Genomic DNA, 284516 nt, shown 5'->3' with positions numbered 1-284516 from the left:
TATCCATGGACACTGAACAAAGCCTATGTGATATTTTGCTAAGTGAAATGTGGGTAGTGGGACATCGCCGGCTGATTAGGGGCTAAAGTCATAAAATTCCAGCGGGAGCTTATCTTGTGTACCTTTTCTTCTCCCTAGCCTACCTGAGCCGAACCCCACTAGGATGATCATCAACCGCAATCTTGTTTGCGGGACATGGTACAAGAATGATCTCTTCTTCTCAATGTCTCAGAAAATGAAGGAAGTGGGGTGTTCAGAGAGGCTGTTCTGTAATAAGTTTTAAGACTCATAACAATCAAATATGATGCCTAACCCATGAATGGATTCTCATGAGAAGAAAAGAACCATAAAAGATATTTCCAGGGGCGCCTGGGTAGCTCAGCTGGTTGAGCATCCGACTCTTGGTTTCAGCCCAGGTCATGATCGCAGGACCCTGGGATGGAGCCCCACGTCCTGGGGCTCTGCGCTCAGCAGGGAGTCGGCTTGAGGAGTCTCCTTCTCCCTCTGTCGCTCTCCTGCTCTCTCTCTCTCTCAAATAAATAAATTAATCTTTAAAAAACCAAGATATTTATGGGATTACAAGGAAATTTGAATGTGGATTGGATGTGAGGAAATAATTGTTCATTTGAATGTGGTATTATAATTAGGTAGGAAAATGTCTTTTTTTAAGGACTTTATTTATTTATTTGAGAGTGACAGAGAGCATTCACCAGAGAGAGTGCGAGAGAGAGCACAGCGGGGTGGAGGGGCAGAGGGAGAGGGAGAAGCAGGCTCCCCACTGAGCAGAGAGCCCAAAATGGGGCTTGATCCCAGGACCCCAGGATCATGACCTGAGCCCAAGGCAGACGATTAACTGACTGAGCCACCCAGATGCCCAGAAAACGTTGTGGGGTTTTTTTGTCGTTGTTTTTGTTTTGTTTTTAAACAAAACTAAATGCATACTGAAGTATTTTGGAGTAAAAGTCATAGTGTATTTACTAATTTTTTTGTGGCAATGTCTAGTCCACTGTTAAGGCCATCTACTAAGTCTTTTATTTCAGATTTTTCTATTCAAGAATTTCCTTTCCGTGTGTGTGTGTGTGTGTGTGTGTGTGTGTGTGTGTGTATCTATCTATTGGGTTTTCACATCTGTTCGTTCATTATGCCATGTATTCCTTAAATCCTTTAACACATTTATAATAGTTGTGTTGCAATCTTTGGCCATTAATGTCAACATTGGCATCATTTTTGTGTCTGTTTCTATTGACTGCTTCTTTCCCCCTGGTTATGGGCCATATTTACTTACCTATAATTAGTAATTTTTTTATTCCATGCTGGACATTGTTGGTTATGTTGTCTTCCTTTAAATAGAATTGAGTTTTCTTCTTACTTGGTGGCTATTTGGTGCTAATGAGGTTAGGTTTTGTTAGGGAGGGTCCAGAATAAGGACCCTTATCAATAGGGAGCCCTTATTCTGGGGCTATATTAGGGCCTGGGCTTCCTGGACTCTCAACCAGAAGCCCGAGTTGTTCAGCAGTGCTTTCTTAACTCTGTATGGCCAGAAATCTAACAACGCCGTCTAATTCCATTACAGCACCATGTAATCTGGAATCTTGGTCCAGCCCTCATGACCCGTCTGTTCTCTGCCAAGTCTCACAGAATCTCATCCTGTGCTGCAGCTCAGTATTCAGTCAAAGACCCAAGGAAAGGAACTCTGGATGTTTTGGAAGCTACTTTTCTATATTTCTCCCCATTCTGTGGCACCATGTCCTGCAAATGCAACTTGCTCCAACAACCTTAGACTCTGATCTTGGTCCGTTCTACCCAGGGACACTCCTCTTTTCTGCTTGGGCTCCTCTTCCCTGTGCTGCAGCTTGGAAAGTACTCTCTCAGGTATAATATAGAGCTCATCTCATGTGTGGCTTTTCTTTCAAAGATCACAACCTTGCCCTGTCTATCCAATACCTGAAAGCAGCTAGTTCGTATGTATTGTCCAGTTTTATGGTTCATTCCCTGGGAGGGCAAGCCCAGTCATCCTCACTCCATCTTGCCTAGAACTAGAAGTGACTTCAACTTGCTTATTAATCTCTGAACTTCAGGTTCATCAACACCTGTGGCATGAGGCTTGGGGCTAGACCAGTACATCTGATGTGTAACTCTGCCCGTATTCAGAGCTATTTCTCAGTCCAAGCCACTTTCTCCACCTACAATATGGGTTTCCAGTATAAAAGTTGGATTTGATCTCTTGAATAAACTCTTCTGCAGTCACAGAAACTTTTTGAACTAGAAGAATCATCAGGCATTACACAGCCAATATTTTTATGGCTAAGGTGCACATTATTTAAAAATGTATAAAGCACTTTCACATACATATTTCACTAGTTTATAGAAGTTTTCTGTTTTGTGAATACAAGCCAAGCTGATACTATCCGTCTTTTATAAGGTTCTGAAAAGGTATGTGGCTGAAGAAAGGTTCCTTAGCAGATCAGAGGCACAGCCTGGATTTAAATCACTCTAAGCTCAGGGCCTTCCCACAAAACGACACCTCTGAGTTTATGTGACAAGTGAGCCATGGAGGAAGTTATCACAGGTCTTCAAGGTCCTACCACATTTTTCACTTCTTTGGCGATTGCAGCAGCGCTGGCGAAAGTCCTCATGAGCAGCTTCTGTGAAGGTGTGTGTGGGGGGGAAGCAGTGTTTGATTATATCAGTCAGGATTGGCTTGGTTACACTGGGTAACAAACAATCCCTCAAATCTCAGTGGCCTAAACTAGCAAAGAGTCACTTAGTTTTCAGGCTGTTTGTCCGTGATGGATAGGCAGGGGCACCGAGGGTCCCAGGCAGGTGGAGTAGCCGTCATCTCAAATGTCGCCGATGCCGTGTTAGAGCGACAAAAAGAATTCTGGAGGACCTCAAGCTGTCAGTTAATGTTCTTGTGTCTGTGTCCCTTCTACCCATGACCCAGTGGCCAGAAAGGGTCATATGGCCCCACAGGGGAGCCAGAAAAAAAAAAAAAATAGACCAATCCTGCCAAGTGCAAGAAAGGAGAAAACGCAGAAACTTTTGGCAAATGACTCTATGACTCTAATGACTACACCCAATTCCTCCTCCACTGCAGTGGAGACCTCTGGGCATCTGGGCAGCAGTGTTGCCCTCTGCCCTCAGGAAAGGCATAGCCAAAGCAGAGGAGACATTCAGAAAGGAAAAGAAAAACAAAACAAAACAAAAGACATTGTGTGAAGGGTTCTCTTCACGTGGTTTCTTTAAAAGATAGATAGCAAAGGGGCCGTTCGCTTGAGAGGGCATCCGTGCTGGGGCTTCTGGAACCGGAGCACAGAGACAGATGTATTCGGCGTGTCGGACAGTTCGCTGTCGTCAAGGACGGGCCTTCTCAGTGGAGCCAGCAGGGTGTTCACGGGCTTGGAGGGCACAAGCTTGGCTGCTGTCCGGCCCAGGCAAGCGGGGGTGCGTAGGAGGCTGCCTCTTCTCCTGTCTTCTCAGTCTCCCTCGGAGGACTCTGCAAAGCAGGGTGAAGGCCAGGCGAGGCTGGGCAGCCGCGGGGCAGGAGGTCACGCTCGCCAGGGGAGGGACCGGTGCCTGTGGCGGCTCCCAGGCGCCATCCGGCAGGGAGGAAGGAAGGCCTGTCAGACCTGACTCCGCTCGACTCGGCTCCCTCTTCGCTTGCCATCACGCCTCTCCTGCCCCTGCCGCCAACCTCCCGTGACCGTCCCTTCCGCGGCCTCTGGTTGTCCCAAGTTGGCCCCTAGGAGCCCCGGCTCAGTGAGCCCCGGCCCTCGACCCCGCATTCGTCAAGTAATACATGTCTCCTTGTCCTTCCACCTCTGTTCTTCACCATCTGCCCACAAAAGATTTCATTCCCCATTTCCCCATTTTCCGTGGCCTTAGCTATGCCTTAGGAAGAGAACAATCGGATGAACTTGAATCGGTCCCAGAAGCTAACATTTATCAAGCTCTTACTGTCAGCTCCCTGTTGTCCCAAGTAGATCACAACCCTAATCCTTTGAGAGACGCATCCTGATAGATGAGGAAATCGGGCTTGGAGAGCTGCAGACGGTCCAGTCAGCAGGGGGCACAGAGAGGGTCGCACCCAGGCTGTCCGGCTACAGAACTCGGCACCTACACTGGGCTGCCTTGGGGCTCTGCATATGTACGTGACTGAGCGGAGCGCACCCAGGGGATCTTGATTTGGGAAATCTCAGGCAACTCAGGGGCAGAGTTTGCTTGGGCCCCAGCCAGGCCACTCCCAGACCAGGGTCTTCTGGTGGACGCCAGAGGACCCACCTGCCATGCCAAGGCCCTGGGCCTCTTTGCCCCTAGGTAAGCCTGGAGCCCTGTCCCAATTTTTGTCCTTGCAGCACTTGAGTCCCTCCCAGTCCTGGACTCCATCCTGGCTTTGATGACCTAGATTCCTGCCTGGGAGCTCAGCTGCCCCCAGCTCTGGCCTGAGAGGAGCACGGAGCTCTGTCCTGGGAACCCAAACCTGGGCAGCCATCTTCAGCTTACCTCTGGGAGGCCCCACTGACCAAGCACAGGGTGCTTCATAGGAAGTGTGTTGGGGTGGCGGTGGGGGCCCACCAAGCACATCGGCCAGAGACCAGGCCCCAGGGTGGTGGTGAGAATCTCCTGAGCAGTAAATGCTGGCCAAACACAACCAATGTGGCCCTGTTGCTGCACGCTTGTTAAGGATTCGCCTCATCAGGCTTCTCCCCGAGTCAGTGCCTACTTCTGGGTCCCAACAGTGCTACTACAAGGACATAATGTCCTGGCAATCGGAGCCTTCCCTCCTGACCCTTCCCAGCTCCTACTCCGCAGCTCTCTCTGCAGAGGAATCAAGGCCTCGGCCTTAAGAAAATGGCCATTGAGGTCTTGTGGCCCCTGCAACTGTAGTCCCCGAACAACGCAGCGGTGTTTCCTAATCCTAGGCACACAGCAGATGCCTGGATCCTGGTGGTTCTTCCTTGTCCTCTCCTAAAGCTCAAAAGACTCCCCTGGGGCCCCGGGGCTCTCCAGGGACACACGCAGGAGCCAGAGGATGGCTGGAAGCAGAATCAGGGCCCCAGGTTCTCCTCCCTCCCTCCCTCCCTCTGCTGGGGGGCGGGGCCTGGTGGGAAAGGGGCGGGGCCGGAGGGCGTGGCCTGGGGCGGGCGGGGGCGGGGCCTGGTTGGAAAGGGGGCGGGAGGGCGGGGCCTGGCGGGAAAGGGGCGGGGTCTGCGGATAAAGGGGCGTGGCCTGGCGGTAAAGGGGCGGGGCTTCGCTGGATGCCCTGAAGCTCCCCCGCCCGCCCTGCAGAGCTGCTCTCGCGTCCCCCATCCCAGCCCCCTGGTCTGGACCAGCTTGGCTTCACTCTAGTCGTTTTCCTCCCCCGAATCCGCTCCATCCTGTCCGCCCAGGCTGGGGTCCCAGGGGGCACAGGCCCTGGGGCATCACTAAGCCGTCCTCCCTGGAGAGATGGAGTTCTGGATGGTAGCTACCCTCTCCCTCCAGCCCGCTTCGGTCAGTAGAGCCTCCTTAATGTTTAAAGAAGCAAGAACAAGGCGCTGGCAGCCCCTTGTTTCCGCTGTGCTGGAAGGGCAGGGGTGACCCCGAGCCTGTGCACCTTGCAGTGGGGGCAGGGGGGTGCGTGCCTTTCACCCAGGCCCGCCCACGCTCGCTTCTGGCCTTGCTGTGGAGAGCTCTGGCTTCATTTCCCTGCCAGCCTCGTACTAACTAAATGGACAAGGCTAAGTGAAGTTGCCTAACTTCTCGGAACCGCAGTTTTCTTATCAATATTTACCTTCCCGTGTTGCTGTGAGCACTAAGTAAAAAGATGCAGGTGCAGTGCCCTGCAGGGTCTCTGGGCCGCACTGGGATTTAACAAATGCTAATTCCTCCTTCCAGGGAAAGAAAAGAATTGCTAGATCTAATTTCCTCTACCTCACAGTTTTTCAGCGGAGCCCACGTGTCCTTGGGGCCTTGGGCTGTCCTGATGCCATCTCCGCCTGTGGTCAAGAAGAGCTCCAGAAGCACAGGCTTAGAGAACGCTGGAGCTGGGAGTCTTGTCCAAATGGACTTCCTTATTTCATCGCCCTGGAAGGTGGGGGACTGGCTCCCGCAGCAGGTGGTAGGGAGGAAGTAGCAGGACCCGGTTCACACTTCAAGATTAGCATCACAGTCTGGACTGGAAACTTCCCCTTCTCTGCCCACATTATACAACCTTAGCTCCTGGGAATTTAGAGAAGTAGCCCAAGCCCCAGAGAACCAAGAAGAGAGTTTGTTGGTCCCTGCACTCATCACTTCGTCTTAGAAGCTTGAGGGGCCAAACGACTGTAGTTTGGCCCATTTGGGTTTGTTAGAATTGGTATTTTCATGCCCTGCATGTTTCTCTTGGGCAATATCCAAATGTCTAGCATATCCAGGGGACATGAGTCAAACTCACAGAGTCTCTGTATCTCTATCCATCTCTATCCCTGTCTTTTGTGTCCCTCCATGAGGGAACTTAATCTGTACTGTAATGTGGTGTGGAACTACCAAAGTGCCTACTCATCCACACAACCCTAGGGAATCAATGAGCCAAACGTGAAGTCAGTTCACAGAAAGTTTTGAAAGATAATTAAAAAAAAAAAAAGATGGACATAAACCTCATTCATGATTAGAGGAAGATATATGTTTGATATTCTTATTAAAAACTCTTACAGGAGCACCTGGCAGGCTCAGTGCTTGAGCATTTGCCTTTGGTTCAGGCTGTGACCCTGGGATCCCGGGATCAAGTCCCACACTGGGCTCCCCGCAGGGAGCCTGCTTCTCCCTCTGTCTGTGTCTCTGCCTCTCTCTGTGTGTCCCTCATGAATAAATAACACCTTCAAAAAATATAAATATAAATAAAATAGATACTCCCATAAAAGCCAAGAATAAAACATTTTAAAGGTGTTTATGTAGATTTTATTTCCGTTCCAATACCATGTTACTAAGAACTACACATGTGGTTACATCTCAGAGTTCTTCCTTTAAATTATGTGCAGATCACAGGATTAGACTTTCCTAGTTGAAATGTTAAATAATATGAAAACAGAGTAAAAATTGGAAGTATTCCCCCATTCCCCTCCAAACCTTTCCCAGAGATAACCTCTGTTAGCAGTGAAGGCTTAGTCTTTAGACCTTTTCCCATAGGCTCCCATACATGAATTTACGTGTACACATACAAGGCTTGTTCACATAAGTGTGTGCATCATGCTGTGCACACACAAGCTGTGTTTTTCACTTAATTGGTTTTCATGATCTTTTTCAGGAACTGTTTATAGACCCTTCACAATTAAAAAAAAGGTTCTGCATAGTATTGTATAAATAAGTGAATTAAATTCTCCTATTGAGGAAAAAGTAAATTCAAACTGAGTTAAATGGCTAAGGCACCCGCTCGGTGTCCCTGAGAAGCAGAGAATTCTTTGGTGTAGAAAAACCCACACGTGTCAGAAGGGTTGTTTAGTAGTAGGAGACAGAAATAGTGATTCTCTTTAGTATGTATTAAACTTCAATTATTTGCTTAGATGTAACTCATAACCAGGTGAGGGAAAAAATGCTCTCACAATTATTATAATGACAATAAAATGTAGAAATAATGAGAAAAACAAAACTATGTCTATATGTATCTATATATAGACCGAGATATATAAAAAAAAGGATTTGGATAAATGGAGACTCCTCACATTTTTTTAAAACAAGACTAACACTGTAAATAGATTAATTTATCCCAAATTTATATGTTTAATGTCACACTAATCCCTCCAAAAAATATCAAACTTGAAAAATTATTTTGAGGGGATCCTTGGGTGGCTCAGCAGTTGAGCACCCGCCTTCAGCTCAGGGCATGATCCTGGAGTCCCGGGACTGAGTTCTGCATCAGGCTCCCTGCATGAAGCCTGCTTCTCCCTCTGCCTATGTCTCTGCCTCTCTCTCTCTATCTCTGCATCTCTCATGAATAAGTAAATAAAATCTTTAAAAAAATTATTTTGAGTATTGCAAAATTATTCTGAAGTTCACCTGGAAGAATGAGGATGAAAAAATCATCACGAACACTGGGGAAAAACAGATTACTCACAAATAACGTTGAGAAATTGGCTGTTTGTAAATAAATAAAATTATATTTCTCCTGAATGTCAACAACACAAAAACAAATTTCAGATGGATTGAATAGTTAAGTCAGTTAAAAACATAATAGTTTAGAAGAAAATATAGGTGACCTACTGGCTTCAATGGGAAAGTCTTTCTAAGAATTGAAAGCAGTGTCAAAAATCGCTAAGGAAAAACCTAGATTTGACTGGGGGCGGAATAAACCTGTTCATTAATAAAATATGGTAACAAAATTTATGAAAAGTTTCTCACCAATAGAAGAAATACAATTGGTGTATATCCTTGTTTAACATATCCTGCAGAGATTTTTACAGAAGTAAAACTTAAAAGTTGTTGAAGTATATTTATATATACTTATATATATACTACTATACTATATACATAAATTTTTTTAACTCAACATCACCTATCCAAGACTAAAGACCTACTTTGTACTTTAGTTTCTAACTCCTATATAATATCACAGAGTATGTCTCACATCTTCGTTATCTATTCCCATTGAGATGGACACTTAGGTAGCTCCCAACTCATTGCCAACATAAATGAAGTTGCAGTGAACACTCCTGTGGACTTGTGCGATGACATCACTGGGTCACACACCCAGAAAGGAGCCTGCTGGAGCCCAGAGCAGACACCAATTGAGTTCACTGACAGATTACTTTCTATCTTAGCCATATTGGTTCCTGGTCCCACAAGTGCTCCCAAATTTCCCTACTTCCTAGCTGATGCTGCATAGTATCCAACTTTCTAACTGACACCAATCTGATGGATGTAGGGCAGTATCTCACAGTATCTTATTTGTATTTTTATGATTAATAATTGACTGTCTTATTCTCTTTGGTTTGCAGGGGTTCTTTGTATACCCTAGTGTTAATTCTTTACTGGTTTTTTTTATAGTTTCTTTCAGTCTCGTTATGGTGTCCTTCATGGAATGGATTTGAGATACTTGTGTCTGTGTGTGTGTGTGTGTGTGTGTATGCCAACTGTATGATATTTCACCTCATCATTTTTTTTAGATATTTTCATTTTTTTAGATATTGTCTTTCTTTTTTGTTTATTATCAACATCCTTTTTCAGTTCAAAAGCAGTTACAGGTGCTGAGACAACTGATATCCCATATGCAAAAAAAAAAATTAAGTTGGACTCAAACCTCATATCATATACATCAAAATAGATTAACATTCTAAATAGAAGATCTAAAATCATAAAAGTCTTAGGAAAAATAGTTGTAAATGTCCATGACTTTGGATTTGGCAAAGGGCTATTACATATGATACCGTAAGTATGAGTAACAAAAGAAAAAATAGATAAACTGGACTTCACTGAAATTAAAAACCTTTGTGGATCAGAGGGTACTATCAAGAAAGGGAAAATATAACCTAAACAAAGGGAGAGAATATTGCAAACCATATATCTGAGAAGGGTCTAGTATCCAGTATATATAAAGAACTCTTAAACTTGACAACAAAAAGACAACCCTATGAAAAAATGGACAAAGGACTTGAATAGACTTCTCTCCAAAGAAGTTATCCAAAAAGCCAGTAAGCACATAAAAGGATGCTCAACACTATTAGTCATCAAGAAAATGCAAGTAAAATGCACAATGAGATTTCACTTCCACCCACCAGAGTGGCCATAATTTTTAAAACTGTTCCCACAAGTTTCTCAAGGGTGGGAAATAACAAGCGTTGATAAGGATGTGAAGAAACTGGAACCCTGATATAACAGCGATCCAAACAAATACACCAATATGCACATGTGTAGGAGGATGACTCACAAATAACCAAAAGATGGAAACAAATCAAATGTCCATCAATGAATGAGTAGACAGACAAATCGTGCTGCAGCTCTATGGTAGACTATTATTCAGTCATAAAAAGAGATGAAGTACATACAACAACGTGAATGAACCTCGCACACGCCATGCTAAGTAAGAGCCAGAAACAAAAGCAATCCATTTATATGAGATATCCAGAGTAAGTAAGTTTATAGAGGTAGAAAGCAGATTGGCAGTTGTCTGGGGTCGAAGGGGGAAGAGGACGAGGAGTGACTGCAGGGTTTTCCTCTGGGGTGAGGAACATTTTTTGGAACTAGACAGAGGTGGTGGTTGCACAACATTTTCAATGTCCTAAAGGCCAGCGCACTGTTTGCTTAAAAATGATTAATTTTACACTATGTGAATTTCACCTCAATAACAAATCCTTTAAGAAGGCTCCAATAATGTCACTGATATCTAATCACTTTTTAAAAAAATTACAGAGCTCAGCTGTGATCAAATTACATATCGCTGCATTGTAAGTAGCACATAGACTGCAAAACCCCTGAGGAATTTAAGGTCTAGTTGGAGAACACAGTGATTAATAAATAAAGCAAATGCCATAAGAGAAATGCCCTCCCTCCATGGGTTCAAAGATGCACATCTGCTTACGCAGAAAAGGAAACTATTCTCGGAGAAGATGACATCGGAAATGAGCTTTAAGAGTTGAACAAAATTTTTGTGAGAGTTGGAGGTGGAGAGATACAAGAACGCGAAGAAAGCTATGATCCCTACAAGGGGATCCCGTGATAAGTTTAAGGACATTACCTTGTCCCACCTGGCTGTCCTAAAAACTACGTGATTCTGGCAAGATTATTTAAGACCAGGTGTCCAAAGGCCGTGACTCCGCCCCTCGTCTCCAATGCCCCAGGCCCTGTTTGCCACCTAGCTGGTGATGCATGAATATTAAACAAAGATGACATAAAAATGTACATTAAGGAAACTTTCTACAAAGCCCATGCACCAGCACGGAGAACAGTAGCCCGAGCTAGCAGCGCTTGTCACCACGGAAACAGGCTAAGGCAGGTATGCAGCAGGATTCGAGGACCGAGGCAGGACTCGGTGTCACAGGTAACTTACCTGCGGAAGGAGGGGACCCAGTCTGGGGAAGCTCTGCGTCCCATCCCCGGGGATGAGGACTGGGCTCTGAACACCCCAGGGAATCACTAAGGTCTCTCGTCCCCTGCCCTACACTGGGTAGGGCCAACGAGGGGCCAGGACGGGGCCAGCCGAGTGTGGACAGGCGCGGGGCAGGACCGGGGTCACGGGGAGGGAGAGGGGCTCGCCCTTACGGGGAGGAAAACCTGCCACAGAACAGAATCGTGTGGGCTGCGTTGTGCCTAATGAGGAACAGGAAGGGGTGGTCGGCGCAGAACCTGGGCCCGGGCTCCGCGCAGCACTCGGCCACCACCAGGGCCGCGCTGGCCGCCGCCGCCGCCGTGCCCTCCTCGTCCACCTCGAGCACGCTCCTGTGCACACACCTGGACAGACACACCTCTCCGCAGGCCGACATCGCCGAGAAGTCGGCCTTGTCCGCCTGAAAGGCATCGGCCATCCCCAAAGGCCCAAGCACGGCGGCCAGGTCGTACTCGCCCCCCAGCTGCAGTCTGGGCAGGAAGACCTCCACGTCGGTGCTCCGCATGTGCGCCGGCCCGCTCCACGCTCGGAATCGCTCCCAAGTCAGACGGCTCTCCACCTGCAAGGGCCCGAATCACACTTTAAATCTCACAGCTCAGTACAGGTGGACACGCACGTCCCCTCTCCCCCCACCGGTGGGCGCGGGCCAGCAGGGAGCACCCCGCGGCCCTTCCCCATCTCACCCAGCGGCCGCAGGGTCACCGCTTTATCCCGACAACCGTCAAGGCCTACCTGACTCTGCTTTCCCTCCGCTTTCTTTTTCTTTCTTTTCTCTCTCTCTCTCTCTCTTTTTTTTTTTTTTTTTTTTTTTTAATTTTTTTATTTATTTATGATAGGCACACAGTGAGAGAGAGAGAAGCAGAGACACAGGCAGAGGGAGAAGCAGGCTCCATACACCGGGAGCCCGACGTGGGATTCGATCCTGGGTCTCCAGGATCACGCCCCGGGCCAAAGGCAGGCGCCAAACCGCTGCGCCACCCAGGGATCCCTCTCTCTCTCTTTCTTTCTTTCTTTTTGCCCCCTGCTCAGCGGGGAGTCTGCTTCTCCCTCTCCTTCTGCCCCTCAAGCGCACGCTGCTCTCTCTAATAAATCTTTAAAAAATAGATAAATAAAATATAATGCTAACAATGATCATGATAGTAATAATGGATCGCATTTATTCAGGGCTTATTAGGTCCCAATGTGCTAAGTTTGTTACCTGAACCACCCCCATTTCATCCTCGTAACTCTCAAGCAGAGGTTGTCCACTTGAGAGGTTGTCTTTAATAAAATTAAATATTTAATGTATTTATTCATGAGAGAGACAGAGAGAGAGAGAGAGAGAGAGAGAGAGGCAGAGACCCAGGCAGAGGGAGAAGCAGGCTCCCCGCAAGGAGCCTGATGCAGGACTCGATCCCAGGACCCCGGGGTCACACCCTAAGCCCAAGGCAGATGCTCAACCGCTGAGCCCCCCGGGAGTCCCTCCATCCCATTTTCGAGGCCGGAAAACAGAGTTAAGGAATTTGGCACGATCACGATCACGATCACGTAGATAACAATGGGAGGAGGGGTCCTGGCGGCCGCTGGGTTCCAGAGGCCAGCGCCTGAACGCTGTGCCCGCTGCCCGGCTGCGCACACCATGGACGTGGAAGGTAACACACGCTGACCGCGGCGCTTGAGGCCTAGCAGGAAGGACGCAGAGGGCATCCCTGGACCCTTACCGAGCTGAGGTCCACGTGGTCGTCCGGGAGCAGAATGAGCAGGCTCAGCTCGTCGCCCACATAGGGCAGCTCCAGGACCTGCGTCTGCAGCTCTTCGATGTAGGCGAGCTTAAACGTGGCTTCCTGGTACATCATCTGCACTGGCCTTTGCTCCTTCTGATGGGAATTAAACAGGTGAGCACAGAATTAAAAACAGACTCTTGAAAGCGGCAATAAAAATTTCCAAAACAGCTATAATTGGCTCCAGGAGTGTTTTCAGCCCCCCCTGATGGAAACGATATTCGTGTGCTAGCTCTGACTCTGTCCTGTCACCACCACAAGGCCCGTAGTGCAAGCAAATACGGTGCCAGCCTAGGAAAGGACACGTTTTACTCAGCGAAATAAACGTGACACTCTGCATTTTTTGCAGGAGGCAAATCCAATTTCCTCATGTAAAATCTGCAATACATCTAAGGAAATAATATAATCAAATGAACTGAAACAGAAAACCATTTGTATTCAAGTAGAAAACGTGTTAATGATAAAGAAAAAGAAACTGAAGAGTTTCGCAGCAGTGTGACCCGTAGTGTATGCAGATGGCCCCTCAGAAAGCAGAGGGAATTACATGTCTCTTCACGTATTTAAATCCACTTGTTCCAATTCTGATATTCGAATCCAATGAAATATGTATTTTTTTAAAGTACAGAAGAGGTATATGCACGCAGAAGTTCATTGGACTACTCTACTCATTAAATTTTAAAAAACTGATATGGATCAGCTATTATAAAAATTAGATACTAGAAAGGTCCTCTCCCCCACACCTTTATAACTAGATGGCTGATTATGTGAAGTACACCTTATGCCCCCCCCAAAAGGATTTACCTGTACAGTATAAGTTTCCTAATTTCATGAAATGGTATTTTTTTTTCCACAGGCTGGGAGATTCCACAAGCTATTTTAATGCCTAACATCTTTGTCAGTTTTAATATTACAAACGTATAAATACTAGATCAATAATGATTAACAATAATCCAAGTCTATACTTATTTTAATTTTTAAAATATCTGATTAAAATGATATTGACTCCTTCTATATGCTCCCCCAACACATACAACATATCACACTTCCTGAACACTTGTTTTTTGCTTTCTGTTAAGCTAACTGGACTTAGAAAAAAAGTCTTAAGTTTCCTGAATTAGATGGCAGCAATGAATGTAGGAGAAATTATCAGAGGCCATAGGAGCAGTAATAAAATGCAAAAAAAAAAAATCATAGCAAATAATTTTTATTTCTCAGTTCTCTTCTACTTTAAAATTCCATTCACAAAGGTGTTAAGTTTCAGAGTTATTTTTAACCAATCATTTATGCTCTTACAAAGTTAACTATTTCCATTCACTTTCTTCATGACACTAGGAGGATTTCTGAAAGCTTCTCTCACCTGGTTTATTTTAAAAGGCATTTCCCTTGTGTACCTTTTGTCAAACTGTTCGTTCCACCTTCCTTTGAAATAGATGGCATTGACAAGAACCAGCTTGGTCGTTGCATCAATTGAGCCACCTGGCAACAGCTCTTGAATTTTACCTTCCAGAAAAAGTAGAGAATATATTCAGTGTTTTTTTTTTTTAGATTCTTGGTTATTAATCAAGAACCAAACATTCATTTCTTTTTGAAATGAGCTGAGTTCGGACTGTTATGTGCAGAAATAAAAAAACAACACATACAAGTGGTATTTCACAGCCAGGTCACCAATGCTGTGGGGACAGTCACAAAGTTGATAACAGCACAAGATTTATAAATCACTCAAAGAAAAACACTATACTAGGTCAGACATGAAGGCAAGCAGGATATGAGAGATGGGCTGGGAGGGACTTCTGTTATCTCAAGTGGTAAAATGGAGTGTGTAGTTAATGCACGGACGTCACAACCAGCGCTAACAGCTGTGTCCGCATCGGAGGCAGCCAGGATGAATGGCTCAAAGGGGAAATAGCTGAGGCTAGGCAGCCTGGGTGCTCTGAGGAACTTCTGGAAGGATCTGGAAGAGATTTCACTATTTGATTCTCTAAACAAAACACCAAGACACCTGGGTTGCTTAGTGGTTGGGTGTCTACCTTCAGCCCAGGTCATGAATTTGGAGTCCCGGGATCGAGTCCACATTGACCTCCCTGCATGGAGCCTGCTTCTCCCTCTGCCTATGTCTCTGCCTCTCTCTCTCTCTCTCTCTCTCTCTCTCTCATGAATTAATAAATAAAATCTTTAAAAATAAATAAATAAACAAAACACCAGACATTCCTGGGAAAGGTAAAGTGGGCCAGTGAAAGACACCCCCTTCTTCCCTGGATATCAGGATGTATTTTTCCAACCAACCAAGAGCAGCCCTACTGAGTCGCTGCCCCCAGATGCCCTAAGTGGCAAATATTCCAAGAAGAAATGGTAGCAACAACTGCTGGCTCTGTAAGGACAGACAACCTCTTGTTCTCTGTGGCCCGACTTAGTCACAGTGTGAATCGAGGTGCTAAGCAGTTAGCGCGGAGGGTCCTGCGTGGCTCCAACATCAGCGGGCACGCAGCCCACGATCAGAACCCTCCACTCTGTAAAAGAGAAACGAATAAGGCTCAAGGCCAAACAGCGTGATTTCAGTCCGTCGAGCTGCCCGGGCCTGAGGCAGCGTCTGCGGCCTCTCCAATCTGGGCTCAGCAAAGCTCACCGGGGAGTGTGAGCAACCCTGAAAGCAGAACAAGGCAGCTTCGTGGGCAGCTTGGGGGGGGCGGGGGGTAAGGAGGGCTGCAGAGAATTTCCAGAGAGGAAGCCCAAGCGCCTGTCTCAGAGCAGAACCAGAGCGAGCCACCTCCCAGGGGCCCTGCCACGTGAAGCTACGCTTCAGTCAGTGCAAGCTATTAAGCTGGAAATCTGGCCTATTGGTTTCTTTCTTTTTTTTTTAGAAGATTTTATTTATTTATTCCTGAGAGACACAGAGAGAGGCAGAGACACAGGCAGAGGGAGAAGCAGGCTCCATGCAGGGAGCCCCATGTGGGACTCGATCCCGGGACTCTGGGGTCAAGGCCTGAGCCAAAGGCAGATGCTCCACCACTGAGCCCCCCAGGTGCCCCTGGCCTATCAGTTTCTTTGGACATTTGTATCAGTCCTTCTGGTCCCAGGGGAGTGGACAAACTCTTCGGTGTCTGCTGTTGCACACCTGAGCATCTGCCCAGAACCCCTGTGAGGCCATTAAGGTGCAAATAAGGCAAGAGGCCCAACCTGTCAGCGCCCAGACCAAGTGAAACACTAGTGAAATCTGAAGTCGGAGCAGCAGGAAAAGCAAGGGGAAGAGAACCAGAGGAAGGAGGGGAAGGCTGAGGGTGCGGGGAGGGTGGGGGGGGAAGGGGGAGGTAACTGCAGGCAATTCTGACCTTCAGTCTTCTCTGAGACCCAAGCATTGATGTGCTTCCTGGACGGCTCTGCCGCTTTGGCAAAGGGAAGCTGTTCCAGCTCAGCATTGTAGAACCGAAGACAGGATTCCTTAAAGGTCTGTGGAGAGAAAAGTGCAATGCAGCTATATTCCGAGATAAAGTCTAGTTTCCCCCCCAAATCGGGATATTACATACATTTTATTAAAATGAGTCTACATCTCTTGAAACTGATCGAATCTTAGGCCACGGCACTGGAACAGCAGAGTTTATAAAGAGGGAAGTACTAAGTCATGAATAACCAGAAATGGATAAATGAATTTTAGAAGTAGTCAAATTCTTAAAAATTCAAGGCACGGTTATAGAAATAGGATTTTAAAAAACATGTTTACCATAATTTTCAGTTCTTTGGGATCTTCCTTTCAGACTCTATACTCTGATTACAACTTTTATTGTCCTGCTGACTCAACTTACCGGGAGGAATTCACAAGTCTTTTCTCCAAAGAGCCTGTTGGCTGTTCGGAGCAAGTACTGGGTGCCAGGTTTGTTCACTTCCGCGAGAAGCGACTGGAAACTCTGATGAATGTCTTTCTCTGTGCTTAATGAAAGCACCTGTTGAGAAAACATAATTTTGAAATTTATGAAGATTGTTCTTTGGGAGGCACCTGGGTGGCTCAGTCAGTTGAGCATCTGACACTTCATTTCAGCTCAGGTCGTGATCTTGGGGTCATGAGAGCAAGCCCTGCGTTGGGCTCTGTGCTCAGTGCAGAGTCTGCTTGAGATTCTCTCTTCCTCTCCCTCTGTCTTTCCCCCATCTCTGCCAGTTGCTCAAGCACTCTCTCTTTCTTTCTCAAAAAAAGAAAAAGAAAAAGAAAAAGAGTGTCTCAAAAAATCTGTAAGCAAAATTCTTTCTCAAATACTCCACAAAATTTTCCTTTAAAGGGCATTGTTTTCTCTTTTTTCAAAAGGGACATTACTTTCAATTTAATTGCAGATTTAATACCTACTAGGGCAACAGGATGTGGGGTTGGGGAGAAGATATAGAAAGAAAAGGACTGAGGTGGGGAGGCAGAGAACAGAAAACAAGGGACTAAGACACAATGGATGAAAGCCCTAAAAGTGAGACGGGAACCCATCAGAATCCTAGAGGAGAACACAGGCAGCGACCTCTGTGACCTTGGCCGCAGCAACTTCTTGCTAGATACGGCCCTGAAGGCAAGGGAAACAAAAGCAAAAATGAACTACTGGGACTTCATCAGGATAAAGAGTTCTGCACAGCCAAGGAAACAGTCAACAAAACTAAAAAGCAACTTAGAGAATGGGAGGAGATATTTGCACATGATGTATCAGATAAAGGGCTAGTGTCCAAAACCTACAAAGAACTTATCAAACTCAACACTCAAAAAACAAACAAAAATCCAGTCAAGAACTGGGCAGAAGACATGAAACAGGCATTTCTCCAAAGAAGACCTACACATGATCCAGACACATGAAAAAATGCTCAGCATCACTCGGCATCAGAGAAATACAGCAAGTGCTCGCTTCGGCAGCACATTTACTAAAAAGAGAAATACAGCAAAACCACAGTGAGATACACAGTGAGGATGGTTAAAATTAACAAGACAGGAAATGACAGATGTTGGCGAGAATGGGCAGAAGGGAAACCCTCTTGCACCGTTGGTGGGAACACAGGCTGGTGCAGCCTCTCTGGGAAACAGTGCGGAGGTTCCTCAAGACGTTGAAAATAGAATTACCTTATGACCCAGCAATTGCACCACTAGGTATCTATCCGAAGGATACAAACAGCAATTTGAAGGGGCACCTGCGCCCCAATGTTCACAGCAGCAATGTCCATAACAATGAAAATATGGAAGGAGCCCAGGTGTCCTTCGACAGATGAATGGATAAAGAAGAGGGGGTCTATATAGACAATGGACTCAGCCATCAGAAGGGATGAACTCTTCCCATTTGCAGTGGTGTGGACGGAACCAGAGGGTATTAGGCTAAGTGAAATAAGGCAGTCAGAGAAAGAAAAATACCATATGATTTCACTCATATGTGGAATTTAAGAAACAAAAGAGATTAATATAGGGGAAGGAAAGGGAAAATAAAATAAGGTTAAAACAGAGAGGGAGACAAATCACAAGGGACTCTGATCTACAAGGAACACACTTAGGGTCACTGGAGGAGGGTGGGTCGGGGGAAGGGGTAACTGGGTGATGGGCATTATAGGAAACCACGCGATGTAATGAGCACTGGGTGTTGTATGCATGTGACACTAAATTTTACCCCTGAAACTAATAATATACTTTATGTTAACTAAATTGAATTTAAACATTTTTTAATTTAAAAAGAGCAGGGGAGTAAGAGTTGGCTTTTCTACCTAAATAGATCTCTATTGTTTCAAGGCAGGGAATAGAAAGGGGCACCTGGGTGGTGCAGTCCACTAAGTATCCAACTATCGGTTTTGGCTCAGGTCATGATCTCAGAGTTGTGGGATCAAGCCCCATATCGGGCTCCATGCTTCAGGGAGTCTGCTTGGGACTCTCCCTCTCCCTCTCCATCTGCCCCTCTCTTTCTCAAATGAATAAGTAAATCTTAAAAAAAAAAAAAAAGGTAAGTAGTGACAAGGATAAGAGGGGCTCAGAAAAGGGGCTTTTATAAAATTTTGCATCCCAAGGAAAACATAAGTATGAACTATATCCTACATAGAGGGAAACTCACATCTAAGATTCACAAGGAAAAAAACCCAACAGCACATACAATTAAAAGCATGAAAGGTTCATGGGGAGATGGGCAGAAATACAGTCAGTGGGGGAAACCTCACTTTCCGTCCCCGCCAGTGCACACAGAATCTGAAAGCTAGTTCTGTGAGAGAAGGTCCCTTAGTGCTCTAAGCAGCAATGTGCACTTCGCATAGCCAGTGCCATTGCCGTCCAGCCGAGCCCAGGAGGATCAGGAATTTCAATGTCTCTGAACACAAAGTAACCGATCTTGAGGCTTTCAAAAAAAGCCCCCAGAAGGGCTAGCTTAAAGCATAGAAAGTTCGGTAAGCTAAAGAAGCCCCCCGCTACACCTAAACCTTCAATCCCTCCTACCGCAAACTGAAAAAATGAGAAAAAAAATCACCCCAGAAAAAGTTCTCAAGGGAAAAGAAAGTCCTATCAAAACCAAGAGCCACGCTGATGCACACGTCGTCGTCGACAGTGAAGGTGTCTACAGGGGCAGGAGAAAATAAGCTTTCAGGTTTTATCTCGGGCACATGTCCCTGTGCTCGCTCCATCCCTTCAGGACAGGGATCGACTCTTTATCATTTTCAGATGTTTGCTGAACGTCTGTTCAGCAGACTAGGCCACATTATATAGTGTGCACGTGTAACAAAGACATGTGGTTTTTTATCCACTTGTCCGTATTTTTGTCCGTCCCCTTCCTGAGCTAGGAAGGCATGTTGGCATATTAATGGCTTGAAATAGATCTTAACCTACCTGTGTGCCAAAGAATAGTTATAGCCATGCAGTCTTTTACTCCAAAAATGAGAGCTCTTAGCCGCTTAGATTTCAAAGAATTTCGGTACTGATTTCTAAACAGAGATGAAGCGCTAGGACAAGATTTTGATGTTCTCATCCAGGTTATTAATTAGCGAACTTCCCCCCAAAAAGCATCTCAGTGGAGGAGACTCCCAGCCCTGCCCTTTCTGTCTTGGTCTCTAGCAGCCCCACGGGCACACGGAGGCACAGATGTGTGCACACACCTGGCGCCCCCCCCCCATCCTGCCTTATGGGAGCTCTGGAGTCAGAGGTATGAAGCTGGCGATAGAACATAACACCCCCAAAGGTGTTCCCCTGGGCGACAGGCAGGTTTACCTGGGCCACCTGGGCAGCGGTGTTTCCTTTTGCCCCCAGGTAGACCATGGCCAGGGCAGAGGAGATGATCACAGGAGAGCAAAACACGTTGCGTGAAGGGTCGTCTTGACACAGCATCTTTAAAAGGCGGATGGCGAAGGTGCCATTTGCTTCAGAAAGAGCCTCCATGATGCAGGGTCTGGAACCAGAGCAGAGAGAGAAAGGCTGCTTCAACCCACCCCCGAACGCTACTGCCTTACTACGTGGCAATGCGGGAATTGTACATTCTTTAAATTTTTATTTATTTTTAGATTTCATTGATTTATTCATGAGAGACAGAGAGAGAGAGAGAGAGAGAGAGAGAGAGAGGAAGAGAGGCAGAGAGAGAAGCAGGCTCCACGCAGGGAGCCCGACACGGGACTCGACCCCGGGCCTCCAGGATCACGCCCTGGGCTGAAGGCAGGTGCTAAACAGCTGAGCCACCCGTAGATCCCCGCATTTTTTTTTTTTTTTTAAGATAATAAAGCTCATAAGTATTTTCAGTTGGAGGGAAATCCATTTCCTGTGGCTCTCCATCCAGAAAAACAAGTCCCAATTTTAAAGTAATTAGCCAAGTGTGGTGCTGGCAGCAGATCAAACCAGCCCGGGAGCCTCGGGAAAGTGAAGAGCACTCAGCGTCCGGAGATCAGGGGAGTCCAATCCTCTGTCACAAGGACCAGCTCTTCCGGTCTGTGGAGGGGCACAGGGTCAGGGCAAAGGAAACTTCTGAGAGTTTCACCTCTGCAGCCGACTACAGTCTCCCTATCCATCTGCTAATTCTTGAGAAATGTTTGAGATGCTGGTAAAAGAGAGGCTACAGCTGGGTATGAAAATGGCTGTGAGGCAAGGACTTTGCACCTACAGTGACTGGTCACCGGCAGAGGGACAGCCAGTGTGCTCTCTCGCTGAGCAGCCCTCAGCACCCCGAGGCTAAGTGACTCCTCATCTCCTGTAAGGCAACTCAGAGCACCCACTGCCACCCCTAGGGCCTAGGGTCCAAGTGACCCTTGAACATTGGAAATGAGGGTGAGGCAACTGTGCTTTTGGTTTATGATCTTTGTGCTGAGTCAGAAACACTGATTTGAGAGTTTTACCCATTAGTCCCAGCAGAAGCCCCTGGAGCGGACTGTGCCTGAGGGGGCAAGGACCGGGCCCTTGGGACACCTGAGTGGAGAGGCCAGGGGGAGCAGAGAAGAGCCCAGAAGGGGGTGAACGGCCCAGAATGGGGAGGCCAGTAGCTCTGAAGCTCCAGAAGCATAGAGGTGAGTGGGCAGGTGTGCTGGCCACAGGTGAAGCCGGCCGTGTCATCCTATCACCCCGCAGCCCACATTTGGCCAGGGAACTAGCTAAGCTTGGAAAGGAGACCCTGGCCTCCCACCCTGGGGCCTCCCTGACTCCCGGCCGCAGCTCCTCCTCCCCTCGCACCCATCAGCACCCATCACCGAGGGTTCCCTTCTGCGGCCTCCTAGCCCTTGAACCAGCCTGCTCCTCTTGAGCCTGCATCTTCTCCCTCTAGGAGCTTCCAGCTGTCCACAGCCCCCCCCCCCCCCCCCCCCCCCCCCCGGCGCTCTGCCCTCTGACGGGGGAGCCCACCTTTCAGCCTTCCTCTTAGACCTGCCTGGCCCTGGGGATAAGCTCCTCCACCTGTCGGCCTCCCTTGCTGCAGCCTCCGCCTGCAGCCCCCTGACCGCCTTTGCGTCGCTCCAAGCCACCCCCGCGCCCCTGGAAACAGTTTCTCCAACTCCAGGCCCCCTCCGCGCCCCCCTCCGCCCCGGCCGGTCTCCCCGCGCCCGCCCGCCCGCGCTCCAGCGCCCCAGCGCCCCCAGCAGCCCCCCTGCAATCCCCGCCTTGCCCGGAGGTGCTCCGGCGCCCGGGAGGCCTGCGAGGGCGCGGGGGTGGGGGTGGGGGTGGGGGCCTGCGAGGGCGCCGCGGGCGCAGGAGGGGCTGAGGCCTCGGCGCGGAGGGGGCGCGGCGGGCGCGGACCGCGGGGGACCTTAGCGGGAAGGGGACGGGCGGGCGCGTCCCGCGGGGACCCCAGGGAGGGGGGGAGGGGGGCGGGGGGCCTCGCCGGGGACCCGGGCCGGGGCGCCCTGGGGCCCTGCGGAGCACGGAGCTGTGTTTCCGGCCACGGGGAGAGGCGATCCCGCCCGCCCCAGGCTCCAGGCCCGAGCCCCCGCCACCCCCCGCCCCCCCCCCCGCGGCCCGGAGCCCTCACCTGCCACCTCCGCCCCGCGCCGCTCTGCCCGCCGCCCCGCTCGGCCGCCCCGGGCCGGAGACCACCTCTAAGCCTCCCGCCCCCGGGGGCGGCGCCTCGGGCAGGCCGGGGTCCCCCGCGCGGGTGAGGGCCCGGTGGGACGCCCCGCCCCCTCCCGCTCCCCTCCCCCCCTCCCTGGTCCCCCCTCCCGCTCCCTCTCCGCGCTGCCCGCTCCTCCTCCTCGTTCCCTCACCCCCTCCCGCTCCCCCTTTCCGCTCTCCGCTCCTCCTTTCCCCGTCGGCGCTCCCCCTCCCCCTCCGCTCCCCCTCCCCTCTCCCTCCCACCTCCCGCTCCCCTCCCTCTCGCTCCGCGCTCCCCTCCTCCCTCTCCCCTCCTCCCTGTCCCCTCCCTCTCCCCCATTCCGCTCCCCCTCCCCCTCCAGCTCTCCCTCCCTCTCCCCTCCCCCTCCTCCCTCTCGCTCCTCCTCCCTCTCCGCCTCCGCTCCCCCTGTCTCGCTCCCCCTCCCGCTCCCCCTCCCTCTTCCCCTCCCGGCCCCCTCCCCCTCCTCCCTCTCCCCCATTCCGCTCCCCCCTCCCCCTCCAGCTCTCCCTCCCTCTCCCCCTCTCTCGGTCCCCTCCCTCTCCCCCTCCCGGTCCCCTTCCCCGATCCCTCCTCCCGCTCCCCTCCCCCCTCGGCGCTCCCCCTCCCCCTCCCGCTCCGGCCCCGCCCCCACCCCGCGGCTCCGGCTGGACGCGCCCGGGTCGGCCCGCGGCCTCGGAAACCGAGGAGGAAGCGAAAGGCGTTTCCCGACTGGCGACGCGCGGGCGGGTCCGGCTCCGGCGGCAGCGGGTGACCCCGGGGAGGGAGGCCCGGGGGCGGGGGACGCGCACGCCCGGCTCCCGGCTCCCGACTCGCGGCAGCTCGGCGCCCGCGCGGGTCCCCGCCGTGCAGGAGCGGGGGCTGCGGTCGCTCCTGCTCCCTCCGACCTGGGCTGCAGGACGCACCTGCGGCAGGTGCCTGCCCGCCCCTGGGGGCCGCGGCCGCTTGCACCCCAGCAGCGCCCTGCTACCTGCACCTGCGGGGGCCGAACAGGTGCGCTGGGTCAGACCCGCCCGGGATAGGGACTTGTGAGGCGGGGTCAGCGGGCACCGGGCCCGGGTATCCCAGGCCGCGGACCGGAGGCCTCGGCGTTTAACAAAAAGCATTTCTTGTTGATGTGATGATGTCCAGAAGGGAAGCAGGGCAGATGACTTTCCGAGGCCGAGGGGTGTCCCCGGAAGGAAGCCTTGTCCTTCGGGACACTTCGCCTCCTATTTCAAATGAACCTGAATTAGCGCATCCTCCTAGGGTCTGAGGAGGAGGAGGCAAGCCAGGCGGCTCCATGTAGTTACCAAGGCCCCCACTGGTGGGCCAACCCCTGTGCCTTCCCGACCCTGAGAGCAGGTGTCTCCCTTAAAAAATAATAATAATAATAACAGCTCTATTGAGATACGATTAGCACCTTAATACTCACCTTTTAAAAGTATCTGATCCAGGGGCACCTGGGTGGCTCAGCGGGTTAAGCTGCCTTCTTCCACCACCCACCGTGTTCAAAGGTTAATCCTTGCTGGTTTAAGGTATCAATGGTCTGTACTTCATTTCTTTTTATGACTGATAATATAATAATATTGAGTGCACACATATATATCCATTTTGATTATTCATCAATTGATAGACATTTGGGTTGTTTCCCTCTTTTGTCTGTTGTGAACAATAATGCTACTGTGAACATTGCCATATAAGGTTTTGTGTAGACTTCTGTTTTCGTTTCTCTTGAGTCTATACCTGCAGTGGAATTGTTAATTCACATAGTGAGTCTATATTTAACTTTCTGAGCAAATGTCAAAATATGCTTCAAAGCAGCGGCACAATTTTACCACCATCACCGTATGTGGGTTTCAATTTCTAGACATCTATTGTTCTTTTTTTTTTATTTTAGCTATCCAAGTGGGTATGAAGTGATACCTCATTATGGCATAGAGCTGTATGACTATGACTATTACTAATAGCTGTATTAATCCCTGATGCCTAATGATGCTTCATGTACTTACTGGCTCTTTGTCTAGCTTTCTCAGAGAAGAATTAAGCCAAATACTTTGCTCATTTTCAAATTAGGTTATTTGTCTTTATTGTTGAGGGTTTTTAAAAAGATTTTATTTATTTATTTAAGATAGAAAAAGAGGGATCACACAAGAGGGGAACAGGGGGAGAGGAAGAAGCAGGCTCCCCACTGACCAGAGAGACCAATGTGGGGCTCCATCCCAAGACCCCGGGATCATGACCTGAGCTGAAGGCAGACCCTTAACTGATGAACAACCCAGGCACCCCTGTTGTTAAGTTTTAACTAAGTTTTTATTCATTTCATCATCACACTGCATAATCAAACTGCTCAAAACCAAAAAGAGAAAATCTTAAAAGTGATCAAAGAACAAAGGTACAGCAAAACAGAAATAAAGATGAATATTAGATTTTTCTTTGGAAACAATGCAAGCAGGGATACAGTGGAGATACATTTTTCAAATACTATAAGAAAAAAGAGAAACCATCAACCAAGAACTCTGTCCCTTTCAAAAATATTTTTTAAAAAAAATGAAGGTGGAATAAAGACTTTCAGACATACAAAAGCCAAATGCTTTCATCACCAACCAACCTTGTACTTCAAGAAGCATTGAAGTAATTGCTTCATGCAGGCAGACTAAAAATATTAAAGAAATAGGATTTACCCAATATATATAAGAACTCTCAAAATGCAATAAGTAAGTACCCTCTCCTTCTCAAAACAAACAAACAAAAAATGGATGACAGATTTTAAAAGATGTATTTCACCAGAGAACAAATATGGATTGCAAATGGACACAGGAAAAAATGCTGAACGTCACTAGTCATTATGGACATGCCCACTAAAGCCTCAATGAGATGACATTATACACATACTGGAATTGTTAAAATTAACAACACCGACCGTACCAAGTGTTGGTCAGGAGGCAGAGCATCGGGAACTCTCATCTGAGCTACTGGGAATGTTAATCGTTTTGGAAAACGATTTTGCAGTTTCTTAAAAAATTAAACCTGCTGTATGATCCAGCTATTCCCCACTCCTATATGAAGGGAAATGACCACATACGTTCATACAAAGATTTGCAAATGCATGTTCATAGCAATTTTATTTGCAATAGTTAAAATCATTGCAGCAACCCAACAGGTGAATGGATAAGCAAATTACCATGTATTCGTACAAAGGAATATAATTTAGCAGTTTTAAAAAATGAACTACTGATGCCCACAACAACATGGATGGATTTCAGAATGCTTGTACTGAGTGACAGAAGCTGTGTCCAAAAGAAGTACGTGTCGTATGCTTCTATATGTATAAAATTCTATAAAATGCAAACTAATCCAGAGTGGCAGACAGCAGGGCAGTGGTTGCCTGAGGACTGAGGGTGTGTAGGTAGGATGGGGCAAGGAGGGAGGGTAAAGATGGATTAAAAGGCATAAGAGGAGCCTTCAGGTTGTGGTGGATGTGTTCCTTATCTTGATTATGGTTTTACTAGTGCATCCAGTATCACAACTTATTGACGTGTACATGTCAGATATGGGAAGTTTGTTGTATTCATTATACCTTAATAAAGTAGGATAATTTTTAGAGAATGAAATGAAATTATAATTTGTAGATGTCTGCTTTCTGGTCCTGTGGATTATTTTTTTTTTTTTCCAAATCCATTTTAGAAAGCACAGTTCCTGAAATGGATGTGGTCTAACAGGGAACATAGCCTGGCTTGGTGTAATATAAATTTATATTATAATATAAAATATATATTATAGTACATATGATATAAAATATATTAATTATAATTATATAATTATCAATTATAATTATATAATTACATAATACAATTATATATTAATATATAATTAATCATATATAATTAATATATTATATATTAAGTATATTAAAATATTAGATATTACATGATTATGTTGATGTATAATTATAATTTATAATATAAAATATGTATTATAATATAAAATATATATAAAATAAAAATACATATATAAACTATAATATAAAATCTATAAATAGATGGCTCAGGTAACAGGCTGTTGAACTGTGAATCCAAATTTGGACCAGGGACAACCATGGTTCAGTCCAAGTCATAAAGAATAAATCAGGCAGCGGTCAGCAGTAGCATCAGTGAGAACGTAAATCATTACTTTTTGGAGACCAGTTTGGGAGGAGCCTCAAAATGCGCCCAACTTTTATCTCAACAGTACTAGGTTTAGGAGGATTTCCTTTAGAACATTAAGGATGTGAGCAAATAATCAGGATATTCATAACGGTACAGTATATAATATAAATAATTTCAATTACACAAAATGTCTGCAAGTAAACAGATCACAAGAGATACGGACAATCATACAGTGGAGGTGTACGTGTACCGACGTTGATGATGTGGGAAGATAATTACGTTGAGGAAGGTCGAGAGTAAGAAAGGGCAACAGAGGTCTATGACTAACCTGTGGGAAAATGATTATAGGTTTATATTTCCATCCATGTGTTGGTTTAACCACCACCACCCACCCCCACCCCCCCCCCGCCCTGCCCGGAGTTTCCCTGGTACAGTGGAAAGCAGCCTCCTGCTCGGAGAGGAGAGCCCCAGGGAAGAAGGCCAGCCCAGGTGGGTGGCAGTTGCATGAAGCAGAGGGAATTTACGTCCAAGGCTTGTCTCGGGTGCCAGCAAGATAGTGGATCCCACCTCCACCCACCACGACCTCGAGCTCACCATCCACAGCGGAGATCGCTGGGTGTGGATTTGCGGACTGCTTAAGTTTGCTTTGTATTTCCTATAGTTTCTAAATTTTTGCCACAACACATACTCTTCTGTAATAAAAAATAAAAAAAAAAGATCTTACCTAGGGAGGTCCTGTCTTAAGCAAGGGATGCGCTTGGGCCACCTCTGAGTTCGTAGGCCCACACAGGGCCCTGGTTCAGAGGCGTTGGTGCCCGGGGGAGGGTTTCTCTGGGGGCTTCAGGAGAGCCAGGCAGAGCTTTGGGGGTGCTTCCAGGGGGCGGCGATGGAGAGGCTTGCAGGCATGTGTGCTGGAGCCCCGCGTCCTGCCCTGAAGCTCCTGCTAAGCCCCTGGGCTTCTATCTGCCTGTGACCACAGAGACTCGCTGAGACACCTGCACAGCACGTGGGGCTCTCTGGGTGACCCTGAGCAGGACGCGAGACACCCTGTCTGGTTGTTGAAGGGACAGCGCCCGGGTGGCTGCAGGGGGAAGGCGTCGAGATCCGCAGCTTTGCGAGCCGCGGGGCCTGGGCCCTGCCATTTCCAGGCGAGGTGGGCAGGGGTGGGTGGCAAGCTCCGAGGTGACCCCAGGATGGAAGAGCAGATGATTGGTCCGTGGATCCCTGGAGGTGCCCGGAGGACACCCACAAATAATGAGCCGGCCCGGGAGGGGCCATCCAGGCCGTCTGGGGGGACAGGCAGCCCCACGGTGGACGCTGCAGAGCGAGCAGCGCCTTCTCAGCCCGGCCTGCGGGGACGGCCACGGAGCCCGGCGCTGCCGGCTTCCCGGTGCCCGAAGCGACAGGAAGGGGTGACCCGAAGGCAGGTGGTGCATGTGGCCGCCCCTCTGCTTTGATCTGGGGAGGGACACTTGCACGTCCCTCAGGAGCTTTCCTGGATTTGCCCAGGTTCTGAACTTCGCAGATGTCTGCACTTTTTCCAGCCGTAAAATCCAGGCGACATCCTGTGTCCAGGGGCACACTCACCATCCCCACCCCTTGTGCAACGAGGTGGAAAGGTGGGGTCCAAGGCAGTGCACAGATATTTTCCTTGTAAATATCCCAGACTCTTCCCCAAATCTTGTGTTTTCCCTGTCCTAGGGACCCAAGAGTAAAACAGCTAGAAAACTACTGAAACCAGCTGAGGTTTCCTTTCTTTTCTTTTTTAAAGACTTATTTATTTTAGAGAAAGAGAGGGCGAGAGAGACAACAGGAGCAGGAGGGGCAAAGGGGAGAGAGTCTCCGGCAGACTCCCTGCTGGAAGCGGAGCGGGTCCCAGGACCCAAGATCCTGACCTGAACCCAAATCAAGAGTCAGATGCTTAACCACTGAGCTGCCCAGGTGCCCCCCACCGCTTAGGTTTTCAAAAAAGAACTATTTTCCCTAAACTCCTTTAAAATATTCAATTTCAAAATCCTCATAACTAACTGTCCCATGTAGATTCATGCAACACACATTATTGTGAGTCAAAGGACATTCTGACTGAAGGGGAGACAAAGCTCTGACCTCTGACCTCTGACTGCCCAAGAGAAGGAAATCAAGGATTATCTCCCCAGGAAGAGCAGCCGTGCTGCGCGCTTCCTGAGAGCGGAGAGCGGGACCGGACCTGGTCAGGCGCAGCTTCAGGCCTCTGGGCCTGGGGGGAAGGGAGGACAGCAGGGGCCTCCTCTGCTTCTCCGGAGCAGTCCTGCTCCTGGGACATCCTGGATGCCCAGGCTGTGCGAATTTTCTTCAAGTAGCTGGACAGCTCTCACCACCCGCCCCCACCAGGCCCCAAAAGGGGAGCACTTCCCGGCCCCAGAAGGCCGGGAAATCAGGGACATCAGGCCCGGCCTGGGCTTCGGGGGCAGCTGGCAGCTGGAGCTGGCTCCTCCCTGTGGCCCGAGGCCACTCTTAAATTCCCAGGAGCTCTGCAAGCCTGGGGTGAGACTCTCGGTAGGAGCGGGGAGGGCGGGGAGAGCCTTCACACCTCACACCCTGGGAATCAGCCATCATTATTCGGGCTCCCACCTCCCCCAACCCCAACACCACACATCCCCTTGGGGTTTGCAGAGTCACTCGCAGCAACATTGATCCTATACCTCCCGCCTCCCGAACTCTCTTCCTTTGTCTCAGAGAAAGAGGCTCTCCTCCTGGCTCAGGGGGGCCATGGCCTCTGCTTCAGGTCCTCGCCACTCCCAGTGCGCCCGCGGCCCCGCAGCCTGTGTGACACGCAATCCTGTTAGAAGCGGAAACTGGCCGCTAACCGGGATGATCATGGGATGGCTAGGCCGGGATGGCTAGGCCGGGATGATCATGGGATGGCTAGGCCGGGATGGCTAGGCCGGGATGGCTAGGCCGGGATGATCATGGGATGGCTAGGCCGGGATGGCTAGGCCGGGATGATCATGGGATGGCTAGGCCGGGATGGCTAGGCCCGGGATGGCTAGGCCGGGATGGCTAGGCCGCTGAGCCAAAGTGGCACGCGCTGAGGGCCTTAAACAACAGGCACCTATTTTCTCACAGTTCTGGAGGCTTGAAATCCAAGCCCAAGGTGTCAACAGGTCTGGTTTCTTCTGAGGCCTCTCTCCTGGGCTGTAGATGGTGATCTTCCTTCTGGGTCTTCACATAGCTCTTCCTCTGTATCTGCCTGTGTCCAAGCTTCCTCCTCTTACACGGACATCAGTCATATCAGTCATATCAGTCATAAGGGATTAAGGCTCACCCCAAGGACCTCCTTTTTACTTAAACACTTGTTTAAAGACCCCGTCTCCAAATATGGTCACATTCTGAGTTCAGAGACGTAAGGGCTTCAACATATGACCTTTGGGGAACACAGTTCAGCCCTTAACAGTGTGTATACACATTAATGTTTGGGAAACACTGTCTGCACCAATTGCAACCCTCTCTCTCAAGACTCTCATTCAATAATTATTGGGCTTTCAACAACCCTCTCCCTTCAGAATAAAGAATAATTCCTTATATTTTTGGCACTTTCCTTATATTTTTGGCACACCTTCCTCTTTGCTTCGTCAAAACTTGTCCATACCGCAATTTCACTCTTGTATACCCAGTAGAAATGCAAACATAGGGGGCGCCTGGCTGGCTCAGTCAGTAGAACATTTCATTCTTGATCTTGGGGTCCTGAGTTCAAGCCCCAAGTTGGGTGTAGAGATTACTTAAACAAAAAAAAAAAAAAAGAGAGAGAGAGAGAGAGAGAGAAGCCTGGGTGGCTCAGTGGTTGAGCATCTGCGTTAGGCTCAGGTCATGATACCGGGGTCCCAGGATCGAGTCCCTCATCAGGCTCCCTGCTTCTCCCTCTGCCTGTGTCTCTGCCTCTCTCTGCGTCTGTCATTAATAAATAAATAAAATCTTAATTGGAGAGAGAGAGATGCATACACACGTTCACCAAAAGTCATGCAGTGGGTGTTCACCCAGTACTACTTGTGATAACTCAAAGTTGGAAACTCCTGGAATGCTATCTAGTGAATGGATTTAAAGAAATGAGCTCAGGCTGGAATCCACCGACACTGACTCATCGCCTGGGGCTTACCCAGCACAGAGCGGCCTGAGGTCCGGGTTTTGCACCTATCTGTATACCGTTTCACTGTTTTAAATTTAGCTTGCTTAGATGTCATATATACGCTTTCTCCTAAAAACACAGGAAGTCAAAATTAAATTACTGAAACATGAACACAGCTTGCTCCCGAGTAACACATCTAACTAGAAGAACCCCTCGGGGACAGATAAGAGAGTTTTTGCTTCTGTCTCTTTATGCTGATGCATGTAAAGTCTTCATCAGTACATCCCAGTTGTTGAGTACGGAGCGCTTTTGTTCCTACAGATCAAATATTACCAGGTAAGAAAGAATAGATCAGCAAACATAGAGACATAAACTTTCTATACTAGTTTGGGAAGGAGTTGTGCTTTTGTTTCTCTCTTGAGAAGCTGCATAAAGAAACACCTCTAAAAAAAAAAGAAAGAAAGAAAGAAAGAAAGAAAGAAAGAAAGAAACACCTCTAAAGATCTAATTAAAAAGTATTTCTCTAAGTTACGAGGATCATCAGCTGATATTCAGGCCTGTGCAGAGAAGGTTCTGGTTAGAAGAAATATAGTTGGCCACAAGGAGTGATCCTTTCATCCTGAAGAGTTGCCCAGTTATCTCATATAAATGTAACTATAAAGTCTTAAAATATATTCAAATATATTTTATATTTTTATATCTTTGAGCAATATGCATGCGAGGTTGACGGAGGCCAAATCCAAGCCATTGCTCCCACCATCGTCACATTCAAAGGAGAGTGTAGGAAAGTGTTTAGTCTTAACATCCAGTGACACTTTTTTTTTGAGCTCAGAATTGTAGAACCAGAAATCTTTTTTTTTTTTAATTTTTTTTTTTTATTTTTTTTATTTATGATAGTCACAGAGAGAGAGAGAGGCAGAGACACAGGCAGAGGGAGAAGCAGGCTCCATGCACCGGGAGCCCGACGTGGGATTCGATCCCGGGTCTCCAGGATCGCACCCTGGGCCAAAGGCAGGCGCCAAACCGCTGCGCCACCCAGGGATCCCTAGAACCAGAAATCTTAAGACCACAAATAAGGCATTGTTGTCACTCACATCGCGAGAAGGTGTCTGAGTAAATGTAGGGCACGTTAGCGCGATAGGATACACGTGCACTGGCTGCCTCTGCGCTCCAGGGCTTAGAGGACACTTACCTCCAATCCAAATCATATCAAAGGGCAGAAGATGGATTTGATGAAAAAAACAGAGCGCTCACTACGAAAGTGGCTTTAGGCTTTTTCCTCCCTTGCTCCCAGTAAAAGATACACAGGGGACATGAAATCCATTCAGCAACAGATTCAGAATTGAAAAGTGTTTTTTTTTTTTTCTCAAGATTTATTTATTTATTCTAGAGAGACAGCCAGCAGGGAGAAGGGCAGAGGGAGAGAAAGAATCTTCCAACAGACTCCCCGTTGAACACAAAACCCGTTGCAGGGTTCATTCGAGGACCCTGAGCTCGTTACCCAAGCCAAAATCAGGAGTTGGATGCCCAACGGACCGAGCCACCCAGGTGCCCCAAGAATTGAGAGGTTTTGAAATAAGTTATTTATCTTTTTCTACCAAAATCTTTCCCATGTCATTACTTTAAGAAAGTAACAGTATCTGAAAAATATATCCCGATCTGGTTGACCTTTAAGGATGCCTCCACATAAAAGACAAATAGGGCCCCAAAGAGGAAGTGTTTTTCAGAGATTTTCCTACACTTCAGAAGAGAGAAGATTTAAGTGTTTTTTGAAAATCACTATTACATGACCTGATGGTCCCAAGACAAATCACGAAAGAGTGTTGCTGGCCACCAAAATAGTCCTCTGATAACTGGGGCCGGTGCTAACCCCTGGGAGACCGTGCCCTAGCCAGGCTGGAGCCCTCCTTCCTTCCTGACTTGAAGACCCCCAAAGCCGGCGTCTCATACCATCACTGTGTGACCCAGTTTCCTATCTTTTCTGTGACTCCGCTATGTCATTAGCAATGGACCTCTCACAGGATTCCTTACAAAGAGCAAATCCTGAGTTGGGCTCTATTCTGCACAAGTTTCCACAATTTAAAAGAAAAAAAATTGTCCTCTCTTAGCATGTTTCTGCCATAAATACTTGCACAGGTTATGCTGCATTTCAAGACTCATTAACTCAATTAACAAAAAAAAAAAAAAAAACCGCCTACGCCCTGCCTGTCACTGTACTAGGTCCTTGGCACCAAGCTGAAGACACAATATCTGACCTGAGCTGACTTCCAGTGTGATGAGAGAGGCCGAAAGTACAGATAGGTACTTTCCAGGTGTCATGTGGAACTGGATGGTGGTGGCCATGCTCCTCAAACCCCAAGATCGTCCCTGTCCCACACGCATACTCCATGTGGACTCCATTGACTTTTCTGTCTCTCTCACTGGACTGTAAGCTTTGGATGGCCTCACACTCCTACACTCGTTTTTGTGTCAATGGTATGAACCATAGTGTCTGAAACGTCATAGTGGGGCTGTGATCATTTGAGATTATAGCTCTCCTACGGGACAAAGAGGGAAACAGCCTTTTACATTTGGATCATCGTGGTAACAAGAGATCAAAGAGCAAGGAAGGTCTTCTGGGAATGGATTGGAGGGTCTGGAGGGATGCGTGTGCGTGTGTGTGTGTGTGTGTGTGTGTGTCAGGGTGGGGGGTAGGGGGAATGTGACGGTGGGGAATGATCATTGCAAAATAAGTTTGAGACCAAATAGGGAAGGACCTGTACCCAATACACTAAAACCTGGAGACAACTCTCCCATGATTACTTGATTTCAGATATAAAGAGCTTGGCAATTGGCTCCCTTCCTCCACTCATCGTGTGTTTTCAAATAGTTCAGCTTTTATAGAAGAAAGAGGAAATAGAGTAGAAGAGAAACCAAGGAGGGTGGTGGGTGATTTCTTGGGTCCGCAATATTCTCCAATATTGAAAAATGAAACCAATGTTCAAAAATGAACTCCCGGTAAACCAGATGTTTCCTGGAATCGCCCGCGCTAACCCTGGAAGACCCAGCGAGCCAAAGGACCCAGGAGCATCCACTAGGAGACTGAGGCCCAGAGCCGGCAACCTCCTTGGGCTGCCGGCACAAGGGTAAGGACGTATTCGTGACTTCCAGAAGAAACCTTGGCACTGCCCACCGGACAGACGGCCGGGATCGCTCCACCAGCTCATGAACCTCACAATATCATCACCTTGTACATATTACATGGTGGATTTTTTGTTTGTTGGTTGGTTTGCTTCACTTACTGCATTAAAGAAGGGCTTTCTGGACTAAGGAATTCTATGGAAGCCACCTCGATGTAAAGTCTCAGTTTAACAACAAGATTTTTATTTAGAAAGACTATTTTGTCAGTAGTGTGGATTTATGAGACAGAGGAAAGGATCAGGCTGGACTTGGAGGACCAGTTAAGAGGCAATTAAAGTAATAGTGGAAAATAAAAATAAAAATAAAGTAATAGTGGAAAAGATACAGTGAGACTCTGAACCCAGGCAACAGCAGCGTGACTCGGAAAAGGGGGATAAATTTAAGAGATTTGGAAGGGAAACCAGCCTAAGCACCAGAAGTAAGACTGGGAGGACTCAGGGTGGCTGAGCTTCTGCCTTCGACAGTACAGTGGGGGAGAGGGAGCCAAGGGGGAGGAGCGGGTTTGGGTGCAGGGGGATAGATATGCTGAGAGTGACCCCACAGAGAGAGACATGAAAAAGAAAGACATAATTCAGAAGCTATATTAAAACTCAAAATTATAATCACCAAGGTTTATTTCTAAGCACATTTTTAAGGCAGTAGAATCATACAGGAGATCCCCAAGTTACTAGGCTTCAGCTTATGATTTCTTTTTTCTTTATGTTGTGCGGGCGTGACGTGCATTCAGTAGAAACTGTACTTTGAATTTTGAACTTTTCAAGACTAGCAACATGTGGGACGATCTTTTCCCATGATGCTGGGTGGCAGCCGTAGCTCCCAGGGACCCATGTGATCAAGGTCAACAACCGATGTGCTTACAACCACTGTGTACCCATACGACCGTTCTGTTTTTCACTTTTAGTACAGCATTTAAAAAATTGCATGAAATTGTGGACACTAAGACGACACTTAGTTTGACACTAAAATAGTGTCAAACACAAAACTTTGTGTTTGATGATTTTGCGCACAGAGTATCCTGAGCACTTTTAAGGTAGTCGAGGCTAAGATACAATGTTTGTTGGGTTAGGTATCACTTTTAGGTTAAATAGGTTAAATGTACTTTCAGCTTTGGGTATTTTCCCTCGATGATGGGTTTATTGGGGCAAAATCCCACTGTCCATCAAAGAGGATCTCTACTTCATTCTCTGCTCTTCTGTAGTTTCTCTTCTATTTCTCTTTTCATCAATGTGTGAACACTATTTACAGACAGGAAATTGCACAATTTCTTTCCAAAGGCTCTAAGCAGCTCTGAGAAAGCTCTTCTTGCCTTGTTGGTCAATGTCTTTGAGAAATGAGTGGAAACCTTGGTGAGCATCTCCATCTTTGTTGCCCCGTATCTGCTAACGGAGAACAACACCAACTGCTTTTACCATTGCCCTCTAATACCCCAAAGAGTGACTTCCAAATAAATCTCTGTACTAAAGATCATGTGGGCTCCTACATGATTCCATTGTCTGGCACAGTCAACAATGTCAACCACATCATTATCGACATTTGGGGCCGGATGATCCCTCGGTATAGGGGCTCTCTGTGCATTTTAGGATGTCTAGCAGCATCCACGGCATCTACCGACTAGGTGCCAGTAGCACCGCGTCCATTATGACAACCCACAGGGACTCCAGATATCGTCACATGTCTTCCCAGGGGACACAATTGCTCCCAGCTGAAAACCAGTGTAGTAAATCTATTCATATCAGATAAGTATGATAACAGGAGGCAGAAAAAAAAAAAAGAAAGAAAAAAGAAGTCTTTGGGATTTAATCTAATGTGCCCTCAGGGAACATGAGAAAGAACAGACATAAAAGCAAAAATGTCGAACTAGTAATTTTACAGGAGTCCTCCAGATGAGGCTACGAATAAATGTCAAGTCAGAATGGCAACTAAAGCTGTCCCTGTATCTCCCACCCCCGCCCGAAGCCTCCCTCCCCTGGTGAAGTGGAAGAAGAAATCTCAGGGAAACCTCAACATATAACCTGACGTTACACGCAAAATGTTATGCATATTGCAATGCTCTGGGGCACTTTGACCAGATCATCACAGAAACCTAAAATAGAAGAGGCAAAGAGCTACTTCTTGAAAGCACTACCCACTTCGCTGGTACTGAAAGTCACACATAACCCACTTTGGAGAAGACTCGAAATAACTCCAGAAGATGTAAGTTCTCATTTGTGTTGTATTCTTTCACTATCCGTAATCACACACTAGAAATGGCCAATTTACAGAAGTAGATGACTGCGTGTCTCCCATCCAAGTACTAAGCAGGCCCGACCCTGCTTAGCTTCCGAGATCAGACGGGTCGGGCACGTTCAGGGGGGTATGGCCATAGGCGACAACTGCAGGTCAATTTTAAATATGTTTTTAACAGAAGTTTAAAATAGAACAGAATTTAAATCCTTTGCCTTTTTGTTGGAAAAGAATTGTAGTTTTACTCTTCAAAAATACAATTATGCTATGATATTACTGAAGCTTTTGTGTGGATAAAATAACATATTCACTTGATTTCCCCCGTGAACACTATGGGAGATTCTCTGTCCTACACAGTTTACCTTTTTACCCATGTGGTCCCTTTCTCCATCACCATGGTGCCCCTCCTGCTACCGACGGGCCACGCTGGCGTTCATCAGCTCTTGTGAAGGCCCAAAAAGATCAACTCGAGAGAATCGCAGAAAAAAAGCATGGCTTTGTTCTTCCTGTGTGACGAGCATGCAAACCTGGGACTTCTGGGTAGCAGGGCTTCCTTTCATTGTCATGAAGACCGAGGCCAGGACAGAGCAGATGCTCAGGGCCAAGAAAAACACATGTCCTGAGTGCTCCTTTTCCCCCCACATTCTTCTTTTTTAAAATTTAATTTTCTTTTATTTAAATTCAATTAGTTAACATATAGCATATTATTAGTTTCAGAGAGTTTAGTGATTCATCAGTTGCATAGAACACCCAGTGCTCATTACACCACATGCCCCCAGCCCCCCACCCACGGCCCTTCCAACCACTCTGTTTCCTAGAGTTAAGGGTCTCTCATGGTTTGTCCCCGTCTCTCATTTCGTCTTATCTTCTTTTTCCCTCCCTTCCCCTATGGTCGTCTGTTCTGTTTTTTAAATTCCACACATGAATGAATCATACAATCGTCTTTCTCTGATTGATTTCACTTAGCATAAGTGAACATGCTAAGCACGGAACCCTCTAGTTCCATCCACATCGTTGCAAATAGTAAGATTTCTTTCTTTCTTTCTTTCTTTCTTTCTTTCTTTCTTTCTTTCTTTCTCTATCAAGATTTCTTTCTTTCTTTCTTTCTTTCTTTCTTTCTTTCTTTCTTTCTTTCTTTCTTTCTTTCTCTCTTCCTTTCTTTCTTTCCTTCTTTCTTTCTTCTTGTTTTGGTGGCCGAGTAGTATTCTCCTGTATCTATAGACCACATCTTCTTTAATCATTCATCTATTGAAGGGCATCTTGGCTCCTTCCAGTTTGGCTATTGTGGACATTGCTGCTATGAACATCGGGGTGCAGGTGCCCCTTCGGATCACTACATTTATATCTTTTGTATAAATACCCAGTAGTGCAATGGCTAGATCATAGGGTAGCTCTATTTTTAACTTTTTGAGGAACCTCCATTCTGTTTTCCAGAGTGGCTGCACCAGCTTGCGTTGCCACCAAAAGGGCAAGACAGTTCCCCTTTCTCTGCATCCTCGCCAACATCTGCTGTTTCCTGACTTGTTAATTTTAGCCGTTCTGATGGGTGTGAGGTGGGATCTCATCGTGGTTTTGATTTGTATTTCCCTGATGCCAAATGATATGGAACACTTTTTCATGTGTCTGTTGGCCATTTGTGTATCTTCTTTAGGGAAATATCTGTTCATGGCTTCTGTCCATTTCTCAATTGGATTTTTTGTTTCTGCGGTGTTAAGTTTGATAAGCTCTTTATAGATCTTGGGTACTAGCCCTTTATCTGATACATCATTTGCAAATATCTTCTCCCATTCCATAGATTGTCTTTTGCTTTGTCAGGAAAGACCCAACAGTCAAAGGAATGTTGAAAGAGAAAGCCAAAGCTGATGAGCATCACAATTCTGGACTTTCCCCACATTCTCAATGAGCAGATGGCAAAAGTACCATTAGCAACACAGGCAAGTCTGTGACCTAAAGGATCTTCAGGGCAAGTCTAGATCTAAGTGTAACCCCGAAGCACACCAAGTCCTCCTTGAGTCACCTTGTCAGTGGACCCTGGCTGTGGTCAGCAGAATCATGGCTCCCCAGAGATGTCCACATCCCAATCCCCAAAACCCATGACCTTACATGGTAAAAGGCACTTCGGAGATGTGATCAAGTTAAGGGCCTTGAGATGGGGAGATTATCCTGGATTATCTGGGTGGACAACGTAGTCACGAGAGAGAAGGGGGCAGGTCAGGATCAGAGATACGAGGACAGAGCTAAAGACCAGACTGATGTGGGGCCATAAGCCAAAGAACGCGGGCAGCTTTTAGGAGCTAGAAAAGGCAAAAAAAAAAAAAAAAAAAAAAAAAAAATCTCCCCTAGATCGCCCAGAAGGAAGCAGCCCTGCTGACCTGTCTTGGACTTGCGATCTGTAGAACTATAAGGTCATAAACTTCAGTTGCCACCAGCCGCTACCTTTATGGTAATTTGTTACAGTGACAACGGGAAGATAATACACTGGTTTGTTCACAAAGCGGCCGATCCTGGCGGCCTGGGCTCCTGACGGCTGCCCGCAGACCCCTCCAGCATCTGCTTCCTGTAGCCTCAGAGGAGCGGCCAGCTTCTGGTGCCAGCCCCGCGGGAGCACGGAGCACGCCTGGGCCGCTGACAGCGTGGGGACCGGCGCAGGTATCCCTCCTAAGGTGAGCTCACCTGCTCCAGAGGCCGCAGGCAGCCAGCAGGGCACCTGGATTCCAGGGCCCGACTCACCACAGACCCGCCCGCTCCCACCTCTCCATTTAGTGTGTCTCCAAGCTAATTTGTAAACAAGGTTCTAGGAATCAATACTGTTATTCTCTGTAAAAACAAAATTTTGGTCACGGTGCCATGTGAGAACAGCTGCCAGAGCTCACCCAGCCTGGAGGCTTGGCTCGAGGCGGTCTCTGATCTAAAACGTGAGCAACATAGAAAAGACAAACTTTACTTTGAAACTGGGGGATCCAAAGAGATACACCTTTTTCCACTAGAGTGGCTGAACCTGGGCCAAGGGGGTGCCCAGAGGGCCCACGGGACAGGCGGCAAGTACGAACCCAGCACCATCGGGTGGGCACTTTGAGGAGCCACCGCGGCCTTAGAGACTCATTCCCGCGGGCAGATGGGTTGTCGTCTGACCTTTCACCTTCCTGTTTCGGGGAGGGAGGGCTACAAAGTGCCTCACTCTGCAGTTTTGCAAATGTGCTCCATTAAGCTTTTTTTTTATACAAATTTATTTTTTATTGGTGTTCAATTTGCCAACATACAGAATAACACCCAGTGCTCATCCCGTCAAGTGCCCCCTCAGTGCCCGTCACCCAGTCACCCCCACCTCCCGCCCTCCTCCCCTTCCACCACCCCTAGTTTGTTTCCCAGAGTTAGGAGTCTTCATGTTCTGTCTCCCTTTCTGATATTTCCCACTCATTTTCTCTCCTTCCCCCTTTATTCCCTTTCACTATTTTTTATATTCCCCGAATGAATAAGAACATATGATGATTGTCCTTCTCCGACTGACTTATTTCACTCAGCATCATACCCTCCAGGTCCATCCACGGCGAAGCAAATGGTGGGTATTTGTCGTGTCTAAAGGCTGAGGAATGTCCCACTGTATACACAGACCACGGCTTTATCCATTCATCTGTCGATGGACACGGAGGCTCCTTCCACAGTCTGGCTATTGTGGACATTGCTGCTAGAGACATCGGGGCGCAGGTGTCCCGGCGTCTCACTGCATCTGTATCTTTGGGGTAAATCCCCAGCAGTGCAATTGCTGGGTCTTAGGGCAGATCTATATTTAACTCTTTGAGGAACCCCCACACAGAAAAATCCTAGAGGAAAACACAGGCAATACCCCCCCTTTTTTTGGCAACACCCTTTTTGAACTCGGCCACAGCAACTTCTTGCAAGATACATCCACGAAGGCAAAAGAAACAAAAGCAAAAATGAACTATTGGGACTTCATCAAGATAAGAAGCTTCTGCACAGCAAAGGATACAGTCAACAAAACTAAAAGACAACCTACAGATGGGAGAAGATATTTGCAAACGACGTATCAGATAAAGGGCTAGTTTCCAAGATCTATAAAGAACTTATTAAACTCAACAGCAAAGAAACAAACAATCCAATCATGAAATGGGCAAAAGACATGAACAGGAATCTCACAGAGAAAGACCTAGACGTGGCCAACAAGCCCATGTGAAAATGCTCCGCATCACTGACCATCAGGGAAATCCAAATCAAAACCACAATGAGATCCCACCTCCCACCAGTGAGAATGGGGAACATTAACAAGGCAGGAAACCACAGATGTCGGAGAGGATGCGGAGAAAGGGGAACCCTCCTGCACTGTTGGTGGGAATGTGACCTGGGGCAGCCACTCTGGAAAACCGTGTGGAGGTTTCTCCATTAAGCTTTAAGAAAAGTCTTGTGAGCCTCTTAGGGGCGCATCAGGAGGAGAGTAGGGCTGGGTAGGTGAGACCGAGTAGCTGCGGGATCACCGCTGGGATAAGAGAGTCTCCACTGTTAGATGCTTTATGTTAAGCTTCCTCCGAAAATAGTTGTTTAAGAGGGAGTGTCTCACACTTTAAAAAAATAAATAAGTGTGAAAGCCACTCTCTAAATATAGAACAGCCCAAACCAGTACAAATTATTTCAAGTCTCAATGTGCGAAAATGTCAACCAGGAAAGTACAATAGTGGTATAGTTCGCACAGCAAACCCTACACACAATAGGTCATGTTAAATGTTAAAGTTCCTCGACTGTCTTCAGCTCACAGTGCCTCCAGGGAGCCTTTAGCTGCAGCGTGTACTGGAAGCCTGCAGTTTCTGGAAGGCTGGTGTGTTGGCCATGGGCAAGCCCCCGGCAGAGCAGGGTTCAGCCTCCCCTGGGCCTCTTCCGGCCCACACAGCCTCACCTTACACCTCTAGACGTTTCCGGAAATAAAGGACAGACTGCCAGAAAGAGATACACAAACTCTGAAGCCCTTAATCCCCCCTGTCTCTAGCCTGTCTCGTGAGCTGTAGGCATTCCCAGGCTCTGCACTATTGGACACCTCCCGGAAACCTGGGGCGAGCCCTTTGCCCCACTCCCAAAGCTAAATGATCAAAGGTCCTGTCACTTCTATCCTCCAAGCAGCCTTCCTGTCCACCGCCTCCTCGTCACCTCCACGCTTGGGTGAGGCTCTCCTCGCTCCTCTCCTTCACCTGACCTCCACACTGAACCCCAAATAATCATTCAAATCTGATCGTGTTACAGCTCAGTTGAAAACCCTTCTTGAAGGGAGAAGAAATGTGTGGGAAATATCAGAAAGGGAGACAGAACATGAAGACTCCTAACTCTGGGAAACGAATTAGGGGTGGTGGAAGGGGAGGAGGGCGGGGGGTGGGGGTGACTGGGTGACGGGCACTGAGGGGGGCACTTGACGGGATGAGCACTGGGTGTTATTCTGTATGTTGGCAAACTGAACACCAATAAAAAATAAATTTATTAAAAAAAAAAAAAAAGAAAACCCTTAACACCCTCTCATCCAAAAGATCAAGTCCAAACTGTCAATCACAGAGTGTAAGCCTTTTAAAGTCTTGGCTAAGTCTTTGCTCCTTCCGAGCTGTGGGAAACCTTCTGTAGTCCCTCCATATCCCATGTGCACGTCCCTCCATCCTCTCCATGAACACATGGGGCGCCTGGACCCCTACTTTCTCTGTCAAAATGCCACTCAAACAGTGCCTCCTCCAAGAAGCTTCCCCAGATATTTCCAAGTAGTGTTTGTTTGTTCTGCTAAATAAATAAATAAATAAATAAATAAATAAATAAATAAATAAATAAATCCTATGGCCATTCTGAACCCCAAATCAATTCAGTGAGGATTGCTTGAGCAGGAACCCAGGCAGTGGGATGGATTCCAGAGTGGGGCAAAGGTTGGGGACCATGGACCACTAAGGGAGAGTTCTCTGATTCTCAATCATTCCCCATGTGATTACGAGGATGGTAGGTCCAAAATCTGCAGGGCAAGGTGGGCAGGCTAGAGACCCAGGGAGGAGTTGGCGCTGCAGCCATCTAGAAGCAAAATTCTCTCTTCATCGGGAGGAAATTACTGTCATGAAATTCATGTGATGCTTTCTTTTTTAAGATTTTTATTTATTTATTTATTCATGAGAGACACAGAGAGAGAGGCACTGGCAAAGGGAGAAGCAGGCTCCCTGTGGGGACTTGATCCCAGGACTCCCATCAAGACCTGAGCTGAAGGCAGACTGTCTCTCTAGTGCCCCCTTCTGAGGAATCCAACATGGGGCCATCTGGTGAAGTAATATTGACAGGGTTTCAGGGTGTCAGTGAAAGGGGAGGTTGGAGCAGAGAGACAGTAAATTGCTGACCGACATGGCAATGCACCGGGTTCCCACTGCTCACTATAGCCTGGGGGCAAATCCGAAAGGCAACCAGAGAGTCTGTTTCTCTTTTCCTGACCCCTGTCAGGCCCTCCCTTTCCACGCACATCACTCGCGCAGACTTCATTTTATGGAGCTTTGCTTGAGTGCACTTCCCTTTATTGAGCTTTGTAGATACTGGTTGGGGGGAAGCTGGTTTTTTTTTTTTTGTTGTTTTTACAGATTGAAGGTTAGTGTCAACCCTGCATCAAGCAAGTCTACCGATACCATTTTCCAACAGAATTTGTTTACTTTATGTCTACGTCTCACATTTTGGCGACTCTTGTAAGATTTCGAACTTTGTCATTATGTGTGTGATGAGGATCTATGCTCAGTGATCTTTGATGCTATATAGTAATTGTTTGGGGGCACCACAAACCACACCCATATAAGACGGAGAACGTAATGGATAAATGTTGTATGGTTCCTGCCTACTTCATTCCATCACTCCCCCTCTCCTCCGGCCTTCCTATGCCCCGAGACACAACACCAATGAATCAACGTGCAAGTGAAAGAAAGAGTTGCACATCTCTCACTTTAAATCAAAAGCTAGAAATGATTAGGCTTAGTGAGGAGGGCATGTTCAAAGTCAAGAGGCCTCTTGTGGCAAACAGCCAAGTTGTGAAAGCAAAGGAAAAATTCTTGAAGAAAATTAGAAGTGCTGCTCCAGTGAACACATGAATGGTAAGAATGTGAAACAGCCCAATAGCTGATATGGAGAAAGTTTTAGTGGTCTGGAGAGAGGATCAAACCAGCCACAGCAGTCCCTTAAACCAAAGCCTCACCCAGACCAAGTCCCTAACTCTCTTCAATTCTGTGAAGGCTGAGAGAGGGGAGGAAGCTGCAGGAGGAAAGTCTGAAGCTAGCGAAGGTTGGTTCATGAGGTTTACGGCAAGACACCATCTCCATGACATCAAGTGCAGCATGGAAGCTGCAGCGAACTATCCGGAAGATCCAACTAAGGTCATTTATGAAGTTGGCTGCACTAAATGACATATTTTCATTGTAGACAAAATAAGCTTCTATTGGAAGAAGATGCCATCTAGGAACTTCACTGCTAGACAGGAGAAGCCAATGGAGCTTTCAAAGCTTCAGAGACAGGCTGGTGCTCTCCTTGGGGGCTAACGCAGCTGGTGGCTTGAAGTTGAAGCCAATACTCACTTGCCATTCCAGAATCATGCTAAGTCCACTCTGTGCTCTATAAACGGAACTTCAAAGCTTGGATGACAGCACATCTGTTGAAAATACGGTTAACTGAATATTTAAAGCCCACTATTGAGACTTAATGCTCCAAAAAATGATTCCTTTCAAAATATTCCTGCATATTGACAATGTACCTGGCCACCCAAGAGCTCCAACAGAGAGGTACAATAAGACGAATATTGTCTCCACACCTGCTAACACAACATCCATTCTGCAGCCTATAGATCAAGGAGTCATTTCAATTTTCAAGTCTTATTAGTTAAGAAATACCTTTTGTAAGGCTAGAGCTGCCATGGACAAGGATTTCTCTGATGCATCTGGGTGAAGTCAATGGAAAACCTTCTCTTTTTATTTATTCATGAGAGACACACAGAGAGAGGCAGAGACACAGGCAGAGGGAGAAGCAGGCTCCATGCCGGGAGCCTGATATGAGACTCAATCCCAGGACCCTGGGATTATGCCCTGAGCCAAAGGCAGATGCTCAACCGTTGAGCCACTCAGGAGTCCCAGTGGAAAACCTTCTGGAACAGATTCACAACATTCATGATTCACAGAAGGTCAAAATATGAACATGAACAGGAGTTTGGAAGAAGTTGATTCCCACCCCCATGGATGACTTTGAGGGCTTTGGGATTCCAGCGGAGGAAGGAACTGCACAGCAAGAGAACTAGAGTTACAAGTGCAGCCTGAAGATGGGACTGAAATTCTGCCGTCTGATGATAAAAGCGAAAAGAATGTGGAGTTGCTTCTTACAGAGGAGCCAAGGAAGTGGATTCCGGACGTGGCACCTACTCCCAGGGAAGATGCTGTGAAGACTGCTGAAATGACAACAATGGATTAGAATATGACATGACTTGCTTGATCAAGCAGCAGCAGGGTTTGAGAGGATAGACTCCAATTCTATCAAACAGCATCACACGCTACAGAGAAATTGCTCATGAAAGCAAGAATCAATCAATGCAGCAAGTTTCATTATCTTAAGGTACAGCTGCAGCCACCCCAACCTTCAGCAACCACCACCCTGACCCAGCAACTGCCATCAGGAAGGAGGCAAGACCCTCCACCAGCAAAAAGATTACTCACTGAAAGCCCAGATGATGGTTAGCAGTTTCAGCAATAAAGTATTTTTAAAGTAAGGCTTGTACATTTTTTAAATATAATGCTGTTACTGCACACTTCATAGACTATAGTGTAAATGTAACTTTTTTATGCACTGGGAGACAAAACATTCATTCGACTTGCTTTATTGCAATATTTGCATAGTGTGGTGGCCTGGCCCCAAAACCACAATACTTCCAAGGTATGCATGTATAAGGAACTCACTCACTGATATAACCACAGTATGTCTGTTGACAAGGTGATGTGCTGGGTCACAGCAGCTAGGGACAGGTAAGTTCTTCTGGTCCAGTGTTGGTGGGAGAAGTATTTGGTACTTCAGCTGCCCCTTGATTGTGCTGTGGTTCCTGTGAGACATATGGGAAGCCGCCATCTGGTGGGTGCAATAGGAAACACAGAAAATTAAAGTTTAGACATATGTAAAGTATGCACAGGGAAATAGAGGCTGACCTATCCAGTTACGGTGTATTATAGAAAATCCAATTATAGAGATTAGAGGTGGAAAAAAAGTTGAAATTCTCTGGCAACAGCAATATTGTCCTTCATCATAGAGTGAAAATCTACAGACACTTACTTATTGTGAGATTATACTTCTTTATTTTGCAAATTATTTTAGCAAAGTGGGCCCCATAATTAAGTACTGGGTTTTCATATCTCAAGAAATAGAGTGTGTGATGTGCACAAAATGGTGTTTACCGCTCACCATCGTGGGTAGCACAGTGTGATCTCTAATCATGTGAAGACCAGAAGATGCTATCTATAAGAAAATACCAACATTTCCTTCAAAAGATAATTTTTTTAATGATTTATTTATTGGAGAGAGAAAGAGAGAAAGGGAGCAAGGGGAGGGGCCAGGGGAGAGGGAGAGAGAGAATCTCAAGCAGACTCCCTGCTGAGTATGGAGCCTGATGCGGGGCTCAATCTCATGATCCTGAGATCATGACCTGAGCCGAAATCAAGAGTTGGAGACTGAACTGACTGAGCCACTAAGGTGTGCCTAAAACATAGTCATTATTTAAAAAAAAAAAAAAAAAGATTTACAGATTTTATTTGAGAGAGAGAGAGCATGAGAGCAAGTGGGGGAAGGGGAGAGGGAGAGAGAGAATCCCAAGCTGACTCCCCATTGAGCACAGAACCTGGCACGGGGCTCAATCCCACAACCCTGAGATCACAACCTGTGCTGAAATCAAGAGTCAGAGGCCTAACCCACTGAGCCACCCAGGCATCCCCAGGTAGTAATTATTTCAAGAAGATGCTACCCACAGGTAACAGTCTAATGGGTCCAGCTGCAGGGGTACATGGACATGTGGCTTTGTGAAGCAGACTTTTCATTTGACCAAATGACTGTTATTGTAAATTAGTTTGTCATTTTCAAAAAGCAAAGCAATTCGTGAAAGTGTCAGCTCCATTAGCAGAAGAAAAAATACATATTCCTAAAGCCAGTTTCATTAAGCCTTTAAATAGAAAATCAGTTTAAGTTCTCCATTTAATTCATGGATGGATAGCCGCTGGGTGGCTCAGGGTTGAGCGTCTGCCTTCAGCCCAGGTCGTGATCCCAGAGTCCCGGGATCGAGTCCCACGTCGGGCTCCCTGCACGGAGCCTGCTTCTCCCTCTGCCTGTGTCTCTGCCTCTCAGTGTGTGTGTCTCTCATGAATAAATAAATAAAGTCTTTAAAGAAAAGAGTATTTACACTTAAAAATATATAACTGGATAAATTTATAGTCTACATCAGAATCCAATGAAACTGAGGTCAGACATTTTGTAGCATACATATTTGGAAAAACAAGAGTTATATTGATAAATGATTTGGTAAATTTTGTCCCATCCAAGTATTTGGAAAAGAAACACATGCTGTGTGGAGGCAAAAAGACTGTAGCTATGGAAATATTCCCACTGAAATAGTTACACATTTATACATTCTGTCAACGCAAAATGAGCAAATCTTTTAGTTTCCTTAAAAAGGGAAAGTAGAGAATTTTATTTATGCTTAAGTGAGGACAGCTGCCCAGGATACCCAATCTTCACAAAGAAGAAAGTGCTCCTCAGAAGGATTGAGGAATACGGAGTTGTACCTGGTTTTTTTTGTTGTTGTTGTTGTTATATCAAGAGTTACAGATCATCAGGACTTCAGACATTCCAAAAAATAACAAACTTGGTCTTATGCTTTTAGTATGTGCAAGGTCACAGGCTTTGAGGTAAGGGAATTTAAGGAGCTTTTCACTCTTTAGTTTGAAGTGTTTTTTTTAGGTTATTTGCTGATGAAGCAGAGGTACAGCGTGTGCTCTGGGAAGAAATAGAGTGCGTGCTTTGCAGCGTGGTTAAGTCATTCTGACCCTTGTAGAAGTTAAGGTATAGGTTCCCTGGGAGCCCTGGAGCAGGGCCCCAAAACAGTAAAGGTTGAAAAGGTCCTTTATCAATTTTAATATGAAAAAATAGAATTGAGATCTTTATTTTTCAGAACTTGCTCTGAGCTTACTTAGGTCCCTCAGCACCTCAAAAAATGAGTGTTTTCTCAATTAAAAAAATGCTCCATTCTACAGCAGGTCTGGCTGCATGATTTGCAGGATCCAGTGCAAAATGCAAATGAAGGACCTTCTGATCAAAACATTGAGGTTCAAGACAATCATAAAAGAGCATTAAACCAAGTGTGGGCCCTTCGAGATGGTGGCTGCACAGGCCACGTGCCTCAGAATTCATGAATGCTGGTCAAGAGACAAGAGCCACTGATGATGACAATAATTTCAAATTCGTGAATAATACAATGAATGAAAAATTGTTAGAAATTTTTAATAAGATCGTATTGAAAAATAAATTTTTGAGATAAATACCAGTGACATTTCAGCAGATTCAGCTAAGAAGCAAATTATATTAATAGGTAGCAAGAACAATTATTCTGTTTATTTTTTAAACACTCAGATAATCAGGGGTACCTGGCTAGCTCAGTTGGTGGAGCATGAGACTCTTGATCTTGGGGTTGTAAGTTCAAGGCCCATGTTGGGTGTAGAGATTACTTAAAAATAAACTTAAAAACATATGTAAAAAAGTAAATATTTAGATAATATATATTTTTTAAAACTTTGCTTTAATTTATATGTTAAATTTAATCTTTTGAAAAAATATTTTTAAAGACCATTTTGACAAGAATTATTTTTTGGTCCACTTTAATAAAAACCAGGTAGGCAGTCAGTAAATCAATTTCTAAAAATAAAACAATCAATTATTTTCACTACCTCTTTCATTTTCAGGTGTCCCAGTTTGGACACACTACATACCTAGCAAGTATATTTGATTTCATGTTATAGAGATGTGTATAGGTGTTACATTATGTTTTATATACTGAAAAAATAATTCTATCTTTTCAGAAAACTGTGTGAATTGTTGTCTTAATCTGAGCCCAGCCATGTGTTGATTGTTTCCTCCAAGAATGGTGGGGGAAAGGAAATGTTACTTCTAAAAAAAATGTTTTTTAAGATCTATTTATTTGAGAGAGAGAGAGAGATCACTCAGAGTGGGGGGGGGGGGGGTCGGAGGGAGAAGGAGAAAGAGAATCCTCAAGGAGATTCCCCGCTGAGCATGGGCTGGATTCCAGAACGCTGAGATCATGACCTGAGCTAAAAACCAAGAGTTGGACAGTTAATCAACCGAGCTACCCAAGTGACCCTAAAAAGGAATATTTTTAAATTAGCTACAAGTTCATAGAGAAGTTATGGCACTTATTTTCATGATTCATTTCCCTTTGTAGCTCACTACCTTTTAGCAAAGTGACATGGGTACCTGTGAATTTCAAGCAAACTGGTGACATAATTGCCCTAGGCATTCTAAGAAAGTATCTAAATGACTCTGAAAAGAAAGGGTTTTTAATGATATTGGGGACACTTTTCTAACGTTGAGAAGAGAATGTATCCAAAGCTTTGTCTACAGATTAAAAATAACAGCAACAATATAAATGATATTTATCTCAAAGGGTAGATGTGGAAATTAAATTAGTATATGTAAAGGGCTCTGTACTTGGTCTACCTAGTTAAGAAATTAAAACTATCCATAAATGGGCCTATTATTGCATCTCTTAGCCACTGTCTTCTCCTGTAGGGTTAGACGGCTGTTTCTGCCTCTACTCATGTCACTATATAATTTTGCTCCTTTGTTCTACAGATGAGACAGATGACATTAATTTTATCATGTTGTATTGACTTTGTGTTCCTGGGATAAACTCAACTTTTCCATAGTATCCTTATATCACCAATGAGATTGGTTTTTTTGTTTTGTTTTGTTCTATTTTGTTTTGTTTCATCTTCTGCATATTTTGGCTAAGGCTGATTTGTGCCTTGATTGCTACATACAGTTTCTACTGCTGGAAATTTGAACTCAGTTTCCATCTGCCCGCAAGGTCAGCCCTGAGGTTAGCCAAGATCCAAACAGTCTCAGTGAGGGAATGAATAAAAAACATGGCCCCAGTACATTCACAAAATAGTTGGGCCTTACCTGATGGTTCCATTCTCCTTTCCTCAGATTATGCATTAAATCTTCAGAAAGAATAATATGAAGTCAACATACTTTACTGAAGTAAGGATATTGAAATGAACCCAAGGATAGGTACTTCACTAGGCTCTGACCATCATCCACATGACCATTGTTGGACAAACTCAGAGAGGGTCATCCCAACCAGAACTGTGTTTGCACTGATATTTTAAGTTTGAGTAGTTTGAAAGAATGAATTGATATAAGAACTTGAGGAAGAAGGAAGATAAGATGGGAGAAATGTGAGAGGAAAAACTTTGCAGGTATTTATGATGACTTGAAAGGAAAGTACATCCCCAACAAAATGTTACAAACTGAATTCAACAATACATTAAAAGGATCACGCACCATAATCAAGTGGGGTTTCTTCCAGGAATGCAACATTCACAAATTAATCAACCTGATACATCACATTAACAAAGTAAAAGATAAAATCATATGATCATCACAATAGATGCAGAAAAAGCATTTGACAGAAGTCAACATCTATTCATGATAAAAGTGCTCTTCAACAAAGTGAGTATAACAGGAACCTACCTCAACACAATAAAAGCCACAGCGGTGACAAGCCCACAGCTAAAATCATACTCACTGGTGAAAAACTGAAAGATTTTCCTCTAATATCAGGTGCATTACAAGGATATCAATAGTCAGCATGTTTATTCAACATAGTACTTGAAGTCCTAGCCAAAGCAATTAGGAAGGAATAAGAAATAAAAGACATCTGGGATCCCTGGGTGGTGCAGCGGTTTAGCGCCTGCCTTTGGCCCAGGGCGCGATCCTGGAGACCCGGGATCGAATCCCACGTCGGGCTCCCGGTGCATGGAGCCTGCTTCTCCCTCTGCCTGTGTCTCTGCCTCTCTCTCTCTCTCTCTCTGTGACTATCATAAATAAAAAAAAAATTAAAAAAAAAAAATAAAAGACATCCAAATTGGAAAGAAGTAAAATTGTTTCTATTTCAGATGATATAATATTTTATATTATATATATATATATAAAACCCTGAAGACTCCACACACAAAAAATTCAGCAAAGTTGCAGATGTAAAATCAATATAGAAATATCAGCTATATTTCTATACACTAATAACAAACTACCAGAAAGAGAAATTAAGAAAACAACCCCATTTACAGTTGCATCAAAAAGAATAAAACATCTAGGAATAAATTTAACCAAAGACTTGAAAGACCTGTACACTGAAAACTATGAGCACTATGAATGAAATAAATTGAAACAGACACATAAATAAAAAAATATTCTGTGTTCATGGGTTGGAAGAACTGTTAATACTGTTAAAATACCCATGCTACTCAAAGCAATATATAGATTCAATGCAGTCCCTATCAAAATTCCAATGGCATTTTTTAGAGAAATAGAACAATCCTAAAATTTGTGTGGAACCACAAAAGACCCCAAATACTCAAAGCTATTTTGAAAAAGAAGAGAGTTGGAGACATCACACTTTCTGATTTTAAACTATATTACAAATTATAGTAATCAAAACTGTATGGTATTGGATTTAAAAAAAGACACAACGATTAATGATAGGAGAGATTAACACACACACGTTAACAGAACAGAGAATCCAGAAATAAACCCACACACGTATGGTCAATTAATTCACAACAAAGCAGCCAAGACTATATAATGGGGAAAGGAGAGCCTCTTCAACAGTGTTGGGAAAACTGGAAATCCACGTGCAAAGAATGAAAGTGGACCACTAGCTTATACTATACACAAAAATTGACTCAAAATGAATTAAAGGCTTACATGTAGGATCTGAAAGCATAAAACTCCTAGAAGAGAACATAGGGGATGAGTTCCTGGACATTGCTCTTAGCAATGATTTTTTTTATTATTATTATTATTTTACACCAAAAGCAAAGGCAGCAAAAGCAAAAACAAACAGGTAGGACTACTTGAAACCAAAAAACTTCTGTACCATGATGGTAAAGGAAACCATTACCAAAAATGGTTTCCTATGGAATAGTATGAAAACGTATGAGAAGGTAACCTATAAAATGGGAGAAGATATTTGCAAATCATACATCTGATAGAAACTCATATATATATATATATATATATATATATATATATAACTCATACAACTCAATAGCAAAACAAACAAACAAAAAAACCCCAAAAAAACCCAAAAAACAATCCAAATTTAAAAATGGGCAGAGGAACTGAATAGACATTTTTCCAAAGAAGACATACAGGTGGCCAACAGGTACGTGAAAAGATGCTCAGCATCACCCATCATCGGGGAAATGCAATGTCAAAACCACAATGAGATATGGGCTCATAACTGTTAGAGTAGCTTTTGTCAAAAAGATGAGAAATGCCAAGTGTCGGGAAGGATGTAGAGAAAAGGCAATCCTCGTGCACTGTTGGTGGGATTGTAGATTGTTTAAACCATGTCATCCAGTGATTCCACTTTATCCAAAGTAAATGAAATCACTCTCTCTCTCAAAAAGAGATCTGCATCCCTCGGCCACTGCGGTATTTTTTACAACAGCCAAGACATGAAAACAGCCTAAGGGCAGCCCCCGTGGCGCAGCAGTTTGGCGCCGCCTGCAGCCCAGGGCCTGATCCTGGAGTCCCAGGATCGAGTCCCACATCGGGCTCCCTGCATGGAGCCTGCTTCTCCTTCTGCCTGGGTCTCTGCCTCTGTGTGTGTGTGTGTTTCTCATGAATAAATAAATAAATCTTAAAAAAAAGAAAGAAAGAAAACAGCCTAAGTGGCTAAATGGATAAAGTAAATGTGATACACACACACACACACACACACACACACACAGGAATATTATTCAGCCATAAAAAAGAAGGAAGTCCTGTCACTTGTGACAACATTCATGGACTCTGAGAGCATTATGCTAATAAAATCAGTCAGAGAAAGATGAATACTGTATGATCTCACTTATGTAGAGAATTTAAAACAAAGGAGGGAAACCCCAAATTCATTGATACAAAGAACAAATTGGTGGTTGCCAGAGGTGGGGCCTGGAGCCAGGGTGAATGAGATACATAAAAATGGTCAAACTTCCAGCTATAAGAAATAAACCTTGGGGTGCCTGGGTGTCTCAGTCGGTTGAACCCCAGATTCCTGGTTCGCTCAGGTCATGATCTCTGGGTCCTGGGGCGAACGAGGAGTCAGCTTCAGGATTATGTCTCTACACTTCCGTTCCCCCCTCTCTATATATAAAGTTTTTTAAAGGGGATCCCTGGGTGGCTCAGCGTTTGGTGCCTGCCTTCAGCCCGGGGTGTGATCCTGGAGACCCGGGATCAAGTCCTGCCTCAGGCTCCCTGCATGGAGCCTGCTTCTCTCTCTGCCTGTGTCTCTGCCTCTCTCTGTGTTTCTTGTGAATAAGTAAATAAAATCCTAAATAAAAATTAAATAAAAAGTTTTTTAAAATCTTAAAATGAATGAAACTTTAAAAAAATTTAACCTTTAGGGTATAATGTACAGCATAACTATATTTTTTTTTTTAAAAAAGGAAAGAATGGACCCCACCAACCATACAAACACAATCCCACAATGTTTAAATATAAGCCTTTCTTTCCTGTACATAGTTTTTAAATAATATTTGCCTGGTTTCATAAAAATACAAGTTCATTGTAGAAAAATTTTTAATTCTTATATATGCCTCCAAATAGTAATAAGCAAAACCCATCTATAACCCTGGAACCTGTTTTTTTTTTTAATATTTTCTTTATTTATTTTATTCATGAGAGACATGGAGAGAGGCAGAGACCCAGGCAGAGGGAGAAGCAGATCCATGTAGGGAGCCCGACACAGGACTCAATCCCAGGACCCCAGAGTCACGGCCCGGGCCAAAGGCGGGCACCAAACCACTGGGCCCCCCGGGGATCCCCTGGAACCTGCTTTACACATCAGAGTGCAGATTTCCCGCCGCTCTTCCTCTCCCCTGGAGCCCGTGGCTTTTCGGATCTCTGCTCCAGACAACCGGCCGCGGATCGGAGTCCTGCCCTGCGGAGCAGGTGTTCAGACGCCCTGCGACCTGAGGAGGGGAGCTCAGGCCAAGGTGCAGCCCAGCCCCAGCGCCTCTGGTCACACCCCCAGGGAGCCCCGATGCCCGCGCCCTGCTTCCTGTCTCCACCTGCCAGGGGCGCCGGGCACAAGGTGGGGTGGGGGGAGGCTGCCAGTGGCAGGTGTCAACGAGGGCGGCAGGTGCGCGACCCCTCGCTGCCCACCCCCCCCCCCCCCGCGTCCTGGCCATGTGCCCTCAGGACACCTTTCCCCTGAGAGCCACGGTGCAATCCCAGGGGGCGCCCCAGCCCCCCACTCCCCACCCATGGCCCGTGTTCGCGGCCCCGGAGCCTCCCAGGGCTGGAAAGATCCCGGATCTGCTTTCTCAGATGCGAGAACAGCAGCAGATACACGAGCCTTCCCCAGGGCTGGGCCGCTGTGGGCTCCCCGTGCTGCGCAGCTGGCCCTGTCCCATCCCCTGTCCGGCGTGGGGCCGTGGGGCCTGCAGACCCCGCTGCGGCTCAGCAGCACCGCCTGCCCACCCCGCCCAGGAGGCTGCAGGTGCTCGCCCACCTTGCTTAGCCCAGCTGGCCCTGTCCACTGTTCCACGTGGGGCCGTGGACCCCGCTGCAGCTCAGCACCGCCCGCCCACCCCACCCGGGAGGCTGCAGGTGCTCGCTCTCCTGGCTTAGCCCTTCCCGCCTCCGCGGCCCCCCGCTAGGCGCTCCTGGGGATCACAGCGTCCGCGTCAAACACGATGGGGCCAAGTGGGCGCCCGGGAAACACTGGCGAGCAGGTGAGACCAACCACCTGCTTCCTAGAACCGAACCACGGGGTCTTTTGGTGGTCGATCCTTGCAAGACAGAACGGGAATGCCCTCGGGGCCGTCTCAAGGGACCAAGCGGTATTCAGGGACGTGCCTTTCATGACGACTGTGCATCGGGGGACCCTTCAGAGGCACCCTGACTGCCACGCCAAGGCCTTCCCGAGAGCTCCGGAGTAGCACAGGTGTTCATTCCACACGCACTGCACCTGCTCGCCCGGGCAGCTCCCGGCAGGCGGGATGCTGGGTTGGTTTTGTGACTTCCTACCCAACGGCACTGCTCCCAGGGGACAGACGCCTGGAAACCCAGGTGCTGAGCGCAGCACCAGGTGGTGGGCAGGCGGGGATGCCCGGGCCCAGCCAGCACCCCAGGGCCCCCCGCCCTCCCCCGCCCCCGGGCCCAGCCTCGCCGCTCACCTAAGCTGCTGGCTTGGGTTCCGCGGGGCAAGGGAAACGCGAGTGACGCCAGTGAGGTCCCCGAAACAGCCCAGCTCTCCCCCCAGGCCTCACACACAGAGGCTCCGGGTCACTGAGCGCGGTGACCACCTTCCCAGCACGCAACACGAGTGGCCACAGGAACCTTGGCCACGTCTTCTCCAACACTCGTGGTCAAACCAACTCCCCCAGCGATGTCAAGTCAGAAGGTGTCTTCCATCGCCGCACTGGGAACACGCCCCCCGTCTGGTCACCCCCGGGCCACTGGAAATGCTCAGAGCAACCGGATGTCGCCCGTCTCAAGGAGCCTGCGACCCCAGACCCTGGGACTGGAGAGCGCAGGAAGGCAGGTGCGCACATGGCAGGGTCGCGCGTCCCCACGTGCCCACGTGCCCACTTGGCTCACGCTCCCCCGGCCTCTGTGCCGGGTCGCGAGCCCTCCCTGCGGCTCCTCCAGGCCGTGTCCCCGTCCTCTGGGCAGCTGGCCCTGCACCCCGAGGAGAGCCCTCCGGCCGGGCTCCCGGAAGGGCACCTGCGGGTCCGAGGCACGTGGGGCACGGAACACACACGCGCAGGAGCCCGCATCACAGCGTTTCACAACTAGGCCTTTTATTTCGGATTGTCGCCCGGGTCACCTGGCACGACAGGCTGGGGCGAGGGCGGTGAGCAGGAGGGGAGGGCTGCGCGCCGGGCGCGCTCCTCACGGGGACGAGAAGCGGCCGCAGAACAGGACGCTGCGGCTCTTGCTGTGCTGGATGAAGAAGAGGAAGGGGCGGTCGGCACAGAACCGGGGCACGATCCTCGCGCAGCGCAGCATCATGACGGCCGCGGTGGCGGCCGCGGCCTCCGTCCCCTCCTCGTTGACCTCCACGAAGGACTTGTGCACCACCTTGGACAGGTACAGGTCTCCCCTGGACGACATCCCCGAGAAGTCGGCCTTGCTCTGCTCGAAGGCGTCGGTCATGCCCAGGCTGCAGAGCACGGCCTTCATGTCGTACTCCGCCTCCAGCTTAAACCTCGGCAGGAAGACTTCCACCTCCTCCTCGTCCAGCATGTCCGGCCGCGTCCACTCCGTGAACTTCTCGTAAGTGAGTTCTGTCTCCACCTAGGACAAGGAGTCGCACCCTTTTAGGTCTGGAAGGGTGCCGCCCCGCAGGGGACCAGGGCAGGAGGGGACATCATGCTAGCCCTAGACGCAGGCCCCCACCCACCCCGGGCCCTGACGCCACCCGCCACCACCACCACGCCCGGCCCTCCTTACCGTCTTCAAACTGATGTTTTCATCTGGAAGCATGATGATCATGTTCAGCTCTCTGCCCACATAGGGAAGCACCAGAATTTTGGTGAATATTTCTCCTATATAGGTCATTTGAAAGGTAGATTTTTTAAACATCATTTGCACAGGCTTCTTCTCATTCTATAAAGGAAACAGATAAATGTTAAGCTGAAACAAGACTCTGTGGACAAGCCGGACAAATCGCCAGAAGTGGCCGGCGCGGGTTCTACACCCACTTCCTTGGCTTCCAGGGTACCCCATGGGTCCCCCTCTTCTGCTAGTCCATCCTCCTTGCCTCGAACCCAAAATCTGGGGTACTCGGTGCCTGCCTCTTGGTGAGCTCAATCTTGTGACTTTATTTTTTTTAAGATTTTATTTATTTACTCATGAGAGACAGAGAGCAAGAGGCAGAGACCAAGGCCGAGGGAGAAGCAGGCTCCATGCAGGGAGCCCGACATGGGACTCGATCCTGGGACCCCAGGGTCACACCCTGAGCCAAAGGCAGATGCTCCACCGCTGAGCCACCCAGGTGTCCCCAATAATATGACTTTAAATAGAATCCCCAAATTTATATTTCTAGCCTTCTAGGCTTGCCCAGATAGGTCACGCTCCCATAGATCTTCCTGCGTATCTGGCACCTGCATTTGGACACTAAAGAGACCTCCAACGTCACACGTCACACTGGGCTCCTGACAGTCCCTTCCAAGTCTGCTCCATCTACAACTTTCCCCATATCAGGTGATGGCAACGCCATTCATCCCATTGCTAAAACCTCTGTGGAGTATCCCTGACTCTGGACTTTCACGCCACAACGGACTCAATAGCAAACCATATCGGCAAGACTTTCGAAATGTTAACATAAATGGGATCAAGCCAGTCTTTGGTCGAACACCTCTCTGCAGCTCCCCCTCTACTCCAAGGGAGTAAAAAAGCTGAAGTCCTTAGGGGGCCTACGATGACGGTGACAAGAGCTCGTCCCCGTGCCCTCGGCTCCCGTCCGTCTCTGCCTGTCTGCTCTAGTCACAGGGGCCCCCGATGGTTCCAGGGCAAACCCAGCCTGCTCCATGTCTGCCCAATGAGCCTGAGCCCAGAACCTGGACGGCACACGCCCTGGCATCGCTGTGCTCCTTGCTCAGTGAGGGCCACAACCTGAACCTGCACCCCAGCCACGGGCTGCATCCTTCCTCCGTGACTCCGGTTTTCCCGCGTGTGCTCACTGTCTCGCCCCAGGAAGACGAGAGGGGTGTGCACTGGCTTTGCCCACACCGCGACAGCCCCGTGCCTGGCCCTCCACCAGCATCTGCCGAATAAAGGGATGGACCCCTGAAGCACCAGGAGACCCAAAGGACCAGGCGAAGTGAACACATCTTACTGGGAGAAGAATGCATTTGTCCCCAGTGTGTCCCAGCGAGGTGGGAAAAGCACAGTAAGGACGGGGAGCACATCCCAGCCAACAGCCCTCCTGGGCCGCTGACTTGTGTGGAGTGTAAGACCTACGACTGCTGCGACGGGCACGCCCTGTCCTTCGGGGCAGCACGTGACTCGGGGTCATAAATGGAAGACACTTCTGTTTCTTTTCACCTGTGCCCTCCAAGGTGCGCCTGCACCGGCCTCAGCCACACCTGCCTCCTCCTCCCTCAGCGCCCTGTCCACCTCCAGGGCCAGCCATCAGCGCGCTTTTCCTCTAACAAGCCAGACAGAAAATATTTTCAGCTGTATGGACCATACGGTTTGTGTCCCATCTACTCGACCCTGTGGTTACAGCATAAAATACATAAATCAGCATGGCTATGTTCCATTAAAGTTTTATTTAAAAAAAAAAAAAAAAAGGGAGGCCAAAGCTGGCTTTGGCCTCAGGCTGCAGTTTGCTGACCCCTGGCTGAGGCAATTTCTCCTTCTACCCACCCGGAGCCCAAAGACCCCAGTCTCATAAGATGATCCAGTCTCTATAATTGGATGATTCATTACATATACAATTGTGGAGATAAGCTCCACTGTACTTCAAAACATAGGAATTTAAAAAATCTATATGAACTCAAAATCTGTTTACTTTCAGGCACAAAGCCCCAGCACCATAGGCTGCTGTGCTCAACTGCGCTCCTTTTGCCTTTCTCCACTGGAGAGATTAGGAAGCCAGCTGGAAGTCCCCACCTCCCTGCAGCCCGCAGCAGCCACACGACATAATTGGGGCCTGCGAGATACAGAAGGCAGGTTTCTCTCTCTGAATAAGAGGTCAGAGCCCTGAAGGAGGCAGGAGGCAGCGTTTGCTGTCACCCTTCATCCTTTCCCTTCCTCCCGCCCGCATGGGTGGGGGGGGGGGGGTGCTGTGACTGTGGCCAGGGCATAAGGCCGTGTGCCAGGCACAGAAGACAGCTGCTTCCCAGGCAGCCCCACTCTCTGCCCACCTGCCCGCAGGCCTCTGCGAGGGGAGATGAACTTTCTATAAATCAGGCCCTAAGACACACCTTGTTAAAAATTAATTTCAAGGAGAGAAATAATCTCCCCAGGGTGAAAACAGGGCCGTTCGTTTCACAATAAAGCTCAAAGGGAAATATATTTCTTGAGAGACTGGAAGTTCAGGCTCACGTCTGCTTAGAACATCTAAGTCATGGTCAACGATCAAGAATAGGGTGCATGGTCTAGTTTGTCTACTCAGATATATGTGCAAAAACCTCTAAAATGAAAGGTAAGTAAAAAAAAAAAAAAAAAGGAAAGAATACACTAAATTCAGTGACAGAAAAGATATAAAGCCACCAGCAGATAGTATCTTCAAGACTGGAGATACTCTGCTTGCTGTCTACCCTACATACATGTCTGTTTGCTTTTTTTTTTTTTAATTTTTAAGATTTTATTTATTTATTCATGAGAGACAGAGTGAGAGAGAGGCAGAGACACAGGCAGAGGGAGAAGCAGGCTCCATGCAGGGAGCCCGACGTGGCTTGATCCCGGGTCTCCAGGACCATGCCCTGGGCTGAAGGCAGCGCTAAACCGCTGAGCCACCCGGGCTGCCCTGTTTGTTTGTTTTTAAACCAAACTGAGTGTTTGCTATACTTATTATCCAAAGAAGACTGCAGACAGACGTCCCTGCAGGGGGGGCTTCCAGATGCTGCTGGGAAGGAAGGGCACACAGCTAGAGAAACGGGGACAAATGGGCAGGATCCAGCTATACAATAAGCCTCATACATCATACTCTGGAGTTTAAACCTCAAACTCTCAGGAAGCCAAGAGAGCCCTTCACCTGACAACTGACACAGGATGTGTGATAAGACAGAACACCTGACAACAGTCTGGCAGGGGCCTAGGGAGCCCGATGAGGAGGCACACCGGGGAGCCTGGCTGCTGGCACCCAAGGCCGTGCAGGAAGCACGTTACTCCTTCATCATTCCAAAATATTCACCTTGCTGGCCTTTTTTTTTAAGATTTTATTTATTTATTCATGAGAGACACGGAGAGAGAGAGAGAGAGAGAGAGAGAGAGAGAGAGAGAGAGGCAGAGACACAGGCAGAGGGAGAAGCAGCCTCCACGCGGGGAGCCTGATGTGGGACTCGATCCCGAGTCCCCAGGATCACACCCCCGGCTGAAGGCGATGCTAAACCGCTGAGCCACCTGGGCTGTCCATACCTTGCTGACTTTAAATGGCCTCTCCGTGGTCTGCTCTTTGTTAAACTGTTTATCCCAGTTTCCTTTGAAATAGATGGCATTCACGAGAATCAGATTAGTCCCTGGGTCAACTGAACCTGGAGACAGCAGGTCCACAATTTTACCTGAAAAGTAGAATGAAAGAACCAGTGAGCTGAAAGGACCTCCCGATGGCTGGAGAGAGGCAAACACCCCGTGATCTGGCTCTTGTGTGGAATCTAAGAAACGAAACAAACGAGGGAGGAGGGTGGGGAGGGAGAGACAAAGCAAGAAAGGAGAAACGCACTCAACTCTAGAGAACAAACTGGTGGTGACCAGAGGGGGCCTTGGCAGGGGAGGGGTGAACGAGGTGAAGGGGACTCAGGAGGGCCCTCACCCTGAGGAGCACGGAGGACCGTGCGGAGGGGCTGAGGCACTATCTTGTGTGTCCCAAGCTAATACAACGCTGTAAGCTGACTCACTGGCATTTAAATTTAGGAAAGACATTTCCTGAGGCATGCGTCAGGCACGATATTTAAATTGGGCCATCCTCTTGTGAGGTAGATAAGAGGAGTTCGGTGTCCCCAGATATAACCACGTAGGGGGACTCTGGTCCTTAAAACAACAGCAGCACCAGAGCCTCTATTAGAAAGGCCCTGATAAGAGCAATGGCATCACTTGAACAAAACCTGAAGTGCGCAGTGAACTCGCCACAAGTGAGACCGAGAGGAATGCGTGGTGCCCGTGACCAAAGAGAGGAATCTGAGGGAGCGTCAGGAAGCTGAGAGGCAGCAGCGAGTGCCCAGAAGAGCTCAAACTCTGAGCCGCAGGAGGACGAGGGCTCCGCCGGGTGCCCCACAATCACGCACGGTGGTTGGTGCAGCGCAAGCAATGCTGGGCGGGCGGGCGGCGGAAGGCCCGGATCTGTCCTCCTCTTTATGGAGTTTGTGAAAAGACAGACTATGTGTTAACACCAGGGCCACCAGGACAGATTGTTCTAGAAGAGGCATACGGATTACTGAGAGGCCTCACAGGCTCGTTAAGGAGAAGAGGGAAGAGCTAGAGAAAGTGGGCACAGGCTGGCAATACGTGAGAGGCAGAGTCTGGGCGCTGCGTTCCTCGGAGAGAGGCGTCAGGCCCGTTTAGGTGTTGGTGGCCTTGTGAAGGGGCAGCCGGTGAGGCCGGGGGGACACTCTGAGGACAGAGCCACCACGCGTCTTCACCTTCCGTCCTTCCAGCCACCCAGTGGTTGATGTGTTCCCTGGACTGCTCGCAGGCGCTCAAGAAGTCGAGCTCTTCCATCTCGGCTTGGTAGAATGTTCGGCAGGAATCCTTGAAAGACTAGGAGAGAGAGCATGCCGTGACCACCCGGCCCCCGGCTGCTGCTGTGCCACACTGGCAGGCGGGCAGCGCGACTGGGCGCGAGTGTGGGGAGAGCGTGGGGAGCCCACCGAAAGCCCAGTGTCTCACTCTCCAACCACAGTTAACCCTAGCTTGTGGCCCAAGTGATGCAGGGATCTGACCCAAACAGACCGCAGGCGCTGCCGGATTCTCTGGGGGCTGAGGAGCGCACCAGGAAGGCAAGTGCAGACACGCTGGGCCACGCTGGGCCACACGGGACCAACGTCCCCAGGGCCCAGGCCAGCCAGGCGCCCCTGGGGAACATTCTAGATGGACCACACACAGCTGTTTGGCACTTGGGACATGGCTGGGGCTGCTGAGGAACAGAGTTCTATGCTGTGACTCGATTACCCCCATGGCAAGGCAACAGCTACGTGTGCCTAATGCCTACGGGTCTGGATGGCTTTACCCTAGAGGGCCAGCGACTTCAAAAAGAGGTTGAAACTACGTCCTGTTAATGCAGTCTATGAAATGGTGATGATGTCACCGGATACGTACATCATGCCACATGAAAGCAAAAAATCTGATAGAAAAGTTAACAGACTGAAATAACTAATTTGTGGCCAGTGCACTACGGGATGGCTTCTCGATCCTTCTTTTGAACAGCTCATGACTAGATATTTAACTCCCTTTTCAGGACCGGTTTTCTATTACAGGATTTCACGTTTCTGCTTCGAGATAGCATTGGGAGAGGTAATGTGGCACAGCAGCTACCAACGCAGGTCCTGCAACCTGTTAGCCGTGTGACCTTAAAACAAAACAAAACAAAAATCCTGGTTTCTCTAAGCTTTCCTGTCTTCCCCTGTATGTGAGGATGCAGCATTCCCCTGAGGACCAGGGGAGTGAGTTCTCTAGAGCGCCACTGAGGTCTCAGCGTGTTGCAGACACTGTACCAGGTGGTCCGGGGGCTGCATTTCACTGAGCCCTCGTGTAGTCTCTGCTCTGCCATCTTTGCTGCTGTCCTGTTGCTCCAAGCCGCTGAAAATTTTTGAGTCTTTCAATATAAGAAAATACTCTGGAGGCAACCCGGGCCCTCGTGTATTAATAAACTGTCACACCCCTGAGTGATTTCTACGACTTCTGAACACATTTGAAAAAAATAACTTCTTGCTATTTAAGGTACCGCTTGATAAGCAATGACTAATCAAACTGAAGGGATATCTCATTATGCACTGACTGGTATTGGATTCTTGGAACAGTAAATTAATAAGAAATAACTGAGAAACATTTCTAATCCCTTTATCTTCTATTGCAATATCAAAAGAGATTTGAAACACCAATGCTTTTCTTAAAGTATCCACCCTAAAAGATAGAAGATTAAAGATAATCAACCACCCGTTCTTTGTGTTTACTGGAAATTTTGTTATACCAAAGGCTTATGGAAAGATGGCAACTGCCTAAGGCTGATAAGACACACTGTGACAAAAAAAAATGACACTGTGGTGAACAAATCTTGCCAATGTTTGACCTCATACTTGACTACATTTACTTTACTCCAATTATTTTAAGACAACTTGAGTCTGAAACAAGTTTAGAAAATAATGAACAGGGCAGCCCCGGTGGCTCAGTGATTTAGTGCCACCTTCAGCCTAGGACGTGATCCTGGAGACCCTGGATCGAGTCCCACGTCAGGCTCTCTGCATGGTGCCTGCTTCTCCCTCTGCCTGTGTCTCTGCCTCTGTGTGTGTCTCTATGAATAAATAAATTTAAAAAAATCTTTAAAAAAAATGAACAAAATCATATGATAAAATAAGATTGATACCCCAAACACAGAACTCAAAAATCAGTAAGAAAAAGATATACAGCCCAATAAAAAGTGTGCAAAGAAAATACTTAGAAAAGATAAAAAATGATCATTAAACATAAGGAAAGTTGTTCGACAGAACATGAGAGACTCCTAACCCTAGGAAACGAACAAGGGGTAGTGGAAGGGGAGGTGGGCGGGGGGGATGGGGTGACTGGGTGATGGGCACTGAGGGGGGCACTTGACAGGATGAGCACTGGGTGTTGTGCTGTATGTTGGCAAATCGAAGTCCAATAAAAAAATATACAAAAAATTAAATAAATAAATTCAAGCCCCACATTGGGTATAAGGGATTGCTTAAAAATAAAAGCTTAAAAAATAAATAAATAAATAAATAAATAATAATACAAAAAGGAAAGTTGTTCGATCTCACTAATAGTCAAAATGTAAGAGGTTAACCACACGCAGCGTTGATGATGGCGAGTGGAAGTAAATGCTTTGCTAACATCCCTGGAGAGAATGGAAGTGGCCACAGCATTTTGGACGATCTGGCAATACTGCCTACAACTTCAAAGCTTCACTCCTTTCCTCCCTCCTACGAACCCACGTTGGAGCAGCACGTACATCGGCACGTATGGTAATATTCACTGTCTAAATGCCCCTCGATGGGGGGAGTGGTGGACTTTGTGCATTTCCAGACACCCAGACTCCGGAATAGCAGATGACAGTTAAACAGAGGTAGACCCCCAATATCCAGAGAATTTAAGACACGGTGCTGGGTGAAAAAAAAAAAAAAATCACAAAACAACATTATGGCATATGATGTCGTGCAGAGAAAACCCCCACCAAACAGATTTCTGCACGAACAGGGGATACAGGCCAAATCTACAATGGGAGGGATGAGGTGTGGAAGAGGTTGTGAGGACTCTCGCTTTGTTTTACTTACGTTTTTATACAACAGGAATATACTCATTACTTAACAGAAATACGCTCACATATTACTTGAGTAGTTTTTGAAAAAGGAAAAAGAAAAGCATGAAAGCACTATGAATAAAGAGAACCAGTATAATTAGACAAATAGCTTTATGAAAATTCTGCAGCAGAGAAAAACAATAAAAATACACATGTAAAAAGTCGAACAAGTATCGCAGTGCATTAAAAAAATTATCAGTATGAAATTGACAATTAGAAATATTCATTTTGATCACTTGTTTCGGTCCAGTCATCTTTTTTTTTTTTTTTTTTTTTGAGAGTTTTTTTTTAAGTAACGTCTGCACCCAACATGGGGCTTGAACTCCCAACTCCCAGATCAGAGTCCCATGCTCTTCTGACTGAGCCAGCCAGGTGCCCCTGACCCAACTCACTTTGAATTGTGTCTGGTCCATGTCAGCTCTTGCTTCCCCAAAATCTGGACAGTATTTGTTATAAGGTTCGTTTCACAAAAGGTAAAATTGAAACCGGGCTCGAGGGAGCATGAGGTCAGCGAGAGGACCGCCCGGGCTTCTGCCACCCGCAGGACGCGCCTCCCCTGGCCCCAGGGGCCCTCGCTCAGGGGGACTCACCGAGAGGAAGCCGTAGGACGCCTCCCCGAAGAGCCTGTTGGCAGTTCTCAGCAAGTACCGCGCCTCGGCGCTGTTGACCTCGGTGAGAAGCGCCTGGAAGCCCTGGTGGACATCACCGCCTCCGCCGCTTTTACTTAAGGAAAGTGTCTGAAACCCAAAACAGAACGTGCCCTGAATTCGGGCAGTGGACACGACAGTGCGCTCGGCCTCGGAACCGCACAGACGCAGCGCAAGAGCAGCTCCAAACCACTGAAGACCGAAAGCGCTTCCCGCGGGGAGTGGGCTGGAACCCGCCCCGCGCCATGTGCTCGTGCGGGTCGCGTGTCGCCTCTGCACCTCTGCACGGAGGCCGCCACCAGGCCCCCATCTCCGCAGCCGCAGGCCACTCTCCCCGCGCGGGTGCAGCAGGAGCCACACGGTTCTGGGCCTGGGCCTCAGCGGGCCGGGCCGCTCCGTGCACTGCCCTGGCCGCGGCCAGCGGGGTGTGGGGAAGCCCAGGCTCCGCAGGTGGAAGCCTCGAAGCCTCACGGAGAGGCCTGGAGAGCTTGGAGAGCTGACACGGGGGGGGGGGGGGGGGGGGGGGCGGGGCGGGGGGGGGGCGGGGCGGGGGGGCCACGACCTGCCGGAGAATGGAGGCCCCGGACACATAAGAGAGGCCCTCGGGGATCGTGATGATCTCAGCTGGCGCCACGTGGGTCAGCCCACGGGATCTGAGAAACAGTCTTTGTTATTTCCGGCCACAAAGCGTGGGACGGCTTGTTCTGCGGCCGTTGATGCTCCTGAGCATCCTAAGGACGCTGTCGGCCAGCAAGTGGGGTGTAAGCGGAGAGACAGAAACCCCAAACTAGACAAAACGACTCTGCTGACACCTTGATCTCAGACTTCCAGCCTCCAGAACTGTGAGGAAATACCTTTCTGTTGCTTGGGCCACTCGGTCTGTTACCTTGCTCTGGCGGCCCGAGCAACTGGGACATCCAGTCTGGATGGGACATTTTCGAAGAGAGTGTCCCAAAACTCCACACCCAGGAGCCATACCAAGGAACTTCACAGCCCTGTTCCTCCTGGACTTCAAGCCCGAGCCCGGCCCCGTGATGGGATGAGATTCTGGGGTCTTGGGATGGCATGAGTGTACCTCACCTGCCGGGGACGTGGAATCATTAGGGGCCAGAGGGTGGACTATGGCAGTCCTCACTGGCCCCAGTGAGCCATGCCCGCAGCCCCCGTCTTGGGCTGACTCTGGGCTCAGCCACATGACTGGCGTGAGCCAGTGGCACATTCGCAGACATGATATAACAGAGGCTTGATAAACATTTGTGCATTTAAGCTGGTCTTCCTGGAAGCTAGGTACCATCCCGTAAGGAAGCCAGGCTACCCTGCCAAGGAGACACCCCGTGGAGGCCTAGCGGCAAAGGCCACACGGAAGAGGCCAAGATCCCACACCAGTGATCCAGCTGGGGCCAAGCAGAGCAGAGGCATCACCTGACACACCAAGAGTCTCGCACCAGTAAACTGTCATCTCAAGCTGCTAAGTTTTAGGGTACTGGTTAGTCAACAACAAACAACTGAAATGCTACTGAAGACATTTTGGCGGACCGGTGCCATTCTAAGAGGATCTTACACTTATAGGAGAAAATTGAAATAAAAATCTCTAGCAACTGAAAGCAAATGACAATATCCAAAGACTATCACACAACGCAGCACGGACCCGTGCGACCCTATCCCTACTCACAAACTCAAACTCAGGTATCAACCACCGTCAGGGTGGTGACATCACTCATTCTTCGGGATGGAGCACACCACTTCCTCCCTAACAGAGCCGAGGCACCGCTCCAGGTGCTTGCTCGCCCGGGCCCAGCATGTCACCTGGCAACTCTGTCCCCATCCTGCAACGCCAGCAGAGGGATCTGTCGGGAGCAAACCTTGGCTGTGAAAGTGCAAGACCAGCTCAACCGATAAATTAATAGTATCTGCTGTTGCCCAGAAACATCCGCGCACGTACCTGGGACATCTGGGCTGCAGTGTTTCCCTTTGCGCCCATGAAGACCATGGACAGGGCAGAGGAGATGCTCATGGGTGAGAAGAACACATTTTTCGAGCTGTCTTCACCCAGCTTTTTCAGAAGACTTATGGCAAAGGTGCCATTTGCCTCCGAAAGCATATCCATGATGGTGAGCCTGAAAGAATGGTTTTAAGATCAGTATCACATTCCAAAATAAATGGATAAATAGTCAAATAAAATCGGTTTTGCATAAATAGGGGCTTCCACGCTGACTATATACCACTCTGTTATCGACAGTTACCACTTTGGTTCGGTGGGGAAATAGGGATGTACACAAAACTCTCTTTCTTTTTGGGCCCCTCAAAATTATTTTGCGTGTTTCCAATACTAAGTAAAAAAAAAAAAGGGATCCCTGGGTGGCCCAGCGGTTTGGCGCCTGCCTTTGGCCCAGGGCGCGATCCTGGAGACCCGGGATCGAATCCGCGTCGGGCTCCCGGTGCATGGAGCCTGCTTCTCCCTCTGACTGTGTCTCTGCCTCTCTCTCTCTCTGTGTGACTATCATAAAAAAAAAACAAAAAAAAAAAAAAACTGAATAATGATATTAATAATACAATCCTGTTGTGTGGGGGAGAAAGGCAGGGGGACTGACACCTGTACGCTTAGCTGCGAGCACAGAGGAAGCGTGGAAGGTTACGCGCTTGATGGCTTAGCCCAGTTACTCCCTGCGGGTGGGATCAGGAAAGGAGTTAATTGGCTTTTGCTTCCATTTCTATACTGTTTGGGGTGCTGTGTGGGCCTATATTTAAAAATCATTCAAAATGATCAGTCCAACCACAAGGTCACGCACAAAAAGGATGCTTGAATGTTTTTATAATGTGGGAAGACCCCATTTTAGGATAACCTGGAGCCTGAAGATAAAAGATAAATCAAACCACAGGCAAAGATGTAGGAGACTCTTAAAAACAAGGACCTCTGACCCTCTGGTTTCCTCTCCTCTGAAACCTCTGCTTGGGTCGACGCCCACACTACGGCCGTGTTCCCCAGACCTCCCACCGACCACAGGCCCAGGCCTTGGCCCCTGTTCTCACAACGAGGGCACACGGCAGCAGGTGCATGCCCACGCCACTCCGGACACAGGCCTCCGAGGTCAGGGGTCAGGCTGTACCTGTCAGGCACGGAGGGCCCGTGGCCATGACCCTGGCAGCCTAGGCCGGGTCTGGAACAGGAATACCCTGGGCAGGCGGGGACCAGGTAGGTCCGAGGGTCTTCAGGCAGGTCTCCAGAGAGACCTACCATCACGGAGGTGAAGTGATAAATCCAGGCTAAGAAACCCAATAGCTAAGGCTGAACTCAGGCCAAGACAGCCTCTCCACGGCGGCTCTAGATGGCCCTAGAGGAAGGCGCCAGGACGAGCCTGAAGCAGGCCAGGGGCTCGGGTGAGGAGACAGGAGCCGCAGAGGTGGGGGGCAGACCCGGGAGCAGCCTTGGGGGGCTCAGGTAGCTGCACAAGTATCAGACCCCCCCCCTCCCCCGCCAGGCAGACTGTGCCTTGTACGGCGAAGGAGACTCTGTAGACGTGACTGAAGGAAGGGTCCTGGCGCCTGGGTGGCTCGGTGGGCAGGGGCCTGCCTCCAGCTCGGGTCATGGTCTCGGGGTCCTGGGATCGCCCCGCATCGGGGAGCCTGCTCCTCCCTTTCCCTCCACCAGGGAGGGCGCAGGTCCGGTGGGAGAAAGCAGCCCGGAGCTGGCAAGGTGGGGGCGGCCTCTCCTCCCGAGCCTCCTCCGGGAGAGCTGGGCCTGCGGGCCTCCTGGCCTCCAGAAGCCCGAGGGAGTAAACGCACGAGTTCGGGGTAATTTGTTACAAGAGCTGCAGATAAATAATACTATAAGGGACACATCTGATCAATTTTATTTACCATCCTTGTTTAGACCTTTTGTTTTCAAACTCGGTTCATTATAGAGAAAAGCTGGGCGCGGGGCCTCCTGGGCCCTCAGACTCCCTGTGCCCGAGGATAGAACATGCGCATGACTAAGATTCTTCTCAATACAACTGATTCTTTGATGACCCAGAAACAGCTTCGGGATTTGGGTACACCAACACACACACAAAAGGAGCCATTACACGAAACTGATGCAAAGTTATATTGTTTATTTGGATTTTATATCAGCAAATGCTCCCTGCTTACCAATTTTAGAAGACACGACTGTTAAAGCAGGTCTAACAATGAAGAACTTGTAAGAGGAGCTACCGCAGGACAAGGAGCACAGTCCCAAGCGTTCCTCATACCATCAAAGGTCAAGACTCAGACAAGTGTCTGTGGGCCACCACTAATCTTCCTCTTGCTGGGGACAGGGGCACCTCTGGCTTTGCCCCCAGGTGGCTCCGCCCCCACTGACAGGCTGCACAGCCTCTCAATAAATTAAGAAAGTTGAAAGATTAAAAGAAATTAAAAAAAAAAAAGAAAGCTGAAAGATCAGTAGTTCCTCAACATAGAGTAGCTCCAGGCTTCTTGTTTTAAATACTGACCCGGGGAAGAACAAGCCAGGACACTCAGAGGAAGGGGCGGGAGTCGGGGGGAGGCGAGGTTTGGGCCCTGGGACTCTGGGACTGGCTCTGGGACTCTGAGTGTGTTACTGGATTTCCGCTCCCTGTATGAGGAAGAGGATGTCCCAGACAATCCATGTCCCCTCCCCTCGCCAATGCCTACCCATCGTCCACACGAACGCAGAAGCAAGAGCCCGAGCGTGGCTCCCTCTTCAAAGCCCACAGTGAAGTCTAACAGCTTCTATTTCTCGGTTGCAAATGACTGATAGTTATCAAAGGTAAAATTACACCCCCACCCTATACAAATTGCTAAATAAAAAAGAAAACCTGAAATCCGTGATGTTTCGTAGGCTTATCACAGATAAGCAGGGCAGTCTTAGAGCACAAAGTGTGTTAATCATGAGATGCTGATTGCCCGCTCATAATAAACATCCTTGAAACAAATGGGAAAATGACACTTCCCGATATTTCCTTAATATGACGAGAATTGTCAGCTATCATCATTGATGAGAAAATATTAGAAGCGGTTCCCTTACTTCCCAAACAGAAACAATAACTAAGAACTATATTAAAAGGTTTTAACTTCAGAAAAAAATAATAAATATCCCTTTTTGAGTCTGTACACTGGGACCTACATTAGCACTTTTCCTAAAGACTCTTAAACCTCTCTAAGGCTGGTGGAGAACATGGGCATTTGACAAGCAAAGGAACTGAGCCCTGGCTCTCTTATCTTGTCCCTGTGGTCACAAGGCTACACAAGGAGGAGAGGGGAGGCAGGAACCCCGGTCTGCAAGGCTCTGGAGATCACTCTCTGAACACGGACTTCCAAAAACAAAAAGGAGAGGTGGAGAGCCGACTGGACACCTGGCCAACAATGACTAAGATAGTTCCTTCCTATTCTGTGTAAACGATGCTACAAATCGGTACACCGGTATTTCCAGAGCGCAATTTAGAATTGTATACAAAATTAAGGAAGCAAGAAAAAAATGTCATGAAATCATTCATATAGCCCGAACCAAATACTGCACGTCTAGGGATTTAAGTAAAGACAAAACCAGAGTCACCGATGCACATACCACGCAGAGACCAAGATGACCCCACAGGTCGCTCCTGGCTTCACGCCCCCTCAGAAGAAGAACCTACATCAAGAACAAGGCAGCACTGAGACTCTCCTCGAACGTGGGGTACGTGGGGTGATGCTAAGCAGCCCTGCCCCGCGGAGACCAGAACAGACTGCATCGGACGGCTGGGAGAGGCGGCTCCCCCAGGACAGGGCAGCCGGGTGGAGAGGTCTTCCCCGAGCCTCTGGTTTCTCCAGTGGGAAGAGAGCACCCGGAGGGGACAACAGCCCCCCCAGCACTGGGCCTGCTTTGCAGGAGTGCCTACTCCGACCTCGCGCTAGAGGCTGCCGGGGAATCTGCGTGGCTCAACCCCTGGGCACCCGAGACGGAGAAGAGCACAGGGCTTGGAACCACCAGCACACGGATCTTGGCAACCAAGGTCATACCTGCAGCGTCCAGGGCGCAATCCCACCAGAGGCTTTGTCTGTAGAGCTAAGTCAGGGGTACACTCTGACCCGGGCACACCATGGGGTGGAGATCTGCATGATTCAGATTCGCAAACCAGGAGTTTTCCTGGTCCTAGAGCCCGGTTTGCCCACGCCCAGGCAAGATGCTGAGTCACAGCCCCACCCGCTGTGGAGAGTGCTTTCCAGCCCCATCTGACCAGAAGGCCTGGTGACAATCTGTGGAGTTGACACTGTGTGGCCCGGTGGAGCTCAAGCTGAGAGGCAGGCAGGCAGAGCTGATTGGCCCCACAGCAGAGCCAGTACCAGGTACAGAGGCAGAGGCGTAAGCTCACGGAGGACTGAGGGTAGCTCCAGGACGCTCCCAACCAGACAGCCTATTTGGGAAACTGAGAGTAGCTGAGAGCAGCCTTCTCCTTTCCCACCCAGGCAAAGGAGCTGAACCACAGCCCCACCTGCTGTGGACAGAGTCTTCTGGCCCCATCTGACCAGAAGGGCTGGAGACAGCCCCTGGGAGCTGCGCAGCCCAGAAATGTTGAGCCAAGAGAAGAACAGAGCTGAGAAGTTACAGAGCAAAGCCAGTGGTCCTGTTCTGCAGGGAATTTGGGGTGCAGATCAGTTTGAGTTAAGACAACTTGGTAAGAGACTTACCAAGTCTAGAGCTGCTTCTTGTCACTGCACTGGAAGAGGGAATCTAATTCATTGCCCCACTCATCACTGAGCACAGCCTTCAGCCCATCCAATCAGGGAACCCAACCAGAGCACATGAGCAGCTCGGTGGCCCATTCAACATCCCTACATACGGAGGCACTTGATAGAGAGCACAGCCTGTGGCTTTCCCCATCTGCAGAGTAAAACCTGTGTCCTCACCTGAGTATGGAACTCAGTGCACACTCCGGCCTGATTTAGTCTCCCAAACAATGAATTGTGCATAGGCCCTGGGTTCTGGCCTGCTGCCCTGCCAGGGCAGGGAAGTTAATTCATAGCCCAAATCACAACTGAATACGGTACTCAGTCCTGACCATCTAGTAAGCCCGACCAGAAAATTTAAGCAACTCTGAGCCCATCCAATAGCCTCACTTAGGTAGGGAACCAAGCCAGTAGTCCTATCTAACCATGCTCAGCCAGTGGCACACTTTACCATCTCCATCTTCAGAGCTCTAACAGTTGCCTCACCCCAAAATAGACCATAATAGCAGACCCCACCTGCCCAAAAACATTAGCAGCAGATGTAACCAGAAATCAAACTGAGCTGACTGGTAAAGAACTATCTCTGGCCAAAACAAATCTGTAAAGTCTAGAAGAGGAACCCCATTAGTTAAATGCATAGATACCAACATAAGGAATCAAGGATCATGAAAAATCAGGTATATGAGACCACCAAAGGAAACTAAAATAGTTCCAAAAGCAGACCTCAAAGAAATGGAGATTTATGAACTGTCATAAAAAGAACTCAGGATAATCCTCTTGAAGTAGTTTAGTGAGCTAAAAAAAAAGTGCAGACATACAACTAATCAAAATCAGGAAAACAATGCATGATCAAAATTAGAAGTCTGGCAAGGAAATAACAACCATCAAAAAATCCTAAAAAATTGAAATCATAGAGTTGAAAGTACAATAACTGAACCAAAGAACTCAACGGTTACAAAAGCAGACTTGGTCATGCAGACAAAAAGAATCGTTGGTCTAGAGGACAGAACATTGGAAATTATTGTTAGAGCAACAAGATGAAAAACAGTGAAGAAAGTCCATGGGAATTATTGGACACAATGAAAAGAGCAATATTTGCACCATGAGAATTCCAGAGGGAGAAAAGAAACAGAAAGGGACGGAGAGTTTACTTAAAGCAACAATGGCTGGAAACTTCCAAAACCTGGGGAGAGAAATGGATGTATGCATCCATGAGGCCCAAAGGACCCCAAATAGGTTGAATCTGACTAGGGCTGCACCGAGACACACCATAATTAAATTGTCAAAAGATAAAGACAAAGAAAGAATTTTAAGAGTGGCAATAAAAGAGAGAAATTACATATTTATGAGAACCTAGTAAGACCAGAAACAGATTTCTCAACAAAAACTTTTCAGGCCAAGAGAGGATGGGACGCCATTCAAAATATTGAAAAACAGCAATAATAACAACAACAACCAAAACCCAAAAACTGTCAACTAAGAATTCTATGCCTGGTGAAGTTCTCCTCCAGAAATAAAGAAGGGATAAAGCCTTTCCCACACAAACAAAAGCTGAGGGATTTCATTGCCACCACACCTGCCTTCCAAGAAATGCAAAAGGGAATTCTCTGAGTAGAAGTAAAAGAACACTAACATAAAAACACAGAAAGGTAGCATAAATCTCACTGGTATGATAAATATATAGTCATAGATTCTACAACATGGTAATAGTGGTACATAACTCACTTATAACCCTAGTTTAAAAGATAATAACAGGGATCCCTGGGTGGCACAGCGGTTTAGCGCCTGCCTTTGGCCCAGGGCGCGATCCTGGAGACCCGGGATCGAATCCCACGTCGGGCTCCTGGTGCATGGAGCCTGCTTCTCCCTCTGCCTGTGTCTCTGCCTCTCTCTCTCTGTGTGACTATCATAAAAAAAAAAAAAAAGAAAAAGATAACAAAAAAAATTAATGTAACAAAAAAATAACTATAATAATCTGTTATTAGTTACACAACATAAAAAATGTAAGTAACAGCAATAATAATCTATAATGTGAGAGGAAGAAGTAAAAGCATAAACTATATGAATTCTATTGAAGTTATTATCAGTCTGAAATAGGTTTATAAATTTAAGATATTTTCTGTAATTCTTGTAACCACAGAGGAAACTCTTATAGTACCTAAACAAAGGAACAGGAGAAAGAAGTAAAAGCACAATGATATCAAAAGACCCCAAAACACAAAAAAAGACAGTAGGATAAAAGGATAAAAACAAGGAACAATGGATCTACAAAACAACTAGAAAACAATTAACAAAATGGCAGTTGTAAGTCTTTACCTATCCATAATTACTTTGAATGTAAATGAACTAAATTCTCCAAATGAAAGACACTGAATAGTTGAATGGATTTAAAAAAAGGGGGGGTGGGATCCAACAATATGCCCACTACAGGAAACTCACTTTAGCCTTAAAGACACACACACACACACACACACACACACACACACACACAGGCTAAGAGTAAAGGGATGGAAAGGAACATTTCAAAGAATTACAAAAAAAAAAAAAAAAAAAAGACAGAGGTAGCTATACTTATATTAGACAAAATAGACTTTACAAATGAAAAAAAAGACAAGGGAGGTCATTACATAATGATAAAGGCATCAATACATCAAGAAGACATAATAATTATAAATATTTATGCATCCAACATCAGAGCACCTACATATATTAAGCACAACTAATAGAGCTAAACGGAAAAATAAACAGCAATACAATAATAATTGGAGACTTTAATAGGCCACTCTCAACAATGGGTGGATCATCCACACAGAAAATCAACATGAGAAACAGTAGATATGAACAGCACTGTAGACCAAATGGACCTAACAGACATATATAAAACCACAGCAGAGTACACATTCTCCTCAAGTGCACATGGAACATTCTAGGACAGACTGTATGTTAGGCCACAAAACAAGTCTTACAAATCCAAGAAGACTGAAATCATACCAAGTATCTTTGCTAACTATATTAGTGGGAAACTAGAAATCAATAAATAGAGGAAAACTGGAAAATGTACAAATACATGGAAATTAAACAACACTCTCCTGACCAACCAATGGATCAAAGAAGAAATTAAACAGTTCCTTGAGACAAATGAAAATGAAAACATAACATACCAAAACTTATTAGATGCAGCAAATGTTGTTCTAAGAAGGTACTTTATAGCAATACATGCTTATGTTGAGAAGAAACATCCCAAATAATCTAACTTTATGCCAGAGGAACAAAAAAAAGAAAAGAAACTGAGTCCAAAGTTAGCAGAAGAAAGGAAACAATAAAGATTAGAGCAGAAATAAATGAAATACAGAAAAGAAAAACAGAAAAGATTAACCAAACTAAGAGTCAGTTCTTTGAAAAAAAAACAAAATTGACAAACCCTTAGCTAGACTAACCAAAGGGGAAAAAACAAAGGACCCAAATCAACAAAAATATAAATAAAAAATGACATTCCAACTGCTATCACAGAACTTCAAAGGATCATAAAAGGTTACCATGAGCAACTATATACCAATAAATTGGACAATATAGCAGAAATGGAAGAAGTTTAGAAACATAAAACTTACCAAACCTGAATCAGGAAGAAATAGAAAAATCTGAATAGACCAAATACTAGTAAGGAGATTTGAATTAGTAATCAGAAATCTCTCAACAAAGAAAAGCAAAGAAACATAAAGCTTCACTGGTGAATTTTACCAAGCTTTAAAAGAATTAGTGCCAATACTTTTCAAACTCAAAGAGAAGGGAACACTCCTAAACTCATTTTATAGGCCAGCATCATCCTGATAAGAAAACCAGAAAAAGGCACCTTTAGGAAAGAAAACTACAGAAAACCAACATCCTTGACAAATACAGATGTAATAATTCTCAACAAAATACTAGCAAACTGATTTCAGCAGCACAGTAAAATGATCATTTACCATGATCAGGCTGGCTTTATCGGGCTTTATCCCTGGGATGCAAGGATGGTTCAACATGTGCAAATCCATCAATCAATATGATATAACACATTAACAGAATGAAAGAAAAGAATGATATGATCATCTCAAGAGACGCAGAAAAGGTATTCAACAAAATTTAATGTCCCGTTATGAAAAAAGCTCTTAACAAGTTAGGCATAGAAGGAACATGTCACAACCTAACAAAGGCCAAATATGATAAGCCCACAGCTAACCTCATACTCAAATGGTGAAAGGATAAAAAGCTTTTCTTCTAAAATCAGGAATAAGACAAGGCTGCTCACTCTTACCACTCCTATTTAACAAAGTACTCAAAGTCCTAGCTAGAGCAATCAGGCAAGAAAAAGAAATAAAAGGTATCAGAATTAGAAAGGAAAAAGTGAAGTTATCTCTATACATAGACATGATTTTATATGCATAAAAAATCCTACGGACTCAACCAAAAACTGTTAGATCTCATCAATGACTTCTTAAAGTTGCAGAACAGAAAATTAACATACAAGAATTAGTAGCATTTACATACACTATCAATAAAATTTCTTGAAAAATAACAATAGGTATCATTTATAATAGTATTAAACATGATAAAAATACTTAGGAATAAATTTAACTAAGGAGGCAAAAGATGTCTGCTGAAAATCAAAAGACATTGTGAAGAAGACTCAAATTAATGGAAAGCTATCCCATGTTCATGGATTGGAAGAGTTAATACTGTTAAAATGTGAATACTACCAATACCATCTACAGATTTAATTCAACAATTTTTTTTTAAGATTTATTTATTTATTTACCTATGATAGACACACGGGGGGGGGGGGGGCAGGCAGAGACACAGGAGGAGAGAGAAGCAGGCTCCACACCAGGAGCCTGACATGGGACTCGATCCCGGGACTCCAGGATCGCGCCCTGGGCCAAAGGCAGGCGCCAAACCGCTGAGCCACCCAGGGATCCCCTACAGATTTAATTCAATCCCTATCGAGATTCCAATGGTATTTTTTACAGAAGCAGAAAAAAAAAATTCCTAAAATTTATATAGAACCACAAAAGGCCCTGAATAGCCAAAGAAATCCCAAGGGAAAACAAAGCAGGGGATATCACATTTCCTGATTTCAAGCTATATTATAAAGTCAGTCATCAACAGTATGGTACTAGCAAATGGTACTATGTCAATAGGCCAATGGAACGGAATCAAGAATCCAGAAATAAACCTGAGCATATACAATCAACTAAGAGTTGACAAGGGAGCGAAGGATATCCAGTGGAGAAAAGAGAGTCTTTTCAATAAATAGTGCTGAGAAAATTGGATATTAATATGTCCAGAATAACTGGATTGGAAACAAGGGTCTGCTGTTCTGTACAATAGGGGGCATGTGTGATCCTATACCAACCCCTCCACTACAACTTCCTGTGCTGATGGCAATGTTTTGTTTTGTTTTGTTTTTTGTAAGATTTTATGTATTTGACCCAGACAGAGAGAGAGAGCAGAAGCAAGGGGAGCAGCAGAGGGACAGGGAGATGCAGACTCCCCGCTGAGCAGAGGCCCAACATGGGGCTAGATCCCAGGACCCTGGAATTGTGACCTGAGCCGAAGGCAGGCACTTAACAGATTGAGCCACCCAGGCACCCCAGTAATAGAGGTATTATTTTTTTTTAAGTCATACTAATGTCACAGGCTGCACAAAATTAAGTTGAAAAAAAAAGATCTAGGGGCACCTGGGTGGCTCAGCGGTTGAGCATCTGCCTTTGGCTCAGGACATGATCCTGGAGTCCCGGGATCGAGTCCCACATCGGGCTCCCTGCATGGAGCCTGCTCTTCCCTCTGCCTGTGTCTCTGTCTCTCTATGTCTCTCATGAACAAATAAGTATTTTTTTTTAAAAAAGAAAAAAAAAGAAAAAAGATCTAATACTGTAACTTTTAAATGTTACCCATGTAAACTAGGAAGGAAAGTACACACAAGCATAATTTAAAGACAGAGAAATGGGAAGAAAATATTGTACACCAAAAGTTTATGGTAATTTTTATGTTTTTTTCTATTTTTCTGCACTTTCACATTTTCTACAACACGCCTGTATTATTTTTAGGGGGCAGGGTTTGCACTTCCTTTCTTTTACTTAACAGTGTTTTTCCTTATGTTAATATTGCTTTTTCCCCTCATTTCTTTAGTTTTCTATGTGGCAATGCCAACCTTCCCCGGAATGTTCTATACATCAGTCAGATCCTTCCACTGCTTCATTACTCAGATACGCAGAATCATCAGTCCCCTTCCCCTCACCCACAGTCTCAACCCGCTGGTGAGTGCAGGGCTTTCACCTTCAAAACGAATTTTCAGACAGGGAACAACATTCCCCACTAAAATACTTTAATAGTCCGTTCTTCGGCAGTCTAGTTAAAAAAAAAAAAAAAAAAAATTCTCAAAGCACATTGTTCACACAGCAAAGAAATTACTGTTCTCAAATATTTACTGGTTATGTTTTAATATATCAGATTTTTAAAATGCTTTTGACATCTTTTAAAGCAAACTTAAAAATTTTTAAAGCAAACCTTAGTAAACATTTAGGCCTTCGTAACCCTTATAAATCAAGACCTACAAATCCAGTAAGTCCACCTAAGACTTTCAAACAGGTTTAAAAATACACAAAGCTGTGGTTACAAAACTCATTTCTATACCTGTGCAAAGGTGGGGCGCCTGGGTGGCTCAGTTGGTTAAGCACCTGCCTTTGGCTTGGGGGTCCTGAGATGAGTCTGCACTGGGCTCCCTGCTCAGCGGGGAGTTTGTTTCTCCCTCTGCCCCTCCCTCTGCTTGTTCTCATTCTCTCTCTCTCTCTCTCTCTCTCTCTCTTTCTCTCTCCCACACACACAAAAATACATAAAATCTAAAAAAAAAAAAGTCTAGCACAAACACGATGGGCTTAATGTATTTCATCTTTGTCGTATCTTCTTAGACGTTTCCTAAGGTGACAGTGATGTGCATTTTAATGGTTCTCTGGGGCTCAACTTTAAGGGACCATCCCCTCCCCACGCCAGGAGCCTGGTTCTTGGTCACTGTGAGCTCAGCACTCACTCTTCTGCTGGACAAGCGCATTCCAGTAGGTGGGGGAGTTCTGAGCTCCACTTCCCCTTTGCTGGGATTTTACAAGGCCTCTGCCAAACCACCACACTTGTTCCTCATAACCTAAGTATCTTTCCTTAAAATGAAGTTATTATTTGAGTTTTCCTCCATCTGGGTTGTATAACTTGGCTCTAAGTTTAATTTTTAGGCCTTTAGACTGCGCTTGTTTAGCCTGGGAACCTGGGATAACGGAGCTGTTTACATGACAATCACAGATGGATCATCGCACAGCACATTTCCTGAAACATTAGTGAAATTCTTTTGTGCCTTTTTAAAGCTCATTTTGTCTGCCTCATTGGAAGTTATGGATGGACTCCGGGATTTTTACAAACAATGCATTGGCTGATCTCAGTTTTTTCTTTTTTTTAAATATTTATTTATTCATGAGAGATGCAGATAGGGGGGCAGAGACACAGGCGGAAGGAGAAGCAGGCCTCATGCAGGGAGCCCGTCGTCGTGGGACTTGATCCCGGGACGCCAGGATCACGCGCTGAGCGGAAGGCAGATGCTCAACCGCTGAGCCACCCAGTGTCCCTGATCTCAGTTTTCTTCCTGGTGCTCAAACTGCCATAACTGGGCCAGTGGGGGGTCTGTTTCCATTGGTCACTTTATCTTGACAAGCTGACCGCCAACATCCTAGTTCTTAGCAATCTATCTTGATTTTTTTTTTCCAGTCCAAAGACATGAGGTGTCTGCCCCTCTCCTGGTTTCTCTTAATGGAGAAGCGTGTAAAGCACAAAATCTGAATCTCCGAGGAGTACGTGGGCCTGGGTGCTGCTGTCTGGACCACACCCGGGCAAAGCCTGTGCCAGGTTTCCTCTCAAGTCCTTACTACACCTGCTGTAACCGAGACGGACGGGCCCATCAAGTTTGCATACACCTGACTTTCCTCCCGCAAGACTGCACCTGGAGGCGTCCATCGGGCGTCCATCGGGCCTTCATCGGGCGCAACCCTTTCAGCCTTCTCTTTCCTCCCAGGCACCTGGCTTGAGGGCACGCCACGCAGCCCTCCTCCCTGAGAGACCTCTGTGCCGGCGACCTCCTTTGTGTGGGACCCCAAGGTCTTCCTTCCCGGATCCTCTAAGGTGTCACAATGCGTCCTGAAGACGGGCCCGGTTTATTTATTTTGCTGTGTACGTGGTGGGACCTTCCCATCTGCAACCCAAGCCGTCCCTCCTCTCTGGGGAAAATTTTCAAGGCGCTTGTCAGTTCCCTCCAGACTGATTCTGTTCTCCTTTCCTGTACCCCCTGTTAGTCAGGTACCAGGACTCTTGGCCTGATCTCAGCAGCTACTGCCTGAGCGTCTTCATGTCATGGCACACACAGGAGAAGGTACTTGGGGACACCAGGGGGGCTCAGCGGTGGAGCGGCTGCCTTCGGCTCAGGGTGTGACCCCGGGGACCCGGGATCGAGTCCCGCATCAGGCTCCCTGCATGGAGCCTGCTTCTCCCTCTGCCTGTGTCTCTGCCTCTTCCTCTGTGTCTCTCATGAATAAATAAATAAAATCTTTAAAAAAAAAAAAGAAAAAGGTCTTTGTGTGGTACTTTGGGATGGGCAAGGCTGCTTACTGCAGAGGTAGAAAGTGCTGCTCTGATCTGCCCTCTCTTGCATTTTCCATCATGATGACATCTTGTTCCATCTCTTGGAAGATAAGATGTTCATGACCTTATCTTCTAACATTCTACTGATTTTTTTCTAATTTCAGTCATTATCTTTTTAGTTTCCAAGGACTTCTCCTTGTTCTCTGCTGTTTCTTCTGTAGAGCCTTCTGTTGCAGTTCCTTGGAGAACAGCATGACGGTTTCACCGAGTTGTCTTCTGCTCCTGACACCATCTCTCTTTCTCTGGAGTCTTCTCTGTGGCTGTGGCTGGTGTTGGCTTTATTTCACCTACATCTGTTTCGTACAGAGGCCTCTTAGACAGGCCTGGCGATCCTGGGGTATCGGTTACATTTCAGAGGAAAACACAAAATAATGTTGGAAATTGTTTACATGGGGGGGGGGGGGTCAGCTGGGGGCTGACGCAGTGTCATCAAGGGATCAGTCGGTTTTTGTTCCTGTTGTCCAGCAAATGGAGGAACCCCCTGCTCTGGCTGCTGGGGTGTTCTGGAAGCATGCCGGGTAGGGGTGGGGAACTTCTACTGGATCTGTAACCCCCTCGTCAGCTCTAGGGCCTAGGGGTCCCTGAGTTTGGGCATCAGACCCTGTATGGGAGAGACCTGATCTCCTGGTGCTCTGACCTCTCTTAGCTGTTTGTTCCCTCTCTCATTTCCCTTGTCCTTTGTTTTTGTTTTGTTTTGTTTTAAGATTTTATTTATTTATTCATGAGAGACACAGAGAGATAGAGAGAGAGGCAGAGACACAGGCTCCATGCAGGGAGCCTGACTTGGGACTCGACCCCGGGACTCCAGGATCAGGCCCTGGGCCGAAGGCAGGTGCTAAACCACTGAGCCACCCGGGCTGCCCTGTCCTTTGCTTTTAATGCTTTCAAAGCTCTTTGTCATTTTTAGCAGGGTCTTATGAGAGAAAAGAACTAAATACAAATGTTCACAAATTTACTAACTACTTTTGTGAATAGAGCAAAATAATATTTTAATGTTTAAAAGCTATTTCTTCGGCTACTATCCTGTTCCTCTCTTGACTGTGAAATAAATGCCTAAGCACTCACTGAATGCTACTTATTAAAATCCTTCTCGTCCTGAAATGTGGATTTGAAAATAATAATTCACTCATTACATACCACTAATACATAATCATGAAACAATTTTCATGATCACTTTGTAATGATATACAAATTCCTAATAATTATAAAAAGATCAAAGGGATCTTAATCCTAAAAAAAAACAAAGAAAAATAAACTCAACTTTAAATAGTTTACCACTCACCACAATATCCCAAATATCAAAGAAAATTATAAACAATCAAGTGAGATTTTTATAGTGTGGGATTTCTATTTTGTTTTAAGGAAGTGCAAGATTTCTTATCCATTCGATAAACACGCCAATAACAAGGATGCATATTTCACAGATCACACTGCAAACTCAACACCTGACTCTGGCTTTCCAAGTGCCTACCACTTTGAGCTTATATAAGATGCCCAAAAATGTCCTTGGCACACAACACATACATGCACATGCAAAATACATTATATATTTCAAAATTATTTACTGCTTCAGTAACAGTGTACCTTTAAAAAATAAAAACAATACTCACGAACGTAAAAACTGGGTAAAATTTTCTTAATGAACAATTTCATGTACGAGTGTGTGTTCAAAACAAGTCTAACAAATCTCTCCTAGCACCATATTTTTCCCTGTTGCACCGTCAGTAACTTTGAGCAATTAATATTCACAATTGATTGGAGTCAACGGATCAAGTGTTAATTTTTTAAAGTGCCACAATTTGTGCTTCTTGCCTCCTTGGATTAAGGATGCCTTAATTTCCTACAAAAAATAACCATTTAAAGATTGGCTGAATGGAGACTTGGGCTTCTGCTTTGTCCCTACCTTTGTTTTCTGGTGTACTGTGCGTACTTGTGTGTTTTACTTTTCTGAACAGCAGTTCTCCAATCTGCAAACAGGAGATGATTCCTTCTGTTTACAGGTTTACTGTGAGGATTAAATATACTAATGTCAGGCAAGCAGTGGATATTCAACAAATGGGTAGAATTATACACTATTTCCTTTCTTCTGATGTGTAGGCCTGGTCTCAGGTCAGCAAAGCTTGGAAATGTAAGGTGTGTGTGGTCTTTCTCCAGATCTTAAAACAAACACCTGGTGTGATAGAGGATGCCCTTAGGATACAGACAGGAAAGAATGGTGATTCCACTCATTCTAATTTCACCATTATAGATGGAGCTAACTATACCTAATACGCTGACTTGTAATAAAATGCGTTAGATTGGAACTGGTTTCGTGTAATTTTAAATAGTTTATGTGGCCAAGTTGACTAATATTGTATCCCTTCTCTGTGATGACTTACAGGAAAGGATACAATCACTCCCAAGGAGTCATGAAATACTGAGTCACACCCCTGTAATACTGATAACAGCTTCACTCCTGTGAACCACAGTGCCTTTGGATCCAAAGGTCGCCTTTGCCCTCTCATCTCCTCTCATCTCACACATGGGTCCTAAACCATACAGGGGGGAAGCCGGCCGCCTCCGCCGGTCCCATTCCTGCCGTCAGGCCTAGGAGGCAGAACTGTGGACACTGACCCAGTTCCCACCAGCATCCCCGTATCCATTCCCGGCAGCATGTGACTATTAATTTCCCATACTTCCCTTTCCTAAAACTGGGTTTCATGGGGAGAAAAAGGGGAAAAAGTAACCTAAAACTGGGCTTCATGGGGAGAAAGAGGGGAAAAAGTAACCTAAAACTGGGCTTCATGGGGAGAAAAAGGGGAAAAAGTAACCTAAAACTGGGCTTCATGGGGAGAAAAAGGGGAAAAAGTAACCAAACTGGGCTTCATGGGGAGAAAGAGGGGAAAAAGTAAGTTAGGTGCCAGTTTCATGTTGCACACAAGTCCCAAGTATGATTAAAACCTCTCCCATGTCCTCTTAGCCCTGAAGACACCACGTCTTGCAACATTTTCCCTGAAGGGAATCTAATAAAAAACACAGAACTAACAGGACCTGGGATGATGCTCACGAGGATCTCTGCAGGCCCACGATGACCTGCAAAGTCCACGGGGGGTCGGGGGGGCGCAGGAATCAGACCCACCCCGGCCCCTCTCCGGCCCCCACCCCGCGGGCCGAGGCCGCCGCGTCCCCCCGCGAGGTCTGGCGAGGTCACCTGTGGCTCGGCGCCGTCCCCATCGCCCAGCCCCACTCACCACCCGCGCCACTGCCGCCGCCGGACTCCGCCACGGAACCCGAGCCCCAAGCAAACGGCCGCTCGCCCCCAGCGTAGCCAGGGCTCGGGCACCGCCCCGCCTCCCCGCGCGCCCGCCCTGGGCCACGCCCCAGCCCCCGCCCCCCGCAGGCCCCGCCCAGGTGACTCCGCCCCAGGTGACTCCGCCCCCGGTGACTCCGCCCCGCCTGCCGAGCTGGCCCGCCCCGAGCAGAGCCCGGACCCGCGTGGACGCTTGCCCGGCCCCGCAGCCGAGGACGGACCCGCGTGGACGCTTTCCCAGCCCGGAGCCCAGGACGGACCCCTCGGTGCCCGCCGGGGCGGTCCCGCACAGACACGTACCTCCGTGGGTGGGCGCCGCGGTCGGTAGGGAAGGCGGAGGCTGCGGCCTCCGGCTCGGGCCTCGGGCGCCGGCGGGGCGGGGCGGGGCGGGGCGAGCCCAGGGCAGCGTAGTCGCCGAGCTGCGGCGGGGCGGGGCCAGGTGCGTTGCTGGTGGGGGCGGGGGCCAGGTGCGTGCGGGGCGGGGCGAGGGCCAGGTGCGCTAATGATCCCGGTGAGGGCCAGGTGCATGCGGGGCGGGGCGAGGGCCAGGTGCGTTGCTGATCCCGGTGAGGGCCAGGTGCGTGCGGGGCGGGGCGGGGCCAGGTGCGTTGCTGGTCGGGGCAGGGGCCAGGTGCGTTGCTGGTCGGGGCAGGGGCCAGGTGCGTGCGGGGCGGGGCGGGGCCAGGTGCGTTGCTGATCCCGGTGAGGGCCAGGTGCGTGCGGGGCGGGGCCAGGTGCGTTGCTGGTCGGGGCAGGGGCCAGGTGCGTGCGGGGCGGGGCGAGGGCCAGATGCGTGCGGGGCGGGGCGAGGGCCAGGTGCGTGTGGGGCGGGGCCAGGTGCGTGCGGGGGCGAGGACCAGGTGCGTTGCTGGTCGGGGTAGGGGCCAGGTGCGTGCGGGGCAAGGGCCAGGTGCGTTGCTGGTCGGGGCAGGGGCCAGGGGCGTGCGGGGCGGGACCAGGTGCGTGCGGAGCGGGGGGTGGGGGGGCCGGCGGCCAAGTGCGTTGCTGGTCGGGGTAAGGGCCAGGTGGGTGCCCGCGGAGCGGAGGCCAGGTGTGTGCGGGGCGGGGCGGGGGCCAGGTGCGTGCGGGGCGGAGGCCAGGTGCGTGCGGGGCGGGGTGGGGCCAGGTGCGTGCCCGAGGGGCGGAGGCCAGGTGCGTGCGGGACACGTCGCCAGCGCACTTCGTCTGCCACGGGGCCGCGGGTTCTGGGCCCGGCTGGTTGGCCTTGCCCGCGGGCCCCCAGGGAGGTGAATCAGGAGGGCGTGACCCTCCCCGAGGCCTGCGGCGAGGGCAGCGGTGCGCGGCCCTGTCCCAGCCGCCAGAGAAGTGCCAGCCCCTGGTACGGGGCCACAGCTGTACAGTGCAGGACACAAATTTTTTTTTTTTTGCGGGGGAGAGAGAACTTGCCGCCTGCTTGCCCCACCCCAGGCGCCCCGCAGGGCCAGGCTCCGAGTCGGAACCCTGCGGTCGTGACTCATGGTCACGAGTGAGGACCCAGAGTGGGCCCCTAACCCGCAGAGCCGCCGGGGCGCCCCGGGGCAGAGATTTTAAGTGAGCAACCGCACAGCACAGGAGATCCACATTTGCCATCCTGGAGCGGGGACAGGGCTCAGGTGACTGGAGGAGGGGGAAGTGCGAGTCACCTTTTAACAATGAGTTCAGGGGTGCCTGGGTGGCCCAGAGGGTTGAGTGTCTGCCTTCTGCTGGGTGCTGGTCCCCTGGCCGGGGGGCCTCCGCTCAGGGGCAGGCTTCTCCCTCTCCCTGCCCTCTGCCTACTTGTGCTCTCTCGCTCTCTCTAATAAATAACTTTAAAAAAATTTTTTTTAATAAAAATGAATTCAATTTTGGAAACCTCAGACTGTTCTGTGCTTCCTCCATTCTTACCCTGGGCCAGGGTTCTCAACATGGACACTATTAACATGTGAGCTGAATAATTCTGGGTTGTGCTCTGACACTGTAGAGCGGTCAACAGCATCCCTGACCTCTCTCTCCACCACATGCCCGTAGCAAACCCCATCATCCCTCTCCCAGTTGTGACTGTTTTATCTTTGGAGCAGGAAACATAAAGGAGTACCCAGAGGTATCACTCTACCCTTATCCTCTCCAATCCTTTTCAACCCAGTTTTCATAGCTTCAGGTTGATCTTTCCAGCCTACCCTTTTGCAAACATGTACTTGTGTGTGCTTATCAAAAGGCTGCTGTTCTACTACCCACCCACCCATCCATCTTTTATCGATCAATAGTCGGCAATTTGCTTTTTTGCCTTAACAATAAACTTTGGAGATCTCTGTATTTGCTGCAGAGACCATCCTTATTCCTTTTCATGGCTATATCATATTCCATCGTGTGCCACTCACTAATGGCCGTTTGGGTTGTTTCCAATCTTACGTCACTGTAAATAATGCCACGAATAACCTAGTGCTGTGTTTCTCAAACTTTAACACACGTGTAAACGATCTAGGGTATTGTTAAAATGCGGATTTGATTCAGTAGGTCCTGAGATACAGCACTTCTAACAAGCTCCCAGGTAGCTAAGGCTGCTGTTCGACAGACCACACTTCCAGTAGCAAGATATTAGTGGAAATACTGTTTTGTATTAATGAAGAAATATCTGTTAATCCAGATCTCTAGATGCCTAGAAATGGGATTGTAAGGTCAAAGGACAAATACACATATTTTTGTTAGTTTTCGTCCATTCATTTCCATAGAGATTATATCATTTTGTCCTCTCATCAGCTATATCTGAGGGCTTCTTCACAGCCCTACTAACAGAGATACTTGGACATTTTTGGATTTTTACCAATCTGATAGGGGAGAAATGTTATCTCATGTAGTTTTATTTTTTCATTTATTTATTTTTAAAGATTTTATTTATGTATATCAGAGAGAGAAAGAGAGGCAGAGACACAGGCAGAGGCAGAAGCAAGCTGGGAGCCTGATATGGGACTCGATCCCAGGACTCCAGGATCACGCCCTGGGCCAAAGGCAGGTGCCAAACCGCGGAGCCACCCAAGGATCCCCTCTCATGTAGTTTTAATTACCATTTGCTTTATTATGAGTGAGGCTGAACATCTTTTCATATGTTTAAAAGCATTGCCTTGGGGCGCCTGGGTGCCTCAGCTGGTTAAGCATCATGATCTCAGGGTTATGAGATGGAGCTCTGTATGGGGCTAAAGATTCTCTCCCCCTCTCCCTCTGCTCCCCAACCCTCACTCGAGTGCAATGCATGTTCCTGCTCTCTCTCTCTTAAACAAAAAAAAAAAGAAAAAAAAGCACTACCTCTTTTCAGTTTCTTCCTGTGAACTGTTTACAACTTTTGTTCATTTTTAAAATTGTTTCATCTTTTTCTTCTTGGTTCTTAAGTGCTCTTTATATAGTAGCGTTAGTCCTCTGTGACATAAGTTGCAAATATTTTCTTCTAGCTTCTCATCTGTTTACTGACTTTGCTTCTGGTAGTTTCTGCATGCTTTTTTTTTTTTTTTTTAACATAGTCAAATTTAATGATTTTTCCTTTACTGCTTCTAGATTTTTGAACCAGAGTTAGAAAGTCTTTCTCTAGCTTATACAGTTCACCGATGTTTTCTTCCAGTATTTGCATAGTTTCATTTCAATCCCAGGTGATGGCTGGAGGAAGAGAGAGCAGGGAAGAGTAGAAGGCAAGAGTACCCCAGTCCATGTGCTGAAGGCCACACACACATTTGTCGCTCAGTAGTACTCATTGATTCACCAGTGTCTAATGTTTAGAAAATTCACTTCAAATACAGCAATGATGTCAACAAAAAGATATGACTCCATATGTGCCTGGGTGGCTCAGTGGTTGAGCATCTATCTGCCTTTGGCTCAGGGCGTGATCCCAGGGTCCTGGGATCGAGTCCTGCATCTCCTTCTCCCTTTGTCTGTGCCTCTCTCTGTGTCTCTCATGGATAAATCAATAAAATCTTTAAAAAAAAAAAAAAAAGGTTTGACTCCAGAGAATGTCTTTTTCTTTCCAATCCCAGTTTAATTGGTCTCTGTTAACCCTGACTGAAAGCAAACGGCTCTGACTCTTGGCAATAGCACGGCATTTTATTTCCCCAAACTTCCCTGGATGTGGGATGTATTCAATTTCAGTTTCAAAGGACTTTGGTAGTCCATGTGAAATAGAAGTAAATGGAATCTTTTAGGTGTTTATAAAGCAGTCTGAACTTACGATCAGTAAGTTGGAAATAAACATTTAACCAAGAATCTTGATTATGATACTAAACACAGCTTATTTTACTTATGAATTTGGAATTATTACGGTAAATATTTCTGCTGTTTTATTTTTTAAAATAATCCCTCTTTTAAATGTTGGAAATAGTAGATTGACAAAAACCTATTCAAAAAGCACGTGGCAACCTGTATCCAGCTCATTTAACACAAGTTGATTTTGACATTAGTGTACAGCACAGTAACTCACCTGTGACCAGATCAAAGAACAGTAACTAAACCATGGCCCTGAATAGGTGTCTTCTGTTCTGCTGACACTTCAACCCTAATACAAAAGGAGAAGAAAGGAAACACATCTCATAACTGGGAACGTGTTACCATGACATTTATGTCATGTAGTCCTGTTGTTCTCTATGTATATTCTTATAGAATATATGAGATTGTTGTGTGGAAACAACTTCCATAAAACTGTAGAGCATTTCTACCTTGATCTCAGTGGTAGAGATGGATTTGTATTGATTTAGCCATACATTTTAAAAACCAAGCTACCATAAATAAGCCAAGCAACACTAAGTGTCTAGATAGTCATATGGGGCCTTAGGTGAGTTAAATGGAGAAGAAGAAGCAGAAGCAGAAGAAGCAGCAGAAGCAGAAGCAGCAGCTGCCACTGCCGCTGCCTAATGGTTTGGGTGCACCTGGGTGGCTCAGTTGCTTAAGCATCTGCCTTCAGCTCAGGTCATGATCTCAGGGTCCTGGTATGGAGACCCATGTTGGGCTCCCTACTCAGCAGGGAGTCTGCTTCTCCCTCTCCCCCATCCTTGCTCATGCTCTCTCTTGCTATCTCTTTCTCTCTCTCAAATAAATAAAAGAACGCTAATGGATTGGACCATCCCAGATTAGGTCAATTGCTTAGCAAACCTAATTTAATTCCATGGATATTACCACACATCTGTAGTGCAAAACTCTGACACTGGCCCAGAACTAGAACCTCAGCCCTCTCATAAAGAATGTAAAATAACTTCCCAGGCAACTATCTAATATCTGTTTGGTTTTCCTTACAGATAGTCAGGACTGCAATGTTTCCTATGAACAACATAAAAGTAATTCAAATGACATGGCAGTGGCCTGTGAACAACGTCACAATACTTAATAGTTCTTCATATCTGATGTTCTGTCAAACAAATTGTAGCAGCCTCTCCTAGAGATTCACTTGACAAACGTGTTCAGGTCATAGGTCACTTCTGAAAGACAGACCAGGTTAGCAGAAGAGAACAGAGGCCATGAACATGGAGAGTGTTGCTGGAAGGCTGATACCTGCTAAGAACAAAACCTAATTCTGCTTCTGCCCACGAAAGGTCATCAAAGAGGCTGATAAAATAACACAGTGAAATCAAAACTGCAATGAGATATCACCGTACCCCTTCAGAATGGCTAAAATCAATGATAAGAAACAACCGGGGTTGGAGAGGATGTGGAGAAAAAGGAACTCTCTTGCGCTGTTGGTGGGAATGCCAACTGGTGCAGCCACTGTGGGAAACAGTATGGGGTTCTTCCTTAAAAAGTTAAGAATAGAGCGACCCTATGACCCAGCAATTGCACGACTAGGTATTTACCCAGCGAATATAAAAACACTAATTCAAAGGGATACATGCACTCCTGTGTTTATAGCACCATTATTTACGATGGTCAACATACAGGAACAGCCCAAATGTCCCTCCATTAAAGAAGATGTGGTAATAGATGCACAATGGAATGTTGCCCAGCCCTAAAAAAGAATGAAATCTTGCCATTTGCAAAGACATGGACAGAACTAGAGAATGTGATGCTGAGCAAAAATAAGTCAGAGAACAACAAATACCATATGAATTTACTCATTTGTGGAATTTAAGAAACAAAACACACTAGCAAAGGACAAAAGAGAGAGAAACCAAGAAACAGACTCTTAGGTCTAGAGAACTGCTGGTCCCCGGAGGTGGGTGGGCGATGGATGAAATAGACAACGGGGATTACGGAGGACACTTGTGACAAGCACCAGGTGATGTACAAATTGCTGAATCACTATATTGTACACCTGGAACTAACAGCACTGTATATTAACTAACTGGAACTAAAAGAAAAACTTAAAAGTATAAAATAAAACTTCGCCCCAAGTGGGCAAACGTGAGAAGCAGAGATCCAAGGAGTCTGCAGGCAGTGGATGAACAAAGGTTGCACACTCCCTTCTGCTGGGAGGTGGTGACCCCCTTTCCCAGGGGAAAAACATTTGGAAAACTGAGGTCTTGATTTTTTTCTACCCCAGAAAAGCTTCTGGAATAATAGCTACAGAGCTGAGAGGTAGATGGCAGGCTTCTCTGCGTTTTCTGTTTAAGGAGAGTTGGGGGAGTACCCAAGACTCTGAACCCTGTACAATCGGGCTTGTGAGTGCTGGCCGGCACTGCTCCCTCCACTCTCCCTGCACCTGTACTCACTTCAAAGAGCTCGGCCTCCTCCCAGTGCATTCCGGGACTGAGGCAAAAAACCTACCTGCCTTAAAAAAAAAAAAAAAAAAAAAAAAAAAAAACCTACCTGCCTTCTTTCCTCCAATATCTTAGCAGAAGTTTGGACACCAATCCTGGAACATTTTTGGGGGTGACCATCCCCCAGCTTTCTTTCCAGACTCATAGGGACCACATGCTAGAGAAGATTCCTTATCCTGCTGGCATTCCTTCCCTAAAATGTGATCATAGTCCTGCAACTGAGGTAACTCCGTGGTCCTTCAAAATAGACCCAGCATTCATGTTCTTTGCCTTTGCTGGAATTCTTGGGAAAATCCACCATGGGTTTGCCTCTTCCACTTCCACAATTAAAAGGGTAAAGGACAGAGAGCTGCAACGAGGCAATGTTCTCTCGTGCTACCTCACAGTTTTCTATCATACTGTTTTTAAAAATGAGAAAATGTGACTTTTTCTTGTTTAAGTACAAGCTACTTTTCACATTCAGGTGCTTGTATTTTGTAAATCCTCCCTCAGCAAACTCAGACCCTCAATGCCCCACTAGATAGAAGAGCTGAAAAGCCCCCAAACTTCACATATTAAGCATTTATTATACTGAGGATTGTACTGTACATTAAAGCTGTAGGAGGTGACTGTTTACAGAAGGTTACGGCCTCCTGGAACTGACTCAAGGAGGAATCAAAACCAGGAAGAACTGGAAACCCGTTCAGCAGATGCAGGCAAGCAACATTTTTAAACAATCAGATATAACAGAAATATACTGTGTTTAGGGTCTTTCTCAGATCTATGTGTAAATCAGTAAGCCTTACTTTTTACAACCCTAACAAATTATATTTGTGATGCACAAGCACTTGCAGCACCTATTGCAAGCAGGTGCCCCTTCTCCTTGCAGCGAACAAGCTTCAGAGCAGCGGAGCAATCTGAAAGACTGCCTCCTGGACTATCGTCCTCAGTAAGACAATGAATAAAGCATTTACTAACCTACTTTGAGGTTGGTTTCTTTCAGTGGATAGTATCAGGTTTCAAAGAAATTGAGACATAAAACTGAATAAAACATGATCCTTTTTTTCAGCAGTTGAGCTGGATGCCAAGGGAGACTGTTTGCAGTATTCAGCAGTGGGGGGATCTGTTTCAAAGCCCCAGTGGATGCCTGAAACTGCCTAATCCCAAACCCCAGGTGTACTATGTCTTTTCCTATAGGTACATACCTACCATACGGTATAGTTTACAAATAAGGCACAGCAAGATATTAACAACTAATAATAAAATAGAACCATTATAGCAACATATGTAATAAGAGTTATGTGAATGTGGTGTCTCACAGTGAGGAGAAGTAGAGTCAAATAGGCAAGGTAGGGCTGGCCTGAAAAGGGTCCTTATGCCAATATAAGGAGTTTGGGATTTACTGGCCAGGCAATGGGGAACCATTATAGGATTTTAACTAAAGGAATAACATGATTCATTGATTCATTCAGTCAGTCCTTTCCCTATTCTCCCTTCCTCTGTCCCTCCCTCCGTTTCCCTTTCTGATCCTAGCATCAGCTTTTAGGATAGTTTGGATGCAGAAGAAAATGGCAGCCAGGGTCAGTTAGGAGTCGGTTTTAGGGGCCCAGAGCACAGGCCATTTGGGCCTAAGCCTAAGTAGTTGGCAACAGTGATGATGGTGATGCAGGGAGCTAATCAGGAAGCAGAAACCATAGGATATAATGCCCAAGTGGATTTACAGGGAAGGGACAAGGAAAAGAATGGAGTTCCAGATGATTTTTAGCATTCTAACTCAGAAAATCAGATACAAGATGATATAATTAACAGAAAGAGAGAATATGAGGGGAGGAGGATAGGCTCAGGGGTCAATTAAAGAATTAGTTTGAGTCTAAAGGGCTTTATAGTGCTTTCGACACACTTAGGTGACACATTAGGTAGAAATACAGGCAAAGCTCTGGGATACAGGAGCTAGAAGCCAGCAGAGGGATGCATCGGCCCAGACAAGCTTGTCCATCACGAAGGCACCTGATGACAGAAGCCGAGGCAATAGCAACCAACACTTTAAAAGATTGCTAGGGGATAAAAGCATAGGGCAAAGAGGATTTAGAAGAGCAGAAGCAGCTGGACATGAGAGAGTGAGGTCAATGGGATTAGCAGCTCATGTTGGAGGAAGCGGGGAGAGGACACTTGTCATTCCCAGGTCAACAGTTACCTTCGTGATGGCAGGACAACCACCACAGTGAGTGGGACTCAAGATGAAGAGACAGGTGGAGACCGCTGTCTTCGGATACTCTTTGAAGAAACTTCGAGGTGAGGACTAAGAGGGCTGGAGCCGGAGGTCAGCTGGAAGGACGTGTTTTAAGGACTGAACAGAGGTGAGCATGCCATCTGCCCTCTGAATCATCACAGTCAGAAACAGCAGGGAAAATACTAAGAAGTTGTCTGGTTTAAAGGAAACGTGAAATGAAGAGATGATTGCTTTCTCAAGAGTACAGTGGTGAAGCAAAGCCACGCTGCTTACGTCTATCTTGACAATTATTCTTTGTTATTTTAGGCCGTCTTTAATCCAAGGGCTCAGGTGACATTTGCACTTTCCAGCCCCGACATGTTAACCTAGAACCCGAGAGACAAGGTGTCCCTAGGAAGAGGTGCCATAGGAAGGGCTCAGAGGTAGGGGCTCAGAGCTGGTTCATCTACCGTGTGAATGGATCCACCTGAAGTCCAGAGGTGTTTTCCAGAATCCATGTTTCAGTTATTTTACTTCATTCATTTTATTTTTCACATATTTCTTTTGAAATCATGCTCTCTTATTTAAAATCTGAGTCATATCAAGAGAATCTTATTACCCTGGAGATCTGTTTAATATTCATGATCATATAATTTTAAGAAATAGCTAAATAAAAAAGAAAGAAAGAAAAAAATAGCTAAATAACTGACTAGAGGTTCCTCTCTCTCCTCCTCTCTCTTACTTTTTTCCTCACAAGATGAGCTTGTCTTCTTATATGGTCTGGAATCACCTGGGTGATCCATTTCAGAATGCAAATGAAGAGAAAGGTGAATGGGAACCCTCTGTCCTGGGATAGGGTCCCCCTGGCTCTGGGCTGCCTCGCCTGGGGTCCAGGTCATCGCTGAAGGCAGCTGGATGGATTTGCGTGAGAAGCCCAAGGAACCGGTCTCCTCAAACGTTAGAGGGATTTAGTGTGCTTGGTCAGGGCAGTCCTGACTGGGGCCCTGTACTAACGAAGATCCTAAAAAACTTTAAAAAGCAAGCAAACAAACAAAAACCATTGAAAGCAGGGCTCAACCGTTATGAGTGTAATTTCAGCCAGCCTGTGGCTGGTGCCAAGGTGTAAAAATCCCCCTCCAGACCCTGTCACCTATCACAGGGCGTGCTTTGGGAAACAGAGGCTGAAACTAGGACTTGCATTACCTTGGAAACTCAGAAGGGTTTAGTGCTGGAGGAGTGGGATTCCCATGATGATGCACTAGATTTTGCACAAAGGGCATGAGGTTTAATTTCAAAATGCAGGTTTGGGCATCACAGAATGAAAGTGAAAAGGGACATGAGATACGCATTTTCATTACTCCTACTTGGTGAAAGGCGGTCAGAACATTTTCATTCTTTTTAAACAAAGGCAGGCAGTTCCACCACTTTCTAGATGCCCATCCGGGAGGTAGAGAACCTCAGTTCCCCATTAGGAAGGACAACAACTATCTGTTGAGCCCCAGGAACAAAACATCAAGGGCTGAGGGAGGAGCTCTATCACCCCATCACTGTTGTGCCACATACAACTTTCTCCCGGGGCCCTCACAGATTCCAAAGGCAATATAATAAGGTCCTCACAAGGACTGTGGGGAGTTCTTATCCTATGAGTTATCGAAGTAATCTGATGAGCAAATTCTTTTGGATCATTTACAATGGTATTCCTGGACAACCTGATGTTTGCTCATCAGCCTTAATAGCTTTATTACATGAACTACCTGCATTCATGAAATGGTGAGTGATGTCCTAACTGGGACACCATGTCCTAACTGGTGGTATGACTAATTATTTCATTCACTCCACAAACTTTTATTGAGCACCCACTATAGGCCAGGAGCTACGCTACGCTGGCAGTATGATGACAGAAGACAAGGTCCCTGACCTCGAGATATCAAATAGATACTGTGAGATAACAGAAAACCATATATCTTGGTCTGTCCCCTGCTGCGGTCAAGGAACCTCCTAAAACCTTTGTAATTTCCTAAGTGATAAGAACACTAGGAACATCTCTTGTTCTAATTGTTGGTCATTGACTTCAGCTACTGACATAGGGCTCCTGAAATCCATGTAACCTCCTGGGTAGTAGTAGTGTCTCTCTCTGATGAGGCTCTTCAAGGTGGGGTCGTGAACGGCTCCTGGACGAGAGAGAGCCTGTCACTGGAAAGACCAAGCCATGATTGGAAACTCAGAATTTTCAGCCCCATTCTCCATCCTCTTAAGAAGGGAGAATGGCTGAAAGTGGAATTAATGACTGATCATGCCTACATTATGAAGCCTCTGCAAAAATCCAGGCAAGATGGGGTTTGGGGAGCTACCACATTGGTGGAGGGTGGTGTACCCCACCCCCAACTCCAGAAGGACAGAAGATCCTGCACCAGGACCCTCCCAGACTTTGTCCTATGTATCTTTAAAAAAAAAAAAAAAAAGATTTTATTTATTTATTTGAGAGAGGAGGGGACAGAGAGAGGAAGCAGCAGACCCCCTGCTGAGCAGGGAGCTCCACAGACGTTGGATCCCAGGGATCAATCCTAGGATCCTGAGATCTTGACCTGAGCTGAAGGCAGATGCTTAACCGACTGAGCCACCAGGTGCCCCTGTATCTGTTCATCTATATCCTTCATCTTTCAGTAAACTGGTGAATGTGTTTCCTTGGGTTCTGTGAGCCACTCTAACAAATTAAGGAATCAAGAAAGGGGTCCCACACTCGGTCACACTTGGGCAGAGATCCGCAGACTCAGGCTGAGCTGAGCAGGGGACAGTGTTCCAAGCTAGGAGGCAGGGAAACTTGCAGGAGTCCGCCCGTTGGAGGAAACCTCTAACCACTGCAGCAGCATCCACGATGAGGCAGTGCAGACCAGACACCCACGAGGGGCTTTACAGGTCACGCCAATAAATATCTATTTCATTTTAGAGGCTGCAGAGTCTCTGAAGAATTCTGAGCTGTGGGACCCATAAGCAGAGCCCTGTCCTGGGAAGACTGCGCTGCAGGAATGCGGACAAGCAGGATGGGAGCCAAGACTGAAGAGTCAGAGCTGCAATCCTTGAAAGACCCTGATTAGCGCAGGGGCCGTGGGGGTGGAGGGGACGGAAGTATTACAAAAAAAAAAATTGAACTGAGTAAACTTGAGGATCTAATTGGCTTTATTAAATGATTCCTGGGACGCCTGGGTGACTCAGCAGTTTAGTGCCTGCCTTCAGCTGGGGGTGTGATCCTGGGGTCCTGGGGTCGAGTCCCCCATCGGGCTCCCTGCCTGGAGCCTGCTTCTCCCTCTGCCTGTGTCTCTGCCTCTCTCTGTGTGTCTCTCATGAACAAATAAATAAAATCTTTCTAAAAACAAAATGATTCCTGACTCAGGCGGTGTCCCGTCTAGCAGGTAGAGGGATGATGCTCTGTGGAGTTAGACAAAATGGAAAGTTTTTATAGGAAGGAGGGTGGGGCAAGAGAGTTAGAAGCAAATAAAAAGATTGTTGCAGGCCAAGTCTCTTTTCCTGAGGCAGAAGAGCAGGGTTTTTTGTTTCTTTTCTTTTTTTAAATCAGATTCACTCATATTCTTTTGGGGGGATGGAGAGGGCCGCGTGACAGACTCACTGACACTCATCGGAAAATTCCTGACCAGGCCCTTAGGACACTTCTGGAGAAGGTCGGAACTGCAGCTGGGTTAGGTACGAGGCTCTGCTCTGGGGACGCGGCCCGGCCTAAGTAACAGCAGGTTGGGCCCGCGCTTGTCTTTCTAACAGAGGGACGAGCAGGTCCGGAAGAAGGTGGGCCAGGACCTGGGTGGCCGGGGGTGGGCGAGGCCCGGGGACTCAAGGTGACTTTGCAGACTTGCGCCCGCGGGGCAGGGCCAGGACAGTGAGCGAGGCGGGAGGGGAGAGGCAGGAGGACAGAGGAGCTTGGGGGGGAGGGGCTTTGCTCCTGTTAGGGTGGCGCCGGGGTCCCCGGGGGGCTGCGGAGGGGCCTGGGGCAGGCGACCGCGGGAGGCCCACGCGGAGGGACGGAGCGGAGCCGCGGCGCCGGGAAAGGGCCAGCGGCAGCGGCAGCCGCAGCGGGAGGGTCCGGGGCGGGCGTCGTTCACGGCAAAGCGGAGGAAGGGTCCGGAGGCGGCAGGGCCAGGGCGCAGGGGCGCGGACGGCGGCTCCGCGGGGGCGGCCCGAGGCTGAGCCACAGGCCGAAGCCCCCGCTGCGGGCCCCGGGGGCGCAGGGCGGGGCGCGGGGGGCGGGGCGGGGCGCGGGGGTGGGGGCGGGGCGCGGCACCCAGCGACCGGGGCGGCCCCGCCCTTCCCGAGGGCTGCAGGGAAGCGAGGCTGGCGCCGGGTCCCCCGGAGAGCGGCGGGGGCCGAGGCGGGTCACGACGCCCCGGGAGGAGGGGGGAGGGAGGAGGGGGGAGGGAGGAGGGGAGCGGGGGGCGCGTCCCGCCGGGAGCAGAGCTGGGTCCCGGCCGCGAGCCCCGCCCTTCCCGCCCTTCCCGCCCTTCCCGCCCGGCCCACGAGCCGCGGCGCCCCCCGCCAGGCCGCGGCTGTAAGGGCGACCCCGCGCCCCCCAGCATCCGCCTCGCCCGAGGCGCCCCGCCGCCCCCGCGACCGCCCCCGCGCCGCGCCCCGAGCCTGGCGGGCTCCCCGCGTCCCCACCCACCGCGCAGCGCCCGGAGGAGCCGGGGCCTCGGAGGCGGGACTGGGCTGGGCCGCGGGTGCGCGGCGGGGGGTGCGCGGGGGGTGCGCGGGCGGGGGGATGGGGGAGGGGACGCGGGGGGGATGCGCGCGGGGGGAGGGGGATGCGCGGGCGGGGCTAGGCGGGCGGGGCCCCGGGGGAGGGGGGTGTCAGGCGGAGCTGGGATCCTTGGGGGGGTGTCAGGCAGGGCTGGGCCCCCTGGGTGGGGGTGTCAGGCGGTGCTGGGCCCCCCCCCCGGGGGATGGTCAGGCGGGGCTGGGCCCCTGGGGCTGTATAGGGGGGGTGTCAGGCAGGGCTGGGCCCCAGGGTGGGGGTGTCAGGCAGGGCTGGGCCCCCGGGGGGGTGTCAGGCAGGGATGGGCCCCCTGGGTGGGGGTGTCAGGCGGGACTGGGCCCCCGGGGGGGTGTCAGGCAGGGCTGGGCCCCCGGGTGGGGGTGTCAGGCAGGGCTGGGCCCCCTGGGTGGGGGTGTATGGGGGGTGTCAGGCAGGGCTGGGCCCCCTGGGTGGGGGTGTATGGGGGGTGTCAGGCAGGGCTGGGCCCCGGGGATGGGGGTGGTGTCAGGCGGGACTGGGCCCCCGGTGACACGTGGCCGCCCAGGAGCCCGCTGGCTCCCTTCCTCCGTTTCCTTCGCGGCGCCCTCGGGATTCCCTTCCCTAGCTAGCGACCCCGTAGGGCAGGCCCGGTTGCCGCCGGGGGCGATTGCCGGGAGGGGCGCGGGCGCCCTCTAGCGCCCGGGGGTGACCCGGCAGGGCGCCGGGCTCGCGGGGCGTCGGCCGGAGGAGGGAGCCTAGAAGCCCCGGGGAGAGGAAGAGCCCGACGCTCCGAGTAGACCGGGCGGCGCCGGAAGCGCTGGGGGCCTTACAGGCACTTGCTCGGAAAAGCCAACAGGGTTAATACAAGTGAATGAACACCCAAAACTTACGCATACCAGGTGTGGTTCGTTTGACAGCGCCAATAAAATACTCAATTAGATAGTCATCAAAATTAGCACCAAATTAAGTATTTTCCCCCTAAATCATCTCATGGTGCCTTCTTCTTTTCTCATTAAAAAAAAAAAAAAAACCTTGCTTTCCCACAGGAACAACACACTCTGATTACTGCAGAATCTGTGCTCCCCAAACTGCAATCCCGAGACCCCAAATAAAGACGTTTGTTCTGTTTAAGTCCTTTTCTCAGTAGACAGCGCATTAGGCCATCGGATTCTCCCCACGTCCCACTGCCCTCCCCGCCACCCAGGGAGTCTGTTCATGGCAGTCCTGAGGCTCAGCTTCCTGTTGTCCCTCTAACTTCTAATATTTGAGATCTTACCCATACTTGAGACCATTTTTACAGCACTTTCCAAAATATCACAAGGTATAATAGTTTAACTTCAACCCAAAAGTAAAGTTTTCATTATTCTATGCAAATTCTTAAAATACTAGATTCATCTTGCTGGTCACTTACTTGGGTGTATGATGCATAAAGTTATCCAAGTAAGTTTTGTGAAGTTTTGCTCTTCACATGGCTGAGCAAGTAGCACTATCATTCAAGAGTTGATCTTCCTGATTGTTCCTGCTGGGGTCCCTAATATCTTTTTTTTTTTTTTTTTAAGATTTTATTTATTTATTCATGAGAGACACCAAGAGAGAGAGGCAGAGACACAGGCAGAGGAAGAAGCAGGCTCCATGCAGGAAGCTTGATGTGGGACTTGATCCTGGGACCCCAGGATGACACTGTAGGCCAAAGGCAGGCGCTAAACCGCTGAGCCACCCAGGGATCCCCTGGGGTCCCTAATATCACCTGCGGTGAGCTGCCTGAAGCCCAGGGTGCTGTGCCTGTATCCCTGTATCCCCCAGGGTACAGGGCAGGCCTGGACCTTTTCTTAGAGCTTTTCCTACTTTTTAAAACCAGATGCTCCTGTGAGAGTTTTTGCTCAGCGCTGTACTTCTTTGCTAATCCCAGATTTTTATTTTTTAATCCTTACTAAGAGTTGTTGTTGTTTTCTGATCCACCAAGAATCCTCTTGTTTTCTATGGGACTAAAGATTTATTTATGTTTAAAAAAAATTTTTTTTCCCTATTTGTAGGGATTTGGATGTGAAGGCCTCATCATGAGCTCAGTCTGTCCTCCCCCAACAGAATGTTTTCATCCTAGTTTAATTCTGCAAATGGGAGCCTCTCCCTTTCCACTCCAAGCTCAGTCCGGGCTGTTCTACATACAGCTTACTTTCATAACATTGCAAAAGCAATATATATTGTCCATGTAATGAAATCAAGCAATCCAGAAAAGTAGAGTTAAAAAAATAAATGTCCCTCTCCTTTCTCTCCTAGATGCCCTTGTATGTATTAAAATATGTTTGTGTGGAAATAGCTAGTTATATAAAGGGAACCATACTATCAAAAAAAAAAATCTCTAAGAGAAACTGAGACCCCCATCTGTCACTACTCTGAAATTGTTTTCCCTGGAAACAAATGAGGTTCCCAAAGTCTGTGAAATAGGCTAGTTATATATATTTGCACTGAAGGAGAATATGTAATATCAGCAAATAATTCCCTACATAAAGCTTCTTTATTTAAAAGCCCTGACATAAATTGGGGCACTTGGGTGGCTCAGGCAGTTGGGATTTCAGCTCAGGTCATGATCTTATAGGTTGTTAGATTAAGACCCAAGTCCAGCTCCCCACTCAGAGGGGAGTCCACTAGAGTATCTCCCTCTGCCTCTCTCCCCACTCACATGCTCAAGTGCATGTGCTAGCTCCCTCTCAAATAAATCTTTAAAAACAAATAAAATAAAAATCCTGACATAAATTAAAAGTACACACAGAATTTGTTTTGCAATTTTTCTTTATATTAGCTCCTGCTCGAGTCCATTGCCCTGTTAGTTTGCAAGCTGCATGACAGGAGGGGACCAGGCACCAGGGTCTGTTTTTGCTCAGAATTGAGTTCTCCAGGCTCCAGCTAGTGATGGACACAGGAAAGGTGGCCAGTAAATGCTTTTTGAATGAATTAATGAATCTTACCAATCTGAAACTTCTAGAGTCAACCTTTACTTTTATTTTTTTAATATATTATGTTTAAGATCTAATTGTCAGGCTTTGAGATAGTGTTGTGTGTGTCTTCCTTTATTCTGCTTTGGTTTCCATGTTGTCAGTTCCTGTGCTGTCTACTTCTCTTTTGAGTTTACAATGATATCCAAGAGTCAAAAACTTTGAATTTACTAGAAAACAAAAACATGAGATTTCCTCCCATTGATACTTAATATGAGACATTATTCTTTCATAATATATCATAATGTTTTTTGCCTCTATTGTCAAAATGTCTCATAAAGATGTGATAAAACATCATGATTTTCTGCCTTTGGTGGTAGGGTACAACACCATTCTTTAATCCTGTATTACAGAACCAAGATTTGATTCAGAAAACAGATTTCCTTGTACTAATTCATATGCTGTTCATGTCACATTTGATATTTCATTTTATCAGATAAATATAGGAAAAAACAACCTAGAACCTACTCTCAAATTAGAATAATAGCTGATAAGCAATTGTGTAGCAAGGGTTTTAAAAAAAATTAGCAAAATACCTTTTTTTTTGAAGATCTTAGTATTATGAAGAATATCTTCTTATAGTTTGTTTTATGTATGAATGAAATGTACTCTTCTAGCTCATGACATTTTTTAAAAGCAAGGATGTTAGTACATGTAAATTTTTAGATATAATAATTATTTTTAATATAATTTTTATTTTGATTCACAAAAAAGTTGCAAAGGTAAAACTAAGATGTCAGCACTTTACTATTTACTAAAGTCCAGACCATAATTTGGATTTCACTAGTTTTTCCATTAATGTCAGTGTACATATTTTAAAAATAGCAGAAAAGAAGGATTTAATTTTACAATGGTAATTTATAAACTATCAGATATATTCTTGAGAAACTTCAATAGCATACCTTCAACTATATATTATTGATATAGCTGAGAAATTAGGCCTCGGTAAAGATGTTTTTCACTGCTCAATGCATAGGAAATGTACATGACAATGGTACTTCAAGAATTATAAAGCATTAAATTGAACAGACTATTCCCAAAATCTAAAAAGATAAATATAAGTAAAAGTCACACATTGACGGGATGAGCACTGGGTGTTTTTCTGTATGTTGGTAAATTGAACACCAATAAAAATTAATTAAAAAAAAAGTCACATTAACACAAAACATTTTAAGACATAAAAATAAAATTTGTCATTCTCTCTTGCTATATAGATATGCTAATATCTCTAGAGTGCATCATTTTAAGATTTATTTATGAGAAAACCAGTAAGGTTTTTTTTTTTGAATGACACGTTGTATCATGGTGCATAAATCTACAAATACAAGAAGCTCGATGAACTCCAAGGAGGGACTCAAAGAGATCCACACTGAGACACATTATCAATTGGTTATAAGACACAAAGAGATTCTTAAGGTAAGAAAAAGAGATGCAACTCTTTACATACCAAGGAGCTTCCATAAGATTAACAAGGAATTTCTCATCAGAGATGATATATTTAAAGTGCTGAAAGGAGAACTCAGTCAAGAATTCTATATTCAGGGACACCTGGGTGGCTCAGCGGTTGAGCATCTGCTTTGGCTCAGGACTGAACCCCCCAGGTCCTGGGATCAAGTACCATGTCGGGCTTCCTGCATGGAGCCCGCTTCTCCTCTCCCTGTGTCTCTGCCTCTCTCTCTGTGTGTCTCTCATGAATAAATAAATAAAATCTTTTTAAAAAAATAAAATCTTAAAAAAAAAGAATTCTATATTCAGCAAGACTGTTCTTTGAAAGAAAAATTAAGACACTCCCAGATAAACACAGTCTGGGGGTCTTTGTTACCACTAGACTTGCCATACTACAAATGCTAACAAAATGACATCAAACAGCAATTCAAAGCCATATGAAGAGGGATCTCCTGTAAAGGTAAATACGTGGGAAATATAAACACCAGCATTGTTGTATTTTTGTTTTGTGATTACACTTTTTCTTTTCAAATGCTTAAAAGACAAATGTATAAAATAGAAATCTGTTATTAGGCACAAAATATATCGGGTTATACTTTGTGACAATAATATAAGGGAAGGAACAGAGCTGTATAGAGAAGAGTTTAACTATTGAAATTAAGTTGGTATCAATCCAAAGTAGATTGTTATAAATTATCATATTAAATGTAATCCCCATGGTAACAACAAAATATCTAAAAAATACACACAAAAGGAAGTGAAATGGGAATCAAAATAATTCATTTTAAAAAATCAACTAAATGCCAAAGAAGACAATAGTGGAGGAAATGAGGGATAAAAGACACAGTAAACAGCTAAATGGCAGAAGTAAATCTTTCCTTATCAGTAATTATTTTGAATGTTAATGGATTAAAGTCTCTAATAAAAGGCAGAGATTGGCAGATTAGGTTAGTAAAACATGATCCAACTATATTCTATCTATAAGAAATTCAACCTATAACCAAATATGCAAATAGGTTGAAAGTGAAAGGATAGAGAAAGATATTCCTGGAAAATGTACTCCACAGAGATTTGTGGTGGCTATACTAACATGAGACAAATAGACTGTAAGTCAGGAACTGTAATGGGACAAGAAAGACATTATATATTGGTAAAAGTCTCAGTACAGCAAGAAGATATAACAATTTAAAACATTTACATACCTAAGAACAGACCTTCAAAGTATAAGAGGCCAAAAATGACAACTTAAAGGAGAAGTAAGCTATTGTGCATTAATAGTTAGAGACTTTAATAGTCCACTTTCAATAAAGATAGAACATCTACACAGAGGGCATTTAGGTGGCTCAGCGGTTGAGTGTCTGCCTTCGGCTTAGGTCGTGATCCTGGGGTCCTGGGATCGAGTCCTGTGTCGGGCTCCCCTCAATGAGCCTGCTTCTCCCTCTGCCTGTGTCTCTGCCTCTCTCTGTGTGTCTCTCATGAATAAATAAAGTCTTTTTTTTTTTAAAAAAAAAAAAAAAAAGGAAATTGAACCACACACTCTTAAATAACACTCAGAGAAGAAATCACACAAAATTAGAAAATACTTAGAGATGAATGAAACAAACAACATACCAAAAGTTATGGGATGCAGTAAAGGCAGCACTCAGAAACTTCTTGGTATCAGTGCCTACATTAAAAAAGAAGAGAGATCTCAAACCAAAACCTTAACTTTACACCTTGAACAATTAGAAAATGAAACTAAACCACAAAGTTAGCAGAAGGAGATAATAAAGACTAGAGCAGAGATATATAAAAATAAAAAATAGAAAAACAGAATGAAAGTGGTAACATTACTATTGATCTTATAGAAGTAAAAATAATGACAAGAGAATACTATGAACACTTGTATGCCAACAAATGTAATAACCTAAATAAGACAATTTCTAGAGGCTCACAAATTACAATAAACTGACTGAAGATGGGGATCCCTGAGTGGCTCTGCGGTTTAGTGCCTGCCTTCGGCTCAGGGTGTGATCCCGGAGTCCGGGCATCGATTCCCACATCGGGCTCTCTGCATGGAGCCTGCTTCTCCCCCTGTCTCTCTCTCTCTCTCTTATGAATAAATAAATAAAATCTTTAAAAAAATAAACTGACTGAAGAAAACAGGAAATCTCAACAGATACATAACAAGTAAAGAGATTGGATCAGTAAAGCAAAACCTCTCAACAGGATGCCCAGTCTCACTGTTTATTCAACATAGTATTAGAAGTCCTAGCTAGAACAATTAGGCAAGCAAAAGAAATAAAAGGCACCCAAACCGGGAAAGAAGTAAAATTGTCACTATTTGCAGGTGGCATGATATTACATATAGAAAATCCTAAAGACTCCAGCAAAAAACTGTTGGAATAAACAAATTCAGTAAAGTTGCAGGGTGCAAAATCAGTATACAAAAATCTGCCTCATTTCTGTACACTAATATAAGAAAGAGAAATTAAGAAAACAATCCCATTTATACTTGCATCAAAAAGAATAAAATACCTAGAAGTAAATATAAACAAGGAGGTAAAAGACCTTATACTGAAAACTATAAAAGATACTGATGTGGGGCAGCCTGGGTGGCTCAGCGGTTTAGCGCTGCCTTCAGCCCAGGGTGTGATCCTGGAGACCCGGATCAAGTCCCACGTTGGGCTCCCTGCATGGAGCCTGCTTCTCCCTCTGCCTGTGTCTCTGCCTCTCTCTCTGTGTGTCTTTCACGAATAAATAGATAAAATCTTTTTTAAAAAAAGATATTGATGAAAGAAATTGAAAAAGAAAAATAAATGTGAAGATAATCTGTGCTATAGATTGGAAGAATATTGTTAAAATGTCCATACTACGCAAAGCAATCTACAGATTCAATGCAATTCCTATCAAAATTCCAATGGCATTTTTCAGAGAAATGGAATAAACAAATCTTAATGTAAATATAGAACTACAAAAAGCCCAGAATAGCTAAAGTAATCTTGAGAAAGAAGAATAAAGCTGGAGGCATCATGCTACCTGATTTCAAATTATATTACAAAGCTATCGTAATCAAAAAGTATGGTATTGGCATACAAACAGACTACACAGAAAAAGAGAATAGAATAGAGAGCCTAGAAATAAATCCATGCATATATGGTTAATTAATTTACAACAAGGAGACAAGAATATACCATGGGGAAAGAACACTCTCTTCAATAAATGGTGTTGGGAGAACTGGACAGCCACACACAAAAGAATGAATCTGGACCACTACCTTACATTATACACAAAAATTAACTCACAATGGATTAAAGACTTGAATGTAAGACTGAAACCATAAAATTCTTAGAAGAAAATCATAAAACTCCTGGTAAGACCCTTGACTTAACCTTTGCAATAAGCTTTTGAAGCGGACACTAAAAGCAAAAGCAACATAAGCGAAAATAAACAAATGGGACTACATAAAACTCAAAAGCTTCTGCACAGCAAAGGAAACCATCAACAAAATGAAAAGACAACCTACTGAATCGGAGAAAATATTTGCACATCATATCTCTGCTAATAATATATAAAAAATAAAAAGAATTCATACAACTCAACAGCAAAATGAACAATTCAATTTTTTAAATGTGCAGAAGATCTGAATAGACATTCTTCCAAAAAAGACAAATAGATGGTCAAAAGCTACATGGAAATATGCTCATCACTCATCATCAGGGAAATGCAAATCCAAACCACAGTGAGATTATTGCCTCACACCTGTTAGAAGGCCTGGTATCAAAAAGACAAGAAATAACAATTGTGGACAAGGATGTGGAGAAAAGGGGACCTTTGTATACTGTTGGTGGGAACATAAGTACAACCTCTATGAAAAACGATATGGGGGGATCCCTAGGTGGCTCAGTGGTTTAGTGCCTGCTTTCAGCCCAGGGCATGATCCTGGAGTCCCGGGATTGGGTCCCACATCGGGCTCCCTGCATGGGGCCTGCTTCTCCCTCTGCCTGCGTCTCTGCCTCTCTCTCTGCATCTCTCATGAATAAGTAAATAAAATATTTTTTAAAAAAAGAAAAACGATAAGTTCTTCAAAAATAAAAATAGAACTACCATACAATCCAGTAATTCCACTTCTGGGTATTTAATCAAAGAAAACAAAAATACTTATTTGAAAAGTTATTTCTACTTTTCATGTTCACTGCAGCATTATTCGCAATGGCCAAGACATGGAAATATCCCAAGTGTTCATCAGTAGATGAATGGGTAAAGAAGGTATGTCTCATATGTAAAATGGAGAATTATTCCGCCAAAATCTTGCCATTGGTGACAACATGGATGGAATTTTAGGGCAATTATACTAAATGCAATGAGTCAGTCAGAGAAAGACATATGCCATATGATCTCAGTTTTATGTGGACTCTAAGGGGGAAAAAAGCTCAGGTACAGAGAACAGATTGTCGGTTGCCAGAAGCAGAGGATGGGGATGTGACAAATGGGTGAAGGGGGTCAAAAGTACAAACTTCCAGTTACAAAATAGAGAAATCGTGGGAATGTAATACATAAGCATGGCCACTATAGTTAATAATATCATATTGCACATTTGAAAGTTGCTGAGTGAATCTCAGAAGTTCTCATTACAAGAAAAACTTTTTTGCAACTATTTATTTTGATAGATGTTCCGTAGGTTTGTTATGGAGATCATTTCACCATGTGTACAAATATCAGGTCACTATATTATAAGCTAATATAATGTTACAATCAATAAAAAATCAATAAAAAATTCCCCATTTCACATTTCTCTATCATTGTAAGAAAATAAATGGTGTTGAGTATGCACAAAGAATTATGGAAAGTGTTAGAACCACCAATTTAGAGTAATCAGACATGTACCCTGCCATCAAGAAGTTCACCCTAAAATTCATTTTGTCTTTTCCAATTAGAGGGTAAATATCTTCAGGACAGTGGCCATATCCTATCCATTTCTGTAGCGTAACATCCAGATCACCTGCTATCATGCTTTATTATTATCATGTACATTTTTCAGCTGAGAAAATTGGAAGCTCAAAAAGCTTTTAAAAATATAGTGCAGTTAAAAAAATTTTTTTAAAAATCTAGTGCAGCATCACAGCTTATAATTGGTAGAGCTTTTGCTCTAACCATTTTCTTACTTCACATTTAACCAAAAGGAAGTAGATATGGAAGTGAGAATGAATAGACAATTCTTTCTGGAACAAAGGTTTTTTAAGGGCAGTAGAAGCAGTTTATTTTAGAGCTTGGGTGAGAAATAGTCAAAGCAAAGATTGAGTGGAATGCTAAAAAGTTTTTAAAAATCATTCTCTAAGCAATAGAAAGACATTTAAATGTTTGGAGTATTATGTGCCAAGGAAAAGCAATGATTTAGAAAACTGAATTATCCATGATGTTTGGAGTAGCCAGGAAATGAGAAAGTCTACTGCAGGGAAGTAAATTAAGACACTGTAACAATATAACACTTATATTGAGAGGTGGTAAGGACCTGATGAAAATATACAAGTTTGAGCTCTCTCTCAAATAAGTAAATAAAATCTTAAAAAAAAAATTCTGGCTTAATGATATTTGCTATTCCCATGGTGCAACCTTTAAAGTACCGTTTAGCTACAATTTGTTTTAAAGATTTATTTATTTATTCATGCGAGACACACAGAGAGAGGCAGAGACACAGGCAGAGAGGAAGGAGAAGCAGGCTCCATGCAAGGAGCCTGATGTGGGACTCGATCCTGCGAATCCAGGATCATGCCTTTAGCCAAAGGCAGATGCTCAATCACTAGCCACCCAGGTATCCCTAGCTACAATTTTTAGTAAGATTTTATTTTTATTTATGTATTTTTATTGATTGATTGATTTGAGGGAGAAAGAGAGAGTGCACAAGCAGGGGGAGCAGCAGAGGGAGAGGGAGAAGCAGGTTCTCCACCCAGCAGGGAGCCCAATGCAGGGCTCCAACCCAGATCACGACCTTAGCTGACGGTAGATGCTTAATGGACTGAGCCATCCAGGTGTCCTATCATTTACCTACATTTTTTAATCAAAACTTTACCCATTATACATCAGTGCATACAGTGAAAGCCTAATACCTCTATTCATACAATTGTCAATGCTGTGATTGATTTGGGATGGTGATACAAAGTTCAAGGTTTGGGTTGGGCCCCAGTACACGCAGCAGTGATCTCTAAAGGCATGTTGAATTTGCCAGTGTTTGGCTGTCAGCGAAATCCTCAGAATAAAGTTAAGATATGAGAGCTTTGTGTTCTCATATTTGAGTCATTAATTATTCATAGTAAGAATGGCTAACATCAAAAACCTATTTAATAACAGTCTCTCACTCTCAAATAAAATCTTTGAAAGGCGGGGGTGGAGGACACCCGAGTGGCTCAGTTGGTTAAGCATCTGCCTTCCACACTCAGGTCATGTTCTCAGGGTCCTGGGATGGAGCCCCGACATACAGGGAGCCTGCTTCTCCCTCTCCCTCTGCCCCTCCCCCTGCTCTCTCTTTCTTCAAATAAATAAATAAAATCTTTTAAAAACATTTTAAAAGGGAAAAACATGAACTATTTAATAACAAAATGTGAATCTAGTCTCTACCGTTTTGTTTAGATGATGCCATCCACTTAACATTAATGCAAAAAGTTAATTCATACCATGTTGCCATTACAGTCCTACCCACAACATTTAAGGAATAAATATTGATCACTCTTGACAAACAGCAGACCTTTCCATTTCCAGAGTACCACAGGGACAGAAACTTCTTAGAAACCAGGGGTTTTATAAGGAGATGGACGTAATAGCTCTTTTCTCAAAGAAACTAACTGGAAGGGGTCAATGTCTTCCAGTTAGGTTTGAGGAAAAAGCCATTGGATTCCCTCATGACGTTCCCAAGTTTGGATGATCTTCAGTTAGAGACAAAGAACACCCTGAAAATATATGACATCTGCTTAACCTGAAATATCCAAAGAAACTTGAAAATATTCAGAATGACCAGTATTTTCATTAAACAGAAATTGTACCTCCCTCCCACCTCCAGGATCTATTTCCTAAGAACTCGGCAGCAAGGTAAAATATCAATAAAAGGGAATTCAGAAAAAGGATATCTGGTCAATTGCTTTCAGAGGACTAGGACACGCAGCCCCTCAAAGTGAAAGACAATATACAGAGTGGGAGAAAATACTTGCAAATTCTTTACCTGATATTATACAGAATATATCAAGAACTCTTACAACTCAACAAAAAATGGACGACCCAATTAAAAAATGCATAAAGGACATACAGAGACATTTCCACAAAGAAGCCATACAAACGGCTAATGAGCACATGAAAAAATGCTCCCCTTCATTAGCCATTAGGGAAATACAAATTAAACAAGGAGATACCATTTCACACCTATTAGGATGTGTGAAAATTAATAAAGGGAAATCCTATTAAAGTATGAGTCCTGAGGCCTGAAAGGGGAGCCCTACAGAGGCAGTATAGGGAAAAAGGGAGAGACTTAATCCCTGGAAAGTCACTGGTGGGAGGCAAGGGTGCAAAGTTTCCATAGGCTTAGAGACAAATACTTCCTTCTTGGAAAGAGAACAAAGGAGAGAGAACAAGTCACCAGGGTGTAATGGTTGTTTAAGCAAAAACAGAAGGAACAGTTGACACAGAAATAACAATTTCAAACCTGCCTGCACAAGTATTTCTGTTTTTCAGGTGCCCTAAAAAAAAGCCAGCCAAGAAGAAAGGCATCCTGTGATTGTCTTGTGACCAGTGAAGAGTAACGACAAGAGAAGGAGCCTGAGTCTGAAGGGCCCTGCCCAACCCCAGCCCCTCACCCCTCGCAAAAGTGCCTGTATAAGCTGGGCACCCTACCCCTGTAGCGAGGGCCGTTCTTCTTGCCGGCTCCCTTGTGTACAGGCTCTCCCTAATAAACTCCACTTGTTTTCTTTCTCTCCAGTTCAATGTTCATTTCTATGACATTGAGACTCAAGAACCTGGTCTCGGGGGTCCTGTAACAATAGCACTCGATGCCAATTAAGGTAGAATTACCCACTACAGACCCCAAAAGAATCATCATCAACTATAGGCTCCCAAAGGGAAAAGATGTGCATTGCATCTCCTATAAGAAGCCAATGGTCCCTGCGACTCAGCCAACGAGAAACTGTCATCATGCTGAACTCTCGTTCTTCTCCTGTGGTCTGTCTTTCTTTCTTTTTTTAAGATTTATTTATTCATTTGAGAGAGAGAGAACACAAGCAAGGAGAGCAGCAGAAGGAGAGGAAAAAGCCAACTCTCCACTGAGCAGGGAGCGTGACCTTAGGACCTGGGACCCTGGGGTCATGACGTGAGCCAAAGGCAGAAGCTTAACCAACTGAGCCACCCAGGTGCCCTTCCGATGACCTTTCATTCAGAATAGTCCCTCCCACTTTTCTCCCTCCTCTTCATGAAATAACATTCCTCTCCTTTATTTATTGGATTTGCCTATGGTTTTGCCATAGTTTGCATGTTCCAAATTGCAATTCTGTGCTATTCCTAAATAAACCTGTTTTTGCCATTAAAATAACTGTTTCAGGGGGATCCCTGGGTGGCTCAGCGGTTTAGCACCTGCCTTGGGCCCAGGGCGTGATCCTGGAGTCCTGGGGTCGAGTCCCATGTTGGGCTCCCGGCATGGAGCCTGCTTCTCCCTCTGCCTGCGTGTCTCTCTCTCTCTCTCTCTCTCTCTCTCTGTCTCTCATGAATAAATAAAATATTTTAAAAAAATAACTGTTTCATTTAAGGTTAACATAATTTTTTTAGGTATAATAATAATTTTTCAAAGGAACATAAGAAATGTTGGTGAGGGGCAGCCCGGGTGGCTCAACCGTTTAGCGCCGCCTTCAGCCCAGGGCATGATCCTGGAGACCCGGGATCGAGTCCCATGTCGGGCTCCTTGAGCCTGCTTCTCCCTCTGCCTGTGTCTCTGCCGTTCTCTGTCTCTCTCTGTGTCTCTCATTAATAAATAAAATAATATCTTAAAAAAAAAAAGCAATGTTGGTGAGAATGTGGAAAAATGAGAATCCTTGCACGTAGCTGGTGGGAATATGAAATGCAGGACCGACGGTTGAGAACAGATTGCCAGTTCCTTAAGAAGCTACACAGAATTACCGTAAGAACCAGCAATTTCACTCCTAGGTATGTATCTAAAAGAACTGAAAACAGAGATTCAGATACCTGTGCACCAGCACTTTCCGCAGGATTATCCACAACAGCCCAACAATCCAAATCCGACAGATGAATGGAAAAACAAAATGCGTTATACACGTACAATGGCATATTATTTGGTCATTTTTACATACCTAAGGTCAGGCTGGAGCTGAGCTGGTGCCCAGAGGCTGCCGGGAGCCCACGCCCTCGAGCTCCTGCTTGGTGACTCACCCTGTGACTCATTTCTGCCTCAAACACAGCTTTAGTGCCTCCAGCCTCCCTGGGTCACAGTTCATCAAGCTACGCACATGCACACTTGCTTAAAAAGAAAGCAGTGCAGTTGTGACACGGGCTGCGGTGTGGACGAACATTGAGGATGACACGGGGAAACTGAGGAACTGCATTGTCAGTAAGGCGCTCTCTCTGTTTTTCTATCAGACTCCATGTACTCGGGTTGTATAGTTGTATACTTGGTATCTGAGTAAACCACCGCAGGGGAGAAGAGTTCATTGATCTCGGAGTTTTTCGTAGGGCCCCAAACACCTGATGACATCTAAGAAGAACCGGGTCCCAAACATGTTCCAGGACATTAGATTCAAACAAGCCTCAGCCAACACTAGCACCAATACCCCCTGCCTTTGAGGATTTATGAAACACCTGTCATTCGCCTGTCACTCGCCCTTGATCAGACCCTACCCTGATTCGTGAAGGAACGTGTACTCTGGACCCCTTGCCTATATAAACCCCTAACTCCTAGCGACAACCAGACCCATTCACTCTCCCTTTCCTACTCTCCCAGACGTGCTGTCTGCCACAATCTCTCTCGAGCTTCAGTTTGATTTCTATCCTGTGCAAAGCCAAGGGCCCTCTTGGCTGGTCCTGTGGGACGCCCCATCTGGGTCCTTGGACCCAACATTTCTCGCCTCAAAAACACCATGCTAAGTGAAATAAGCCAGACACAAAGGGCCACATAGTGTGTGACTCCACTTGTACAAAATATCCAAAAATAGGCGAGTTCATGGAGGTGGAAAATAAACAAGTCACCAGGACTTGTTGGAGGGGCAGAGGAGTAGGGAGAGATTGCTTAACGCTTACTGAACTTCCCTGTGGGGTGATTAAAAATTTGGAGATATATGTAATGGTGATGGTTCCAGCACATTGTGAATATAACTAATGCCACCAAGTTGTGTGCTTATAATGGTTAAAATGGCAAATCATACATACATTTTACTACGATTAAAAAAAAACATGTTATTACAAAGAATTCACCTCCCAAAGGAAAGGGGATGCCGTTAGCAAAGTGAAAGAAAAGTCATTAAATAAAATCCAGAAAACTACTCCTCTAGGAGATAGTTCAAATTGCTTATATGAGCTTTAATGAAACCTCCGATACTCATTTTCATCCGAAACATGAGGCTAGGGAGTTGGGAAGAAAAGGGAGTGTGTTACTAGCTTAACTGTCTCTTTGTCTAGAATATCTAATTTAATTTTTGCATTTCTTCATAGCAAGGGGTGGAATGAAAATAGAAATCTGAGAACCCCCTAGAGGTGACGTTCATCATTGCTGCTGCCAAGTGTATTCATTTTGTTTTAATAGCACCACCTGCTTATTAAGCTCAGACTACAGCTACTGTCATGTCTTACTGGTTTGCAGTAAATGCTCAGCTCCCAGCGCCAGATTAGCAGGAAATTGTGTTATTTTCTCTTTGCAGATGGGCTCCTACTGGACTGGCCTGGAATCAACCACGTGGGTTCACACTGCTCAAAAAGCCGAGGGAGGGCCAGCGGCCGTCCTCAAGGGAGGGTCTTGCTGGGTCCCCTGTGTGGTTGCTCCTCGTTACCACGAGATGGTGCTGTCCGGTCACACAGAAGCAAAATGAACCCGGAGCAGCCACCCCTCCCTGCACCTGCTGTTTTCAGAGATGAGCCTGAGTCTCGGTCTCCCTTAGGGCCTGATTCTTTCAGTTCCCATACCAGGAACCTCCAAGATGTTTCTAGCACTTGCTGCTCCTCGGTTCCCTGGTCCTCCCATGGCATCCACACCACCCAGAGGTCTTACATGTCCCCATAGCACAAGAGACCTGACAATAGGGTTACTTGCCCTCCTCGCAAGGATATCTACCTTCAGTTATTGCAGGGAGCCTGCATCTACCTTTTAGGATGACTCGTTTCTTTCTGTGACACAGAGATGATTTGAGGACGTCCCCTCAGTGAGTCAAGAGAAAAGGAGATAAAATATTTCACCTTTGGGGACTTTCTAGCACATTAGACAATGCCTCGAGCACTTTTTCCTCTGACAAGGGTTATTTTAAAATGAAAGCTGCCTCCTGGGCTCACAAGATAAGGCACGAGGGCATCTCAGAGAGGCCATATTCTCACTTCTGGATACATCGACAGCAGGAAACATCCATAGCAACCCAACTGGCCTACAAACAGCTGCAGGTATTTTCATCAGGAACATTATGAACACAGGGGAAACCTTACTTCTGCTTTACAGGGTCATCTGAGGACACCAGAAATCAAAGGGTCCTTAAGAAGGTCACAATGGTAGGTGGGTTCTCAAATGAGGTGGCATAAACCAGAAAGAGCTGGGGAAAAAGAAAAAGAGATCATGAGCCTAAGCTGCTCACCAGCACCTCTTTCTCTCTCTCTCTCTCTCTCAGACACACAGACACAGAGAGGCTCTGGTTCACGGACCTTTCTTGGCCTTGGACCTTCTTCTTTTGATCTTTTTCTTTTCAGAAAATTGTAGATTCACATGCAATTTAAGAAACAACACAGAGGGGCACCTGGGTGACTCAGCCGGTTGGGCATCATACCCTCCATCTCAGCTCCGGGCTTGGGCTGGATCTCAGGGTCCAGGAGCCTTGGAAGGAAGGAAGGAAGGAAGGAAGGAAGGAAGGAAGGAAGGAAGGAAGGAGGGGAGGGAGGGAGGGAGGGAAGGAAGAAAAGAAACAAAGAAACAACACAGAGACATCCCCTGTGCCCTTTATGCAGAATCCTCCAACGAGAACATTCGGCCAAAGGATAGTGCGGTATCACAACCAGGATACTGACGCTGACACAGGCCGGGACATTCCCATCACCCCAACCGTCCCTGTGGCCCCCAGCCACCCCCTTCCCAGCCCTGGCAACTACTAATCTGTTCTCCATTTCTATATTTTGTCATTTCAATAATGTCACATAAATCCTACAGCAGGGAGCCTCTCGAGATTGGGTTTTTTCACAGGCTGTTGGGTGTTCGTGCCTCTTTACTGCTCGGTGTTGTGTCAAGTACCTTCATTTTGGAACCTGGACACCTGCCTAGGGATGGAGAAGGGAAGAAGCGGGAAGAAGCACCCCAGCAGTACGGCTGCCCCGGCACCCCATCCTCGCAACCAAGGTCCGGTGCCCCCTCCAGAGGGGCGAGGCGGGGCAAGGTCAAGCCCGCCCAGGCGGGGGCGGAGCAAGGGGCGGGGCGAGCCGGGGCAAGGGGGCGGGGCGAGCCGGGGAAGGGCGGAGCAAGGTCAGGACCACCCAGGCGGGGCGGGGGCAGGGCAAGGTCAGGACCGCCCCGGGGGCGCGCATTGCGGGGCAGGGCGCAGGGCGCCAGGACGCGGGGCGGGGCAAGATCAGGACCAACCAGGCGGGGGGCCGGGCGCAGGGCGCAGGGACGCGGGGCGGGGCAAGGTCAGGACGGCCCAGGCGGGGGCGGGCGGGGGCGGGCGGGGGCGGGCCCGGGCCGTGGGCGGGGCTCGGGGCCTTTGGGGGCAGCTCGGGTCCACGCGGCCCGGCCGCCCAGAGCGCAGTCGCGGCCTCCGCCCGGCGGCTGAAGGTGCGCGGCGCCCCGCGGGGCGGGAACCCGGCGCGGACTCCGGGAGCTGCGGTCTGCAGGGCTGCGGGCTGGGTCCTGCCGCTGCCCGCGGGGTGAGTGCCTCGCTCGCCGGGGTGCGGGGTTGAGGAGCGGCCCTTCCCGGACGCCGCCGAGCGCCCCGCGGGCCATTCCCCGTTGGGCCCCGGCCTTGGACTGAGCTCTTACCTACCGCGTGGCCGGTGCGGTAGCGGGCCCGCTGCCCCAGGAGCGCCGTGCTGGGAGGACCCTGGGCTACCGACGAGGCAGGGCAGCCCGGGGGCAGTGTGGACGGGGGTGTCGTCATTAGGCCCGCGGGGCGCCGGCCTGGGCTGTGCTGGGTTCGTGGCAGTCGGTAGCAGAGCCTAGAAAAACCATCTCCAGCCTTTTGTCTTTCTGAGGATATTCGCCAAAGAAGTACAGGAGAAGGGATGTGGGGGCCCCTGGGTGGCTCAGTGGTTGGGCGTCTGCCTCCAGCTCAGGTCATGATCTCAGGTCCTGGGATCGAGTCCCCCATAGGGCTCCCTGCTCAGCGGAGTCTATTTCTCCCTCTCCCTCTGCTGGCCGTTCCCCCTGCTGGTGCGCTGTCAAATAAAATCTTAAAAAAACAAAACAACAAAAAGAATATGTATTAAAGGATACACCGGCCAGCAGTGCTATTTATAATTGAGGGGAAAATAGAAATAACTCAGGTGCCCAGAAGAGAAGTGGTCACAAATGGGCATGCGTGCCTAGTGAGATGGTACCTCGCTGTTGGAGTGGCCGGCTCCGGAGCCTGGCTACAGGGAAAGAGGCGCAGGAAACGTTAACCTTAGTAAAAGTGACAGTTATGTTAGGAGCAAAAATGGGTTTATTTGGGAATTGCGGAGGAATAAAATCTGGGACAGAAGCTTAGCTAAAGCCGTAGGAAAATCCCCAGAAGAAAAGGGAGGAATCGTGGGAGAGGGGAGGTTGGGAAGGCTGTTATAACCAAAAAGTCCATTAGAGTCAATCCAGAGTTCCAAGTATAGTGGCTTCTCATTGGCTGAGTGTGACCGCCTCCCATTGGCTGGACTGTTGCTGGGGCAGGAGCAAACCTTTCTTTCCTGGCTGGGACAGTTAAGTGTAGTATCTATGTGCAAGGTGCATCTCCCTCTTGGGTTTATGGTTGATCCAGTGATGGGGTGTGAGAGAGACTCCTGCTGGCCTCCGACTCCTTTCTAAATGACCTTTCCTTTTATTAACTTTCATAGAAATCAACTGAAAACATTTCAAAATCAGCTTCTGGGTGCTGATTAAGATGAAATAATATACATTAGAAAACATCAGAGCCCATTTGCTGTGGTACATGTAGTTTAGGAACCTGTTGACCTAAAAAAGAGAGCCAGTTTTTTTGTTTGTTTGTTTTTAACCAGTGAAATGAGTTTATTCAGGGCACCTGGGTGGCTCAGTGGTTGAGCGTCTGCCTTGGGCTCAAGGTGTGACCCTGGGGTCCTGGGATCGAGTCCCACATCCCGCTCCCCACAGGGAGCCTGCTTCTCCCTCTGCCTGTGTCTCTGCCTCTCTCTGTGTGTCTTTCATGAATAAATAAATAAAACCTTTAAAAAATGAGTTTATTCAGAAAGAACAGAGGAATTGTAATTTGGAACATGCAAACAATGGCAAACCATAGATCAGTCTGGAGAACAAAGAAGAAGAACATTACTTTATAAAGAAAAAGGAGGAAGTTGGGAAGGGCTGCTTGGAACAAAGATCTGTTGAGTCCGTTAGAGGAAAAAAGAGTTCAGGGTGGTGATGGTTTCTGGTGGTTTTTCCCTGACTGAAAACTGGGCAAGAAAATCTTTCTTCCTCCTCCTGGGGTTGTGAAATGAATATCTTCCTGTGTAGGAAGTGGGTTAAGCTGTGAGGGAAAGTGTGGTGACAGGTTCCCTGCAGGTGTCCTGACTCCATTGTAAGTGAGATCTCCCTTTATTAATTTTTATACACCACATGGCTCCTTTTTTCATTGAGCCAGGTAAGCGCCTCCTTTCTAACAAAGAAAACTGCTGCTGTGCAGGGGAGCCTGTTAAGGAAGGTGAGGCAGGAGTGAAGGGCACCAAGCATCTAGTAAAAGAGCCTGGTTTGGAGTCTTTTTTCTGATTTTGGACAAGTCGCTCATTTCTTGGGCCCGTTTCTTACTCTACAAATAGAAGAATGGACAAGATGGGAGTCACAAACTCAAACACCAGGTGGCCAAGGGTGTGATGTAAATATGTAAACTGATCCAAGCAAAACAACAGGGAATGGTGGGGCCTGGGCCTACAAGAAAAATGCATCCTTGTCATGGGCATTAAAATTAAAGCATTTTCTGCAAACCAAAATGGAATCTTGGGTTACGGTGTTCCTTGAGCCTGCAGTGACGTTCATAACCTTTTAAAAAGTAATCAGAGCCTATCATTCTCCCACTGAAGATGCTCCAGTGGCTCTCCCTCTGCCTGCCGCTCCCCCTGCTTGTGCGCACTTAGGACTGGCATAAAATCATAAAATCCTTGCCCCTGTCCCACAGACCCCACCCTTCTTCTTCTTCTTTCTTCTTCTTCTTTCTCCTTCTTTCTTTCTTCTTTTGGAACCACAGACCAGTCAAACAGGCTTTCTTGACCATTCCAGGCCAGTCCCTCTCTCAGGCTCCTCACTTGCTGTTCCCTCTGCCTGAACCTCTGATCCTTGCCCAACTAGGTCCATATCATCCTTCACCTCCCTATTCCCGGAGATAATTTCCTGGACTGTCTTATGTAAAATAGCAAATGCACCTCTGCCATTTTAGTCACAAAAGTACTTTGTTGTCTTGTCACGGTCACGATTACTTAGCATTATTAGCACTCATCACTATCTAGAAGGTTCTGGTTGCCTTCTCTGCCTGCTGGTTTTGTGTGCCCCACCTCCACCAGCCCCAGCCAGAGTAGAATGTTCCTTTCTCCCTGGTCTTACTGCCCCGGGTCTCAGCCTCCCCACCTAGTGCAGTCGCTGGCCGGCTGGCTGGTGACCCAGCTGAGTGACTGCACAGACTGAGTTGTGTCCCACTCACTGCTGTGAATGGAAAGTCGACTCCCAACTGCGTAAACCCGATTCAGAGGTTGCTCTCCTCTACCAAGAGGTCTGAAGGTTGCCAATTCAGAACCATCTTGGCTCCAAGAAAGCATCAGGAATCCAGTTGCTCTCATATTTCTGCTCCGCCATTCTTCATCCAGAGCCTCTACCCCCAGGTGACTGAACCCCAGCCACCTTCCACAGTGCAGCTCGGATGCAGGCCAGTGGCAGGGGCTGGAATGCCCCCCTCACCCCCGGTCTCCCCCTCCAGGGATGCACCCCAGGAACCCACACAGTGGCTGCTGCTTCAGCTCTGAGTGGAAGGCTGGGAAATGTTGTAGCTACATGAATGAATGAATGAATGAATGAATGAATGAAGGGACCGTTTGCAAAAAAAACAAGAGGGGGTGCTGGGTAGCCAGAGGTGGAGTCGGAACTGTTGGGGCAGGAGTCCACTTGAGCAATTGAGCAAGGATTTGAACTCCCCTTTGAGGAGCCACGGTGCTCTGGCACTGTCCGTCTGTTGGCCGCCTCCCTGCGGGCCTGGGCTGGTGGCAGCTGCTGAGCCTGGCCCGGACCCCAGCCCGGCCATGAGGAGCCCCATCTCCCTCGGCCTTTGTCTCTGAGAAAGAAGCGGCCTGGCACAGCGGGGTGCAGCATCTCCACCACCACGGGCTCTAGGGGTGCCCTTCCTGGCACAGGCAGCGGGGGTAAGGGGCCTCTCATGTCTCCTGGCGTTGATGAGCCAGGAGGGGGGGAGCCAGGCCTCTCTTGGCCTTGAGGGCCTCTTGAGAGAATTCACGTTTTTCCAGGGCCTTTTTTTTTTTTTTTTTAAAGATTTTATTTACTTATTCATGAGAGACACAGATTGAGAGAGAGGCAGAGACACAGGTAGAGGGAGAAGCAGGCTCCATGCAGGGAGCCCGATGCGGGACTCGATCCCGGGTCTCCAGGATCACACCCTGGGCTGAAGGCGGTGCTAAACTGCTGAGCCACCCAGGGGTCCCCCCCAGGGCCTAATTATGTGCACCACCATATGTACGCCCGTCTGTCTCGCTCTCGCAGTCATCCTGGGACTGTGCACACTGCAGGAGACATGGTAACTACGAGTTTTTGCCAATGCTCCTGACCTTTGTTCAGCTGTGTTGATTATTTGGGGGAGGGGGAATGTGGGAGAGGGAGGAAGGGCACAGAGGCATCTTCCTGCTTCTTATCATATCTCATTTTCTAGAACCCCTTCATTTTGGCTACCTTCATGGAAGGTTCTAGTCCTCTCAAAAAAAAAAAAAAAGTCTTGGTTTTGGCACCTTGTGTAATTTGTCCTCTGAGACTTAAAGTCTCCAGGTGGTTCCTTGTCCCTCTTGAGAAAGCTTTTTTTCAATCACGTCCACCTGTCCTTCATGAGGCCTGGCGTTGGTACATTGACCGCACCACATCTCCACGCTTCCCTCAAGTGTTCAGGTGTTTGTTTTCTCTTCCAGATTGTTGGGGTCGCCGAGGTGATCGACCACGTTGAAAGCCTGCAGCTCGCCACGCTCGATCCTTCTGTGCCCAGGAGCAACAGCAGACCCTCCCTTTGGTAGTAGTCAGAGGCGGAGAATCCCTCTTCTTAGGACATGGCAGGTGACTATTAGCTGTACAGGGAGATAAACTTTTCTAAGTAAAAATTTTGATTAGAAATTAAGTATGTAATAAAAACCCAGACAACACCGAAATGTATAAAACTTGTTTTGTTTTTAACAGGAGATGCTGTTTGGAGTTACCTTGTTTTATATTTTCTTAGTCATTTTATTGTCCATTTCAACCCCATCAGAATAGAAGTTCCCCAAAAGTGACGGCCACGCTCCTCTTGTTTTTGCTCTGCCTCTGGTCCCTGGAACGATACCCAGACTATAGTCATGCTCGGTAAATGTTTATTGAGCGAATGAACCCCAATAGTAACCATGGTTTTAAAATTCAGTATGACTCAATTTTTAATTTTTTCCCTGCTCAACACCACACACACACACACACACACACACACACACACTCACACACACACTCCATTCTGCACCTTTTTTTTCTTTCAACAATACATGACATAAAAATCCTTTCATTTCAGAATGTAAAAATGCACCTTGTTTGACACAGTGTGGTGTAGATTAGGGTTTCTTAACCTCAGCACTACTGACATCTTGGGCCAGTAATCCTTTGGTGGTGCCATCTTGTGCATTGTAGGATGTTTAGTAGCACGTCCGGTATCTGTCTACTGGATGCCAGGAGCGCCCTCTTCCTAGTTGTGAAAACCCAGAGTGTCTCCAGACACTGGGGACCGTCCCCCCAGACAGGCAACACGGCCCCCATTGAGAACCATCGATGGAGATGTTTCATTTATATCCGTCGGTAGAGTTCCTGTGTAACTGATGAGTCTGAGGAGTTAAAATGAAAATGTTAACCATTAACCTAACCCATAGAATCCAACCTTTACACCCATGTGAGTGCCCAAAACTGTATGCTTCAAAGTACCATTTGTATTTCCACCCATGGGCCTAAAATGAAAAATTTTAAATCAAGAGTCCAAGCGTTTTAGCCTTCGACATTACCAAGGGCAAATGTGAACAGAAACCAACGCCGCCTCCCAGGAGAAACCAGTCAGTACGTAATCTCACCCGAGTGAGGGGAAATCCTGCTTCACAGGCTGTTGGTGTTCATGACACAGCCAGGACCCGTAAGACAGGACCGTTCTTAGAATCTCTGTCATCAGCCTTGCCACCCAAAGCAGGGCTCCATCTGGGCCCTGCCTCCCCCTGGGATTAGGGTCTGTTTTCCCTACGTTGTTGACGTGTCCCATCTCAGTGGGCCTGGAGGAGGAAACAGAGCTGTGTGTCCGTAGCTGGTGCCTGCTGAAGTAGGGTTAGCAGGAGAGATTAGTTGTGGTGACTTTCAATTTTGGTGTTCGTCAACAGAGCCAAAACCTCTGATGGGGAAGACCCACAATAGCTTGGGCTTTTAAGGAAATTCGTGGTGTTATTTTTGAGGAATCATAATTTGACTCATTTTATGTTTGTATATTAGTAAACCCAGGCGATGGTGAGCTATAATTGGATTTTATAAAACATTCATTATTTTAAAAACTATCACCCATAAAAGAGGTTGGTGTTTCTTAGCTTGAGCCTATGATGTGCCTACATGTTTCATTGTTATCTTAGTCTTCGTGGAATTTTGACAAAGAGGAATTGTTCTTTAAGAGAGTCATTTCTCAAAAAAAAAAAAAAAAAAAAAGAGAATCATTTCTTTTCTGATTCAGGCAAGAAAGTCCTCATTGTCTATGCACACCAAGAACCCAAGTCTTTCAATGGATCCTTGAAGAAAGTGGCGGTGGATGAGCTCAGCAGGCAGGGCTGCACCATCACCGTTTCCGATCTGTATGCCATGGACTTTGAGCCGAGGGCCACGAGGAAGGATGTCATAGGTGAGTCACGGGGTGAACAGTTTTTGTTTTTTTAACTTTCTTCTTTCTAGGTGTTTCATGGAAAAAATGTTTTGAAAAAACTAACCATGGTGCATAGTACCCAGTTCTGAAGCAGAAAGAGTCCACATGGCAAGTCTTTTTCCCATCCCTGTCCCCAGCCACCCAGTGTCTGCCCCCCAGGTCACCAGGATGCTCACTTGTCTCTGTTCCTCCAGAGACATCTGTGCTGTGCAAAGCATTTGTGGGCATATCCTCCATCGCCTGTCCCCTTTGTTTGTTCAGAGTGGTAGCAGGCTTTACCGGTTGTTTTGCACGTTGCATCCGTTTTTACTATCAGAGTATTCATTGTGTGGAAGTGTCCTAGGTGAGGTGGCCCCTACTGATGGACATTCCAGGGCATTCCTGATCTTTCCCTGTCACAAACAGCGCCGCAAGGAAGAATCATAGCCACACACATTTTCCTACGTATACAGATGTCACCTAGAGGTGGAATTGCTGCCAGAGGGAAGGTGCATTCTTGATTTTCATAGATAATATCAAATGGTAAATGTACCAGTTTACACTTGGCACCAGTGATGTTCACAAGTGCTCATTTCCTCTGCATTACCGATTTTTGATCATTGCCAGACTGTCAAGGGAAAAATGGTCTCCCAGGATAGTTTTGATTTGCCTTCCTCTTATTGTAAGAGAGCTATACTGCCTTTGTGTTTATATAAGACGCATTTTCTTTGTTTTCCAGCTGCATTGAGACATAACTGACAAAAGTTATATATATTTAAGGTATACGATATAATGGGGTTTTTTGCTGTTTTTTTCTTTTTTTTTGATTACTAGTTTCGGAGGTAGAGTTTAGTGATCCATCGATTGCATACAACACCCAGTGCTCATTACATCACGTGCCCTCCTTCATGCCCATCACCCAGGTACCCCATCCCCCACCTACCTCCCCTCCAGCGACCCTCAGTCTGTTTCCTAGAGTTAAGAGCCTCTTCTGGTTTGTTTCCTTCTCTGTTTTTATCTTATTTTATTTTTCCTTCCCTTCCCTTATGTTCATCTGTTTTGTTTCTTAAATTCTACATAGTGCCATCATATGGTATCTTTCTCTGACTGACTTATTTCACTCAGCATAATACTCTCTAGCTCCATCCGCATTGTTGCAAATGGCAAGATTTCATTCTTTTTGATGTCTGGGTAATATTCCTTATACCACATCTTCTTTATCCAGTCATCTGTTGATGGACATCTGGGCTCTTGCAATAGTTTGGGTATTGTGGACATTGCTGCTATAAACATTGGGGTGCAGGTGCCCCTTCGGATCATTATATCTGTATCTTTGGGGTAAATAACCACTTGCACAATTGCTGGGACGTAGGGCAGCTCTATTTTTAACTCTTTGAGGAACCTCCACACTGTCCTCCAGAGTGGCTGCACCAGCTTGCATTCCCAGCAACAGGGTGAGAGGGTTCCCCTTTCTCTTCCAACGTCTGTTGTTTCCTGTCTTATTAACTTTAGCCGTTCTCACTGGTGTCGGGTGGGATCTCATCGTGGTTTTGATTTGTATTTCCCTGATGGCCAGTGATGTGGAGCATTTTCTCATGTGTCTGTTGGCCGTCTGGATGTTGTTGGAGAAATGTCTGTTCATGTCTTCTGCCCATTTCTTTCTTTTTTTTTAAATTTTTATTTATTTAGGATAGTCACACAGAGAGAGAGAGAGAGGCAGAGACATAGGCAGAGGGAGAAGCAGGCTCCATGCACTGGGAGCCCGATGTGGGATTCCATCCCAGATCTCCAGGATTGCGCCCTGGGCCAAAGGCAGGCGCTAAACCGCTGCGCCACCCAGGGATCCCTTCTGCCCGTTTCTTGACTGGATTTTTTACATGATGTTTTGAAGGCATTTTCTTAAGTATTCTTTTTGAAAAGCTAAATGCTTTTAGCTTTTCATTTATATTAATATTTTGTATTATACTTATAAATATTTATATTAGTATTTTAATAAAATATTTAATATTTTCTTTCCTGGGAATTGTCTGTCTATATCCCTTGTTTATTCTTCTCTTACATCTCTTATTGGTTTTAAAGAGCTCTTTATATATTAAAAAGTTGGTTTCTAGTGTGGGGTATGAATTGTGAATACATTTTTACCAAATTTATGTTTTCTTTTATTTTGACTTTGCTTATGGTGTTTGATTTTTTTTTTCCATGCAGGATTTTATTTACCTAGTTGGCTTTTGATCAGTCTTTTTCTTCCATGACTTCTAGATTTTGTGTCACGCTTATCTACATTCTAAGATTTTTTTAATTTGATAGTTTTGCCTAGTATTTGACCTATTTCAAATATGATAAATTTCAAAGTATTGATAGTTTTGCCTAGTTTTTGACATATTCAATATGACAAATTTCAAAATATTTTTAAAAAATATTTTGTCTACTTAAAGTTTATTTTGGTATATGATGTGAGGTATGATTCCAGTATTTTTTCTAAGCGTCTACTGAGTTGTCTCGTCACCATTTATTATATGATCCAGCCTCTCATTTAAAATGCCACCTTCATTGTGATTTAAATTCTCAGGTACATTTGATCCTGTCCTATACTTTGTATTTTGTTGTTGTTGTTGTTGTTTTTCCTATTGGCTCATGGATTCAGTATCACGTGGCTCTAATTATTTTGGCAAATGCTACAATATCTGATAGAACTAGGTCACCTAGTTTGCCTTATTTTCTATTTTTTCTAGCTAGTTTTATTTTACTTTTCTATAAAATCTTTTGAATTAACTTCCCAGATTTAAAAAGTAACCAGATGATATTTTTATTGAGATTCCATTAAATTTACAGATGAATTTTTATTATAGTGATCTTATCCAGGAGAATAGTATGGCTTTTCGTTTGCTCACATATTCTTTTACAACCCTGCAGCTCTCTTTACAAGTTTTCTTCATGCAGATCTTGCATGATTCTTGTTAATTGGTTTTGTTTCTCTAAGTCAAGAGGGTTACTCTGTTTGCCTGTGTGCATGTGTGTATGTGTGCGCGTGTGCGTGCGTGTGTGTATCCAGCCACGACTAATTTTCTCACTGTTCGTAGTAGATTTCAGCTGATTCTCTGGGGCCTTCCTGATAATGCAGCCGAATCATCTGCAAATAATGACAATTTCACCTCAGCTTTTCCAGTATTTAATACCTTTAATTTCCTTCTCTTTGTAATTGTAGTAATGCTATCTGAAGATTTAATATTTAGTATTGATGGTAATAGCTAACATCCCGTGTGTTCGTGTCTTTCTTTTGTTTTAATAAATCAGTCAACAATTTTCACTTAACAACAGAGCAAGGACTAGGAAAACAGACTATTATGTTAAGGAGCCACTGGTTTTTAAGTGGATAAAGTAATACAAGCTTATTGTAAAAAATATTTTAAAATACAGCGAACAATGTGAACGTAGGGTAAGCAGTACAAGCCCCTTTTCACCTGTACTCCATCGTCCAAAGAGACAAATTAATTTAACCTTTTGGTGTAGATTATTACTGTGGATCTTACATTAAATATCCACATAAATTATAGTTTCAAAACTCTACAGGTACAGACGTAAATGGTGCCACGTCATGGGACTTGCCTTATTCACTTAGAGCCTTGGAAGTCTTTTTAATGATTGCACAGCGCTCCATCATACGTAATATGACTTACTTGCCAGTTCCCCTGCTGCTTTGTATTTACGTTGTTCCCAACTTTTATTTCAAGCCATGTGCCAGTCTTTCTTCTATGGCTCTGGGTTTCGTTGTCTTGCTTAGAAAGGCCACCCAAAACCCACACTTATAAAAGTATTCTTATTTTCCTCTGATACTTGGATACCTTTACTTTGAGATTTACTTTTTAAATTTACCTAGAATACAGTTGGCCTACGCACATTTTATCATCTCTATTTACCATTACCAGAACCACCCCCAGGCTCTGCTGTAGGTTCCACATGTTGTGAGTAGCTAAAACCCCACCTGGAACCTGCCTGAGAGAACATGACCTTTTGCCTACAGCAGTTACCCTCTTGGGGTTTCCTGTCACCACAGAACCTTATACTGAGGACAGACTCAGTAGATGCTCTTTGAATGAAAATCAAACACGGGAAGATGAAAAAAGAAGCAAAGAACACGGACATATTTCTAAATTATGACTCTATTGAAAGACCATGGATTCCGTTCTCTTGGTTCTCCTCCACACGGTTGGGGCTTTGTCTGCTCCTCTCCAGACCCCGTGTGGCAGAGTGCTTCACATGGGCCTCATTGTCCCACCTCGTCCTGCCGCCACTGAGACCTCGGTGGCATTGAACTAGCCACCAGCCTCTCTCAAGTCTCGGTTTCCTCTTTGGTAGACTGGGAATTCCACTTACCGGTGACTGGAAAGATAGAAAAGGCAATGTGTGTGGAGCACAGCACCTGATAGGTAGGAGGTCCTCGTGCGAACGGTAAGCCCGAATTAATGCTGATTAATGCCTTTGATGAATCCTTCTGGTTGACAAGATCCCAACTGAAGGCGTAGCTCGAAATCTCTTTCGTTCCAGCTGCCCTGGGCAGTGCTGTAGGCTCTAGCCGAGACCCGTCCTCCCACGGCCCACCGCTGCCGCCTGACTGCGGCTGCCCACCAAGCTTGCTCTTGAATCACTGCTGCTACAATGAGCTCGTCCAAACTCAATTCAGAGCATTTATTTACTTTCCCTGCATGAGCCATCTGGCTCCTCACATGCAGGAAAAGTTCATGCTCCTTAACGAGGCTAACAAGACCTGGTGCATCTCTGCCCTCATCACCTGCAGCCCTTCTGGCCCCTCACCCGCTTCCCCAGGGGTGCCTCTGGTGGCCCTTTCCTGGGCTGGCCGGGTTGTCGGACACCCTGCCTTCTCTGTGCCTTAGGCCCAGAACGTCCTGTCTCTACCCCCCGGGGCTCCAGGCTGCCTGGTAAACTCCTGCTCCATCTTCAAAGCCTGGTTTACAAAGCTCTTCGCTAACCCAACCAAGCAGAGCCAGCGTGATTGTAAGCTGGGAGGCTTATCTGGCCATAACGTCAGACTGGGCTTGCTAACTCTTGTTTCCTATGTTAATCACTTGGGTATTTATCTACTCTTATTGGATGTTGAGTCCCTTGAAGGTAAGGACAGTAGCTTCCCCTCTTGATTTCCATAGCCTGACCCAAAGCCCAACTCTGAGCGGGCTCTCAGTGACTATCTGGCGACTTGCTTTGGGGAGTCCAGGTAACGGCGATGCCAGTGGGATCGGCCAGGACGGGCTGTGGGGGCGTCTGTGAGAGCGAGAACATTTGGCCTGTTCTTCTCCAGGTGCTCTCTCTAATCCCGAACTCTTCAATTACGGGATGGAAGCATATGAAGCCTTTAAGAAGAGGTCTCTGGCCAGTGACATAACCGATGAACAGAAAAAGGTTCAGGAGGCTGATCTAGTGATATTTCAGGTTTGTTTTTCCCCTGATTATTATAATGAATTAGATTCATTCTCTGTACAAGCTCTTTTCAATGACTGAGTTTCACACTTCTAGAAATGGCATTAATATTAGCACATTTGCACACTTATTTATGTCTAGTTGGGTAAAGAGATCCACGTGGCCAGTATTGTTCATTCAAAATCCTGACACCAGGCAGCCTGGGTGGCTCAGTGGTTTAGCGCCGCCTTCAGCCCAGGGCGTGACCCCGCAGTCCTGGGATCGAGTCCTGCATCTGGCTCCCTGCATGGAGCCTGCTTCTCCCTCTGCCTGTGTCTCTGCTTCTCTCTCGGTGTCTCTCATGAATAAATAAATAAAATCTTTAAAAAATAAAATAAAAATCCCGACACCCGGGTAAATAGTGGGGAATTCCCCTTTAGCCCCGCTCTCCAAAAACCTCTGCATCAGGCAAGTGGAACTGCCTTCATTCCCGTCTGATCCCTACCCCACACAGGCAGAGGCTGCATGAAAACCAGGTTTGCCCACACGAGCATTTATGCAGGTAATTTGGGCCAAATGCAAGTCGTTCCCTAAATATCCTGATCAGGGCGAGGAAAATCTTCTTTTGTGTCCTTCCTGGCCCTGGTTGCCTCTGTGTCATTCACAAATCGCCGCAGGCCGGGACTGCTTCCCTGGGCCTAGCTCCTGCAGGCTGCTCCCCGCACAGCCAGACCCGCGTGTGCCCGCGAGCCAGCCCTGAGCCTGGCAGCAGAACAAACACGTGCGTTTTGGAAGGTGTCGGGTGGACAGAAATCCGAGTCGACTAGGAGAAAGGAATTTGTTCTAAGGGCCATGGGCACCTGGGTCTCCTGGGACTCGAGGACGACCAGCTGGGCTTCAGGGGCCTTGGAACCGAGGCTTGGTCAGCCCTGCGCTCCCCGTCTGCTTGTCACCCGCCGCTCCCCGCATGCCGCCTCTGTCCTCGCCCCCTGACCCCAGGGCCTGCAGTCTGCGCATCCGGAGCCCCGGGGGTGGGTCCGATTGGTCCAGATCGTGTGTTTCCAGCGCTGTGTAAGGGCACGGCGTGGGTGAGGGACCAGGACCACCACGTGCCGGGGGGCGAGCGTGTGACCAGTTTGCGGGGGGACCCACGTGGCCAGAGGCAGAGTCCACGGACCTTTCGTAACCTGAGGCTCCGGGCCGGGAGGAGGGAGCGCCTCGCCACCTCTGCTGCCGCTGCCTCTCCATCGTCGCTGGCGCCGGGCCTCTCCGGCCTCTTGGGCCCCGGCCCGGAGCTGCCGATGCGGCGGGAGCAACCGGTTCCCCAGCCGGTTCCCACGTGGCCGCATGCGGTGCGCGGCTGCCCCGGAGGCTGCCCCGGCCCCGGCCCCGCAGAGCCATCCTCGGCCGCCGGTCCTCGCCCCTCCCGGTCGGGCCGCGGGGCGCCCACTCGAGCTGGCAGCGAGGGCCGCCGAGGCCTGTTCTTTCGAAGTGGCCTTTCTTTCTCCCTGCTCCATTCCACGGCTTTTTCCTCTGCTTTTTCCGCTTTTCCTGGTGCTTTGCCCAGAGCGCCTGCACGGTCCGTCTATTCTGTTGTGCGGTTCCTCCCGCACAATAGCAAGGAAAATGTCACTGGTCAGCGCTGCTCAGTGACTGGTCCCCTTCCCCGGCTGCGCATCCGCTCGCTCCCAAGCTCTGCATCGCGGCCTTAAATCCTCCCCACGATGCCGTCACCTAGTAGCTGGTCCTAAGCCCTATTTGCAGACCAGGAAAAGGAGGCACAGAGAGGTCGAGTGATTCGCCCGCATCACACAGCAGCGGGCTGTGTCGCCTGAACGTCCCTGCCAAGTCCTTTGTTAGGTTTATAGCAAAAGCACCTGAAACACGGGCTTCCTTCTGCTGGTCACGGGTTATTATGTGTTTGTCTCCCGTCATTCAGGATGATTCGGGGACGTAGTGTTAGGGCTTCTATGGGGGCCAGGGTGGACATTAGGTAGATCGTACTGCTGGGGTATGGAATCCAAGGGTAAGGCCTTGGTCTGTGTCAGAAATCCAGAGCTTCTCAGAACTTCCCTCAGGCTGACTCCAGACGGCAGGTACCCCGGGCACGGACGGGGCAAACTCTGCTGCGCCCTTCATCTTGCGCCCCTTGATCGGATCCGTCCCAGGCACTGTAGCCACAGAGCCAACGTCCCCGGCTAGGCCAGTGTCCTAGGGCCTCCCACCCGCTCCAGGACCAGCCCGAGGGGCCGTCAGAGAGGGGGACACAGAGCCACCCGGAACGGCGCCCAGGACCATTGTCAGCGCTGCCCTGCCCGGCCCCACCACACTGCCTGTCTCAGGGTGAAAGGGAGGAAATGCCCAGTCCTGTGCTGCCCTCCGCTTGTCCTCACCTGCCCAGCCACCCGGAAGGATTCAACGGTGGGATTGAAACCTGAGCAGCCCGCAGCACCTGTTTCTCCTTGGTATGTGTCCCCAGTTCCCGCTCTACTGGTTCAGCATGCCGGCGATCCTGAAGGGCTGGATGGACAGGGTGCTGTGCCAGGGGTTCGCCTTTGACATCCCAGGATTCTACGATTCCGGTTTCCTCAAGGTACGGATCACTGTGTACTGGGGGGTGGGGGGGGCATCCCATCAGGTCATGTTTCTAGTTTGCTTATTTGTAAACAGAATACCGATTGAACACCAACTATGGTGTACTTGGGCAAGAAAAGTGTGGTTTCTAAGGTCATGGGGCTTTTGTCTAGCGAGGAATATAGATGCATCCACAACTAGTCACCCACCTGGCCGAGGAAGCCTGGCCTGGTGCCGCAGGAGGGCCGCGGCGGGCCCCTCGGGAGAGGGCATCTGCTCCGTGACGCGGAACTGAGCCGCGGGCTGCCGCCTCGCCTCTCGGCCTCACATCCCTCCCTCGACACACAGGATAATGTGACACTCGTGTTGCAGGGCGAGGATTGCACGGAACCCGGGGGGTGCGCAGTGCACAGTAGCTATGGATTTCTTACTCAGATCATTTCTTACTAAAATAAATAATATTTTAAATTCGGAAAGCCTCAGGAGATAAGTGCATGTAAGGAAACTGTAGGGTCACAAGGTCCGTCGTGGATGGTGAAGTCATGCCACCACCGAGGGAGTGGTCCTGGGTGCCAGGGCCCCCCTCAGCCTCACGGCAGCCCCCGCAGCCAGCACCTGGGCCCCACCTGGGCCCCACCTGTCCACACCAGGCATCACCAGCCCGCCGTGCTCCAGGCCGGGGCGCATCAGAGCCCTGGGGCCGCTCGCTCCAGTCCGTCCCCTGTGGCCGCCACCTGTAGCTGGGCTTGGTTACCGCCTGTCGCTCCCGAGGGAACTGACCTCGGACCTCCGTCCTGGGCGTGCTGCACCTTCGTGCCGGCGTCCCGTCTGTTCGTCTCCCCCGGAGGCCGCGCAAACGCGTCTGCTCTCTCCTCCACAGGGTAAACTGGCCCTCATCTCGTTAACCACGGGGGGCACAGCCGAGATGTACTCGAGGAGCGGCGTCAGCGGGGACTTTCGGTACTTCCTGTGGCCTCTCCAGGTACCCGCGCTCCCCCCCCCCCCTCCAGGCCCCTGCCGCTCCCCAGGTCCAAAACAAGCCTGAAACTGAGACCATTGTGACTCCCCCCGAGCACAAGCAGTTAGAACATTTTGCCCTTTTAAATTTCTTCCTTAGCACCCAAGAAGTTGGCCAACAGGGAAAACTTGTATTTATTACGGTGACAGCCTTTGAATCTCCTGGGTGGAAGCTCAGCCGAACCCGCTTAGCTGACATCTGCCCTGCAGCAAATCGAGTCGCCCCGAGTCACCCCACGTGTGCACTGAGCACAGGGAGGCCGTCCGCACCCCGTGGCAGTGCCCTGGCAGTGCCCTGGCAGGAGGCCCCCAGAGCCAGCGTTCCCGATGGCCTCACGCCCACCAACCCCCGGAGGCCGTGCCTGTCCCCAGGGCCCACACCCCTCTCCAGGCTCCCGGGGCTCTCGGGGGATAACATCTTGCCTCTGCACTCCCTGGGCCGTCCCTGGAGGGGGGGCGGGGGGCAGGGCATATGCCAGCAGGCCGGGGTGTCCCCCGTTCAGGCACCCCTGCTGAAGGCCCAGGAGCGGGCTCCAGTCAGGCGGCCACATCCTGGGCACCTAGAAACTGAGATGTAAACCCTTCTTCTGGGATTGTCATGAAGGCACGTTTGTCCAGGGAGGAGGAGGTGACACATTCAGCAGTTGTGACCTTGCTTTAAAAATGGAGATCATGACCTGTGGGCCTCTCGCCCCACTGACTTGCCCCCGGTAGGGCAAGCCTGGGCAAAGCTGTGGGTTTTAAGGGGAGGAGTGCAGAGAGGGGAGATTGAGGTTTCTGGAAAAACATTGTCTTCTTTGAAAGGAGACGGGATGGTGATCCCATTCAGGGACGCTCCGCTGAAGACAGTGGCAACTTATAGGCCTCGACCTCCTTCTCCACAGCTCAGCTAGTGTCTTAGGGCTTGTTAGCCACACTTAAATTCTTCTTGTTTTTAAAACAGCTTTGCATTTTTTTTTTTCAGTTTTCAGAAGTACATATTATTAAAAAAGAGTAAGGCTATAAAATATAAAAACGGAAAGTCCTCTTAATTCCCCCCTTAAAAATAATGACTTTTAATAATTGGATGTATTTCTTCGTGGCCCATACATATTTTTATATGCCTGTATTTTATTTTTAGGGTTATTATGTGTATGTTTTTACATAAATGGTATACCACAAACACTGCTTCATTTTTCTTATTATATTTAGTCAACACATCTCAAAACACCATACATGGATATATACACGATAGCTAGAATAATGTCATAGCATCCCAGAATAATCCGTCGTATGAATGTACCATGATTCACCTAAGCATTCAAAACCGTAAGGAGTACTGCCTGAGTCAGATGCGAAGATTACAGATTAATCTCAGGATCTGAAATTTCCAGCTGCCCAGAGTTCCTCGCCTCACTCGTAAGGGCCCATGTCATGAGGTTATAGGGCAGTTCAGTTGTCTTCAGTTACCTGGTAGCAGCAGTCAAGTTGTGCTCTTATTTTTGGAAGGCTTATTTCCGGGCCATTTCCCCCCCCTTTTAATCCTCTAACTGAACGACATGTAAAGGATGCGGCTTCTGACCGGGTTCTCTGCTGTCTTTGCGGCCACAGCATGGGGCGCTGCACTTCTGTGGATTTAAAGTCCTCGCCCCGCAGATCAGTTTTGCCCCTGAGATTGCTTCTGAGGAAGAAAGGAAGGCCATGGTGACATCCTGGGCGCAGAGGCTGAGAACCATCTGGGAGGAGGAGCCCATCGACTGCTCGCCGCCTTGGTACTTCGGGCAGTGACCCTTCGTGCCGCGTCCGCGTCGCGGGAGCTGCAGGCACCGGCAAAGAGGAGATGACCCTGTAATAAAATGAAATTACAACAAAGCGAACTGGATACGTTTGATGTCAGGTGGGACCGAGCGTCCCAGCCCCAGACCCAGCCTGTCAGCCGTCGCTGCTTACACCGAATCCTCCTCCCACTGACAGTATCATTCACCCAGGCTCGCTTGGCTCCTCTGATGTCTTTCCACCTCCCTGTGTTCAACCTTCGTGGGTAATCTTGTGTTCAAACAGCTCTCCTGGCGTGCATAGTTTTTTTTTTCTTTTGCCTTATTTCATAACTCGGGAATTTCTGGTTTTTCATAGAAAGGTTTAATCTTTCCTAGCTAGTGCTTTAGTGCCGTGTTTGGACTTTATTTCTTCCATCTCTCTCTCTCTTTCTTTTTTTACTTGCATGCATGATGGCTGTGAAGTTTTCAGTGAACAGCTGGTTAACGTGCATGTAAAATCATTGGGGGGGGGGGAGGGCTTACCAGGAAAATCTCCCAGCATCGCTCCCATGGCTTCCCCCTCCCTGCACATGTGTTTGAGTGGCTCTACTAGTAATTACCTTGGGGCAGAGGCATGGGTAGCGGAAGGGTCTCCCTAAAAGCAGGTTTAAGAGATTAAATCTGCTTCTCCTCCTTATCGTCATCACTTCCGAGGATGGAGCCCCTTCCTGGGCACAGGGGCCCTGCTTCCTTAGCGTCCCTGGTGCCACCCACCATCCCCTCGTTGGGCTGGCCACTCAGCTGCCCCCCGGCTCCTCATCACACTCCCTCGTGCTGGCTCCCTCATCCTTGAGCACCCTGTCCCCTGCTTTGCTGCCTCCTTCTCTTCCTCAGCACCTCTAAACCCTTTCCCATCCACCTTCCCTTCCTCCCATTTTCCCGCTGGTGCACCGTCACACACGTCTCCGTGTGCATCTCCTTCCTCTTCCTCTGAATCTCCACAGCCTTCCCCACCAAGCACTCCCTCAGAGCCACCATCCCTGGATGCTCAGCCTTCAGGGTGTTCCTTCCTCTTTTTTTCAACACTGTTTTCTTCTAGTTTTTTGTTTGTTTGGGTTGGGTTGGGGGTTTTTTTGGAGCCCTCCTCAAACTCCTCTTCACAGCGATCTTCAGATTCTCTTTCTAGGGCATCTTCATCTTCAGATTCCTTTTCAGGGTCACCTTCGGACTATTTTGAAAGCCATTCCCTTCAGGGTCTTTTTTTGAGGCTCTTTTGAGACTGTTCTCATCAGACTTTTGGACCTGCCTTCTTCAGACTCTTTTGGGACCATGTTCTTTAGCATCTTTTTCAGAAGCATCTTCAAAATCTCCCCCATCTCCTCATTCTTCAAATATCTTTCCACGTGTAGATTCTTCCCATGTCATGTTAGTGGTAGCTTCTTGAGCTTTCACCCTGGATGTGCTCGGGTGCTCTGGAAATGCCTTACCCGAGAAAGGCTCGACTTTTGGAGCCAAGATGGAAGTTGAACACTGACCACGTCCATTGGCCTTGGGACACTGTAGAAAGATTTCCCTTCTCAGCCGTTCCTTCTTTCTTCCTGGGGTCTTCTCATCCTGGCCATCTTAGTCCTAGGCCATGTTGAGACAGGGATTCGATGGCCACCACGCCACCTTCCATCGAAGGCTTGAGTGCACAGATAGCTTCCTCAAGACATCTGGGTGTCTGTCAAAGAGAAGGCACTTCCTGATTTGCCCAAACTTTGAACATTCTCCTCCAAGGTTTTCTCTGACCTTGATTAGCACCAGTGGGCCATCCTCAAAATCCACAGGATGAAACACTTCAGTGATGACTACTCCCCCACAAGGACAGTCCAGCTGCATTTATTACAGGGCCAACTCCTGCCTGTGCTGCTTGTGCCTCTTGCTTTCTGATGCCTCCTTAGCTACCTCAGTATGTGATTTCTAGCTTCTAATTTCACCTTCACCCAAAAGCATTATTGCACAATCCAGATTCCCTCTTCAAACAACTGCAGAGCCCATCTGCTGTAACATTTTGTAACATCTTTGTAAAACTTGACCACAAAGTCTGTCTGATGATCTCATAATCGTGCCAAGATAGACAGAAGTGGTATAAATGCCTCCACTGTGATGTCTGTAGGCAAAGCCGTTGCATTTGTGTTTGCAGTTCTGTCTTCAACATGAAGCCTCTTTTTTCTCCTCTTTTCAAGATCAGTGGGTTTGAGGGTACTTTCCACAGAGGTTTCTTAGCATTGCTGGCATCTCTTGTATGTTTGCCATGGAGCCAGATGTGCCATCGTTGAGAGGCCATAATTAGCCTGATACGCTGTGATAAAGTCTCGAGATCTTAGGCCAAACCGCTGTGTCTCCAGGGTGTCAGCCAGCTGCTACCCAAAAGGTAGGATTTCTCCACCAGGATCCTTGGTGCCTCTGTGTGGTTCTCCATTCACAATTGCTTATTTGCACATTCCTCATCCGGGTACACTTGACCGTGAACAACACAGGCTTGAACTGCATAGGTCCACTGATATATCAATTTTTTTCCCATAAATACATTGGAAAACATTTTGGAGATTTACAATTTGCAAAAACTTAACGGGTAAACTGAGTAGCCTAGAAATACTAAAAATTTTAAGAAAAATGTATTATTGTAAGAATAGAGTAAATGCATATAGAAAATATGTGTTAATGGACTTTATATGTTATCAGTAAGGCTTCTGGTCAACAGTTAGCCATTAATAGTTCAACTTTGCCAGGGTCAGGAGTTGCACACAGACTTTCAGCCACCTGTGGAGGTCATTGGCACCCCTGGCCTTGCATTATTCAGTTGTCCTGGCCTGAGTTTTCAGGCTCTTAGGCAAGCAAGAGGGCTGGGCTCACTCCCACCTCACCTCAGTGCTGCCAAAGTCCAAGGCCTGGAATCTTTTTTGTATTTTCACTGTGCTTATCTTTCTATTGTGGCACTATTTCCCCATCAGACTCTGCCTCCAGAATCTCAAAGTTGCTGATCCTTGGACAATTCTACTCGACTGTCCCAGGCACTGATTCAGCATGTCATCAACTGAGTTCATTCCCCTTTCCACACCCCCGTCACCACTGCTTAAGTGACAGGAACATTCCTCAGATGTCAGGCCCCAAGTCTGGGCCTCACCTGGACTACCCACAATCAAGCATCCTGTCTTGCTGATTCCACCTTCTACTTAATGTTTCATTCACCCATTATTTCCATCAGTGATTCCATCATGCTAATCCAGGATACCATGCCTGGATTATTGCAAAACCACCTACCTAGTTTTCACATTTGTCCCTTACAACCCATTTTCTACAAGATGCTTCAAGCACACTTTAAGTGTGCAGATGTGCATGCACACACACATACGCACAGCTCCTGCCACTCCTGAGGCCTTTTGATCCTTCATGGGCTTGTCCCAGCTTTTGGGAAAGGTCTAGAATCCCTGAGCTGGTCTGTGAGGTATGGCATGTGACCCTGTCCCCCATACGGCTTTCAGGCTACTCTGTGTCTGTGTCCCAGCCATACCTGACTTCTCCACCTACCAAGGATCCATCTCTGTCCTAGTACATGGGCCGCTCCCTCCAGCAGGAATGTTTGCCCCATCTCGTTACCCATGCCACCTCCCATGTCACTTAAGGAAGCCCCCCCACAGTCCCTTGGATGGAGTTGGATGTCCTGCCCTATGCCTAGTACTTCTGCCTTAAAAAAATACCTCTGTGTGGGGCACCTGGGTGGCTCAGTCAGTTAAGTGTCTGACTCTTGATTTTGGCTCAGGTTGTGATCTCAGAGTGGTGGGATCGAGTCCCGTGTTGGCTTTGAGCTGAACGTGGAGCCTGCTTGAGATTCTCTCCCTCTCCCTCTGCCCCCACCCCCAATGTGCATGCACAGTCTTTCTATCTCTCTCTCTCAAAAAAATATCTGCGATATTTTGCTTACTTGAGAAACAGGAGGACGTTTTCATACACACTTCAAACACTGGATCCATCTGATTATCTCTGTCATTAGACTACTGGCCCTGTGAGAGCCAGGATGGGACTAGTCTTATGTAAGCTGTGTCAGTGTGGGGCGCCCCTATCCCGAGGGGTGTTCCCTGAGTACTTGTCGGAAAAGTGAGGTCTGCTCCCTGCATGCGCCCGACCCAGGCCCAGGGCCCCAGGCTGGATCGCAGGCCACAGTCTGGCTCTCAGCAAGACCAGCTGTCCCGTGGTGAGTGCATCCCTGTGCACACCAGGGGGAGAGAAAGCATGGTCACGTGCCTGGACCTCATTGCTTACCTCCTGGCTTCTCCTCTGAAACAGGCCCCTGGCTCTTGATGGGGGTTGTAGTTTGGGGTGGCAGGCAGCCCCAGGAGAATTTCCCTGGAGAGCTGTCTTCTGTGTCTTCACTGATGCCACTGGGATGCATTCAGGCAGCATGAACTTTGGCTCCTCCTCCCTCACGTCCAGGGGCTGCCACTGCCACAAGCATGACAGGTGGACAGGGAGCAGCACCAGCCTTTAGAGCCACATTCTGCCTCTGGGTGTGGTTGCTGGACCCCCGAATCCCTTAAGGCGGGAAGCAGATGCGCACTGCAAGGTGTGTGAAGTCACCGACTCTAAATGTCAGAGGGGTGGATTCTCTAACCAGCCAGGGGATGCTGAGTACCCTCGTACGCTGCTGACTTTTCACATCTCATTGCTGAAATATTAAAATAAAAACAGGGCATCCACAGAGCAGCGGGAATTGCTGATAAAAGAAAAAAAAAAAGCCCGCCAGGAAATGAGCACAATCACATCAATGGCAAGACAACATTTTTCTTCGGAGCGCGGGGGCCCTATTTTGGATTCAGGAAGTTAGTCGTCTTTAGTCATGAGAGTTGGGTCCCACACCTAGTTTGGGTGGAGGAGACAAACTTGTGTCAGGATATTGGGAGTAGTTCTGGCAGCTGGAGAGTGTGGGAGAGGAAACTAGGCACAGGTCCCAAGAGGGGGATGTGAGCCCCCGGAGGGGGATGGAGGAGAGAGAGTTCGAGCAGCTCGGAGGTGGGGAAGACAGCTCTGTGGGGCAGCGTGGCCAGTCCCAGGCAGCCCCCCGCCATCCCCATACCATGTGTGCTCCTGTTGGCTGTGCCCCTCAAGGAAAATTCTGCAGGCAGGACTGGAGGGCTTGAGATGCTAGGATTGCAACAGGCCAAGGGCACTCTGCCCCTGACCCTATAGGCTCTGTGCTGCCCAGAGTGCCCTGCAGCAAATATCAGGAGCTACAAACAGAGCCAGAGCTCTGACCAGAAAATTCCACGCACAGGAATTTACTGTGAAAAGAAATATATTTGAGAGTGAACTTAATTTTCTCAATTAAATGTTTGCCTTTTTTTTTTTTTTTTTAGCAGTGTTAGTTATGACAAGGAGTAATGGGCTAACATGCATTGGATGCTTCATATACGCCGGGGGCTGATATACATTCTTTATGTGTATTATTAGCTCCTTTATATGTGTATTATTAGCTCCTTTAATCCTCATAATGTGCCTATGAGCAACTACCATTGCTGTCTCCACCTCACATATGAGGAATTGAGGCAAAATTAGATTAAGATACTTGCCCAAAGGTCACAACTATAGAGAAGCAGAAGTAGGATTTGAACCCAGACCATCCGGTTCCTCTCCGGAAGCAACCTAACCGCCCACCACGGTCATCCATGAGGCTATTAGGATGGCAGGGGTCTCGAACAGTCACCTTTGCCTTTCCCACCTCTGTTTCTGTTTCTTCTCCTGGCAACACCCTGATTTTCCTCTGGGAATCATGCCCTTTCACCAAGCCACGTGGCCTTGATGGGGATGACATCTCCTCAGTACCTAAGGTGGCACCTGATGGACCTGATCAGTGTTCTGAGTCCCAGACAAGCCAAGCCAGGCATTGAGATTACACTCGGGAATTCACTGATCTACTGGGAAAGAGGACACTTGTCTTGCTTGGACTTGGAGCTGTGACCATGTAAATGGGCCAAGGGCCATGACGTAGAGAATATTGGCCTACAGGTGAAGCTGACAGTTAGGGAAGCTCATCGTCACTGTATAAAGAGCCAGATTCCCAACGACATCCTGTGAACACCTGGAGCCATCCTCACCTGAAGCTGAAGTTTCTTTCTTCAGTTCTTCAATCATGCAAGGTAATACATTGCCCCTTTTGCTTACATGGTGTTATCACCATTGCAGTTAGAGCAATCCTAAAGAATCCAACAAGTATCTCCATGAAAATATGAACTCCAGGGAAAACAAAACAGATTCATTTTGGATTCTGGTTACAAGGACACAGGAACATACATAGAGGTATATAAGATTAGAATAAAATATATGCTGATGAACAAGGGAGAAGATGGAGACTCTGCCCTTGTGGGGATCTACAGGAGGCAGCAGTCGGCAGTACAGAGTCCTGAGGTCAGTCTCAGTTCTGCGCCTAATTGACTTGACCAAGCTGATCAACCTGGGCCTCAGTTTCCCCATCTTTGAAAAAAGGGGAGTCTGGCTTCCTTAGTTAACCCCACCTAATGTGCAAGATTCCCATAGACCCTCGGTCCCATCGTATTGTAATCTTTTTCCCTGAGGTCCCAGAGATGGTCTGAAATACCACCTGGGATCCCCATTGGTCTTGGGGCTGATCCAGACTCAGACCAGTTTGTCTGATTTCTGCTTTTTCTCAGTGTTTCTTTCCATAAGCGGGATGGATGCTTTGAAATGTGAATCCATTCGGTCATTTGTTTCATTAAAATGTGTTAAGGACAAAGTTTATCAAGAATCTGGTCCTGTGTCTCTTGAATTCCTGTATCACTGATGGAAGGGCTGTTATTTTGTCTGATTCCTCCCAGCAGGAGCTGGCAGTGTGGAGGATTTTAGGGCGATGTCATAAAATTTACAGACGGGTAAACTGAGACTCACAGAGTTGAAGTAACTTGACCAGGTTCCCCCACTACAAAGGCAGAGCTGAGGCTCAAACCAAAGCAGCGCTTCTCCGACTCTGGGCTCAGAACCACTCAGGTTAGGGAACTGTGCCCAGGGGCTCGGGATAGGGGAAGCAACACTGAACAGATGCCATTTTTAAGAAATGGCCCTACAGGCGAGTTCATAGAAAAAGAAAAGTCTGAGCTGAGGCCCCCTGCTCAGTAAGGACCTAACATATTTTTGGGTCAAGGATTCTTTTGGCAAGTATCTGGTTGAGGCTGAAAACCCCACCGAGACTTTCGTTTCCTGCTCTGTGGTAGGTAAGATTTCTGAAGGGCCTTCCTGCAGCAGAACTTCTAGAGGCCAGAAAAATCACACCAAAGACACTCTGAAATGCATTCCTGAGATCATCGGAGACCAAGGTACATGTTCAAGTGTATGGCCAGCCCTCTCTGTCCCTCCACTCCCCCACCAGCCTTGCTCCACAGCAACCAAACCCCAACGAGTGGCTGCCAGCAGAATGACAAGCAAATGCCAAGGCTTAGGCTGCCTCAGGGTCAAATGCTGAGAGCAATACTCTAGCAAGAAGGAACAAGAGACAAGTGGGTCCGTGCAACGTGGGCACTTGGGCTGAGACCTTGCATAAACGGGGCAACTTGTGAAAAGGTGAGTAGAAGATGACATCAGCCCTCGCCGGGAGGCAGGAAGCTAATCCGTCTCCCTCTCAGCTCTCCTGTCCTATAGGATTTGGGAGTGGGATTTGGTCTACCCACATTTACTGAGTAGGGGAAATCTATATCAATAAAGTGACCTCAAGTGATGACAACCCTTAATTCAGGAAGAATTAAACAGCAATTTGCTCTGGAGAAAAACCATCATGTCGTGCCTGTCAGGGTTCTCCTCGATTACACTCCGTCCAATAGGAGCCTCCTAAACCTGCTGAACCTAGGAGGAAATAAGCCATCACGGCTGAGAACAAGCAGGAACACCGAGCAAGAGAGTTTATCCCCGTGAGGTTCAAATACCAGCATTAGGAGATGCATAACGCAGAGTAACAAAGTACAAAGTCTTTAAAGAAGCAGAAATGGAAGCAAACAATATAGAAGAGACATTCAGAAGTGACCAGATGGATTTGTAAAATCAGCGAAGAGGTTAAACGGTAGATTTAGACATAGATGAAGAATGAGTGAACTGAATCAGGGAGCCGAAAGAGAGATGTGGACAAATAAGGAACGAAATGGAAAGGATAAAAGATAGATTCATGAGACATAAAGAACAGAGTAAAAAGCTATATTTTTAATTGGGTTTCTTGAATGAGAAAATGGGGAAGTGTCATAAGTTCAAAATATACAGTATCTGGGGATGTCCCAGAGCTGATGAAAGACATTAGTACCACGGACCTAGTAAGTGCCACATGTCTCAAGCAGGATAAGTAAAAGAAAAGCTGGACGCGGAATAGCATCGTGAAACCACCCGGCGCAAAAGAAAAATGGAAACAACAGACAGATCATCTACAGAGGGACAACGCACCTAACATCTCATTTCCCGACAGCAGCAACGTAAACCAGCAAACAGGGCCTCAGTATCATCAACGCATTGCAAACAAAGGTAACTACACATCGAAACCTCTATTTCGATTACTAGAGTAAAATAAAGACATTTCACCAAACCAAAAAAATACGGTTTGCTGTGGACAGACATTCCTTAATGTCTGATAGTCGCATGGCTCGTGAAGGGCAACGACTCCAGAAGGAAGGAAGAAGGCTTGGAACACAACAGGAAACGAGGAGCAAGGAAAACAGTAAACTGGGGTGAAGCTAGACAAACAATGACCGTGGTGGACAATAACCATCCAGCCTGACTCACAAGGTTGAGAAGCAGATAGAGCTGAAATGCTTGATGAAAATGACCTATAGAGAGTGTAATATAAATTAGAGGAGCCAACTTTAGAAAATGAGCTGCGTAAAACTGAGCATTTACACATTTTACTACTCATCAAAAAATAATTAATTGTGGCTACCCTCATCAAGGCGCAGACATTTCCTAATCATAGGTTGAGTGGGAGGGAGATACCTGGGGGGCTCAGCGGTTTGGCACCTGCCTTTGGGGTTTGGCACCCGCCTTTGGCCCAGGGCGTGATCCTGGAGACCCGGGATCAAGTCCCACGTCGGGCTCCCTGCATGGAGCCTGCTTCTCCCTCTGCCTGTGTCTCTGCCTCTCTCTCTCTGTCTCTCGTGAATAAATAAATAAAATCTTAAAAAAATAAAAATAAAAAGTAAGTAGGAAAATAACGGTCACAGAATATCACTTAAACCAAGTATAAAAACATGTCACGTGGAGGAATTATAACGGAATATTCAGAATAGTAGCACGAGGGGAAGGGGCACACAGGTCTTTAAAGGTGTGTTGGTTAAATTAGATGGTAGGTACTTGCATATTCAATTTACTGTCCTTTGTATTTGTATATATTTATATGACGTTCCTCTTGCATGCGGTAGCTCCGGTTCGCACTCTGGCGTTTGGCTAGTTGCGATCCGTCCCGCACAGAGGGCATCTGCCGTTTTCGCCTTCCAGAAAGATGAGGAGCCTCCCGGACCCTTGGAAACGCTGGCGTCCGCGGCAGGGCGGCGAGGAGAGGACACGGCCGCCGGCGCAGCCCAGGCCTGGTCTCGGCTGCAGCACACCCGGGCATCGCGGGCCGCGGGCCTGCAGGGTGGCAGGTGGGCTGTGGCCGAGGCCGCCTGACATGACGCGCCTGGAGAAGAACAGCTCACTTGGTTCTGACAATCAGGCTGGTATCCGTCAGGGTCCAGCACCCCGCACCCAGTCTCTGTTTTCCCAAGAACAGGGGAACAACCCCTCACCCGGAATAACCAACGATATGATAGCTTATTGAGGTCTGCTTGCTTCATCCTGAGAAGACATGGTTTATTCCACTGTATTTTCTAATTGTAAAATCCAGTGAAAGTGGACTTTGCCAATTACCACTTCAAACAGTGTCTAACGAATGAATGCATGCACGGGAATGCTCTAACCCTGTCTGCTGAGAATGACCTCCGATTTGCTCGGGAGTGAGAAGACCTAGGGGAGACATATTTCCCCCCAAGATCTCTCCATAGCCCCAGATTCTTCAAGGATGAGTTAAAACAGATGGAGGGGGCAGCCCCGGTGGTGCAGTGGTTTGGCGCCGCCTGCAGCCCGGGGTATGATCCTGGAGGCCTGGGATCGAGTCCCACATCGGGCTCCCTGCATGAAGCCTGCTTCTCCCCTGCCTGTGTCTCTGCCTCTCTCTCTCTCTCTCTGAATGAATGAATAAATTAAATCTTAAAAAAAAATAATAAAGCAGATGGAGGCTGTAAGAAGAGGCTATAAGATCTCTGGTCAGAGATCTAATTGAGGAGGAAGAGAAGATTCAGGAAGCCAATCTGGTGATATTTCAAGTTTGTTTTTCCTCTTATTTAATATGTTTAATGTCTCCTAAGATATCACATACACCGGATACCTTCAGACTGCAGTGAGTGCTAAGTACCACACATCGACCTAGTAAAGAGCATCAGGACATGGTGCCCACACATCTGACTGCTACACCCAGAGCCACAAGGATCACAGACTTTAAATCCCGAGACTCCAGACTAAATAGGGCGAGAGGGCCCTTTGTGCCCTGTGGTGGCTCAAGGACATTCTCTTCGTGCCACCCCTGCTCCTTCCATGGGGCCAGGCTGTCGGCCAGCTTGGACCTGGCATTGCCGGGCCAAGACTATCGAGGTCACCTGGGTTCACAACAAGTGATCCACCTGACGAGTCCGGCGGCCTGAAGGAAAATCCTCCGATGACTGTCACAGCTCTTTCTGTTTGTTTTCTATTTAACGTGGTTCACACATGGATCGGTGGCCTGAGTGAGTCAGCACTTTCCCAAAGTATCGATTCTAATCACATGGCCTGGGGAGATTCGGAGCGGTGAAGCCGCTGACCCTGTACCGCAGGGTCCTCCTTGTGCACCTGCGCCTGCAGAGAGTGGACAGGACCCCCAGAGGCCTCCTGGGTCTACACGGAGGCAGAGCGGAGCTCCTGGACCTGACAGTTGGATACTCTCAGGTACTCGGGTCACGCCGGAGCGGCGGAGACAGCCCGCTGTGCATTTGCTTCCCTCTAGTGGCAGGTCCCGGCGTGAGCCCCGGACGCTGTCCTCCAACCCTGGACGGATGGGTACCTTCCCCCTTCCCTCCTGGTGAAGGTTCCCGGACACCTAGCCCGGACGGTAAGCTCACTTTGTCATTGGACACTGACCGTAACAGTGGCCGATGTTTGTAGGATGCTGAGTCTGTGCCGTGCGCCGTGTTACAGACCTTACAGAAGAGTGTCATCCGGTCCTTGGTAGGTACCATGAGTAGGGTCCCTAGACAGAGGGGCTGGAGCCCTGCTAGAGGGAAAGGAGGCGGCCCGGTCACACCCCAGGTCCACGGCCAGAGCACAGGCTCTTCAGCTCCCGGCCGCACCGCTTCCCGCACTGCAAGGGGAGTCTGAGATCCGTGCAGCCCCTCACACGTGCTCCCCACCTGCAAGCAGAGTATCTGGCGTGGCCCACTCCCAGTATCGCCCCGTGGGCGGTCAGTGTGAACGCCTCGGTGGAGGCCTCTGTGGGCACACAGAAAAGTCTCAGACAAGTAGATCAATCCAGGAGAGGAGCGTAGCCTTTGCACGGGTCGGAGCCATAGCGCTTTAGAGCCCAGATCCCATGCAGGATGGCCAGCAGCTTATTATTCCAGGAGTGGAAAAGGGAAGGACGCATTGTGCGCTCTGTCCTGGGCTCTCCCTCGACAGGACCCTTGATCTGAGCAGACGACAGCCCTCGCGGAGCCAGTGCCCAGCACGGCGACCAACAGTCTTCCTTGGACGTCACAGAAAGAGGTTTCCCTGGGGGACCTCATCAGTGGGCACGTCAGCCACGGCTCCCCTGGGATCGGAGGAGGGAGACAGCCCGGTTGAGGTCGAACCTCTCTGATCTGCTTGTTAAAAGAGGCCGGCTCGAAGGCTGCTGAGTAGTCACCAGCTCCCCTAGATGGAGTAGAGATGAGCTGGGCGGACAGGGTTCCCCTCAAGCCCCAGCGTTCGTTTCTGGCTGACTGGGCTGTGGTTTGGCCAAGTGCACCTCCTTTGGGGTTGCCATTGCCAGGGCCCCCCGTGCTGGTTCAGCGCGCAGCTGTCCCCAGCTGTGTTGGTTGGACAGGATGCTTGCGAGAGCTTGTCTTTTGAGCCGCCAAAATGCTGTGGATCTGGCTTCCTTCAGGTTTGTGCTCAGGAATACTTGGGTTAGACGTTCCGTAAAATGAGAATCCCTACTGGTTTTGTTTTGTTTTGTTTTGTTTTCCATCTTATCAAATTAAACCTCCAATCTACTAAATAAGTTTATTTTTTATCCAATAAATGTTTATCAAGCAATTATGTGCAATGCTGGTCCCTTAAATACCTACAGATGGGGAGCACACAGGCCATGTTCTAAATGAATTGCTCACCTGGACGGGGTACACACAGGTACGCGGGTAACCACCACATGTGGCAGGGAATGTCCGTTTGCCTCCGTCCCCCGAGGATACAGACCTGCACTTGCCCTCCAGGGTTGTTATGGACACCTCGTGTGGGATGTCACTCTGCCCTTCGATGAGGGCTTGCTTTGCCCCAGGATGAACTAGCCCTCGGTCCATTGACCACGGAAGGTGCAGCGGAGATGCCCCCCGAGCAGGGCCAGGGAGCCAAGTGCTGCACCCTGGGGTCCCCGCAGAGGCCCTGGCTTTCTCACTGCAGCTGTGGCTTAGGGCCCCACCATGCCCACCTCCGCCCCCCACCCCAGGCACAGCGCCAGCCCCAGGGGGTCCCTGAGAGCACCTGGGCCCTGGAGCTGCAGGTGCGGGAGACGGTGGGCTGGCTTGCCCCGTTTAGTCTCGGCCTGGTGCTGCTGCCGGTGCCTCCAGGGAGGCCGCCCGAGCGCGGTCGCTGGCTCCTCTCCGACGGGGCCCAAGCAGAGCCTGTTTTCTGCTCTTTGCCAAATGGATCCACGTTTGCAGAGTTGGCAACGCAGGCGCTGGACCCCAAGGACGCCCCGGTCACAGGTGTGTGAGCCAGGTGCTCGCATTCTAGAGGGCAGGCGTGTGGGGTGCTCATACAGAACCTGGGGTGCTCATACCGGACCCCAGGCCCGAGCCCTGCACCTGCTTAGGAAGGAGGTGCGCTGATGCTTCTGAGGCCTGGAGGTCTGGAGTTCGGGGCTGCTCTGTGCGGGCAGCGGCTTCCCTCTTGCCTGGTGCCCACCCCCTGACTGCGAATCAGACCCGAGGTGGCTGGCTCACCAGAAACCTGTGTATCCGGTGCCTTTGGCCTTTGACTGAGGGGCACTGGTTTAGCTAACTGGCTCCTAACCATGCTGGAAAGGCGTTGGGGCTTTGGTTGCTTGGAGGCCATGGCAGGGGACAGCTTCTAGCCAGTTCTTTTCTTTCTTTCTTTTTTTTTTTTTAATATTTATTTATTTATTTATTTATTTATGATAGACAGAGAGAGAGAGAGAGAGAGAGAGAGAGAGGCAGAAACACAGGAGGAGGGAGAAGCAGGCTCCATGCCAGGAGCTTGACGTGGGATTCGATCCCGGGACTCCAGAATCGTGGCCCGGGCCAAAGGCAGGCGCTAAACCGCTGAGCCACCCAGGGATCACCTAGCCAGTTCTTTTCTATTCTTGCTTTCTTTTTTAGATTTTATTTATTTATTCATTCATTTATTTGAGAGTGAGCGAGCAAGCGAGGGGAGGGCGGAGGCAGGGGGAGAGCAGGAATCCCAAGCAGCCTGCCCCGCTGAGCTCAGAGCCGGCCGCGGGCCCAGTCTCACACCCCAAGATCAGGGCCTGACCTGAAGCCAAGAGGCCGGGGCCTGGCCCGCTGAGCCCCCCAGGAGCCCCCTTGCAGCTGTTTTCTGACCGACTCTGGGACCGTGTGCGGCCCTTCCCTGGAGCTGAAGGCGCCCAGATGAGCGTGGCCTGCTGCTCCACCAGACGTCGGAAGGCAGGGTAGCGGGAGTGCGGGCCCAGAGGCAGGGGACCGAGAGCCTGCCCACTGTCCACTGCCCACCGCCCGGTACTTCGGGCAGTGACATGCCCCCCACTCCGCCCACCGAAGAGGGCTCTGATGGGACTACGGTCAAATAAACCTTCCAGAACAGTTGGCTGAATGACTTCCACTTACTGCCTCTCGGCCCCAGTGCCACCTCTAGTATTTGCTGCGTGATGAGCAGAATTCCCTAAGCATTTTCTCCCCCAGAGCAAGTATGATACTAAGCTTGGTTGGTGGAGGCTCGGGGGGGACAGGCCAGGACAGAGGAGGGGGCCCTGGGCTGCGTCCATGGTGTGGCGTCAGGACGCCTAGTGGAGCCTGTGCAGCCGCAGGCGGGACGCACTTCCCGCTCGGGCCGTGGCCAGGACACCCTTAGCGCAGTCCCTGCAGGCAAAGCACAGCCCCCTTTTGCAGATGCTGCCGCTTGCCTGCACCTCCGGGGAGGTCTCCTGCCCTCTCGGCACCTCCACTTCAGCTCCCGCGGGAGCATAGCAGTGAATTTCTTTGCCACACTTTCTCCAACAGGTCTGAACCCAACCAGTGTCCGCCTTTCTGTGGTTCTTACTGTCTCTCAGCCCAAAGGAAGCTTACAGAGTTGTCTTATATCTTATGTCATAGTTCACAATTATCATAGTTCACAATTCTTTACATTAAATTCCTAATGTGTGCTATCTCCTAATTTGACCCAGGAGCTACAATTAATAATATGCATAAAGCTTTCACAATAAGTAAGTAACCCAAATGGTAAATAGCTTTCATGAATTAGTATGTTTAATATTTTATAAAATCAAATCTTTCTAAGTCTTTAAAGGCTACTCTTTTTTTTTTTTTTTTTTCAATTTATTTATGATAGTCACAGAGAGAGAGAGAGAGGCAGAGTCACAGGCAGAGGGAGAAGCAGGCTCCATGCACCAGGAGCCTGACGTGGGATTCGATCCCAGGTCTGCAGGATCACGCCCCGGGCCAAAGGCAGGCGCCAAACCGCTGCACCACCCGGGGATCCCTTCAAAGGCTACTCTTAAAATACCTGGATTCAGGGTACCTGGGTGGCTCAGTGGTTGAGCATCTGCCTTCAGCTCAGGTCATGATCCCAGAGTCTGAGGATCAAGTTCTGCATTGGGCTCCCCACAGGGAGCCTGCGTCTCCCTCTGCCTGTGTCTCTGCCTCTCTCCGTGTCTCTCATGAATAAACAAATGGAATCGTAAAAAAAAAAAAAAAGAAGACAGCTAGAATCAAATCCCTGTGATACAATCTGTGCTTTCATGAAACACACTCTCCACTTATGATTATTTTTAACCATAGAACTATATCTTCTTTTTCTTTTTTTGAAATCATACCAAGTATATTTTTCCAACCACAATGGTACAAAACTAAAAGAACAAAATAAAGCCGGAAAATCCACAATGTAAATATTTAACATGTAAATAATTAAACAACACAAGTACTGGACAAATATTAGGCCAAATAAGAAATCAAACAGCAAATCAAAATATGTGTCAGAACAAGAGGAAAGAAAATACAATATTCTAAAACCTCTGGGATACAGCAAAAGCAGATGTTATAGTGAAATCTATGCTATAAATGCTTTAAGAAATGTATTAAGAAAAAAAGTTTCAATAAACAACTTAAGATGACACCACAAGGAACTAGAAAAAGAAGAAACTTAACTGAAATTTAGTAGAGGAAGAAAATATCAAAGAAAAATAAAAAATAAATAAGAGACCAGAATAAATAATGACACAACATTGGAAGTGATGACTAGTTTCTCCTAAAACAGAAACAAAATTGGCAACGCTTTAACTACACTAAGAAAAAAAAAAAGAAGAAGATTCAAAAACCAAAAGGAGAAATGGAAAACAACACAACAGATACCACTAAAATACATTGTGTGATAACAGATTACTATAGACAATTATATACTAATGATTCAGATCACTTAGGGAAAAAACCCAGATAAATCCTAAAAACACACAAATTGCCAAGATTAAATCATGGATCTTGAATCCAGGAAACGGGAAAATCTTCTTAGACCAGTAACAAGAATGAAAGTTAAATTAGGAATCAAAAATCACCCAGCACAGAAAAGCCCAAGACTGCATGATTTCATTGGTGAATTCTATCACACTGAAAAAAATAATTACTGACAATCTTTATCAAAATCTTACAAATTAGAGTAGAGGGAACACATTCAAAGTCATTCCATGAGTCCAGTACTACCCTGATACCAAAGCAACATAAAAACAACACAAAATCAAAGATGTCTGATTTGTCTAAGTATTGCTATCCTGACTTACTTTTGACATCCATTTGCATAATAAATGTTTCTCCACCCCCTCATTTTCAATCTGAAATGAGTCTTTTATCATATGGTCTCATTCATATGTGAAAAATAAGAAATAATGAAAGGGGCCATAAGGGAAGGAGGGGAACTGAGTGAGAAAAATTAGAGAGGAAGACAAACCATGAGAGACTCCTAACCCTGGGAAACTAACAAAGGGTTGCAGAAGGGGAGGTGGGGGAAAAAAAGGGGGGGGAGGTGGGGGGGGTAACTGGGTGGCAGGTGGCAGGCATTAAGGAGGTTGTTATAAGCACCAGCTGGGTGTTATACTCTATACTGGCAAACTGAATTTAAATTAAAAAAAAATGAAATGCGTCTTTTGTAGGCTATATTCTATTACTAATTTTTTTTCTTTCAGGCAGTAATGGGACAATTTATAAAGAAAATATTCATTACAAAAAAAAAAAGAAAATATTCATTACATTCAATACTTTAACTTCATTCTTGAGAATTTGTCCTAAGAAATTATTTTTAAAATCACTAAGTTATAGATTTTTTTTAATGAAAAGGATCATAAATATGGGTTGTGATGGGGGAGCAGGGCCAGCTGAGGACAAAGCACGACCCCAGGGCAGCACATTGACAAGTCCTTGAAACAGGCAGAGGGACCTTCCTCTACGGACTCAACTGCCTGGAGATTCATACTTTGCTGAGGACAACAGGCAATCTCAGCCCGACCCCCCAGGAACCTGTAAATCTACTTTAACATATTATAGAAATTCCTTTAGGAAGTTCCTTTATCTCTACCCCCCAAGATACATGCTGGCGATCATCCCCCAAGCACATGGCCCACAGATACACATCTAAAGGGTCTCATGACTCAGGTTTTATTAGACGGTAATAAGCGACCTTTCCCAACAGCAGCCAGCCCCCTCAGGGTCCTGGAAACCTTGCTTCCAAAATTCCTTAGAGGGGACGCTATCCTCACACCCCTCCCAACTCTCAGGTACATGGTCAACCCCCCCTCACAGGCCCGGGGCAGCCGCTCTTCCTGCCCACGGGTCCTGTCCCCACGCTTTAATAAAAATCACCATCTTGCACCAAAGATGTCTCAAGAATTCTTTCTTGGTCGTCGGCTCTGGACCTCACCTTTATTCCAAAACTTCATCAGGCTGGATTAAGTAAATTATGTCATATTTGATGTAACATTACATACTTAGAAAAATCATGTGTTCTTAGGCACAACCTATACAGCCTGGTCATGGAGAGTGTTGCACACAAGAAATCAGTAAACTAGGACTACATAATTGTCAAGAGCTGGGCAGGTTCTAGGATTTTACCCTACTTACAAGCTAACAAGTTAGTCTGTTACATCCTGTTTCATGGCTGCTGACAGAAGACATGAGACTTTAGGGCCAGAGACAAAGAGCTTCATTCTTTACTCACACCAAAAGCAGCAGGTAGAGCTTATCATGTCGTCTTGTGTTGGTTCCGCAGGCCACCCAAGTCCTGTGAAGGCAATGCAAAGGCCCTCCATGGGTGCCCCCACAACCACGGGGCTGCGATTCAGCAGAGGAACATTAAGCTTCGGGGTTCACTGCTTTTACAGAAAGCAGAAACAAGCTTGCTTTTCCCTGGGGAGAGATGTTAGCTCATCCACTGAGCTGCCCACTACCAGCACAGCCCAGGCAGAGAGCACGCAAGCGTTCTCAGGGTACTTGATAGGAATCTGCAGGGAGCTCAGCACCCTCAATGGATTGCCGTTCCCAACAACAAAGTACAAACTAGGCATAAGACTTGAAGACCAAAACAAGAGATGAAAAAAAAATATGATTTTGTTGGTGTCGTAATATTTTCTTTCGGATTGTTCTGCGCTCTTGTCATCCAGGTATCTACATGTATTCACGTATAAGCGCTGGGCAGAGAACCCAGTCCAATGGCAGTTTTCAGAAAACTGAGGAAGAGAATTGTCCCCTCCTCCTGCTGTTACCATCTCTGTTTCTTTCCCTTGTCAGAATTTCTCCCTGGCCTTCCCACAAATAACGGGAGTGCATAGGGTGCTCTTATGCCAATCGGGCATCACTCATCGGTGAATAATGATCATTCATGTCCTCTTTTTCAATTCTTGTACATTTTTGCCTTTTTTTGTATTTAGGGACACCTCTGTATGATAGATGGGCATCCTTATCTTGTTACTAATCTTAATGTGAAAGCTTTTAAGGACTCACTATTAGTTTGATGAATAGTTGTTGAATGGATCAAATATTTGTATTTATATATTGAGATAATCCTGTTTTTAATTTTTATTGATATAGTAAATTTTAGTGATCGTTTTCCTAATTTTAAACTAGCCTTCCATTCCTGGGAAACTTACTTTGGCCATTATGTATTATCTTTCTTATCTTTTGATGAATTCTGTTCGCTAGTAGTTGGTTTTAAAGTTTTACATTTGGGACTCCTGGGTGGCTTAGCGCCTGCCTTTGGCCCGGGGCATGATCCTGGGGTCCCAGAGTTGGGTCCCACATCGGGTTCCCTTGCATGGAGTCTGCTTTTGCCTCTGCCTATGTCTCTCTCTCTCTCTCTCTCTCTTTCTGTGGTTCTCATGAATAGAATAAATAAAGTCCTAAAAAAAAAAAAAACTTTAAAGTTTTACATTTATGTTAATGAATTAGATTAGCCCATGATTTTCTTTCTCCTTCTGTCCGTGTCAGATTTTAATATGAGCTTAATTTCAAAAAAGTGATTTGGGGAGTGAAGCCCCTTCTCTACACTATGCATTAACTTGATTAAGAATGAAATCATTTGTTCCTTGAGTGAAATCATTTGCTTGGTAAAACTCTACAGTAAAACAATATGAACAATATCAAGTCTTGTTTGGTTTTGTGGTTTTGTGGATTAGATAAAATAAGTCCAATCCACCCCATCTCTGCTCCAGTGATCAATCACAGATAGTCTAGAAACCAATGAAAAAGCAAAAAGATCTCAGCAAATAAATGGAAGATATAAAAAAGAAACAAATGGTATTTTAAAACTGAAAAATACAAGAACCAAAATACTATCTTAGTAGCACAATGGAAAGACAAGAAGAGAAGTCAGTGGCTTTGAGGATAAATCAATAGAAAGTATCCAATCCAAATAACAGAGAAAAAAATGATTTAAAAAGATAAATATAGCCTCAGGAATACAATCTGAGGCACAATAACAAAAGGTTGGTATAATTGGAGTCCAAGAAGAAAAGAATGAGTGTACTGCTAAAAAAATATTTGAAGAAAAAATAACTAAAAACTTCCTCAATTTAGTAAAAGATATAATGCAACTAATTCAAACCCAAACAACATGAACTGCTGTTCATGCCCACATATATCATAATGACACTATTGAAAACTAAAAACAAAACAAAACAAAAATCTTGAAAGAAGCCAAAGGGCTTCTTTGGCTATATTAGCCAATATAGGCTATATTCCTATATTAGCTATAGGGGAATAACACTTCAAATGGCTGCAGATTTCTCATCAGAATTCATTTATCTCAGTAATAGATTGAACTACTCTCAACAACAGCAGAATACACATTCTTTTCAAGTATACATGGAGCATTAACTAAAATAGACCATATCCTGAGTCATAACAAGTTTGCAATAATTGAAATCATGCCAAATATATTCTCTGAAGATCATGGAATTAAACCAGATACCCACAGAAGAAAGGTAAAAAGTCACTACACACTTGCAAATTAAGCAACACACATAAATGATCCATGGGCCGAAGAGGATGTATTGAGAGAAATTAGAAACTATCTTGAACTGAGTAAAAATGAAAATCCAACATACAAAAATGTGTGAGATTCAGCTAAAGCAGTACTTAGAGGGAAATTTTTGCATTCAATTCTTATATTAAACATAAAGAAAAGTCTTGAATCAATAATCTAAACTTCCATCTTAAGAAATAAAAAACAGAAGAGCAAAATATACCCAACAGAGCAGAAGGAAGGAAATAATAAAGATAGGAGTAGAAATCTATGAAACTGAACTCAGAAAACAGTGAAAAAAAATCACAACTCAAAGCTGGTCCTTTGAAATGTCAACAAAATTGATAAATCCTAGACGGAGGAAGCAGAAAAGAAGACAAATTATTGATGTAATTATCAAAGGTGATATCATTACAAACCTGTGGATATCAAAAACTAAGAAGCCAATGACATACTGTAAGCATAGCTCTATACACATAAACCTTAGATGAAATGGACCAATTCTTTGAAAATACAAACTACTAAATTTTGCCCAACCTGAATTAGACAACTTGAATAAAACTGAATTTATAATTAAAGCCTTCTGTAAAAGAAATCTCTAGGCCCATGTGGTTTTACCAGTAAGTTCTACCAAATATTTTTATAATAAAAAACATCAGTTCTACACAATCTCTCCCAGAAAATAGAAGAAGGAGTGCTACCCAACTTATTTTATGAAGCTAGTATTATCACGATAGCAAAAACAAAGACAGTATAAAAAGAAAATCTTAGACCACTATATCTATAGACTACTGTACCACTATAAGTTTTTAATATAAATGCAAAAATCCTCAACAAATATTTAGCAACTCATAGAATAAAAAAGACAAGAAACAAGTGTTGCAAGGATGTGGAGAAAAAGGAACCTTCACGCACTGTTGGCAGAAATGTAAATTAGTGCAATCACTGTGGAAAACAGTATGGAGGTTCCTCAAAAGCTTAAAAATAGAAATACCATACAATTTCCTGTAATCCTGCTACTAGGTGTTTAGCCAAAGAAAACAAAAACACTTTGGGCATCTGGCTCAGTCAGTTGAGCGTCTGACTCTTGATTTCAGCTTAGATCATGGACCTCAGGGTTGTGAAATCGAGTCCTGTGTCAGGCTCTTCACTGAGTGGGGAGTCCACTCAAAATTCTCTCTCTTCCTCTTCCTCTGCAACTCCCCTATTCATGCTGTCTCTGCTCTCTCTCTCTCTCTCTCCTCTCTCTCTCTCTCAAAAACAAAAGAAAAAAACAAAAATTTGAAGAGGTATGTGCACTCCTATGTGTATTGCAGCATTATTTATGATAGCCAAGATATGGAAGCAATGTAAGTGTCCACCCATAGATAAATGGATAAAGAGGATATTATATATATATATATTTATTTATATTTATATATATATTATATATAAATTATATATAATTATATATAATGGAATTTATTCATTTATATATATATAATGGAATATTACTCAGCCATAAAAAAGAATGAGATCTTTCCATTTGTGACAACATGGATGGCCTAGAGAATACTGTACTAAGTGAAATGTCAGACAGAGAAGGACAAATACCATATGATTTCACTTATATGTGGAATCTAAAAAATGAAACAAATTTTTAAAAAGGCAAAAATAGATTTATAAATACAGGGAACAAACTGATGGTTACCAAAGGGGAGGAGTTGGGATGGGTATGGGCAAAATGGATGAAGGGGAGTGGGAGGTACAGGCTTCCATTTATAGAATGAAAAAGTCATGAGGATGCGAGGTACAGCATAGAGAATGCAGTCAATGGTATTGTGATAGCACTGTACGGTAATAGATGGGTAATAGATGGGAACTACACTTGTGGTGAGCATGTAGCATAACATAGTTGTGGAATCACTATGTTGCACACTTGAAACTAATGTAACATTGTGTATCAGCTATACTTCAATTTTAAAAAGGTATCAAAAAAGTATTAGGAACTCAGAGCCAGTAAAGTATAAATAACATGACAAAATGGGGTTTATCCTAGGCATGAAATCTGGTTTAATATTTGAAAATCAATGTAATCCATAATACAGTAATGAAGAAAAACACATGATCATATTAATTGATGCAGAATATTTGAAAAAAAGAATATTTGACAAAATTTAATGTCTATTCACAAAAAATTAAATCGTAAACCTTTCAGCAAGCTTATGAAAGAAATGGTTTCAATCTGATACAGAGCATCTAGAAACCTATAGCTAAAAATAGACTTTTGCCATAAAAGCAGGAATAAGGCAAGGATATCGACTCTTACCACGTCTATTCAATACCAGAAGACATATCATATCATATCAAGGACACATAGTATAAATATGACTGTTGATGTTGACCTTGATCAACTGGATTAAGCAGTTGGATTCTATTTCCCCCCCTTTTATGCTGTATTATTTGGAAAGAAGTCACTTCGTGGAGCTCACACTCCGTGGGAGTTATGCCTCCCACTCCATCTACATAATTTATTTGGAAATTTCTGCATAAGACACTTGTCTCTTCTTATTTATTTACTTATTTAGTCACTTATTTGTATCAATGTGGACTGATGGATATTATTTTACACTCTTGGTTATCATCCAATTATGTTATAATCCAATGTATTACTTTTCTCCCTCAAAGTGTTCTAGCTCTGGCCATTGGGAATTCTTTTAGAAGCCAAGGTCTAGGGATCCCTGGGTGGCGCAGCGGTTTAGTGCCTGCCTTTGGCCCAGGGTGCGATCCTGGAGACCCGGGATCGAATCCCACATCGGGCTCCTGGTGCATGGAGCCTGCTTCTCCCTCTGCCTATGTCTCTGCCTCCCTCCCTCTCTCTCTCTCTCTCTCTCTTTCTCTGTGACTATCATAAAAAAAAAAAAAAAAAGAAGCCAAGGTCTAGGGGCGCCTGGGTGGCCCAGTTGGTAAAGCGTCTGCCTTCAGCTCAGGTCATGATCCCAGGGTCCTGGGAGCCTGCTTCCCTTTCTCTCTCTGCCCGCTGCTCTGTCAGCTTGTGTTCTCTCCCTGTCAAATACATAAAATCTTTTGAACAAACAAACCAAGGTCTAGGCATTAGGTATGTTCACTGCTACTGCATAGTGTGATTTCTTTTAGACAGTCAACAGAAGAGCAAAGAAATATATGTGTGGGGACGTCTGGGTGGCTCAGTGGTTGGGCGGCTGCCTTTGGCTCAGGTCGTGATCCTGGAGACCCGGGATGGAGTCCCACATCGGGCTCCCTGCATGGAGCCTGCTTCTCCCTCTGCCTGTGTCTCTGCCTCTCTCTCTCTCTCTCTCTGTTTCTCATGAATAAGTAAATAAATCTTAAAAAAAGAAATATGTGTGTGTATCCCCACCACTATATATGCATTTACCTATGAATATTTCTCTATGTAGCCATCCATATGTATATCATGTTCTTACTGTCTTCAGTTCTATCCCTGGATTATTCTGGTCTCCTCTTCTTCCATGTGGATTATTCTAATCTCCTCTTCTTCATTATCTATATGTTCCCATTTCAATGCCAAGAGACCTGGCTGCCACCACCCACCATCTATTTACTCAATTATTCAATTCTAGTATACATATACAGCAGTGTCATAATTATTCATTTCTACACCATGAGAATTGACTTTGTTGACTAAAGTATTTGGGGGAGGGATCCCTGGGTGGCACAGCGGTTTGGCGCCTGCCTTTGGCCCAGGGCGCGATCCTGGAGACCCAGGATCGAATCCCACATCAGGCTCCCAGTGCATGGAGCCTGCTTCTCCCTCCGCCTGTGTCTCTGCCTCTCTCTCCTCTCTCTGTGTGTGACTATCATAAATAAATAAAAAATTAAAAAAAAAACCTTAAGTTTTAAAAAAAAAAAAATAATAAAGTATTTGGGGGAAATTCCTTTTGTCTTTAGTCTTCCAGACTTCACTCATTTCCAAAGTAACTTAGGTCAGCATCTTTTGCTACCCCCTTCAATGAGGTTGTTCCATACGGTTGTAATACAGTTAGGTTTAATTGCCACAGTCTACATATTTCCAGGGATCTCTAGACCTCCTAAGTTATTATTTTTAAGTCTGCATACATTTAGTTTCATTCTTTGTTGGTAAAGTTTTATAATCTTTGATAAATGTATGATGTTATGGATCTACCTTTACAGTACCATAGAGAATGGTTGCACAGTACCAAAATTTCTTTTTTTAAATTTAAATTCAATTAGCCAACATATAGTACATCATTAGTTTCAAATAATGTTCAATAATTTATCAGCTTATCACCCAGTACTCATCATATCACATGCCCTCCCTAATGCCCATCACCCAATTACCCCACCCCACACCACCTCCCTTCCAGCAACCCAACCTGCAGTTTGTTTCCTATAGTTCAGAGTCTTTTATGGTTTTTCTCCCCCTCTGATGACTTCCCGTTCAGTTTTTTCTCCCTTCTCCTATGATCCTCTGCTCTGTTTCCTATATTCCACATATGAGTGAAACTATATAATCATTGTCTTTCTCTGATTGACTTATTTCACTCAACATAATACCCTCCAGTTCCATCCATGTTGAAGCAAACGGTGGGTATTCATCCTTTCTGATGGCTGAGGAATATTCCATTGTATATATGGTCCACATCTCCTTTATCCATTCATCTGTCAAAGGGCATCGAGGCTCCTTCCACAGTTTGGCTATCGTGAAATTGCTGCTGTGAACATTGGGGCGTAGGTGCCCTTTTGGATCACTACGTGTGTATCTTTGGAGCACGTACCCAGTAGTGCAATTGCAGGATCATAAGGCAGCTCTATTTTTAACTTCTCGAGGAACCTCCACACTGTTTTCCAGAGTGGCTGTATCAGCTTGCATTCCCATCAACAGTGTAAGAGGGTTTCCCCTTTCCCACATCCTCACCAATATTTGTTGTTTCCTGTCTTCTAATTTTAGCTGGTCTGACTGGTGTGAGGTGAGATGTCATCATGGTTTTGATTTCTATTTCCCTGATGCCAAGTGATGTGGAGCATTTTTTCATGTGTCTGTTGGCCGTGTGTAGATCTTCTTTGGAGAAATGTCTCTTCTTGTCTTCTGCCCATTTCTGATTCCTGAGGCTAGAACAAGTTCAACCGGTAGTACTATGTTGAACAACAGTGGTGAGAGTGGGCATCCCTGTTCTGTTCCTGACCTTAGGGGAAAGCTCTCAGTTTTTCCCCACTGACAATGATATTTGCCGTGGGCTTTTCATAGATGGCTTTTATGATATTGAGGTATGTTCCCTCTATCCCTACACTGTGGGGAGTGTAAATCAAGAAAGGATGCTATATTTTGTCAAATGCTTTTTCTGCATCAATTGAAAGGATCATATGGTTCTTGTCCTTTATTTTATTAATGTGATGTATCGTATTGATTGACCTTCAAATGCTGAACCATCCTTGCAGCCCAGGAATAAATCCCACTTGGTTGTGGTGAATAATCCTTTTAATGTACTGATGGATCCTATTGACTAGTATCTTGGTGAAAATTTTGGCATCCGTGTTCATCAGGGATATTGGGTAAGTCTCCTTTTGGAGGGAGTCTTTGTCAGATTTTGGCATCAAGGTAATGCTGGCCTTATAGAATAAATTTGGAAGTTTTCCTTCCAGTTCTATTTTTTGAAACCACTTCAGAAGCATAGGTATTAGTTCCTCTTTAAATTTTTGGTAGAATTCCCCTGGGAAGCCATCCAGCCCTGGACTCTGCTTCAATTTCCTTACTGCTAATGAGTCTGTTCAGGCTTTGCATTTCTTCCTGTTTCAGTTTTGGTAGTTTATAAGTTTCCAGGAATGCCTCCATTTCTTCTAGATTGCCTAATTTGTTGGCATATAGTTGCTCAAAATATGTTCTTAAAATTGTTTGTATTTCCTTCATGTTGATCGTGATCACTCCTCCTTCATTCATGATTTATTAATTTGAGTCCTTTCTCTTTTTTTTTTTTTTTTTTGATAAGTCTGGCTAGGGGTTTATCAATCTTATTAATTATTTCAAAGAATCAGCTTCTAGTTTCATTGACCTGTTCTCCTGTTTCTATTTCATTGATTTCTGCTCTCATCTTTATTAGTTCTCTTCTCCTGCTTGGTTTAGGCTTTACTTGCTGTTCTATCTCCAATTCCTTTAGGTATAAGTTTAGCTTATGTATTTGAGACTTTTCTAATTTTTTTTTTTTTGAGAAAGGCTTTATTGCTATGTACTTCCCTCCTTAGGACTGCCTTTGGTGTATCCCAAAGATTTTGAACAGCTGTGTTTTCATTTTAATTTGTTTCCATGATTTTTAAAAATTCTTCTTTGATTTCCTGGTTGACCCACTCATTCTTTAGTAGGATGCTCTTTAACCTCCAAGTGTTTGAGTTCCTTCCAAATTTCCTCTTGTGGTTGAGTTGAAGTTTCAAAGCATTGTGGTCTGAATATATGCAGGGAATAATCCCAATCTTTTGGTACTGACTGAGACCTGATATGTGACCGAGTATGTGGTCTATTTTGAAGAACGTTCCATGTGCACACGAGAAGAGTGTGTGTTCTGTTGCTTTAGGATGGAATGCTTTGTATATATCTGTAAAGTTCACCTGGTCCAGTGAGTCATCCAAAGCCCTTGTTTCCTTGTTGATCTTCTGCTTAAATGATGTATCCATTGCTACAAGTGGGGTGTTGAAGCCCCCACTATTATTGTATTATTATCAATGTGCTTCTTTAGTTTGGTTATCAACTGATTTATATAATTGCTGCTCCCTGATATAGTGTCGCTCTTCATCCCTAACTACAGTCTTTGGTTTAAAATCTAATTTATATAAAAAAATTAAAAAAAAAAATAAAATCTAATTTATCCCATAACGATCATTGCTACCCCAGCTTTCTTTTGATGTCCATTAGCAAAATAAATCATTCTCCACCCCCTCACTTTCAATCTGGAGTTGTCTCTAGGTCTTAAATGAGTCTCTTGTAAACAGCATATGGATGAGTCTTGCTTTTTTATCCAATATGATACCCTGTGTCTTTTGACTGGAGCATTTAGCCCATTCACCTTCAGAATAACTATTGAAACATATGAATTTAGTGCCACTGTACCTGTATGGTTCCTGTTTCTGCAGATTGTCTCTGTTTCTGGTCTATGTTACATTTGGGCTCCCTCTTTGCTTACAGGGTCCCCCTTAATATTTCCTGCAGGGCTGGCTTGGTGGTCACATATTCTTTCAGTTTCTGCGTATCCTGGAAGCTCTTTCTCTCTCCTTTTATTCTGAATGACAGCCTTGTTGGGAAAAGTATTCTTGCCTGCATGTTCTTCTCATTTAGGACCCTGAATATATCGTGCCAGCCCTTTCTGGCCTGCAGGTCTGTGGAGAGGTCTGCTGTTAATCTGATATTTCTCTCTAATTGTTAGGAATCTCTTGTCTCAAGCTACTTTCAGGATTTTCTCTTTATCTCTGAAATTTGCAAGCTTCACTATTATTGTTGGGGTGTTGAACTATTTTTGTTGATGTGGGGAGGGGTCCTCTCTACCTCTTGGATATGAATGCCTGTTTCCTTCCCCAGATTAAGGAAGTTCTCAGTTATGATTTGCTCAAATATACCTTCTGGCACTCTCTCTCTCTCTCTCTCTCTTTCTGCACCCTTACGAATTCCAATAATTCAGATTTCTTTTCAAGCCATCACTTATCTCTTGGAGCCAATCTTCATGGGCTATTAGCTGTTTTTTCTCTTTTCCTCAGCTTCCTTCCTTTGCATCAGGTTGTCTTCTGTGTCACTTATTCTCTCTCCTGCCTCATTTACCCTAGCTGTTAAAGCATACAGTTTAGACTGCATCTCAGAGTATTTTTAATTTCAGCCTGATTAGATCTCCTTTCTGCACTAAGAAATTCTTTAGCCTTTTATGCTTCTTTCAAGCTGAACTAGTGACTTTATAATAGTTATCCTGAGTTCCATCTCTAACATTTTACTTAAATGAGTTTTGCAGTCCTGTGTGCTCTGTAAACTTGATGTTTGCCTTTGTTTCAGCTGGTCTTCTAGGGGAGGGCCTGCTGCGCTGATTCTCAGGTGTCTTTGCCTGGGTGGAGTAGCACCACCCCTTGCCAGGGGGCTGGGCTCAGTGTGAGCTGCTTCTGGTTGCTCTACGTGGCTTTTGCTCCCTGGGGGCTTTCTGCACCTCCTTAGAGAATAAAAATAAAAATTGCTGTACCCCGATCTCCAGCCCTAGAGCTGAAGGATCATGGTCCTCTCTCTTCAATAAACCCTCAGGGATAAGCAGCCTTCACTTATGTGTGTGACTCTTGCAGAGAGCCAAGAGCCCCCTCCTGGGCTTGGTAACCCTAACCAGTTTCCCCACTCCAAAGCTTGGGAACTCTGCTGGCTCAGGAACCCCCATGTTTCTGTGACCCTGGGGATCCTAGAACACACTGCCCCACTTCACCACTGAGCACCTCTCAGGCAGGGACATCTCTCACCAGAGCAGACTTCTAAAGGTTCTGATTTCCTGCTCCAAGGCTATATCACTTTCCAGTAGTGGGTTTACAGAGGCTCCCCCCCACCCCACCATTTATCCTCTGATATATGTCCCCTCAGATTCACTTCTCCACACCTCCTGCCTTGCAAAAAGTGGTCGCTTCTCTATTTGTAGAATTCCAGCAATTCCTTTCTTACATCTCAGGTTGATTTAATAGGTGTTCAGCATCATTTGATAGTTACCTAGCTAAATTCAGGGGACCAGATAAAACGAGGTCCCCTACTCTTCCACCATCTTTACTTCCTCCCACCACCAAAATCTCTTGCGCTTCACCTCTATTCATTGTTCCTCTTCTACACGCAAACTTCTGGCAACAACTAATTTTTTTTTCTACCACTAATCTTTTTACTGTATCCATAGTTTTGTTTCTTCCAAAATGTCACATAATTGAAATCAAACAATATGTAGCCTTCTTAGACTGGCTTCTTTCATTCAGCAATGTGCATTTAAGTGCCTCATGTCTTTCTGTGGCTTGATAGCTCATTTCTTCTTACTACTGAATAATATTCTATCTCATGAGTATACCACAGTTTATCCTTCACATATTGAAGAACATCTTGGCTACTTCCAGTTTTTGGTAATTACGAATAGAGCTGCTATAAACATTCACATGCAGGTTGGATATAAGTTTTCAATTCATTTGAGTAAATAAGTTGGAGGATGATGGATGAGTCATAGGTAAGACTGTGGTTACCTTCTTAAGAACCTGCCAAAGATTTCAGTCTTTTACCATTGAGTAAAATTTTAGTGTGAGCTTTTCATAAATGTAGTTTATCATGTTAAGGAAGTTTCTATTTCTAATTTCTGAGTGCTTTTATCGTGAGTTTATGCTGGACCTTGCCAAATACCTTTTTTACATCTATTGATATGATTACATGTTGATTATCTCCACCTTTCATTCTATTAATGTGTTATGTTCTATTCATTGGTCTTTTATATTGAACTGCACTTGCATTTCTGGGAAAAATACCACTTGGTCATGATATATAATACTTTTAATATCCTGTTTTGATTAGCTTTACAAATATTTATTGATGATTTCTACATCAATATGCACAATGATATTGATCTATAGTTTTCTTTTCTTGTGATTTCTTTGTTTGGTTTGGTATTGAGGTAATGCTGGTCTCATAGGATGAGTTTGAAAGTGTTTCCTCTTCCTCTATTTTCTGAAAGGATTTAAGAAAAATTGGTGGGTTTTTTAAAATCTCTTTTCAGTTATTTTATTTTATTTTTTTTTAAGTTTTTGTTTAACTTCTGATTAGTTAGCACACACTGTAATATTAGTTTCAGGAGTAGAATTCAGTGATTCATCACTTACATACAATACCCAGTGCTCATCACAAGTGTCCTCCTTAATACCCATCACCCATTTAACCCATCCTCCCCCCAACAACTCTCAGTTTGTTCTCTACATTTAAGAGTCTGTTTTTTTTTTGTTTGCTCCTCCCCACCATTTTCACTTGTTTTATTTCTAAAATTCCACATATGAGCGAAATCATATGGCATTTATCTTTCTGTGACTGAATTATTTCATTTAGCATAATACACTCCAGCTCCATTTGTGTTGTTGCAAATGGCAAGATTTCACTCTTTTTTTGTGCTTGAGTAATATTCAAATATATATATATTCCAAAAATATATTCAAATATATATATATATTCCAAAAATATATATATATATATCCATCAGTTGATGGGCATTTAGGATCTTTCCATAATTTGGCTATTGTTGATAATGCTCTGTAAACATCGGGGTGTATGTGTCCCTTCAAATCAGTATTTTGTGTCCTTCGAATAGTGATGCAATTGCCAGCTCATAGGGTAGTACTATTTTTAACTTTTTGAGGAACCTCCATACTGTTTTCCACAGTGGCTGCACCAATTGCATTCTCACCAACAGTGCAAGAGGATTCCTCTTTTTCCACATCCTTGCCAATACCTGTTATTTCCTGTGTTGTTAATTTTAGCCCTTGACAGGTATAAGGTGATAAATCATTGTAGTTTTTATTTGTATTCCCCTGATGATAAGTGATGTTGAGCATCATTTCATGTGTCTCTCAGCCATCTGTGTATCTTCTTCAGAAAAATATCTATTCATGTCTTCCCATTTTTAAACTGGATTATTTCGCTGAGTTTTGTAAGTTCTTTATATACTTTGGATACTAACACTTACCAGATCTGTCATTTACGAATATCTTCTCCTTTTCTGTAGGTTGCCTTTTAGTTTCATTGATTGTTTCCTTCACTGTGCAGAAGCTTTTTATCTGAAGAAGCCCTAATAGTTTATTTTTGCTTCTGTTTCCCTTACCTCAGGAAACATATTTAGTAAGAAGTTTCTGTGGCCAATGTCAAAGAGATTATTGCTTGTGTTCTTTTCTAGGATTTTGATAGTTTCTTGTCTCACATTTAGGTCTTTCATCCACTTTGAATTTATTTGTGAGTATGGTGTAAGAAGGTGGTCCAGTTTCATTCTTTGGCATGTTGTCCAGTTTTCCCAACACCATCTAGAAGAGACGGTCTTTTTCCACCAGATATTATTATCCTTTCCTGCTTTGTTGAAAATTAGTTGGCTATATAGTTGTGGGTCCATTTCTGGGTTCTCTATTCTGTTCCATTAATCTATGTGTCTGTTTTTGTGCCAGTACCACACTGTCTTGATGACTACAGCTTTGTAATATAGGCTTCGAGTCTAGAATTACGATGCCTCCAGTTTTTCTTTTCTTTTTCAAGATTGTTTTGGCTATTTGGGGTCTTTTGTGGTTCTATACAAATTTTAATATTGCTTGTTTTAGCTCTATAAAAAATGGTGGTATTTTGATAGAGGTTGAATTAAATGTGTAGATTGCTTTGGGTAGTATAGGCATTTTAACAATGTTTGTTCTTCCCATCTGTGAACATGGAATGGTTTTCCATTTCTTTGTGTCATCAGTTTTCATTTCTTTCTTTAGTGCTTTATAGTTTTCAAAATACAGATATTTTACCTTTTTGGTTACATTTATTCCTAGATATCTTACAGTTTTTGGTGCAGTTATAAATGGTATTGATTCCTTGCTTTCTCCTTCTGCTTCTTTATTATTGGTGTATAGAAATGCAACCGATTTTTGTAAACTGATGTTGTATTCTGCGACTTTACTGAATTCCTGTAATCAGTTCTAGCAATTTTTTTGGTAGAGTCTTCTGGGTTTTCTAATACAGAGTATCATGCCATTTTCAAATAGTGAAAGTTTGACTTCCTCCTTGCTGATTTGGATGCTTTTTATTTCTTTTTGTTTTCTGATTGCTGAGGTTAGGACTTCCAGTACTATGTTAAATAAGAATACTGAGAGTGGATATCCCAGTTGTGTTCTGGTATAGAGGAAAAGTTCTCAGTTTTTCCCCATTGAGGATGATATTAGCTGTGGGATCTTTTGTATATGGCCTTTATTATATTCAGTATGTTCCCTCCATCCCTATTTTGTTGAGGGTTTTTATCACAAATGGAAGTTGCACTTTGTCAAGTGCTTTTTCTGCTCTAGAGGAGCAGATTCTCTAGAGGATCATGTGATCTCTGGTTATGACCCTTTCTTGTTCTTTCCTTTGGGATGAATTTCTCCATATTGGCTTTTTGTCTAGGTCTCTAACTTCTCTGTGTTAGGATAGCGTGTTATGTTTCCTGCCCCTGAGAGGGTTGGCTTTATGAGGAAGAAGTCATACAGTATCCAGGATCTGGTGCTTCAGAGTGTCTCTGATGTGTGCTGCACACGCTGTGCTGCTGTGTTTTGACTGCTCTGTCCTTCAAGCCAGTATTCTACAGAGGCTCTCCTTGCCTGCAATGGACAGTGTTTGGCCCTTGGGCAGAGTGTGGTGAGTTCTAACTACGTGTGCTCTGGTCTGCTTGTTAAATGAGACTGATGCCTGGCAGAGTTCTGTGGTAGATAGACGTGGTGCGTGCAGGGGATTCTGCCTGTCTTCTGGGGAAGAGGCCCACTGTCCCAGGCCTTAGGCACACTTTCCCAAGAAAAGCAGTGCCAACATAGTGTAGGGACGTGGGACTTGTTGTAAGCAGGTCAGGCAGTTAGTGTTGGCACTGTGCTGCTTACTGACATTGGTTTATGCTGAGAGGTGGGGAAGGGAAATGGTGCCAGCCAGCTCCTTTGTCCCCAGAGAGGGAGTTCTGTGCTTGCTGCTCACAGGGAAGCATTCCCAGAAGAGCGAATAGTTTCCCCTTGTACCTCCCAGACATTTTTCAGATCACTGTTTTCATGCTGTCTGTCTTTGGGTTGCTTGTCTGCCTAGAGCAGTGCAGTGCACTTTGGGCTCTATCCCAGCCATGTCTGCTGACTTTTAAAACTCCAAAATTTAGGGACGTGCTGTGGCAGGGGCCTGCACTTGTCTTTAGGGGAGGGTCAACTATGCTGGGACTGATGTGGGTTTGACCTGAAACGGCAGTTATGCCAGAGGACAGGGCTATGGGATTTGGAGCAAAACAGGCTAAACAGCCAGCGTCCTGGTTAGTTGCACTCAGCAGGTGTCTCTGCACCTATGCTGAGGGGTTGGGAAGGGAAATATGACCTGCCAAACCTTTCATCTCTGAAGAGATGCCACCTCTCTGCAAATGCCATCTCTCACAGATGTGCTCCAAGAAGAGCAAACAGTCTCTTCCCTTGTGCCTTAGGCAATCCTCAGATGGTACTGTCTGCACTGGGGTTGCTTGTGTGTCTCCTCTCCAGGAGTAGGGCAGCATCCTCAGACAAGCCTGCTGACCTCTAAAACTCCAGTCTTTGAGCCCTTCTGGTTGCAAAAACTCATGAAAATTAGCCCTCTCGTTTACCCAGCCAATGGCTTTGGGCAAGTGTTCTCCTTGTATGTATCCCTCATTGCTCCACTCTCCCTTGCCTTTCTTCACAACTGGTGTTTCCTCCCAACTGCAGCACCCATGATTTGTTTTTCCCCAAACCACATCTTATCTCCATACTTCCTTCTTTCCTCGATGTGGCCTCTTCTCTCCTAGTTGTGCAATTTTTTTCTGTCAGTCCTCAGGTTGATTTCTTGAGTATTTAGAATAATTTGATAGTTAGCGTGTTGTGTTTGAGGGATGAAGCAAGCCTAGCATCCTTCTACTACACTGCCATCTTTAGCTCCCCCTCATTAATCTTTTTTTTTTCTTTTTAGTGCTATTGCATTTATTTCTGCTCTGCTCTATTATTTTGTTCCTTGTACTAACCTTGTTTTTTTTTTTTTTCTAGTTCCTTTAGATATAAGGTTAGACTGTTAGAAATTTTTCTTGTTTCTTGAGGGAAGCCTGTATTGCTATAAATTTCCCCCTTGGAACTGCTTTTGCTTTGTCCCAAAGACTTTGGACCATTGTGCTTTCATTTACATTTGTCTCTGTTTATTTTTTTGTTTCCACTTTGATTTCCTTATTGACCCTTTGGTAGCATGTTCTTTAGCCTCCACATGTTTGTGTGCGTTTTTTCCAGGGTTTTTTTTTTTTGTGTGTGTGTGTGTGATTGATTTCTAGGTTCATACCATTGTGGAAAGAAGAAAGACATGATATGATCTCAATCTACTCAAGTTTATAAAAACTTCTGTTGTGGCCTAACATGTGATCTATCCTGAAGAATGTTTTATGTGCACTTGACAAGAATGTGTATTCTGATTTTGGATGGAATGTTCTGTATATATCTGTGAAGTCCATCTGGTATAATGTATCATTCAAAGACACTGTTTTGGGTTGATGGTTACATAAGGTTCAATGTGTAACATCCTAAGTATATAGCACTTTACCTTAAGTTGATGGTTACTTAAGTTTGAACGCAATCTTAAAGACCTTTTTTTATCCCCACCTTCAAATTTTATGTATATGTTGTCATATTTTACATCTTTTTATTCATAATATTCTTACTTCTAATTATGACCTTTTTTTCTCACATAGGAGGTTACTTTAATATTTCTTATAAGGCCGGTTCAGTGGTGATGAACTCTAACTTTTTTTTTTTTTTTAATTTTGATCTGGGAAACTCATTATTTTCCCTTCAATTCTGAATGATAACCCTGCCAGGTAGAGCATTACTGGGTGTAGAGTTTTTTTCTTTCAGCATGTTGAGTGTATCCTTCCTCTTCCTTCTGGCCTGCAAAATTTCTGCTGAAAAATCAACTTAGAGCTTTATGGTGTTTCCCTTGTATGCAACTATTTGCTTCTCTCTCTTGCTGCTTTTTAAATTCGTCTTTATGTTTAATCTTTCACATTTTAATTATTATGTGTCATAGGGTAGACCTCCTTGGGTTCATCTTGTTTAGAACTCTCTGTGATTCCTGAATCTGAATGTCTGTTTCTTTCCTCAGGTTAGGGAAATTTTTAGTTATTATTTCTCCAAATAAGTTTTCTGACCCTATTTTATCTTTCTGGGAACTCTATAATGTCAATGTTTGTTCACTTCATGTTGTTCAGGACATCCTTAATCTATCTTCATTTTTAAAAAATTCTACCTTCTATTCTCTTCCTGCTTTTCAGTTTGGGTCCTTCCATTACCATGTCTTCCAGATTGCTCATTCATTCTTCTCCATCTGCTACTCTACTATTGATTCTCTATAGTGTGTTTTTCATTTCAGTTACTGAATTCTTCAACTCTAATTGGTCTTTTAAAATATTTTCTCTCTGCTAAAATTCTCACTGAATTCTTTCATTCTTCTTTCCAGTCTGAACATCTTTATGACCATATCTTTAAACTCTTTATCAGACATTGTTCTTATCTCTATTTCATTTAGTTCTTTTACTGAAGTTGTGTCTTGTTCATCCATTTGGAGCATATTCCTCTGTCTCATTTTGCTTCACTTTTTGTTTTTGTTTCTATGAATTAGGTGGAACAGTTATTTCTCATAAACTTCAACGAATGATCTTGTGTAGAGTTATCCCTAGTGTTGGCTGTGCCTGATTACTTTGCTGGTTGGCTGGATCTGTGGCTAGCATGGGCTAGCAGACCTGGGCTACTTTGTGTTGGAGCTACCTGCTGGGCTGGCCAGAGCTGAAGTGGTGTAGGCCAGGGTGTTTCCAAAGCTCCCCATGCAGAGATTTCAGCTGGCAGGACAGCTGAAGCTGAAGTGAGTGCAAGTGAGGAAGTCTCAAGTCTCTCCATGCAGAGAGGATGCCTCAACAGAGCAGCCAAAGTGGGCAAGGTCAGGGTGGTCTTTGGGCTTCTTGCAGGTGGACACCCTGTTAGGACAGCTAAAGCTGAAGTAGGGATGGGCTAGGGCAGTCTCTAGGCTCTCTGTACAGAGAATGCCCTGGAAGGACAGCTGAAGCTAACGGGAGTGCAAGCTGGGGTTCCTGGAGTACTTTGCAAGCAGCACACTGGTCGCGTGACTGGAGCTAAGGCAGGACATGGGGCAGGTGGTGCCAGTATCCTTCGCCCATGGGGCAAAGGGTCTTCTTGATTCTGTGCTCACTTAGAAGGTATGAATCTTTGACAGTTCTTATAAAATCGTGTCTAATAATTTCTGTCTGTTTTTAAAATGGTGTGTGTGCATGTGTGTGTGTGTGTGTACAAGAACCTAGAGCTTTTTACTGTCATTTTTCCTGTATCATTCCAAATGGAATTCCTGTGCTTGTTTCTTTATAGGTAAGGCTTGCTCTTTCTCTTCTATTTCCTTCCGTCTTTCTTTCTTTCTTTCTTTCTTTCTTTCTTTCTTTCTTTCTTTCTTTCTTTCTTCTTTCTTTCTTTCTTCTTTCTTTCTTTCTTCTTTCTTTCTTTCTTTCTTTCTCTCTTTCTCTCTTTTTCTTTCTTCTTTCTTTCTTTCTTCTCTTAACATGGACTCCCTTCAAGATTTTCTTTTTGGTTTTGGTTTTCCAAATGTGAATATAATATGTGTACATATATAATTTTTGTGTTTACTCTGTTTGGAATTATCTGAGCTTCCTGGATATGTGCTTTGGTGTATGCAACTAATTTTGGAAATTTTTCTGTCATTATTATTGCAAATATTTCTTCTGATTTTATTCTCTCTTTTCTTTCTGGAGTTCCAATTACATGTTTATTACAACGTTTATAGTTTTTCCGCAGTTCTTTTGTTTTGTTTTTATCCTTTTTTCCCCCTCTTTGCATTTCAGTTTGAAAAGTTTCTATTGATATATCTTCAAGCTCACTTTCCTTGGTCATTTTCATTCTACTGATGAGCCCATCAAAGGCATTCTTCATTAGTGTTTGACTTCTAACATGTCTCTTTGATTTTTTCATAAAGTTTCCATCTCTCTACTTAAATTACCCATCTGTTCTTGCAAGGTATCTATTTTACCCATTAGATCCTATGGTACATTAAGCATAGTTATTTTAAATTCTCTGAGAATTCCAAAGCATTTTCATATCTGAGTCTGGTTTTCATGTTTGCTTTATCTATCTGAACTGTTTTCATTCTTGACATGTAGCATGCCTTATAAATTTTTGTTGACAGGAGACATATGGACAAGATGTAAATTATGTACAGTATTAAATTATGTTACTATGTCATTAGTAAGAGGTTTTATGTTAATTCTATGAATTGGGCCGTGTTTAATGTTTGCTATCTGTAGGTTTCAGAGGCTTCAGTTTCCTCTAGTTTCCCTTTCTCTCTTCTCCTCTATTGTTTTTGGATTTCCCTAAGTATTCTATCTCAAATAGAGTTGTTATCTTGCAGGTCTCTCCATTGTAACCCACGTATTATCCTGGAACCCCTTTGATGTGGTGGTAATGTGTAAAAGAGAGGAAGCATCCTATAATTTTATAATTAAATCTCAGGTTTTTTAGTTTTCAGTGGCTTGATTTTCCTTCTCCCATGTAAATAAGATTCTGGTAAAATTTTTTTCCTTTGGAGAGCAGTTCTTGGATATGTGAACTCCTTGAGAGTATTTAAAAAATGGTTTCTTTCCTCCTCCTGTTACCAAAAACAGGAGGAAATTCTTGTTTCTTTTTGGTTCTTTACCTGAGAAACTAATGGAGTTCTTGGTGGTAAAACTGATGAAAGTATCCCATAAGACTGAGTCTTCGGTAGTTTTTCCACTCTCAAACTAATGCACTTTTATCCCCTGGCAATTCACCAAAATCACCATTTAATGATTCTACCAGTTTATCTTTCCAATAGCTTCTGCTCCACATATGCTGATATTGTGATTCTTTGTATTTTTTGCTTGTTTCCACAGATTTCAGTGTAGAGGTTTGTGTTTTAGCCTCAATTCTCTGTTGGGTCGGAAGAAGTTCTTGATTTTCAGGTTGTTCACATTTTTTTCTTACTGCAATGATGGGAGTAGTGACTTCTACACTGTTTACATGTGGAACTGAGACTGGATAAACCAAGTGAATTTTTATTAATGTGCAAAAGCAATTCAGAGGAACCTTTACAACAAATTGTGTTGAACAGTTAGGCATTCAGAGAGAGAGAGAGTGAGAGAGAGAGAGACAAAGAGATTTGATCTAAATTAAACATCATGCCCTATATAAATATTAACTCAAATAAATCATACCTCTAAATGTAAAACATAAAGCTATAAATTCCTAGATAGAAAATATAGAAAAAGATCTTCATAATCTGGGCTGAGATAAAGAGTTCATAGACTTGATATTAAAAGCACAATTCATAAAATTTTTAAAGAATGATTTAAGGAGAATTAATAGCTTAACAATATCAATTCTCTGAATTGAGAAACAGGAAACATTCCTTTACTTAGGTATTTTTTCATATCTCTTGGCAATGTTTTGTAGTTCTTTTTGCAGAGGTCCTACATATTTTTCACTGCATTAATTCCTACTTTTAATGCTATTATAATTTAATTATATTGCTTTTCTAACTTCATCTTCTAATTACTTCTTGCTAGATAACAGAAATATAGCTTAGTTTTCATATTTATCTTGAATCCACTGACCTTACTAAACTCACTTAATTTTAATAATTTGTTTTGATCTTTTAGAATACTCTACACACATAGTTATTTCATCTAAAAATAATGGCATTTTTATTTCTTCCATTCCAGTATTTATATGTCTTAATTCTCTTTTATTTCTGTAATTCACTGACCAGAACTTCCAGCACAATTTTTAAAAGAAGTGATAGTGGACTTCCTTGTGTTGTTCCTGATCTCAAGGAAAAGTGTTTAATACATCATTACTAAGTATGATGTTATCTGTAGTTTTTTTTTGGTAGATATCTTTATCTGATTAAAGAAGTTCTCTTCTATTCCTAGTTTTAAAGGCTTTTATCATGAACAAGTCTTTAATTTTTATCAGTACTTCCTCTGTATCTTTTGAGATTGTATGATATTTTATTCTTCTGTAATGTGGTAAATTACTCTGATTTTTGAATGTTAAAATAACATTGCATTTATGAAATAAAACTGACTTGTTCATAATGTATTAGTCTATTAATATGTCTCTAAATTCAATATGATAATATCCAAATTAGGATTGTTTGCATTGTCCTTGTCAGGTTTAGCTACCATGTTTAGTATAATTAAAAACTTTTTTTTCTTTTTTTTTTAATTAAAAACTTTTGAGAAATTTCCTTTTCTATTCCCTAGAAAAGTTGTGTAGAATTTGCATTATTTCATCTTCAATGATTAGAAAAACTTAGGAGTGAAGTCATTTGGGTGTGGTGCTCTCTTCAATTTTTAAAGATGCATTCAATTTATTTGACAGATATAGAACTATTCTAATGTTCTATTTCTTCTTTGATTAGTTTTGACAAGTTATATTTTTCAAGAAATTTGTCTATTTCATCTACACTGTCAAATTAATGGCATAAGGTAGTCAACAGGAACTCTTATTTTCTTTTTAATGTTTTAAAATTCTGTATTGATGTCATTTTTTTCATTTCTACTATCAGTGAACTAACTCTCTCTCTCTTTCTCTCTCTCTCTCTCTCTCTCTTACATGGGTCAATCTTGCTCAGGGGTTAATTTTAGTCTTTACAAAGGATCAACTTTTTCTTGATTTCTTCTTTTGTATGTTTTTTATTTCAATGATTTATTCTCTTAAATGTATTAGAACATTACCATGTTTTCTTTGAGTTTAATTTGCTGTTCTGTTTTTCAGATTTTTGAGATGAAAACTCAATAATTGATTTTCGACCTTTCTTATTTTATAATGCATGCATTTAGAAGCCAAAATACCTCCTCTAAGTACTGGTTTGGCTGCATCACACACACACACACACACACACACACACACATAGTGCATATTTTATTCTTTAGTTCAAAACATGCTCTTATTGTTATTTTATTATTTTCTTGGCGCATTAGTTATTTGGAGTTGTGATGCTTAATTTCTGAGTATTTGGGGACTTTATAGTTATCTTGCTGTTATTGATATCTAGTATAATTTTAGTGTAGCCAAAGTACATATTCCATATGACTTCAATCCTTAGAAACTTGTTGAGACTTGCTTTGTTGTGCAGGATATTGTCTGCTTTGGTAAAAGTTTCATGTGCGCTTAAAAGAATGGATATTCTGCAGTTGTCAAATTTAGTTTTCTATATATGTCATTGAGTCTGTTTGTTTTGGTTATTCAAATATTTCTATATCTTTTCTGATTCATTTTGTTTGCTTTTTCTATTCATTACTGACAGACGCTTTTAAAAAACATTCAACTATCATTGTAGGTCTATTTCTTATTTTGGTTCTCTTATTATCTTTTTTGTGTTATTAGGCACATACAAATTTAGAATTGTGATTAGTATTTTTACCACTTCACAATGTTTAAACCTGAAAACAGTTCACTTCCATTTTCTCAATTCTAACCCTTTTCTACTAGTTATCACATATTTTATTTCTACATATTTAGTTTAAAGTCCACAAGTCATCATTGTTTTAAAAATTCAATATTTATATTTATCCACATGTGTTTATCCTTTCCAAAGTGCTTTTTTTCCTTCCTGTCATTCTGTGTTCTCTCTGAGATCATTTTTCCTCAGCCTATAGAAATCCCTTCAAAATTTCTTGTAATACAGCTCTCTGGCAATAAATTCTCTAAGCTCTAGTTGTCTGAAATATGTATTTTCTTTCATTTTTGAATGGTATTTTAGCTAGCTACAGAATTTTAGGTTGAAATATGAATATTTTTCCCTACCAGCACATTAAAAGAAGACAATTCACTGGCTTCAATTTCTGCTGAAAAATCAGCCGTATGTATTCCTGTTACTCTCTTAAATGTAATATGTCTTTTCTGTCTGGCTGTTTTTAAGATTTTCTTTTTGCTTTTATTTTCAGCTGATTTTTCTATGTCTAGGTGTGGTTTTCTTTGTATTTATCCCGTATGGGTTTATAAAGTTCTTTGAATGTGTTGTTTAATGTTTGACAATTAAATTTGGAAAATTTCTGGTCAGTAATTTTTCATGTATTTGTCCTATCCTATTCCCTCTCTCTGGTATTTCCGTAGCATAACTATTTGACATTTTCATTATGTTCCACAAGAGATCCTTGTGCTTTTCCCCCCTCTTTCCATCTATTTTCCCTTCTGTTCTTCACTCTGTATATTTTTTACCTCCTTATCTTCCACATCCCTAATCCTTTGTTCATATGTGATATTGATCCCATACACTTGATTTCTTAACTTCAAGTATAATATTTTTCAGGTTCTATAATCTCCATTTGGCTTTCTTTTAAACAGCTTTCAGATTTTTGGTGAGACTCATCTTTTCATCAGTGTTGTTTAAAATATTCATCATAATTATTTTAAAAATATTTTGAAAGAGAGAGAGAGAGAGAGAGAGAGAGAATGAACAAGCAGGGGGAGTGGCAGACAAAGGGAGAAGGAGAAGCTGGCTTCCTGATAAGCAGGGAGCCTGATGCAGAACTTGATCCCAGGATCCTGGGATCGTGACCAGTTGAAGGCAGATGCTTGAGCTACCCAGACACTTCATGATAATTATTTTACGTTCCCATCTCATTATTCAGTATCTGAACCACCAGTGATGCCATTTCGTTTTCCTCATGTTGTTTGAAATTTCTATTATTTTTAAGCATGTTTCCTACCTTTTTATTGGATGCCAGATATTATGAAAAAGTGTAGAAGTACAGAAGAGTGTTGTCTACCTTCAAAAAGTGTTGTTTCCTTTGGCAAGCACATAGTTCACCAGCAAGTTATCATGGTCCTGTTTAGGTGGGCTGGAGCTGAGCTTATTAGAGCTGGATTATTTCAGTTTCGGCCTCATTCTTGAATCATGTTCTTACTTCAAGGGAATTGCTATAGACTGAATTATATGTTCCCCACCCCAAATCCATACATTGAAGGCTTAACTCCCATTCTGATGATATTGAGAGATGGAGACTTTGGGAGGTAATTAGGTTTAGATGAGGTCATGATGATGGATGTTGGGTCATGTTGGGATGTGTGTCTTTGTAAGAGACAGCATAGAGCTTGCTTTCTCTCAAGTGCACAAAGAAGAGGTCATACAGACACACAGCAAGGTGGTGGTCACTAATAAGGCAGGAAGGGAGATCTTTACTGGATACTGACCATCCTAATCTCAGACTTCCAGTCTCCAGAACAGTGAGAAAATAAATATGCATTGTTTTAGCTACCTACTCTATGGTATTTGCCTACTCAGTGTATAGCATTCTGAGCAGGCTAAGGCAAGCATGGTCCTGACCCCTAGGGCCAGTCCCTTCTATGAGATATTAATGGAAAGCCTAGGGTGTTTTCTGAGACCCATTCATCTTGGCAGGATTGAACTCTAACCTCTATCTCTCTAGCACTATGAAGCTGCTGAAAATACCGCTCAGCTTTTAGCCTCTGGTCTGCTCTTGCTTGCTGGGTTTCTTGGAGTCTGTCCCTACATATGCATGGTTTAGTCATCAGCCAATCACTGAAGTGTAACACCAATGGAGAATTTGGGGGTCACTTCTTTATAGTTCCCTCCTGAGATTTTGCTCAAGTTTCAAACTCTGACACCCTCAGTGAGACTGCTATTTTCTGCTTAGGTTCTATTATCCTTTTCACAGAATTAGATATAGCCCCAGAGAAAAAGCAAGGAAATTAGCTCCAATGCCTTAAATCATTTTCTATATTTTGTCTATTTTTCATTATTGTTTTCAATGGAAGGATTCATTCTGAATTCTATGGAGTCCTAGAGAGACCAGAATAGGAAGTTCTTACTCATATTTTAAGATTGAACCTAAAGGTAACTTCCTTTGTGGAGTTTTTCCTGATTCTTTTGCTCTAGAAAATATCATCTCACATGGAACTTTTCCTGGTTTCCATAGAACCTGGTACATACCTCTATCATTGCTCTTACTAGATAACATTTCTGTTAACATTTTATGCAACAATTGCCTCTCTAAGGGACTTTCCTATTAATTCCATTGCTTTCTGAAAAATTCCTTTGAAGATTTATCTACATTCACAGTGTCTCAGTTTTCTCCCTATCTCCTCCAACTTTTCCTTGAATGGACTCCAAACTTGCTTTCGCTCCCACGATACCACTAAATTTACATTATTGTGGTCATTGACAATTTCTGTGTTATCAAATCCAATGGTGAATTCTCAGGCCACATCTTACTTATTTGTAGCAACTGTCCCACCTGATCACTGTCTTACAGACGCCACCCTCCTGCCCGCCACCCCCCCACCCCCGCTAGGTTTTCTCCTACTTTCCTAGTGGCTCCACTTCATCTCAACCTCTAAACCTTGTGGAGCCTCATGGCTCATTCCTCAGACCTCTCCTCTTTTCTATCAACATTCCCTCCCATGAAGATCTCACCTCTTAGTTTTAGATACCATCCATGTGTTGATAACATTCTAATTTCTATTTCCTACCTGGACTTCTTCTCTGAGCTCCATACTCATATATCCATCTGCCTAATTGACATCTGCACCTGGGCATTTAATAGACACCTCAAATCTTAACATGCTCAAATAGAGCTCCTGATATTTCCACCAACCTGCTGTTGTCATTAGTTTTTCTCTTCTCAGCAACTCTGTCCTTCCAATTACACTCAGGACAGAAAACTTCTGGTTTCATTTCTCACACGCTGTTTCTGACTTCCAAGCTAATGGTCACTTCCACCTTCATATTTTGTCTAGAATCTGACAATTCCTCATTATCTCCATTGCTATCACTCTCATACAAGCCATCCTTATCCTGTCAACATTACTGTAATAACTTCCAAACTTGTCTTTCTGCTTTGTTCTTATTCCTTTTATTTTTTTAAGGATTCTATGTATTTATTTGAGAGAGAGCAAGTGAGCAAGTTGGAGGGGCGTGGGATAGAGGGAGGAGAGAATCTCAAGCCGACTCTGTGCTGAGCATGGAGCCTTCCCCTGGGCTTAATCTCACAACTCTGAGATCATGACCTGAGCTGAAATCAAGAGTCGGACTGAGTGGCTCAGTCAGTTAAGCCTCTGACTCTTGATTTTCAGCCCAGGTGCTGATCTTGGGGTTGTGAGAGCAAGCCCTACCTTGGGTGCCAGGTTCAGTGGGGAGTCTGCTTGAGATTCTCTATCTCCCTCTCCCCCCTACCCCTCTCACCTTGCACGCTCTTGCTCTAAAGCAGATTTTAAAATCTAAAAAAAAAAGTCAGATGCTTAACCAATTGAGCCATCCAGGTTCCCCTGTTCTTGTTCCTTTAGTAGATTTTCAACTCAGCATCCAAAATGATTCCATTATAATTTAGAGCATGCTTTTCTTCTGCACAGAGCCCTTCAATGACTCTGTGAAAGGCAAACTTCTTTAAATCACCTACAGAGCCTCACATAGTCTCTCCTGCTCCCTAACATCTCTGAACTCATCCTCTATTACTACTTTTTATCTTGTTCCTTCTCAGGCATCTCCTTGCCATGCTCCCATCTCCAAGACTTTGTCCTGGCTTTTTCCCCAAAATATCCTCATGGCTTCCTCCCTCACTTCCTTACTGAAATATTACCTTTGCACCTAGCCATTCAATACCATGATCCATTCCCTATTCATACATGCACATCTCCTATCCAACTTTGGTGCTCTTTTTTCTCTTTGCACTTACCACTAACATACTAGTTTCCTCATTCATTCATCTTCCCCACTAGCATGTAAGCTCCAAAAGGGTATTTTTGATTTATTCACAACTGAGCCTTTAGTGTTTGCAAATGGTGCTCTGCAAATATTTAGCATGAATTTAACACTGAATGAATGCCTTTTTGTAGCACTTGTATCTACCATCAATTATTCTTATATCTAGCATCTGCTTAGCATTTATCGGTCAGAAATGTTTGTTGAGTGAATAGGTTTCCAAATGAAGTTTCCAAAACTGAGTGGAAAGAGCAGAATGCTCCTATTTTACCTCTCCCGGTACCCACAAACAGGCAGCCTATTCTGCCATCAGCGTCCTGCACCAGCGAGGCAATATTTGTAATAACCAGTCACCTCACTGACACACTATCATGCAAAGTCCATAGTTCTCATCTGGTTTCACTTTCTTTGTTGTACATTTGTGGGTTTTGGCAATGTCTGATGTATTCACCATTATAGCACTATACAGAATAGTTTTGTTGCCCTAAAAGCCTATGCTCCACCTCCCTGCAAACCTGACCCGATTTTTTTTTCTGCCTCCATACCTTTGCCTTCTCCAGAATGTTATATAGTTGGAATCATGTATTATGTAGTTTTTTTTCAGTTTAGCTTTCACTTAGACATTTAAGGTTCCTCCATGCTTTTTCATGGGCTGATAGCTTTTTTTTTTTTAAGTGCTGAATAATATTCCATTGTATGGATGGACCAGTGTTTTTGCACATTCACTTACTGAAGAACATCTTGGTTGCCTCCAAGTTTTTGCAATTAGGAACAAATGTGCTATAAACACTCATAAGTCAGATTCTTGTGTAGATATAAGCTTTCAACTTACTTGAGCAAATACCAGGAATGTGGTTTCTGGACTATACGATAATGGTAAGATTATTTGCAGCTTCTGAAACCCAACTCTCTTCCAAAGTGGATGTACCAATCTAATCTGCATTCGCAACAACGAATGAGAATTCCTGTTCCTCCACATCCTCACCAACACTCATCGGTGTTTTAGATTTTAGCCATTCTAGGGGGATTCCTGGGTGGCTCAGCAGTTTGGCGCCTGCCTTTGGCCCAAGGCGCAATCCTGGAGTCCGGGGATCGAGTCCCACGTCAGGCTCCCAGCATGGAGCCTGCTTCTCCCTCCTCCTGTGTCTCTGCCTCTCTCTCTATGATAAATAAATAAATGAATCTTTAAAAAAAAAAGATTTTAGCCATTCTAATAGGTATTTAGTGGTATCTCATTGCTGTTTCAAACTTGCAACGCCCTAATGACCTATAATGCTGAGCACAGTTTCGCATATTTGCCATCTATATGGTGAGGTGCCTGTTCAGATCTTTTGCCCATTTTGTTTTTGTTTTTATTTTTTTTTTCTTTTGCCCACTTTGTAAGTGGGCTGTTCCTTTCCTTATTGGTGAATTTTCAGTATACTGGGGATAACACGGTCCTTTATCAGATGTCGTTTGCAAATACCTTCTTCCAGCTTGTGGCTTCTTATTCTCTTAAGGCATACGCTTGACCCTTGAATGCAGGGGTTAGGGGCACTAACCCCTCCCCCACAGTTGAAAATCCCCATATAACTTGTGGCTCCCCCCAAAACCTCAATAGCCAGCTGTTGACTGGCAGTCAATTCAAGGCATATTCTACATGTTGTATGCGTTGTATACTGCACTCTAACAATAAACCAGAGGAACTGGAAGTGTTCAAAGATATGCGGAAGGTACACGACGGGAGTGTACTGTAGGTGTTGAAGAGAATCCAGGTGTCAGGCGGCCAAGCTGTGCGTGGCTGTCGGATGGGCAGGGCGGCGTGGCCCATCGGGCTGGAGCCTCGCAGGTCGCCACGCTCAAGGCTGCAGGGCACAGATCACACTTGTCCCTCCGCAGGGCGGAGCGCAGCGCCTCGGCCCCAGTGGCCCCACTTCACAGGTTCGGGGCAGCCGCCGGGCAGGCCGGGCTGGGGCCGGGGCCGGGGCGTGCCGGGGCCCCCGCAGGCCTTACCCCCCGCCGGGCCGCCTCCCCGGGCGTCGCCGTCTCCATCACCGGTGCCCTCCGCGGCGCAGCCGAGCCTCGGCGTCCCGGGGGCAGCTCTGGGCCGCGGCGGGGCGCGGCGGGCGCTCCCCTCCTCCCGGTTCCGGAGGCCGCGGAGGCGGGGCGAGCAGTCCACGCCCTCCCGCCGGCCCCGCGCCCCGCGCACTCGCTCTCAGCCGGAGGCGCGGACGCCGGACCAGGCCTCCCGGAGCGCGCTGCCGGCGGCCCCGTCCGCAGGTGCAGGTGCAGGTGCAGGTGCGCCCGCCGCCCGCCGAGCCGCCCGCCGAGCCGCCCGCCGCGGGGAGGGAGCCCGGGCCGCGCCGGAGGGCGCGCACCGCCCACGGGGGCCCGGAGCCGGGCGCGGGGCGCGGAGGGCACGAGGGCGCGGCTCCGACTCCCCGAGCGGCCCCGCCGCCAGGCTCGGACGGACGCCCGGAGAAGCCGTGGCGGCCTCGGAGGCCCTCCCGCCGCTCCCGCCGCTCCCGCCGCCGCCTCGCTCCGCCCCGACCGGGCCTCGGGGACTCGGCCGCAGAATCGAAAGTAACCAGCCGAGGCCGCGGTTGCCACATCCAGGTTCGCCGGCGACCGACTTCCGGGCGGGGGCGGGGCCTGCCGCGGGGGCGGGGCTCGCCGGGGGCGGGGCCGGCGCGCGCCGGAAGTCGGGCGGGGCCGGGGCTCCCGGTGGGCGGGGCTCCGGCGGGCGGCCCGGAAGGAGGCCGGGGGCGGGGCCCGCCCGGCCGGGGATGGGGGTGCGGAGGCTCGGCGCGGGCCCGCTCTCGGGCTAGGCGGGCGCGGCGGGTTCCCTGCGGCTCCCCCTCGTCCTCCCCCCAGGGCCGCGGAGGCGAGCGGCCACCCGGAGGGGCGGGGCGGGCGGGGCTGGCGGGCCGGGACCCCGCGCGGTTGCCGGTGCGCGCGCTGCGGGGGCGCCGCCCTCGGGCCTTGTCGCCGGGGTCGGCGCTTCCCTCGCTGACACCCGGGGACCGAGGCGCAGGGAACCCCCAGGTAGGTGCGAGGGCGCGGAGGGAACCTGCAGCGCGGCGGCTCCTGTGGACACGGAAGCTGGAGGCGACGTTGCAGATTCAGGGCGAGTCACTATACCTATCGCTGATACGAGAATAATGATCAGTTACTAGTTTCATCAGAATTACTTAGCAACAATTTTATGATTATTGCTGATAAAATAACGATCCGTTGATTTCATAATTACTTACTAGCAATAATTAGAAAATCATTGCTAACAAAACAAAAATAATGATCAATTATTTTATGATAATTACTTATTACCAATAATTTTATAATTATTGCTGATAAAGCAAAATAATTATTTCTTTTATAATAATTACTTATTAGCAATGATTTTCTAATTACTGCTGATAAAATAAAATAATGATCAATTATTAATTTTATAATTACTTAGCAATAATTTTATAATTGCTAATAAAACAAAATAATGATCAATTATTTCTTTTATAATAATTACTTATTAGCAATAATCTTATAATTATTGCTAATAAAACAAAATAATGATCAATTATTAATTTTATAATAGTTATTAGCAATGATTTTATAATTATTGCTAATAAAACAAAATAATGATCAATTAATTTTATAATAATTAGCAATGATTTTATGATTATTGTTAATAAAACAATAATGATCAATTATTAATTTAATAATTGATTATTAGCAATGATTTTATAATTATTGCTAATAAAAAGATCAGATATTTTATGATAATTACGTATTAGCAATAATTTTATAATTATTGGTAATAAAAATCAATTTTTTTTCAAAAAAAATTTTTTTTAAGATTTTATTTATTTTTTCATGAGAGACAGAGAGAGAGGCAGAGACACAGGCAGAGGGAGAAGCAGGCTCCATGCAGGGAGCCTGATGTGGGACTCAATCCGGGGTCTCCAGGATTAGGTCCTGGGCTGAAGGCAGGTGCTAAACCACTGAGCCACCCGGGCTGCCCAATGATGAATTGTTTCCCAATGATTAATTATTAATTAATTATTTAATTTTAATTTTCCTCTGAACTATATGGAGCAGCAGAAACATGTTGCCTTTTTTTTTTTTTTTTTTTAATTTTTTAGTGGGATGTAGGGGCAGAGAAGACAGAGAATCTTAAATAGTCGCCACACACCCACGTGGAGGCACGTGGGATGCCAGGCTCAATCTCACAACCCTGAGATGATGACCTGAGCTGACCTGGAGAGTCAGGTGCCCACACGACTGAGCTACCCAGGCACACCAATATGTTGCACTTTTAAGAACGTGAATGTTTTTTTTGTTGTTTGTTTTGTTTTTTAATTTTTATTTATTTATGATAGTCACAGAGAGAGAGAGGCAGAGACACAGGCGGAGGGAGAAGCAGGCTCCATGCACCGGGAGCCCGATGTGGGATTCGATCCCGGGTCTCCAGGATCGCGCCCTGGGCCAAAGGCAGGCGCCAAACCGCTGCGCCACCCAGGGATCCCTAAGAACGTGAATGTTAATGACAATTAAAAATTCCTAAGATATCAACTTCCAAAATGGCAAACTCCTATTTGGTGCCTATTAATCTGTAATATGTTAATACCATCAATATGATCTGGTATTTGGAAATATATACACATAGGTTCCCATGCTTTGGCTGGATGATATATTCTGGCAAAAATGATTGATTACATTAACCTGTAAAATGCTGATTTTTGAACCACATATTTTGTTACACTTTAAAAATTTAGTGTGTGCACTCCCCATGTTTCTGACTGTAGCATACTCATTTAATATAGGTGACAAGGCTATAAGATTAGGTCTTTGAATGTTTTGTTTTGTTTTTTAAGATTTTATTTATTTATTCATGAGAGACACACAGAGAGAGGCAGAGACCCAGGCAGAGGGAGAAGCAGGCCCCATGCAGGGAGCCCGACGTGGCCCAGGATTACGCCCTGGGCTGAAGGAGGCACCAAACCGCTGAGCCCCCCGGGCTGCCCTGAATGAGTTTTTAACAAAGGTTATAGTTTGCTGTCTAGAGAAGTTGCATGTATCAGCGAATTGCTCGAGGAAGTTTGAATGAAAAAACAAAGGTTCAGTGCCAGTATCTGCCACTTTAGGTGAATGATTTAATTCCAGATTTTAATTTCCTTATTTCTAAATTGAAATGATAAGAATAAAACTTACTCCATGGGGTCATAATGTGCTAATGTATATCATAATACCTGGTTGAACTCTTCCAGTCTATCCTTTGCTCTTCATTTGGTTCTTCCTTACTTGGAGCTCTTATTTGGGGCCAACATTAAGCCATTAATGTTGGCTTAATGTTGAATATAATTCAGAATATAACATCCAGCCAACATTAAGCCATTAATATAATAAAGAACCTGAGAGAAGCCCGTGTTGGATACTTGGGTAAAATCAGAGTTCTATTAGCAGAGGAAAAGATATGTAGGCAACTGACGTTTTCTAACTCCTTATGTATGGTCATCATTGAAAAATTGACAAAAGTAGTTTTCTACCACCAAAGGGTAAGTATGAATATTTTAGAAGTGTTTTTAAAACTTTTTTTATTGAAGTGTAACATAACGTGAAGTGCATGTTTTGTAATTGTACAGCTTTATGAAGTATCATAAAGTGAACATTACCCAGGTTAAGAAATAGAACATTTCTATCCATCATTCCTGAAACCTCTTGTTCCTCTCTCTTCTTACTCACTATCTCCTGTCTCCTATCATGTAGTAACTACTGTCTTGCCTGTTAATATCACAAATTAATTTTGCCTTTGTTTGTGGTATTGTTTATTATTGCTATTTCTTTGTATTTCTCCCAGTTTTACTGAGGTATAATTGACAGACAAAATTGACTATCAGTGTGAGTGTTTTGAAACATAGACTCATCCTGCCTTAGAAAAAATTTTAGAGGGGATCCTTGGGTGGCTCAGCAGTTTGGCACTTGTCTTTGGCCCAGGGCCTGATCCTGGAGTCCCGGGATCGAGTCCCACATCAGGTTCCCAGCAGTTTGCTTCTCCCTCTGCCTGTGTCTCTGCCTCTCTTTCTCTCTCTGATATACATAAATAAAATCTCTTAAAAAATTTTTAGAAAGTTGTGAAATTTCTTGAAATTTTTAGTTAATTTTAGTGAACAAAATTTGCTTTCCTGAGTCCCTGAATTAGTATCCATTTATGAAAAAAATTAAGAAATCCTGTTAAAATGGACACAATTACATTATTAGTTGAAATTAGTTGTCATAAGATGATATAAGAGGGCAGGGTGCTTTCATTAATTACCCTGCAATGGCTTTATAATACGGTTTTCTACCTGCCTACATTCAGTATTTTTGTGACTGTTGGGTACTAAACTATTCACAAGACCTTCCTAAGATGCTCAGTGCTTATAAAGTTGAATTGTTCATGGGAAAAAGAAGAGAGAGAGAGAGAGAAAGTGGTTAAAAACAAATCACTGGAAACCATGCAAGAGGTGTATAAGATTAAGTAAGATCAGACTAAACCAGCCAATTGCAAGACTGGAAGGAGAACTGATTTGGGTCAGGCACCAACCTCACAAAGTGCTTGGACACCTCCTTTCTCCAAGGTCCTTCATCTTGCAAGAGGCGCTACAAATCCTAGTTGGTCCTGGCAAATTTGAGGAGACAAGATCTTGGCTGAAGGAAAGAGAGCAACTAGAACTCCTCAAAAAAGTTGAAATCTTATACTCAAATGGCACACTTCACTGTTAATAACTCCTTCCTGTTTCTTTACTCTCTGAGCCTTTTTTAAAGTCATATACAACAGTAGTCTTGAAAACTGCCAGATGTATATCAGAGTGTGGATGCACCCTAACTTATTCTCTCTTCTGTGTATGTAAATTGTTTTATATGCTTTTGTCATTCTATGTGATGTTGCCAGGACCATCCTTGTAAATAATCTGTTTCAGCATCTCTGATTTGATTAAAGAAATACTAAGTGGAGTAATTATTGTCATTAAGAAATACATTTTATTATAAATGTAATTCATGCTTATTGTAGGAAATTTGGAAAATGAAAGTGTACGGAAGAAAATAAAAATCACCCTACTATACAAATATAATCTTTGCTAACATTTTAGTGTCTTTTGTTAGGTCTTTTTTTTTCTGTACATATATCTATATACTTAGCCATCTGTCTGTAAATATATTTTTATTTTTACTTATTATTTTGAATGGCTATATAAGCTTCCATCTTATGAATGTCCTGTAATTCATTTAACTGTATCATTTCATTTTGGACAATTAAATAGTCCTTTTAAAAAATAATTACCCATTTAATGGTCAATTAGGACATATGGAATCTTCATGGTTTCTTACATATAATGTCATGTCTTCTGCAAATAGTGACAGCTTTGCTGTTTTCTTTCCAATTTGGGTACGTTTTCTTTTTCTTGCCTAATTGCTATGGCTAGGACTTCCCACATTATGTTGAATATACATGGCAAGAGTGGGTGTCCTTGTCCTGTTACTGATCAGTGCCTAGGGCAAAAAATGTCAGGTTTTGCCCTAGGCACTATAGGCAGTACACAAGATAGTTTCTTGCCTCCTATGTAATTAATTAGAAATAATTCTCAAATTACAGCTATCTTAATTATTTCAAGGAAGAAGTAAAGGGTGCTATGAAAATGTCTAATGGGAAGACCTAGGATAGCTTCCTTGAGGAAATGACATTTCATTGAGACCTGAAGGATGAACAGGATGACCCAGGAGAAGAATATGCCCTCAGAGGGTTATAGGGGAGAGTGGAACGAATTACTCTATCTCCCCAACCTTACTATTCTCACAAGGATGGATCAGTAGAGAGCTACTGAGCAGAGGATCCCAGCTGCAGACTGACATTCTCAAAGGCCACTGAAATGGGATAAATTTGGATAAATGTGGGCAGCTGGGCCTGCCATAGCCAGAACCATAAAGCAGGCAACAAATGTGTTTCCTTTGGGAAATGAGGAAATTGAGGTTTGTAAGTTACCCAAGTCATGAGGCTAATAAATTGTAGAGCTAGAGTTCATACTCTCAAGAGAAAGGCCTGTGCTTTTTCCACAGTAAAATGGCTCTGCTGCCTCTCTTTCAACGCCTGCCTCAATACCATCACCACCCTCTGCTCCTGGTCTTTGGCCCTTTATTTGTGTAGCTTCCCCACCCCTTGTCTACCCCATACATAGATGTGCTTCTTCCCAGAGGGTGCTTCCTCTTGTTTGGCAATGTCTCATAGTTATAAAAAAGATGGTGTTGTCTACTGTGCTGATATGTGAACTTTTTGGGGGTGATGTGGTCTGCCCACAACCTTTGTACAAGGTGCAGATGGTAACCTGAGCCAGACTGTCGTAGACCACTACACAACACCACTACATCAAACTAAAAAGCTTCTTTACAGCAAGGGAAAACATCAACAAAATGAAAAGGCAACCTATTGAATGGGAGAAAATGTTTGCAAACCATACATCTGTTAGGAGCTTAATATCCAAAATATATAAAGAACTCATACAACTTCATAGCAAAAAAATAAAAACAAAAACAAAAAAGATTTAACTAAAAAATGAGTAGAAGATCTAAATAGACATTTTTCCAAAGAAGATACATGATGACCAACAGACCCATAAAAATGATGCTCAGGGTCATCAGGGAAATGCAGATCAAAACCACAATGAGATATAATCTCATACCTATTAGAGCTGCTGTTATCATACAGACAAGATAACAAGTGCTGGAAAGGGTGTGGAGAAAGGGGAACCTTTGTACCTGTTGATGAGAATGTGAATTGTTGTAGCCATTATGGAAAACAGTATGAAGCTTCCTCAAAAAATTCTGGGTATTTACTCAAAGAAAACAAAAGCACAATCAAAAAGACACGTGTACTCCCATGTTCATAGCAGCATTAATAGCGAAGATATGGAAATAGCTTAACAGTCCATCAATAGATAAATGGAAAAAGAAGATGTGATTTATGTATCTCAACACGTAATGCTGATTATATTGATGGTATCAATATTGATAATATATCAATATATAATTTCATCTTATATATAATATAACAATATATACTGATTGATATTCTTCAGTATATCAATGTATATTCAGCCATAAAAAATAAGGAAATCTTGCCATTTGTGACAACGTGATTGATCCTTGACAGCATTGCGCTAAGTGAAATGTCAGACAAATGCCATATGATCTCACTTATTTGTAGAATCTTGAAAGAAAGGAAGGAAAGAAAAAGAGAAAGCAAGCAAACAAGCTTGCTCATAGATCCAGAGAATGGGGGATGCCAGAAGCAGGGGTTGGGAGAAAGGGTAAAGGTTTTTTTTTTTTTAAATTAAAAAAAAAAACAAAACTAAACTAAAAGCTCCAAAAGGCAATATAGTATCCTGGATTGGATCCTAGACCAGAAAAGGGGCATTTGTAAAAAAAAAAAAAAAAGAAAAGAAAAAGGGTAAAATCAGAATCAAGTGGGGGGTTTCATTAATAGTAATGTACAAGGTTGGTTTCTTAGTTTTGACATACATACTATTAGAAAGTAGATGAGAAATATACAGGAAAAATTAATAAAAATAGAAACATAGAAACAAATTTTTAAAAATCTTAGAGTGAACTTTCATGTGTCTAATGTCAATATTATTTTATTCCGCCTGCTTTGTCACATAGTATCTGTCTACCACTGTCTCTCTCCACCAGTCTATCTGCAAAGTAAATTGCAGATGTCAGTACCCTTCCTCCTAAATATTTTCAGCATGTACACCACTAACGAGAGTTCAATATGTTTACAGAGTTTTCTTTTCTTTTTTTTTTTTAAAGATTTATTTATTTATGATAGACATAGAGAGGCAGAGACACAGGCAGGGGGAGAAGCAGGCTCCATGACGGGAGCCCGACATGGGACTCGATCCTGGGACTCCAGGATCGCGCCCTGGGCCAAAGGCAGGTGTTAAACCGCTGAGCCACCCAGGGATCCCCCAGAGTTTTCTTTTGATGCAGGATTTGCCTACATTTGCTGAGTATTGACAAATGCTTATGCCTGTGTATCCCTAACCCCTACCGAGATGGTAGAGCATTACTACCACCCCAGAACATTACCTAATGCCCCAAACTATTCAGTCCTCACCCTGTCCCTGGGCAACCTGTCCCTAGAAAGGTACTCCTTTTCCAAGATAGATTACTTTGTTCTAGAACTTAATATATTGGGAGGCCTGGGTGGCTCAGCGGTTAAGTGTCTGCCTTTGGCTCAGGGCATGATCCCAGGTCCCGGGACCAAGTTCTGCATCGGGCTCCCCATAGGGAGCCTGCTTCTCCCTCTGCCTGTGTCTCTGCCTCTCTGTGTGTGTCTCTCATGAATAGATAAAATCTTTAAAGAGCAAATAGAACTTAATATAGATGAAGGTATACAGTATGTATTCTTTTGTACGAGGCTCCTTCTGTTTAGTATGTTTTGTGACTCATCCACGTTGTTGTGTATATTAGTAGTTCATTGCTTTTCATTTCTGAGTTGTAATCCATTGTATGAATATACAATCCTTTTTTTTTTCATCCAGTGTCGTCTTGAGGCATCATCACTTTTTCAAGTTTGGGGTGATGAATAAAGCTGCTCTGAACTTCATACAAATCTTTGGGACATATGTTTTCATTTCCTTTAGGCTTAGAATTGCTTGGCCCTAGTCTAAGTGTATGTTTCGTTTTTAGAAGAAACCCCTCGATCTTTTATCAGAGTGGTTGTATCACTTTATGCTCCTATTCACAATGTATGAGAATTTCAGTTGTTTCTTATCTTTACCATTATATTTGGTAGAGTCAGCCTTTTAAATTTTGGATATTTTGGTAGGTGTGTAATGGCATCTCATTATGGTCCCCCATGAGTTTTTATTCTTCAGTTTGAGGGAAATGAATGGAAGAAGGAGAAGCAAACAATTCTGTTTTGAGATTACATACGCTGTATACCTTGTGTTACTTATGTACAAATTCTCCAAATCCTCATCCTCTTTCCACCTTTATATTCCTTCTAGAGAATGCATTGTTCTTTTTATATTCTTCAAATTGATTCTTTTATTCATAGTTACTCACAACCTGTTATTTTCTAAGAGTATCCAATAGTTTAATTACCTAAAATTCCTTGGTGCCTACTACTGCCATTGTATCTGCTGGGTCTGGCTCATGCTGAACTTCCTCCTTTGTGTTTTGTAATTTTGGAACAGGAGCTAATGTTAAGTTAGACTTTACTTGTGGGAATTATATCTGGTCTTTCTTGAGGGTGTTTGTTTGCTTAACCTAAACTTAACTCAGGGATATCATCAGCCTGTAGCCACTTTCTTTTCATTTATTTTTAAATATTTTATTTATTTATTCATGAGACACAGAGAGAGAGGCAGAGACACAGGCAGAGGGAGAAGCAGGTCCACGCAGGGATCCTGATGCAGGACTCGATCCTGGGACTCCAGGATCACCCTGTGGGCCGAAGGCAGATGCCCAACCACTGAGCCTCCCAGGCATCTCTACACATTTTCTTTTTAAAAAGTTCTTAGTTTGGGCCGTTTTGGCCATAGGAGAAGTATAAATTCAAAGCCCAAATCTATTTGAAGATGGGCCCAGGTTATGAATTCACTTGGAGGTGCTTTTTATCCCCCACGTCCTATCCAAGACAAGCGATTTCCTCTGCTTGGCAGACTGTTTTCCCCCGTCTATCCCTTCACTGACAAGTGCCATTTTAAGGGGGGAGTCTCTGTTTCACCCCTCTTTTCTTGCCTTGCCATGATCTCTCTTGTCTCTGGCTGCATTTTAAACCTTGACATTTGGATGTCATGATTGGCCATCCACATTAGGGCCACTGTCCTAGTTCAGGTGCTATAACAAAATATGGACTGAGGGCTTAAACAGTTGACATAATTTCTCACAGTTACAGAGGCTGGAAGTTCAATATGAAGGTATCGAAAGATTCAGTGCCTGGTGAGGACGGGCTTCCTGGTTTGCAGATGGCTGTTGTCTTCTCGTATCCTCACATAGTGGAGCAAGGGAGAGAGAAAGGGAGCTCTTATAAGGACCTAAGCTCATTCATGAGGCTTCTACTTTCATGACCCAACTACCTCCCAAAGACTCTACCTCCTAATACTGTCACCGTGAGGTCAGCTTTAACCAATGAAACTTGGGGTGAACACTTTCAGTCCATAGCAGCCACCAGCGGGGCCAATGCCTGCCCCCCCCCCCCTTTTTTTTAATCCCTGGTATTATTCTCCTTTCTATTGGGCCCACCTATGCATTTGAATGGACATTTGTGGTATGTTATCCCATACACAGAGATCTTTTGGAGCAGGAGGGTTTTATAATTTTTGTAGTCCTCCGTGTTGCCAGAGATGGAAATTTAAAAGAATAAAACTTGTGGTTTTCTGTAATTCTCGAAAATATGACAAATGGTGTATTTACAAGCTACATCCATCCTCAAAAAGATTAAGGCACACCAAGCACGTGGTAGAACTTTACATGTGTTTTGAATAGTGACTTTCTGCACTGAGATGTCTCCTTGTTTGCGTTTGTGTTTCTGTTGTACAGGGCACAGCTCTGAGGAGGAAAAGGTGGTGCATTTGTGGACATTCTTAGGATTCACAAGGAAACCAACCATGTCCTTGGATGACATTAAGATGAAATCTAGTGACTTTTTGGAGAAGGAGCATCTGGACAGCGGGGGCTTCGGGAAGGTGTCTTTGTGTTTACACAGATCCCATGGACTCGTAATCCTGAAGAAGGTGTACACAGGGCCCAAGCGCACTGAGTGAGTGGGTGGCTGGGGCAGGTATTGGGCTGGGCCATGGGAAGAACTCCTGTGGAGGTGTGGGCAAGCACGGCCCGGGGTTTAGAAGGAGACAGACGGGGTGACAGCGTGCAGACTTTGTCAGATAACGCTGCTAGCTGGTCATCGTTAGCCCTGAACGGCTCCTGAGGATTCTGAGGCTGGTTAGCAGGAAGCTCAGGGCCAGCTGACCTAGGAAGAGGAGGGATGGGGGGGATTAGAGAGGGAAGGAACTGAAGGGGCAGGAGGGAGGCAGTGGGAAGAAAGTGGGAGGGGTCCGTGAGATAGACTTGGGTACTTGCTGCAGAGCTCTGCTGGGGACCAGCCCTACATAGAGGGCAAAAAGAGGTAGCCCATTAATTAGAGGTTCCAGAAGCCCCATGTTGAAAGCAGTTGGTGGACTCGCTAGCAAGAGAGGCCGCGTGGTGTGGGGTGGCGTCTGTGGGGCTGCGTCCCCGGGGGCTCGTCGTTCCTCCCCTGCTCTGAGGTCTCTTGCGCGCTCGCTGCACACCCCCGGGAAGGACCGAGGACTCCTCTGCCCGCCGACGCCAGCACCAGGCCCGGAAGGGGTTGAGACCCGCACGAGCCCGGACAGCAGCGTGGGCTGCGGTGGCCGCGTGTCCCGCGTCCTCAGGCCTTGAGGGACACGGGCCGCCTTCCGTCCCGCAGGTACAACGAGTCCCTCCTGGAGGAGGGCAGGATGATGCACAGGCTGCGGCACAGGCGAGTGGTGAAGCTCCTGGGCGTCATCCTCGAGGAAGGGAACTACTCCCTGGTGATGGAGTACATGGAGAAGGGCAACCTGATGCACGTTCTCAAGGCCGAGGTAAGCGCACGGCCTGCTGTCCCCCGGGGCCTGGCCGCCACCCCCTCCAACCCCCGCCACCCCCCTGGGGCCGGTCGCATCGCAGCTGCCTTTGGTCAGCCCCCCGCATCCTCGGTGGCCGGGGACAGCCCGTCTCCCTGGGCCCGTCGGCTGTGAGGCCTCTGCCCCCGGGTCGTGGAAGGACACACCGCAGGTCCCCGTGCGCTCCTGTGATGCTTGCTCTCCGACGCCGCTTGAGCATCTTCCAGCCTAAGTGTTAGTGCATTAGCGGCCAGAAGGCTGGGTAAGGAAGGCTTGAAATAAGGACATAGAAACCGATTCTGAAACCACCCCACCTTAGTAAAGCACCTTTTAGTGTCTGTCTAGCTATTAGGAGTGAGACTTTGTGCTGGTTGCTCCGGAGCCCACAGCAAGTATGACACAGACCCGCCTGCGGCACAGATAAGGAGGAAAACTGTGTGGCCTGGTGGCGTTTCCACAGGCATCCCCCCAGCCGTGGGGACACCGAGGACAGGTACGTCCCCCCAGCCGTGGGGACACAGAAGACAGGTACATCCCCCCAGCTGTGGGGATACCGAGGATAGGTACATCCCCCAGCCGTGGGAACACCGAGGACAGGTACATCCCCCCAGCCATGGGGATACCGAGGACAGGTACGTCCCCCAACCATGGGGATACCGAGGACAGGTACATCCCCCCCAGCCATGGGGATACTGAGGACAGGTACATCCCCCCCAGCCGTGGGGACACCGAGGACAGGTACGTCCCCCCCAGCCGTGAGGACACTGAGGACAGGTACATCCCCCCAGCCGTGGGGATACCGAGGACGGGTACATCCCCCCAGCCGTGGGGACACTGAGGACAGGTACTCACTTCAGTGCGGGGTGGATAAGGAGGGATTCCAGAAGGACGAGGCCTGAGCCAAAGCCTGAAGGATGGGTGCAGTTAGGGAGCACGTGTTCCTGGCGGGAGGACGGCGAAGGACAGAGAATACAGCAAGTTTGGAACACCGCCAAGAACTGGACTTAGCCCGAGCATGGAGGGCGTGTGTGCCTGGTGGGATTGGCTATCTGCAGGGCAGATACCCCCCTTTCCCCACCTTCTCCCCAGCCCTACAACTGTCCAAGGTTCTGTCCCTTCTTCGATTCCTCGAAGCCCTGGGCAGCTCTCACAGGCACCGGTGGGAAGGCTAAGAGTGTAGCTTATGCACGTTGTGTTGTGGTTGGATGTGATTGCTCTTCTCCCCAAAACCAGGTTAGACCAGCTGCCACTTGTAGTAGGTGTTGAGGCATCCTGCCAGACGAGGCAGAGATAAGTGGACTAGTTTGGGCTCCAGAAGAATCGAGGAGGATGTCAGGGAAAAGAGCAGAAAGGAAAATGAGAAGGGGATTTTCTTTGCTTACTCCGAATGTTTTCCCAAGTCCAAAGGTGTATACCAAGGAAAGAGGGAAAATCTCCCGCTGTTTTTTGGGTGGTGGCAATCAGACTGCCAAATCAGCCACTTTATGGGTTTTAAATATGGTTTAGAGGGTTGACTTGGGACTCTAACTTCCGTCATTTAAATTTTTGTCCGGTTTACCAACAACCAACATATAAGTAAATTTTTAGAGAACAGCCCATTTGTAAAGTAGAGACTGTATGCACGCATGCATGCACGCACACACACACACACATACAGTTTACGTTTTTCGGTGTTAAGTAAAATTAATGTTTTGGAATTCTCTGTAATAGCATTAATATTTATATAACTAGAATACAATTGTAAGTAAGAGTGACTTCTGAATTTACAAAGACTTGCTGAAGTATCTGATACGAAATTATCAAGCAGCTATTCACTTCAGCATTGTTTTGTTTTTTTGTTTTCCTAGTCAACGTGGTATCAGGTCTCGTTTATGTTTTTGTTTTTTTTTTTTAAGATTTAAATTCAGTTTGCCAACATATAACACTCAGTGCTTATCCCGTCAAGTGCTCCCCTCAGTGCCCGTCACCCAGTCACCGCCCCCCCCGCCCACCTCCCCTTCCACTACCCCCTGTTCGTTTCCCAGAGTTAGGAGTCTCTCATGGTCTGTCTCCCTCTCTTAATTTTTCCCACTCAGTTCCCCTCCTTTCCCCTATAATCCCTTTCACTATTTTTTCTGTTCCCCAAATGAATGAGACCATATAATGTTTGTCCTTCTCCAATGGACTTATTTAACTCAGCATAGTACCCTCCAGTTCCATCCACCTCGAAGCAAATGGTGGGTATTTCTCGTTTCTAATGGCTGAGGAATATTCCATTGGATACATAAACCACATCTTCTTTATCCATTCATCTTTCGATGGACACCAAGGCTCCTTCCACAGTTTGGCTATCATGGACTTTGCTGCTGTAAACATTGGGGTGCAGGTGTCTTGACATTTCACTGCATCTGTATCTTTGGGGTAAATACCCAGCAGTGCCATTGCACTTCAGCATTGTTTTAACATCATGTTACCTCTAGGTTCATCTTAAATGTTTGTAATCAGTGTAATCAGCACATTTCTTTCATATTGTCTTTTCTCGTATGATTTCATACACACGTTTCTGTGACATTGTTCGTCTATTTAATATATAGTAGCATATACTAATGGACTGTAAAAAATACTTGATTTTTTGTTTATTTCTTTATGCCTTCATTCAACAACAATTCTAGGCACCATGCTAGGAGGTAAGTAAGGATGTATATTATATTCATCGCCATCATCACCGTGTTCTGCTCTCAAAGACCTTAACTTTATAGCATTTTAACATATTTCCATATTAGCATGGAAGTTTTAGTTTTACAGGACAGAACACAATAATAATACCCTTAGCACATGGGATGAAATCTTTCTTTAAAAGGAGGCTTCCTTTAAAATAATAGCTGTGCTGCAAAGTATAGTAGAAGGAATCCTGGTGACTACAGATGGTCCCCAACTTATGGTTCGATTTACGACTTTTTCACTTTACAATGGTCAAAAGCCATGGGCATTCAGTGGGAACCATTCTTTGAATTTTGAATTTGGATCTTTTCTTGGGCTAGTGATATGCATTATAGTCCTCTCTCATGATACTGGGGCAGCGGCCGCTGAGCGGAACCACAGCTCCCGGCTAGCTGCGTGATCACAAGGTAGACAGCCGACATGCTTGCGACCATTCTGTCACACAGCCATTCTGTTTTTCACTTGCTATTCACTATCAGTCAGTTACTTGAGATGTTCAACATTTTATTATAAAATAGGCTTTGTGTTAGATGATTTTGCCCAACTAAGGCTAATGTAAGCGTTCTAAGCAGATTAAAGGTAGGCTGGGCTAAGCTATGGCGTTTGGTAGGTTAGGTGTATTAAACACATTTTCGACTCATAATACTGTCAACTTGTGATGTGTTTATTAGGACATAACACAACTCCATTGTATGTCGAGGAGGATCTGGATATCCACAGGCTCAGACCCCACAACCTTGAATAAAACAGTTGCTTTGGCCTGTTTGACTTACCTTTCCATGTCATAGACTTAATGTCCCTTGTTTTAGGTCAGTATCCCCCTTTCTGTAAAAGGAAGGATAATTATGGAGACCATTGAAGGGATGTGCTACCTACATGGAGAAGGCGTAATACACAAGGACCTAAAGCCTGAAAACATCCTTGTCGATGATGACTTTCACATTAAGGTAAACCAGAATCTGAAAGTTTCTAGAAGATTGGGGTGGTTTTGTTTTTTTCTTAAAGATTTTGTTTATTTGTGAAAGAGAGAGAGAGACAAAGATAGCAACAGAGATAGCAGCAAAGAGCGTGAGCAAGGAAGAGGAGAAGGAGAAGCAGATTCCCGCCCTGAGCAGGGAGCCTGATGCAGGGTTTAACCTGAGATGGTCCTGGGATCATAACCTGAGCCAAAAGGCAGATGCTTAACCGACTAAGCTACAAAGATACGGACTCGATGGAGTTCATATTATTTATTTTTTTATTAATGTCATCTATGTTTTTTAACAGTTTTTTTTTTAACTATAATTTATTCCATTGTAGTAAAGGGAACAAGGGGAGGGGATTTTCCTTTTGTTCACCCAAGAGCAGATTTAGTAGGTGGAACATCACATCTAATTGGTTTTGGCAGCAGGAATCCAAGCACGAGAATCTGAAAGGGGAAGCAGCAATGGTGGGGAGCGCAGGAGCTGCTGACTCAGAGTCCCTCCACTATGAGATTCTGCTTCTAATGCTTCCTTCTAGTCTTGGACAGATTCTTATTCCTATAACTTTAAAAGGAAGTTTCACTCTTTAACATTAAATCACTTATTTCTTATGTATCTCTTAGGTTAAAATCGGGGGATTTTAGATCACCACATGACCTACCCAAATGCTTGGATTCCTAGAGGCAAAAGTGAAACTGTCACCTCTGATTTCTTCTTAACTGTATTGTTCTATCCTTCCCTGTTCTATCATTGCCCTGCCACCTCTCTCTTTGTTCTGTGTCTGACCTTTGTATTTTTCTTTTGGTTTCCTTGTCGGTTTTTCTCCTTCTTCCTATCCCATCTTCTCTCAGGTTCAGGCTACCAACTCAAAACAAGTAGCACAGCAGTCTGTATCCTCAGGACTTTGGAGTTCTTAGAATCTCGCATCCATGGGCTTCGGGACACCATTTGGGAAAACTGAAGGTGCAGTATCTAGTCCCCATGTGCTATACACATCTGCTGAGAAGACCCCTTTTCTTCCTAGCCCCAGAAATAGTTGAAAAAAAAGTATGCAGAGTAAATGAGGAATTAGAATAAACACGTTCTGCTGTAGTTCATGTCAGAAATGACTTCTGCTTTTCTCTTCCCTCCCCCTCCCCTAGCAAATTACATGGTTTATTGCATAAGAATTCAAATACCAGAATTTCAAATGGACACATCTTAGGGACATTTTCCAGATAGCTGAGGAAACAAAGTTTCTATGAACTTGTTCAGAAGTAGCTGTTTCAATACCTATCTGTGGAAATTTCTGGAAATTCACTATACCTTGCATCTATTAGTTAAGCCCAACCTTTAAAGACAAGTCTAATTTGCCTCTGGCTCTCATAGAACAATCACGTTGATTTGATCTCTTGCAGATAGCTGATCTTGGCGTTGCTTCCTTTAAGACGTGGAGTAAACTGACTAAAGAGGAAATTAATGAGCAGAGGAAATTGAATAGTGTCTCTAAGAAAAATGGTGGAACCCTCTGCTATATGGCCCCAGAGCATCTGAATGACATCAACGCCAAGCCCTCGGAGAAGTCAGATGTGTACAGCTTTGGCATAGTACTTTGGGCGATATTTGCTAATAAGGAGCCATATGAAAGTAAGACATTTATAGAGGAGTGGGATCTGGGTGTTAATCAAAACTGCTGAGTGAAATATTGGCCTTCAATGAAGGCAGTTAGGATTTACAACTGTTTGTTGATTTAAGGTACGAGACCATAAGCTACATGAGGGCTGGGACCATATCTGATTTATTCAGCACTATTTCCCCAGTATTCATCTCACAGTGCCTGGAACACAGTAGGCGCGCAGTACCATTATGTTGAATGCATGAGTAATCTCGGTTTAGGAATCAGGGATCACAGGACACATAGGAGCCATGATGATGTGTCTGTATTTGGGGGGTGCTGTAAAATTCCAGGATTCTTCCTGGACAGGAAAACTTACTTCCTTCTACTTATGAGGCATATACTTCATACTTTGATTCATTCACTTGCTCTTTCACTCGAGAATTCTTTCTTTTTAGTACTTACTAGGGGTACTTTAATCAGAATTAAGAATAAAAAGATGAGAACAGATATATGGAGATACAAGATACAAGAATAAAAAGATGAGAACAGGGCAGCCCGGGTGGCTCAGCGGTTTAGCACCACCTTTGGCCCAGGGCCTGATCCTGGAGACCTGGGATCGAGTCCCACGTGGGGCTCCCTGCGTGGAGCCTGCTTCTCCTCTGCCTGTCTCTCTCTCTCTCTCTCTCTCCCTCTCTCTCTCTCTCTCTTTCTGTCTCTAATGAATGAATAAATAAATAAAATTTTTTTTTTAAATGGGAACAGATACATGTTCATGGAGAAGAACGGATACAAAAGTATATATATACATATATATACACATCTTCAGTTTGTTAAATGTCTAAATTAATGGACATTTTCCATTTCTATTTTCTTGGGTGATTATCAGTTATCACCATTTATTATTATCAGTTATTATTATCAGTTCCCCCAGTTTAATGATCAATCACCCATTGCCAGGGCCTCTCAAATCTCTTATCTCTATCCGTGGCCTGGATATCCACTTATCTGTTAGATCCATTACACATGCCAGAGGATCCCCAAAGCAAGATCCCCCCAAATAAATTCATCTTCTACATGCGCTCCTTGTAGTCCGCTCAGCTTTGCTCATGTTCAGAAAATGGCATCAACATCCACTTACCAGTTGCCCAACCAGAAACTGTAGGCATTCCAGTCTCAGCTTTGTCCATTCAAAACCTATGAATTCAAGGTATATATATGATTCAAGATCCATCTTGAATCCCCCCACTTCTGTCCCCACCAGACTCTCTAGTTCAGACCATCCGTATTTCTACTGAGGGCTGCTCATTTCCCCATTCACCCTGCAGCCAGGCTGGTCATCCTGATAGACAAGTATGACCATCTCGTTCATCTATTTGTAATCTTTCCAAGGCTCCCTGGGCCTCCAGGATAGAGTTCAAATTCTTCAGCATGGAATACAAGGCCCTCTCTGGCTTTTCCATTTTTCTCTAGCTTTATTCCTTACTTCTCTTTCTTTAGTCAATATGCCCAGTTATAGAGAACTACGCATAATTCCTAGGATACATCACGATTTTGGAGACTTCCAATCTATTCATATCCTGGCCCCCTATCCTGGAATCCTGCTCTCTGAGTCCTCCTTCCTGATTTATCAATAAATCCTTCTAGTTTTTTTTTTGATGCAGCAAAGCCTTCTCTGACCTTCTCATCATGGTTGTGTTAGCAGAAACCTTTGTACTTAATTTTTGAATAACCGTTACCACTCTGTATTTTAAGTCCCTCTCAATAAACTGAGTTCCTTACGGGTAAGAGCTGTTCCATGTTCGCCTTTGTATTAAAGTCTGGAGTCTGCCATTGGTTTTATTTGTATATTCTAATCTACCAGGAGGCCACTTTGTTGTGAATTCTTTCTTCTGCAGAGGTTAAAATGTCGTTTGATCATCTGGGCAGTAGAATATGTCAGTGCCTTGTCAGAGGGTCCTTCTGCCCCTAACAGATGAGGCGCCCGTCCTAAAAGCATACCCTAGGTAGAGGAGATCAGCAGGATTGTCCAAGTTCTGCTGCTTTCCTGCCTGAGACACGCAGGACCTGAGGAAAAAAATCAACGTAAATCCTTTGCCTTATAGATGCTATTTGTGAACAGCAGCTGATACTGTGCATTAAATCTGGGAACAGGCCAGATGTGGAGGACATCATTGAGTACTGCCCAGAGGAGATTATCGGCATCATGAAGCAATGCTGGGAGGCAAAACCAGAAATTCGGCCAACATTTGCTGGTAAGAGCATCTTCTGTGACTGTATACATTGCCAGTGAGGCAATTTTCCTGGTAAGATGTTGTCAGGAAGTTGAAGTGTTCAGAAATCTGAGTTCTACTTGTGATTTCAAATAGACTTTCTAGATTTCAAACATTTTGTTCAATGAAAAGATACCATCCCTCTTAAAAGTGTGAAGTTATATGAGGCCCTCTTCTTTCTTTTTTCTTTCTTTCTTTCTTTCTTTCTTTCTTTTTTTTTTTTTTTTGCATAATTAACTTTTTAAAAATTGTGTTAAGGGCAGCCCCGGTGGCTCAGCGGTTTAGCGCCACCTTCAGTCCAAGGCATGATCCTGGAGACCCAGGATCGAGTCCCACGTCGGGCTCCCTGCGTGGAGCCTGCTTCTCTGCCTGTGTCACTGCCTCTCTTTCTTTGTGTGTCTCTCATGAATAAATAAAAAAAAATCTTTAAAAATAAATAAAAATAAATAAATAAAAATTGTGTTAAAATATACATAATGCATCAGTTACCATTTTAACCTTATTTAAGTGTACAGTTCAGCGGCGTTGAGTACGTTCACAGTGTTGTGCATCCAGCACCACCAGCCATCTCTAAAACCTCTTCATCTTCCCAAACTGAAACTTCGTATCCATTAAAACGCACCAACTCCCCATCCCCCTTCCCCCAGCCCTTGGCAGCCACCCTTCTGACTTTTCATCCCTATGAATTTATTCTATTATTTCTATCATTACATCAATAGGTACAATTCTAGGAACCTCGTGGAGTCATACAGTTTTTGTCTTTTCGTGCCTGGCTTATTTCACTCAGGATAATGTTAGGGTTGCTCTGTGCTGTGGTGTGTGTCAGAAGTTCCTTCCTTCCTTTTTTTTTTTTTTTTTTTTTGTAAGATTTTATTCATTTATTCATGACAGAGAGAGAGAGAGAGGTAGAGACACAGGGAGAGGGAGAAAGTGTGTGTGTGTGTATATATATATATATGTCGCATTTTCTTTATTCATTCATCTGTTGATGGAAACTTTGGTAGCTTCCACTGGTCCTTTTTTGTTTATTAGCATCTTTTATTTCTTCTCCTTGCCCTTGTGTTGCAGACTTCTTTGGAAATGTATATTGTCATTTAGATTAGGCCTGTAGGGCAGCCCCGGTGGCTCAGTGGTTTAGCGCTGCCTTCGGCCCAGGGTGTGATCCTGGAGGCCCGGGATCGAGTCCCACGTCGGGCTCCCTGCATGGAGCCTGCTTCTCCATCTGCTTGTGTCTGTGCCTCTCTCTCTCTCTCTCTCTCTCTCTCTCTCTCTCTCTGTCTCTCATGAATAAATAAATAAAATCTTTTAAAAAAATTAGGCCTGTAGTAGAGGGCAAGGAAAGGGGACATGGGTGTTTGTCACATCCTTGCATGTCTTCCCATTCCACTAGGTTACCTAGGACCTTGCTAAGATTCTAGAGGCAGAGGAAAGAAAATCAGGTAAGCAAGAAACAAACAGTAGGAAGTCACTTAGGAGCCTATTTATGCCATGAGAAAACAGAATAAAGCCCCACCCACCACTAGAACCAAGGATTAGAGGGGTACTTTGATTTACTTGCTTGTTTTCCTGTTTTCCTAGTCAGCCTGAATCCTCTCCTGATCTGGTCTCTTCTTTTCTTTCATGCCTTTTTTAACTTTTTTAAAATTAAAGTTCCTATTTTGAGATAATTGTAGATGTACCTGTGGTTGTAAGAAAAACAGGGGTACCTGGCTGGCTCAGTCAGTAGAGTATGCAACTCTTGATCTCGGGGGTTGTAAGTTCGAGCCCCAGGCTGGATGTACAGGTTACTAAAAAAAAGTCCTTCTAAAAAAAATAGGGAAAAGAAAAGAAAACACAGAAATATCCCATATACCTTTTACCTAGTTTACCCCAGTGATAACATCTGGCCAAACTACAGTATAGTTTTACAACTAGGATGTTGACCTTGATACAGTCAGATGCAGGTCATCTCCATCACCAGAAGGGTCCCTTATGTTGCCTTCTTGTACCCACACCCACTTTCCTCGCCAACGCCACCCCCCCTCCTTCACCTCTGTTGATCACTAATCTGTTCTCCGTTTCTGTCATTTTTTGGTCACTTCACAAATACTACATAAATAGAATCATAGGGACCCCTGGGTGGCTCAGCAGTTGAACGTCTGCCTTTGGCTCAGGGCATGATCCTGGAGTCCTGGGAACGAGTCCCACATCAGGCTCCCCCGCATGGAGCCTGCTTCTCCCTCTGCCTGTGTCTCTGCCTCTCTCTCTCTGTGTCTCTCATGAATAAATAAATAAAATCTTAAAAAAAGAATCATAAAATACTTTTTGGGAATGCTTTGGGTTTGGCTTTTTGCCATTCAGCATGATTCATCCAGGCTATTGTGTATACCAACGAATTGTTCTTTTTATTGCTGAGTAGTATTCCATGGTGTGGATGTACCACAGTTTGTTTATTCTTTCCTCAAAAGAAATATGGTTCTTTCTCCATTTTTGGCTATTATAACTAACACTACTGTAAGTATTCATGTGACAGGTTTTTGTGTGAATATGTCTTTATTTCTCTAGAATAAATAACCAGGAGTGTGATAGCTAGGTTATACAGTAGTTTCATGGTTGTTTTTTTGTGGATTTTTTTGCCACTGTTTTCCAGAGTGGTTGTACCATTTTATGTTCTCGTTAGCAATGTGAACCACCAGTGGTCCAGTTTCTCTGCGTCTTTGCTAGCATTTGTGGTGTTGTCACCATGTCATTTTAGCCATTCTGATAGGTAGGTAGTGATACCTCACTGTGGTTTTAATTTGTATTTCTCTAATGACTAATGATATTGAATATATCTTTTTTATGCTTATTTGCTATCTGTCGATTTTGGTGAAATGTTGCTTTAGGTCTTTTGCCTGTTTTCTAATTAGATTGCTTGGTTTTTTTGCTGTTGAATTTTGAATGTTCTTTATATCATCTATGTAGTATTCCTTCATTGGATTTGTGGTTTGCAAATATTTTCTCCAAAACATAGTGGTTTTTTTTTTTAATCCTCTTAAGCAGCATCTTTCACAGTGTAAAAGTTTTTGATGAATTCTAGATTATGAATTTTTCCTTTTATGGATTGTACTTTTGTTGTCAAGACTAAGAACACTGCCAGGGTTGGATTTCAAAGATTTTCTATATGTTTTGTTCTAAAATTCTTACAATTTTACATTTAAGTCTATATTAAGTGTTTTTTTTCTATAACTGTCAAGGAAAATTTTTGATTGCTAACCAAAGAACAATAGCACAAAACTAAATATTTGATTCTTTCTTGTGAGTCATTCAATTTATATTTTGTTGGAAAAGTACCACAATCTATTTTGAGTAAATTTTTGTATAAGGTATGTGGCTTAGATTGAAGTTCATATTTTGCCTATGAATATCCACTTGTTCCAGTACCATTTATTGAAAGTCTGTCTCTCCTCCATTGAATAGCTTTTTCTTCTTTGGCAGAAATCAGTCGGGGATATTTGTATGGGTTTATACCTGGGTTCTCTATTCTGGTCCATTGAGCTGTGCATCTAGCCCTCTGCCAATACCTACAGTGATATGTCTTACTGAGTAGGCTGATTCCTTCCATTTTTTCCTTTATTTAAAAAATTATTTTAGGGGATCCCTGGGTGGCGCAGCAGTTTAGCGCCTGCCTTTGGCTCCAGGTGCGATCCTGGAGACCCGGGATCAAATCCCACATCGGGCTCCCGGTGCATGGAGCCTGCTTCTCCCTCTGCCTGTGTCTCTGCCTCTCTCTCTCTCTGTGACTATCATACATAAATAAATAAAAATTTAAAAAAATTATTTTAGCTAGTCTCGTTCCTGTCTTTCCATATAAAATTTAGAAAAATCTTGTCTATATCTACCAAATAAAAAATCTTACCTGGATTTTGATAGAAATTGTGTAAATCGGTATATCTATTTGGGGAGAATTGAGATCTTTACTATACTGAGTATTCTAATCCATGAACACAATATGTCTCTTCATTTGTTTGTATCTTTGCTTTATCAGTGTTGTATAGTTTTCAGCATACAAGTCCTATATATTTCTTTTTGAGCAACTGTAAGTAGTTTGTATTTTAAATTTGGTGTTCATTTGTTTATTGCTAGAATATGAAATACAGTTGATTTTTTTTATGTTAATCTTGTATCTTATGACCTTATTGAACTCACTTATTAGTTCTAGAAGTATTTTAGGAGATCTTTTTTAGATTTTCATGTCATCTCCAAATAGGGACAGTTTTATTTCTTCCTTTCTGATCTGTATGACATTTATTTCCTTTTCTTACTTTATCACATTGGCTAGAATTTCTAGCATTATCTTAAATAAGAACAGTGAGAACAGACACCCTCACCTTTTCTCAATATTAGAGGAAAGCATTCAGACTTTCATTATGAAGTATGTTAGCTGTAGGTATTTTGTAGATACTCTTTATCACTGAATGAAGTTCACCATACTTATCCTTATTTTTCTGAGAATTTCTCTTGAATGGGCTTTGAATTTTGTCAAATGTTTTTTTCTGCAGTGATTGATATGATCATGTGATTTCCCTTCTTTTCACTGTTAATATGGTGAATTGCATTGATTAATTTTTGAATACCAAACTAGCCTTGCATCCCAGGAATAAAATAATAATAAAACCTATTTGGTAATGGTGTATAATTCTTTTTATATATTGTTAAATTCCATTTGCTAATATTTTGTTAAGACTCTTGCAAGTATATTCACTAGGATATTGGTCTATAGCTTTTTGCTTTTGTATCATCTGTGTCTGGTTTTGATATCAGGATCAATATTGGCTTCATAAAATAGAGGAGTTTTCCCTCCTATTTTTTGGAGGAGAATGCATGTAATTGATGTTAATTCTTTAAAAGGTTTTTAGAATTCTCTCAAGAAACCATCTTGGCCTGGAAATTTCTTTTTTGGGAGTTTTTAAATTGTGAAATTGATTTCTTTAATATTATAGGAGCTATCAATATAATCTGTATATCAGAGTAGTCTGTTTTATATCAGAGTAATATATGAAATCGTTTATTAGTTCTGGTTGTGGTAGTTTGTATTTTTTGAGGAAAATGATGTATTTAATTTAAGTTGTCACATTTATATGTGTAAAGTTGTTTGTAGTACCTCTTATTATTGTTTAGCTATCTCCAGGGTTTGTATTAATGTCCTCTGTTTCATTCCTGATACTGGTTATTTATGTCTTCTGTTTTCCTTTGTTACTCTTCCTAGAGGTTTATCAATTTATTGATGTTTTTCAAATAACCAGCTTTTTGTTTCATTGATTTTCTCTATTTTTTTTTTTTTAATGTTTTTCATTTCATAGATTCCTGTTCATTTCCTTTCTTCTACTTTTGGTTTTCTTTGTTCTTCTTTTTCTAAGTTCTTGAGGTGGGAATTTAGATTATTGATTTGGATTTGAGACCTCATCTGTTTTCTAATGTGTGTGTAATGCCATAAATTTCCTTCTCAGCACTGCTTTAGTTATGTCCCACAGATTTTGATAGATTGTTTTTTATTCTCATTTACTTAATTGCATTTTTAAATTTTCTTTGAGATTTTTCTCTTTGATCTATGCATTATTTAGAAGCATGTTGTTAGTTTCCAAGAGTTTGGAGTTTTCCTGCTTTCTTTCTGTTACTGGTTTCTGGCTTGGTTTCATTGTAGTAAGAGAACACATTCTGTATGTTTAACTTCTGTCAAATTTATTGAGGTTGGTTTTATGGCTCAGGATATGGTGTATTTTGGGATATGTTCTGTGGACACTTAGGAATGGATTATTCTGCTCTTGTTGGGTAGAGTGTTGCGTAAATCTCAATTAGATCTGTAGATAATGTTGAATTCTTTTATGTCTCGGCTGATTTTCTGTCTAGTTCTTTCAGTTGTTGAGAAAGAGATGTTCAAGTCTCCCACTATGATTGTGGATTTGTCTATTTCTGCTTTTAGTTTTATCATCTTTTGCTTTATAGATTTTACATCTCTTGTTTGGTGCGTATATATTTAGGATTGCTGTCTTGATGGATTGATCCTTTTATCATTAGGTAAATGTCCCTTTTTGTCTCCAGTAATCTGCTCTGAAGTTTATTTTATTGAATATTAAGATAGCCACCTTCTTTCCTTTTATTAATGTTTATATGATTTATCTTTCCCCATATTTTTACTTTAAAATGCCTAAAACCATTATGTGTGAAGTGAGTTTCTTGTGGCAGTATATACTTGGGTCATGTTTCCTTAATCTGTTTTGCCAATATGCGTCTTTTGATTTGTGTTTAGACCATATTAATTTAGTGTAATTTTTGATATGTGGTAGAGCTCACGTTTGCCATTTTATTTTGTTTTTTTTTGTTTACTCTTTCCGTTTTTTATTTCTCCATTTTCTTTTTGCTTCCTTCCTATTCATTTTTGAACATTTTTAGAATCCCATTTAAATTTATTGATAGTCTTTCTTTTCCTTCCTTCCTTCCTTCCTTCCTTCCTTCCTTCCTTCCTTCCTTCCTTCTTTCTTTCTTTCTTTCTTTCTTTCTTTCTTTCTTTTGTTTCTTTCTTTTCTTTTTTTCTTTTCTTTCTTTTAATAGAGAGTACACACATGCAAGAGCGGAGGAGGAGCACAGGAAGAGGCAGGCTTCATGTCCCAGTGCAGAGCTCAATATAGGGCTTGATCTTATAACTCTGAGATCATGATCTGAGCTGAAATGAAGAATTGGATACTTAACCAACTGAGTTACCCAGGCCTCTGAATTAATTGATAGTATCTTTGAGGATAGTTTTTCCAGTGGATGCTCTAGGTTTTACTTTATTTGTACACAATTTATCACAGCATACTGATGTTATTGTATCGGTTAGAGTGAAATAGAAAACCTTTACTTTGTTTACTTCCCTTTACTTTCCTTTGTGTATAATTGCCTTAAATATTTCCTCTACATGTATTTAGAATACATTGACATTGTTACAGTTTTGCTTCACCTGTCAATCATAGTTTAGAAAACTTTTCAAAAGGAGAAAGAAAGCCTATTTATTTAGCTATATATATATGTATGTATATATATATTTAAGATTTTATTTATTTATTCATGAGACACACAGAGAGAGAGAGAGAGACAGAGACACAGGCAGAGGGAGAAGCAGGCTCCCATGTGGGACTAGATCCGGGGCCTCCAGGATCACAATCTGGGCCAAAGGTGACGCTAAACCGCTGAGCCACCCGCGCCCCTTTAGCTATATTTTTGATTACTGTGTTGTGGGGTGTTTTTTGTAATACTACTTCTGATACCAAATGTGTCACAACTAGATGTCCTAGAATTCAATTTAATTCTGACACTAACTACCTGGAGTTATTGTCAGACTCCACAGGTTTAAGGGCTTAGCTCTGCTGTAAAATTGTTCCCACTTTAGACACCAGATGGAGATAGGGTGCCCAGGCTGCTTGCTTACACTTCTGGCCCACCAAATACAAATTTGAAGGATCTCATAATACCCTGTTAAGGTTCAGTAATACAGTGGAACAACTCATAGAACTCAGGAAACCATTTTATTTATGTTTACTGGTTTATTATAAAGGACAACTCTGGAGGAGCCAAAGGAAGAGATTCATTAAGTAAGTTATTGGTGGGAGCCATGTGCCACGGAGCTCTCATACCCTCTCTGGACATGCTACTTTTCCAACAATTTACTCATTTAATGTATTCACTAACCTGGAAGCTCCCCAAACCCTATTGTTTAGAGGTTTTCGTGGAGGCTTCATTAGGTAATCTGGGGATTGAACTCAATCTCTAGTCTCCCTCCTCTCTCTGGAAGTCAGGGAGTGGTACTGAAATTTCCAACCCTGTAATTGTAGCTTGGTCTTTCTGGTGACCATCCCTCATCCTGAAGCTATTTATCTTCTCCTCCTCATCCCTCTAGCCTGGAGCTATTTCATTAACATTACAAAAGATATTTTTATTGCTTAGGAGAGATCCCAGGGATCTGGGGAGCTCCCTGTCTTGAACTAAGTGAACCTGGGGAAAAGAACAAATATTTATTTTTCAATTATAGCACATGGGTTCTTTCTTCCTTCCTGATGTTCCAAGGTATCTTCTTTTATCAATTCTTGCTTGTTAAGGAACTTCCTTTAGCCATTCTCTTAGGGTGCCTCTGCTAGGAACAGATTATCATAATTTTCTTCATTTGAGAATGTCTTGGTCATACCTTCATTTGTAAAAGATATTTTTTTGCTGGGTGTAGGATTCTGGGTTGACAATTCTTTTCTTTCAAGACTTAATAAATACTGTACCACTTACTCTGGCCTCCGTGGTTTCAGTTAAGAAATTTTTTTTTTTTTTAACATATAGGTAAGGTATTTTCTCTGCCTGTTTTCACTTTTTATCTTTCAGAGGTTTATTATTTGTCTTCATATGAATTTGGGTTTATTCTATTTGAGTTTTGTTTTGATTTTTGAATCTATAGGTGTATGTCCCTTGCCACATTTGAGAAGCTTTCAGCCATTATCTCTTTGAGTACTTTTTTCATCCGTGCTCTTTTTCCTCTCTGAGACTGAGATAACAGAAATAGTAGATCTTTTGTTGTTATAGTTTCACTTGTCCCTGAGTCTCTACACTTTTTTTAAAAAAAAAAAAAGGTTTTATTTATTTAATTGAGAGAGAGAGAGAGAGAGAGAGAGAGAGAGGCAGAGACACAGGCAGAGGGAGAAGCAGGCTCCACGCAGGGAGCCCGATGTGGGACTCGATCCCCGGTCTCCAGGATCACGCCCTGGGCTGTAGGCAGCACTAAACCGCTGAGCCACCTGGGCTGCCCTCTACACTTTTTTTTTTGTTGTTTATTTTCTCTCTCTTGATCAGATTGGGTTATTTCTATCATTCTGTCTCTACTGACTTTCCTATGTCTCCTTTATTCTGCTGTTGAACTCATCTACTTTGGTTTATTATATTTTCCAGTTCAAAAATTTTATTGAACTTTCTTTTTTATCTTATGTTTCTTTGTTGAGGCTTTCTGTTTTCTCATTTGTTTTAAGCTTGTTTGTAATTGCTTATTGAAGCATTTGTATCATGGCTGTTTAAAAATCTTTAAACTGCTAGTTCTAATATCTCTGGTATCAATTATCTTTTTTCTTTCAGTTTTAAATCTTCCAGTTCTTAGTCTGGTGAGTGATTTTTCTATTGAAACTTGCACATTTTTTTACAATGCTAGGAGTTTTTGGGTATTCTTCAATCCTTCTACATTAGCTGGCCTTTTTCGGACATGGATTTGGCAGTGGAAGAGTAGCTGCCACCTTGTTCATAACAGGTAGAGGGGAGTCTAGGACACCTGAGAGGGGGGGGGGGCGTTCCTTGTTTGTCCTGGTCAGGGTGGAAGTTCCAGTGAAGTCCATGGACACTGCAATGGAGGCAAAAGTTCTGACTCCCACTAGGCTTCTGACACTTCTCCGTTGGAATGGGTAGGAGCACCTTACTATTGCAAAGTAAGAGTGCAAGTCTAGTCTACCTTCATAGTCCATTGAAACCACAGAGTAGAGAGGCTCATTACCATCTGGCAGGACGGAAGGCACAGCAATGGTTCTTCCCATGCCCCTAGCACCCACATGGAGGCCACATGTTTAAGAATGGACCAGGAGGAGGAAAGGACTTCCTGTTGGCCCTCTCTGACATCACCGTGCTGGGGGTGTTGAAGTACCCTGTTCCTGTCTCATGAGGTTGGAAATCTTAGCTCCCTACTTGGCCTTTGCTGGTAAGGTTGGGGGTGGAGCCACAGTGTTTTCTGTGATGTTTGGCTGGAGAGTGGTTATTGACTAAAAGTCTTTTGTCTTGCTAGGCTACCCTTTGCTTAGTCCTTTGGCTAGAAAAAGCAGGCTTTTGTTAGGATTTTGTTGTTCGGTTGCCAGCTTCCTTAAGTGCAAGTCTGGGATCTAAGAGGCAAAAAGAAATCCTAGTGAACTCATCGCCATGTCTCCTCAGATACCAGAGTCCCTAGTTTGTCTGCCTTTGTCTTTCCTCCTTTCATGCTCTTTTTATTTGTTTTATGTGTGATTTTATAGGGGTTCTTGTGCTTAGAGGGAGAAATAAAGAAAGATATGTCTACTCCATCTTCTTGAAAGTGGAAGTTGCCTTTTTCTTTTAAGGCTAGCAGCTTTGAACTCTTTATATCAAATCCCTATTCTGAGTGTTCTAGCCTATAATAATTTTGATACCAGAGAGACCAAAACAAGGAGTTGTCCATCCCTATTCAGTTGGAGATTAATTCATAATAAGTTGGGCTTTGTGCTGCAGTTGGAGAAACATGCTATTAGGCAATATCTCTTGGTTTCCATTGTTGCCTTGTCCCTTCGTCTGTCTACTTAGTTATTAGTCTTATTAGTCTCTTCATATAAGTCAGTGATTTGGCATTAAAATTTTTATTTTACTGCTTTGTCCACAGATTAAGGTAAGTAATTAAAAAATAATAGATTACTAGTATTTAAATTTTAGTTTAGAAAATACCTAAGAAATTTAAAATACTTTTTTTTTTTTTTTGCATAGGCATTGAAGAAAAATTTAGGCCTTTTTATGAAGATCAGTTAGAAGAAAATGTAGAAGAAGATGTGACAAGTTTAAAAGTAGGTAACATAGCAGGTACTCAAAACATTAACATATCAAAGCATATGTATTACCAGTTTTGAAAACCAAAGCAATATAATTTGTTACTAAGATTTGAGGTAAGCTGGCTTGGTAACCACATGAAACAAAATTAGCAGTTCTGTACAGATAACCATCAAGTTGGCACACTGGACCCATTCCTCCATCAAAACTAATGCAATGAGAGAAATTATATATATAGCAATGTGGAGACAAAAGCACAACCTCACTGGAGTAGAACGGAAAGTACCATAGGAGGATCAGTCATTTTGAGGAATTCTTGGAAGCCAACAGAATTTTATTTCCTAAGACCTGTAACAGAAAAATAAAATGCTAACCCAAAACATAATGCTGAAGGAGTACTGGAGGAACAAGTCTATGTCCATTTGTGGAAGAAACAGCATGGTCAGCTGGGGCGTCGGTGTAAGACTGTCCCTTGGGAACCATGCTTGTGCCGGTTACAAAAGTTGGCTCCTCCCTCTGAGTCCCTTGTGCTGTGCAACACATGGGAGCAGCATCTTCCTCAACCTGAAACAGTGAATTTGGTCTGGGGTCTAGAAGTATACCAGAGGTTATTACCAGCCAAGTAGCCAAGACAAACAAAGACCTTCCCTACACACACACTTAGGAAACAAGCTGCTGGCACAAGTACAACAACATGCTGCTAGATTCATGAGGGGAAGAACTGCAGTCAATAAAACAGGCAGGCATATGGAGATTTCAAAATGAAGATAAAAAAAAACCGGAGAGGCGAGAATTACCAGACTTCTGAGGGATACCTACACTATAAAAGGAAAGGTATCCAATGGAAACCATGCTTGGGCATCAAAAGAATGTCAGGAAAGAGAGTCACTAGGTTAAGTCACAATAATCAGAAATATTTCATAACTATAAAAAGTTCAACTCACCAGAAGATAATAACAGCTTTAAATATGTGCGTGCCCTTAATAACATGGTCTCAATATCAAAAGAAAACTTGATAAAACTCAAAGGAGCAAAAGACAAATTCAGAATCATAGTTGGAGATTTTAATATACAAATTTCTCTTTAACTGACAGAACAAATAGACAAAAAAAATCAGTAAGGATATAGAAAATTTGAAGAACATGATTAACATTTGACTGAATGGAAATATATAAAACACTGCATTTAATAACTACAATAGGCTTTTCAAGCACATACAGACATACTTTAAAATTGATTGTGTCCTGGGAAATAAAACAGTTCTCAACCAATTTTAAAAGGATTATAATCATATTAAGAATTTTCTCTGATTACATTTCAGTTATGCTAGAAATTAATCTTAAAATTTAAAACTCTCATGTGGTTAGTAGTTAAGAAATATATTTCTAAATAGCCTGTGGATTAAAAAGGAATCACAATGGAATTTAGATAAATTTTAAAGTGAAGACTAACAAAAGCACTACATATTAAAACAAAATGCAAATGTGACTAAGAAAAAAAAGGAAATACCAAAATGTTAATTTTGTCCTTGGAGTGAAGGCAGAATGTGTAGGTTTTAAATATAATTCTGTACATTTTCTATATTTTCAATAATGAGTGGTATCACTTTTATAGCAAAAAAGAGTTTCTTTTTCCTTTTTTTTTATTTTGGTAAAATACACATAACATAAAAAAAAAGTTTCTTTTTCCTTTTTTTTATTTTGGTAAAATACACATAACAAAAAAATTTCTTTTTTTTAAAAGATTTACTTATTTATTTTAGAGAGAGAGCGTACATGCATATGTGCATGGGGGGGGGGAGAGGGGGAGAGAGAGAGAGTCTTAAGCCGACTGACTCCAGGCTGACTGCAGAGCCTGACACAGGGCTCCATCTCATGACCCAGAGATCTGAGCCAATACCAGGAGTCTTATGCTTAAGCAACTGCACCCCTCAGCTGCCCCACCATCTTACCCATCTTTCAGTGTAGAATTCAGTAGCATTAAGTACACTCACAGTGCTGTGCAAACATCACTTAGTGTCCATTTCCATTTTTAAATATTCCAAACAGAAACTCTGTGCCCGTTAAACAACTGTTCCCCATTCCTCTTCCCAGTTCCTGGTAATGTGGAATTCCACTTTCTATGAATTTGCCTCTTTAGGTACCTTGCAGACGTGGGGATCAAACAATATTCATTTTTTTGTGTCTGCCATATTTCACTCAGCATAATGTTTTATAGGTTCATCCATGTTGTAATATGTTTTAAGAGCTTCGTTCCTTTTTAAGGCTGAGTAATTCTCCATTTTCTGTGTATATCACAGTTTATTAATTCAACTGTGATGGATACTGAGTTGTTTCCACCTTTTATCTGTGAACATTGATGTACAATTTTTTTGAGCTCCTCCTTTCAATTCTTTTGGGTATATACACAAGAGTGGAATTGCTACATTGTATGATGATACTATGTTAAATTTTGAGGAACCATCAAATTGTTTTCCATAAGGGTCCTACCATTTTACATTTCTGGGTTCCAATTTCTCTACATTCTCACCAACATTTTTCATTCTCAGGGTTTTGTTTTTGTTTTTTAAATGATAGCCATCTAGAGTGTGAAGTCATGTATAACTCATGGTGGTTTTGAAGGATATTTTCCCAATGATGTTGAGCACCTTTTCATGTACCATTTGTATATTTTCTTTAGAGAAATGGCCCTTTGGCCATTTTTGAATTGAGTAGTTTGTGCCTTATCGTTGAATTATGCAAATTCTTTATATAATCTGGATAGTCATCTCTTATCAGAGATATGAATTTGCCAATATTTTTTTCCTATTCTCTGGGTTATCTTTTCACTCTCTTAATAGTGTCCTTTGGTGCACAGAGGCTTTAATTTAGATGTACTTCAATTTATTTATTTTTATTTTGTTACCTGTGTTATTGGTGTCATGTCTAAGAAATTACTATCAAATTGAATGTCGTGAATCTTTTCCCCTATGTTTTCTTCAAATATTTATATGGTTTGAGCACTTAAGCTTCAGTGTTTGGCTCCATGTGAGTTAATTTTTGTATATAATAAAAGTAAGGGTCCAACTTCATTCTTTTAGGTTTGTATCCAGTGTTCCCCCATTGCATGGTCTTGGCACCCTTGTTGAAAATCAGTTCTCCATGTAAGGGTTTATTTCTGGGTTCTCTATCTTTCATTGGTCTATGCCTGTCCTTAGAGCAATACCACACTGTTTTGATTACTGTAATCTTGTAGTGAGTTTTGAAATCAAGAAGTGTGAACCCTCCAAATTTATTCTTCTTTTTCAGGATTGTTTTGGCTATTTGGGGAAAAAAGATTTATTCCTTGTAAGAGCTATATGAAATCTCTACCTTTTGAAAAGATTTCATTTTTCTATAATAATTTTTGGAACTATTTTCTCCTGTTTACTAAAGTGTACATTTATGCTGTCAATTATAGAAAGAGTATCCAGACCCAGCCCAAAATTCAGTTGTGAAGAGAATGCAGTCTCTCCAGATTGACTGTGTAGCAACACCTCCAAGCAGGTCAAATTCAGGTAACATACTATGATTGAAAATCACGTGTTCACTTGTTTGTTCGTGCATTCACTCTGTTCTCAAAAATACTCCTCATGAACATACAAGAAACAGAAGAAGCTATACAATTTAACTCTTGCCTTAAGGGAATCTATAATATATTTAGAATGAAGATAACATATATTTGAAATAGTAAGTAACAGGGTGTTCACTAAAATCATAAAACATCCTGAACATAAGAGGCCTAATATATATCTGAAAGGGAGAGTATAAGGGCTCAGGAAAAAGAGGGGACATGTGTGGAGGCAAGGTCCTTGAGGTCAGGGATGATATCCAGAGAATTAGCAGAGAGGTTGGTCTTGGAATCAAGGAGGGATACTTTCATTTTCACAAAAGGAAAAACAGAGTAAAGTATAGGATATTGAAGCCACTTACTAGCTATCTGTTCTAGGGCAAATTAACCTCTTGTAAACCTCATCCCTCAAATCATAATATAATTGCTCCTATTCTTACAGGGCTTTTAGAGAATAAAAGAATCCATGGAGAGTGCTTAGCACCAAGCTGCTCCGGGTCTTATTTTCCAGCCCTGCACCACACCAAGGACACAGCCACTTTCTCTACTAAAGACCAGTCCCTTTCTCCCTTGGTCATTCCTGTGACAGTCATGTTGCCGTTGCCTGTTAACATTTCTCTAGTGCTCTCTCACCACCCTGCAGGGGCTTCCACAAATTACTTACATATTTGTAGAAGAGGACCATCAAGTCAATGCTTTTTTTATTTGCTTGCAAAGGTTTCAGTATGTTATTCTGAGACACAGATGTGTGACGGTGCTCAGGTTTTATTTTATTTCTTGTTGCTGTCTGAAACTCTTTCCAATGTTGATCATTTCTCCTCAGCCCCAGAACAGCCCAGTTCGCTGCACAGTTCCCAGGGACTGGGGATAGGTCCCGTGGAAGAGTCCTGGTTTGCTCCCTCCCTGGAGAACCAGCAGGATGAGAACCAGCTCAGCTTGCAGAGTAAACTCCAGGAGGAAGCCAACTACCATCTTTATGGCAGCCGCATGGACAGGCAGACGAAACCGCTCAGACAGAGTGTGGCTTATAATAGAGAGGAGGAAAGGAGACGAAGGGTCTCCCATGACCCTTTTGCACAGCAGAGACCTTATGAAAACATTCAGAACCCAGGAGTAAAAGGCCTTCCTTATTCTATTGCAACCAGTCCTGGTAATGCAGTACACCAGCCAACGGGGCTAACCAGCCAACCCCCAGTAAGGTACTGGAACAATGAATTGTACAGTCCCTTCAAATTTAGAACAAGACCACTGGCTCTGGGAACAACAGGTTCAAGAGTCTGGTATCAGCCAAATCCAAGCCATATCCCAAGCGTGAATAAAACTCCAGTGCCGGAGACCAACCTACTGGGAAACACGCCCACCATTCCATTCAGCTCCTTCCCATCAAGAGGTAAACAGTTCTTTTTAGCTATAATCTTTTTTAAATGTTTCTGAAAATAAAACAGCTATTAGCTCTGACGTAGACTCTAAGGTTACAAGGATGAGTTGTTTGTAGTCTTCAGCTGCCACATGCCGTTTGCAGCCATGGACTAGTCTCCATCAGACCACTTGGCTTTGGTTTGAGTAGGATTCATTGCAGCTGCCCACAGGTGTTGGGTTACAAGTCCTTGTAACTAGTGGGTATCTTCTGCTTTAATCTGCATCATAGTGGTCCCGTTATACCCTATAGCTGACGGGTTTGTGTTCTTTTACTTGCTGTTTTCTGGAGGTAAGAAAGAAGTCTTGGATATTTTAATTCTTATCTTATATAGGCCAAAGACTGCATTAGTGAGGAAACCATAGTGTTGGGCTACCATCACCACCATTTATCTCTGGAACTCTTTTCATCTTCCCAAACTGACACTCTGTACTCATCAGACACTAACTCCCCATTCCCCTACCCCCAGCCCCTGGCAACCACCATTCTTTCTGTCTCTATGAATTTGACTGCTCTAGGGTACTTGATATATGTGGAATCAGACAGTCTTTGTCCTTTTGTGACTGGCTTATTTCACTGAACACAGTGTCCTCAAGGTTTGCCTATATTGTAGCATGTGTCAGGATTTCCTTCCTTTTTTAAGGCTGAATAATATTCCATTGTCCGTACATAACACATTTTGTGTATCTGTTCATCTTTTGGTGGACCCTGAGTGACTTCCACCTTTTGGATGTTGTGGATAATGCTGCTGTAAACATAGCTATATAAATATCTGTTTGGGGCCTTGCTTTCAGTTCTTTTGGGTAAATACCCGTAAATGGAATTGCTACATCTTAGAGTAAGTCTATTTTTAATTTTTGAGGGATCTCCATATCATTTATCACACCATTTTGTATTCCCGCCAGCAGCACACCTTGGTTCCAGTTCATTCACATCCTTGCCAACACTGTTACTTTTTTTTTTTTTTATAGTAGCCATTTTGGTGGATGTAAGGTTAGTTCAGCTACATTTTGAAGAGGAAAATCTCAAGACTGTCATAGGATAAATAATTCAACTTCTATATCTAGAATAAAGCCCTGTCCTTTTACCATGTTGTATTTATTTCTCTTGCTTTCAACCTAGATTTACTTACCTGTGTGTTTCACTCTATTCAGATGAGTCTATAAAATGTACCATATACAACAGTTCTGGCATTCAGGTTGGAGAGCATAATTATATGGAGGTTGGTGGAATGAGTTCAGCCCTACTGGACATGAACGTGAAAGAAGAGCCAGCTTATAAGTACCAAGATATCTTTGGTAAGATGCCCTTTAAGGACCCATTTTCTAGCAACCTTGAACTTTATTGCTTAGAGGGATATAGTGGAATCCTGAAATTTCTCTGATTATTCTCCCTGACAGTTGACCCGTTTTCTCTGTAAAATATCTCTGTAACTTCGATATAATCCATTGTGATTTATTAATGCTTAATATGGGGATAATTACAATATCTAACTCATGGATTTGTTGTGAAAATTATCATCAATATGTATAAAGAGTGTAGAACACTGCCTGGCATGTAGTTAAGATCTGTGAAAGTACTGAACATATCATCAATATCACTATTCAGACCTAGGAGAGGTATCTCCCTCAGGTCTTCATCAAAAGTGATTCTGAAAAAATAGAAGACTATGCCCTCAACAGTACCCCTGTAATAAAAACAAGAGAGCTTTCTCTTATGGGGTTTTAACTGTGCGGTCTCAAAACATTAATCCCAAAACACAACCTGGGAATCATAGTCACGAGACCAAATCAATGGGATTTAAGAGCCCAGCTTTATGTTTGATTCTGGATTGGCAAAATGTTTCTATCAAGGGCCAGATAGAAATTATTTTAGGCTTCACTGGCCCTGAGATCTCTGTTGCAACTACCTGACATTGTAGTGCAATAGCAGCCACAGACAAGATGTACATGAATGGGCGTGGCTGTGTTCCAATAAAACTTCACTCAACAAAAAGAGGCAGCAGGCCAGATTTGACCCACAGGCCATAGTTTGCCAATCCCTGGCCTAATCCATTTGAAAAATAGTCTTTAACATTCTTAGAGAGGAGGTTCCTAACTTTGGGGGTGACAAAAGTACCTTGGAGGATCTGATGAAACCCAGGGTCCCTCTCCCAGAGGAACTCACAAAACTAGGCTAATATCTTGGAAGGTTTTTGGACTGCTGATGTCCTTTGGTGATAACAGAAGCTGCACTGTGGGGAGCTAAGGAGAGGATGGGAGTTGAGGGGGGTGGGTAGAAATGAGATGTCTTTTTCCTTATATTCAGCTTATTGAGGTAGGTTGAAGATCAAGGAAAATGTGTGTGGTGGTGATGGTAGTTTTATACTTTAGTTTCCTTTTGTTATTTTTTTAAAAAAAGATTTTATTTGGGATCCCTGGATGGCTCAGCGGTTTAGCACCTGCCTTCAGCCCAGGGTGTGATCCTGGAGTCTCGGGATTGAGTCTCACGTCGGACTCCCTGCATGGGGCCTGCTTCTCCCTCTGCCTGTGTCTCTGCCTTTCTTTCTGTCTCTCTCATGAATAAATAAAATCTTTAGAAAAAAAAAAAAAGGTTTTATTTATTTGAGAGAGAGCACCTGAGCAGGGGGAGGGGCAGACATGCAGTCTCCCCGTCAAGACCTGAGCCAAAGGCAGATGCTTAGCAGAGCCACACAGGCGTCCCCTAGCTGTACTTTAAATACTTGGTTGTCAAGGGCCATTTCTAGCACTGCAGAAAGTTCTATCAGACAGTGCTATGTGAGATCTGACAGGAGGAGGATTTGAGTACTTCACAAATCAGAACACAACAGCAGCTCAGCTGAAAGGTCTCGCATTTATTACTGAACCAGCCTACTGGTATAGAGGCATAGGAACAGACAAGAACGTTGCCTTAATAAGACATGTCTATTGGCCAGGTAGGAAGGGTGTTTCCATATTGACAGGATAGGAACATGTGATCTCCATGCAGCTTAAATATATGTGCCAATTATATTTGCTATTTCATGATGTGCGATGGATGCTTCCTCATAGACCCAGCTTGGTTCTTCTCCAGTGCCTCCTCTTGGAGTTGTACCTGATTTTATTACCAGTTTTCATCCGAATCCACTGGGGAATGGGACGATTCTGCTTTTGTTTCTTGGCCAGGAATCGCTTGATTCTGAAAGTCTTGTGAGAAGACATGGCGATAACAGTCAACCACACGCAACCAGGATAGCGGCTCCTTTTGTTATTTTTATGAAGGCCAGAGAGGAAGGAACCAGTTAGAAAGGGACGCTGTGGCTGTAAGAGAAGAGAAGACGGCACTTAGAGGAGAGTTGAGTCCCAAAATAGACCTGGAAAAGTAGATACCTCATTCTTTAAGACAAGGGGAGGCATTATAATTGCATGAGTTCACACTTGATGGCCTCAGTTTCCCTAAGTAAGAGGAAAGTAGACCATTGGGTGCAGGGGATCAGGAATTGAATGACCCTGATTCTGGCCAGGTATGTAGATGATGCCAAAAGGAACAAAAATAGTATTTTCCCTCTTTTTATCAGGAAGGTCTGAAATCAACAGGGCCATTGGCTAAGGTCATAGAGGACAGCCTAGAAGCCAAGCAGAGCTTGGATTCCCAAAGCCACTAGCTGTGGCTCAGAGATGCATCTGCTAGGAGGTAGAGGTTCTCTGCTGTATTCATATACACACTGCACATGGGCTTCCAGACATGTAAAGGATCCCCTAAGGAATGAGTCCACAACTATGTAATGAAGTTTGTTTTTTGTTTTTTTGTTTTTTTTTTTTACCGTCTCCTGATACTGTCTCTACAGGTTTTTAAAACTAGAGTGTTCAAATGAGTTATAGTTTGATGCCTTCTTATCTTTTCTGTTTGGCAGATAATGTCACTAGTCTGACTGATAAACATCTGGACCCAGTCAGGGAAAATCTGGGAAAGCAATGGAAAAACTGTGCCCGCAAACTGGGCTTCACTGAACCTCAGATTGATGAAATTGACCATGACTATGAGCGAGATGGACTCAAAGAAAAGGTTTACCAGATGCTCCAAAAGTGGCTGATGAGGGAAGGCAATAAAGGGGCCACGGTCGGAAAGCTGGCCTATGCGCTCTACCAGTGCTCAAGAATAGACCTTTTGAACTATTTGATACACATCAGCCAGAACTAACTCGAGAAGGGGCTTAGGCAGCATGGGGTATTCTCCTCGCCTAGTGAGTAAGTCACCCACTGAAAGCGTGCTGCCTCTGATCCTTCAGAATTCTTCCCTCACTAATACAGGTTCTGGGTCTGCATAAAACTCTCCTGCATTCCGTAGGTGGAGAATGGGAAAGAAGCCTACAGCAAACCGCCTACTAACCAGGAAGACCTATTAATGTCTGAGGCCAAGTCCAAAAAGAAGCCTAACTGGGTTTTGAAGGGGAGAAAGATATTTGAGGAGGATCATTTTCTTTCAGTTCGTTCCTCAGCATTCACTGATGCCATTCATTTAACTTACTGGAGTTTTGCTAGAGTAAGAAAAAAATTCAGAGGACATAAACTAAGTCAACTTTCTTATTTTACGCTCTCTTCACGAGTTCAGTGAAATTTTAAGTTCTCTTCAAATAGGGTTTTTTTTTTTTTTGTATTCTAACCATGGTTTGCTCTGAAACTATAATGTCTGTTAACTTCAGTATCAAATGTTGTGTCAGTCACTACAGGCTTCAAGAATTACATGCAGTCTCCACTCCAAAAAAATTAACTGGAGGAATTTTAAGGAATACTAAGATGGAAAAAAAAAAATAGAGAACAAAAATACTAGAATTTTCCAGGCGGTTGTTATAAGGAATTGTTACTAACTGTGGTGATGACAGAAATTCTTGATGAAGTTTTTAAGTTCTTTCCTAGCATTCTGATACTTTATGTACTTTCCCAACCTCTGCACCCTGCAGAGGGAGCATGGATGCAGGGAATTTTGATCTCTTCACACCTGGCTGTGACTGGAGCCTCAGGACTGGTCACTACTGAGCAGCTTCCTCAGGTTACCCCAGGATACTGTAGAAGTATTTTCGTTTTCTTTCTGTGAGCTGTAATGTAAAAAAAAAAAAAAAAAAAAGAATGCTTCAAAGGTTGATAATTGTGCTTCTAACACTCGACCCCTCAAAGCCCACCTGAAACTTGAATGTGTGAAAGGAACCTGAAGACTAGAAGACTGAGGCGGGCAGGCCATCCAGTACCACTGCCTGCGCTCGGCTAACCCGAGAGCGTGTCATTGTGCTCAGCCTGTCCAGGAGGGAGGGAGCGCAGGATGCAGTCTGGTGACTCTGGATATCAGAACAGATTCTAGGGTCTGGTGGGCTGAGAACAATGTTGTGGTTCCGATTCTAAAATCCCCTAGCCACAGCTGATATACACACACACCTGAAGTGTTGGGACTGGAAAACAATTTCTCAACTTCTGCACCACTGACATCTTGGGCCAGGTTATTCTTTGTTGTGGGGGCTGTCCCGTGCAGGGTAGGATCTGGCCGTGTGAAAGCATCCTCTACCTACTAGATGCCAATAGTGGCATCCCCCTACTCCCCTCTTCCTGCTCCCCAGCTGTGACAAGCCAAAATGTCTGGAGACATTGCCAGATGTTCCCTGGAAGGACAGAGCTGCTCCAGTCGAGAAGAGCACTGCTACAAAGGAACGAACCCCAGTCTCTTATCCACACACATATCCAGGCCCACTTAGTTTCCACATAACATAGCATTAGACCACACAGACCAGAAGAAAAGTCGGATGGGGAAAGAGTCCCCGGCTTTGCTAGAGAGGAATGGATGGATGATTGCTTTTCTAAACATACCCCTTGTACCTCTTTCCTAACAGTGTTTAAATTTTCTAATTCCAAAGAAATTGATCAATGTTAAAGCCAAAAATGAAAGGTATTTTTAATGGACTTTTCAAAATAAAATTTTGTACCTCAAATATAAGCAATTGAAATGATGTGTTTATATAAATGAGACCGTTTGGGCTTCTTCACTGAGGTTGGCATTTCCTATATGTACTGCCCTTTTCACCCTCCTGCCTTTAGCAGGCAAGAGGAAGCTATGGTAAAAAGAGAAGCTTCTGGACAGCTTTCTGGCTCTCAGGATGAAAACACGCTGCTTGAGAGCCTGCAGCCCATCTGTAAACCATGTCCTTAAACATGGTTCCAAAGTCTTTCCTTCAGCCCCCATTCTCTAAAAACTGGGCTGAAAAGAGTCAAATTTGTATCTGAAGAGCTTCAATACAAGAAAATCAATTGGGCAGAAAATTAATCAAGTGAGAGGACACAGACTATAATGAGAAAGATGATTATCCATATTTGGTTCCAAAAAAGATACTCAGACCGTAAGGTTTCTTCTGGTAAAGAACACCCACTTCCAACCCTCACAGCCTTGTGAAATCAGCAGTTTTCCACTTGTTGCTGTGGTTACAATATTTGTTTGGGGTCCATCGTATGAAGTTAGGTCTTCAAAAATAGTTTGTTCTTTCTCAGAAAAAAATTTTTTTTAAGATTTTATTTATGAGAGAGACAGAGAGGCAGAGACATAGGCAGAGGGAGAAGAAGGCTCCATGCAGGGAGCCGGACGTGGGACTCCAGGATCACGCCCTAGGCTGAAGGAGGGGGCTAAACCACTGAGCCACCCGCGCTGCCCTGAAAATGTTTAGTATTTTGATGTACATTTTAAGGTATGTTTTTTATAAAGGTTTTTTTTTTTATAATAAAACTAGGTGTTTCCTAAGACAGACGACTTAACAATTTGCAGATAAAAACGTCTTGCATCAGAAACAGGCTGTGACCTAACAATGGAAAAAAGCTCAACCTGATTTTATGGTGAAAGCTCCCTTGCCAGAACGTACATTAATAGATGATACTTTTGATTTCTTTCTATAAAAGGGTAACCATGTCAACAAGATCAATTCTTTTAGTCACATCTGTTGTAGGATAAAAATTTCTAACTGCCAAAACAATGTAATACAACATCGTGGTTTAAATTTTAAATTTAACTCATCAGGTGTTACTGTTATAGAACTAAGTAGCAAAAGACTGATGATTTTTACCCATTGCAATCAGCAGGGTTACTGTGCAATTTCACTGCAAAGGACTGAGGTCAAGAAAACCAAACCAAACCAAAAAAACAAAGCAGAGGGCAGCCTGGGTGGCTCAGCAGTTTAGCCCTGCGTTCATTCAGTTCAGTGCCTGATCCTGGGGTCCCGGGATCCAGTCCCACGTCGGGCTCCCTGCATGGAGCCTGCTTCTCCCTCTGCCTGTGTCCCTGCCTCTGTGTGTCTATGAATAAATAAAATTTACAAAGCAGGACACTAGGTGTCTATATGGCCAAGATTTTAGAAGTATCTGATTACAAAGAAATCTTTGAAGTCCTAATGCTATTCCAGTGAATTCCGTAACAACCCTAGTACAGGTTGTGAAATCAAGTAGGCTTAACTTCCCCTCGGCTCCTCTTTTGCTGTGTACCTAGAGCCTGCTTCCTAACCTCTCTTAGCCTCAATTCTCTCTTCTATAAACAGGCAGGCTGATGCAAGGATCAAAATAATGCACCATAAGGTGCCTGGCACAAAGTTATTTATTTATTTATTTTTTTAAATTTTTATTTATCTATGATAGTCACAGAGAGAGAGAGAGAGAGAGAGAGAGAGAGAGAGGCAGAGACACAGGAGGAGGGAGAAGCAGGCTCCATGCACCGGGAGCCCGACGTGGGATTCGATCCCGGGTCTCCAGGATCGCACCCTGGGCCAAAGGCAGGCGTTAAACCACTGCGGCACCCAAGGATCCCCACAAAGTTATTTTTAAAGCTGTGCAACAACAACAAAAAAAATAAATAAATAAAGCTGTGCAACAGTGTTACACAGTAAGGACTAGTTCTCAAGTGTGCATTTAATACATTGTGACACCAATCACCTAGAGCCCCACAAGTGCTATGTTTAACATGTTAAAATTGTACAATTATTTTTACTTTCGTGATCTCTGACAAGAAATCCCAAAACAGCGGCTCAGGAAAAAAAAAAAAAAAGGAAATGTTGATCTACCAAAGGTTTCTGAAAGTCAGATGACAGTAGTCAGCTGAAATGTATTTCTCTTTCCTTCTATGCGGGGAAAATTAATGTGACACATTTATGTTGGAAGGAATATTTTTGCATGAACCATCTTTAGGCCAGCCTTAGTAAAAAAAAAAAAAAAAAAAAACTCAAATGGCCAGTGAGAACACTACAGGTATCAGAACTTTCCATGGCTGTTAACACTGAAAAGGACTGTGTATATAAGACCATTACAATAGGAGGGATTCGGGCAGCTGGGTGGCTCAGCGGTTAGTGCTGCCTCCAGCCCAGGGCTTTATCCTGGAGGTCTGGGATCGAGTCCCGCGTCGGGCTCCCTGCACGGAGCCTGCTTCTCTGCCGCTCTGTGTGTCTCGTGAATAAATAAATAAAATCTTAAAAAAAAAAGGGGGGGGGGTGGTTCAAGAAGGAGAATCAAGGCGATATGCAAAGAAGCTGTTGCCATCCTGAATAATTAGCCGGGGCTAAACAGTGGCCATGAACCTGCCAGTTCTTTGCAGTCGAGGCAGAGTGGCGGCGAGAATTACAGGGGTGTTTTTTGTTTTTTCCTCCACTGAAGTGTCCATTGCAGGTAATGCTTATAACCTTTAAAAAGCTTGAATCATATGATCTAAATAAGCTGAGATTCGGAGACGCCCCGGGGGCGGGGGGGGTGCTCAGCGGTGGAGCATCTGCCTTCGGCCCAGGGCGGGCCCGGGGGTCCTGGAATCGAGTCCCGCGTCGGGCCCCCGTGCTGGTCCCTCTGCCTGGGTCCCCGAGGAGCAAATACATAAAACCTTCTGATACGGTACAAACAAGGCTTAGTTCGCCGGCCTCGGCGGCCCCGCACCGCGCACCGCGCCCGCCCCCGGGGCACCTGCTCCACCCGTTCCACGTGCCTTCCCAGGCGCCTCGCACCGGACGCGGCACCTGCCCCGCACGCCTCGTGCTCACTGGGCCTCAGCCCCCGTCCTGCGCGTCGCAGCCCCATCCTGCTACGGGACGCGCCGTGCCCCCTGCGCAGACGCCCCCCCCCCCACGGCGTCCGGGCCCCGAGACCTCTACCCCCCGCGGAGCCGCCGGCGCCGGTGAGCGCGTTCCCGCGTCCCGGGCTTCCCGCGGCCCCGCCCCGCCCCGCCGCCCCGGGGAGGCCGCCCAGCGCGAGTCGCGCGGCGAAGGGCGGGCCCGCACACTGACGTGCTCCTCGAGCGCCAGGGCCGCCCCGCGGGACGACGACGTGCGGGCAGTACCGTGGGACTCGAGCTCCGCTCCTGCCGTGGGTCAGAGACAGCGCGGCGGGCAGTGCGGCCGACCGGCCCCGCCGACCAAGCCCGACGGGACACGTTACTCAGACGGCGGCCGAGCGGGTCCTGGCGCATGCGTGTTCCCCGGCCGCCCGGCGTGGGAGTCATCGGCGCATGCGTGTTCCCCGGCCGCCCGGCGTGGGAGTCATCGGCGCATGCGTGTTCCCCGGCCGCCCGGCGGAGCGGGCCCTCGGCGCCTGCGTATTCCCGACCGCCCGGCGGAGCGGGTCCTCGGCGCATGCGTGTTCTCCGGCTGTCCGGCGGAGCGGGTCCTCGGCGCATGCGTGTTCCCCACACGCCCCCGGAGCGGGCCCTCGGCGCATGCGTGTTCCCGGCCGCCCGGCGGAGCGGGTTCTCCGCGCCTGCGTGTTCCTAGCGCCTCCTCCTAGCGGGCCCGGAGCGCGAGGTGGGGCGGGGCGGGGCGCCGGCGTGTTCTCCCGGGGCGCTCCTTGGAGCGCGGCGCAAGCGCACGCCGAGACCGATGGCTGCGGTGCTGGACCGCCGGGCGTCGCGGCAGCTGCGGATGATCCTGTCGGCGCTGAAGGCCGGGAGCCGGGTGCCGCGTGCCGGGCTGGCGGCCGCATTCGGGTAATGGTGCGCCCTGCCCCCGGGAGCCCGCGCGGCCAGGTGCGCGTCGAGAGCAGCGCGGGGGCCGGGGGGTGTGGCGGGGGCCGTGACCTGGGCGCAGGAGGCGGCTCCGGGTCTGACTCGACCCCCGGGGGCTGGGGGGGGTACCCTCCGCACCTGCGGGGCGCCAGGCTCGCGGACGTGCGCCGCCTTCTTCTCTGCTGGTTTTGGACTTTGATGCTCCAAGAACCGCCTGCAGAAGCCGGGGAAACTGCACACCTGTGCTGGGCCCCGCGGACCTACCTGGGCGGCGAATGCAGCCAGCCCTGGCGGATCGGTTGCATTTATCACCAGCAGACGTCCAGTGCTACCTGGGAGAACCTGAAGTTCTAATTTGAGACTTGCAAGTTTGAAAAATGTAATTGGGAAGGTGGAGGGGAAATCTACGCAGCTTTATGTCGTGACCAATCAGGTCTTGAGTTTTCATGTTGAAGTTCTTTATTATTTTAGAGCTTCTAGGTTTTCAGGGATGTTTTAAGGCAGATGGGGGGGGGGGGGAATGCATCATTGTTCACCGGCTGTGTAAAGCAACATTGAAAAATGACAGTTTTTCCAGTTTCCTGTTTGCAGAAAGAGATTGGAATAAGGTGACTATGTACCAGTACGCCAAGTCCAAGATAAGTTATTTAATGGTTGCAGGAAGGCCCTGTCCATTTAGTGTAAGTCATTCTTCCTAAAATATCTCTGAAAAACCGGTTCCTCTGGATTTTAGAAACTGCCGTCTTATAAATGCAGTTGCAAGTTGATATTATGTGTGATATCAGTGAAAACCAGCGGCGCTGCTGGTTGATCCTGAAATGAGGCTGCAGCCCAGCGTAAGTAGGAGAAAACACCCCTTAAAAACGTTTGTTTCGGAGCCTCAGGACCCAAACCACACTTTGAGTTGTGTTCCATAAGCTTTGGTTAAGTCTACGGTTTGGAACTCTGACTCTAATTTTGTAATCTGTAAACTGGTTTGTTCCAGGACCAGGTAAAAATAAATAAGTAATAATAATGAAAAGCCTTTTCTGCCTGCAGTTGTATGTATGTTGGGTACAGTTACAGTATTAATAGTTTACAGAACCTAACAACCTGCCAGAAGAAAAACGTTTTCTGAGTTCAACCTCGGGGTGCTGTGCTTGAGAATCAGAGAGACCCTTCCTTCTTGCCCTGGCACCTGCTTCCACCTTCTTCCTGTCTGGCCGTCAGGGTGAGGGAGGGCCCCAGGGCCAGAGCCCCATTGGAGAGACTTTGTTCAGCCGAGAGGTAACAGCGTGGCCTCCAGGAAGCTGTACATAGGTGAACAAGGTTATTGAACCTCTTTGAGCCTAGAGCCTTGTAGAATTGTTCTGCAGATTTGAGACCATAAATAGCAAAACAAATGAGGTAAGTAAGCTCTTAATGTTACTCGTTATTCAGACCCGGGATCGAATTCCACGTCGGGCTCCCGGTGCGTGGAGCCTGCTTCTCCCTCTGCCTATGTCTCTGCCTCTCTCTCTCTCTCTCTCTCTATCATAAATAAATAAAAAATTAAAAAAAATATTATTCATTATTCAGCTTACAATAAAACTAAACGCTAGTTTATTTTCCCAAGCTGTTAGATTCTTGCCTTCCGCCACAGGGGAGGGAAACTTCCCTTCCTTGAAGGGAACAAACAGTTCAATCAGGACGTTGTTGTCCTTGTATTGCTTATGACATCCTTTCCTTTCACAAACTTCCCTATGCGGCTTCCCAGCAAAAGAGGGACTGGAAGTAAGGTATAGGCCTTCTGGGTGAGCATGCCTTCCAACAGGCTGTTTTTAATAGAGAGGAAGGACTTTTTTTTTTTTTTTTACCCCTTCTAAAGAAATTAACTCAGGATAGTAGTTCTCAACTTTGGTTGCCTCCTGGAATCTCTCGGAGAATTTAAAAAATACAGATGTCTGTGTCCCACTCCAGAGATTTTGCAGCCTCGGCATCTGGAATTTTTTTTTTTTTTTAAGATTTATTTATTTATAAAAAAAAAAAATAAAAATAAATAAAAAAAAAAGATTTATTTATTTATGATGGGGGGGCAGGCAGAGACACAGGAGGAGGGAGAAGCGGGCTCCATGCCAGGAGCCCGACATGGGACTCGATCCCAGGACTCCAGAATCACACCCAGGGCCAAAGGCAGGCGCTAAACCACTGAGCCACCCAGGGATCCCCGGCATCTGGAATTTTAAGTTTGCCAGATGATTCAAATCTAAGTTTGAGGGATCCCTGGGTGGCGCAGCGGTTTGGTGCCTGCCGTTGGCCCAGGGCGCGATCCTGGAGACCCGGATCGAATCCCACGTCAGGCTCCCGGTGCATGGAGCCTGCTTCTCCTTCTGCCTGTGACTCTGCCTCTCTCTCTCTCTGTGACTATCATAAATAAATTAAAAAAAAAAAAAATCTAAGTTTGAGCTTCGCACGGAGAGAGTGGGCAGCAGGAAATGGTCTCCTGTAAAGGGGCCAAGTAGGCAGCCGTGTAGATGTTGGTTAAGGTGTGGAGAGCTAAGGTCTGCACCCCCAGGATCTCCTGCATCCTCCCAACTTCTCTGTCATAATACAAGGCAAACTGCATAATACCTGCTGGTCGCAGGTTTATTTTATTTTATTTTTTAATTTTTATTTATTTATGATAGTCACAGAGAGAGAGAGAGAGGCAGAGACACAGGCGGAGGGAGAAGCAGACTCCATGCACCGGGAGCCTGATATGGGATTCGAGCCTGGGTCTCCAGGACCGCGCCCTGGGCCAAAGGCAGGCGCCAAACCGCTGCGCCACCCAGGGATCCCTGGTCGCAGGTTTAGTTGTCTGTCTTTCCTACCAGCTTCTAAGCTACACGGGGGGCCCAGAACAAAGTTTAGGAACTGTATGGATGAATGAATAGTATGGTAGAGTTCTAATGTTTTTGGAAGGACATACTAGCATGCTCGTTTCGGTAGCACATATGCTAAAATCACAACAATAAAGAGAAGATTAGCATGGCCCCTGCACAAGGATGACATGCAAATTCATGAAGCGTTCCATACTTAAAAAAAGAAAGAAGGAAGGAAGGGAGAGAGAAAGAAAGAGAAAGCAAGCACATGCCAGGGCTCTGCCCCAGTCGTTGAGTCTCCGAGGATTGTCCTAGGCAGATGTAGTTTTAACTCTCCACAGGTGATTCTGATGAGCACACCTGCTTTAAGAACATGTGGGTTAGAGAAGTAAAGTGATTATAAGCAGGGAGAAAGTGGCGGTAAAGACAGATTGACATCCCAAAGGAAAGAGTCATTTTTGGTCTTTAAATTACCTGAAGATTTCTCTCTCTTCCTGTGTGAGAGGTTGGGAAATCTGGCATCTTGATTGGGGTTCAAGTAATATGCACGTTTCAGGGCTACTGAAATCTTGGTCTCTCTGTAGCCTGATTTTCTTTTCAACAAACAAAATGAGGCCTGAACTAGTGTCTAGGAGCCGCTTGCTAAGCTGGAGAAAAAATTACTCATTTCTGTGATCTTTTTCTGCTAATGTGAAAATCAATCATTCAATGACTTTTTCTAAATAAAAATTTTTTCATGTGTTTGATTTGTTTTTATTTACTTTTGTTCATAAGTACTTGTCTGTCCTTTTTCCCCAACCTGGAGATTGGTAAAAGGTTTTCAGCCTCCCACCTCCATTTACCCCAGGTGGGAGGCCAATGTGACAGCAGCAGGTACCTCTGGTGTGGTGACACAGAGGATGTTGATGACAGGGCACCAGGGACATTTTCTTTCCCCTTAGCCTAGCTGCAAACCCCTCCTCCCTTCCTGGCATTTGTCTGCCAACCTTTGCCACCCTCTGCTCCACACTCCTGCCAGGCCAAACACTGGCTTGTCCCCATATATGTCCCTTGCTCCCGGGCCTTTGATCATGCATGCTATTTCTCCTTCTAGAAACACCCTCCCCACCACATTATTTTTCTTCAAAATTTTATTCCTCTTTGGAAGTTCAGTCCAAATGCTACTTTTTCATTCATCTCCATGTAAGGCCATGCCTTTGCTCCCTGAAGGGTGGCAGACAGACAGCAACATCCAACCACAAAAACCCAGTGTTGGACATTGAGAAGGATGCTGCTTGTACATAATCTCCTCGCTGCACAAGATGATTCTTACAGGCGTGTCCCTTGAATGCTGCAAGGAAGGGAGCCCCTCAGAAACCTTCATGGCACGAGGTGTAATAAAGGTACATTATTACTAGCATGAGCCGAGTAAATGCTGGTCATCTCTAGTTATGGCGCGGCCTCATTCCTGCGTGGTGAACGTGAGAACTGCTAGTAACCACTTCTAGCCATGCCCCTTGTGCTCCTGGCCTCAGCCATAACCTGCCCGCCCCACCCCCCCACCCCCGGTGGTTTGCAGAGCAAATCTTTGTCTTTGTCTTTTCTCCTACCAGGTTGTGGGCAAAATTAAATGTGTCAATTAATGTTTGCAGAAAAGAATCTTTATTACTAGAGTATTATTTGCTTTTATCTGGATCCCAGAGTCCCCTTAACAGTATGAATGACTCTGAAGAATAGGACATTGATAAGTAACTTGGTAGTGTCAGTATGACACCACCCTTGCTCTCGGGCTTTATTATTGCTCATGATTTCTCTAGATAATGAGCTTATGGTTATGTCAGGCTTTATTACCACCCAGTTGTCATTTTTGCAAAAATTGTATTAAGACATGATGCCCCTGCCTTCAGCATTCGTTCTCATTTGAAAATGGTGATGGGAAGAAACCAAAAGAGGAAAGAGGACCTCATTTTTTAAAAAATGCTTCATTTCAATAACCATTTTGAGTAATTTCAGAGAGATTGATGGGATTGATGGTATGTAAAGAGAAAGAGGCAGCAGTTCATTTAAATTCCTTAACACTCTACTGGGAGAAGAGCGCCTCCTTCCAGTCAGTACCTGTCCTGGCATATCAAAATGTCCCTTCCGTGTGTCACCAAGCCACCTAGGAAATTGGCAGGGAGGCTGTTAGAGCCTGATGCAGGATCCTTGTGTATGCTCCACAACTATACATCCCTGCAGCAGAGTCCTCCTGGAGCTTCTGGAAGAGCAGCAGAGAGGTTCATCAGCAGTACCCTTGCTAATGGTACATGCATCAGTCAGAACAGGCCCCAGCTGAAGGCTGTCTCCTGTGCCAACATCTCCAGTTAGATACTGTCATGGGAGGTGTTGGGCCTAGGAGGGTCAGCGGCACAGGGTGGGCTCACAAGGTGGAAGCTTATGGACCTGCCTGTTTAACAATCAACACCGATATCTCCACATGTTAAGAACTGGGCTGGCCCTATGAGTACAGACCAGCATTCCTGCCATGAGCCCTTCTGTGGCTGGCCAGAGAACATGAGAAGCCATATGCCTGAAGGACTACCTAGGGACCAAGGCCTTCTCTGCAGACTCCTGAGACCAGCCTCACCCTTACGAACACTGCCGATGCAGCTGAAGGTCCCCAGGTAGCCCCCCTACATGTGCTATGGGCCTGACAAATGACTCCAGAGTCTGTGCCATGGTTGTTCACCCTTGTGTGTCCTTGTATGAAGTTCTTGCATCAGCCTGTACCTTGGTACCACTAGCTTTCAGCTTACCTGGCATATGCCCTTGGGACTGTTTGGTCATTGATTTTAGCAACTCTCAGTACTTTAGTAGGGTAAGCCCTGGGCTGATGCTGTAGGATACTGACACATGAAGACACACTTCAGATCTGCAGTCTAGTCAGGTCCCCTTTTAGGTTTAGAAAACAAGCACAAGTCAAGGTAATCCAAGAAGCCTGAGGAGGTTATTGGAGCTGACCCAGGTATATAAAGAGCAGTTTGGTCATACTGTGTTTGTACGTACGGCTCAGTAATTTTTCTTTGGGGATGGGATTTTTCTCTTTCAGCTCCTTGGTAACCTCTGCCAAAGTAGCTGTGAATGGTGTCCATTTGCATTATCAGCAGACTGGAGAGGGAGAGCATGCAGTCCTGCTGCTTCCTGGAATGTTGGGTCTGGACGTTTTTTAACACAATTTGCATGCTGTGTAGTCTGTGACGCATTCACGTTATTAGATGCCAAGTATTGATTATTAGTTTTAGTGCTTCGCTGAATGCTTTAATATTTGCTACAAATTTAAGTGATTCAGAAAAGAAAGATTACTGTCTACTAGCTGTATTCTTTATTCCTTTAAGTTCCCAGTTTTTTTTTTTTCTTATGTAGTTATACTGTGGAGTTGCCTACAATTTGGGATGATGACAGGGATCAAGGAAAGGGGTGTGGGAAGAAGGGATAGATGAAGGAGATGAGCTAGTGACCATCCCAGTGTTGCTGGAATTGAGGGGTTCCAGGATGCAAGACTTCCAGTGCTAAAAGATGGATGGATTACCGTGTCATGATGGATTATATGTTCAATTAAAATAAGAGCTAAGAACAAGACTTAGTTAAAGCCCTTTTGGAAGTCAAAATTAGATTGGCATGAATGGAGCATAGTAAAGCCAACTGGATCCCAATCTCATCTTCCACATAAGTAATTTACATGTAGGCAGTACAGGGGGATCCAGTGATCCCAGGACACTTGAGTTTGGTTTTAAGGGTTTTAGTATTGTTTTAATTTGTACTTTAGTATAATTTAGTATATTGTTTTAATTTATACTTTTTAATAATCCCAATACCTTATGATTTCTTTTCTTCTAAAAGTAAAATGCTGGACAGCCCGGGTGGCTCAGCGGTTTAGCGCTACCTTCGGCCCAGGGCCTGATCCTGGAGTCCTGAGATCGAGTCCGCGTCAGGCTCCCTGCATGGAGCCTGCTTCTCCCTCTGCCTGTGTCTCTGCCTCTCTCTCTCTCTCTCTCTCATGAATAAATAAATAAAATCTTAAAAAAATAAAAATAAAAGTAAAATGCTAAAATCTTCAATTACTTGGTGGTTCCACTTGACAGCCACAGCTAATTGTGGTGCAGTTGTAGGTATGGAAGCATCTTTGTCTATATAGTATTTATTTTAAAAATTTTTTTAAAGATTTATTATTTACTCATGAGAGAGAAAGAGAGAGAGGCAGAGACATAGGCAGAGGGAGAAGCAGGCTCCCGGAGGGAGCTCCATGGGGAACGTGGGACTTGATCCCCGACCCTGGCATCACACCCTGAGCTGAAGGCAGACACTCAACCGCTGAGCCACCCAGGTGTCCCTAAATAATATTTAGTATCTTTTTCTTCCTCTTAAGCTATTGTAATAAAGGAGGACATTTACTTCAGGGACTGGTGTATAGATCTAAAGGTATCTGTAAAAGCAATGAACAAGTTACAGGCTTAGATTTCCATTTTTCCAGTATTGTGATCATTATCCAGGTATAAAGCACTTTTGACAATTTAATTTTTGTTTATGTAAAACATTAACCCATTTTTTATTAAAAAATCAAAATCATAGTGAGATTCTCCTAATCCCCTGTTCCTAGCACCCAGTACCCATCCCCTTAGGCAACCAGTGTTGATGTGTCTTCTTCTCAGGTATCATGTACTGGTAACTATTCTTTAAAATAATTTTTTTAAAGGATTTCATTTTCTCGGCACTGGTATTCAAATGTATACTTGTGTGCCAGAAAGCTAGTGTCTCATCATTTCTGAAATTGATCTTGACTTAGACTGTTCTCTTTTCGCGTCTTCTCACCTCCTGCCCCTCTTTCAAAGTGGTTCCCATGTGGAACTTTCTCCAGGGAACATAAGAGAATCTTCGTGTGTCAGAGCAGTAGACACGAGCTTGAAATCCATTTATATTTTTGCCTTTGGTTTTCCAAACGTTGAGAAAGGTAGATGTTCCCAGGAAGAATGGTGGTCCTTGATGATGTTAAATGATCCTGTGCCCTCTTAAAAGACATTTTCTAATAAGTGCTAGCCTATCAAGCAGGATGTTTAGCATCCGAGTGTAGCCTGAGCTACAAGCCTGTAGAAGCTAAGCCGACTTTAAAAATGAAATGCTAAAAAAAATAAATAAATAAAATAAAATAAAAATGAAATGCTGACTTGCCCCTGGACTGGGCTCCTTGAGAGTCTGGCCTTCCACGCCACACACAGCGGGTGTGTGCATGCAGTGGCCCTGACCTCATGGGCAGGCTGGGAACTGCTGACAGGCTTCTACTCCTTTACCTATGCTGCCTTTTTTTTTTTTTTTTTTTTTAATGAAACAAGCGAATTTGACTTCTCTCCACACACTCCGCTCCCCCTCATTTAAGTGTTTTAGTTTCCTGGTGTTTACTTATCACCAGAAAATAAAATCTTCAGGGCTCTTCATGTTACCTTAGTAAAAAAAACACCTGGGAATTTAGAATTCTACTTTGAATAACTTGGGCCAAATTTCATAAATTTGTTGACCGATACAATATCGAGATCACTCTCACTTGTGACAGTCATTTTTTTAAAAAGAAAGAAAAATAACCCAGAAACATATCATATCAGTAAGTAAGTCAGTATGCAGTTGTGTAAATTCCTTTTTTTTTTTTTTCAAGGAAGATTGACTGGAAAAGTATCAAAAGTGCTGAAATTTTACAGGACCTAATGAGGTCCTCTGTCCTCAAAGTAGCCACTAGGAGGAGACAAAAGGCAGGTCTGAACTCCACCAGGAAAGGAAGTCAGCCTCCCAGTAAATGAATTTACCATCACGAGGCTACTTTGCTGAATGCATCCTGCTGCCTAACTTTGAGTAGAAACTAGTTACTTTGTTTTAAGATTGTAGTTGTTTCTGATTTTACTGTAATGTGCTTGAAATAATGAAATCATTCACCTGAGGGTAACTAAGTGGCTGTTTTTAGGAAGTGGAGAGACTGATTTTGGACCCCAGATTAAGAACCTGAATAAGAAGCTCTTCACGGTGGTTGCCTGGGATCCTCGAGGATATGGACATTCCAGACCCCCAGATCGAGATTTCCCAATGGATTTTTTTGAAAGGGATGCAAAAGATGCTGTTGATTTGATGAAGGTGGGTCTCTTAGGGAGGAACCCAGAGGAGGGAGGATGGCTGAGCCTGTCTTCATCTATTTTGGTTTTTTTTTTCTTTTTTTAATATCTATAAGGGTAATACCATGTGATTCCTACGGAAAATTCAGGAAGTTCAAATAGCTATGAATTAGGAAGTAAAAATATTCCATAATCCAACTGCTTAGAGATACTGCTGTTAGGACTTTGAGAATCTGCCTTTCCAGCCAACCTTTTTTTTCCCCCCAATTTAGTTAACATATAGTGTATTCTTAGTTTCAGGGGTAGAATTTAGTGATTTACCCGTTGCATACAACACCCAGTGCTCATTACATCAAGTGCCCTCCTTAATGCCCAGTCACCCTGTCCCCCACCCTCCTCTCCTCCAATGACCCTCAGTTTGTTTCCTAGAGTTAAGCATCTCTTATGGTTTGCCTCCATGCTTTCACCTTATTTTATTTTTCCTTCCCTTCCCCTATATTCATGTTTTGTTTCTTAAATTCCACAGTCATGTCATATATGATATTTGTCTTTCTCTGGACTGATTTATTTAGCATAATACTCTCTAGTTTCATCCATCATTACAAATGGCAAGATTTCATTCTTTTAGATAGATATTCTGTTGTATGTATATATCACATCCTCTTTACCCATTCATCTGTTAACGGACATCTGGGCTCCTTCCATAGTTTGGCCATTGTGGACATTGCTGCTGTAGACATTGGGGTGCAGGTGCCCCTTCAAATCACTATGTTTGTATCTTTTGGATAAACACCCACTAGTGCAATTGCTGGGTCATAGGGTAGTTCTATTTTTAACTTTTTGAGAAACCTCCACACTGTGTTCCAGAATGGCCGCACCAGCTTGCATTCCCAACCAACAGCATAAGAGGGTTCCCTTCCGGCCAATCTTATTACATATATAAATACACAGTTTTGTACTGATGGCATCATACTTATTTGTAATGTTTTTTCCAACTTACTGTTCTTTGAACAACTTGTCAAGGAGATCCTTCCATGTTAATAAATAATAAGTCTATGTAAGTCTTATAATAGTCACAAAATATTCCACTGTAGGGATGCACTGTCTTATTTCACCTCTCTCCAATGGTGGACAAATAATCAAAAGTTTTAAGTTGCTTTTCTTGTTATTATAAAGAGCAGTGCAGCGAATGTTGTTTTGTCCATGGAAATTTTATAAACAATGTTGGTGTGGACACCCCTGGACCTGTCTCCCGGTGCACATGTGCAGGTGTTCCATACATATTTAGGGGATGACGCTGGGTCACAGAAGATGCAAATATTCCTTTTACAAGGTAGTACCAGTTATTACCCATCTACTTTTAGGAATATATAGTCCCATCAGTATCTTGGACTGATAATTGTTTAACCTTTATTTTCCAAGTCATCCTATTTTTACTTCTAGGCAGTATGTCTCCAATGAAATCTTTGTTCAGTTTCCCTGTCCAACACATTTTCAGAGCCTGGTTGATTTAAGGACTAATATAACCTCCCTGTGACTCCCTCGTTCTCCAGCCTCCTTCCGCCTGTTCTTCCCACAGTTGCAGTCAGTGGTTTTATCAGATGCAATGACTTCATTTCACCCAGTAAATATCAAGTTTCCCTCTCTAATCTACATTACTATTCTCAAAGCCTTTGCTCAGGCGTGGGCGTGCATGCACATGTTACTTGTCATTTCCAAGGACAGCTGATCTCCAGTGTTTCCAGAAATTCTGTCCAACCAGAAGATGTAGTTCCCTCATTGATTCAAAATAACACCACGTACGTTAAGTTTAAAAAAAAAAAATTCAATAGTATAAACATATACTGTATTATTAGCTTCAGAGGTACTTAGGACCTTACGATACTTATATTCACACCAAAACTAATGGAGAAAAACCATTTACGTCATCAAATGGACTCTAGGATTTTCCTTTAATTTCCAACTGATGCCCCAAACCTCACAGGTGTATTGATTGTGACAGTTGTCCATTATCGGATTCTTCTAGTGGAGAGGGTCAGCTGTGCTAATAAGCATTTCACTCTCTCTCGCAGACTCTGAACTTTAAGAAGGTGTCTCTGCTGGGGTGGAGTGATGGTGGAATTACAGCACTCATTGCAGCTGCAAAATACCCATTGTACATCAACAAGATGGTGATCTGGGGAGCTAATGCCTATGTGACTGATGAAGATGAGAAGATTTATCAAGGTAGGTTTCATGAATCAGAGAGATCAGGACAAGTGGCACCTTTGCCCTCCCTTCTCAGGTCTCACTTAGGTAGGTATTGACAAGTCTTGTCTCATATGCTTCCGGGTCTCAGCCCTGAGGTCATGAGTTCTCAGAAAAGTCATACCGTGTAAGCAGTCTGTGTTCCAACACTTTCTATTTGCAGAAGCAACACCTTCATGACTCAGGAAATAGTCCTAGAAAATCCGCGTTCCCATTTCCTACTACTGATAGTGAACCTCGGGGAGGGAGGGCTTGGCCGAAAGTGTTATTCATAACCTCATTTAAAACTATGGGAGTGTAAAAAGGAACATTGTATTCAAACGTGGAACCTTATATTTTGATAAAGAAATTTTGTTCAGTTTTCATGAGGTTGTCCTTCAAGCTTATCTTTGACATTCTTAGAGGCAGGTCAGGCACCTGCAAACTGCAGCCTGTGCACCAGATCCAGTGCGTCTGTTTTTGTAAGTCCAGGCACTGATGGAGAAGGGTAGCATCATTAGAGCCTAGAGCTGAAGCAGGAGCGTCCCCTCCATCCCCATTTCCTCCCCTGTGCCCACAGTGGCTGCCTACATCGCGGTGACTGCTGGCAGCTCCCAGGCACCCAGCTGTGCAATTGCATTCAGCCGCTTGGGACTCGCTTAGCCTCCAGCATGCTGGCCAACCTGAAAGGACTTGGCTTTCGGGAGGAAAGAAGGACGCATCGGGATCTAGGAGTGTCGGGGGCAGAAACCAACGCTGTCTCAGCTGCCCTGCCACCACCATCAGCTGGCCTGGCCCACCAGGACCTCTTCAGTCTGGCGGCTTTTTTTTAGATTTGATTTATTTATTCATGAGAGACACAGAGAGAGAGAGAGACAGAGAGAGAGAGAGAGAGGCAGAGACACAGGCAGAGAGGGAAGCAGGCTTCCTGCAGGGAGCCTGATGCAGGAGTCGATCCCAGGACCCCGGGATCACTCCCTGGACTGAAGGCGGTCGCTCAACCGCCGAACCACCCGGGCATCCCAACAAGTCTAGTTTTATTCAGCTGTTCTGCAATCCACTGGTTTCAGTAAGCCCCTAAATGGCTGTGTTCTGTTGTAGAATCTTCGTTCTTTACACTGTTTGGAAAAGGACTATGAGCCTTTTAAATGATGAGTCTGATGCAGTCACCCATCCTGATCGGTACTCCTGCCTGTCCTTGTATCCCTCCAGGGTTCAGAGGAAAGAAAACACTGAACTGAATGAAAATGCATGTGACAGGGCCTGCCTTCTCTGTCTGATATTTCCAATGTCTCGGTCATGGGGGCGGGAGGTGGTTCAGCATTTGCTGGCTGTCTTTTTCCCTTGGGAATGGGTCAGATTTGCCTGTCTGGAGGTTGTGGAGCTTTTTCATTTATTTGTTTTGCGTGTTGGTTAATTTGGGACTGTTTTCATTGTACTATGTTGTTGTGAGACGCGGTCTCTTGTTAAAACTCTGAGGAATGGTGATTTTTTTTTTTCTTTTCTTGGCATGCAGCTACCCTGGTTAGGTTCATTGCGAATTCTGCTTAGACTTCTGTGGGTTGTAGTTCCATCATAGGGGCAGTTCTCAAAGCCTGTGCTACGGTTCTTTGTATCTGCCCCGCACAAACCCTGCTCGGGCTATGCTGGGACGTAGGTGGTGGATTCTATGGTATTCCGGTTCTTGAAGCTTATGCCCAGTGCTTTTTTTTTTTTTTTTTTTTTTTTTTTTTTTGCATCTGCCTCATATATGGAGAGCTTTGGGGTGATCCCAGGACTTGAATCGTCTCATCAGTCCGTATGCAGAATTAGGGACCCCCTTCAAAGCTCCTGTGACAAGAAAGACAGGTTTCCATGCTTTCCTCTCCTGTTGAACAGTTCTGTGCAACCAGAGTCATCTTTAGGGCAAAGCAGCAAGAGAAAAGAGAGAGAAGAAATGACAGAGATTTTGCCTCCAGTTGTCAGATACTAGAGCCCCCCTTCTCTGGTACCTTTGGTCAGAGAGCTAGCCTGCTCTTAGGGTTGTAGGTGCCTGCCTGCCGTGCCCCTTCCCAACGTGGACTAGGGTAAGAAGAGAGAGAGAGAGTCTCCGTCATGCAGGGGAGCGTGTCCTGGTCCTCCGGCCAACCCTGGGGGTCTTCTCCTGAAGTTTCTGCCTTCAGCGGCCCCCATGCACGCGTGCAACTCACGCCACCCCCACCGCATGCTTCAGAGTTGGGACTCCGAGGAAGAAAGGGGAGGTCAGAAGCTCACCCCCTTTCCGGGCCACTGTTCAAGGTTTGAGTCTGCTGAGCCTGCCGCTCTGGCCGTGGCAGGTAGGTGGTCCTTGTTCCTTCTGGAGTTTAGCTTCCACCAGGGAGAGGGACTCGCGCCAGCTTCGCCCGCACCAGACCCGAGGGCCAGTGGGTGCTCACTTGAGCAGACATCCCGCGGCTTCTGCTCTGACGGGGGGCGATGTTGCACCCCTCGTTAGCTCAGCAGCTGTCCAGCGGGACCCCTCCTGAGTCCCGGAGCCGGCTTTCTCTCCTCCCGCTGCGCGGGCACCTGCGTCCGGGCAGCCTGTGAGTCAAAACGGGCGCGTCTGCACCGGACTCCTTACCTCACGACTCTTCCCCACCCCAGCCTCAGGGGGAGCACCGGCTACCTGGTCCTGCCGGGGGGGGGGGGGGGGCCCCCACTGCCTCTCATTCAGCCTCTGAAGGTGACGCCCCTCTTCCTGCCCACGCCCTGGGCCCCGAGGGCACCTCGTCCTCTTGCTGAGGCCAAAACCTGGTCCTTTGATTCTGCTCCGTAAAGCCCTCGGGTCAGGACCTCGGGGCACCTGGGCCGGAGGCCGTTGAGCCAGCTGCTGCCCTGGCCCCCGCCTTCCTGTGCGGCTCCCACGCTGAACAGCTGCCACTCCCGGACAGGTGCTTCCTTGGCGCCCGTCTGCCCTGCCTCTGCTCGCCCAAGCGGCTCCCCTCAGCCACTCCTCACCCAACACGGCTTCAGCCCCCATTCCAGCACCCGCGGCTCTGCCTTCGTGTGGGGGGGGTGCCTAAGCCCTGGGACCTGGGGGATGCTTGTGCCTGTTTGGCGCCAGGACACTTCACACAGCACTTCACGGCAGCCACTTGTCCTGGGCAGTGCCACCCTGTCACGCATTCCCTGCAGCCCCTGCTGGGTGCACTCGCCATGTCCAGCGACGCTGACTTCCCTTCTTTATGCAGACAAACCCCAAGGATCTCCCTCTTAACCTCACACCCTGGGGTTACTGTGTGCTGTGTGTGGGCTCCCTTTCCCTTTCCCAGGCACCGTTCCCACTGCCTCGTGCACCCCCCGCCCCCGGAGCTTGTGTCGAGGTGGCTTCTGACCCCCCAGGCCTGTGAAAGCAGCGCCTCGGTGCTCCCAAGCCCCCAGGATGCTTTACTGCCCTTTGGCTCCTTGGCCATCCTGCAGCATTTGAAAATACACATGAGGTGGGGTGCCTGGGTGGCTCGGTTGAGTGAGGTCTGCCCTGGGCTCAGGTCGTGATCACGGGGTCCTGGGATGGAGCCCTGCTTCGGCTCCCTCCTCAGCGGGGAGTCTGCTTCTCCCTCTCCCTCTGCCCCTCCCCACTACCGTGCTCTCTCTCTGAAATGAATAAATCAAATGTTTAAAAAGAAAACACTCACATGATATGATATTGACCGCACCCCCCTTTGTGAAGCTGTCTCTGCCTTGAAGTTCTTGCCACCGCGTCCACGGCTTCCCCTTCTCTCTACTTGCTCTCCCTGACACCGCCCCGCTCTGCGCTGCTGGCCCTGGGACACCGGGCTCTCCCAGCTGCCATCCTGAGCTCTCACTCCTTCTTGTTCTTACACCCAAGGAGCTTCCCTCATCACTTGGCGTCGTCAGACTCCCAAATTCCAGATATTACGCTTCAAGGTCTGTTTTCTCACCTAGTTGCCCCACGGGCTCCCTACAGTCAGTGTGTCTAGAGTCGAACTCATAATCTTTCCTCTGCACCTGTTCTTCCTGCTACGTTTCTCAACCTTGATAAGTGACGCTCAGTAGAATATACTTTCTTCCAGAAAAGCATATAGCATGATTTATTGAGTGCCTCCTATGAGCTAACGCCGTTAACGAAGCTATTTATTACTCAGCTCGGGGCTGAGGAGGCGAAGAAACCTGGGGTGACGGCGCAGCCGGGAGGTGGGCCAGTAAGGCCTCTGCAGCTTGGCCTCTGCGGTGCAGCGATCCAGCCCTCTGCGTTCTTCCCGCCGTCTGCTGCGCTGTCTGGGATCCATCTCACCGTTTCCGTTCCTCCCGCCAGGCCCCGGGTCCAGGCCGCCCCATCTGTCTCCACTTAGATGGACCGGCACTTTCCACCCTATCCCGCCTTTACCTCCTTTCAGTCTCCTTTCCAAACTGCTTGGATAGTCATTTGCTAAGATGCGTCTTACTTGAAAACCCTCCAAGGTCTCGCATGGCTTTCCAGATAAACAGAATTCAGACTCCTCTGCTTTGCTTCCAAGGTTTGAGTGAGCCAGGACCATCTCCCCTACCCCCTCAACACCCTGCTGCTTTCCTGTGTCCCTCTGCTGCCACTTGGTCTCCTCTACCCCCACACGCCCATCTTTTTCTTTGGCCACCTGAAAGTTCTAGTAATAGGTGGCACGGCTCCCGTATTTACTTGCTGGCTTCTGTTCTCACACACTTAGATCTAGCAGTGCCTCCTCCAGGAAGCCCCCACCACTACCACTCCCTCCCTTTGCCCCTTTGAGCTCACTGACCCTCCTCTGTCCTCCCCCGGCCTCTCCTACAACATTTATCCCATTCTTCTACAGAGGTATCTTACAACTGAGCTAGATGGTAAGCCCGTGGGAGCAGAGACTGTATCTTATTCAAGTTTGTACCTGCTGTGACTAATACTCAGCAAGCTTCAAATAATGTTTACTGGATTAATTCACTAATTAATGGAGAGTGAATGAGTTTTCTGGTGCTTAGCACAAATTATATGCTCAGAAAAAGAAATGTATCAGTCTGGGGTGGGGGTGGGGGATATAAATTATATCCCTTTCGATTCAGCAAATAGTTTGATTCAAATAGTTATTTTAGGAACTTAACTGTGAAACATAATTGCTACTTATTTTTTGGTGGAAGTCATGCTTTGGGGTAAAGCTGACTTCCTCTTGAAAAAAAGTTAAGTAAGTATATAGATACATAGACTATTTTTGAGTGCTTATAATATGCCATTTGCCATTGTTAGCACATTTCAAATCTAACTTATTTACTCTTTATCTCAGCGTTATTATAATTCTCATATTTCAGATGAAGAAACTAGCAGAGAGATTAAGGAACTTGCTCAGGGTCGCTGAGCTAGCAGGTGCAAGTGCTGGCATTCAGACCCAGCCACTATGACCTCTGAGCCTGCGGGCCTTACCCACAGTGCCTGCTGTGAACATCCGGCTTGCTCCAGCTACAGCTGGATTTTTCTGCCCCTCGAGGTTTAGATAATATTTCCTTCTCCTTCGGAGTCAAAAGCTTTGCTCCGAATTTCACATACTAATAGATACCTCTCATTCCAAATGCCTGCTTTTACTGAGTTAATTCACTTTCAGAAATCTCTCGCTGGGTGCCTGGGTCGCTTAATCTGTTAAGTGTCTGCCTTCAGCTCAGGTCATGATCTCAGGTCCTGGGATGGAGCCCCGAGGTGGGCTCGGTGCTCAGTGGGGAGCCTGCTTCTCCCTCCCCCTCTTTTCCCACTCCTCCCCACTTGTGCTCTCTGCTCTCTCTCAAATAGATAAATAAAATCTTAAAAAAAAAAAAAATCTTCCACTATCCCAAGAAGAGGAATTTACATTTTAGGAAGAAAAATGTCTTCATATTGAACAGTAGCCAACTTGGATCTTAAAAAATCTTGGCTTTCCTGTCACAGGAAATTTTTTTAAATAAAAATACATATGATTTTATAAAATATGTAAATTTAAGGGGCACCTGGGTGGCTCAATGGTGGAGTGTCTGCCTTCAGCTCAGAGCATGATCCTGAGGCCCTGGGATCGAGTCCTGCAGCGGGCTCCCCTCAGGGAATCTTCTTCTCCCTCTTCCTGTCTCTGCCTCTTTCTGTGTGTCTCATGGGTAAATAAATAAAGTCTTTTAAAAATAATAATAAATAGGGATCCCTGGGTGGCGCAGCGGTTTGGCGCCTGCCTTTGGCCCAGGGCGCGATCCTGGAGACCCGGGATCGAATCCCACGTTGGGCTCCTGGTGCATGGAGCCTGCTTCTCCCTCTGCCTGTGTCTCTGCCTCTCTCTATCTCTCTGTGACTATCATAAATAAATAAAAATTTAAAAAAAAACATTTAAAAAAAAATAATAAATATATATAAATTCAAAATGTTATATTACATATTAATTACATTAACATAATATATATATTGCATATATAAACTAAACATTTGTATTATATCTAATGTATCTTACAAATATATAAGTTAATTATGAATAATGTATATTTATGCTATATATTATATAAGGTATATATTTAAAGTTTATTTTGCAATTTGTTATATAATATTTTATTATTTTGTAATTGAATTTTATTTAATTGTATAATACTTGATACATACAATGTAACACATGTGACACTGAATTACGGGCACCCATGAGCCTACCATGGAACCTAAGATTGATCACTGCTTATACCTTTGCTGTATCCGCGTGCTTCCTCCCCAGTGTACCCCTACCTCTCGGCTGAGTCCTGCCATCATCCCTGTGCCTTTTTGAAAACACTTCTGTCACATATGTTTCTATTCCTAAACAATATGTAATTTAGTTTCATTATTTTCTTTGAGCTATGCAAAGTGACTTCATACTATAGATCTTCTCTGAGTCACTTTTTTTAGTGAACATTGAATTTCTAAGATTCGTTCATGCTCTTGCTGTATCATATTCCATAGGACAAATGTATTTTATGTCCTTCTCTTTTATCGATGGTCTATATTTCACTCTTGCCGTGAACATTCCTGTACATAGATGTCTTCAGGGCCTATGAGTAACAGTGTTGGTCTGGAGCGTAGGCCCATACATGAAATTTGCTGAATACTGTGTTATGCAAATACACCACATTACAAGTGACCCATTGTTTTCCAACTAAATAAATTTGCATTTCCACCTCCAGCATATTAGATTCCTCAATTTATATCCTCAACAGAAACTTGCAATCACCAGACTTCTTAATCCTAGCCAGTCAAATGGATGTGGAATGGTATCTGACTGGGAGACTTAATTTGCATTTTCCTCCTACTGATAAAATTGAGAATCTTTTTTGCGAAGTTATGCACCACTGGGTTTTTCCTCTGTATTGTACCTATTCATGTCCTTATATTTCTTTTTGTAGATTTAAAACTTTTATGTAATATTTGATACGTACAAAATGATACACTTAACAGACCTACCTGGTGACACCCAGGAGACTAGAACACTTCCCATTATTATTACAGTGCTACTGATTGGCAGGGCTTTTGTTGATAGTCTTATTATTTTCCCCTTGCTGGTTAGGAATCGTGTTAGTAGTTGTGCTGCACAGCATATGGCTTGTCCTTTTGCTTCCTTTACAGACAGAACTAACGTAAGTGTAAAAAAAAAAAAGTGTTTTGCTTTCTCGTGAACTTGGCGAGTTTTGTGCATTTCTACATTTACGGACCCATTTGTCACTTTCTTTACTCTCGCCTTTCCTTCTTTCATCTCAGATACTCCTGAGCTCACTTCTCCTTCTCAAGTTATTTTTTAGAAGTTCCTTAAGGGCAGCTCTGTGAGTAGTGAGCTCAGTTTTTACCTCAGAATGTCTTTATTCCACACTCCTTCTTGAAAGATCATTTGGCTAAGTACAGACACATAAATGGCAAATTATTTTCTCTGCCATTCCGCCGTCTACTGCGTCGCTTGTCTGCTGGCGAGAAGTTTTGCGGGCGTAGCTTTCGCTCTGAGTGGTGGGTCTCACCGCTGGCCGTCTTTCAGGGTCTTTTTCTTCTTTTCTGATTTGTTGCTGTTTTACCATTGTGTGTCTAGATGCGAATTCCTTTTTAGTTAATCCAGTTCGGGTTACATTCGATTTTCGTCTGTGGACTCTTATCTTTGATCAGGTCTGCAAGCCATCCGTGACGGGTCCTTCCCGAATTGCTTCTCCTCTGCTCTCCCCCGTCCTCTCCTCCTTCGGGGACTGATTGGACTTTGTGGGCCTGGTCTTACCATCTTCCCTGTGTCTTGCCCATCTTCCTGTCTCTCTGTGCCCTGGTCTGCATCATTTCTTAAGCTTTCTCTTCCAATGTTCTAGCTTTTTCATTAGCTGCATAAAGATTCGGATTGTTTTCTGACCTGTCATTAGTACTCTTAACCTGAAAACATGTAAGCAAAAAGGACCATGTAGACAAATTGATGATGCTTTCCTTCAGATGGGATTTACGTTTGCTACTGTAGGGAACCACGGAATTAATACCAAATTGGGGCCATCTTAATCTCCAGTCAGTCTAGGAATCCCAAATTCAGCCCTACCCACCCAACCCCAGCTAGTAGTCGCGTTTCTCCCAAAAGCAACCCTGCCTTTTGAGTAGTCTTACCACTCTTTTTTCTGTTTTTAGGTTCTCTTCATTCTCACACACACACATGCATATCCTTGCTGTATCACATTCCATAGGGCAAATGTATTTTATTTCCTTCTTTTTTATCAATGGTCTGTTTTCCATTAATGGCAATGGCAGTTTCCATTAATTGCTGCAACTCCAACAATGCAACAAAAAAAAAATGTTTTTTATGAAAGATCTAGTTGTAGGGACACCTGGGTGGTTCAGTCGGTTAAGTGCCTGACTCTTGATCTCAGCTTAGGCGTAGGTCTCAGGTCGTGAGTTCAAGCCCTGCATTGAGCTCCACACTAGGCATGGAGCCTACTCAAAAAAAAAAAAAAAAAAAAAAAATCTAGTCATTTCACTGCAAGGACACCTTGCAGAGGATGTGGTCTGCAGTAGAGCCCAAAGTAGAAATATCTATGGGAGGGACACCTGGGTGGATCAGCCATTGAGCATCTGCTTTCAGCTCAGGTCATGATCCTAGAGATCTGGGATCGAGTCCCACATTGGGCTCCCCGCAGGGAGCCTGCTTCTCCCTCTGCCTGTGTCTCTGCCTCTCCCTCTGCGTCTCTCATGAATAAATAAATAAAATCTTAAAAAAAAAAAAAAAAGAACTATCTATGGGAAATTTCTTTACTGGCCATCTTTATGACATCTTGCTCCTCTCTCCTTTCCCCTCTTCCAACTCTCCTGTTTCTTCTTCCCAGATCTCGTCCCCACCCTCCTAATTTCCAGAGTTCTGTCCCCTCTGTGAGGTCCTTTTGTTCCTGTGCAGAGCAGGTCAGCTCTCTGGGCTTACCTCTGCAGATTTGAACTGATCTGGGGTCATCTGTAACAGCATCTACCTTCCTTAGAAGGCAGTTGCAGTTGTACATGACAGTTTTCCTTCCACTCTGTTATCTGTACTCACTGAGTACATACAAGGTGCCTGCCAAGGGCCTGGCACCACCGAGAGTGCTGTGGTGGGGTTATTGTTCAATAGTTCACATCATTAGTAATGTGTTGTCTTTGCGGTGTACTGTGTAGCAGAGGCACTGCGTTAAAAGCTGTCTGTAAGCAATATGTAATATGCTCAGAAGCCTTCGAGTTATCAGTGTGTTTAAAGAAATACAGAAAAGAGGGGATCCCTGGGTGGCTCAGTGGTTTGGCGCCTGCCTTCGGCCCAGGGCGTGATCCTGGGGTCCTGGGATCGAGTCCTGCATTGGGTTCCTTGCGTGGAGCCTGCTTCTCTGTCTGCCTATGTCTCTGCCTCTCTCTCTCTCTCTCTCATGAATAAATGAATAAAATCTTTAAAAAAAAATAAAAAATAAAGAAATACAGAAAAGAATGAGTAATTAAATTTGTTCATGCATTTTAAAAGGAATTTTTAGCTACTATTTCCTTTCCTAAAGAATGAATCATCTGTAATAAGGTTTTGAATTCGTAGTTAGCCTTTTACACCCATATTTCTTCAGTAGCAGAAACCAGAATGAATAATTTCTCTGTTTTTCAATGGACATGAATATAATTCAGGAAAAAACCTTCTCTTTTATAAATCATGTCAGTCTTACTACTCAGGTAACTCTAATTGTAGGAATATCATCTTATATCTTACGACTTTAACAGCATTGAATGCAGATCTAATTTCATTCAGTTAGTAAAAGTTTATTTTGTGCCAGGCACTGGTTTGGGTTCTGGGGATAAATGGACAATCAAACAAAGCCAAGTTCCTTTCATCTTAGTGGGGAGACCATCTGCCAGGGGCACAGAAAATGCTGATAGATGTTAAGCAGAGTAGATGAAGGGAGAGTACTCTCGGAGGGGGGGGGTCTCAGTGACCTGGGTAAAGTGAGGAGTAAGCCACTGAAACCAGGGGCAGGGGGTGGGGTGGGCTGGGCTGGGGTGGGGTGGGGTGGGGTGGGGGGCTTCCAGGCAGACAGCAGCAAACACCATGGCTCCGGAGTATGTTTGCAATACCTAAAGATAAACCTTACTTATCATTAGACTAAACCTGTTCTTTTTTTTTAGAGTTTATATATTTGAGAGAGTGTGAGCAAGTGAGAGAAGGAGCTGGGGGAGGGGCAGAGGGGGAGGGAAGGGTAGGCTCCCTGCTGAGCACGAATCCCAACACAGGACTCCAGGATCATGACCTGAGCCACCCAGGCGCCCCTAGACTAAACCTGTTCTTGTCAATTCATCTATTTTTCAGGTATCCGAGATGTTTCTAAATGGAGTGAGAAAACAAGAGAACCTCTCAAAACCTTATATGGCTATGACTACTTTGCCAAGACCTGTGAGAAGTGGGTGGATGGCATCCAACAATTTAAACATCTTCCAGATGGTAGGTTATATGAACTGTTTAGCTCTTCCTTTGCTGATTAGAGACGCTGCTTGCATTCCTCCCTTGGTGTTCCAGAATTCCCTGGTGATGAATGCATTCACCCATTGTCCTTTCACACTGATGTGCGGACAGAGGATGCTAGTGATTGTATACCATACATGCTCTTGTAGAATAAATCCACCTTAAACTAGATGATGTGTATCAGGGTTCACATTAAGTCTTTAATAGCAAACTGTTCTTTCTTTCCTTCTAATCCTTTGTGCGTATGATGACAAGTAATTCTCCAGAAGCCTCAAATAGTGTTTGTCTTTTTCTAATTCTGGAGTTGGATAATCAGAAAACAAACAAGCTGCCACACGTACCATATTTTTTTTCTTTTTCACATATAGACGCATTATATCCTCTGTCACTGGGCCAAAAAAAAGAAGGCCTGTCCGGCCTGACCTTCAGCTCCACCAGAATTAGCCTGAGGAGAACTGTTCAGTGTATTTCCCCACCTTCAGAACTTAGTTATGTGACTGTAGCTCCCCGTCTTTATCTGAAAAATTAACACGATTTCCAGTAACAGGAAGAACTGACATCTTAAAGAGAAATTCTGAATTAAAGTTGTTTTTAAATAGCTATTTACATTTATAATCATTCTCCTATTTTAATTGCTAAAAGAATAGAGAGAGTAGCTAAGATCTAATCTGGGAGCACGTTGATGACAACATGGCTGCAGCTGCAGGACCAGTTTGATCCATTAGGTAATCATTTCCAGAGTGAGTCACACCTATCAAAACTTTCACAATGAAAAGGACATTTGGAAATGTTACTTTTTTGGTTCAGGTTCAAAACAGCAAATATATCCTGTTCAGATGCAGTACCCAGCCACAGAAATAGGCCGTGGCAAATGTGTCTCCCTCAGCTCTTAAAACAAAAATGCCATAAAAAAATGTCTAAGACGGTTCTCCTTTAAAGAAGGCAGATTTTTGAAATGTGGACTTTTTATGCTTTCCTGACTAGAGAGCTGAAGGGGTAGGAAGACCCAAAGGTAGAAGCAGAATTGAATCAGCAGGCTCAAAAATATGTCCTGTGTTTGTCAAAATTTAAACCTTCCATCCTAAGGAAAGACACTGTCGAGAGCATGAAAAGAAAAGCCACAGACTGGGAGGAAGGAAATATTTGCAAAGGAAATACTTGCTAAAGCAGGTGATCCAGATGTACAAGACTCTTCACATCTCTTGTTAGTAACAACAAACAACCTGATTAAAAGATGAGCCAAATAACAAGATCCCAGTGCTCACCTGTTAGAATGGCCAAAGCAGGATTTTGAGGGCCGTGAAAATACTCTGTGATCCCATAATTAAGGTTCCATGTCATTATACACTTGCCCAAACCCACAGAACGTGCAACACCAAGAGTGAAGCCCAATGTAAACTCCGGACTCCGGGTGACGATGACGTGTCAGTGCAGGTTTATCAGTTATAAAAACATCCCACTCTGGTGGGGAATATTGATAGCGGGGGAGGCTGTGCACATGGAGGGGTGGGCACAGAGGAAATCCCTGAACCCTCCACTTTTGAAAAACCTAAATTTTTTAAAAAACAAATATAGTTTTAAAAAAAAAAGGAAAAAATGTCAAAATATAGAGGAACTAGCAGTGCATAAATAATTTTACAGCAAGACTGTTAACAAACTATTTTTTTTAAAGAATTTATTTATTTATTAATGAGGGACACAGAGTGAGGCAGAGAAGCAGGCTCCATGTAGGAGCCCGATGCAGGACTCGATTCCAGGACCCCAGGATCACGCCCTGGGCTGGAGGCAGATGCTTAACCGCTGAGCCACCCAGAGGTCCCTGTTAATAAACTGCTTATCTCCCCTCCACACTCACTAATCTGACAGGAGCCCCCTTTTTTCCCATAATTGTGCACTCAAGTTTGTGGGTGCTCAGTTTCACCTCGGGGCTAACTGCACAGATTTGGAGCCAGACAGGCCCGGGTGTGAAGTGTGGCCTTGCTACTTTGCTACTTGGTCGCTCTCAGAATGACGGGCAGACTTCGCAGCCTCTCTAAGCTGCCGCTCCTTCCCTGTGAACCCAAGAGGCGAATCACCACCCCGCAAGGTGCTGTGAGGACTAACGGGGTTCTGATCTGCGTTAGCAAGTGTGTGTCACCCTAGGGACCGGAGAGGACAGCTTCTGAGACCTAGAGAAGTACTTCCCTAGCCAACCTGTCCCCTTCTCATTGAGCAGGCCGTGACCCCCATACTGAGGAGACCAACCGGGTGCCCAGGCAGCACCGCAGCAGGCCGGTCTGGGCAGCACCCCAGCTTTCTCAGGTTCCCAGGGACCCCAGCAGAGGCGGGGGAGGAAGGAGCTTGCTTTACGGAGTATCTGCCCACTGCCCAGAACTGTAGCTGTGACACTTCCTTTTGGCCTCACGGCCACCCCAGAGCACTGTAACTGTCCCCTGTTTGACCAGAGAGGAGGCTGAAACTCATCTCTGAAGAGCCACCAAGATTCCCCAGGCAGGAAAGAGCAGGACAGGACCGGAGCCAGGTTGTCCCACCTCAGACTTAAAAGCGCTGTGACAGGAGGAGATGAGGGCCTCACCATCTCCAGAGTATGTCAGGAATGTCACGGAGGCAGGAGGGATGAAGGGCGGCCTGCTTGGCACGTGTAACCTAAAACTTCACAGTGAGGTGTAGAAGCCCTAAGGGCTAGCTGGGACCTCAGGGAACACTAAAGACCTTATTTCAAGGGAAATGCTTTTGAGGTGCCAAGCATCTACCATCAGGTTGCAAACTGGGGACTGCTATTCATGATATACAGAGTCGTGGGGTTTTTTTGTTGTTTATTTTCCTTTTTTGCATGAATTCCACATATAGTCAGGCAAAGCTGCTTGTTTACCAGGAGAGCTTTCCAAGAAGAAAAAAAAAACCTGAGAAACAGAAAAGGAGGCCCACCGATTGGGAGAGCTAGAAGACCCCTCAAGGCCCATCCGCAAACTCCCTCTTTAGGGACAGGGACACGGAGGTCCGGGGGAGGCAGGACACCACGCCTCTGACTCACCTGGCGCCCTGGCCACCCTGAAACAGATTCTCCGTGCTGTTTGTCTTGCAGGGAATATCTGCAGGCACCTGCTGCCCCTGGTTCAGTGCCCCACCTTAATCGTGCACGGGGAGAAGGATCCTCTGGTCCCTCGTCCCCACGCCGACTTCATACACAAACACGTGAAAGGGTCTCGGTAAGTGCAGTCCCTGCCAGTCTCTGCTCCGGCGCGCCCCCCAGAGCCAAGGATGTCCCTGAAGGAGCTATTGAAAGGAAACGTTGGGGGTGGAGGGGTTTTTTCTTTAAGATTTTATTTATGTATTTGAGAGAGAGTAAGAGAGCACGAGCAAGGAGCGGGCCCGTCAAAGGGAGAGGGAGGGAACCCCATAAGGGCTCAATCCCCGGACCCTGAGATCATGACCTGAGCCGGAGGCAGATGCTGAAACCACTGATCCGCCCAGGCGCCCCAGGGTTGGGGGTTTTTAAAGCCTGAGCCCCCCACCCCCCACCCCCTCCCAGTAAACAGTACTGACATGTTTAGGATTCCTGGGGAAACCCAGAGCACGGGGAGCCCTGACTTATGGGTAAACGGGAACCAGAAGGAAAGGAATTCTTAGACGGACCTCTTACGGTTGCCGTTGCCGCGAGAGCAAATGTGTTAATAGGTGCTGAGTTCTGTACCACTGCACACAGCTTAGATTTACAGCAAGCAGTGTTAACTAAAACGGTTTTATATAATTTGGGGATTTTCAGATGAGTTTATTGTTATAAAAGTACCATCTACCCAGGAAAGAAAATTTGTGAAATCAGAACAAGAAAACGAATTGCCCGCTGCTTGTCACTCATTTAAATATCTCTGCTGTTAGCATTATTAATGTGTTCCTCCTTTCTAGTATTTTAAAAACATAGACATAATTATATTCTGCATTCAACTCAATCCTGCTTTTTTCCCCACTTTGGATTCTGCTGTAAACTTCTCATGTTATTTCAGCCTTAAATATGTACACATCAGATGGGAAGCCTGTTATTCAGAATCACAAAATACCAACGTATACCAAGCGGTGTTGGTGGCTCGGTCGATGAAACAGCAGATACATGTTACTTGTTCTTCGCATTCTTGTTTCTGCCAAGCAGCCTTGGGCATCGAAGCAGCTTATTATACATGTCAGCAGAAATTCTCTTCTTCAATTCCGTACATTTTTGTATGGAACAGAAACTTAATTTTTAAATACTTCGGCTGACGCAGAAGCCAGGTTTTGCTGGTACTTCTATCAAGATGAAAATTCGAAGTTGAATAAATTTAGTGTTTCCTTTCCATGCCATGGGTGCATACCATGGAGGAGAAAGTGAGCTGTGACGGGGGGATAGTGACCTGATTTTATTTACTTATTTTTTTAACAAACATACTTGGAAATAAGCATCTAAGTGAGTCTCGGCCCCTTCGGAGACTATGTATTAATCCCAGAGATGCTGTCATTATTCTGGACATCTTTGGGATTCTATGGAATTCTTTTGAAATTGGCTTTATTAATGACTTCAGAAAATCCTCTCTCCTTCCCTCTCTCCCTCCTTCCCTCTTTCCCTTCCTCTCCGCCTCCCTCCTTTGCTCCTTTCCCTCCATGAGCTGATTTCTGATGCCCACCTTGAGCTGGCACTGCCTGGCATGGTTAGTGCTGGTCCCTGTCCTGAGCACTCACACAATCCAGCAAGGAGAACAGACTCAGAAACGGTTCCACGGGGGCTCCCAGGTGGCTCAGTCAGTGAAGCACCTGTCTTCGGCTCAGGTCGTGATCCCGGGGTCCTGGGATCGAGCCCCATGTTGGGCTTCCCACTTAGCTGGGAGTCTGCTTCTCCCTCTGCCTCTCCCTCCTGCTCCTGCTCTCTCTCTCTCTCTCTCTGTCTCTCAAATAAATAAATAAAATCCTTAAAAAAAGAAACAGTTCCACTACTTTTTAAATTATTATTAATTTCTTTTAATTCCAGTGTAGTTAACATACAGCGTTATATTAGTTTCAGGTGCACAGTATAGTGACTCAACAATTCTGTATGTTAACTTGGGGCTCATCCTGATAAGCGTCCTCTTAATCCCCATCACCTATTTCACCCATCCCTCCATCCACCTCCCCTCAGTTTGTTCTCTGTAGTTAAGAGTCTGTTTCTTGGTTTGTCTCTTTTTTTTTTCTTTTGCTTATATGTTTCCTAAATTTCACATATGAGTGAAATCATATCGTGTTTATCTTTCTCTGACTGACTTCTTTCACTGACCATTATACTCTCCAGCTCCATCCATGTCGTTAAAAATGGCAGGAGTCCATCCTTTTTATGGCTGGTATTCCATTGTGTATATATACGACCTCGTCTCTATCTATTCATCTATCAAGGGACACTTGGGCTATTACCGTAATGTGACTATTATAAATAGTGCTGCTATAAACATAGGGGTGCATGTATCCCTTTGAGTTAGTGTTTTTATATTCTTTGGGGTAAATACCCAGTAGTGTGATTACTGGATTGTAGGGTAGCTCCATTTTTAACTTTTTTTGAGCAAGCTCCATGCTGTTTCCTAGAGCGGCTGCACCAGTTTGCATTCCCACCAGCAGGGTAAGAGGGTTTCTCTTTCTCTGCATCCTTGTCAATGCCTCTTGTTGCCTGTGTTGTCAGTTTTAGCCTTTCTGACAGGTGTGAGCTGATACCTCCTTGTAATTCCGATTTGTATTTCCCTGAGGATGAGTGATGTTGAGCATCTTTTCATGTGTCTGTTGGCCATCTGGATGTCTTCTGTGGAAAAATGTCTACTCATGTCTTCTGCCTATTTTTTAATTGGTTTATTTGCTTCTTGGATGCTGAGTTTATAAATTCTTTACATAGTTTGGATACTAGCCCTTTATCAGATACATCATTTGCAAATATCTTCTCTCATTCAAGAAGCTTCTTATTTTGATGAAGTCCCAATAGTTTATTCTTGCTTTTGTTTCTCTTGCCTCAGGAGACATGTCCAAGGTCAGAGAAGTTACCGCCTGTGCTTTCTTCTAGGAGTTTTATGGTTTCAGGTCTCACATGTAGGTCCTTAATCCATATTGAGTTTATCTTTGTGTATGGTGTAAGCCATCCACTACTTCTTTTTTTTTTTAATATTTTATTTGTTTATTTATTTCTGATAGAGAGCATGAGTAGAGGGAGGGGCAGAGGGAGAGGGAGAAGCAAACTCTCAGCTGAGCAGGGAGCCCGATATGGGGCTTGATCCCAGGACCCTGTGATCATGACCTAAGCTGAAGGCAGACACTTAACCGACTGAGCCACCAAGGGGCTCCAGCCATCCATTGCTTCTTAATCATACTATTCCATGATAAATTTCTTGGAGAACTTTTAAATGTGAAGGACATGCTTTTTATTCTACAATAAAATATGATTATTATAAGCCTGTATGATTTTTAGATCTATATAGTATTTTATATTTTAAAAGGCATTTTACATACAATACGTAATTATGCTTCACAACAAACTTGTGGGAAAAAATGTCCCCATTTATAGATGAGAAAGTGAAGATTGAAAGATCTTAAGTAATCTCCCAAGGTTGCATAGATAGCAAATGACAAATCCTAGATTTTTTTTTCCCTCCTAATATAGTACTTTTCCCCCCACAGTACATCTGCCTCTCATAAACATACTCTTACTTTAATATGATGGTAAGATGCCTGGATTATATACTTGCCGACCTGGTTAATTGTCCTCTAGCTTCAGAAATGACAGGTTTTTGCACGCTAATGCCCATGATAAATGCAGTGTATTCTCTTAGAGAGCCAGGTTCAATAAAAGTCAGTCTGCAAGGAAGTTTAATTTAGGAATTCTGTTCCAAACCCATCTCCTAGCAACAGAATACATCAATATGGGAAAAAAATATTCCCTTCCTGTTCAGATGTTAATTATTTCAGTAGACTATTTTATGGAAGATCATTTTCTTTTTTTATTTTTATTTATTTATTTATTTATTTGAGAGAGAGAGACAGCACAAGTGAGCACACGAGGAGGGGAGAGGGACGGAGGAGGGACGGAGGAGGGACGGAGAGGGTCGGAGGGTGAGGGAGAAGCAGACTCCCCTCCTGAGTGGGGAGCCAAGGCGGGGCTGGATCCCAGGATCCCAGGATCATGACCTGAGACAAAGGCTGATGCTTAACCCGCTGAACCACCCAGGTGCCCCAGAAGATAATTCTCTTAGAGCAGATATTCCTTGGAACGAATGAGTGGAAGGTGAAGTGTTATTGGCAGTGATGATCTTAAACTGGCTTGCATTTTACACCTGCTGCCTTCCTCTGCTAAAAGAGCCCTTTTTGTGGGGCCTGAACCCACCCAGAGCACAGGTGGTTTATTTCGGACCCCAGAAAAGGAAGGTGGATTCATTAAGCACCAAAGTCCTGAGATTCGGCACTGCAGGCCATGTGGCAACAGGAAAGCAAGGTCGAGTGGCAAGTTTGCAGTGAACTCGGTATTTCATTACCTTGCCAGGTACGTGTATAATTAACTGTAAGGATACAGTTTATCCCTTCAAAGATTATACCAACAAATAGATACCACGTATGAAACTAATGCCTTTTTGTCCTCAGAAGGAGGCCAAATGAAGGCTCAGGTGGTTTAGCAGGCCTGTTTGCTGTGTGTGTTAATTTGTCTCTCTTTTTCTCTTTGTGAGGAACAATGGTAGTGAAGAGGCCTTAAAGATCATTCCAGTTCAGCGTTTTTAAAGACTTTGTTTTTAGGTCGCTGAACCCTTCCTCCTAACAGACTCTGATGCAGAAGTCCAAGACATAATACATACAAATACATACATAATACATAAAAGCTACTCTGATTCTAGCAGTGATGGGGAGCGCACCTTGTCCTGCCCCAACCCCTGTGCGTCCTCTGCTCATCCAGCCGTCCCCTCTAGACTGTGAAGCCCTGACGCTGCTCACGGCCTCCTTGGGTAGCCGGCTGCTTCTTGGGCATCACTCTTCAAGGCCAGCCCCACACGCTTTCAGAGGGTTTGCACCGAGGAGAGGTTGGCAGCCTTTGGGGTTGCGGTAGAGAAGCCTCAGGAGGCAGTGGGGCCGAGCCAGCTCAGAAGAGGATGTGACTTCACAACTGGTGAAGCCACCTGTGTTTTCCCTCTGTGAGTACTGGTCAGCTAGCACCACTGTAACAAGTACCACATGCCGGGTGGCTTAAATAGTAGAAATGCATCCCCTCATGGTTCTGGAGGCTCGGAGTCTGAGATCAAGGTATCGCTGGGTTATTTCTTCTGAGGCTCCTTTCCTTGGCTTATAGGTGGTTTTTCTCTCTGTGTCCTCGCATGGTCTCTCCTCTCTGTGCCCTAATCTCCTCTTATAAGGACACCAGTCACATGGGATTAGGTCCCACCCATATGATCTCATTAATCACCTCCTTAAAGATCTTCTATCCAAATACGGTCTCACTCTGAATTGCTGGGCATTAGGACTTCAACATACAGATTCCTGGGACATGAATTCAGTGCACAAGCATATGTTTCTATGGAGGTACTCAGATCTCAGGAATGAGAGGACCAGCAGAGACCAGGATCCAGGTTTCAGACCTGGCTGCAGATGACCAGCACCTTGCCTGGAATCCCTCTCCACAGCCCTCCTCTCCACCCTCTCCCATTGCCTGGCCACGTGTACTCATCCCTCAGGTAGCAACTCAGATGTGGCCTCCTCTTCCAGTTACTCATCTTTTTGAGACCACATGGTCCTTTTGAATAGCTGTGAGCATATGAATTTAATTTTCCTCCTGTTGAGCATCTCAGCACCGGTTCAGGATGTGGTCTGGTACATTTTAAAGTGCTTAGTACACTTTGAAAGAAAGAGAACATGAGAGGCACACAGGGGCCATTGACTGGTGACTCAGTCCCAAAAAGTGTGGTGTAGAGTCCAACTGCATGTTCCAGGGCCGGAGCCAGAGAGCCAGATCAGGTGGGAAAGAATGAGGGGCAAAGTCCATGTGTGCAAAGAGTTGGCACCAAGGGTCCAATGTGAACTGGAGGGGAGAGGTGGGAGGTGGAATCTTGCCGAGAGAGCAGAATTGGTATGCTGAGATCCTGAGCAGTGCTCAGCAGTGGGTAAGAGCACTGGCAGGGACCCCGTTAAACCCGCCTTTGAGTGCTGGCTCTGGCACTGTGTGCCCGTAAGCAGTGCGCATATATTTCTGTACCTCTCTTTCCTTGTAGGTAAGATGGGGACGATACCCATCATTTCAAAATATTTTTTTGAGGAATTAGGAAGTATTTGTACACTTAAGATCTAGTAAGAGCTCAGTACACAGTAGCTGCCACTTCTGTGGCTGGAATGGTGGTATAGATGCAGGTGACCAGGGTCCCAGGAGACAGCTGGGATGTAGCTTGACAGCAGGTCAGGGGCAAGCTGCCCTCTGACCCGACTTTCAGACCATTGTCAGTGTGGGCATATGGGCGTCTCAGGATTCTCCAGAGACATAGAACCAGTAGATTACACTCAACAGACACGCACACACGGAAGCTGGTTGACTTTATGGAATAAGGAATTGGCTCATGCAACTATGAAGGCTGAGAAGCCTGAGACCTTCAGTGGACAAGCTAGAGACCCAAGACAGCTGATGGTAGGCCTGAGAACCCAGAATAGTCAGTGTTTCCATTTGAGCTCAAAGGCAAGAAAAAGCTCATGTCCCAGTTTGAAGGCTGTCAGGCAGGAGGAATGCCCTCTTACCTGGGGGAGGGTCGGGCCTTCACCTGATTGGATGTGGCCCACCTATATCGGGGAGGACAATCTGCTTCACTGAATTGTAATGATTTAAATGTTACTCTCATCCAGAAAACACCCTCACAGAAATGCCCAGAACAATGTTTGGCCAAATATCTGGGCATCCATGGCTCAGTCACGTATAACAACAAAACCAACCACACAACAGGGAGGGCACAGGTACCAGCTACTCTGCACGGAGGTCCTGGCCTGTGGTAGGTTATGGGAGGGTGTGCCGGCAGGCTGGCAGTGAGGGGGCACGTGATGAGGCTGTCTAGGCAGTGGGGCACGTGCCACAGGTTCTCTGTCTGACTCATGGGAGGGGAGGACTTCCCTCTGCAACTTCTGGGCTCTTCAGGTTGGGCCACCAGAGGTTAGATGGCCTCAGGCCTCCAGTGCAGCCCAGAAGGAGCTGAAATTAGTCAACCCTGGTGACAAAGGCTCCTGCTGACGACAGGATTGTCTTCAGCTCAGTGGTAGAGTGAGGCAGGTTACTGGGGGCAGGTGGACCCTGCAGGAGGGGTAGCCGCCATGGCTCCCACTTCCAGGCCACTCCAGCCTGGGGACGGTGGGGGGAAATCTGCCCCCCCCCCCCCGTCCTGACTACCCCAGACGACGTTTTCTCTGCCTCTCCGCATCCCAGAACTTCTAGTTCCTCATCTCTAGCTGCTTGCTGCTGTGCTTGAAGGGAAAGCAAGTCAGCTCAAGACCCCACTTACAGTCCAGGTACAGGGTGAACACCAAACAGGATTGGCCTCGTCCTTACAGAGCTGAGTCCTTTCTATTTCAGAGGGAGTGGGGTCTCATCCTTTCTAGAGAAACTTTACCTATGACATTTTGTAAACTCTCTCTCAGGGATCTTCACTTGGAACGGATTGTGTTAGCCAAATGTAAATGCGTCATGCTCCCAAGTCAGAGCGTTGATCATCGATGCTGTACACAGAACCATAGCGAGGACTTTTGCATATTGTACAGTGCAACCCAGAGTAAGGAAAGAACAGGAAACATCTATTGCTCACTGCGTTCCCAAATTTCCCGTACGACGCACCTTATATGCATCATCTCATTTTGTCTTTGGAATAATCCTGTCGGGTAGACGCTGTTACTTGTCCCCCTGGAAGTGTGGCTTAGGGAGATGAAGTAACTTGCCAGCATTGATGCCACGTTGATTAGACTGGACACGTCCTGCCCCCGTAAAGGCCATGCCTTGAACCCTGTGGTATCACCTCCAGTTACATTCAGCTGTGACTCAGAGCTCTCAGTCTGGTCAGAGGGCTCCAAGGCTGGCTTCTCCACAGTCTGATAGACCCTGGCGGCCCAGATGGGGTCTGCTCCTGGCCGTGGCATTACCAGAAGAGCACCCTCTGAGGCAATTTGATTTCTTTCTTTTTTTAAAGATTGTTTGACAGGGAGAGAAAGAGCATGAATAGGGGAAGTGCCAGAGGGAGAGGGAGAAGCAGGGAGCCTGGTGCAGGACTCGCTCCCAGGACCCCCGGATCCCAGGATCATGACCTGAGCCAAAGGCAGTCGCTTAACCAACTGAGCCACCCAGTCGCTGTTTGATTTCTTTCTAAGGCTTGAGTCATGGTTGCATTTGAGAGAAGGAACTTCTCAGAAATCTTCTTCCCTTTCCCAAACATCATCCAGGAAAGAGCCTGCTGGAGAGGATGCAGGCTTGGAGGCCATCTCCCACCCCATTTCACCAGCTTAAAGGGGATTGTGGCCTACCCATTATTACCCTTTTCTTAGATGGGCTTTCTGAAAGAGGCAGAGAATAAAAAATTACTCTTTTTTTGAGAGAGAGTGCAAGTTGGGGGGCAGGTGGGGCAGGTGGAGCAGAGGGAGATGGAGAGAGAGAATCCGAAGCAGGTTTCATGCCCAGGGTGAAGCCTAGCAGGCACCTCAGTCTCACAACCCTGAGATCACAACCTGAGCCAAAATCAAGATTTGGATGCTTGACTGACCGAGCCACCCAGGTGCCCCGAGAATAAAGAATCCAAAGGGGATGTTGTTGGCAACCCCGCCTGGGTGGCCTTGGAGGGAATGCCTGAGAGTGGCAAGTCCTCCCTGTTAGCCACATGGCTGTCCAGTTTCATAGTGGAGGAGATCCAGGCACAGAGAACCAGCAGCCTGTTTTGGTTTAAAAAAAAAAAAAAAAAAACAGGTGCACCTGGGTGGCTCATTTGGTTAAGCATATGCCTTTGGTTTGGGTCATGATCTCAGGGTCCACATCAGGCTCCCTGCTCAGGGGGCATCTGTTTCTACCTCTGCCCCTCCCCTGCCTGTGTGCATGCTCGTGCTCCCTCTCCCCCTTTCAAATACATAAAATATTAAAAATTAAAAAACAAAAAAACATTTAACATTTAAATGTTAAAACAAAACAAAAACAGACATAACTAGCAACCTCATATACAATTAGTTTTATCATATCCAAAGCTACAGCACATTGCTCGTGACCTGCTCCAGTCTGTAGCTCTCACGGCTTGATCTGCAAGCCATCGAAGGTTAGACTGAGGAGGGAGAGGTAGTATGATGGGGCCAGCATGTTTGTCCTTGGCCGCCTCATCTGTAAGGAGCATCCTAGAAGGATTGTTCCCAAGCAGAAGTGACCGCTGAATGTGCACAGTGGGACCAGACACATTTTAGCTTCTCAGAAGATCTAGAGACAAAGCTCTTTTTTTTTGAAGGTGCCAAATGCAGGCAGGAACCTCTCCTGGGAAAGAGCAGTTTGCATTTATTCCCTCGGAGGCCCCTCCATTTCCAGTTGTACCATGAGTCTGATGGTGGGGGACTTGCTACTCATTTTCCTGGAAAATGTGATTGTTTGAAAACCACCCTCCATGAAGCATGTGATTAGTTCCTTTTGTTACTTGGGCGAGAATCTACATCAGCAGGCTGCCGCATTGCCCTGAGAGCTATATATTTATGCTTATCTGGGGGATTCTTTCCAAAGAGGAACACATGATAGGTTTTAAGTGTAGTGAATGCTGTGTCAGACCTAAAGGATGAGGATATAGTAAGGACCTTATAATGACCCCTAAAACGTATCAAGGAGAAGAGCAATTTTATTTTTAGCCCCATCCATCCATCCATCTCCATTCCAGGCAGTTCTGAGGTTAAATGCCTGAAAACAGGCCTCGCATATTGTTAACAAAGAGGACCTAGTTTTTATTTCCCTAAGACTTAGAGATTACCGTAGGAATAGTGCAGGTACACTGAGGCTAAAAAGAAATGAGGCACAGCTGGTATCTCTCCTTCACTGTTGGGAATCCGAGCAAATTGTAGAAACAGGGTAGGGCATGTGATAACCAGCTTGGTTACCCAAAAAGTGGACTTCCAACTTGGGTAGGTCAGGGTCCCTCTGCTTCAGAGTTCAGCCTAGCACACATGAGGGGATGCAGCTTAGCGTAGACATGTCCTTCTATGACTTTTCGATATCCTTGGCAGTTGGCTATTTTCTGCTTTCTAAAACTGGAGGCCCTGAGCATCCCTGCAGACCCTGCTCCTTGCGTAGGGCAACTGGGATCCTGTCTTTGGGGCTGGTGCAGCTGATCGTTTTTTCTCTGAACAGCATTAGAATTGAATTTGGAGGGTTCTGGCTATTATTAATGGCATTACAAGCTTTCCCAAGGGCCTCAGAAAGATGGCAACAATATAGCCTTCTTTCAAGTGGATTAACATGTGTATCTAGGTACTTCTAGCCCACACCCCACGTGGTTGAGCTGCGGGGCCACTGACATTGTCCAAGGACAGCTATTCCCCAGTTCCTGCTCCCCACAAATCCTCCCTAGTGCTCACTGAAGTTCATAGAGCTCTCAACCCCCAGTTGTTGAAAGGTCAGAGAATTAGTGTAATAACTGGCATTTTGCCCCAATAGGATCCTTTTAATGTCCAATTGTTATTATAGACACAACAGCCTGAACTTGTGCTTCTATCCTAGAAGCTTTAAAACTTATTATTTCTGTACTTTCACAGCCAAAAAAAAAAAAAGCCAATAAATAGAACTCAGAGAAAATTGCTTGTATTAAAGAAATTGCAAACCAGCCACACTTGACCAAAAGCTTATGAAAGAAGTCTTATGAGGAGCACAGTGAGGTTTGCCACAAGACATGTTGTGACAGCTGCAGAACAAAGGGTTGTCGAGGCTGGCTCCAGCTGCCCTCACCATCCCAGGGAACACTTACTTGCCTTTTGTCTGGTGGCACGTATTCAGACTTATTCAGTCCTCCAAAAATGACAGGGTGATTTTGAACCTTAAAGGACAGGCCACTAGGGGCTGTGTTTTCTGATTTGGGCTTTTCACTCTAGGATATCCCAGGAAGCTCCCCTGTTCCAATCCAGTGGAGTCTGGACATCTCATATTTTTCTTGCCTTTCAAACCTTCTCTCTTAAAAATCAACCTTATTAAAGAGTTTTTCCCCCTTTAGGTAATGAAAAAAAGTTTATGATTAATGGCTCAGGTCCTGATCCCCAGATCTGGGATCGAGTCCCACATCGAGCGCCTTGTGTGGAGCCTGCTTCTCCCTCTCTCTCTTTCTCTCTCTCTCGCTCTCTGTGTGTGTCTCTCATGAATAAATAAAATCTTAAAAAAAAAAAAATAAAGTTAAACCATTTGTTACATGATACAGTTCTAAATTCCAAATACAATGTGTGTGCTCTGTTAAGTCAACCCCCAGGTTGGTTGTAAACTCCCCAAGCAGCTTTCACCCTTATGTCTATATTCGGGAAAAGTTTATATTACTTACATTTCCTCCCCAATAGTCATCGTGAAAAAACGGACGGGGGCAGTTTTCACTTCAGATTTTCATAAAATGCTGGAAAGGGTAAGTGTTTTAAATGGTATGCCATTAATCATAAGCTTTTTTTCTTTTCAGGTTGCATCTGATGCCAGAAGGCAAGCACAACCTCCATCTGCGCTTTGCAGATGAATTCAATAAGTTAGTAGAAGACTTCCTGCAGTAAAAATGCCCGAGAACCGCAGGAACCTGATGATGCCTTACTGTGGTATCACCTGTTGGTGAGCCTCTTGCTGTCATTCCTCAGCTCACCTGCTTTCCCATGCTTTCTACTCCTCCCTGCAAACTCCTCCCAAATAGAAATAATGACATTAAAACATCCTCTAGGGGTACCTGGGTGGCTCAGTGACTGAGCATCTGCCTTTGGCTCAGGTCCTGATCCCGCAGCCTGGGGAATCGAGTCCCGCATCGGGCTTCCCACAGGGAGCCTGCTTCTTCCTCTGCCTCTCTGTGCCTCTCATGAATAAATAATGTTAAAAAATAAATAAAAGAATAAAAATTGCCTGAAATGAAACTGAAGAGACCACAACGTTTTGGACACATGCTTTTTTATTAGTATAGATATCTTAGACAATACTGTAGTTTTTAGGAGTTCCACATTATTACACCAACAGTGAATTTCTGACAGAGGCAAAACAGAGCACCATAGTATACAAATAGAAAGACCATGCTTGATTGAGGACAACAGAAGGTCACTAAAGATGCACAATTTATTTGAGGAGTTCTTAGGCCTCGTCCTCGCCCTCCTCCTCCTCGAACTCCCCCTGTTCGTCGGCCGTGGCGTCCTGGTACTGCTGGTACTCGGACACCAGGTCGTTCATGTTGCTCTCGGCCTCGGTGAACTCCATCTCGTCCATGCCCTCACCCGTGTACCAGTGCAGGAAGGCCTTGCGCCGGAACATGGCCGTGAACTGCTCCGAGATGCGCTTGAACAGCTCCTGGATGGCCGTGCTGTTGCCGATGAAGGTGGCCGACATCTTCAGGCCGCGCGGCGGGATGTCGCACACGGCCGTCTTGACGTTGTTGGGGATCCACTCGACGAAGTAGCTGCTGTTCTTGTTCTGCACGTTGAGCATCTGCTCGTCCACCTCCTTCATGGACATGCGGCCGCGGAAGATAGCGGCCACCGTCAGGTAGCGGCCGTGGCGCGGGTCGCACGCGGCCATCATGTTCTTGGAGTCGAACATCTGCTGGGTGAGCTCGGGCACCGTGAGCGCCCGGTACTGCTGGCTGCCGCGGCTGGTGAGCGGGGCGAAGCCGGGCATGAAGAAGTGCAGGCGCGGGAAGGGCACCATGTTCACGGCCAGCTTGCGCAGGTCGGCATTGAGCTGGCCCGGGAAGCGCAGGCAGGTGGTGACCCCGCTCATGGTGGCCGACACCAGGTGGTTGAGGTCGCCGTAGGTGGGGGTGGTCAGCTTCAGGGTGCGGAAGCAGATGTCGTACAGGGCCTCGTTGTCGATGGAATAGGTCTCATCGGTGTTCTCCACCAGCTGGTGCACCGACAAGGTGGCGTTGTAGGGCTCCACCACCGTGTCCGACACCTTGGGCGAGGGCATGACGCTGAAGGTGTTCATGATGCGGTCGGGGTACTCCTCGCGGATCTTGCTGATGAGCAGCGTGCCCATGCCCGAGCCCGTGCCGCCGCCCAGCGAGTGCGTCAGCTGGAAGCCCTGCAGGCAGTCACAGCTCTCCGACTCCTTCCTCACCACGTCCAGCACCGAGTCCACCAGCTCGGCGCCCTCCGTGTAGTGGCCCTTGGCCCAGTTGTTCCCGGCACCGCTCTGGCCTGCCGGGGGCGGAAAGGAGAATATCAGACACTAAAACATTAGGAATTCTGAATTGTCATTGGACTGCAGACTAATCTGCAGACTTGCCGATTCTGCTCTTATATATACCCTTTTTTACCCATGGAAATTTTCTACATATCAATGATCCTCAAAACCACTGGAGATCATAATGAGATAAAAGCAAGTTTAGTTTATATGGAATTATTAACTTATCAGGAAGGTGGTTTAATAAAACCAAACTGGTTTTATAGGAGCTCTGTACAAATGTTCACAGTAGATGCAATAAACAGGCGGGAGCAAGGGCACAGTATGATCCGAGGAGACGGGCCGTAAACAGCTGCCTCCACTTCTGGGCATAACCTGTGCCCTTGGCCTTTGGCCTCCTGAAGTGGCTGCCCGCTGGCCCTGGGCTGCGATGCTACCAGAAGCCCACCGACTCCTGGGGGGACGCTGGTCCTGCTCTGCGTTCTTGACCTGTCCCAGGCCACTGCGCGCTGGGAGGGCTCTAGAGGCCGCCTTGGGCCCACACTGTCCCCGGAGCCACCCGGAGAGGGGCTGGGGGCTCAGGCTAGGACCCAGGCCTCTGTGGACCCCCAGTCTCCACCTGGCAGGCGACGCTAAGAATCGGGACTTGCCCGGTGTTGAGGAAGGAGACTCCTGGAGCCCGTTGCCCTGACCGTGACTACGTACCGAACACGAAGTTGTCGGGCCTGAAGATCTGGCCAAATGGCCCGGACCGGACCGAGTCCATGGTGCCCGGCTCCAGATCCACCAGGATGGCCCGAGGCACGTATTTGTTACCTGCGGGGAACAGAGCTGGACTTAGACGGGCGGGGGCACAGGGATCACAGCCCAGGCCGTGCTCCATGCGCCTCTCACAGCAGCATCATTAGAGAAAATTCTAGCAACAGAGACAAAAGGCAGCGAACAGAGCTGTCTCTCTGCCTTAGAAGAGGAGCCAGCGGCAGCCGCTTAGTCATGGCCAACATGCAGGAGTCAGGGGGGCTGCGCGGGTCATTTTAGGCGCTGACCCCTTAAATGCATGCAAGCAGCCTTTCTGTGCCCCGGCCGTCCGTCTGTCCCTAGGACACTGCGTCGGCCCCAGCGTGCAAAGCAAGGGGACTGGGCAGAAAGCATCGCTCATCACCTGCAGCTTCATTGTAGTACACGTTGATTCTCTCCAGCTGCAAGTCGCTGTCTCCATGGTAACTGCCGGTGGGGTCGATCCCGTGCTCGTCACTGATGACCTCCCAAAACTGGGGAAAGACACACAGGTCGGGGAGGGGGCTGGCACCCTGGATGCCAGTGAGTCCTTGGAGCAGGGGCCCCGTGGGGACGGGGCGGGGGGGCCTAGAGCTGCAGCCCTGTGCTGTTGGGGCTGCCGCAGAGGGGCTCGTCGCAGAGGGGCTCGTCGGGGCGCAGGGTGGCGGCCCCTCCCCCAGGCTGCCAGGGGCACTGTCCTGGGAGGGGGTCGTGGCGGATCCCCCGGCACGGAGAGCCCCGGATGCTGGGGACGCGGGCGCCCCCGGCAGGGCTGAAGGTCACAGCCGCCCCTGATGGGCGGGCCGGCCTGGTGAGGGCTGAGGAGACCCCGCCCCGCCACTGCCTCGGGGATCCGTGCTCGGGTGCCAACCCCACCCAGCCCTGCAGGCAGCAGCCCGGACCTCGGACAGCAGCAGGCGGGTCGCCCTGTCCCCGCGGGGGCCGGTGGGGGGGGCGGGGGAGAGAGGAGGGAGCAGAGGGGAGGAGGGAGGGGGGAGAGCGCAGGGGGCGGGAGGAGCGGCAGCCCTACAGGGTCGGGGAGGGGGTGGTGGGGGGAGAGGAGGGGGAAAAAGGGAGGGGGATGGGGAGAGGAGAGGGGGAACGGCAGCCCTGCGGGGATCCGAGGAGGGAGAGGAGGGAGAGGGCAGGGGAGGGGGGGAGCGGCAGCCCCGCGGGGGCCGGTGGCTGTAGCCGGGCGCGGGGAGGGCGCAGCTCGGTGTGAATGTGCATCGGCAGGGGGGGGGGGGAGGGGGGAGGCGAGGGGGGGGAAGAGGCGGGGGGTGCGGACGGGAGCGCCGGGCCCTCGGAGAGCCGCGGCCTCGCCCCCCCCCCCCCGCGCCCCCGTCGGAGCCACGGCCCCGCACCTGCCACCAGCCGACAGGCAGGGCCCGCGACAGTGGGGCTCGGCGCCCGCGGCGCCCCTGAAGGCACCGAACATCCTGGTCTTTGTAACCTAAAAAGAAGTCCCTCCAGCTCGCCACCCCGTGACACTGCGTTTTTTCATCAACTGTAGAGGGATGTACAGGAATCAAGCTGCGCTCGAGGCCACTGGCAGTGCGGCGGCTCCCGCACCCAGCACCGGGGCAGGCTCCGGGGGTCCTAAGGGCCCGTGAGCGTGGGCCCCACTGCGGCTCCGCGGGCCCCGCGCAGGTCGGGGCGCTCCCCGCCGCGCTCACAGCGCCACCGGGGCCCACGGCCGCCCACACTGGCCCCGGCCCGCCCCCGCCCCCGCCCGCACCCTGGGGCCCTCCTCGGCTAGGATCCGCACCCCGAGGTCCCGCCGCCCCTCCCCCTCCCCTGCAGGGGTCCGCACCCCGAGGTCCCGCCGCCCCTCCCCCTCCCCTGCAGGGGTCCGCACCCTGAGGTCCCGCCGCCCCTCCCCCTCCCCTGCAGGGGTCCGCACCCTGAGGTCCCGGTGCCCCTCACCCTCCCCTGCCGGGGTTCGTACCCAGAGATCCCGCCGCCCCCTCCCCTTCCTCTGCCGGGTCCGCACCCTGAGGTCCTGCCGCCCCCTCCCCCTCCCCTGCAGGGGTCCGCACCCTGAGGTCCCGCCGCCCCCTCTCCCTCCCCTGCAGGTGTCCGCACCCTGAGGTCCCGGTGCCCCTCCCCCTCCCCTGCCGGGGTTCGTACCCAGAGATCCCGCCGCCCCCTCCCCTTCCTCTGCCGGGTCCGCACCCTGAGGTCCTGCCGCCCCCTCCCCCCCTGCCGTGGTCCGCACCCTGAGGTCCCGCCGCCCCTCCCCCTCCTCTGCCGGGTCTGCATCCCTCGGAGCCCGCCGCCCGCTCCCCTCCCCCGCCGGGTCCGCACCCTGAGGTCCCGCCGCCCCCTCCCCCCCTGCCGGGGTCCGCACCCTGAGGTCCCGCCGCCCCCTCCCCCCCCCGCCCCGCCGGGTCCGCACCCTGAGGTCCTGCCGCTCCTTCCCCCTCCCCTTCCTCTGCCGTGTCCGCATCCCTCGGAGCCCTCCGCCCCCACCCTCCTCGCCGGGTCCGCACCCTGAGGTCCTGTCGCCCCCTCCCCCCCCTGCCGGGGTCCGCACCCTGAGGTCCTGCCGCCCCTACCCCCCTGCCGGGGTCCGCACCCTGAGGTCCTGCCGCTCCTCCCCACCCCCCGCCGGGTCCGCACCCTGAGGTCCCGCCGCCCCTCCCCCTCGCCCGCCGGGTCCGCACCCTGAGGTCCCGACGCCCCTCCCCCTCCCCCGCCGGGTCCGCACCCTGAGGTCCTGCCGCCCCCTCCCCCCTGCCGGGGTCCGCACCCTGAGGTCCCGCCGCCCCTCCCCCTCCTCGCCGGGTCCGCACCCTGAGGTCCTGCCGCTCCTCCCCACCCCCCGCCGGGTCCGCACCCTGAGGTCCCGCCGCTCCTTCCCCCTCCCCCCCCGCCCCGCCGGGTCCGCACCCTGGGCCCCGGGCGCGCCCACCTTGGCGCCGATCTGGTTGCCGCACTGGCCGGCCTGGATGTGCACGATCTCGCGCATGGTGCGGGCTGCAGGCGGGCGGAGGCGCGGCCCGGGGAGCAGAGCGCGGCGCGGCCGGCGGAGTCCGCAGCAGAGAGCAGTCGCCGTCCCCCGCCCCGCCCTTTATAGCGCGGGAGGCGCCCCCGCCGGGCCGCGGTGACGTCATGGGGCGGGGCGGGGCGGGGCGCGGGGACTGCGGCACCGCGAGGGGGAGCCGGGGCGCGGTGCGAGGTGCGCGCGGGGCTGGCGGGGCGCGGGGCTCGGCTGCCGGCCCCCACCCAGGGCTCCGGGCGCCCGACACGGGCTGGGGGCGCGGGTCCCAGACGGGGGAGGGGCCTCGGCGGGGTGCGGGGGCTCCTGCCTGCGCGGGGCCTGGAGCAGGTGCGGATCCGCAGCCAGGGTGCGGGACGGTAGGGGGAGGGGCTCCCGGGGACCGCGGGCGGGCTGTGCACCGCGTGGAGGGAAGACGGTGGGTGTGCAAGGGGCTGCGCCGGCCCCGCGCATCCCCTGGGCTCTTGGGCCCTGGTAAGGGCCGCGCGGCTGCGGCGAGTTCTGCGCGGGGCCTGCGTGCCACGGAGGATGCCAGGGGCCTCAGCCCCGGATCCCGCGCCCTCCACGCGCGGTGTCACCCAGTCCTCGCGGCCCCCTTCCAGGGCTGCGCAGCCCGGTTCAGAGGCCACCACGCGCGACTCCTGAACGCTTGAGCTGTGCCCTAGGTGCTGTGCGTGTAAGTCCGTCGCTGCATTTCATGGACTTACTCATTTTGCATATTGATAACATATCAAAATACTATTTCGGATATAGGTTTTAATTCATTTTTTTTTTTTTACCTTCTTAAATGACTACTACAAGGGCAGCCCGGGTGGCTCAGCAGTTTAGTGCCACCTTCCACCCAGGGCGTGATCCTGGAGACCCTGGATGGAGACCCCACTCGGGCACCCTGCGTGGAGCCTGCTTCTCCCTCTGCCTGTGTCTCTACCTTCCTCTCTCTCTGTGTCTCTCATGAATAAATAAATAGAATTTTTTTTTTTTTAATGACTACTACACTAGTAGCGACTACTGGAAAATGTTGTTACCTGTGTGACTCACATTGTATTTCCAGTGAACAGCCCTGCTCTAGAGTAGACGTAATTACTGTCCCAATTTCGGCAAAGGAGCCTCAAAGAGCTGAGTAGCTACAAAGCCAGTAAGTGAAGGCACCTCGAGTCCTTCCACAAAGACAAAGCCCAGGTGAGTTTTAAAGGCTTGGTCAGGGTGAGGTAACATCCAGTCTTGATTGTTCTCAATGATGATCCTGAGCGTCGGGCCAGGTGAGCGGGGACCTGGGGACGGTTTCTGTTTCCCTGCACATACTCCTTTTCCTCTCTGGGGCCAGTTTCTCCAACCATAAAATGATGATAATTATAGGTGCCCTGCAGCCAGCTTTGTGAGTAGGAAATGAGAAGCTCTGGATGAAAGCAGGTCAAATTTATGGAGCAAGAATACCCCATAAAAGCCGAGGTGATGCTGCCGCTGTAGGCCCGAAGCCTGCTCGCTGGGTTGGTAGTGGCATCCAGCGGTGGTGGCCTGCGTCCACCTGCGGCCTGCGGCTGCATCACACTGTCTTAGGGGGCACCCGGAGCACCCAGGTGCTGTCTCAGAGAGGGAGGGGGTTCCCGGCTCCTGGCTCCCTCCCCCTCTCCTCTTACAGCACAGAGTCCCCCCCCCCCCCCCCCCGCCCCCCCAGTCCATCCCACTGACATCATTGCCAGGTTCTTCGGGCTTGGCCTCCACCTTCTCTCCATCTCTATCTCCAGCTCCCATTTCCTCCCGAGCTTCTAGAGCCTTCCAGTTCCTCTCCAGAGAATGGCCCTGCTCCCTGTAGCTTCACTAACAACACAGAGCTACAGAGATTTTTCTAGAGGTAATTGCCTCTTGGTCTTTGTGGTTTCCTACAAGATGAGGATTTGGGGCCAAATAGGAGAGAAGATGTGACCTGGAAGGGACGATCTTGGGGACGTGGGACCCCAGTGGGTGGACATTTCCCCACGTGTGGCAGGGAAAGATCACCCTCGTGGGGGGTGCCCGCCTCACTTCGTCCTGCTCGGGTGGCTAAGCAAGTCACCTACCCTCTCTGAGCCTCTGTTCCCACATCTGAAACAGGGAAATCTGTTTTCCTTATGCTGGGAGGCAAGAGTCACTGCCTGTGACCCGGTCGGTCGTTTCGTGAGCATGCAGTCGATAAATAAATGACAGCGTGGGTTCCCCAGGCCCAGGCACCGGAGGGCTGGCCCGTGGATTCCTGGCAGCCGGAGGACGCGGCCTTGGCGGTCTGGACCGGCCTCCTTCCCGGGCTGCCCGCCCCTCCCCCAGGACCGCCCGTCCTCTGTCCTCCCTCGGCACATCCTCAGAGGCACACAGGCAGTTTATTCAATGATGCCTGCCCGGCCTAAGGTGACTCATCGAGGGCTGCCAGCTCCTACTGTCCTCCTGGGGCTAGCGCCGTGCCAGCAGCTGTCACAGCAGCGCAGCTGAGGACGGGGAGATGTCCTCCCCTGGAGCAGGCCTTGGGCAAGCTTTGGCGTCAGGGGTGTTCTCCGGACCCTCCCGTCCAGAAAGGAGCAGCTCTTCGGGCCCTTGGGCAGGGTGGTGGGGGAGGAGCACCAACGTCGTCCCGCCATGTGTCATTTCCTGCTTTGGACTTGATGTCACTGACATCAGGAGTGTGAGCCGGGCCCTGCCTGAAGGCACTTTGGGGTGATGATGACAAAATTCAGACTGGAAAGGAAAGGAGTGAATTCCTGGTAGAAGGCTGGGCCTTGCCTGCATCGTACAAACGGGCTCAGAATCCTGCCCCTGGCTCTCGGGCCGTCGCCTCCTGCCCTCCCTCTGCTCTGGCCGGGGAGGCCTCTGCACGCCTGGGCTGTCCTGCTGGCCACTGCTGTGAGCCGAGGCCATCTCTGCCGGGACACCTGTGATCTGGTTGAAATAGATCTAAATTGGGATCCTGAAATTTCAAAAACGTCAATAAGACTATGAAGAGCCAAGAACCATTCCGGCAACCAGGTGGCATGAATTATTCGGGAGCAGCCTCACAGCCTGTTTGTGCCCTCAGAGAGGGTCCAGGGGACAAGGCTCCTCAAAGTCTCTTTCCTGTGAAACGCTCCTGCAGCTGTGAGCACACATTTGCAAGCTTTTAATAAAAGCATCTCCATATGAAGATGGAGGAATTTTACTTAAAGCTTTTGAAGTGCTTCCTTTTTAAAAAGACTTCCTCAGGGGCACCTGGGTGGCTCAGTGGTTTGGCACCTACCTTGGGCCCAGGGCACGATCCCGGGATCCGGGGATGGAGTCCCACATCGGGCTCCCTGCATGGAGCATCCTTCCTTCCTTCCTTCCTTCCTTCCTTCCTTCCTTCCTTCCTTCCTTCCTTCCTTCCTTCCAGGGGCTCCTCTCCCTAAATCAACTCCAGTGATGCTTTCCCCATGAGGTCACTTGCCCTCCTTTGTGCCTCATAATATGGTGTCCACATCTTCCTATCATAGCCCCAACCCTTAGTTCCTGGGCTTGCAGCAAGGAAGGCACCGGGAGAAATAAAGTCACGGAAGAATGGTGCGGGCCGCGAGCTGAGGCCCCTGTGCAGGCTGCCGCCCCCTCCCAGAGCCCAGGGCTCTGCAGGCCAGTGGGTGTTGGGGGGACTTCTGAGCCCGCGCGCTGCACAGGCCAGGGAGGGCCCTGGAAGGCGTGCAACACGGGGGGCCTACTGCTGTCACTTTGCCACCCCCAGCCCCCTGGCCGCCTGTTTTCCGAATGTGAGCCCTTTGCACGCCAGGGTGTGAGTTGCCAAGCGTCTGGGTGAGGCCAACCATGCCGACTCCCACGTGGCCAAGCCCCGGGTGCACCCAGGGTGCGGGGCATTTTCCTGGGAGCCCCAGGGCTCAGCAGTGCTCTGTCTCACCGCCAGGCAGCCGGGTGGGGGAAGGCTGCCGTCAGCAGGTTCCTCCCGGGCTGTGCAGGCCGCGGTCGGTCGTGCGGAGCCTGATGGCTCTGCCTCGTGCTGCAGGTGTGCTGGGAGGCTGCCAGCAGCCCGGGGGGGGCTCCCCTGGATCCCTTCCCCGCCTTCTTGCTGCCCTCACCCAGACTGCCAGGGTTTTAGCCCATCATGCAGGAGTCCCCCTGCCCCCCGACGCAGGCCGCACAGCTTTCCCCAAGATGGTCTTTGCAGGGGGAGCATCAACCGGCCCCACCCCTCGTTAGATACCTGGGGAAAGTGCACTCAAAATATGAAGTGCCTTTTTTTTTTTAGCTATAAAATGATCCTGAGGCACATTTTTAAAAGTGTTTATTGGACCTATAGTGCATTTAAATTACAGTCTGCCGAGGTCTCCCTCATTGTGCAGCCAGGCGTCTTCAGAGAAGCCTCGAAACAGTTTCTCATTCGTGGTGTCCTCCTTTTTTCCCAACTAAATTCCAGAAATGCTTGCTTTGACTACTGTGTAGGAATACTATTTATTTGTAATCATTTTCATTTTATTTTATTTTTACTGGAAGCCCGTGTGTCCTATAATCTATCTCACTCTATTCTCTCATCTGGCAAAGATCAGTTTGTTCTGTGTTAATAGGTTTGATTCTGCTTTTGCTTTGTTTGTTTATTTTTTTTATTTTTTATTTTTAGATTCCACATATGAGTGAAGTCATGTGGTGTTTGTCGTCTTTATTTCATTTAGCATAATACCCTCAGTGTCCACCCATGTTGTCACAAACGACATGAACTCACCCTCTTTATGGCTGAGTAACATTCCATGGTGTGTGTGTGTGTGTGTGTGTGTGTGTGTGTGTGTGTGTACCACACCTTCCTTATCCATCCATCTATCGATGGACACTTAGATTGTTTCCATGTCTTGCCTATTTATTACATAAATGCTGCAAAAAACAGGGAAGATTGGTGCTTTCACTTTCTCTGGGTAAATACCTAGTGGTGGAGTTATTGGATCATATGGTAATTCTATTTTTAATTGTTTTGAAGATCCTTTGCACTGTTTCCCGCAGTGGCTGCTCCAATTTACATTCCCACCAACAATGCACAGAGGTTCCTTTTTCTCCACATCTTTGCCAACGTTTGTAATTTCTGGCCTTTCTGATTTGTGCCATTCTGACAGGTGTGAGGTGATATCTCACTGTGGTTTTGATTGGCGTTTCTTTGATGATGCGTGAGGCTGAGCATCTTTTCATGGGTCTGTTGGCCATCTGGATGTCTTCTTTGGAGAAATGTCTAATCTAGTCCTCTGTCCGTATTTTAATTGGATTGCTTAGTTTTTGGCATTGAGTTGTATAAGTTCTTTATATGCTGTGGATATTAACCCCTTATCAGATATGTCATTTGCAAATATCTTCTCCCTTTCAGTAGTTTGTCTTTTGTTATTTCCTTCACTGTGCAGAACCTTTTTAATTTGATGTACTCCCAATAGTTTATTTTTGCTTTGTTTCCCTTGCCTTAGGAGACATTTCTAGAAAATTTTTCTATGACCAGTGTCCGAGAAGCTACTGCGTGTGCCCTCTATATAGTTTCAGGTCTAACATTTAGGTCTTTAATCTACTTTGAGTTTATTTTTGTGTATGCTAATAGGCAGTGGTCAGGTCTATTCTTTTACAGTTTTCCAAGCACCATGTATTGAAGAGACTGTCTTTTCTCCATTGTTTTTTTTTTTTTTTTTAAGATTTTACTTGTTTATTCATGAGAGACACAGAGAGAGAGGCAGAGACACAAGCAGAGGGAGGAGCAGGCTCCCTGTGGAGAGCCCGATGGGGGACTGGATCCCAGGACCTGGGGTCATGACCTGAGCCGAAGGGAGGTGCTCAACCACTGAGCCACCCAGGTGCCCCTCCCTAGCATGTTCTTGTAATCAGTTATTCCTTATGCCTAGTTGTCATGTAGTACAAAAATAGTAATACGCAGCATTTCAAATATGTGGTAGATTAAGTCTGTTAAATTTCACTGTACCAAATTTTGTTGAACACTCGGAGTGTGATGCCTGTGTAACGTGCTAGCAATGTTCTTTTGTTTTTCATGATTACAAGGAATATTTGCTACTTCCACTCTTTTCATCTTACCAGCAAGGCCAATTTTACCCATTTTTACTATTTTACCACTATAAGCATAGCACTGACTAGTTTTCAAGACCCAAGAAATTATTTCAGGTCAGTGGTGGGGGAGAGGGGATAAAACTTGAAAATATGAGTATGAAAACAAGAAAACTGCAATAATAAAACTAATAAATGTTTAATTACATGTCCACCAAACATGTCAATTAGTCAAATGCAACTTAACTTTTATATCATAACATAAATTACGAGTAGTGTAAATATTTTACAAAACAGGTTATTTTCTGGATACAAAGAAATAATTAGATTTTTTTTTCATAACTATAAAAAAAGGAGATTAAAGAAGATGGAGACAGATATGTTGGGAAAGGCATTCTCTGAAAGAGATTCATCAGAGCTGTGAATGTTGAGAGAGGAAAGGGAGGGGCATATTGTGGGCGAAAGGATCTTGGTGAAAATGAAGAGGAGGTGTGGTCGTGGACCAGGAATTTCCTCTCAGTGGCCGACAGGAGACGCAATGGCCAAGGACAGCTTGGTGGGTGTGGTATGTTGGGGGAAGAAGGGAGGGTAAGGCCGTTGGGAGAACTGTAGGCTAGAGAAGCAATGTATAACCAGAAATTTTTAGGTACTGGGCGTTTCAAAGTCAAATTTTGGTTAACTCGGAATACTGTGCTGATTCACAGGTGACTTTTAAGGGTGCAATTAGTGAGGCAACTGGGTCCCATTGAGATGCCGATACTGATAGAGGAGAAATGAGGCTGAAAATAGGGCACAGACTGAGTCTCCACAGTGAGGAGAGCCCACTACAGGCTGAGGAAGAGGCCCAGCAAATCAGGAGCTGAGTCAACCAATGAACGGTCAAGTCTCACTAGATACTGATGCCGGGACCAGAACCTGCTGCCCAATCTTAAATTGGAGCTGAAAGGAAGTGAGGGAGAAGCAAGACAAGGAAAGAAGGAAGTACATGTGAGAGGAAAGTTAGAATGGGCCGTGGACCCTGCGCAGCTGTCTCAAAACACCGTATGCTGCTACTCTGAGCCCAGCCCAAGATAGACGTTTCCACTGTAGCCACCTGCAGTTGCAAATTTAACTTACTGAGTTGGAACTAGTTCTAAGTAGAACTGTTAAGAGTGGTTGAGTTTCTCTTTTGACTCTTTTTCCCACCTCTTGCTACTCCTTCCCAAATTGAGCACACGGGCTCCATCCCCTTATGAAACTCTGTACCAAGGATACAGCTTAATACCAATCAGTTAAGGTCCTATATTGACGAGTATATTAACTGCTCCAAGAATATTCACATAGATCCTTCGACTTCGGTGGTCAAAAGGGACCTCAAAATCGTATTTTCTAAAATTAAAAGATACTCCAAAATTCATCTGTCTTGGTCGCCCCTTGCAGAATTCCCAACAGGAAGTCACATAGCCTATCCTCGAACACCTCCCTTAATGGGACGCTCACAGCAGCACCAACTGTTGCGCTGTTGTGTGACAAGTACTTTCCGTATGTTATGACGTTTAATCCCGACAATAACCCTCTGAGGTAGGTGCCATTATAACCATTTTCTGGAAAAAGGAGCTAAGGCTCAGAGAGATTGAATGCTTGCCCAAGGCCATACAGCTAGTAAGTAGAAACACCGCTTATTCTGTGACCATAGGTTCAGAGGTTGGAACCAGTTTCAAAGCCCATTCCCATTCCCCCAAACCGTCCACTGAGGGAAGCAGAATTCTGACACAGCCCCCAGAGCCACCTGGCCCTGGTGTGTACATACCTTTTTCCCACTGTTCAAACACTAACCTAAGGGATTTTGCAGATGTAAGTAAGATTCCAAGTCGACCTTCAAATAGGGAAATTGTGTGGGTGGGCCTCCCCTAATCACATGAGCCCATTTAAAGCAGAGAATTTGTTCTGGCTGAGGGCAGAAAAGGATATCAGAATTTCAAAGCAGGGGCACCTGGGTGGTTCAGTGGTTGAGCTTCTGCCTTTGGCTCAGGGGTCCCATGATCGAGTCCCGCACTGGGCTCCCTGGGAGGAACCCGCTTCTCTCTCTGCCTATCTCTGCCTCTCTCTCTCTCTCATGATAAATTAATATACTCTCAAAAAAAAGAAAAAGAATTTCAAAGGAGTAGAGACCCTCTCCCGCTGGCCTTGGAGGAGCCTGCCACCATGCTGTGAAGGGCCCTGTGGCAGGGAACGGCCGGCAGCCCAGGGGAGCGAAGAAAGGCCTCTGGTCAACAGCCAGCAAGCAAACAGGAACCTCAGACCCATGAGCGTGAGGAACTGGATTCCACCGACCACCCTTGGGCCACGGAAGAGGGCCCTGGGCTCCAGATGGAGAAGCTCGGGATGGTCAGTTCAGGACATGGGTGGAAGACCCACGACTCTCGACCCCAGAACCTGTAAGACAATTGTGATGCTTGAAGCCACGGAGTTTGTGGTAACTTGTGACCTAGCAATAAAAAACTATGGCTTCTCTTCTTTGGGGAGTGTCATAGGTCAGACCCCCAGAAGCCAACCTGAGATGAGGCTTTGGGTGACGTTAACCCCAGGAAGCAGCAGGAGGGCAGTAGGGGCCTAAGCCAGGAAACGGAAGCCCCCAGGCCGCACTGGGGCGGCCACAGGGCTCCAGGCTGGGGGACCTGTAAGGGGCGAGGTGGGCCATCACCCGAGAGGTCCCCCCAAGAGCCAGGGAGCTGACCTCCTCAGCCTGTCCTTCTCTGCAGTCCTCCTTCCAAAAGGTGTCAGGTGCAGGACATGCGGTAGGGAGTCTGGGAAGAGCCAGTGTCACAGGAATGTGGGCAGGTGCCAACAGCACCTTCTACCAAGACATTCCTTAGAAAGCTCCTTCATAGCCACTGACCCGCATCATTTGGCCACCTGCCCGGGCTCGGCTCCTTAGCTAGTGGTGTCTGTACTTTTCAGATCCCCCTAGTTTCCATCCTCCTGAGGTGCTGTTTCCGTCCCTTCCTGGGCTCCCTCCCGCCAGGCCCATGGAACAGGACTTGGAGTTCAGAACTAGTTCGACTGTCTTGATGGTGAGCTGAGAATACAGCCCTGACCGCGTGGCTTCTGGGCGGCCTCGTTGTACCGGTGACTCACCCGAGGCCGCCTGGTTGTCTGTGGGGCTGCTGAGAACTGTGTCACCCTTCCTGTTCCTCTACTGTTAGTATCGGGATTGCAGGGAAGGACACTGCACCTCTGGGTGAGCCCGGGCACCCTGAGGGGCCAGGAAAGGCACCGCGTTTCTGACCGTTGGTGCAGGTCACGATTTCAGTATTTAACATATTTACAGCAGATGCAATAAACAGGCGGGAGCAAGGGCACAGTATGATCCGAGGAGACGGGCCCTAAGCAGCTGCCTCCACTTCTGGGCATAACCTGTGCCCTTGGCCTTTGGCCTCCTGAAGTGGCTGCCCGCTGGCCCTGGGCTGCGATGCTACCAGAAGCCCACTGACTCCTGGGGGGACGCTGGTCCTGCTCTGCGTTCTTGACCTGTCCCAGGCCGCTGCGCGCTGGGAGGGCTCTAGAGGCTGCCTTGGGCCCACACTGTCCCCGGAGCCGCCCGGAGAGGGGCTGGGGGCTCAGGCCCGGACCCAGGCCTCTGTGGACCCCCAGTCTCCACCTGGCAGGCGACGCTAAGAATCGGGACTTGCCCCGTGTTGAGGAAGGAGACTCCTGGAGCCCGTTGCCCTGACCGTGACTACGTACCGAACACGAAGTTGTCGGGCCTGAAGATCTGGCCAAATGGCCCGGACCGGACCGAGTCCATGGTGCCCGGCTCCAGATCCACCAGGATGGCCCGAGGCACGTATTTGTTACCTGCAGGGAACAGAGCCGGACTTAGACAGGTGGGGGCACAGGGATCACAGCCCAGGCCGTGCTCCATGCGCCTCTCACAGCAGCATCATTAGAGAAAATTCTAGCAACAGAGACAAAAGGCAGCGAACAGAGCTCTCTGCCTTAGAAGAGGAGCCAGCGGCAGCCGCTTAGTCATGGCCAACATGCAGGAGTCAGGGGGGCTGCGCGGGTCATTTTCAGCCGCTGACCCCTTAAATGCATGCAAGCAGCCTTTCTGTGCCCCGGCCGTCCGTCTGTCCCTAGGACACTGCGTCGGCCCCAGCGTGCAAAGCAAGGGGACTGGGCAGAAAGCATCGCTCATCACCTGCAGCTTCATTGTAGTACACGTTGATTCTCTCCAGCTGCAAGTCGCTGTCTCCATGGTAACTGCCGGTGGGGTCGATCCCGTGCTCGTCACTGATGACCTCCCAAAACTGGGGAAAGACACACAGGTCGGGGAGGGGGCTGGCACCCTGGATGCCAGTGAGTCCTTGGAGCAGGGGCCCCGTGGGGGCGGGGCGGGGGGGCCTAGAGCTGCAGCCCTGTGCTGCCGGGGCTGCCGCAGAGGGGCTCGTCGGGGCGCAGGGTGGCGGCCCCTCCCCCAGGCTGCCAGGGGCACTGCCCTGGGAGGGGGGCGCGGCGGAGCCCCGGCAGGGAGAGCCCCGGATGCTGGGGACGCGGGCGCCCCTGGCAGGGCTGAAGGTCACAGCCGCCCCTGATGGGCGGGCCGGCCTGGTGAGGGCTGCGGAGACCCCGCCCCGCCACTGCCTCGGGGATCCGTGCTCGGGTGCCAACCCCACCCAGCCCTGCAGGCAGCAGCCCGGACCTCGGACAGCAGCGGGCGGGTCGCCCTGTCCCCGCGCGGGGCGGTGGGGGGGGAGGGGGAAAGGGGAGGGAGCAGAGGGGAGGAGGGAGGGGGGAGAGCGCAGGGGGCGGGAGGAGCGGCAGCCCTACAGGGTCCCGGCGGGGGGGGGGGGGGGGGGAAGGGGGGAGAAGGTGGGGGAAGAAGGGAGGGGGGATGGGGAGAGGAGAGGGGGAGCGGCAGCCCTGCGGGGGCGGTGTCAGAGGAAGGGGGTGGGGGGGAGAGAGCAGGGGAAAGGGTGAGGGGCGAGGGGAGAGGGGGCGGGGGGGGAGCGGCAGCCCCGCGGGGGCCGGTGGGGGGGAGGGAAGGGGGGAAGAAGGGAGGGGGATGGGGAGAGGAGAGGGGGAGCGGCAGCCCTGCGGGGGCAGTGTCGGAGGAAGGGGGTGGGGGGGAGAGAGCAGGGGAGGGGGGGAGAGGAGAGGGGGCGGGGGGGGGGGCCCTGTTGTGGGAGAGGGGAGGGGGCAGGGGTGAGGAGGGAGGGGCGGGAGGAGCGGCAGCCCTACAGGGTGCGGGGAAGGCGGAAAGGGGAGAGGGAAGGGGGCAGGAGGGGGGCAGGAGGAGAGGCAGCACCAGGGGGCCGGTGGCCCAGCCCCGTGTGAACGTGCAGGGTGTGGGGGAGGCGGGGGCAGGGTGGCGCCAGGGCCTTGGAGAGCAGCGGCCTCGCCCCCCCCCCCCCCCCCCCCCCGTGGTCAGTGCCACGCCCCCCACACCTGCCACCACCCTACAGGCGTTGCCTGGGGCTTAGCTCTGCTGCGCTCCTGGTAGGGCAGCCCCGTGGGGTTCTGGTCTGAGAAGTGGCAGGTGTCAGTCACCCGTCAGAACAGGCTCTTCTTTTACAGGCCGAGGCGGTGGACCAGCAGGGACTGTGCAGGGACAGAGCTGGTGGGAGCAGGTGCAGAATCAGGTGGCCCAGCCGCAGCGTTGCCTCCTAGTCAACAGGTTCTCAGACTGGACTGGTGAGGGGGGCAGTGCTCCCCTGGGCGCTTGTCTAAGCTCGGTGCAAGCCAAAATATGGGCTGTGGGCCGAGGAAAACCTGCCTACAGTTGGGTGAAGCAAAGGAGAGGGGGGGAAGTGGGCATCTGTGATCCCCTGGTGGTCACCTCCATTGTTTCTTAGGTACAGTGGGGTCGGAGTAACAGTCATCCTGAGGGCGGTGTTGGTTCAGCGGCCAGGGGTGGCTGCCTTCCATGTTCTTACTGGCTCTGAAGGACCCACTGTTACCCTCGGCTGGGCGGGCCCCAGACCGACAGGTGTTGGAGGGTCTTAAAAATCAGGGGTGTCATAAGAGGCATACTTAGGAATATACTAAAAAGAATAACGATCAAGGGTTAAATGAGGCAGTAAAACCAGAATTTGAAGCTTGAAGGGAGTAGTTGAGCCGCCTCTGAGATGTTGGGCTTGAAGCATCCTTCGTGGCAGAATGGAGATGACAGTGGCAACCTGATGGATTTCCTGGTTCGCACTGGATATTTCGGGGGCGGGGGGGCAGAGACATTTATGGGAGCTCAGGCACAGTGGTTACTTCTGAACCCTGCCCAGGTGCCCCTTCGGGAAGCCAGAATCATGTCCAATGCCAGACAACTGTTGAGGTCTATTCACTGGACTTTCCTACAGTTCTGTGGTGTCGGTGTTGGTGTCTTTGGTAACAGTGTCTATAGTTACGCTCTTTTCCAGAAGCAGAACATAGAAAATGTAGGAGTTCTGGCACACTTGCCAAGTGGCCCACATAGCTGCAGCTCCAGGTGCGGAGATTGTCCACGTGCAATCTGCTGTAGCAATCAAGCCTTCTGAGAGTCCTCCAAACTCCGAGCCCCTTGTTCTAGGGCCTGTTGATAACCTGGCAAAGAAGGAAAGGAAAGCCTGTCAGGGGCTGGGGTTCCACATCCAGGCTTATAGGTGTAACATGCTTTTGAAAACCTTTTGGATCAAAAAAGTGCCTGAAAAAATGAAATCAGAGATGAGAATATAGCTATGGTGATAAAAGCAGGCAGTCTGGCTAAAGATTTGATATGGGCTAATAAGATTAGCTCAATAAAAATAAATAAATAAATAAATAAAAATTAAAAAAAAGATTAACTCAATAATTTGATCTATCCCAACTATAGACTTTGTTTTGTTTTGTTTTGTTTTGTTTTGTTTCCATACTGCTCTCTCTGGTAGACAATGTAGACCCACCCAAAGCTTGCACCCCTCTTTTAGAACATGTCCCAAATCTAGGATGTCTGAATTTCCTGCCCAAACTGCTCTAGCTCATGTCTAGTGTGTGTATAAGTCTTTCTCCCTGAGTGTCCTGGAGGGCAGGCCATGCCTGCAGTATGTGCCTCTAGAACCACGTGGAAAATGCATGTGAAGATGGGGGGATAGAGTTGGGATGTGTGGTCTGGGACACCCACAAACATGCACATGAGGCACAATAAAAACTGAACACTGAAGCTCAGAGGAGCTCCCTGGTTGGCGACACTCTGTGCACATTTCACACATCAATGCAGTGAAAGTAACAGGTCTTGACTCCACGGGAGGACGACAGGAACTCTACATAGCCCTCCCGACTCGGCCCCGGGTACTCTTCCTTGACCAATTTAATTTATATCTTTTATAAATGTTAGCTATAAAAACAAATCTGTAACTGTGAATATAAGAGCTTTCAGTAAGTTCTGTGAGTCCCCCCAGTGAATTATCAAATCTAAGGGTAATTTTGGAGACCCTTGACCTTTTTTTTTTTAATTTTATTTATTTATTCATGAGAGACATGAGAGAGAGAGAGAGAGAGAGAGAGGCAGAGACACAGGCAGAGGGAGAAGGAGGCTCCATGCTGGGAACCCCAACCTAGGACTTGATCCCGGGGTCTCCAGGACCACACCCTGGGCTGAAGGCGGCGCTAAACCACTGAACCGCCCAGGCTGCCCTGGAGACCCTTGACCTTGCAGCTGAGGTCAGAAGTAGGAATGTTCTTGGGGGACCTGGGTAGCTCAGTTGGTTAAGTGTCTGCTTTGGGCTCAGGTCATAATCTCAGGGTCCTGGGATGAAACCCTGCATCAGGCTTCCTGGTTAGTGGCGAATCTGCTTCTCCCTCTCCCTCTGCCCCTCCCCACCACTGGTTTTCTCTCTCTCTCTCTCTCTCTCTCTCTCAAATAAATAAAATCTTAAAAAAAAAAAGAAGAAGAAGTTGTGGAGGCCGAGAAAAATCAAGGCCATCCCACCTAAAGTTTAACATTAGCACAAGTACAGCCATCTTAGGCCCCTGAAAAAGAGCTGAACTATATAGGAAAAACTGCAGAATGTCCTGGGCAGGGAATCCCATATCAGAAAGACAACAGAGCCCACCCCCGTATTAGAATGAGAAAGTCCCATATTAGAATGAGAACAGAGCTCAATGCCCTTAAGCCCCATATCAGAATGTAAACAGAACTTGAGAAATTCCTCCATCCCTTCTGAAAATCCCCTAGACCAGCCTATAAAAAACCCAGCTGTAACCCACTTCGGGGTCCAAGTCCCTGCTCCGCTGTGTCGGGTTTACTTGGACCCAAGCTGGAGCTTGCTAATAAACCCTCGTGCGCTTGCATCGGTGTCGGCTCCTTGGTGGTTTCTCGGATTCGCAGTCTTGGGCACAACAAAGTAGGGATGCTTTTAAAGACTATTCCCTCCGACTTCACAGTTGGCCCAAATGCTTCCCAGTTTGTGTCAGAAGTGGGATTCACTAGCCTGACTCTGACTCACTGAAACATATGGCTCAAGAAGAGGAGGATGAGTGAGTGGGGGATGGTGAACCTTTGATTCCAGAGTGACCCTTGGATACAGGACGGGATCTGTGCTGCCATTAGTCATTGGAGATAAAAGTTGCCAAAAGAGGGGCATCTGGGTAGATCAATTGGTTAAGCATCCAACGCTTGAATTCAGCTCAGATCGTGATCTCAGAGTCATGGGACTGGTCCCATGTCAGGCTCCACGTTCAGTCTGGAGTCTACTTGTTCCTTTCCCTCTGCTCCCCACCCCTTGCTCTCTTTTTTTCAAATAAATAAATTAATTAATTATATTTTTTAAAAAGTCACCAAGAGAATTTAGAAATGTTGGCTCCAACTCCTAAGGAGTATGGATACATAAGGAAAAGCAAAGTAACAAGAAACGAGCAAATATCAATCTCTTGGTTGTTATTATCTGTAATAACTGAAATGAAAGGTAACGTGTTGGGTGGATCTGGAGGCTGAGCCAAGCTTGGAATCAGGCTGTTCTGAGTTATCTCAGAGCTGCCACTAAAGGAGATAGTTAAGCTGAAATCACAGATGGCCAAGATTTGCAAGATAGTGGTAGCGGGAGGTGAAGTGGAGAGTCAAGAGACTCATCCCAGGATGGAAACCTTTAAACAGTTATTGGATAAGCACAGCAGACACTGATGGGATCAGAATAAAGGTCTCATTGAAGCACTCTCAGAAGTTGGACAGACTGATGAGAACCTGTCTGCTGCCTGCCCCACCCCCTGCCCCACATCAAAAAGCTTCAAGCAAATCTGCTTTATGGCAAAGATGAACATGGGAAAGCCACTCTAGAGTTGCCTGAGGTGATGGTCCCACAATCTAATCATGTTAAAGATCGACAGAAGTCCCAATCCGCAACTAGGGACCCAAGGGCATGTACACATGAGTGAGTAAAATGGTCAGGGAGTCTAAGAATGATATTTCTGGGACTCCTTGACATGAGAGCCTCGTGCCCCATGATGCCACAGCTGGTGAAGTCCTAACAGGGGTTGCAGTTAGATTGGGGGGATATGGAATGACACTGTCGGTGGGACTCAGGTGAAAGTTTGGATGAAGACTGAAATGTTTGAAGAGACTGTGTGGAGTTGTATCTCCTTTACCTGAATATATTAGGGGGTGAATATTTGTCTAATTGGGGAATGCAAAAAAAAAATAATTGGGGAACGCTTCCCCTACCCTAGTATTATGCAATGGAAGTCATGTCAAGCCACCCTCAGCCATTATTAAGTAGACCGCCAACGAAGTCAGTAACATTGCCTGAGCTCACACAAGGTGGGCTGTTGTTCATTTGAATGGGGTGATGATACAGACATATTATCTGTACAATAACACCGTGTGGGGTGTGGGGTGCAGACCGGGGCTCCTGACAAAAGCCTGTGAGTGCCAACCAGCAGTTACCATTGGGATTTCCATTAGAAAATTCCAGAACGTTCCCACTTGAATGACAACTACTAGCTCGCTATTTGACATTAATTGAAATTTTTCCTATGACTGAAAGACATAAAATAATCTTGAAATACCCATAATGTCTTGGGTAATATAAAAAAAAGTACTGTAATGGGGAAGGGAGTGCTGAGAAGTGTTCTATAATATAAAAGAAAGCATTTATTAGGGAATGGTACCAAGGGAATCCAAGGAGAAGTACTCATGAGCCGGGAGCTCCTCCTTCTCTAGGACTGACTTTGGAAACATCTGACCCACTGCTGGACCCTATAGCCACTTGGATGTTGCCATATAAACAATTCTCCATTGACCAACAAAGAGCTGCTTGGGTTTATGGATAGCAATTCCCAAATGAACATTTCCAAGCATCCTGTTTGGAAAGCTGCCTCTCTTATTGAGGAAGGTAGAAACGATTCAGTTCAGTGGGCTGGAATGCCTGCTATTTGCCTCTGTGTTTGGGTTTTGACTCCTGGTGGTGACCAACGGCTGCGCTGTGGGGTCAGGCAAATAGACTACGGAAAGCTGGCCTATTAAGGGATACCCATATGGGACACAGCCCTAGGAAAATCACGATGGGAATTTGAGGGGTACATTAAAATAGGACATGTCAGTGCCCATGAGAAGAACCTCCTCCTGGTTGATCAGAAGTGTTTGGAATTGGCAAGTGGGAATCATTGAGGTGGTCTCCTGAGTCCATGGGATAAGTGGATGGGTAGGTCCTTTGCTATAGGAGATGGGCTAGGTTTAAACATATCCCTCCCAAGGCACAAAATACCAACTGTATAGTCTGCCCACAAGAAAGATAGAGGCTGCAGGTGGTTCTGGGGCAGCCTCCAGGGGGAAGCCATACACACAGCTGTCAAATCCGGCTCATGTGGGGTAGCCCCTAGACACTACAACTGCATTCCTGCTCTAATAGACACTTGCTTTGGATTGGATTGTGCATACCTGGTGGTGGAGGTGAATGCTCCAAATACCATAAAGGGACTGGACTGGAAGCCATTGTACAAATTTGGACCATCAAGTCATATTTCTTCAGCTTAAGAAACAGACTTTCATCCTGAGAGTTTGAAGATGACTAGAACAGGCAATGATTAAGGCATGAAGGACTGGTATACAGGCCTTCATGAGTCTGGGCTCACACGCAACATGAAGGGGACCAATGAAGTGTCCACATTAGATGGATCTCTCCATTTTCCTAAGGGATCTGGGGAGTGGGCTGGGAGAGGATGTGATTACTCTACAATTTTTCCCCATGTAACATCTGCTTTCTTTTTTCCTACCTGATGCAGTGGTCCTGGGATCAGAGCAACAACCACAGATGCCGGTAGCAGGGATGATCTCTAAGCAAGAAACTATCACTATACCCTTAAATCTGTCAGAATTACTAAGGGCCTGATGGAGTGGGTGGTGCCTTTATCTCCTTTTAGAAAACTGAGGCTAACAGTGAATGCAGCTACATGGCCTTGAGGTCCAGAAAGTACGCTATTTCTGTACCTACAGCCCTGTATACCTATATAGAAATGAGAGTTGATTGAGCAGGAGGTACTTGCTAGACTAGTATTGCTAATGGCAATCGAGACCAGCACAGTAGCCAAACCTGACGTCCTTTCCCCAAAACAGGTGGAAATGGTCAAATTAGAATGGTAAGTGTGGAGAGGGAGGAATGGTAGATGAGGATAAAGGAATGAATAAATGGCTTATGCAGTGAAGGAAATGCACTATTAAATTGGTGACTTGAGAGACTCAGAGCAAGGAATGGTATTGTCTCTTAGCTCAATTATACCAGATGCCTTAAAAGGTGGCGTCCACGTTGGTGGGCTACTCTTGCCTTTGGAACCTTGAGAAGGTCGAACGAAAGCCTACAGATTGAGCGGCACGACGGAGGGAGAAGCCGTAAGATATGGTGATGGGCTGGACTAATTATTAAGGATTCAGTAGGGCTCTGGTCACGTGGCACATCCTTTGACTCTTCCTCTTCAGGTTGCCATGCTGTGATACGCGGTAGCACTGGCCTTATTGATGACATTCAACCATCTAACGTAAACAGGTCTTCCGGTAATACTGATATTTGTAACTGAATATATTGAGAAATTGAGTTAAAGCCTTATCAGGATTAATAAAGTGACTTGCTTGGGGGAACAACTGGATTTAACTAACCATCAGCTAATTTTTATGCTAAATAGTTCTACACAAGTGTATGGTAAGATACAAATAACAACATAAAAAGACAGGAAAAGGGTAATCAACCTAGTACAAAAATGCGAATATCTATGTCATGGCTTTCTAGGGTGAATTGATTAGTTGGTTACTATTGCTTTGCCTAGTAAATACTATATTAATTACGGATGCCCAGACAAAGGTGATTATTTTGCTGTTAACAGAGTCTTGCCCAGAAGCCAAGAGGTGCTACATATCCAAAGAGAGGTCTGGCCTCTGCTCTTTGCTTCCGGGAGGTGATTTCTAGGCCCCTGGAATGTCTAATAGGAGCATCTTTATTTGCCTGAGGGCTTTGGCCACAATGTCAATGTGCTTCATGATAGGGGCTTTGTACTAGTTCTGATTTCCCGGCAACTAGAAACTGAGGTTATCAGATAACCTCCAGGAAGGACTGGAAACTAAAGGTTGGTCATGTAGGCAGTATGTGTCCCTGGTGGCTGGAGATAAAAGCCTCAATAAAAATTCTGGACACCACCGGTTCAGGTGAACTTCCTTCGGTTGGCAACCTCTGCGGACGTTGTCATACAGAGATGCTGGGAATTAACATTGTCCTTGACTCCATGGGGATGGGACAACTGGAATCTCTGCATGCAGACCTTCTGGGACTCTTTCTCAAGTGTCTCCTCTGTTGGCTGATTTTAATCTATATACTTTCCCCATAATAAACCATAACCATGGGCATAAGAGCTGTCGGTGAGTTCTATGAATCCTTCTGGCAATATTAAAAGTGAGGTTGGTTTTGGGGGGCCCTTGAATTTGCACCTGTTGTCAGAAGTGAGGGCAGTCTTCTGTGTGGACACTTTGTGTTCTTTAAGACATACCGTGTCCTCTAGTTGGCCATACTTTATTCAGCAGATTAAGTGAATATTTACATTATGAATGCTGAAACCTCCAGCCTTCTACTCAGCAATTAGAATGCTGGCAGCCAGGCAGCAGAAGAAGCAAATATTGGTGGGATAATCTGGGTTATAAGATCATTTCAAGAAGATGTCATAATAATGACTATATATGCTATCTTTTGCTGCATAAAAATCCACCCCCATATTCTGTGGATTAGGACAAAATTTGTATTATTAATTATAGGTTTGAGGGTTGGCTGAGTGGTTTTGTTACGGGCCAGTTCATTTGGGGTTTGATGTTCTAGGGTAGCTTCACTCACATGTCAGTTGGTTGGCAGGCTTGTTGGCCTAGTGAGGGGCTCACTGTCATGTCTGGCGGTTGGCTTGATGTCAGCTGGAAAAGCCATGTATCTTTCATCATCCATCAGATTAATCCTACTTGTTTATATGGTGGCAAAAGGGTCTCCAGTGGCAGAAAAGGGCAAGCCATAATCCATAAGTGCTTTTCCTACGCTTCCTTGTACCATACTTGCTAATGTTCCATTGGCGAAAGCAAACCAGGGAGCCAAACCCAGAGTCAAGAGGTGGAGAAATAAACTCCACCTCCTGATTGATAGAGTGACAAAATCACACTGTAAAAGAGTACGTCTCAGTCAGTTTCTCTAGAAACAGAACCAGTAAAGCCTGAAATCTGTAGGGCAGGCCCACATGCTAGAAACTCAAGCAGGGTTACCATGTCAGAGTCTTGAAGGGATTCATCCCTGAAAAACCCCAGTTTTTGCTCTCAAGGCCTTCAACCATTTGGACGAGGCTCATCCCTATTACGAAAGGTAGTCTGTTAATAATGTAAGTAAACTGATTGCACATGTGAATCATGTCTATGAAATACCTGCGCTGCAACATCTAGACTAGTCTTTGAGTGGAGAGCTGGA

The 284516-nt window shown here is 46.0% G+C and overlaps 8 protein-coding genes, 4 long non-coding RNA genes and 1 other non-coding gene across 24 annotated transcripts; 8 read left to right on the top strand and 5 right to left on the bottom strand.

Annotated features, from left to right (window-relative positions):
* Positions 1-6895: 6895 nt before the first annotated feature.
* On the bottom strand, positions 6896-23566 carry SERPINB9 (serpin family B member 9). 4 transcript variants are annotated; one of them, XM_072729228.1, is made up of 7 exons: positions 23219-23566; positions 20003-20180; positions 16614-16751; positions 16143-16260; positions 14174-14316; positions 12757-12912; positions 6896-11615 (listed from the first exon to the last, which is right to left on the bottom strand). In XM_072729228.1, exons 2-7 carry the CDS (start codon positions 20168-20170, stop codon positions 11208-11210), a joined length of 1131 nt encoding a protein of 376 aa, XP_072585329.1. In that variant the 5' UTR covers positions 20171-20180; positions 23219-23566; the 3' UTR covers positions 6896-11207. The 4 variants fall into 4 exon arrangements, with proteins under 4 accessions (XP_072585329.1, XP_072585331.1, XP_025838387.2 ...); XM_072729230.1 differs by lacking the exon at positions 23219-23566 and adding an exon at positions 22236-22390; XM_025982602.2 differs by lacking the exon at positions 23219-23566 and adding an exon at positions 21614-21971.
* Positions 23567-55032: 31466 nt separating this feature from the next.
* SERPINB6 (serpin family B member 6) lies at positions 55033-83190 on the bottom strand. 4 transcript variants are annotated; one of them, XM_025982616.2, is made up of 7 exons: positions 83107-83190; positions 66046-66220; positions 64047-64193; positions 60563-60680; positions 59343-59485; positions 55707-55862; positions 55033-55550 (listed from the first exon to the last, which is right to left on the bottom strand). In XM_025982616.2, the coding sequence occupies exons 2-7, from the start codon at positions 66208-66210 to the stop codon at positions 55146-55148; spliced, it is 1134 nt and encodes a 377-aa protein (XP_025838401.1). In that variant the 5' UTR covers positions 66211-66220; positions 83107-83190; the 3' UTR covers positions 55033-55145. The 4 variants fall into 4 exon arrangements, with proteins under 4 accessions (XP_025838401.1, XP_025838397.1, XP_072585328.1 ...); XM_025982612.2 differs by lacking the exon at positions 83107-83190 and adding an exon at positions 82748-82865; XM_072729227.1 differs by lacking the exon at positions 83107-83190 and adding an exon at positions 81421-81517.
* Positions 83191-95313: 12123 nt separating this feature from the next.
* On the top strand, positions 95314-108697 carry LOC140594658 (uncharacterized). The gene is made up of 3 exons (XR_011995731.1): positions 95314-95397; positions 105056-105123; positions 108574-108697. It is a non-coding gene; the product is annotated as an uncharacterized lncRNA (long non-coding RNA).
* Positions 108698-110363: 1666 nt separating this feature from the next.
* Positions 110364-113425, top strand: LOC140594656 (uncharacterized). Its single transcript, XR_011995729.1, has 4 exons — positions 110364-110452; positions 111756-111790; positions 112541-112590; positions 113041-113425. It is a non-coding gene; the product is annotated as an uncharacterized lncRNA (long non-coding RNA).
* A 344-nt stretch (positions 113426-113769) lies between these two features.
* NQO2 (N-ribosyldihydronicotinamide:quinone dehydrogenase 2) lies at positions 113770-133804 on the top strand. Its single transcript, XM_025982618.2, has 7 exons — positions 113770-113949; positions 118399-118540; positions 120204-120368; positions 125683-125813; positions 128260-128373; positions 129235-129336; positions 130962-133804. Exons 2-7 carry the CDS (start codon positions 118534-118536, stop codon positions 131136-131138), a joined length of 696 nt encoding a protein of 231 aa, XP_025838403.1. The 5' UTR covers positions 113770-113949; positions 118399-118533; the 3' UTR covers positions 131139-133804.
* Positions 133805-142180: 8376 nt separating this feature from the next.
* Positions 142181-218386, top strand: RIPK1 (receptor interacting serine/threonine kinase 1). 3 transcript variants are annotated; one of them, XM_072729224.1, is made up of 11 exons: positions 142181-142310; positions 188244-188463; positions 189151-189307; positions 192838-192975; positions 194388-194616; positions 196690-196839; positions 207361-207437; positions 210859-210955; positions 211832-212398; positions 213580-213723; positions 216318-218386. In XM_072729224.1, the coding sequence occupies exons 2-11, from the start codon at positions 188312-188314 to the stop codon at positions 216602-216604; spliced, it is 1998 nt and encodes a 665-aa protein (XP_072585325.1). In that variant the 5' UTR covers positions 142181-142310; positions 188244-188311; the 3' UTR covers positions 216605-218386. The 3 variants fall into 3 exon arrangements, with proteins under 3 accessions (XP_072585325.1, XP_072585324.1, XP_025838414.1); XM_072729223.1 differs by lacking the exon at positions 142181-142310 and adding an exon at positions 178121-178280; XM_025982629.2 differs by lacking the exon at positions 142181-142310 and adding an exon at positions 178471-178709.
* LOC140594654 (large ribosomal subunit protein eL39) lies at positions 215260-222094 on the bottom strand. Of its 3 annotated transcripts, none has more exons than XM_072729232.1 (2): positions 221744-222094; positions 215260-215724 (listed from the first exon to the last, which is right to left on the bottom strand). In XM_072729232.1, the coding sequence occupies exons 1-2, from the start codon at positions 222077-222079 to the stop codon at positions 215470-215472; spliced, it is 591 nt and encodes a 196-aa protein (XP_072585333.1). In that variant the 5' UTR covers positions 222080-222094; the 3' UTR covers positions 215260-215469. The 3 variants fall into 3 exon arrangements, 2 of the variants coding, with proteins under 2 accessions (XP_072585333.1, XP_072585334.1); XM_072729233.1 differs by lacking the exon at positions 221744-222094 and adding an exon at positions 217403-217501; XR_011995727.1 differs by lacking the exon at positions 215260-215724 and adding an exon at positions 217338-217499 and having other exon boundaries at positions 221744-221883.
* Positions 222095-222146: 52 nt separating this feature from the next.
* BPHL (biphenyl hydrolase like) lies at positions 222147-259572 on the top strand. 2 transcript variants are annotated; one of them, XM_025982630.2, is made up of 7 exons: positions 222147-222385; positions 228290-228393; positions 231188-231354; positions 233405-233558; positions 244331-244462; positions 247569-247692; positions 259132-259572. In XM_025982630.2, the coding sequence occupies exons 1-7, from the start codon at positions 222279-222281 to the stop codon at positions 259217-259219; spliced, it is 876 nt and encodes a 291-aa protein (XP_025838415.2). In that variant the 5' UTR covers positions 222147-222278; the 3' UTR covers positions 259220-259572. The 2 variants fall into 2 exon arrangements, with proteins under 2 accessions (XP_025838415.2, XP_025838416.1); XM_025982631.2 differs by lacking the exon at positions 222147-222385 and adding an exon at positions 223643-223789.
* Positions 225334-225440, top strand: LOC112907428 (U6 spliceosomal RNA). The gene has a single exon (XR_003232775.1). It is a non-coding gene; the product is annotated as a U6 spliceosomal RNA (small nuclear RNA).
* A 12-nt stretch (positions 259573-259584) lies between the features above and the next one.
* TUBB2A (tubulin beta 2A class IIa) lies at positions 259585-264764 on the bottom strand. The gene is made up of 4 exons (XM_072729225.1): positions 264517-264764; positions 261988-262096; positions 261531-261641; positions 259585-260839 (listed from the first exon to the last, which is right to left on the bottom strand). The coding sequence occupies exons 1-4, from the start codon at positions 264571-264573 to the stop codon at positions 259779-259781; spliced, it is 1338 nt and encodes a 445-aa protein (XP_072585326.1). The 5' UTR covers positions 264574-264764; the 3' UTR covers positions 259585-259778.
* A 392-nt stretch (positions 264765-265156) lies between these two features.
* On the top strand, positions 265157-265581 carry LOC140594655 (uncharacterized). The gene is made up of 2 exons (XR_011995728.1): positions 265157-265279; positions 265405-265581. It is a non-coding gene; the product is annotated as an uncharacterized lncRNA (long non-coding RNA).
* A 73-nt stretch (positions 265582-265654) lies between these two features.
* On the top strand, positions 265655-267766 carry LOC140594657 (uncharacterized). The gene is made up of 3 exons (XR_011995730.1): positions 265655-265782; positions 266349-266455; positions 266695-267766. It is a non-coding gene; the product is annotated as an uncharacterized lncRNA (long non-coding RNA).
* Positions 267767-270795: 3029 nt separating this feature from the next.
* On the bottom strand, positions 270796-275414 carry LOC140594844 (uncharacterized; the record flags this gene model as incomplete). Its single annotated transcript, XM_072731941.1, has 2 exons — positions 270796-274449; positions 274793-275414. Coding segments are annotated over 2 exons (741 nt in total), but the record flags the coding sequence as incomplete, so codon positions are not given.
* Positions 275415-284516: the final 9102 nt, after the last annotated feature.

This window comes from Vulpes vulpes, chromosome 12 (assembly GCF_048418805.1).
Source record: "Vulpes vulpes isolate BD-2025 chromosome 12, VulVul3, whole genome shotgun sequence".
Taxonomy (NCBI): Eukaryota; Metazoa; Chordata; class Mammalia; order Carnivora; family Canidae; genus Vulpes; species Vulpes vulpes.
The sequence above is the reverse complement of the archived record's forward strand: the minus strand, read 5'-3'. Positions and strand labels throughout refer to the sequence as shown.

What these genes read in the sequence shown, in the direction of transcription:
- SERPINB9 (XM_072729228.1), bottom strand. Translation starts at nt 20,170, where the DNA reads ATGGAGGCTCTTTCTGAAGCAAATGGCACCTTCGCCATCCGCCTTTTA. An exon ending in TGCCTTTTAAAATAAACCAG is followed by an intron (nt 12,913 to 14,173) that starts GTGAGAGAAGCT and finishes AATTCCCATCAG; the next exon opens with AAGGAGCAAAGGCCAGTGCA. An exon ending in ACCACGTGGACCTCAGCTCG is followed by an intron (nt 11,616 to 12,756) that starts GTAAGGGTCCAG and finishes GGGCCCTTGCAG; the next exon opens with GTGGAGAGCCGTCTGACTTG.
- SERPINB6 (XM_025982616.2), bottom strand. Translation starts at nt 66,210, where the DNA reads ATGGATATGCTTTCGGAGGCAAATGGCACCTTTGCCATAAGTCTTCTG. An exon ending in GGTGGCTGGAAGGACGGAAG is followed by an intron (nt 59,486 to 60,562) that starts GTGAAGACGCGT and finishes TCTACTTTTCAG; the next exon opens with GTAAAATTGTGGACCTGCTG. An exon ending in AAAACATCAGTTTGAAGACG is followed by an intron (nt 55,551 to 55,706) that starts GTAAGGAGGGCC and finishes TCCTTGTCCTAG; the next exon opens with GTGGAGACAGAACTCACTTA.
- NQO2 (XM_025982618.2), top strand. An exon ending in CACGAGGAAGGATGTCATAG is followed by an intron (nt 120,369 to 125,682) that starts GTGAGTCACGGG and finishes GTTCTTCTCCAG; the next exon opens with GTGCTCTCTCTAATCCCGAA. An exon ending in ACGATTCCGGTTTCCTCAAG is followed by an intron (nt 128,374 to 129,234) that starts GTACGGATCACT and finishes TCTCCTCCACAG; the next exon opens with GGTAAACTGGCCCTCATCTC.
- RIPK1 (XM_072729224.1), top strand. Translation starts at nt 188,312, where the DNA reads ATGTCCTTGGATGACATTAAGATGAAATCTAGTGACTTTTTGGAGAAG. An exon ending in ATGATGACTTTCACATTAAG is followed by an intron (nt 192,976 to 194,387) that starts GTAAACCAGAAT and finishes GATCTCTTGCAG; the next exon opens with ATAGCTGATCTTGGCGTTGC. An exon ending in CAGCTCCTTCCCATCAAGAG is followed by an intron (nt 212,399 to 213,579) that starts GTAAACAGTTCT and finishes CACTCTATTCAG; the next exon opens with ATGAGTCTATAAAATGTACC.
- LOC140594654 (XM_072729232.1), bottom strand. Translation starts at nt 222,079, where the DNA reads ATGCGCCGAGGACCCGCTCCGCCGGACAGCCGGAGAACACGCATGCGC. An exon ending in AGCGGAGCTCGAGTCCCACG is followed by an intron (nt 215,725 to 221,743) that starts GTACTGCCCGCA and finishes CTTCTCTTACAG; the next exon opens with CCACAGCGTCCCTTTCTAAC.
- BPHL (XM_025982630.2), top strand. Translation starts at nt 222,279, where the DNA reads ATGGCTGCGGTGCTGGACCGCCGGGCGTCGCGGCAGCTGCGGATGATC. An exon ending in AGATGAGAAGATTTATCAAG is followed by an intron (nt 233,559 to 244,330) that starts GTAGGTTTCATG and finishes TCTATTTTTCAG; the next exon opens with GTATCCGAGATGTTTCTAAA. An exon ending in AAACACGTGAAAGGGTCTCG is followed by an intron (nt 247,693 to 259,131) that starts GTAAGTGCAGTC and finishes TTTTCTTTTCAG; the next exon opens with GTTGCATCTGATGCCAGAAG.
- TUBB2A (XM_072729225.1), bottom strand. Translation starts at nt 264,573, where the DNA reads ATGCGCGAGATCGTGCACATCCAGGCCGGCCAGTGCGGCAACCAGATC. An exon ending in GTACTACAATGAAGCTGCAG is followed by an intron (nt 261,642 to 261,987) that starts GTGATGAGCGAT and finishes TGTTCCCCGCAG; the next exon opens with GTAACAAATACGTGCCTCGG. An exon ending in GCCCGACAACTTCGTGTTCG is followed by an intron (nt 260,840 to 261,530) that starts GTACGTAGTCAC and finishes CGCCCCCGGCAG; the next exon opens with GCCAGAGCGGTGCCGGGAAC.